Here is a 288,358-nt window from a genome sequence, read left to right as displayed (position 1 = left end):
CTACAGAAATATTGCAATGATTACATAGTCCCTGATAGGTTGCCACAAAATGACACAATAATGGGCCATGCCTCATAGCCTAAGGAAGATTAAGCCAAGGTCCAGGCAACTAAAGAGCTAAATGGGTGGGCAGAACTGACAGCAGCACTACAAGTGTAGACTTAGGGACACCGATTCAAGTTTCAGTAGGAAATGGGAGGTTTAGGGAGAGCAAGATTGGCTGCATTCGCCTATAATGCGGAACCATGGACCAATGGTTCCGCTCACCACCCCACCTCGAGACTGCAGAGAGGAAGGGGAACTGGCTGTGCGGGTTTCCTTCTGGCATGAAGGACAAGCCCCCACACAGTCAAGCATGGCCAGAGGGAGGGAGGAGCTTCCTCACTCAACTCTGGTTGAAGGAAATGCAGCCTGTGCTTCTGAGTTCAGACACAACGCATGCTGTGTTAAACCTCAGGTTGGAGTGACAAAACTCACTACAACCTGAGGGTTCAGATTGGGGTTTCAAAAGCAAAACGTCAGGTCGGTCGCCTTGTGGAACCGGAGTTGCGTGTGTTCAGACATCACAGTAAGACAACTAGGGATGGGCCCGGACCGGTCCGGAGGCCATTGTAAATGCCTCCGGACCGGTCTGGACCTGGGCGGTCTGGTTCGGGTGGGGGGGTAGCTTTAAGAGCGGCGTGAGGGTTTACTTACCCCTCCCGCCACTTTCCTGCTCTGGTGCCGTAATTGTAGGAGTAAATGGGGCGGCAGGATACCTCCCTGCCCGCCCTTCCCCGCTGTTGCTGTAAAAAGCTCCCAGGAGTCCTTTGTGCATGCGCACGTCACAGAGACATCGTGCGCGCGCTTCACATCTCTGTGACGTGCACATGCGCAAAGGACTCCTGGGAGTTTTTTTACAGCAACAGCGGGGAAGGGGCGGCAAGAAGGTATCCTGCCACCCCAATTACTCCTACAATTACAGCGCCAGAGCGGGAAAGCGGCGGGAGGGGTAAGTAAACCCTCCCGCCGCTCTTAAAGCTACCCCCCACCCCAGTGCCGGACCACAGTTTGGCGGTTCCATGCATACCCCTAAAGACAACTTCTGCCCACTAAACTCTGGTTCTGTGTTACATGAAAATGTAGCCATTAACAGTAACTGATAAGGAGAGGGATCTTGGGGATGGACAGCTCATTGAAAGTGTCAACTCAGTGCACAGTAAATGTGAAAAAGGCAAATTCCATGGGAGGGGCCATTAGGAAGGGGCCTGAAAATAAAACTACTACTGTTATAATGTTTCATACAAATCTATGGTGTGACCACACCTGGAATACTGTGTACATGAGGTCACCATGTCTCAAAAAGGATATTATAGAATTGGAAAAGCTGCCCCAAAGGGCAACCAGAATGATCAGGGGGGCTAGACTACTGTCATCTGAACCTGTGAAAGTGCAGTTCCCGAGTCTTCTACCCAACATTCAACCCATATTCTCTACCCATCTGCAACCTACATTTGAAATTGGGTGGAGAATGTCAGGCGAATGTTGGCCAGAAGGCTCAGGGACCAAACTTTGTTGGGTTTGGACAACATGTCTTCTGGAAGTGATTATCATGTGACTTCCTGATTATCAGGTGAAGGCACCCTCAGATAAAGTAGCCCACTTCCCGAGACCATGGAGAGCTGCTGCCAATCAGAGTATATAATACTAGATTAGATGGACCAATGGCCACCTACTCCTTCTGCTACTACTACAAATATATACCGCTTTTCAACAACAGTTTTCAAAGTAGGTTACATAGGGAAAAATAAACAAGATTATTTCCTGTCCCAAAAGACCTCACAGGCTGAAAACAAACAAAAGGTAGAAACCAGCAACAACCACTGGAGGAATGCTGTGCTGGGTTTGGATAGGAACAGGTGCTGTCCCCCTGTGAAATAAAAATTTAAAGTCACCACTTTAAACGGTATCTATTTGCTCAGTATGAAGCTATAAAGGAGCTTCATATTTTCTCTTCCTAACTGACTTTCAGTTATGTAGTATTTGGTCCTTCATAAAATAAATCACCCTAAAACATTGACATTTACTGTATGGAAATCCCCCTGCAGTGGTCACTCCTATGGTTTCAGGAGAACCCACAGAGGCATATTGTGCTGCCTGATAGCCTAGGAAGACTCTGAACTTTTTTTTTTTTTTAGCACAGTTAGCAAAGTGAAAGTCTTGTAATCTGACACCAGTTTAAGTGAACATGTTGTTACAGAGAGTGAAGAAAGAAAAACTACCTAGCAGCAAGCTCTGTCAAGACATCAGAGCAGAGCTATGAGGAGTGATCTACTTTACTGTGGGACTCTACACAGCCTCATCAGAAGGATGCTGAAGTGTGTAGTTTAGAGCCACTGAACACAAAATATAACTGGTTTTGGCATTGGGCATGGTCATGTGCTACATTAGTGAATGGCCTAAAAGGTTTCTGAAAATATTTATTCAACAATATAGTCATTATCAGGTAAGTTAATTGCATGTTATTACAGTGTTGCACTGCAGTGTGGAATGTCTAGATTTTGGTATGGTTATAAATTCCACAGGATTTTTTTTTTTTTTTTAAGGCAGACGTGGTTTTGGTTTCAGGTTTATAGGAAACATTGTCTTTCCAAGAAGTTTCTGGTAAACATAACAACATAACAGGTTTTTGCTGTTTGATTATTATATTTGGTTGGTATGTCTTTTAACATTCATAATTTGTGGCTGGATAATTACATTAAAATTATCCCTTTTTTCAGGTTGATCTGTTAGTTGATAATGAAGCAGAAAAAGATTATCTCTATGATGTGCTGCGGATGTATCACCAGTAAGTTCTTACTTCAGTTTTCATACAACCTTCACTCTTGTGGCAGTGTGACATTTAGATAGGAGGGAAACTGAATAAACAGTGGAAACTGAGTTTCTTCTCAACCTTATCCATAAAAAATCAGGCAGAGAAACTATCTGATTTCACTTTAGCAAAATGGTTTTAGCTTCTCACAACCAAGAATAAACACGCTTATTTATTATATTGCTGCTTTATTCCTGGAAACTTATTCCGAGCTGCATAGATATATGAGAGAGAGAGAGAGAGAGCATGTGAATATGTCTTTTTGGAGCAATTCTTTTTAAACATCAAAAGGCCATTTACTCACTTGGAAATATTGATCATGAAATTTGGTTGTTACCTTTGCATCATTTCACAATCAAGTTGGTAAATCTATCCACATTTAGCATAAGAATAATCCATAAATTCCATTTTATCCTTTTTGTTCTATGCCCCCCTGCATTTAAAAAAAAACGTATTCAGAATTTTTTTAATTTTTAAAACCTCATTTAAAAAACCTTATTCAGAAAATTGAACTATGGTTTTGATATCTGTAGTGTTATAGTGTATGTTTATCCAGCAATAATGGAATCAGCACCTGGCCAATATTTTAGAGGTAATGAGTATATTTTTCCACCTTTCATAGGTGAGTGGTTTGCAGGGAGGGGAGAGATAATAGTTTCCGGACATATCTTAATTAATAGCAGCTCAGTGAAGTGAAATGTAGACGTTTCCAAGTTTCCATGTGGTCTTTGTCTTACACTATAGTTTTGTATGGTCTTGGCTACACACCCGGTTTGATTTCAGTCAGGACCATCTAATTGCTTCTCCATTCATAAAGCATTGCCTGCAGCTTGCGGAATTAGGATGCATTCAGCATTGTTAATTATTTAAAACTTCATTGGAACTGCAAAATTAACTCTTAACTCAAACATTTAGCTACCTGCCAAAGCTGAGAAATGTTTACTAATATTTAAATAAAATGTACAATATTGTTGTATTGCTAAAATCTGTGTCACCGATTTCAGTGAAATCCATTTAATACCATCAATGTTTTGCTAGATACACATTTCATATTTTAAAATGACAGACCCTTTATAGAAATAAAGCTGCTAACTGGTTTGATGCATATTCTTCCCTGGTTACCTGTGTCTCTGTCTTTCCTCTATTCTCCTCCTATTCCTTTGTTGTCTTCCTTTCCTCTGAAATTCTGACTGTATACTCCTCAGAGAAGGGACCTGTCTTTTTTGGTACATGTTACTCTGTAAAGCGCTACGTACATTGATGTAATTGTATTTCACATCATCATCATCAAAACTAACACTTTTTGTATTCTATGTTATCAAAAGTGGATACACCCATACTGATTAGCTTCTGTATTTATTTATTCATTCATTTATGTAGCTATTTATGTGTTTCACTGAGAACACTATGCATTTTCAGTTTGGAGTGCCTTTTAATATTTGGAGATTATCCTTCTGGCACGTATTTAATTGCCATTAATAATGTGTTACTTCTACATCAAGTAACATACTAGGGTGTCCAGTATCTATGATGACAGATGTTGTACAAAACACTAACAGTTATTAGTGGCTTAGGTCTGCCACTGGTTAGGCTGGAGTAATTCTGCTTGAGCCCAAGAGAATAGCTACAGTTTCATTCTGTTATTCTGTTTTCTAAACAAGAAAAGTTGCCATAAGGACTTTCTATGTTTTGCTTCTCGGTACCAATCCCCTCAATTAAAAATGCACATGTATTTCCTGTTATTGCCAAGTCCCTTGGAAATGCCATTAGGAATGCAATAGCCACTCTTCTCAATGGTGGCTCAAGAAGGGGGACAAAGGGGGCAAACACCCCCTCAGTTGCACCCCCCTGACCTGCCATTTCTGTTTCAGAAATCTAACATGTGAGATTCAGCTTGCCAAACAAGAAATGCACTTTCCCCTTCGGTGTCCACCTTCAACTTTTTTTTCTGGTGTCCCCACTGCACTTACTTAAAAGTAAACCGTGTTGAATGCAATCAAGTTACTTCTGAAGAAGCATGCTTAGATTGGATTTGCAAGTAGTTTAAGTTCTAAAAAGCCTGAATACTAAGTGGGCCGATGTAGATGTAATATGGAACCATGGTTAAGCCTGATCCCACACGACATCATACAGAAGTGTCTGCTTATGATTTAGGTTAAAATAAACCAAGACTGGTTGTGACATCTGAATTGACCACTCTCAGTTAATTCTAACATACTTAATTGAAATAAACCAAGATCTGTACTCAAGGTGTCTAGATACACTGAATGACTGTGCCCTAGAACAGTTGGTCTTGGAAGTAACCAGAGAGAAGGCGACCTTGGACTTAATCCTGAGTGGCACCCAGGACTTGGTGTGTGATGTCAGTGTCATCGACCCTTTAGGGACCATAGTGCAATCAAATTCAGCATACATACGGGGAGAGAATCACCAAGGAAGTCTAACACAGACATATGAATTTCAGAAGAGGAAACTTCTCCAAAATGAGGAGTATGGTGAAAAGAAAGTTGAAAGGGAAAATCAGGAAGGTCACTTCACTCCAGAATGCATGGAGTTTACTCAAAACCACAGTACTAGAAGCCCAGTTAGATTGTATACCAAGAAGGAGGAAAGGTACCACTAAGTCCAGGAGGCTGTCAGCATTGCTAACAGGTACCATCAAAGAAACCATAAAAGGGAAGAAGACTTCCTTCCAAAATTGGAAGGCCTGTCCAAATGAAGAGAACAGAAAGGAACACAAACTCTGGCAAAAGAAATGCAAGGTGACAATAAGGGAGGCAAAAAGAGTGTTTGAGGAACATTTAGCTAAAAGTATCAAGGAGAATAACAAAAAATTATTTAAATACATCAAATGCAGTAAACCTACAAGGGAGGCAGTTGGACCATTAGACAATGAGGGAATAAAAGGGATTATTAAGGAGGATACGGAGGTTGCAGAGAAGCTAAATGAGTTCTTTGCGTCCATCTTCATGGCAGAGGATACTGCGCATTGTCAGCAATCTGGCTATCCAGAAGGGAAGTCCAGGAAGGTAGTCCACAATACAAACTGCACTGCAGAAATGAAACATGGCTCGGAATAGCTCTTTATATCAGGCTCGGGCTGAAAGCTGTCGACACGAGGGTTGACAAATGTTGTCTTCCAGCAGCTAACAGAAAGCTGCTGATGTGCTTTATAGTCCAAGCTGATAACTCTCAGCTGGCAGGGATTCAAGGCTTATCAGCCCTCTGCAAGAGGCGTTTACTCCTCCTGATAGTTTCCAGCTGTGCTCTCCGCCTTGTGACACGCCATTGCTGTGGAGTCAGTGGGGGTTGCCTGCACAGCTAATCTTCTAGTCTGTCCGTCGCTGTCTCTGCTGCCTCAGACTGCTGTGCCTGCTCTGATTGCTGTGCCTGCTCTGAAACATCGACCGGACCTTCCTCAGCCATCTCTTGGGAACTGACAGCTGGGCTCTGCCCCTCAGGCACCCCTGCATTGGCTGAAAGACTGTCAGCTTCCCCTTCCTCCTCGCTATCTGAAATCGAGGGCATGACAGCATATACCTGTTCCTGAACCAGGCTTTTCGGGGATGGAGGCTAAAGAACTCAGTCAGATCGAAGTGACAAGAGATGATGTTCTAAACTGTTTGGAAAAACTGAAAGCTAGCAAATCGCCAGGGCCAGATGGCATACATCCAAGAGTCCTCAAAGAACTCAAATGTGAAATTGCCAACCTCCTTGCTAAAATATATAACTTATCCCTACAATCAGGCTCTGTACTGGAGGACTGGAAAGTAGCAAATGTAACAACGATTTTCAAAATGGGGTCCAGGGGCAATCCGGGAAATTACAGGCTGGTTAGCTTAATGTCCATTCCAGGCAAATTGATGGAAAGTATCCTCCATCCTCCAAATTGTAAAGCACATAGAATAACTGGCCCTGCTGGGAGAGAATCAGAATGGCTTCTGCAAAGGTAAATCTTGCCTCACGAAACTTTTGGAGTTCTTTGAGAATGTCAACAAGTGTGTGGATCAAGGTGATCCAGTTGACATAGTATACCTGGACTTCCAAAAAGTTTTCGATAAAGTTCCTCATCAAAGACTCCTGAGAAAACTTAGCAGTCATGGGATAAGGGGACAAGTACATGTGCGGATTGGTAACTGGTTGAAGGACAGGAAACAGAGGGTAGGTATAAATGGAGAGTTTTCACAATGGAGGGAAGTAAGAAGTAGGGTCCCCCAGGGAACTGTACTGGGGCTGGTACTTTTTAATTTATTCATAAATGATCTAGAAGTAGGGGTAAGCAGCGAAGTGGCAAAATTTGCAGATGATACCAAATTTATAGCTTAAATTGGATGATACCACATCTGATGCCAGACGATTTCGGATAGTGAAATCCAAAACAGATTGTGAGCTCCAAAAGGATATCTTCAAAAGGATCCAAAACAACAGACTGTCAGCTCCAAAAGGATCTCTCCAAACTGGGTGAGAGGGCAACAAAATGGCAAATGCGGTTCAATGTTGGCAAATGTAAAGTGATGCACATTGGGACGAAAAAACCCAACTTCAAGTATATGCTGATGGGATCTGAGTTGTCGGTGACTGACCAGGAGAGGGATCTTGGGGTTGTGGTGGACAACTTGTTGAAAGTGTTGACTCAATGTGTGGCAGCTGTGAAAAAGGCCAATTCCATGCTAGGGATCATTAAGAAGGGGATGGAAAATAAAACAGCTAATATTATATTGCCCTTATACAAAACTATGGTGCGACCACACCTGGAATATTGCATAGAGTTCTGGTCACCACATCTAAAAAAGGACATTGTAGAACTGGAAAAGCTGCAGAAGAGGGCAACCAAGATGATCAAGGGCCTAGAGCACCTTTCTTATGAGGCTAGGCTACAACACCTGGGGCTTTTCCCCCCCCCAAAAAACAACTGCGGGGAGACATGATAGAGGTCTATCAAATCATGCATGGAGTGGAGAAAGTGGACAGAGAGAAATTCTTCTCCCTCTCACATAACACTAGAACCAGGGGTCATCTCTTGAAATTGATTGCCATGAAATTTAGGACCAACAAACGGAAGTACTTTTTCACACAACGCATAATCAACGCATAATCAACTTGTGGAATTTTCTGCCACAAGATGTGGTGACAGCCAGCAACCTGGATGGCTTTAAGAAGGGTTTGGATAACTTCATGGAGAAGAGGTCTATCATTGGCTAGTAGCTGGAGGCTGTGGACCACCTCCAGCCTCAAAGGCAGGATGCCTCTGAGTACCAGTTGCAGGGGGAGTAACAGCAGGAGACAGGGCATGCCCTCAACTCCTGCCTATAGGCTCCCAGTGGTATCTGGTGGGCCACTGTGCGAGATGGGATGCTGGAATAGAATGGCCTTGGGCCTGATCCAGCAGGGCTGTTCTTATGTTCTTAAGGTCTGAAGTGAGTTATATCAGAGCCAACGCAGTATCATAGGCATTTGGCAGTTAGAACAACAGCCATATAAGCCCTGTGTTTAGATTATTATTATTGATTATTATTTATTTTATTTCTATACCGCCCTTCCAAAAAATGGCTCAGGGTGGTTTACACAGAGAAATAATAAATAATAAGATGGCTCTCTGTCCCCAAAGGGCTCACAATCTAAAAAGAAACATAAGATAGACACCAGCAACAGTCACTGGAGGTACTGTGCTGGGGGTGGATAGGGCCAGTTACCCTCCCCCTGCTAAATAAAGAGAATCACCATGTTAAAAGGTGCCTCTTTGCCAAGTTAGCAGGGGTTGTCAATCATGCTCCCTTCTCACTTGGAGAGGGGAGCAGAATCACACTTATTCGCTCTGCCAAAACATCCATGCATTAAGCCAAAGTGAATGAAAGAATATTTTTCAGCATTCCTGATCACATGAAGAGAGTCTACAGCATGTAGAACATGTACATGCATAGGCTCTTTTAGACCTTCAGTTTGGATCAGGAACAGCAGGCGCAGTCCTGACATACACATTCTTCATGTGTCCATCTGAACCTGTCTTTCTCTCATACTCAAGGAATAGTAATTTTGGTTAAAATGATATTGGCCACTTCATGTCCAAGTGTTGTCTTAGATGTTCAACATTAGTCCTCACTGACACAACAACTTGCTCTGATGTAGTTTTGAGTTGCATAGATCAGGCAAATGTACAAATAGAATGGGGCAGGGAAAGAGCAATCTGCACAAATCTGGAGTGATTGCCTGCACACCAATCAATTGCCCACTCTCTACCTAGGTACAGAAACATACAAACAGTAATGCAATGCTTTTTAAGTGATGCTATATTAGGCCAATGACCCAAGACCAATTCCAGCCATATTAAACTATCCATAAAGTTTGCAAGCAGAAAGCTTCCAAGTTAAAAAACTTGACATCAAAATTTATCCACCTGCTACTGAATTTTGTAATCAAAATCTAGCGTCAGGCTCTGTAAAAACAAAAGCAAATATGTCTTTCTTATTTAACCAAATAGTCACAATGTATGAAAATATATCAACATGTGGGGGTTTTCCAGCTGGTAAACAAATCTTATATGCTCATATGTATATTTTATTTTAACCACATTAAGTGTGTTCATGAAATACAATACTGTCATCTAAAAGTCAAATTCAGCATGACCACAGACCAGATAACATATTTTTAATTAAATTAACAGTATTTGTCAACAGTTAGTTGTGCATCTCCAGCATAACCCTCCCTATCATTTTGTAGATCCATGAATCTTGCAGTGTTGGTGGGAGATCTGAAGTATGTAATCAATGAACCAAGTCGACTGCCATTGTTTGAGGCCATCCGTCCTCTTATCCCATTAAAACATCAAGTAGAATATGATCAGTTGACACCCAAAAGAACTAGGTATGTATAAAACAATGTACCGCTGTATATGAGCACTTTTTTTTTTTGGCCAGTTGAAGAATTCTTGATTGAAGAATGAGTAAGCATACATGGGCATAGGGAGCAGTGATTTGCACTGGTCCTCATCTAAACATCGACATGCTTTTCAAGTGACCAGTTGTTTTTGTATCCGGAAGCTGATACCAAACAATCACTGACTGCTATAGGTGACCTCCTGAGATCTTCACTTTTTCTCCTGTACTAGATGGGAAGCAGAAGAGAGCTGCTCTCCCGGCTCTGGCCATCTGAACCCAGAAGAGATGACAGTCTGTGAATCTGTATTTGGTTTGTGGAGGCTGAGGTTAGGGTTGTTACCACTTGTTTTCTAATGGTGCTCCTTTTTCCATCATGGTGGAGATGCAAGTCATACCTTGAATTTCTGTCTGTTGTGCCAAAATAGACCTTTTTAAAAAAAAAGATGGCATGGAGAGAGAGAAGGAACGAGCTACAGTGTGAGAGCTGCTGGTTGCTGATCCTCCATTCTCCACTCCACTCTGTAGCAGGCCCTGCTTTCCATAAGGCTGGCTTAATTAGTATGCAAGCACAGTATTATCAAACAAGAGTAACTTAATAAGGGTTTTAGTGGCATAAATGCATCAAGACCATAAGATGCCAGACAATTGTTTTAAATACAGATCAAAATAAAACTCTGAAAGAACCACATAGTCACAATTATTAACATGGATTAAAATTCTCTCTTCATCTATAAGCATGTGCTGAAAAAATGAACAGAAATCCATCCTTTTATCACTCTGTAATCATCCTGATTGTCAGGCAAGATGGTTAACAGATGTTAATAAGAAACAGAGGCTGTTCGCATGAGCAGCCGAGCCTGGACTTTGCTGCCTCTGAGATCTGCCGGGATCCACGTGGATCCCGGTGGTGCTGTGGTGCTAAATAAACCCAGCACTGAAGCCTGGCTCTTAGCCGAGGTTAAGGGAGCAAACACACCCTTAACCTGACTCTGGGGATCATGTGTCAGCTAGAGCTGCTTGAAGCTCGTGCTGACATAGAGATGGGCACCTAGAGCAGGGATTCTCAGTGCTGGGTCCCCAGATGTTATTGGACTTCAACTCCCATAATCCCCAACCAAAGGCCACTGGGGCTGGGGATTATGGGAGTTGAAGTCCAATAACATCTGGGGACCCAATGTTGGGAATCCCTGACCTAGAGCACCCATCTTCTGGTGGAACCCCGCAGTGCTCTATGCTTGGTGTGAGTTGCACTGTAGGGTTCCCGGAGGCTCGAACAAGTCCTTGCCTCTGTTTGCCCACCCTGCTCCCGGCAGTTTGGGTTGTGTGGGCGCATAGCTTGCACGCAGCAGGGCTACGAGCGGTTGTTTGGGGAAGGTAGGCTGAACCCTGCCTTCCTGCTTGACCGCACACACGTGCACAGTCATGTAAATAGCCCAACTATTTGGCATGAAGTAACCTTTGCATTCTAAACTAAAAGTATTATAGTCAATTGAAAGAACTCCAGTTTAACTGGGCTATGAATTATTTTATTATTTATTTATTTTATTCGATTTCTATACCGCCCTTCCAAAAATGGTTCAGGGCAGTTTACACAGAGAAATAACCAATATATAAGATGGATCCCTGTCCCCAAAGGGCTCACAATCTAAAAAGAAACACAAGATAGACACCAGCAACAGTCACTGGAGGTACTGTGCTGGGGGTGGATAAGGCCAGTTACTCTCCCCCTGCTAAATAGAGAATTACCACGTTAAAAGGTGCCTCTTTAGGATTCGGATCATACTTTCCATGATCTTCAGAAGTCTAAGGCCTTGTCACTGATGAAGGGTAGGACTGGAACATTTACAGCACAATCCTTTGTACATTTACATAGAAGTCCCACTGTGTTCAGTGGGGCATATTCTCAGGAAAGCATGCTTAGGGTTGCTGCTTGACTGCAATTCAACCCTATACAAACCTACCTGTGAGTAAGCCCATTTGAATACAGTGGGACTTACTTCCAAATAAACATGTCTAGGACAGTGCTGTAAGTCACAACTTAACTGTTTGAATTGTCTCAGCAGATTATCCTCTTCTGTCTTCCAACTTTTGCAGAAAACTGAAAGAGGTGAGGTTGGATCGTCTGCATCCTGAAGGCCTTGGAATAAGTGTGCGAGGAGGTGTTGAATTTGCCTGTGGCCTTTTTATTTCTCAACTAATGAAAGGTGGACAAGCAGATAATGTTGGTCTTCAGGTAAGAACAACATTCTGGTTCACATAGCTAGAAAACATTTTAGGCATTCAGTTATCCAGGATGCATTGTCATTACAATCTGAAACTGACTTTGAACTAGCAAGGGGGTATGAGAACGAAGTAGTCTGAGGCAGTTTTTGAGTCAACCTTTAAAAGCATAGGCTGGCATACTGTGCAATGTTCCATATGCTTTTTAACTGACTGTGCACACAGTTGCACAAGAGTGCTCTTGTGCAAAAGAAGAATTGCACAGACACAATTGTGTGATGACTGGTCATTGGAAATAATGGCCATTGCACAATTGCATTTGCGCAATTCTTGCATTTTGCACAAGAGTGCTCTTACGCACCTTGGTAAACAATCAGTTAAAAGGGACATGGAATACCATGCCATAATGTGTAGCCACTAGTATCTCATACCAGTGCCATGAATGAATGCAGATTATTCCGTTAGTTAGTTAAGGGATCACATGAAATCATATTTCACCTATATTCACCTCAGACAGTGAAAAGCCCCCCAAATGGAGAAAAATCACTTGAAAATGCTTGTTTTATTAAGAAAAGAGGCAGAAAATGACAGAGAAACAGCAATAAACAGTTGAAAAAAGCACTCTACCTTGCTCCGTGGTGTCTCCTTGTGCCCTTCTTGTGCCCAACAATGCCCCCCAGATCACCAAATGCTCCCCAAAACTGCAGGGGAAAAGTCCTCAAAGAAACAAGCCACAAAATCGTTCCTGGTGACAAAATGGAGGGCGCAAGTGACCTCAGCAGTCACTTCCAGCCCTCTAGGAATCGCAGATACATGGGTTTAGTATCCATAGATACTGACATCGGATGTCAATTAGACACCTGCAAATACGTGAAACCGTGGATATAGAATCTGCATATAACAAGGTTCTCCTGTGTCTACTAAACTGAAACTACCAGAAAACCTGGGTTTTGCTAGCTTTTGTCAGTCTCCAGTGCTCTCAGATCTGTTTGGGATCAGAATCTGGATAATCTGTTGTGGGATCCACTCTGAATATTTTAAGTCAGGCCTATAGTGTTAATCAGTTACATAACTGCCATGTACCAGGGCCTAGATGCCTCAGTCTCTACTGCAGCCTTGCTGCAGATGTAGCCTATCCAAACTCTAGTTTGCATTACTTACTGGAGTTGAAGGAGATGGCTAGGAAGTTGCATTTGTGGTAGTAGCAAATGCAGGAGGTATCTAAGTCTTGGATTCTGTTGCTGCTGCACATTTGTTTTACACCTCGGAAACTGGGATCTAAGCATAAGATTCACTATGAAGTGCACGTATATGTATAAGTTGTGGTTTTTCTTTTTTATATATACCCCCTACTGGGAGAGGATTGGGCCAAGGTATTTTAAAGGGGAATGCTGCGGCTTTTACACTCATGTGCTCTTCATACCTCACAAGGCACATTTTTGAATTTTGTACTCAGGTACCTGTACAAAATGTCTCAAACTGTCGCCTTTTTGTGGTTACTTCATAGTGGATTTTCTCATGCATTTCTATTTTCTGAATGTTACAGAAAGTGTTTCGATTATGATCAATCCATATTCAGAATATGTGAAGAGATGAATGGGGGGGGGGGAAGAACCTTGTGGGAAGAAAAAGCCATGAATCCCTGCTTATACAAAAGGCATATATGAACAAAAAACGCTCACAATTTCCTATTGAAACTATTAAGTGTACCTATTAATACACAAGCAATAGTGGATTGCACCAAATGTAGCTGTCTGCTTTGGTTTGTTAATATGTGATGTTAAGGATCAGCTTAAGGTGCCTTCATAATAGTCTGTGCGAGACACTTTCTAGAACCAAGTAAATAAGGGGAGTTGACAGGCAGCCCATTGTTCTAAATTGCTGTCTCATGATAAAGCCAAATGCTTCTGAAATTTCACCCATGTGCATTATTTCGCTAAATCCCCACACATTTTCTAAACTTGAAAAAAAGGTGGTCTGAGAAAAGGCTTAATGATCTTCTATCATAATATCAGTTTCTGGCTCCTTTTTTCTATACCTTCTTGATTAATTTCTCTGTACTAGGAGAAAGAAAGTAGTTTCTCTACCATGTAAAGAGTGTGTGTGTGTTTGTGCGTGTGTGTGGAGGGAGCATAATCAAGATATGTAACTGAAACACTCATGCATTGACCTATTTTTCCTGTGATTTCTCAATTTTTTTCTGAAAGGATAGTGTTTTGCCTTTTCAGGTGTTTCATTTGCCTCTTTTGCCATTCTCCCAGATAATAATATCTTTGGAGATTCTATTGAGTAAAAAGGGCTGGAAGCTATTATGAATAATAGAAGTGAAAGGAAATGTGAAAAAAAGAAAATTTGAAACCATTGTGAATCTGCTTCTTATATTTCAGTTAGTAAAACAAGAACCCTTTTTCAAAATGTAAAAGCAATGGAAAGCATGAAAATATGTTCTGTTTTAATCTTTTTCAGCCCCTTAATGCTTCAGGTAATATACTGTTAGTTAATATTGCGAGATAAAGTAGGGATAAAGCCTTCTGCTAACTGTATGTAGAACAGTTATGTAGAACTGTATGTAGAACTAGCAAACATTTATTCCCTGAAGTATGTGGTTTTCTAACATTGTTTCCCATGGATAGGGAAGTATTCCATGAGGCTATTCTCACGATGGGGGGGAAACCAGGCTAAAGGAGCTCAACCTGGTTTCCCCCTGCCGTGAGAACCACTGGGCTCACTGGGTGATCCCGGTGGTTCTCTGGTGGCTAGCCCGCCAACGTAGCCCTCCACTTAATAAGGTTAGCGAGCACTCTGCTAACCTAGGTTTTATGATCGTGTGCTGCCACAGCGTGGCTTCGTGCCATGGCGACACACGAGGAGACCCCCTCCGGGAGGCTCCAACAAGCCTCCTGGTCCCACATGAGCAGAGGAAGGGGAATTTTTCAACAATCTCTCCTTCCCTGTGCAACCCTTAAGGACATATTTCTGTAATGCTCAGTGGGCTTCAGAGAGAAGGGAGATCATCAAAAATCCCCCCTTCCCTTGCTTGCACAATAGTGCAGTGATAGTCTGGATGTCAGTCTTTGAGGCTGTTCTCACGAGTAGCCTAACCTAGACTAGGGCAGCCCAGCCTGGCTTAGGCTGCTCATATATAGCACCAGGATCGCTCCTGATACCAGCACTCCCACCCTGCCTAACCTTGCTTTTAAACCCAGCCATTAGTCAGGGTTTTTTTGTTTGTTTGTTTGTTTACATTTATATCCTGCTGTTCCTCTGAGGAGCTCAAAGTGGTGTACATGGTTATTTTTATCCTCACAACAATCCTGTGAGGTAGGTTAGGCTGAGAGATACATGACTGGCCCAGAGTCACCTAGTGAGTTTCATGGTTGAATGGGGTCCCGGTCCTAGGCCCAACACTCTAACCACTATGCTATGCTGGCTCTCTCAGCTGCTGCTCAGGCTGCAGGCAGCCCAATTAAACACAGAGACAGGCACCTAAAGTGCCCATCTTGTGGAGGTATCCCCCAGTGTACCACACTCGTCTTGGAGCAGTGCCAGGTGTGTAGCTATAATTGAGTGGATGGGTTCAAATAATCCAGGCCCCCCAACTCCACCCTCCCAGTTTTCTTCATTATCTCCCTCACTCCAAGGGGCTGCTGGGGAGAGGGGTGAACACAGGCTCCTAGCTACACCCTTGAGCAGCACAGATCATCTGGGGATGCGAGCCATGCTCCCATCAGCATTTACTTGATTGTCCGGGAGGGATGTGAGTTGGAACCTGCCTTCTTCCCCACCTACCCGCTAGGGGTGTGCTCAGAACCAGCTGGTCCGGTTTAGTCCAAATACGAACTGGACCCTAAATGGACCAGGCCAGTTCGGTCCGGCACTCCCTCAAACTTAGGCCATGCAGAGGCCAATTGCGCAGGCATGGTGGCCTCCAAAATGCCCGCTGCACTGAGGGGGAAAAGATGAGTGGCTGAGCTTAAGGGAGGCTGGTGGGGGGAGGGGGGACCCCATGGATCCCCCCCACTGCCTCAAACAACTCTCCCAGAGGGGGGAAGTGGGGGGAAACTCACGAACCCCCAGGGGGGTTCGGTCTGGGGTTGGACCGAACAGGGGGTGGTTCGGTTCGACCCTGAATGGTCGAACCAAACCAGCTGAATGTCGAACCTGTTTGCATATCACTACTTGTGTGCGTATTCTTTTTGTCTTTTATGTAGACTGTTAGGAAAATAGTGTTTCATACATACATGCATACACACATATTTGATTACTAGGACAATGCTGTTATCAAGGGCAGCTTCAGAGGGAGCAAATCCCCACACACAAGTAGTTTGCACCCCAACTGCCCCCCCCCATTTCTGTTTCAGAAATCTAATTTGTGGGACACAGCTCTCCCACCCATAAATGCACTTTGCCCCTTTTGTGTCCCCATAAAAAAAATAATTCTGGTTATTATTATCTAATTACTACCATGAAATTATTTGTTTGCCGTTTTCCATTTAAAGATATAAAATTCAGTTAAAATCTATTTCCCACTTTTGACTCACTTTTGACAATACACCTCTTCTGTCTTGCTTTTCTATGTCGCTTCGTCTGTGATACCTGCTTTTGATGTTTTCCCTGTTTACTGTTGCTCTCTCATTTTCTCTTGTGTCATATCTGCTCAATTGTTGGAAGGAGCTTTTGTTTTAAACACTGGATAGCACTTAGTATGGTTGTTCACACAGCCCTTTACCAGGGCTTAGGGAGGGCTTGTGGGGATCAGGCTCCTACCTCCCTCCCCGCAGATGAGCAGGAGGTTCCTCAAAACTCCAGCACTCATGCGCCCACATGAGCACAGGCAGTGAGCGTCAGAGCACTGGCGGGAGGGGGAAAACTTGTGCTGGGTCCTCCGGGAATCCAGCATACAATGCGCAATCAGCGGAGCAGCTGCTCTCAATACTACAGCCGTTTCGCTCTGCATGGCTGCTCCTCCCCCCCCCCCAGCTCACTGCCTAAAATGGCAACTGGCTGGTCAGGAGCCCAGTTACCCAGGGGTGATGGTGCACACGATCACCTACCAAGACCTGGGTACAGGAACTGGGCTACCTGGGTCTGGAGCAGCTTGGACTGGAGGGCTCCTGGTGCTCCAGGTGACACGAGCTGCCTGGTTTATTCCAGGCAGCGTGTGTCATGTGAATAGGTCCATTGCTATAGGATTAATAGATGTTGATGGTGCTGATGGTGGTGGTGATGGTGATGGCATAGTGTTCTTTTAAAAAAACACCATTAAATTTATGCAAAAGACAGTAAAAACTATGGTCAGTCTTAACCTGTAAGGCTGGAATCTTAAGTTTCAGCAATCACTATATTCTTCATACTGTTGTGAGTTATGATGTCCAGATGGGTGATCTGGACACTAACAATGGATTTTGGTTGTTAGGCAATCTAGTTTACCTTCAAATGCCCCTCTTACATGGGCTGCAGCTGAAGAAAATATTTTGCAGTGATGCAGCTTGTATACTGCTAGAGAAAGAAATGTGAATTTTTGCTGGCTAGCAAGAAGCAGTCTTTGGGCTTGCTATGGTTTGGGAAACTTAGCATGTCCTGTATGTGTTAGAGGTTGTTAATTTTTTTACCCTCGATAGGTAATACAGCAGAGCACAAAGGAATGAGCACACATTCCAGTTACATAGTAGGTAGCAGAAGATGGTTTAGTTGTTGGAGCTATTTAGAGAAAACACATGGAGGTCCTTGTAGAACTAAATACTAAATATTTATTGGTTAAATACATTTGGATAGGAAAGACCTAAACTTAATCTAAATAACTACATAATGAATAGGTAAGGAGAGAGAGAGATGTTTCCATCTGCTCTCTAGGAGGAAAGAAAGGATTGTGACTCAGCACAGGAAGTGCGGAAGAGTCAGGTCAGGGGTCATAGAGTAGAGACAGGTAGAGCAGTCAGGGAGACCCTTACTCACTATCTCTACTCCCCCTAGTGGTCATTAGGATAGTTGGTGCAAAAGGTCGATGCACTAGAAGTCCATCTCCAACAGTATGCATGGCTGTTCTCCCTACTCATTGAAGCTGTTCTCACGCAAATCCTAACCCAGGCTAGGGTGTGAGAACTACCGGGATCGGACCCGATCCTGGTGGGGCAGCACCACCTAGCCCTGCTTCTTAGACTGGCTGTTAGCCAAAATTAAGGGAAGAAGTGCTTATGCTATGGGCCCATGAGCAAGCCAGGCTTCTACTAGCCCAGCCACCCACAGAGATGGGTGCCTAGAGTGCCCATCTCTTAGGGGAATCCCTCAATGCATTGCATGAGCCCCTGGTGGCGCAGTGGTAAAACTGCCACCCTGTAACCAGAAGGTTACAAGTTCAATCCTGACCAGGGGCTCAAGGTTGACTCAGCCTTCCATCCTTCCGAGGTCGGTAAAATGAGTACCCAGAATGTTGGGGGCAATATGCTAAATCATTGTAAAACTGCTTAGAGAGCTTCGGCTATAGAGCGGTATATAAATGTAAGTGCTATTGCTATTGCTATTGCTATGTGTCGCATGGTGCATTGTGGGATTCACAGAGGCCGGAACGAATCCCGGCCTCTGTGTACCAGCACTGCCAGGAGCAGCAGGGAGATTCCACATTGTTCTTGGCAGTGCTGGTTGTGTGGGTGCACAGATTGCATGCCTCCCAAGCTGTAAGCAGTCATCTGGGGGAAGGTAGGTTGAACCTTGCCTTCCCCCACGCCCACCTGATCATGACCGTGGTTGCATGAACAGCCCCAATAAGTGGATGTTAAAAAAGTAGAGCTTCACAAGCACGTAAGTCATCATTACTCTGTTGCATGAATAGTGGCTCTTGTAATAGCTGCTGGACGTTCCTGCCACTTAGGGAAATGGGGAGCATTAAACTCTGCATGATATTCCTGGGATACTTTGCATATGGAAAGCCTTCCACAAATCCCAATTTTTTAAAAAAATGTAATTTACTAACATAATCTGTTATGTTTCAGTGCCTCTAATAATGATGACCTGCAAATGCAGAAAAAGTAACATAGCACTGTATAGCTATAATGCTTCTGATACTGACAGCAAAATGCTGCTTCTTTGGGACAAATAAATTCAACTCCCCACTGGCAAGAGAGGAAATTTGAACTTTATTTCACATTGGTCTTTCTATCTATCTGTCTATTTACTTGCTTGCTTTTTCTCAAGACTGAGAGGGTGGCTTACAATACTGCAGAAACAATAACTACTACTACTACTACTACTACTACTACTACTACTACTACTGATGTTTATATACCACTCTTCAACCAAAGTTCTCAAAGTGGTTTACATAGCAAAACAAATACATAAATAAGATGGTCCCCTGTCCCCAAAGGGGTAACAATCTAAAAAGAAAAATAAGGCAGATACCAGCAACAGCCACTAGAGGGATGCTGTACTGGGATTGGATTGGGCCGGTTGCTCTCCCCCTGCTAAATATAAGAGAATCACCACTTTAAAAGGTATCTCTCTGTTCAGTTAGCAGGGGTTAACATATCAATATCAATATCAATTTGAATGAATGAATGAATAGCTTTATTATGATCATTGATTAGTTATATACTACATTCAGATAAGAAGTAAATCATACAGTAAATCACCAACATAGAAGCCTCATATAACAACATCTAAAAAGAAGGGCTAGAGGTTATCTTTTGATGGATCTTAACAGCAGCTGCACAAAATCTGGCAAGTTTGTAGGTGGTAGAAGGTTTCATATCTGCAAGGAGGGTGTAAAATGTGTGGTGTAAAATTCAGCAGTCCGGCCAGGAAAGCTTGATAGGAAGGGAGAAATAAGACTGCACTGGCTATCATTATAAAAAGGACAAAACTGCAGCACATGGTGGACAGATTCGACCTCACCTAAGCCACAGGGGTAATATCAATTTTTGAAAATCTAAACATAGTTCTAAGTTAAAGATTAGAATAGAAAGCTGAGTAAACAAAGCATCAGAAAAATGGTCCATTACGATTTGTTTTTTTAAAAAATGTCTTCATATTATTCTGTGATTACTCAATTGAAAAAATAGTTGCTAATGCAGTGAAACCTTGAATCAATTACTTCTTACAAAGATGCTGTTCAGTTCTCTTCCGATGTCAGTTGTCAAAGATACCATATAGGCTTTTGGTAGAGTTAATGAATATGACTCTTATTTCCCTAGGCTTGTCACTGCCCAACTTTCTCTCTGGAGAAAAATGTTCTCCATGGAGCTCTGGTGAAAAGTAAAGAAAATAAAGAAAGAAAAAGTAGAAAATAAAATAAGTGAAAGAACAGATTAGCAAAATATATTAATTGGAAATCTGTAGTGATTTAAGTGGAGTTGAAACAACAGGTGTTGTTGTTATGGTGTGTGTACACGCACCCATATGTGTGTGGAAAAGAACTTCAAACTGAAACAGCCCCCAGTTTTGGTGATTACTTGGTGGGGTATCAAATGCGGATGAAAACATCCATCCATCCAGGATAAGCGAGAAGCATTGCTCTTACGTTGATATTTGCCTGTGTAAGATAATCATGTAGACACATCTTACTGGTTACTGGTTACATGGGATAGTTAGGAAACCTATTCAGTGAGGACAGTGTTTTCTGCCCTCACTCTGATTTGGCTTCATAACATCATCATCTAGTCAGATTTGATTATATTTGTGATTATATGACATGATCATAACTGTCTATGTGATCCCTGATTGAATGGGATCACTCCAGGAAGAACTGCTCCCCCCTCCCCAATAATGTGTGAAAGCTACAAATTAGGGGGGAAAGCAGCTGCAAACTAATGGTGACCAATGTGTGGACAAGGGAAGCAAGGAAAACCTCATGAACACTTTTGCCCTCTGAAGCCCTGCTTCACCCCCAGCATTTTTATCCATGAAAACTCAGAGCACCCCTAGTAGTAATGCGTGCTGAAATACAGAAAAAGAAACACTTGTGATGTTTGCGGATTTTTAAAAAAATGCCCAGTAGGTGGAGCAAGCATATCATACCTAATATTCATGGAGACCATGATTCATTCCATTCTCTCAGCATGACCCAGAAGTCAGCTAAGAAACTGAATTAGTGCTCTGAATCAAAACCAATATCTACGCACAGAAGGGTTGCTCTCTCTATTTTTTTTTTTTACAGGACTCTTGTGCCCTTAATAGTGGTATGGCAGTATCTACCTACCTACTATCTATCTATATTTCATGGACCATTTCATAAAGCAATAAGCAGTATCTATATATTTCTCTTAAGCGTACCCGTTGCTAATCTGTGGCAGCTCTTGCAAGAGTTTGTGAGCAGCTGCCAGATAGCAGCAGGGACGGGTGGATGGTGGCCAGACCAGCTAGCAGGCGGGGAGATAAAGAGGCGGCCAGGCCGGCAGGCAGGGAGGGAAAGCAGCGGCCAGGCTGGCTGGCTGGCGGGAGGGGAGAAAAGGTGGTGGCCAGCTGGCTGGCAGGGAGGGAAAGCGGCAGTGAGTGAGCGGTGAGAGAAAGCAGACTGGGAGGGGGAGAACGGACTGAGGATGAAGGGGGAGGGGAGAACAGAATGGGGCTGAAAACGAAATGAAGACTGGGGGGAGAGACAGGGACACCTAGGGATGCAGATGCGCCAGATTAGCTAGTTACAATTAATAGGCAAGAGTGTAGAGATACAATGAAGGAGACAACTTCATATTCTAAATTTGCTGTCTCTTAGTACAGTTTAAAGTATGGGAGCCCTGTCTGGAAAATAGTGGCAGCCCTACCATGCTGTAATGCATCTGCTGTGATTGCTGCATTTCATTATGCCAAGTAATTTCTCATTGCTCCTTTGTGATACCTGCATCTTTCATCTCCATTCTCCCATTGTTTTGTCTCCCTTTCACATTTTACTTGTTAATCATGGTAAGCCCTTTTGGTCCCAAGCCTTCTGGCACCTGATGTGGCACAACAGGGTTCCACGCCTCTTTTCAGGGCCTCTTGCCACACCAAATGGCTCCTGGTGCACTCTACCCTTCTGCTGCAGCCTGCTCCCCCTTACCCTGCTACCACTTCTCCTCCTGTGCTTCCTGCTTACCTGGCATTATGCTGGTAGTGCTGCCGCTACTGCTGCTTCTCCCTAGATTTTAAACAGGAAGAAAGGAATGGAGAGGGAGAGGAAGTATGGAGGAGAGGAGAGTGGTGGACTAGAGCAGACCTTCTCCTCCTTTTTAAAATCCAGGGAGCAAGAGGAGCAGCAGCAGTGGTGGCGGCAGCTAGTGCACCATCTCTTTGGCATGCTGCCAGTTAGGGGGCACTGGGTGGAACTTGGACAGGCATGAGGGGATATGGGGGGCATTGTGCACCACCTGACAATTCACCACTGAAGCAAAAACCACAACCAGCCTTATTCATGGAATAACCCTGTAAAGGTTACATATTATAGCACTTAGTAAAACTGGAAATCTGTCATTTGCCATGCCAGCAAGGTTTTAAAAACTCTTATCTATTACATAGACAGCTCTTAAGAATCTACTACACAGTCATCAGAACTGTATAACTATAAAATCAACTCCAAATAAGATCCCAAAATGACCCAAATCAGGGTGTCTGATGCAGAGTCATAGAGATTCACATGAGATGGGTCCAGGGTTTTCAAAATTCAGGATTGGCACCAGGCACTATTTTCATTTGCCTGTATGTTTGTAACTGAGCAAAGAGGTACCTTTTCAAGTGGTGATTCACTTATATTTAGCATGGGGAGCGGGAGGAGCAACTTTCCCTATCTAACCCCAGCACAGCATCCTTACAGTGGTTGTTGCTAGTCTGCCTTTTCCCCCCCTTTGGCTGCATTCTCACAATCACAAGCCAGGGATCCAGGAGCAACACAGGCCTCTGATATTAACTCTGGGGCAAAAGAAGTCAGAACCTCAGCTAGCTTCACCAAGGAACTGGGCATAGCAACATAAAAGAGCTGTTGCTCCAACTGCCTCTTGCATCAGACTGCTGGTTTTTATGGCTGCTGCCCAGGTGGAGTGAGTTGGCCCCACCCCTTCCTTTGGGAAGGCTCTGTTTCTTAAAGAGGCATTGACTGATTTCTTAAGTGCCAGCTCCAATGGCGCTGGGGGACTTCTACTAGAATTAGCAGATTCTAAGGGGGCTTCTCTGATTCAGAGGGCAACAGCAGGACTGTGTCCTTGCGTTATAGTGGAGCTGGTAGCTTGGGTTTGCCTGGTTCTCCAGGGAATTTTTCACACCTGGCTTTTAGTCCACATCTCCTCTGGAATTGAGGTTTGTGTTCACATATTGGCCAAATTTACCCCGAAGTCCTTGTGAGCTATCAGGGAGCACCTCACACAACAATTTGGGTTTTTCAGAGTGTTTTGGACTATAGTCCAATCTATATCTGGGGTAAAAAAAATCCATTTTGGGGGGCAACTTTGAACTCACAGTAAAACCTCACAGAAAACCCCCAGTAAAGCCTGTTATCTGGAAAAGCTCCAAGTGTGGTGGGTCCCAACAGTCAAGGATCACCTGGGTCATACCCACCCTGTCTCATCCCTTGAACTGTCCATATCATCCCCCAATGAGGTATGTGTGTGTCCTGGATCATGACAATCTCACAGTGAAATGAGTTTTTTTCCTAGAGGGAGTGCTGATCTTTCTGATAAAAGTTTGCACTCCATGAAATGTCACCTTTTGCTGTGCAAAATAAATCCCATGAAATCCAGCTCCATATTAATAACATACTGAAGTCATTCACACAATCAAAACCTGTATTCTATCTGGGTTTGGGAGCTCTGTGTGATCCCAATTTTCAGTTGTGTGGAAGCAAGTTAAGAGGAAAAGCAAGTTAAGAGGGAAAAAACCTGGGTTGAAGTGATTGTGTGGAAGCAAGACAAGAGGAAAAGCTACCCAGGTTTTCCTTATAGGAACATAGAAAACTGCCTTATACTGAGTCAGACCATTGGTCCATCTAGCTCAGGATTGTCTATACAGACTGGCAGAGGCTTCTCCTCCTACCTTGCTTCCACACAACCAAAAACTGGAAGCGCACACATCTCTCAAACCTGGTAGAACACAGTTATCGCTTGTGTTAATTACCTCATCATTCATTCATTAAAGCTATTCTCACGATTGATCAAATCCAGGCTAATGGAGCCCAGCCCTGTTTTGATCAATTATGGGAACTACCAGGCTCATGGGCAAGCCCGGTGGTTCTCTGGTGGCTAGCCCATCTAACTACGTCTCCCCTTAAACTAAGTTAATGGAGCCAGTGCTCCATTTTTTTTAATCTTGTTTTTTGGATTGCGTGTCCACCGCAGCTGCTTGCAGCCATGGCTGGCACACTCTGGGTGTTAGGGAGAGGGGTGAGGGACCACAGGAAGGCACCATGCACTTGCGCGGTGCCTTCCTGGGGTTTGGGGGGCTGCACGGCAGAACTCCCCTTCTCCTGACCACCAGAGCTCCTGACTGGAGCAGCCTGACTGATCCGACCGCCCAGCAATGAGTGACTGCTCATCTGTGGGCAGCTAAGGCTAAGAGAAGGCTAAACCTGCTCTGCCTGCCGAACCCCATCTGGTGCTTCACACCGACTGTGTGAAGTGCCTCACTCACTCACTCACTCATTTATTTATTCATTCATTCATTCATTCATTCATTCATTCATTGAGCACTTTCTCATGATCATGAGAAAGGGCTCCATAGGGTGAGGGGAGAAAGCCTTTAAAAGCTTACTTCCCCCACAGATGATCCATTCCTCTTTGCTGGGTGTGTGGATTGCACACACAGATTATCCTTCACCACTGCCAGCAGCAGGGAGGTTTGATGGCCTGGAGGCTCTTGGAACTCCCATAATGCACTGGGAGTTCAATATTTCAATATTCAATATTTTGGAGTCCAACTAGAAAAATCCTCATACCATTTACAGGTAAGTGGCACAGTGGGGAAATGCTTGACTAGCAAGCAGAAGATTGCCAGTTTGAAGTCTGCTGGTATGTTTCCCAGACAATGGGAAGCACCTCTATCGGGCAGCAGCGATATAGGGAGATTCTGAAAGGCATTGAAGCTCTTCTCACGATCTGTGAGAAGAGCTTCTGCTGGGCCTGCTCTCCCCACAGACGATCCTGCCCAGAGCCCTGGGCGGTCGGATCGGCTGCCCACGCAACTGCCAGCTCCATCATGGAGCCGACAGGGGTGGCACAAGCGCGCGGGGCATCCTGGAGAGACCCCCAAGGCTGGGAGGCTGCTTGCAGTGGTCTACTCATGTGTCACTGCACGCCACGGCAACACACGAGCAACACAAGGAGGTTAACAGAGTGCTTTCCCCATTAACCTCATTTAAGAGGAGGGTGTTCTAGGCAGGCTAGCCACCTTGGGGGCACTGGGCTCACCTGCGAGCCTGGTGGTTCCCACGATCGGCAGAAAGTAGGCTAAGCTTGCTTAGCCTGCTTTCTGTCGATCATGGGAATAGCCTCATCTTCTCATACTGCGCTGGAGGAGGCAATGGTAAACTCCTCCTGTATTCTACCCAAAAGAAAACCACAGAGCTCTGTGGTTGCCAGGAGTCAAAATCGACTTGACAGCACACTTTAGCAATTAAACAGCGAACCATACTTTAAAAAAAAAATGTGGTTCTTCTCATGGCATACAGTTTCATCTGCTTCTTGCTGTTGAGCCATGCACTAATCTGTAGGGCATGGCTCAGTATAATAAGATGCTAGACATCTCTTGAATTTCAGTTTCAATTGAAAAAGTACTTTGTAAATCCCAGGTTGTATTTATTTATTTTATTATTTATTTATTTAGAGCATTTTTATACCACCCCAACCCAAGGTCTCAGGGCGGTTCACAATAAAAACAAACAAACATTAAAATCAATTAAATACTAAAAATAGTTTAAAACAAATCAATAAATTTAGGATTTGCCTTAAGCAATTTAGTTTTGTGCTTGACTATTCTTATTTCTTGCATATATAGATGATGCTTTACTTTTGCTTTTGCATTATGTTTTATTTTTCATTTTCATCCAAAACCATTTGTGTGTACAATGGAGTATAGATCTTCATGTTGCTCTTAATGAGCTTCTGGAAACACAACTTACCTATTTTCACTCTCCAGACCCTACTAAGTTATTCCCGTCCCCAGCAATTGGCTATCAATCTAGATCAGCAGCAATCCAAACAAGTCACATTATAAGTCTGTAAATGGGCAAGGTCAGGTGGGTGGGAAGACTGGGTCCAAATGACTGAAGACCATTGTGTTGCTTCCCACCATATACCCTGGTGACAGAACAGAAGGTAACAATTGAATTGCCAGCTCCTCTGGACCTTCAGGTAAATTTTAGAGCCAAATGTAAATGTAAATTTTAGATCCAGCTTGCCTTTGAACTTTTAGGATAGTAAACATGTCATCAACAGCATGGCCACTACATCAAGCACCAACATGAATAAGTGCTTTCTGACTGACTCCATATGGGTGCCCTATTGTTTAAATTATTTCTACAGCAACAGAATGAGCATGATGAGTGATGGAGAGGCTCATTTATATGGTAAATGAAAACAGTGAAGAGTCTTGTGACATCTTAAAAATGAACACATTTATTGTAGCACATTTATTGTAAGCTTTTGTAGGTTAAAGCCCATGTCACTTGATGCATGGTGCATACACCCCAAGTACAGAGAGAAGGTTTTTATTTTACAAAGTTCAACCAACGATCAAACACTGCAAGAGAGAGCAGTAGATGTGTCACAGTATGAGCAGAGCAGAAATGAATATCCCATCCAGCCAGAGTGCAAGATCTATATGAGTGTGACTCTTTCCCAACTAGCAGACACTGGTGATGAACAGGCATAGCAAGATCCATGATGTATTTATTTATTAATCATATTTATATACCATATATACATGGCTATAATGTAGATAAATACCTAAAGAGGAAAAATTACTGTCTGTTGTGAGTTAGGATTTGCTCACACCAAAGACATTGGGGTTATTCCCACGAGCAGCAAGAATTGGGCTAGGAGAGCCTAGCCCGATTTTTTTCTGCTTGTATAAACCACTGGGCTCGCAGGCGAGCCCGGTGGATTACATGTGGCTAGTCCACTTAGCCCATCCCTTAAACCGGGTTTGCAGAGTGAGCATTCCGCAAACCCAGTTTTAAAAATCATGAGTAGCCGTGGTGCCTCTCACAAGTAGACCCCTGGCCAGAAGGCTGAAAAGCAGCCTCCCCGCTCGGGTCTCTCCAGCATGCCCTGCATGCTTGCGCAGGGCATATTGGAGCTTCTGGGGGTTGTGTGGCCCCCAAACTCCCCAGCCCTGACTGGCTCCGTGACAGAGCCAGCAGTCATGTGGGTGGCTGCTGCAGGGTCAGTCTGCTCTGGGTGGCTGCTGCAGCCACCCAGAGCAGACTGCTGCTCGTGTGCGGGGAGAGCAGACTAAGCCTGCTCTCCTCGCAAACCCCCTAGAGGCTCTTCTCCATAATCGTGAGAAGACCCTCATTAAGTTAGCCTTTAGGAGTTGTTTCTGCTGCCACAAAATGACATGATTTCCACCTGGATCTTGTGAGGAGTTTGTCTTTACACTTTTGTTACCTAAGCACTCACCACTTACCAGATGCTGAGGTCATTCACAGTTTTTGTGCAGGCAAAACTGGGCCAAGGAAGCCCAGCCCAGTTTTGCCAGTGTGTGAGAACCGCCGGGAGCCCCATGGCTCCCAGCGGCAAACCTATCTCTGGAGCCCACCTTAAAAATGAGGTTAAGGGAGCAAGTGTTCCCTTAACCTTGTTTTTTCAATTGTCCGATTGCACCCGAGGATGGGAACTGCAGGGCTTCCTGCCGATGTTGGGGGATCTCCATAATACACCGCACACTTGTTTTTGCTGCCACGAAATGACAGGACCACCCCCTCTGGATTGTATGAAGAGTTTGTCTTTACACTTTTGCTCCCTAAGCACTCACCACTTACAAGATGGTGAGGTTGTTCACATAATTAAAAACTGTGTTCTACCCAGGTTTGGGGGCTGTGTATGATCCCAAATTTTGCTTGTATAGAAGCAAGAAGAAAACATGGGTTGAAGTGATTGTGTGGAAGCAAGGCAGGAAGAAAAGCTACCCAGGTTTTCCTCCTTTTACCCACTTCACTTCTACCCAGCTTTTCCTCCTAACCTGCTTCCATACAACTGGATATTGGAAGCCCACACAGCTCCCAATTCCAGGTATAGTTTTTGATTGTGTGAATGTTCTCACTGTCAGTTTGTAATAATGCTAATTTAAACACACACACACACACACACACACTGGGGCCATTCACAAGACCTCCAGGGCAGGGTGTGGGAAGAAGGCTTCCTAAACCTTACCTTCCCCCCAGATGATTGTTTGGTCCTTGATGGGAGCTTGGAATGTGTTCCCACATGATCAATCATGCTCTGTGATGTGTGGAGTAGGGAAGATTGATCTGAGGCAGGGACCTCTTGTCTCAGCCTCTGTGAAGCCCACAATGCACTGCACTACACACACGATGCATCCGGGGATTCCTCCAGGAGACAGACACTCTTAGTGCCCATCTCTGTGTCCGCTGGGGCTAAAATATAACCACAGCAAACGCACGAGCAGTTAGCTCGGGTTAAGGGAGTGCTCACTCCCTTAACTTCGGCTAACAGCTAGGTTTGAAAGCAAGGCTAGGCCCCAGTGGGATTGGACCCTATCCCTGCCATTCTCGTGTGCAGCCTAACCCGGACTGGGCATCCCTAACCCGGGTTAGGCTATGCGTGAGAACAGCCTCACAGACTTCCTTCTGAAACACACATACATTTTTATTTTAATCTCTCTTTTTTGTTTTTTAATCTAAGGTTGGAGATGAGATAGTTCGAATTAATGGATACTCCATTTCCTCTTGCACCCATGAAGAAGTGATTAATCTTATTCGCACAAAGAAAACTGTGTCTATAAAAGTGAGACGTAAGTAGAAAATTGTTCTTATACTTTGTTATAATCTCCGTACTCCAAGCTGTTTAGATAAGATGATAAGCAAATGATGTTAACTGACATGAAATGTGTTTTTTTTATTGCAGATGTTGGCATGATACCTGTCAAAAGGTAACAACGGGTCTTTACCCTGAATGCAGATTTTATTATTATTATATATGTATTTATTCGATTTCTATACCACCCTTCCAAAAATGGCTCAGGGTGGTTTACACAGAGAAATAACAAATAAATAAGATGGAACCCTGACCCCAAAGGGCTCACAATCTAAAAACAAAAACAAAAAACAAGATAGACACCAGCAATAGTCACTGGAGGTACTGTGCTGGGGGTGGATAGGGTCAGTTACTCTCCCCCTGCTAAATAAAGAGAATCACCATGTTAAAAGGTGCCTCTTTGCCAAGTTAGCAGGGGTTTTATGAGCAATATAGATTGTATACAATGATTTCCATTGTACCTTGTAGAATATTTTTTAGTTTCTTCTGCTTGGACACTTTTTCACACTTTGCACACTGAAAAAGTACACATCTTTAGGGTTACTGAAAATACCATGGCTTGAATGCCTAGCAGGAAACTGTCTTGTCTTGTCTTGTCTTCATTTTATATTTGCAAGTTTACATTGCAGCCTAAATTGTTGATTTGGTTTGCAAACTAGAGATACTCCATCCTTGCAATCACAGGAATGAGAATGCACTAGAAAAATAGAGAATGCATTGATTATAAGCTGCAATTCAATACAGAGTTGAGCACACTGTAAGGCTGTTCGCACACACAGCTAAGGCAGCCAAGCCCGCTCTTGGCTGCGCTTGTGAACCACTGGGAGGCAAGTGGCTCCTGGAGATGGCAGGGCGGCAAACCCACTTAGGGAGCCCACTGCTTAGCCAGGGTTAAGGACACAAGGCCACCCTTAACTCGGGCTAAGTGCTCGTGTGTCAGTGCCACGTAATACCGAATCGTCTGCAGGGAAGGTAAATTTTAGTAGCCTTCTTCGCTGCCTGCCTGGTAGCCCTCTCATGTAATTGTGAGAAAGGGCTTTTTATATCAGTGAAAGTGAAGCAGAGCTAATGTTAATCTAGCCATGCCACTTCTTAAGAGAGTTCCTACTCAGTGGGGCATTATCCTTATGAAAGCCCACCAAAAAGTTTTTAGCACATAAGCACATATAACTCTGCACTGAGATTTAACCATGCACTTGAGCTGAGATTTTTTTTTTTTAAGGCTCCTAATATGTTATATTAAAGTGGTTTGTGACAAAGTCCTAGATTGCATCATCGCAGATTTGTTGGGAAGGACTGTAAACACAAGTTACTTGACCTGTAAGTTGTCACTCCTATCATTCATCTCTGTCATCTGGGACTGTATTGCTTGCAGCTGAGCAAGTACAGCATGCGGGCCATCCAAAGCTCTTTGGAATAATCTATCCTACCAGCAGACCATTTGTTTACAAATCCCAGTCATCTCACAGCAAGTAGGTCAAGCTGCAACCCAAGTCAACTGGATCTTTGGCATGAAAACACCCATACAGCACCCCATACCCCCCAGCATTTTTCTTCTGTTCATATGAAACTTTAATTTCCTTTAGTTCTCCTGATGAGCCTCTCAAGTGGCAGTTTGTAGACCAGTTTGTATCGAATCCTGGGGTAAGATATTTATGTATCTTTGTGAAAATATATTTTGTTGTGCTGAAATCACATTTTTCCAAAGTCTGTGCTCATTAGCAAATGGTTGTGTTGCATCTACTTTTACAATACCTTATATTGGGCACTGTACAAACTTGTTGGCTTTCTATTAAAAGTGCACTAGAAAATTGAACTAATGTGTATGCCATGTGTTTCCCAAACATTTGTATTGGAATTTGGTTTGGTTTGGACTGTAAACCCATGAGTTCTAAAGGGATGGTGCTTACAATGTGAGTGGCTACCACATGATGGCAGATCCGGGGGGGATACCCCAGTCAACATACCTCATGACCACCACCTCTCCTATGTGCTGTGAATTTGTTTTTTTAATCAGACTTTCAACACATGAGTTCTAAAAAGGTGGTACTTATACTTTGAGTGACCACCATATTGAACCAAGATGGCAGATGGGAAAATATAGCTTCATCATTATCCCCTAGGGCCCACTCTCATGTGCTATAAATTTGGTTTGTATTGAACTGTATATACAAAAGTTATTAGGGACACCCATGGACATATACCCAAGTCTTTTCCCTTTGGAGAGTAGGCTGAAAGGTTGTCTTATTCTTAGTCAGACCAATGAACCACAGAAAAGCCAGTGTTGTGTAGCGGATAGATAGTGGATAGAGGACTGGGCTAGAGATCCCTTTCAACCATGGAGCTCATTGAGTGGTTGTGAGGCTAAAACAGGATAACCTTCATGTATGCTATCATGAGCTTTTTAGAATAAATATGAGATACAAATACAAAACACAGATTTTTTTCAATTTACCCAGACTGATATCAGCTTTCTATGTCAAGGTATTCCCTGATTATTCCCTCAGTTTATCCAACTGCCTTCAGCTAAAAGTGTGAGGGATTGAACCAAGAACTGTGCATATGGTGCCACTAAGCTCTGGTGCATTATGGCTCAGTATAACTATGATCTTCAATGATATGGCTACCCTCACACCACTGTTTTACCCTCATTATTATGTTTGAGTGACAGTATCCATGAGGGTGGGAAATATGTGTGTCCACAGGACTTTTTTTGTTTGGGGTAGGGGGGAGCTGCAATCCTATACTCGCTTACCTGGGAGCAAGCCCCATTGAGTTCAATGGGAATTTCTCAATCTGGGGGAGAACAACTGCCTCTCCTTGCCCTCCCTCTTCAGATGCCCGTGGGTGGGATTGGAGTTATAATGCTGCAATGGCTCCCATACATACTCCTTCCATTAAGACATGCTGATCTTTTTTTTTTAATAGAATAATTTGCTCATACAGTTTTACTCACAGTTATGTCATCATTGTAATATTGACTCTTTTTTAAAGCTACTGTATCAATTATGTATCATTATGACCATAATGATATAGTACATTCAGTACATACAAGTAATGAAAACCTCTAGAAGAATTAAATACGAATCATAGAAATGAATAGGTTCCCACAGCAATAAATACAATCCTGAATGTGGTGACTCAAGGTGTACCTAATACTATCCATGCTTTAATTGCCTGTTTCCAATATCCATGATGTGATGTTAGCAGCTAGAGAGTCAGGAACAATAAGATTATGGGTTTATTTGATAGTGTATTACAGCACTGACAGGCTTTTATAAGGATCACACCACAGAACCATCTAACCACAGAACCATGAATGATAGTTCATGTCATACTCAGTATGTATAAGCAGATCAAAATATTTACCGTATGTATTTTCTTTAGTGAAACTATAGTGAATCTTTAGATAAATGCTAAGTGAAACTTTAGATAAAGGTGGTGGGAAATCAACATTACTATTTAGCTAATGGAAGCAAGTGAACATCAATGTTTTCAAAACTCCATGGCTTTTCATTTTCATTTTAGGAAGGTAAAAGCAGTGTTGCAGGACTTGCATCATCTGGAGGAAAAAACCATAAAGAAAAGAAAGTTTTCATAAGCTTGATTGGTACAAAGGGAATGGGGTGCAGGTGAGTAGCCGTTTGTTCATTTCTCTTCATTACCTAGAAAATATGGGCACAATCTAGACAAATGTAAGTACTTTTAACTTTCCTTGATTTCAGTGGTAGAACTCTAAGCATGAGCTTGACTTTCACTTTGAAACCAGTTAGATTTAAAATTACTTAACCTTGGCTGGATAATGCACCATGTAAAAAATATTGATGCATATGATGGTGTCTCTTGTGGATCAGGACCTCAACTCCTTCAGGACCTCAACTCTTTTGGCCCTGGAACCAGGCATAGAAATGTTTTATACATTGAGTATATTTAGTGACCTTTATTTTACTGAATCATTTCACAAAGCAAAGAGGAGTGCTCCCTTCAGCACAACATGGTCCCTTCATCACAACAGTAGTGAACAGCATTCTCTTCTCACATTGTCTGCTTCACTCTCTTCAATTAGCCTATGTTCATAAATAAAGACATAAAAAGAGGATTCCTGTCATTGGGGTCTGCATGAACCAAAAATCGCAGTTCAGTTCGAATTTGGATCGAATTCAAACTGAACCGCATGTTGTTAAACCGGTTTGGTTGAACCTTCCCATTTGACCGAACCAGTTCGGTGGTTCAAGCAGCTATACTTGTAAAGCGGAATCCAGTGAGTAAAGGGGTGGTGGTCCTGGGAAGCAATAAAGGGTGGGTGGTGGGTGTCAAGAGAGATAGTTAAAGGGTTTTATATGCCTTGCACAGCTGCTGCTGCCACCACTCAACCTCCCTGGCATGATGCCTCTTGTTTTAGCAAGCCTCCTGCACAGCGGTGGCATGGTTCCAGCCTCCACACTTCTGTGGAGGCTGGAACTGTGTTGCTGCTGTGCGGGCTGCTTGCTAAAACAAGAGGCATCACATGCACTTGGGCTATGGATTGCACGGTGGGGCGGGGAGGGGGGCAGTGGCACCATCAAAGACTCTTTAACTACCTCTCCCATCACCCTACCCCCAACCACTCATTTGATGCTGAACTGGTCTGCCTGAACTGGGCTTGGTTTGGTTCATGACTGAGCCACCAAACCAGCCTGGTTCGAGGATAAACAGTTATGCGTCAAAATGTGTGTGCACACCCCTACCTGCCATAGTGTTCTTCATACTGATAAGCATTCAGTCTTGACTGTGATAGAATGTTGGCAGTAGCAAGTTAGTACAGAACGATAGGCATCAAGAGAGTTTAGGTGAGACACATCAACAGTAAATCTGATCCAATGTATTTCTATCAACCGGAAGCTAATGAAGTAAACAACGAGGAAAATATCAAGGTATATGTCAAGATTGCAATGAGGATAATTCCTTGCATTGTGGTGTAATGTAATTCTCATTACTTTTTGTTGTTTTCTCCAGTATTTCCAGTGGTCCGACACAAAAACCAGGCATTTTCATCAGCAATGTGAAACCACATTCTCTATCTGCAGAAGTAGGGTTAGAGGTGAGTACATACATAACAAGAGCCTTGCTGTATCAAGCCATAGACCTCCCTAGTCCAGCAGCCTGTTTCCCACAGTGGCCCATGAGATGCCTCTGGGAAGCCCACAAGCAGGAAATGAATTTTTAAAAAAAAAAAAAAAAAAACATTTTATATCCTGCTCTTCCTCCAAGGAGCCCAGAGCGGTGTACGACATACTTAGGTTTCTCCTCACAACAACCCTGTGAAGTAGGTTAGGCTGAGAGAGAATGATTGCCCAGAGTCACCCAGCTAGTTTCATGGCTGAATGGGGATTTGAACTCGAGTCTCCCCGGTCCTAGTCCAGCACTCTAACCACTACTCCGCGAATGCCCTCTCTCTTGCCATTGTTTCCTCCAACTGGTATTCAGAGGCATATTGACTCTGAACCTAGAAGTATTTTATTGCCATCAAGATTAATAGTCATCAATAGACTTGTCCTCTATGATTTTGTCTATCCCCCTTTAAAGCCATCCAAGCTGGTGAATATCACAACATCCTGTGGCAACAAATTCCATTGTCTAATCCTGTGTTGCTGCATGAAGGAGCTCTAATCTCCTCATCATTTTGGTTGTCCTCTTATACAACTTTTCCCATTCTATAATATTATTTATGAGATGTGATGACCAGAACTTATATAGTATTCCAAATGTGACTGCACCAAGATTTGTATAATGACATTATAATATTAGCACTTATACTTCTGATCTCTTTCCTAAGGATCCGTAGCATGAAATGTGCCTTTTTCACAGCTGCCATGCATGGCTTGATGTTTTCATTGCCTATCCACCAAGACCCAAGATCTCTTTCCTGATTAGTCACTCAGATGCCATCAGGATAAATGTGAAAATGGGGTGGTGGTGTTTTCTTTTACCCCAGTAGGTGTTGGTTTACACATTTACATTTAACTGCATTTGCTATTTTGTTGCTATACACCCAGTTTGAAGAGATCCTTTTGGACATCTTTGCAACCATGTTGGTTTTCATCACACTGAGCAGTTTCCTGCAAACTTGGCCACCTTGCTGCTTACTCCTAACTTCAGAGATCATTTATGAACAAATTAAAAAGCACCAAGAGCCTTTGATAAAGGACTTTGTCAAATGTTCTTTGAAAGTCCAAGCACATCATGTTGATTGGATCACATTGTCAGAGTATTTTGAAATTACTTCTAGTGGTCAGGAATCAAAAGAAGTGATGTCTTTCAAAAGTCAAAGCATAAGGGGGGGAATATAAAATTAAGCATATTGTAATAATTTATAGTGGCGGATATCTGGACTAATTCTACACTTGCACTATGGAGGTGGGACAGTTTTTGCATGACCCCCAGGGATCTATTTTTGGGAGATATAGTGGGCTTTAGATGGGAGCGGAGATCAGTGAAAATTGTCTCTCCACTGTAGCATCATCTCATCATTATTCTGGATGTCAACCATTGCTATCAAATTAGTTGCTCTGCAGATACCTCCATATATTCCATAACAGGTGGTTTGAAGATTACAGCTGGCAGACCGCCTGCAGGTACAGGTGTGCATAAAACCAGCTGGCCTGGTTCGGTTCAAGTCCAAACTGGACCCGAACAAGACTGGGCCAGATCGGTCCAGCACCCCCTTGAAACCCCCCACCCAAATGGCCGGGTGGAGTCCGATGTCGAACCAAACCGGGCTTGATGGGTTGGCTCGACATTGAGCTGTCAAACCGAACCCCTTGGTATACAGAGGAGTTTCAGGGTCTGAAGCAGCAAGGTGCAAGGTTGGCAACTAGAATGCAAGTGGAGGAGAACTCAGATCGAAATTGACAGGATACAGCATATAGCCATTTGAAGGCTGTTGTGGAAGCAGTGCGTGCAGCAAAAAAACAATACTGGTTTGCATGCATTGCTTCTGCAGGTTCGTATTCAGCAGAGCTGTCCAGAGTTATGAGGAGTTTGATTCAGGCTCCTTCTAGTTCAAAACAGTCCCCGGAGACTGTTCTGCTGTGATGCTTTCAATAGGTTCTTTGCAGACAAAATTTCTAGTATTTGGGCCAAATTGGACTCCACTGTTTTTGCAGAGTCTATTAAGATGGTGTCCAGCAATCCCTCTTGCAGTATTAGATTGGATCAGATTCAGTCTGTGGTGCCTGAGGACATGGGCAAGCTGTTTGGGGCTACTGCACCAGCCTACCACTTGTTCTGTATCCTTGCCCAAACTTGGCTTCTTCTATTTAGCGGGGAAATTATTGGAGATGGCCTAGTTAATATCATTAACTCTTTACTGAAGGACGATAGGATGCCTCTTTGTTTAAAGTAAGCAATGATTAGACCACTTCTTAAGAAGTCTTCCCTATATCCCTCAGTGATTAATAGTTATAGGCCGGTCTCCAATCTCCCATGGTTGGGCAAGGTGATTGAGAGAATGGTGGCTAAACACCCCAGGCAGTTTTGGAGTAAACTGATTATCTAGAGCTATTTCAAACTGGCTTTAGAGCAGGCTATGGGGTTGAGATGGATGACATTCACCAGGGAATTGACAGAGGGAGTGTGACTCTGTTGGTTCTTTTGGATCTCTCAGTGGCATTTGAAACCATCGACCATGGTATACTTCTGGATCACCTGGGCAAGTTGGGGATAGGAGGCACTGCTTTGCAGTGGTTCCACTCCTATCTCTCAGGCAGATTCCAGATGGTGGAACTTGGTGATGGTTGCTTTTTGAAATGGGAGCCATTGTATGGAGTCCCTCAGGGCTCCATTCTGTCACCAGTGCTTTTTAATATCTACATGAAACTGCTGGGCAAGCTCTTCAGGAGGTTTGGTGCACAGTGTTATCAGTATGCTGATGACCCACAAATCTATTTCTCCTTAACATCTTCATCAGGAAATGGCATTCATTCCCTAAATGCCTGCCTACAGACAGTAATGGGCTGGATGAGGGATAACAAATTGAAGTTGAATCCAGGCAAGATGGAGGTGCACATTGTGGGGGTTTTGAATTTGAGGGATGAGTTAGATCTTCCTATGCTGGATGGGGTTACACTTCCCCAGAAGGAACAGGTATGCAGCTTGGGGGTGCTCTTGTATCCAGGCCTCACCCTGGTATCTCAGGTGGAGGGCAGCTATGGCCAGGAGTGCTTTCCATCAATTTTGTCTGATTCGACAGCTGTGTCCATTCCTTGAAGAGAACCATCTCAAAACAGTGGTGCATCAGCTGGTAACCTCCAGGCTTGACTACTGCAATGTGCTCTACGTGGAGGTGCTTTTGTACGTAGTTTAGAAACGTCAGTTAGTTCAAAATATGGCAGCCAGACTGGTCTCTGGGATAACCCGGAGAGATACTATTATGCCTGTTTTAAATCAGTTGCACTGGCTTTTTGGGCAAAATGTTTCCGGGCAAAATACAAAGTGCTGGTTATTACCTTTAATGCCCTTAATGGCTTGGGTCTGGGCTACCTTAGAGAGTGCCTTCTTCAGTATGATCCCCATCACATGTTGAGGTCATCTGGAGAGGTCTGTCTCCAGTTACCACTGGTACATCCAGTGGTGACTCGGAGCGGGGCCTTCTCTGTAGCTGCTCCTGGGCTATGGAATGCACTCCTGGCAGGTATCCACAGTTTAGGCTCATTGTTGGCCTTTAAGAGAGCCCTAAAGACTTGCTTGTTTGGCCTGGACTTCCAAGGTTTTTAAATAGATCATATAGCTCTGAGCCATTTTGGAAGGGCGGTATATAAATTGAATGAATGAATGAATGAATGAAATTGCTTTTAAGTATTTTAATTTGTTTTTAAATGGTTCTGAACTGTTTTAAAATTGTTTTTAAATTGTTTTAAGCAGTGTGTTTTAAATGGTGTTTTGTTTTTGTTTGTTTAAACTTGTTGTGCACCACCCAGAGCCTTTGAATGGGGTGGTCTAGAAATGTAATAAATAAATAATAATAAATAATAAATCAGAGGAATCTTGCATCATTATATATTTGGCTTGCCTACTTGCTTTTAGGTTGGTGATCAGATTGTTGAAGTAAATGGAACAGACTTTTCTAATGTGGATCACAAAGAGGTAATGAAAAGAACTTGTTCTTAGGTTGGTTGTTTTATTTATAAAATGTAAATGAACTCATTTACATGAGTGCACACTTAAGGATTCGTCCAACAAATACTTGGGAAATATTGACATGGTAAATACAATTTAAAAGATAATGATTAAATTTCAAATTTACTTAGAGTTCCATTATTTTAATATAGTTAGCTAGGATTTAATTCTAAATATGGAAAGACATTATTTCAACATGCTTGCATACTTGCAATTCTAAATTAGCACCCTTACTTGGGAGCAAATCCCACTGACAGTGAGACTTCCTACTAGGTAAATTTGCAAAAATAAGGTTGTTTAGTTTGAATGTCATAGAGCTCCTGCCCTTGTGTCAAAGTTATCATGGATATGCCATACGCAGATGGACCCCATTTCCCAAGCAGAATGTAAGAACTATCTCCGAGGCAGTTGGAGGGAGGTTAATCACTTCCATTGGAAGTGGACACCACCCCCACCCCCACCCCCACCGCCCGCCCCTGCTTTTAGTATCTGTTTCCCATCAGCTCTCCCCAGGATGTACTACTTTTGACTTTTTATTTTTTACATTGAAGGCACAGTCGTGTGACATTCCAGACCTGAAAATAACAAAAGGGTGCAATTAATGCTGCACTCTTACAACATCACCGTCGTGCAGCAGTATAGTTTAGAAGTGTTACACTGCCAGCACTCATCATACCTGTAGGCTGTAAAGTAACATCCCACAAAGTAGTTGCACAACCCACAAAGTTGCATCCCACAAAGTATACGTGATACAACTGCTGGCAGCTCTCTAAAGGCACTTCTGTCATCACAAAACCATCTGCATTGGTGTAGTACCTCACATATTTTCTTGCAGTAGCTCTTTATTATGAGATTGCAACTGGCAATAGTGCAAAATAGACTCGCCTCACTGGCCACATTGCCTATATTGATATAAACCACTGTATGCACAGTTGCAGGTATACATACTTACAAGTTCTAGGTGAGAAGATTATTTCTCTCTTCACATTGCCAATTTTTTTTTCAGGCTGTGAAGGTGTTGAAAAGCAGTCCAACCCTGACTATCACCGTTGTAACAGGAGCAGTAAGTATTAATATCATAGCAGTCAGCAAAGGCCCTGTGAAAATCTAGAATTTCCACTTTACCAACAATAAGGAATGAAACACATACTAATCCTCAAAGCACACTTGCTGGCAGGAGACCCACTGGAGTCATTGAAAACTTGAACTGGGGGTGGGATGCATGCCTTGGAGTCAAACAGAAATTCTGCTTTTAAAATCCTGATCCAAATCAATTGACTTGAGCTTAAGGAGCTTAAAGTAACTGATGAAATCTAAATGTTATCTTTAATAGACATCACAAGTTCATTCTTCTGAGCTGACTGATTTTAAGTGCATGTATAATTGCATCTGTCCTAAAGCAGGAATGTGAATAGCACTTCAGCCATATTTTTAAGGTGTCTCATAAAAAGAGAATGCCCAGAATTCCTGAAATTTAATTAATGAGCCCAAATCTGTGTTAGAATGTAGACAAGTCATCTTGATAAGCACTGAAAATTAATTTAAAAAGAGCAGGTCACCTTGTTCATTTTGTGGCTTATATTTCGAGAAACTCAGACCTTATGGCTCAGGCAAAAATGTAAAATCCTTCCAGGATGGTTACAGCCAGCCATTTGCCCCATACTGATAATTTATCATGCCCTATATAACTATGGATCAAACCAACCATTTGTAATCATGAGTAATCTTCTGTAGCCCGGACATAACAAGCACAAAGCTCATTATAATGTATATTATATCCTACAAGTGCATATAGTTCTGCAAATAAATATTTATAAGACTGGCTTTGACAGCATTCCAGAGTTGAAAATCCCACATCAGGGGGGGAAACCTATCCTCGGTCACCACCTGCCTCACCTTTGTAGGCAGGGGTGCTTGAAGAAGGACCTGCAAGGGCAGGCAGGGGCATAGTGAGGTAGATGGTTCTTAAAATACTTGGAGGCTCTACACATGAGTGGTGTGTAGAGCCTGGGAGGATTGGCAGGGAGAGCAGGAGCTAAGCCTGCTCTCTCCACAGACGATCACCTGCAGAGCCCTGGGTGGCCAGATCGGCCGCTTACATGACTACTGGCTCAGTCATGGAGCTGCCAGAGAACTACTGGGCTGACCCACGAGCCTGGTGGTTCTCATGATGGTGGGGGGGAACCCGGGCTAGGCTCCTTTAGTCCGGTTTCCCCCTATCGTGAGAATAGCCTCTTGGTCTCAGGCTTTAAAAGGCTTCAGCTGGGTTCACACAATCCCAAAGATCCTAGTTAAAAAGTGAATCAAGATTAGTGAGCACCGTGGAGTAGATTGTAAGAATCCAGAATTTCAGGGCAATCCTGGTCAAACTGCTCCATTTAACCAGGACAGATAACAATGGTGGTTATCTATCCAGATTAAATGCTGGTTTACCGGAGCAGTCTGTCCAGGTTTACCTTGAAATTCTGGATTCTCACAATCAAGCAGCCCATATGGATGGGGCAGGGTGACAGAAAACAAGACACAGGTGCAACTCATTCCCACTCTCCTCTCCTTGCTCTGGCCCCTTGTGTGTTGGTTGGTTGGTTGATTGATTGATTGCTGTCTGTCAGGTCAGCGTTGACTCTTAGCAAACACATGGATAGATTCTCTCCAGGATGATCTGTCTTCAACTTATCCTTTAAGGTCTCCCAGTGGTGCATTCACTGCTGTTGTATCCACCTTGCTGCTGGTTGTCCTCTTCTTCTCTTTCCTGTGTACCCAGCCTTTATTAGTTAATACTAGCACTTTGAATTAAACTCAGAAATGCATGGGAAATCAATGCACAATGGAAAAAGTGCAATGCAAGTGGAATGTTTGATGGGAGACTTAGCTAGATGCAAACATGACTAATATCACTGTAATTAGAACTCTTATGAACTTTGGATGCCAGATAAAAATTATTGTATTTGCCCGGGCCTTTTGACTCAGGAATGCTGTGGTTCTCTCTGCCTATTGTTTAACACTGTTTTAATCTATTTCCATTTTGTCTGAGGTTTTAATATTGTGTTAACTGCTGTCCTTTTTTGTTTTTGTTTTAAAGAGTGCAGCTCTTCTCACGAGCAGCCAAGCCCATGCTTGGCTGCCTATGTCTGCCCATGAGAACTGCCAGGATCCATGTGAATCCTGGCAGTGCTGTTATGCCAGACCCAGTGACCTTAACGCAGCAGTGCCGCAGTGCCAAACCCAGCACCCTTAACACGGCTTAAACACACCCTTAACCATGCTGCTAGGATTGTGTGTCAGCACAGGCAACTTGCAGCTCATGCTGGCACAGAGATGCCACCCCCTGGGTAAATCCCTCAGTGCACTGCACACGGTACACTGTGGGATTTCCCCAGGGGACAGGATAATGAGTCCCGGCCTCACAGCAATCCACCTTGCTCCATGCTGCACAGAGCAGCACAGATCAGGTGGGAGTGGGCTCTGTAGTCCCACCAAAGCAAAGGATGATTGTATGGGGGGAAGGGAAGGTTTGTGAAGCCTTCCACCCCCCGGCCCCAGTAGGTCATGTGAATGGCCCCAGTGTGCATCTTATGTTGTTTATTTTAGCTGCCTTGAAGTGTTGCTTGACAAAATATATTACATAAATCAATAAATAAATACTGGGACTGATTTTCATCTAACATTCTTGATCCATTGTTTCAAACGAACAAAATAAAAGTAAGTCAAACCTAATTCCTAAAATACATTCCCATTTGTTTTGGATCATGGCTGACTCATACAGAATGCTTGTGCCATCAGCTAGGCATAACACCTCTGATGCTGTGTTCACACTACTCAGTGTGAAGATGTACACACTAGCAAGAAAATAGAGGTGAAATTAATGTTATTAAAACCTTGGAAATGATGACAGTATCAAGATTCAAGTCTCTTCTGAAGAATGTGAAAAGGTAATGTGAAAAAGCACATACATTGTAGGTGCTTAAGTGCCTAAAATGCATTCAAAAAAGAATCTCAGTCAAACATGGGGGAAATCTGAGTTTCATTCTATGAAGCTATTCTCATAAGCAGCCTAACTAGAGCAGTCTAGCCTGGGTTAGGCTGCTCATGTGGAGCACTGGGATCAAGGCCAATCTCAGTGCTGCCACCCTGCCTAACCCGGTTTTTTACCATGGCCTTGAGTCAGGGTTAAGGATGCGAGTGTGCCCTTAACCTTGGTGCCAGGGTCATGTGTATCCTCAGGATGCACACAGCCCAAGCATACACAGAGTAGGGCATCTAGAGTGCCTGACTCTCAGGTGAATCCCCCAATGCACTGCACTCATCGCACAATGCATTGTGGGATTTCTGGAGGTCATGGAAACAAGTCTCGGCCTCCAGAGACGTGCACTGCACAGATCAGCACAGATCATGTGGGCATTCAGCATTGTGCTGAAGAGGAGCTCAATTGGTTGTCTGCGGGGAAGGTAGGTGAAACCCTGCCTCCCTGCCCTCCCCATCCATGGTTTGATCATGTGCACAGCCTTTAATAATCTGACTGCTAGGGTTTTCAAACCTAAATTTTGCCTAATTCATATACAAATTTTGCCTACTGAAATCAAAGCAAGAGAACCACAGAAATATGGCTAAATTGGAAAATTGGAAAAGATCTTATTTTTATTTAAAACCTACAAGATCTATTACAAATAAATAAATAAATAAATAAATAAATACAAGACAGCTCTATTTATACATCAGGTAAAGGAAATAATCATGTTCACTGTTGAGAAAGAACATTTTATAATTTATTACATGACAATCACTCAGAGGGAGAGGGATGCTCTGTAAATTTCTGAGGAAAACTTAATTAACAGGCATTTTAAATACTATCTAGGGAAGGGAGTTGTTTATGACCGAAGAGGAGAGGCAGCGGGAGGAGTATCATCATGAGATGGAGCGCCAAGAGCTAATGCGCCAGAAGCGACTTGCACTGGAGACAAATAAAATCCTGAAAGAGCAGCAAGAAAAAGAAAAAATGTAAGAGCTTGGGACAGGCAGGGTCTGGTAAATTAAGTGTGTCTGAAGGTGTTACTGTTGACACACTTATCATTATCAGAAGCTGCTTAGTTAACTTGAATTGTTTTCTTCTGGAGGCCTTGGGATTCTGAAACGTCAGTATCATGATCAGTGAAGAGTTTCATAATTAATAATAAATTAATAATTTAATGTGGTGATAATAATTTGATGTCTTAATAAGTAATAGGTAAGAAGGCTGAGTTTGAAGAGTACGAGGTAAAATACTCAGAAAATGTTTAAGAGAACAAAGAAGATGGAATAAGATACTTGGGTATTTCCCCCCTTAGTTCCTTCCATTTCTGCATGACCATTTTCCTCAGTCAGTCTCTGTGTGTGCTTTCATTCAGTGAAGTATGCAATACCCTTTTGTCTGTCCATTGGCATATTGTTAATGTACAAAATATGAAGTTTCCCATCTACCTCTCAAAAACTAAAGTATAGAATTAGGGTTAACAACCATTAAAAATTATACTTCACTATACAAACTTCATTATTACGTATAATCAAGTGTCACAATGAAGTAAGTGTTTATCAAATAACATATACAAATTATATCTCAAAAATATAAGCATATATAGCATAAAATATTCATAACACAGAGAAGCTATTCACATGTGCAGGCAAAACCGGGCTAAGGAAGCCCAGCCAAATTTTGCCTGTGCATATGTATTACTGGGATTGGGCCCGATCCCAGCAGCACCACAGCAGCAAACCTGCTTCCGTAGCCACCGTTTAAAATGAGGTTAGGACAGCAAGCACTCTCCTAGCCCCATTTCTATTATTGTCTGCTTGCAGCTACAGCTGGCAGATTGTGGGGATCCTGGGCATCTTTGGGGAGGGGAGGAGAAGGGAGATCCCCATAATGCACCACACATTTGCAGTGCAGCTTTGGGGAGGGGAGGGGGATCCCTGTAATGCACCACACACTCATGCGGTGCATTATTGGAGCTCCGGGGGTAGGGCAGGGTGATCTGGGGTGATACGTCCTAACCTGATGCTCCAAGCTACCGAAAACAGATGGTAATCATCTGGGAGGATGATCTGCCCACTGAAGAGGGAGCCCTTGGTTGTCTGCAAGAAGGTAAGTCTTTTAAAGCTTTCTCCCTACTAGCCCTCTTGCTCTTTCTCACTGCTCGTGAGAAAGGGCTCACTGTATGTCAATGATCTGGACATGTTTGAACGTATTTGTCTTTTTCATTGACTTTTCCATCAACTTTCATAAAAGAGTTTAATGAATAAATCTCACTCCAAACTTTAATTGATTCTTCATTACCCCAAACTACCATAATCAGAAAGACTAAACTTTTAACATTAGATCTGCTACATTGTGGAGGGTGCCAGGGAAATCTCCCCATATGGAGATTTCATATCTAGGTGCAGATTTAAAGTATTACCACACAGATCTTTTTGTTGTAGAGGCAGCAGAATGGATGGAAACTATCATTTTAAAAGCCTTTCTTTAAATATACAGTTACTCAGGGTGTACAAATATGCAGCACCTCAGGGTGTACAACAGGGACATGGAACTCATGACCCACCAACTCAAACACATCCCACCAGCCACAACTTGTGACCTGCCAGGGTCTTGACAACTTCCCTTTTTTCTCAGTGTCAAGCAGGCAGCAAAAACAGGTTTAGCAGCCCTTTGGTGGATCACCAAAAATGACTGGTGAGCTGTGTTCGGCTCACTGGGTCACAACTTTCCCTAACAGTGCATTGTATTTTGTTATAATTGGGGAAAAATAGTTATCCGTATAAATCTGTGAAGCATCTCTACATCCCTCCACCCCATCTCTCAATGCCTTTTTTAATAGACGAAAACTGGAGATTGCACAGAAGGCTGCTGAGGAAGAAGAAAGATACCGTAAAGAAATGGAACAGTTAAGTCTTTCCCCCGCCCACCTGCCATCGCCCGCAATACATGTGTTTTTCTGTATGTTTTCCACATCCTGTTATTCCTGTTTTAGGATGTTATGGCTTTGGAAAGAGAGACAGCAAATGGAATACTTCAAGGGCATCTGCCCCCCAAAACTCATTCAGACTACAGTTACTTCAAAATTCTGTATCACTTCAGATTGCTGATGACAGAAACATTTTTTGAATGTTCCCTACACATAAAGTTGCTGAAAACTAATTCGCTCTGAAAATCTCCCTGAAAGAATGACAGAGGGAAGGATATGCAAGAAAAATAATTGAGAAAGTTAATAAAATAAGTTCAATATAAGAAAGAGTTGTATATAAAAGCTGAGAGGAGATGACACAAATTTTTTGTATTTAAGTCACAAAAAATATTGCAAATATACTCTTAACAGCAGTGCCTTGACAGCATCCATTCTATGAGATAGGCATGTGCACGGAACCGGCTAGCCCAGTTCAGTTTGAGTCTGAACTGGACCTGGACCGGACCAGGCCAGTTCGGTCCAGCATCCCCTCGAAACCACCACCACCCCGGTTTGGTTTGGTTCGGTCCAGTGGGGGTTCACAATTTTTTAAAAAATCACTTACTCCCTCCAAGGGGACTTTCTCTAGATGGTGGTGGGTTTCCATGAAGGTTCTCCCTCCCCCCACTGGCTTCCTTGCCACCCTAACCAGCCACTTGGCCAGCTATTTAGCCCTTCCCCCTCCAGCACAGTGGCCATTTTGGAGGTTGCTGCGCTTGTGCAATGGGCCTCTGCGTGGCCCATGCTCAGAGGGTTCCACAGCCTTCACGGACATATTTTCAGGAGGCACAGAGGATTGCAGAAGGAAGAGAGGGTCGGTGAAATTCACACTCCCCTGTTACATGTGCAAAAGGAACACAGCATTAGTTTGGATGTCAGCCACTGTTCAGATGCAGTTCAAATGCGGGGGTTCCAAACCGTTTCAGCGTCCTAAGAATAGAATGCCGAACAGGTTCATGCACATCCCTAGGCCACAATTCGGTATCAGGACACAGGTTTTGCATGCAGAAAGTCCCAGGTTCAGTCTCTGGTATCTCCAGGTAGTCTGGGAAGGTCCTTATCTAGAATCCCAGAGAGCCACTGCCAGTCAGTGTAGGCAATTCTGTTCGATAGAATATTGGCCTGACTCAGTATACAGCAACTCCATATTTTCCTATGAAGTGATGTAGGGTCAAACTAGACATTTGGCAAAAGAAGTTGCTTTTTAAGGAAAAGAACGGTCATGTGGGGAGCAATCCTAATCTAGTGGGACTATGGTGCATGGGGTGAGGGAGCTGAACTCTTTTCTTTGATGCCACTGAAATTTGCTCTCCCAAAACAGCTATTTCTTGAGGAAGAACCCAGGCATATGAAGTAGCTTCAAGGACTGAGCCAGAAACAAAAGCAGTGCTACTAAGGGGTACAGGCTCAAAAAATATGGCTGAGGAAGGAAAACCAAGTATGCCCTCTTGCTTCCCCAGTAACTAATGCCAAAGGAAAGCAATCTGGTCAAGCTGGGTTTTTTCTATTCTGTCACAATGCTAGATCTAGTCAAAATTATATACTTCTGTCTCATTCATTTCAGTGGATTTGAAGTGCTTAACTTTGGTTGGATCACACTCTATTTGAATGTACATTTGAAATGACTGTAAATCTAGAGTGTAAGTGAAGATAATCTGCCTGCTCATTTCATTTTTTAAGGCAGGGAAAGTTATGATAAATACATTCAATCAATCATTTAATCATTTTTAAAAATCCAAGTAAATAATATTTTTGCTCCTTTCTAGGATAACTGCAGAAGAAGAGAAATTTAAAAAGCAATGGGAAGAAGACTGGAGCCATAAAGAGCCATCAAAGCCTCCCAAAACTGTAGTTGCAGAAGTACATCCTCCCCCTCGACCTAAACATCGAAGTGAGTAATAACTTTTCTACTAGCCAATGACAGAAATGTGCATAATTAACTCCAGCATATAGCTCTGTAGGTCTCCCAAGCCATCTGCTTGATGAGTTAGTGAGTTTTTATGTGGAAATGGATCATTATAGTCAATGGTTTACATCCAGACTAATGCTGAAAAACATTTGGGTTGTGAGACTCTCAGAAACATATTTTTGGGAAGCACAGTGGAAGGCAGAGGGAAAGGGAGATCAGTGAAAATCATGGTTCACCCATTGTACATGCAAAATGTTGTTGGTATTAGTCTGGATGTCAGTTATTGGTTTTTCCTTTTTCTGTTAACTTGACAAAATGCTACAGATTCAGAGGATCTTTCAACTGGATGACAAACAACAATGAACTGAGAAAGGAAAAAAATTCCCCAACAAGGAATAATTCCAAGAAATCTATACTGCTGCTTGGCAAACAGTCCAAGCTTATAAAATCACTTCAGCTGCTGTAGTATAATTTCTGAATAGCTGCCAATTCACTTCCATTTGAAGTAGCATTACAGGAGTAGTTATGCTAAATCGTTAGCATTCCAGGAGTGGAGTGCCAAGTTATAGAACTGAACCATATGGCCGTAATCTTTTGAATGGAATTAAGTAAATCCATTCAAAAGTCAATGGTTGACATCCGTGACAGAGTGCATGCATTTGGAGGGCCTGCAGGCACATTCCAGGAGCCCTCATGCAACTCTCCCAATCCTCCTGCTCTCATGCTGTTGCACAAGAGGGCTAATGCTTTGGAATGGTGCTCACACTCCGGAAGTGCTCCATAGACATGTCACTGACCTCAAGGCAGCAGCAGCACAACATGAGTGCATTGAGGGAATTATGCAAGAGTTCATGGCACAACCATGCAGTTCATGGCACAACCATCCAACCTATCTATCTATCTATCTATCTATCTATCTATCTATCTATCTATCTATTTATTATCTATCATATTTTTATACCAGCTGAGATGTACATCTTACCACCTGAGGTGTACATCTCTAGTGTAGACAATTTCAAACACAATATAAAAAAGTAAAAACAGATTAAAATTCCTCAAAGCGCAATAAAAACAATATCATAAAACAGGTTATTAAAATTAATTCCAGTTAAAAGCCTATGAAAAGAGGTGTGTGTTGAGGTCTTTCTAAAAACAAACTGAGAAGGAGATTCTCTTCCTTCAACAGGGAGCATATTCCAAAGCCCCATGGCATCCACAGTGAAAGCCAGTCCCTAGTCGCCATCAAACAAGTCAGTGGCAACTGTAACTGGACCTCTTCAGAAAATCGTTAATAGGCGACAGGGTTCATGACAAAGAAAGCTCTCCCTTAAATACCCTGAGCCCAAGCCATTAGGGGCTTATTTATTTTATATTTCACCCAGAAACATAGTGGCAGCCCAGTGCAATTCTTTTAAAATTGGTGTTATGTGGTCCCTTTCGGTTGTCCCAGACACCAATCTGGCTGCCTCGTTCTGTACTAGTTGTAGTTTCCAGACTACATACAAAGGCAGCATCACATAGAGTGCATTACATTACAGTAGTCAAGCCTGTATGACTTGCTCTTTGTTAGTCAGGATGTTGTATGTCTTGACATTCTTGAAATGTAGAATTCCTGAGATTGGCAGATATAAAGCTGTCTATCACGTAGCTTTATGTCAGCTTGCTTCATTCCTCTTCCGTATTATAACAGTGTTGCCACCTCAATCTAACACTTTAAGTCGGTACATTATGAAAGAGCACTTGCAGAGAGCTTCATTGACTGATACAATATCTAATACTAGTGAGTAACTCACTGGGCTACTTACACGTAGCAGCAGCACGTACAGTGCCACCCACCACTGGTTCCCAGTGAGTGCACACTTAGAACATAAGAAAAGTCCAGCTGGATCAGGTCCAAAGCCAATCTACTCCAGCATCCTGTTTCACCCAGTGGCCCACCAGATGCATCTGAGAAGCACATGAGTAAGAGGCAAGGGCATGTCCTCTCTCTTGCTGTTGATTCCCTGTAACAGGTACTCAGAGGCATCATACCTCTGAGGCTGGAGGTGGCCTGTAGACACCAGTCTATAGCCATTGATAGACCTGTTCTCCATGAATTTGTCTAAGCCCTTTTTAAAACCATCCAAGCTGGTGGCTGTCACCACATCTTGTGTTAGAGAATTCCATAGATTAATTATGTGCTGTGTGAAAAAGTACTTCATTTTGTTGGTTCTAAATTTCCCAACTTTCAGTTTGATTGGATGACCCTGGTTCTAGAGTTGTGAGAGAGGGAGAAAAATTTCTCTCTGTCCACTCTCTCTACTCCATGCATAATTTTATACACCTCAATCTTGTCTCCCCATTATCACCCCTTTTCTAAACTCAAAAGCCCCAGATGCTGAGCAGAGGAGAGCTGGTTTTGTGATAGCAAGCATGACTTGTGCCCTTAGCTAAGCAGGGTCTGCCCTGGTTGCAAATGAATGGGAGACTAGAAGTGTGAGCACTGTAAGATATTCCCCTCAGGGGATGGAGCCACTTTAGGAAGAGCAGAAGGTTTCAAGTTCCCTCCCTGGCTTCTCCAAGTAGGGCTGAGAAAGATTCTTGCCAGCAATCTTGGAGAAGCCTCTGCCAGTCTGTGAAAACAATACTAAGCTAGATAGACCAATGGTCTGACCCAGTATATGGCAGCTTCCTATGTTCCTATGCTGTAGCCTTCCCTCATATGGAAGGTGCTCCAGGCTCATGATCATCTTGGTTGCCCTCTTCTGCACCTTTTACAATTCTACAATATCCTTCCTAAGATACAATGACCAGAAGTGACTACATTACTCCAAATGTGGCCATACCATAGATTTGTATAAGGGCATAATAATATTAGCATTCTTATTTACAATCCCCTTCCTAATGATCCCTAGCATGGAATTGGCCTTTTTTACAGCTGCCGCACCCTGAGTCAACAATTTCAATATGTGAAGTTGGGGTTTTTTTTGCCCACAAATGCATTAATTTACACTTGCTTACATTGAACTATATTTGCCATTTTGTTGCCCACTTACACAGTTTGGAGAGATCCTTTTGGAGCTCCTCACAATCTGCTTTGGATTTCACTACCCTAAACAGTTTAGTGTCATCTGCAAATCTGGCCATCTCATAGCTTACCCCAGTTTCTAGATAATTTATGAATAAATTAAAAAGCACTAGTCCCAGTATTGATTCCAGGGGACCCCACTTCTTACTTCCCTCCATTTAAAGAACTGTCAGTTCATACCTACCCTCTGTTTCCTGTCTGTGGTATTTTTGGTTAATCCATTCCTTGATCTAGGCCAGCTTTTGAATGGGGCTTTAGTTACTTGTATTCCAGTCCTGGAGTAGAGGCAGGGCTAACAAACAGCCAGCAGCAGGAGCACAGAAAAGCAGACTGCACATGCATCTCTGTACATTATAAGGCTCTACAGATGATCAGTGTGTAGAGCCGAATGGGGTTCAGTGGGGAGAGCAGGATTAACCGCTCTCCCCACAGATGATCACTCACCCCTTCTCAGGTAGGCAGACTGCAGCTCACCTGGCAGCTCCAGGGGTTGGGTGAAGGGAAACACCACTATGTATACACACCCCATGGATCCCCAGTAATGCACCACGCGAGTTCATGGTGCATTCCTGGGATCCCCCCTCCCCTAGTGTACCTGCCACAGCAGAAATGATGTTAAGCTTGCTCTGTTAACCTCATTTAAGGGGGAGGGTATTTAGGCGGGTTTGCCGCTGTGGAGCCACTGGGCTCACCCACAAGCCTGCTGGTTCTCATGAGCGAGCAAAACCAGGCTGGGCTCCCTTAGCCCAGTTTTGCTCGCTCATGAGAATAGCTTCAATGTCTATTTCATTAAACTATTAATATTCCTCATTTCACCCTACTGCCTTGTCCTTGCATACCACAACTCTTGCCCTTGGATTCTACACTGACCTTCAACCAGTTACCAATCCACACATGAACTTGTCCCCTTATCCCATGACTGCTAAGTTTTCTCAAGAGTCTATGATGAGGAACTTTGTCAAAAGCTTTTTGAAAGTCCAAGTATACTATATCAACTGGATCACCTTTATCCAAATGCCTGTTGACACTCTCAGCACAGACGTTACACTCATGGGCCTGAAATTTCCTGCATCTCCCCTGGATCCCTTTTTGAAAATGGGTGTTACATTGGCTACTTTCCAGTCCTCTGGAACAGAGCCTGATTGTAGGGATGTTACATATTTTTGCAAGGAGGCCAACTATTTCACATTTGAGTTCTTTAAGGACTCTCAGGCAGATGCCACCTGGCCCTGGCGATTTGTTAATTTTCAATTTTTCCCAGACAGTTTAGAACGTCATCTCTCGTCGCCTCTGTCTGACTCTGTCTGACTCAGGCACAGGTATTTGCTCAGTATCATCTGCTGTGAAAACAGATGCAAGGAACCCATTTAGCTTCTCTACAATCTCCAAACCCTCCGTAATAATCCCTTTCACTCCCATATCATCTAAGAGACCAACCATCTCCATGGCAGGTGTCCTGACTCTGATGTATTTAAAGAAGGTTTGGTTATTCCCCTTGACACTTCTAGCTAAATGTTCCTCAAAACTCTCGTTTCAATTCACTTATTGTCTCCTTGCTTTTCTTTTGCAGAGTTTGTGTTTCTTTTTGTCCCATTTGTTCCCTGTTCCCTGTTCCCAGCAGCCTTTGGGCAGCATGAGGAAGGAAACTGCATCTGAGCATGTGCGGACGTCATCTTGCGTGTTCAGCAACACTGAACATTCAAGATGGTGCCCTCACATGCTCAGACATCATTTCCTTCCTGTTCCCAGGAAGCTGCAGCCAGACAAACATAAAGCCCAGCTGCTGAATACAAAAAAGCACTGCTAAGGGGGGTGACAGGGGATAGTGGAGGGGCAAGGAAGGGCCTTCTCCTTTTAAAGTGCCCTCTCATCCACCACCGAAACCATTTGGCTGGGGCAACTAGAAGCATTTCGGTGTCTTGAAATAGAAGTGCTGGAACGCATTGAACAGATCTCTACTGTGTTCTACCCAGGTCAGAGAGTTGTGTGTTTCGGTTGTGTGGAAGCAAGGTAAGAGGAAACCTTGGGTTGAAGTGATTGTATGGAAGCAAGGTAAAGAGGAAAAACTACCCAGGGTTTCCTTCTACCGTGGTTTTCCTTCTACTACACAACCAAAAATGGGGAGCACACACAGCTCCCAAACCTGGGTAGAACAGTGCTCATTTGTGTGAATGACCTCTTTAACTGCTAATTAAGCCTGTATAAAAGTTTGGTCAAACTAAAAACTTTGCATATCAATAACTATTGCTAATTTGCTTCTAGTAATCAGAAATTGCCACCTAATGGCTAAGCGGGAAATGACTTGACTAGCAAGCCAGAGGTTGCTGGTTCAAATCCCTGCTGGTATGTTTCCCAGACTAGGAGAAACACCTATATTGGGCAGCAGCGATATAGGAAGATGCTGAAAGGCATCATCTCATACTGCACAGGAGGAGGCAATATTAAACCCGTCCTGTATTCTACCAAAAGCCCCACATGGCTCTGTGGTCACCAGGAGTCGACACCGACTCAACGGCACAACTTTACCTTTACTTTAATCAGAAATTATGCAACTGAGTTGCTTCTGAAAGGTGTTTCCCAACCCCCTTGTCTGATAACCAGAGAAGGGGAAATTCATAAGGGACTTTGGAAGGACTGTAGTCTTTGAAATGGACATGTGAATACATAAGGGAAAGCAGGAGAGCTTGTACAGCAATCTCCCAGAGACTCAGTTGGCTTCTTTTTTCCCTGAGGACTACCAAATACCTGACAGGCCACAATACATTACTAATGGGCTTTTTTTGTAAAGTCATATGTTGTGCAGGCCTGGAGGTCATTCACACAATCAAAAACTGTGTTCTACCTGGGTTTGGGAGCTGTGTGTTCTCCCAATTTTTGGTTGTATGGAAGCAAGATAAGGGGAAATATTGGGTAGAAGTGATTGAGGATACACACACATGTGAAAAACCGGGCTTAGGAAGCCCCAGTCTGTACCTCTGGGATTGGCAGCAAACAATCAACAATAAAACTGTGAGGCTCTCCAGGAGAGCAGTTTTTCTCCCAGGTTCCTGCCTTACTTCACACAATCACTTCAACCCAGGTTTTCCACTTACTTTGCTTCCACATAACCTCAAGTTGGGAGCACACACAGCTCCCAAACCCAGGTAGAACACAGTTTTTGATTGTGTGAATGACCTCTTGATTTGGATACTGTCTTGATCTGGCCCCAGTGGATTGCTATGCCATCTGGAAGCTCTGGTTTCTTCAGAAAAAAGCCCAGAAGCAGTCAGAATGCATGATTTCTTTAGGACATTTCTTTAGGAATTAGGAAATGTTCTTTCTGCATTAATTATTTTCATCACTAAGGGGGAAGGGAACCCCAAAGCATCATCATTTCTTTCTCCTTTTCTCTTTTCTCTTCTGTTTCTCTTGTAAATTTAGATGAAACTGCACTTGGCCAGCCTGCAACCGATGATATGAATGGAATGAACCTGAAAGAGAGCCAACAGGTTTGCAGTAACACCTTGGCTTCCTCTCTTGACTTCCATACTTCCTGCACTGCTCTTCCTCCTGACAGTCAGCCTTAGCACTGGACTAAACTCTTCTTCATTGACCCATAATTCTCTTATTGGGGCACTACCAATACTGATTTTCTATGCTAAACACAGGTATATATATGGAACAAGGAAGCAATACCTTATAAGGCTTTTCAATAGACCAGGAAATCATACTAGATTTGCTGAACAAGGCACTTATATGGACTTGTTTTGCAACACTGAAAACCAAAGCAATGATCAGGGAAAGGCTTAGATCATGCTATGAAAAACCCAGAGTGAATGAAGGCACTTGCTTGTTATCTAGTGTGGCTACTGTGGCACACAGTGTGGCTACATAGTGTGGCTACTGTGGCACACCACAGTAGCCACACTGAGTTCAAAGAATGGGAAAGTCAGAATTTGTGGAAATGAAGTTTGTTGTTGAACTAATTGTGGTTCATTAAAAGCTTTGATAGTACGTTTCAGAGGTAAAGCTCTACAGGAGAAATAAAATGAGCCACACAGCTCCCGGCTGCTAGCCTTCTAAAATGCTTCCCCTTAAACTTCTCCTTAGTGAGTGCTCGGCTTAGGGGCGTAGCAAGGTTGCAGTGGGCCCAGAGACAAGATTTTAAAATCCCCCCCCAAAAAAAAACCATGCTGTTCTGGTCGCTCCAGGTCTTCACACTCACATCAATTTCGGAGAATGAATACAACTGAAGGAAGCCCGGGCGGCTGCGCGGCTGGGGGAGTCAGTCATGGCAGTGGGCCCCCAGACAACTGTCTCCCCTTGCCCTATGATAGTTACGCCCCTGGCTCCGCTAACCCCATTTTTGTGATCGTGAGTCACTGCAAAGGTGTGGCTCCGCACTGTGGCAACTCACGAGGAGACCCCCAACTGGGAGGATACAACAAGCCTCCTAGTGTCCAGGGGGGCTCCCCAGAATGCCCCACACACTCTTGCAGGGCATTCTGGGACTTCCAGGGGCCATGTGACCCCCGATCTCTGCCACTCCAACCAGCTCCGTGGCAGAACCGGTAATTGTGTGGGCGGCTGATCCAGCCACCCTGGAAGGGCTGAATGCCCGTGTGTGGACTCTACACTGCTTGTGTGGAGAGCCTCACAGTTTTGTTGGTTTGGTTGTTGGCCACCAGTTGTTCAAGGAACAAAGGGAACAGACACCACATTCTTCTTTTGTTCTGTTGACAACCAAGTAACTTAGAAGCAATTTGTAAGAACTCTATGCATTACATTTTATTTTTGCTCTGAACATCTAGAAGTACGCTGTAGATTTTGAAAGTTTACAAACTCTTTCACGAGTTAGTTGTCACTGGCTCCCATGTTCCACAGCATTAGAAAGGTGAACCAGGAGCTGCATTCTCTCAACAGGCTACTTTGGAGCTCAGCCAGAGCGCTGCTGAGCAACCAGGAACACATAGAAGAGGAGGGGATGCAGTTTTCACTGATCTCCCTTCCCTCTAAAAGTGCTGTCTGTGGAACATGTGGATTTAATTTTAATACTTCTAATTATATTACTGCATTACAATTTATCATTGCACCTTTCAAATAAGACAAAAAATAGTCTTGGGTTGAGCTGGTCTAGAATATCTCTTGTGCGTTGCAAAAACAGAATTGGCTTGCCAGTACTCATTACTTCCAATGCAAGTGAATTCCTAGAAAAACCTGCAATACTGACTGCTGCCTAAATCAGATGTATAACTAATTAAATCAATGATTAGGCAAAGTATATGAATATTGCATATTGTGTTCGAAAATGGTTTCTGTTTGCTGAAGATTGTGTGTTGTAAAACGAATATCAAATTGTTTGGGGGTTTACTTTTTAAACATAAGTATTAGACTTTGGTTCAGCGCTCCATGTGTACTGTGGACACAGAGTTCCTGTGGTTACGGACTTCCCCCTTCACTTCAGTTGACAAGCAGCTCTGAGTGGGTACCCTCTCCACTGATATGAATGGTGAAACTTGGCAAGTGCAGGAGTTTCTTGTGTGCATCAGAACCCTTACATTGTGATCACTAGATCAAGGTTTGTGTCTGCAGACTATATAAATATGTAGACAGCTGGAAGAACTGTATGCATCTGAAGTTAAGAGAGAGGTATGGCTAACTCAACAGTGTTAATTTTTCTTTTAAAGAAGCATTATACTAGTTACATATTTAAAGCAGCATTAGACCAGTTACTACCAGTGTGTGTGCATGTGTGTGTATAGTGCATTGTTCTCAGTCATGTTTTTCTCCTTTGCATATTTATAGCTTTTGGATGGTTTTATCGGTATGAAGGGAAATTTCCCACAATTCACAAGGTACAAAGAATGTTAGCGTGATAAGTCTAGATAGAGGTTGCTGTGGAAACTGCATGCTAATCCAGTTTGTATTTTTCCCAATAAATTGTAGACTCGTGTACATTTATTTATAAGCATGAACATGGGGAATACTTTGTTTTTATTATAATGCATTTTGCATATTCACAAATATCCCACCTGTTGATATCTGCAGGAAAAATGAGGCTGAAATTCTGTGCACTCTTATCTAGTAGTAAGCCACAATGAACACAGTGGAACTTTCTTCTATGTGAATACACATAGATTTAGGTCCATATTATTTTGTGGTTCAAGTAAAACAGCAGACCTTGAAGCTGTTCACACGAGCATGCAAAACCAGGCTAAGGAATCCCAGCCTGGTTTTGCACGCTCGTTTGAACTGCCAGGATCAGGCCCAGTCGTGGTGGCTACACAGTGGCAAACCCACCAAAGTAGCCTCCCTCTCAAATTAGGTTAAGGGAGCGAGTGCTCCCTTAACCTCATTTTTAAAATCATGTGTCAGCCCCATAGCTGCTTGCAGCCATGGCTGGCACACTCAGGGGGGAGGGGGGATCCCAATAATGCACTGTGCACTTGTGTGGTGCATTATTGGAGCTCCAGGGGGTGGGGTGATGCATGGTGGCGCATCCCGGCACCCCGACCTCCAGAGCTGCCAGGAGTGCAGCCAGTCATCTGGGCGGGCAATCCATCTGCCCAGGAACAATGAGGAGATCATCTATGGGGAAGGTAGGTCAAACCCAGCTTCCCCACAGCCCGCCCTTGAGCTCTTCTCACTGATTATGAGAAAAGCTCCCTTATGTGATGTTTACTGCTCCTGTCTTCTACTGGCTTCATTGGGAGCTAACAAAGCTCTTTATTCTAGGCACTGAGTATCTAGTGTTAATTTGTTAGTACAGTAAAAAAAACAAAACCCCTTTCACCAAGCACCAGAAGATGTTGGTAAAAGGCTGTTCTACATTAAATTTTCTTTCAAAGCATATTTTCAACTGAGATTTCATGGGGGGAAATATGATTTGTGTAAAGATACGGGGCTAGCACTAGCCTTTGGTTCCCGACTCACCTTCCTGTTGTCCCCAGAGGCCTCAGTAGTGGTGGGTAGCAGGGTTTCCCCCCTACCCTGTTTCTCCTCCTCCTCCTCCTCCTCCTCCTCCTCCTCTTTGTGGACTTTCTTTCCTCAGCTGCCTGGAGCTTTCCCAGACAGCAGGCTTTCCTGCAGGTTTACTGTGAGGCTTTACTGTGAGTTCCAAGTCCCCCCCTAAAAGTGACTCAAAAAGTGAATTTTATTTACCCTGGATATAAATCAGGTTACTCTCTAACACACAATGAAAAACCCGAATTGTATGTGAAGTGCTCCCTGATAGCTCACAGGGACTTCAGGATAAATTTGTCCGATATGTGAACACACATTCTCCATTCTGGAGAAGATGTGAACTAAAAGTCGGGTACCTCAGGGGCCAGCCATCTGCACCGATGCACCCGGGCAGCCAAACGGCCAGCCAGTCGGCTCCTCATCCTTCTCCTCTCATGGCCCAAATAAGCCCTCCTTCCACCCAGTACCCTCACCAGAGTCCCCATTGCAAAATACATGAGAATTCCCCATTCTGATCCCAGCCGTACCCAATGGAGTGCCCTAGCAGCCTTGTGAACTCACATGCACTGCAGTCTCAGCATCCTTTTCTGGGTGGCTGCAATGGAGCTGCCAGAGGCTGGAGCAGGATGAGTTGTGAGGAATCTTGGTGGTAACAGAGGGAGGTGGTATAGTTAAGGACTGGAAACCCTGGCAGTTTCCCCCCAATTATAAATAAATTCAGACACTTTGACATTATTTTAAATTAGTGTATAAGAAACATATATGTTAATGGACTGAACAGATGTTTTCATTTGTTTTATATGATGTCCACTGTCTAATGCTCTGTGAACCATTTACAACCCTGTCCAATAGAGATGATTAAAAAGTAAGCTCAAATGTAAGCTCCTCTGAGTTCAATTGCCCTTACTTGCATTGTAAATTGACTTTTGACTGCTCCCTTAAGTCTTAGCCTCTGGTTTCAAAGGTGACACATTTCAATCTCAACCAGCTCCCTACTGTAAACAGTATGGTTGTATTGAAGCAACAACTTTGCTATTCTTATTAAGAATATGCTATTCTTTAAGGTGCAGTCCTCATTCTTTCCCTAAGTTAGGGACCAATGGCCAGTATCCAAATCAATGTAATGTGCATGGAAGAATGTTTTACAGTGTCTTTTAATAGGCGACTTTTGCCAATTCCTTCCTTCCTGCTACAACTCCTCTGTGACTCCCAAAAATATGAAGGCTCTGGGCAGGGACATATTTTTGGGAGACATAGGTAGCTGCAGAGAGAAGAGGGACTGGTAAAAATCACACTTCCCCATTGCCCATGTGGAACATTCTTTGGCTTGTGTGACGTTAGTCTGGATGTTGGCTAATTTTTTTTTAAAAATAGAATAACTTCTGGGGGGCACTGCTGTAGACACGGGAGGGGTGTCTTTAGCAGTTCCCCTTCTGCCTGCCTTCCCGCCCCCACCCCCAGTCTTAATCTAGCCCAGTTTTGGTGTTTTACAGGCTGTTCTCGGCCTGTTCTGGGCCTCTTCACACTGATGGTGGCCATTTTGGAGGCTGCTGTGCATGCACACTGGCCATCTGTGTAACTAGGCAGCATCCCCCCACCCCAAGGTGGTAATAACCAAACATGCCCGGTTCCATTCAAATCTGGTTAGGAATTGAACAGAACCAGGCATACAGGTTTCATGTACACCCTACTACACGCAGGGCTGCAGTCTGTATGCATACGTTTACAAACCATAATGATAGATTCCAGAGCTGGACAGAAGCAATTTAAAGGTTTCATTAAGCTGTCATTAGCATAGTTATTGAGATATATAAAACATGCAGCACCAAATAATCCTAAGAGATTGAGTTTTAACTTAAACGATGGTCACAAACTGTCAGCTCACTTCTAAATCACAGAAGTGATGATATTAAATTCTCATGAAGGGCATAATTATTTAACTAATAAGGGGTAACCTGTGAGATGGTACAGAGTTCTCAGCCATTGCCACTGAACAGTGATCAGGGGGATGAGGCTACATTGAGCGTTGCTGGGTGGCAATGGAAACAGCAGATGACTGGGTCAGCATCATGCAGGCATGCAGCTGCTGACAGCCCAACAGCACTTGGGCAGGCCAGTAATGCCTCTGGCCCATGGCTGTGCAGGGTACTGCTTTTGACCTAGCCTCCCGCTGTCCCAGCTGCTGCCTCACAATAGCTGCCAGTTTGGGCATGGGCCTCCCCTACCCATTGAACTTTATCCAGTGGCCTGCTTCACCAGCCACCACTATAAGCTTTAATCATTGTTGGCCTCTAGTAAATGAATTGGCTGAATTTGCCACATTGCTCTCTCTTCAAGAGAATATTAAGGGGGCAAACATATTGAGCATTCTGATATAATCAGAATTCCACTGCAGAAAATAAAATAGTTGATTTTTAGATTTGCTTTAGGTCAGAGCTAAATAATATGCAGCTGCATTTGCCCATCAAATAAAATCCTATCTATACATGTTTTTAATTAATAGGGGAAATGGGTTCATGATAAGTTTCAGACTGATCTGGTTCGAGATCCGTCGATGCCCATAAGAATGGGTTCTGCGCCTGCGCAGGAGCCCCACGGTATCCATGCCTGAGCTCGTCGAAGTGCCCAAGCCACGCCCCCACGCTGCTGCGTGCTATAAAAGGCGCGGCTGAGGCACGTAATCCCTCAGTTCTTTTCCGACCGCCTTGTGTCTTAGACCTGCGGTCTGTGCCTCTTCGTCGGAAAATTCCTCTTTCGTTCTTCCTGTATAACCTTTGACTCGGACTGGAATATCGGACTTTGTTGGATCTGACTACGGAACGGCTGACGGTGATTCTTGGTGACCTCGAACTTGGACTGGCTGCGGTAACTTCTGGCAAACGAACACGGAACGGCTTTTGACCTGATTATGGCTGACGGAAAGAAATCCTTCAAATGGTGTGAGGGTTGCAGAGCGAAACTACCTTCTAAAGACCTGCACGACCTCTGCTTGTTATGCCTCGGTGAGGAACATAATGTCTCCTCCTGCAAAATCTGTCTGTCCTTCTCGAAACAGACTAGAAAGAACCGAGCGCTTCGCCTGCGGGCGGCAATATATGATGAGGTTTTGAGCCCTTCAACACCGGGCACGCCTCGACCTTCGACGTCTGCTGCGCACTCCACACCAGCGCAAAAGACGCCGAATCGCTCCTCGATATCGAGTACCCGTAAACCCTCTGACGTGTTTCCCGCCAAAATCACTTCAACATCGAAGGGTTCCTCAACGTCGGAAAAGCGCTCGTCTTCGGCAAAGTCGTCAAAGCAAGATGCGTCTACTGCCTCAAGGTCTTCCCACAGCTCCAAGGAGCGTGACAGGGCTACCAAACGACGACATGAGGATCTCTCCGCGTCACATACCTCCAAGCATCGCAAAGATCAGGAAAGTCGTCGAGATCGAACGCCGTCCCCTTCCACGGCTCAACCAGTGTTACCCACAGGGGAACCGGCATTGTCGATGTCAACAACTTCCACAGCGCCAGCAGTACACGCAGCTGTGTTGCTACCTCCTCCGGCATCTATTATATGCGATGCTGACAACCCTCCGACGCAATCTTCCAATCTTGCCGTGTCGGCATCGAATGAGCTCGACACCGAACGTCCCCCCAGTGTTTTTCTTGGAACAACTGCAACCTTCGACACCGATCAGATACTGACTCTTCCTCGCTTAGCACCAGTCTCGATGCCGACGGCGAGAGCTCTCTCTCCAGCTCCAACACCTCTGGCATCATCGTCCTCCCCGTCGACACCACAGCCTGCGTTGCCCCTGTCATCGACGTTGCACACTCCAATCCTCTCGGCGTCGACGCAAGTGACTCCTCGGTATCGACCACCGATACCTTCTCTCCAGATCGTCGATGTCGACGCGGAGGAATCTCTTCCGGCTGCCACTCGTTCTCTCCTCTCTCTCCTAGACTCGACCTCGAGCGGTCGCTCGACATTCACTGGCTTTCCTTCGGCTGGAGCTGATCCTCGGGAATTAGCAACACCATCGCATCCTCCTGCTCCTTCATCACCCAGCCGCTTGCACCCTCAAATGCCTTGGCACTCTTGTGGCTACCGCCACCCATTGGGCGTCTCTTCTCCTGCAGGTCCAAATAGGGATGATATTGACAGGCCCTGGGGACCAGTCACTCCTGCCAGACCCCTCTCCGCTTTTCGGTCGGTGGCCACTCAGACGTGCCAACTAGCGGTGAGCCAACAGACAACACAAACCTCAGTACTTCACTTGGCTTCTACAGCCACACAAACATCTTTGTCGGGACTTCTGGCTACGTCTGCTACTCAAACCCTTCCCGGCCGGGATACAGATAATCAACCACCACCCGCTTCCCCTTCGGAACATTATGGTTCCTCAGACTTCGAGTCTGATCCGGAGGATGGTAATTCTGTTGTGGAACCACCCACAGACGTGGCTCCAGTAACCTACGTTTCACCCAATGATGAGCTCAAGGCTTACCATAAGCATATTCGCAACATGGCCGATGCTCTAGGTTTGGACATATGCTCCCAATTGGCCACCATTGATGACCCAGTATATAACTTTATGCTGAGATCCCAATCTACTGCCCCGGTGGCACTACCAATGTTACCAGTCATCACAAGAGCTGCGAAATGTGCTTGGGAGGTATTGCACACCTCCACTCCCACGTCCAAAAAATTAGAGAATCTCTACAGAGTTCAAGATAAGGACAATGGGTGCCTTATAAAACACCCGGCACCCAATTCGCTAGTCATCGATTGTGCCACGGCTTCCAGATCTGGCAAAAGGTACACAGTCCCTCCTGACAAGGAGGGTAGAAAACTAGACTTGCTGGGAAGAAAAGTCTATTCAACTTCTTGCCTGTCAATTAAAGTAGCAAATTATGCAGCATGCACTGCTAAATATACCCATGGTCTCTGGGAACAACTGGAGATTGAACTGGACTCCCTACCCTATGAGGACTTTAAGGCTAAGTTTCGTCGTACCCTTGAAGATTCAGGAGATTTGACCCGCAGACAGCTCAGCATTGCCAAGCACTTGGCAGAAAGCGAATCACGTGCTATGACAGCAGCGATAACACTGAGGAGACATGCCTGGCTTAGGTCTACTGGCCTCCAATTGGACATGAGGGACAAGATAGAGGGGTTGCCCTTCGATGGCACTGGTCTTTTCAGTGAAACTACTGACTCAACTATGGAGCAGCTAAAAAAATCAAAATTTACTGCTAAGACTTTTACCACTCACCCCTCTACATCAACTTCCTCCTCTTCCTTACGCAGCAACTATGGCAAATTCCGTTCGTCTTTCAGAACTCAAGATAGACGTGATTTCAGAAAACCTTACTCTTCCTATCATCGTCGACCTTTCTATCAGAAGAAAAAGAATACTCAAGCCCAACGTACAAAGACACAGGATACTCAAAAGCGCCTTTGAGGATGTAGATTGCCCATTGACACCTGTTCCTGCCCTATCTCCACATATCCCCCTTTTCCCGCCAGCGGGGGCTCTTCCATCAACTCTGACGGATCTCTCCAACCTTCCGTCCCAGCCTTTGATCAGGCTGGCAAGCCATGCCCCCGCATGGCACAATATAACATCGGACAGCTGGGTCCTGAAGATTATATCCTCTGGCTATGCGATCGAGTTCAGGTCCCTACCACACTTCACGAGGATAAAGCTCACTCCCGCCTCACCTCGACTACTTCAGGAAGTGAGGGAGCTGTTGGAGAAAGGGGCTATTGCCCCGGTGTCATGGGCAGACAGGCGGACGGGGTTCTATTCAAAATACTTTCAAATCCCGAAAAGGGATGGGGGCATACGACCCATCATGGACCTACGACGCCTGAACAAATTCATCCACGTCAAAAAGTTCCGTATGATGACGTTGCAACAGATCCTCCCGCTGCTCCAGGGGGAAAGGTGGCTTGCAACGTTGGATCTCAGGGACGCCTATTTTCATATCAACATACGTCCATGCCACCGCAAATACCTACGATTCACTGTCGGCGACAAAGTGTTTCAATACAATGTATTACCCTTCGGATTGTCCACCGCCCCGAGGGTTTTTACAAAATGTATGGCAGTGGTGATTGCACATCTAAGAACCAGGGGCGTGTCGGTCTATCCGTACCTGGACGACTGGCTCCTGACTGCAAGGGACAAAGGCGAGTTAGTTTCGCACATCCAATATGTAGTGAGCCTGCTTCACGACTTGGGCATCTTAATATACTGGAAGAAATCGCATCTGGAACCAGCGCCCGTGATCTCCTATATAGGAGCCATCCTGGACACGGGGCAACAAAGAGCATTTCTTCCAGCAGACAGATTCACCTGCATTCAGGATCTCATCTCCCTGATTCAGAAACATCCTCTGCAACCAGCCTGCGTGATTCAGCGTCTTCTGGGTCTAATGGCTTCCTGCAATACGGTAATCCATTATGCGAGACTCAAAATGAGAAAGCTCCAACTCTGGTTTCTATCGGTATTTCATCCCGCCAGAGACAGTCAAACGAAGCGCCTTCTACTTTCACCGGAGATACTTCGATCTCTCGCCTGGTGGACGAACCGCAAGAACTTACTCGAAGGGGTGCCCTTTCAGACCCCCTCCCCTTCGGCTTGGATAGCGACAGATGCCTCACTTCAAGGCTGGGGGGCCCATTGCGGCAACCACAAGATTCAAGGGAAGTGGTCCCCTCAACGAGCCAAACTGCACATCAATTTCCTGGAGCTTCTAGCTGTTTTCCAAGCTTTACAGTCCTTCCTGCCCATCCTTCGGGGAAAAGTTGTCCAGATCCACCTCGACAACACAACTGCTCAAGCCTATATAAATCGCCAGGGTGGGACGGTCTCCCGCAGCCTGTGTGCTCTCAGTGTTCAGATGTGGCACTGGTGCATTCTGCACCGCATTTACCCCTTAGCTGTACACATCAAGGGTCTGGACAACACCCTTGCGGACGACCTAAGCAGGATCTTCTTGCAAGACCGTCAACACGAATGGGAACTCCGGACAGATGTGATAGCTCCCTTCTTCGACCACTGGATGCGGCCTTCAGTGGACCTCTTTGCTTGCTCAGAGAATGCGAAATGCGTCCGCTTCTGCTCAAGAGCCGGCCACGACAACCTTTCACTCGGGGATGCCTTTCAGTTGGATTGGTCCCTGGAAACACCTTACATGTTTCCCCCTTTGCCATTAATACCCAGAGTAGTGGCCCGTCTTCTTTCTAATCCGACCAGTTGCATCCTAGTGACTCCCTGGTGGCCAAGACAATCTTGGTTTCCACAAGTACGCAGACTGGCAAAGGACTGCTACAAGCACCTACCTCGCTATCCAGATCTTCTAACTCAAGACGGAGGTCTCATTCTGCACCCAGATGTCCAGACCCTCCATCTAACTGTGTGGAGGATACTCTGTTAACTCATATTCTGCTTAATCAACGCAAGGAATCCACGCGCCGCAACTACAAGCACAAGTGGGATCGTTTTAGATCTTATGCACGCACCAAGGGATTCCTTCCTAAACGAGCTTCCATCCGTGAAGTTCTACGATACCTTACATCTCTGAAAGCAAAGGGTCTTGCTAACGTGTCCCTGAAGGTCCATCTAGCTGCCTTGTCTGCATACCACCCGGGAGGTGATGGAAAGTCATTATTCTCACACCCTCTGAGCAAAGCCTTCCTGAAAGGTTTGTCGCGAGTTTACCCCGCAATCAGGATGCCGGTTGAACCATGGAGCCTATCTTTGGTTCTCTCCTCGTTGACTCAGGCTCCTTTTGAACCCATGGCCACCTCTTCCCTGAGGCTACTCTCTTGGAAAACAGCCTTCCTGGTTGCAGTCACGTCGGCTAGGCGTGTAAGTGAACTGACAGCTCTCAGGGTCGACTCCCCCTACACGATATTTCTTCAAGACAAGGTCCGTATGCGTCTCGACCCTGCGTTTTTGCCCAAAGTGGTATCTGACTTCCACTTAAACCAAGATATCATCTTACCTACCTTCTTCGGCAACCCTACTTCTGCTCTTGAACAGTCACTGCATGCTATGGATGTACGCCGTGCCCTCCTATACTACCTGGACCGCACGAAACCATTCAGGCTGTCTAATCGACTATTTATATCCTATACGGGATCGAATATAGGTTCTCCCATTTCAAGGCAGAGATTGTCCAGATGGTTGGTGGAACTCATCCTGCTGGCATATCATCTTCAGGACAAATCGCCTCCTGAGGCCATTAAAGCCCACTCCATTAGGGCTCAGGCTTCCTCTGCTGCACACCTCTCTGGAGTCTCGTTCAGGGATATCTGTAAAGCTGCTACCTGGTCTTCAGAATCCCCCTTTGTAAAACACTACGCCATAGACGTACGCTCTGCTGCGGAGGCTACCTTCGGGAGAAGCGTATTGAAACAGGTGTTGTTTTAGCCTACTACTGCTCCCGCCACCTCTTGGAGCTTGCCAAACACCCATTCTTATGGGCATCGACGGATCTCGAACCAGATAAACAGGTTGCTCACCTGTAACTGATGATCTGGTAGAGATCCGTCGATATCCATAAGACCCTCCCGACCTTCCCCTCTGCAGTAGTGCTACGTCTATGTGCGTACTGGTGTGTGGCTCTCTCCTCTTGAGATGCTTTTTTTCTTTTTTATCATGGAAGAACTTACCTGTTGGATGATCGTCCTCCACGGCGGTCGTCCAAGAACTGAGGGATTACGTGCCTCAGCCGCGCCTTTTATAGCACGCAGCAGCGTGGGGGCGTGGCTTGGGCACTTCGACGAGCTCAGGCATGGATACCGTGGGGCTCCTGCGCAGGCGCAGAACCCATTCTTATGGATATCGACGGATCTCTACCAGATCATCAGTTACAGGTGAGCAACCTGTTTTTCCCTCAGTGTGCTGTAGTACAATGGGTTTGTACTGCAAAGACTTGGGTTTTTTAAAATTAAAAATTAAGTTGCCTTTATCATCACACTCATCCATACCTGTTCAGTATGCCAGTTGAATTATCATTTTTCTTCTGTTTCTCAGTCTTCAGCCTTTCCTAAAGCAGCTATCATAACTTCTTGCAAGAAAGTTCACTGGCAATTACTAAAGTTACAATTTGGGCCTAATTAGTGAGGTTTTACTCAAGGAAACATAGAGCCCTGACTTAAACTTTAATCCAACAGCTTCAAGGTAGCTGTTGATTGTTATACATCTTTTAAAAAAAAACTCTTTTAGATTTGTGCAGTACTAGCTAGTCTCTAGGATATCAATATATTTAGGGACATAAAATCCTGTAATTTCCATTAACAGATCTGTCATTCCAAACTCTGGGCTAAATTGCTTAATTGAATTCCATATAAGTATTTGGTTTGCCACAGAAAGCTAGGATTTTGCTTTGTAGTTGCATGCTATGTTATTTTGGCAATATGCTATGTAATGTATTGGATGTCTGAAATACTGGATTCATTTCTTTATGACATATGCCCCCTCCCTTCTGTCCTTTAAGAAGCTTCTGAAAACTTATCTATTTTGCCAGGCTTTTAGTTTTGTGTGTGTGTGAGTTGTTGTTGTTTTGTCTTCGCTGTTTAAATTTATGTAAATCTTCTCGAGTTGAAGGAAGTCAGGTAGTCAATAAATTTGGTAAATAAATAAGTGAGCACTTATGTAAAAGCCATTGAGGTCATTCACACAAACAAAAATTGTGTTCTACCAGGTTTGGGAGCTGTATGTGCTCCCAATGTTTGGTTGTGTGGGTGCAAAACTAGGTAGGTTTAATCACGTTGTTCTTTTAAGTGCCAGGTAAAGAACCTTTTGTTCATTTAGGCCTTTTAAATTTTGGTTTTTAGATCTGACTTTAAAAAAAAGTTTTTAAATTGTTTTGTATTGTAGTTTGGGGGGTTCTTTTCTTTTTTGGTGTGTTGTGATTTCATGTTGTAACCCCTCTTCTTAAGAAATGGGGGGAGGGCTTGGGTTCAAGTCTCGATATGTTCTGAAACAGTGTATTTCCACTAGTGATTGCACTAAAGACAATTTCTAATGGCAAACTCAAGGATTTATAAGTATTGAAAGCATTTATAAATATGCATTTGTTAAGCACACATAAAGATAAACTTCAAATACCTATTTACAAAATGTTACAAATCATAAAAACATATATATACAATGATATAAGGCTATTTTATAATAGCTTCTTTTTCACAAAGTAGCATGTGGTTTGATAAATAAAAACTCAAACTCCCAGTCTCTTTCTTTTAAGAAAATTGTCTCAAAACCAATTTTGCACAGTTCATACCATTTCTACGAGAGGTCTGGTGGGTGTGCAGCTGAAATAAAGGAAACAGACATGCAACAAGCTGATTAGGCTTTTCCAGAGTCTCAGACTGGTGCATAACTTGTTTGAAGAGGAACTACAATACAGCAGCAAGTTCATAAAACAGAGGGTTGGGTTTCCAAAATCTCTCCTTCAGGAGCTCTCTGCTTCTTGGTGGACTGGAACCTCTAGAAGATTCCAAGGACGTCCTTATTAAACATTTACACTGCTACATAAATGCATATATCCTTTACAATTCACATTTAACATAATTATTAATTTATTTTAGCAATATTGTGCTACAGCAACATCAACTTTCCAACCAACCTTGCTAACTCTCAGAGTCTGACTAATACTATCCTGCATAAAACCATTTCCCCTTCTCTTTCTGAAAGGAAGTACCCTCTCCCCTTTACTTGCAATAAAGAAGCAAGTTTATAAAACAGTAGGTTTCCAAAATCTCATTTTCTCCCTCAGGAGCTCTCTGCTTCTTGATGGACTGGAGTCTCCAGAAGATTCCAAGCACACTTCTGAACACACTCCACTACCAATTAAGAAAGGGGAGGGGAGATCACTACACCCTTTAGTTGTCAAATTCTATTATTAATCCACACCATAAGCAGAGGCGCTCTTACCCCTGGACTTCAGGGCTGAAGTCCAGGACATCCACACCACCTGGGGTCCCCCAAATCCTCTTTAGTCTGACCAGCGTGATGTGGTTTATGCCCTCAAGAATCTACCTGTTAAAAAATTATGCTTAACTTCCATTCGGGGGGGGGGGTGGCTCCAAAGGCCTTTAGGTCCAGGCTCCAAAATTACCTAGGTGCATCTCTGACCATAAACTAACATGTGTTATGTCTTTTTACTTGATGTTTTAGTGCTGTGTTGTGAGTCACCCATAGAACATTTGTTATGGGGCAGATAACAAAGTTTATTATTGTTATTGTTATTATGTAGGAGGAGGGAGAAGTGATTGTGTGCAAGCAAGGTAAGAGGAAAATTTGGGTAGCTTTCCTACTACACCGGTGAGCCGCTGGTGGTGCAGTGGTAAAACTGCCGCCCTGTAACCAGAAGGTTACAAGTTCGATCCTGACCAGGGGCTCAAGGTTGACTCAGCCTTCCATCCTTCCGAGGTCGGTAAAATGAGTACCCAGAATGTTGGGGGCAATATGCTAAATCATTGTAAACCGCTTAGAGAGCTCCGGCTATAGAGCGGTATATAAATGTAAGTGCTATTGCTATTGCTATTGCTATTGCTACATTGTTTCCACACAGTCACTTCTCTCTTGTCTTACCTAGTTGTTTGCACCCACAAAACTGAAAATTGGGAGCACACCACTCCCAAAACTGGGTAGAACATAGCTTTCACTTGTGTGAATGACCTCATTGTCTAATCATGAACTTTGTAAAGGAAAACATTTCTATATTGGAACATTCCTTGTGACTACTGTTATTTTATTGCCTTGAATCTGGCACAAAAACTAAATGCTTCAACTTTTGAAACTAATAGGAACCAATGAATCATTATTTCCCCTTGATTTGGAATGGTCAGAGATGACACAAAAGCAGAAAGGATACAGCCTACACTCTGTGGTTGCACAGAGATGTGACAAAAGCATTATTTTTGTCATGACAAAAACATGTGACAGTAAGACTTGGGTTAACATACTTTCCCCATCCCTTCACCTATCCTTTCTGCATAAAAGAAGAAAATTTGGACTCCAGTCATGATTTGTGCAACCCATAGTTGGTTAAGAAACCAGTATATCAAACCAAGGCTTGATCACTATGGTTTGTCATTACATCTGCATACAGACAATGAGGCGCTTCACACAATTAGTGTGAAGTGCTGAGAGGGTTAGTGTTTAGCCCGCTCTCCTCACACACAAGCATAGCGCTTGCCCTGGGTGGCCGGATCAGCTGCCCACACAACTACTGGCTCTGTCACAGAGCCAGTAGGGGCAGTGGGGATCAGGGGCCCCCCGGCCCAATGAAGTCCCAGCATGCCCCGTGTGAGTGCGCGGGGCATGCTGGGAAGACCCCCCAGGCTGGGAGGCTTGATGGAGCCTCATGATCGGGGGTCTCCTTGAGAGTCATGGATCTCCTTGCCGCAGCGTCTCACGACCTGAAAACCCAGGTTAGAGGAGCGCTTGCTCCACTAACCTGGGTTAAGGAGAGGGGCTTTTAGGCGGGCTCGCCGCCAGAGGACCACCAGGCTTGTCTGTGAGCCCAGTGGTTTTCATGACCATGCGAAAGCGGGCTGGGCTGCAATAGCCCACTTTTGCGCGGTCATGTGAATAGCTTCAATGTGTTATGGAGACATGTGACATGGTAAGATAGCTATCTGCCTTGTTAGTTTTATATTAAAATTTAACAGGTCCAGTATATCTCGCCCTCTCAAGAAGGTTTAATTAAAATGAAATTCATTATCAGTATTTTCCCCCCACCTACCTCAGCATTCATACATGTTAGATGGATGTATTTATGGGTCTTAATTTTCTGGGACAAGTGCTTATGTATTTGTACTCTTAGATGATCTAACCTTTACAGTGTCAAAGCTTAATAAAGTAATCAATGCATATAATGATCATAAAAACCACCAGAAAGGTAAAGAGAAAAAGAAATCCAAAAGTGACAGTCTCAGTGAACAGAAAAAGAGTAAAAAGGAACTGGAGTTTGAGCTAAAACTTCTCGAGGAAAAAGAAGAGAAGTTGGAGAGAGAAAAACAGCTGAAAATCAACCGACTTGTACAAGAGGTATGTTTTTCATTATCTGGTCCACAATATTTACTTCTTTTTTTCTTTGCTTTTACCATTTCTTTCATAATTTAAATAAGCTAGCTAAGAGACCCCAGGAAATGTTCTGACCAATTTAAGAGCTGCATTTTGGTCATTCTTGATTGACTGTAATATCAATGTGCAAACAATTGTTTCAGTATGTTTTAGAATTAGACGTCATAATATATGTATGATGCACATATCTTCTTGAAAGGATGAAGAATACAGAATCTACTTTCTCCTATTCCTTATTGTTAGCAAGATCCCTAGGAAAGGCTGAGATGAGAAATACTAAACTAATACGGTTTGGAAAATATATTGATATAGCAAATACAGCTCTTAAATCAGATCTGACGAAGATATTAAAAGTTCTCAAATCATATTTATTAACAATCTGACAGCTTTTGAGCTGTACATGAGAATTGTGCCTTGATTTGATTTGTCCCTGTTAATATAATTGATCTGTTTGTCTGTAGCATCATAAACTGAACATGCAATAGTATCAGCTAACTGAATCAAAAAAATCAAGTCAACCTTCTCATTTGCTTTCTACATCTAGAGTAAATGCCAATAAGACTTTTGCTTCAAAACTCACAAGAAAATCTTTTGAAAGTAATATTTGGTTCAGCTGCGCTTTAAATTGAGGTTAACACTGAGATGGGGAAATAGATAGCCATGGAGGGGAGGGGAAGGGGTGAGGAGAGCTGGTCTTGTGGTAGCAAGCATGACTTGTCCCCTTTGCTAAGCAGAGTCCACCCTGGTTGCTTTTGAATGGGAGACTAGAAGTGTGAGCACTGTAAGATATTCCCCTTAGGGGATGGAGCTGCTTTGGGAAGAGCAGAAGGTTCCAAGTTCCCTCCAGTCAGTCTGTGAAGACAATACTGAGCTAGATAGACCAATGGTCTGACTCAGTATATGGCAGCTTCCTATGTTCCTATGTAGTTGCAATTATATCTAAAAACTGATCTGAAAAAATGCAGCAGATGTAATTTTCAAATATAAAAGGAATTGTGCCTTGGGGCATTGCATTTATATGAATTTTTATATGGTGGGATAAATGTTTCATTTTCTTCAATACCATTATATTAAAAGAGAACTGGCCCATTGTGCCAAAGGTCAGATTATTATTTTCTGTGTACTTATCCATAGAGAGAATTCTGCATGTGAATAGTCTCAATGATTTTTTAGTGAGGCAGTTTAAACATTCATCTGCAAGCCACAGAATGATGAGATACGGAGGCTGTTCCCACAATCACTGGAAACCGGTCTAAGGGGGCCTAGCCCAGTTTCCAGTGATTGCAGGCGAGCCCGCTGGTTCTACAGTGGCTAGCCCACCTAACAACCCCTCCCCTTTAATGAGGCTAATGGAGTGAGTGCTCCATTAACCCTGTTGGCTTCATCATGTGTCAGCCACGGCTGCTTGTACTCACGCGGTGCCTTCCAGGGGCCGGGGCAACGTGCGGTGGTGCTCCCCTTCCCCCAACAACCCAGAGCTCCCCGGCGAGATGAGGCTGGGTGTTTGAGTGCCTGACTGAAGCTGCCACTCATCTGGGCAGCCGGTCTGGCTATCCAGCAGCGAGCGACTGCTCGTGTGCGGGGAGAGCGGGCTAAGACCACTCTCCCCACCAAACCTGCCTCGGCTCCACACTTGTATCCTGTCTAGAGCCTCAGTGAGTGGTGTATCACTCAGACATGACATGTTGACATGACATGTTGGAGTAAAGATTTGCTTGGAAATTATACAGAGATGGAGATGAATCATAAGAAGGCTGGATTTATGTGCATGTTTAACAGTGAAATGCAATTTTGTGTGTTTGACTCTCTAACTGTATATTTATAACAGTAGTCATATATTATGATACAACTCAGGTATCTGAGACTGAGCGAGAAGATTTAGAGGAATCAGAAAAAACCCAGCACTGGGTGGAAAAGCTTTGCCAGACACGATTAGAACAAATTTCCTCTGTGGAGAATGATTCTCCTGAGGTAAAATAATGTTATAAACCACCTGCTGTGATATCTGAAATGGCTGCCTCTTTAGTGATTCTAGGATGCATTTTGCAGGTGTAGCTACCAGATTGTCTCTAATCATTGCTTGCTTTTTCAAGTTTTATATGAGAAGATATTTTCACTTATGGCAAATAGATACTTTTTTCCTGTTGTTAGGCTTTCCCCAGTTTGCTGACTAGTGAGGAGTCAGAGCTAGCCACATTTTGACTTCCTTTGGAGGAGAGATTACTAGAACCTTACAGAGCCTGTAATTTTTGGTTTATGTACAAATATGTAAGTTGAGCATCAGCTGTAGGTAAACAGCATGAAAAACAGGAGCAAGTCAGGTAACTCATGTCAGATTTCCTGAGAGAGGGCCTGCACTTCAAAGTGCCTACAAGCTCTCTCATTCAGTCCATTTTTCTGCCTCACCCAGCTGCAAAACTGCAATTTCTCTTCGCTCACAAACCAGCCCCTCCCAACAGCTGGAGGTGGTGTAGGATATGTCCCCTTACTAAGCTCTGGCGGCTCCCCATTCAGAATATTTTAAAAAACTGTCTCATTCATTAGCTCACATTAAGAAGCACCAGCTGGCCTACTGGACACTCTAAAAGAGAAATGGTGATGAGCCTTTGCCACACCATGAAGGACTAACTGGCTGTTTGGCTTTCAAAATCGAACCCATAGAAAATAATTAGTAATCATCATTAGCCCTATTCAGACATTGAGCTGATTCTCATGACATGAGCTTCCAGGGTTTCCCAGGGCAGCTTGTGTCTTCTAGACTGGAGTACCAGAAGCCTTCTGTTCCCAGGCTGCTCCAGATCTGCGGAGCCCAACTTCTCTACCTGGCCATTTACCAAGGCAGAACGAATCAATGGTTTGTTTTACCTCAGCAGGCGATCATGTGTGCGATCGTTGATGAGTAGCTGGGCTCCCCCCCCCCCGGCCCCCTGCCATTTTAGGGTTATGGCTAGACCGCACAGAGCAGAGTGTGCGCTGCTCACACTGCGCACACTGGGGTACAGGAGGACTTCTCCTCTTGTTCTCAGCCCGACTATGTGGGTGCAGTCTGAGAGGACAGCTGCTTATGTGGGGGAAAAGCAGGTAAGCTCGTGACTTCCCACCAGCCTTCTCCAGCCCTGCAGCTACGGTCGGCAGAATGACCTTATTGTGTTGCATTCAGCTGTCCGTGCACTAGTACGTGTTTTTGTGTGAATTGTTTTTGTGTGGATGACTGTTACCTATGTTTGTTTTAAAAGCGAACCTGGGTACAGGTTCCTCAAATAAATATGTAATTGCCTCTTTTAGTCTAAATCGTATATATATGGATTGGAGGAGGTATGCACAAAGTCATGTGAAATGCTTTAGAACACTGGGTAACGTTGTGTTACTTAGAGCTTAGTTACTTGCCCTTATCTGAATTAGAATCTATCCAAATAGTTTTTACGCGGTGCTGCATTAAAACAAATCTCTGTTGATATACCAGACATCAGGTGTACGTCCTGCTGTTTCTCCTTCTGCCACATCTATGCGAAGGTTTCCTGGTGGTTTGCAGCTTCACACCACTGACCTTGATGATATCAACTTAGATGATGTTGGCAAGCCTCCAAAACGTCCAGCACCTCCACCTCCGTTACCCCATGTGGCACCTGTTTCTTCTGTGGCTTATCCACTTTCTCCATCTAACATCCCAGCTGCTAGGGGAACAGCTCCAATGCCTCCTGCAACTTCATGGATGACAGCATCATCATCTGCTTGGGTGCATTCTCCACCTCCTCCTCTGTTGCCACCTTCTCCTCCCCCACCCCCTCCCCCTCCTCCTCCTCCGAATATTGGCACTCCCCATCCACTGCCCGCTCATTTGGAAGAAAGAATAGGTAGCCATGGCTATCAGCCTGGTGGTCCACCAGACTCACTGAATGACTGGGAAAGGAATAATTACAAAGGAAGAAGCTTTAGCCCCATTAGTTCTCAGAGCAGTGAGCAGATCTACTTATCCAGTCCAAAGGTATGATATTGTGAGGAATATATTTTGCATTTGCATTTGTGGCACACAAGCTCCCGCCATGACCTGAAATATATATTCTCCTGTGGCTTTTGCTTTGTATGATAATTTGTTGCAGAATTTTCAAAAAACTGTTAAAAAGACAGATTTACTTTTAGAACATAGCATCTCTCATGTCTTTCACCTCAAAGTTGCACACTTTGGAAATGACTAATGCAATGTGTGAGAATGTTTTTATGGAACACATTAGTCAAGAGTGTGTGTGTGTGTGTGTGTGTGTGTGTGTGTGTGTGTGTGTGATGTACTTTGTTTCAAAAGGCCGTCTCCATTTTCTGATATGTGTTGATGAAGTAAGTGTGTGTCTGTGTCTGTGTCTGTGTCTGTGTCTGTGTGTAAATGTTTGAAACACATCATTGGAATTATGAATTGATGATATCCAGACTTGTGCAGCAACAGTGCACACACACTTCAGAGAAAGGACAATTTTAATCAGTCTCTTCTCCCCTCTCAAGCTGACTGTGACTCCCAAAAATATGTTCCTGAGGCCACACAGCACTCAGGGATATATTTTTGGGAGACACAGTTGGCTTCCACAGAAAAGGGAGAGGGGCAAAAATTGCCCCTCCCCCAAGGCACATGTATAGTGTTACCTACACCAACACTTCATTTGTCTGGATATCAGCCCTTCTGTGCAGCAAATATAGGCGAGTCAGTAAAGTGTTTATATATATATATATATATATATATATATATATATATATATATATATATAACTAATATTTAAAGATTTAATTGTAATACTTCTTTATTTTTATAGTTAAATTTTGATTGAGAAGCCTTATGTAAATACTCAAATTATTTGAGTTTGTGGGGAGTTATTAACCAATAGAGGTTAAGAGGATTTTCTCCCTTTTTATCTTGTTTGAAGTATTTGGAGGAGGAGTATACACAGTATTGTGATCAAGAGGTTTCTATACTTGCTTCAAAAGAAGAACATCTTTTGTTCCTTGCACATATTTTGTTACGTATAGCTTTCCTGAACCAATTTGTTCTTCATAATTATAGTCATTGGTTGTGTAGTGCATCAAAGTCATGGACCATCATAACCAGTGCAAAACCTACTGTCATTTAGGTGGCACAAAACACATCTCACCTCAGCAAAATATCATCTGCATCGGGAAGTCCATTGGTATGTCCTATATTTTTAGTAAATAAAAATATATAACCGGCATGACATTATTGAAAAAGTCTATGCAGTTTAATTCAGCTCTCAGAAGAAAGAGGCAATCATATTTACTACATATCTAGTATTATTAGCCTTGGCACCAATGGACATGAAACACCAAACAAAGCATTCTCCTCACATGGTCTTGGGTCTAAAATGTTCCTCAGCCTTTGTTTGAAGTCTTTGGAGGAGGAGTATACACAGTGTTGTGATCAAGAGGTTGCTATACTTGCTTCAAAAGAAGTACATATTTTGTTCTTCAAAATGTGTGAATCTAATATCTTAGATTCACTTTAAAGTGTAACTTTTTAAAAAAACAATGTACTTATGCCTAATGAAAAACACAAAGAGGCTATTGACACGAGTGTGCAAAACCAGGCTAAAGGAGCCCAGCCCAGTTTTGCACACTTGTGTGAACCTCCGGGATCATGCACTCCCTTAACTCCATTCTCATGATTCCACCGGGATTGTGCGTTCCCTTAATTTCATGTTTTAAAAAATTGTGTGTCATCTGCAGCTGGCACACTCGGGGTGGGGGTGTGGTCCCAGTAGTGCACTGCACACACACATGGTACATTATTTGGACTCCTGGGGGCGGAGTGACGTGCAGCACATCCTGGCACCCTAACCCCTGGAGCTGCTGGGCAAGCCTCAGGTGAGCTGCCCGCCCAGAGGAGAACAGGAGATCATCTGTGGGTAAGGTAGGCTGAACCCGCCTTCCCTGAAGACTGCCCTGGAGCTCTTCTTGCCGATCGTGAGAAGAGCTCCAAACAACCCTACTTGACAGACATTGTCTAAGCTTAATATCCATAACTTAGTTTTAAGTTTAAAATATACTTTATGTATGCATTTGTTTTAAGACATTTTTACCCTGCCTTTCCCAGAGGTTCAAGACAGCTTACATAAATTCAGCAGCATATTTTTGAAAATAGTTTCTTTTGGAATAACTATGAGGGATGGCACAGCCAAGCTTATTTCTAAAGTAAATCTATCTAGTTTGAATGTTATTGCAAAAGCAAATGGGCACATCACTAAAAATGGACAGAAGGAAATAGTTCTGGGGCCAGAAAGAATAGATGGGCACTAGGTACTATGATGGGGTTGTCATATGGAAAGTGGACCGATCTCCTGTACCTTTAAGAAATGCACAGAAGGGGAAATTTCTTTCCCTTGCATGACAAGCTGCACCTGCTGACATGCCCTCTTCTGTGCATCTCTTAAGGTAACAGGAGACCTGACCACTTTTCCATATAGCAACCATATGCCATGGCAATGGCATGGGCATACTGGAGACTGGGAAGCAAGAAATGTTGAGTAAGGGAGCAGATGAAAGGTACTGTGATAGAGGGAGAAGGGCCTAGGATAAATAAACTACAACTATTGTAGAAGGAGCATGGATGTCAAAAGCGATTAAAGGATCCATACTTGCCTTCTTCCTGGGTCTTTTCTTTTGTTGGCCCATATCCTCATCACAATTTTGTCATATCCTCATCATTCTTTGCTTTAGGGCAGGCAATTTTGTCTCCTACTTCCTTTGCATTCTTTCAAAGTGCATTGGATAGTCATGGTTGAATGTTGCCTGGGCTGTGGGGCAGAAGGGAGAAATAGTTGAACACGTGTTTAAATCATATTTGCAGTTAAGCACAATCATGGATACCACATCTATTCACTGTCTCTTCCAACACTATATTATAATTTGTGATTGTGGGATGAGAATCTAATGCTGAGATCATTATTCTGCCTCCAAACTAAAGCTACATTTCATTGACACCACCTTGTCCTTTATGTGCCTGTCCGTATGCTCTAGTCATCCTCTGTGTCCCTGCTCTGGGTGCCTTTGCCATCAGAAGTACGGCAGGCATCCACTAGGAGCAAGGACTTCTCAGTGGTGGTGCCCATCATATGGCATGTCCTTCCACTGGTGGCCCATTTGGCTCTGACGCAGTATTCTTTCTTTGTTGTACCTTTTGAGAAGCTGATACTGTATTTAGCTTGTGGTTAGGTGATGTTGCTGGTTTTGGGGGGTGGGTTATGTTTTGGTGTTGGTTGTTAAGTGGATCTTTTTATTTTATTGTGTTTTGTTTTTATTGTATTTTTGTTATTATTATTTTGTGAACCACCTTGGGTTGCCTTGACAAGAAAATTGAGATAAACATGTTTTTAAAATAGAACATGAATGGAAATGTATTGTTTAATACAGGAAGGATTCCATTTATTTTATATTGGCTGTCTATAGAAATTTAGTCTGCTTTTCTCATCGCTCATTCAATTCATAGTGACAATTGTCCATAGAAGTGAAATGTCTGAATTAGGTTTAGAAAGTTTGGTTTGCATCAAGTATAGAGGCATTTTCTGTAATATTCTTAAATTGAACCCCTCTAGCAATTTTCTCCAAGCCCACCTGCCCAGCGTCGCCCAGCTGTACCTATAGTCTCCAAACCAGTCATGCTGCATCCTGACCACAAAAGAGTGGTCAGACCAACAATCAAAGCAGAAGCCCTGGTAAGCCCATGCTCATATATTCTGCATGCCACTAATGCATGGGAATGTCATATCAAATGATCTGCTTACAGTCAGTGTCCACCTTTCTTCCTGTGTTGTAGCTCAAATACACACTGGATTTTATTTTATTCATGTCCTGTCCTGTCATTCATTTCTGCTGCCCCATGTGGTAGCCCTGGACAGTTTACAAACAATAAAACAACAAAAAACAACCATTATAAAACTAAAACAGCTAAAACAATTTATAACATTTTAAACAATTTTTAGAAATATGTCTGAATACAGAAAAACTGCATGAAATAAGAGAAATCATGCCTGCTTGCTTACTTTGCATGCAAAATGCCAGATTAAGTTTTTGATGTTGCAGAATCTGGAATATTTTAGCAGAAAAATCGAATTGGGTTTTAGTACAAAGAATGCTTAGCTTGGGAGTATGAAGGAGATATGTATTTAAAACTCTGCAGATCTGGCCAAGGAGAGAGAGAACTTTGGTTAAGTGCACTGTTCCCTCTAACAGGGATGTCCAAATGTTGTTCACTCCAAGAGGCGAAAGGTTCATTAATAAAGGCATTTGATAGATATACAGATGATACAACTAACTTCAATGTACAGGGTTTACTAATAATGAGGAGGCAATATAAGAGACTATTAAAGCAAAAGAAATATCAGTGGATGATACAGAGAGGGGAGGAGTTAATAGAAGCGGCCAAACTGAAAAATCAAAGCACCTTTTGGCACTTGGTAGCACCTTCATTAGGAAGAGCCCCCACTTTACCTGATTGTATAATTCCAGCTGATAAATGGGAAAATCATTTTCACGAAATGTATAGATGAAATGACGCCATAACGGTGAATGTCGAGGCATATATAACTGACCCCCCAAGATGGGACTCGGTCTCCTGCTCGGAAGTAGAAGGTCTTGTAAGACAATTTTTAAAAGGCAGAGCCCCTGGAACCGATTATATTACTATAGAGGTGATTCCGTCTAACCTAGATTGGTGGGTTCCAGTTTTAGCCTCACTGTTCACGTTTATTGATAATACGGCAAAAATTCCACCACAATGGGGAGTGGCGATAATAGTCCCAAATATACAAAAAAGGTAAACAGAGTGATCCTGCAAATTATAGGCCTATAAGCCTCCTGAGTGTGATTAGTAAAATTTATGCTAAACACTTAGCAATTAAGCTGGTGGACTGGATTGAGGAAAAGAACATTCTTGCAGTTGAACAGGCTGGCTTTCGAACAGGCCGATCTACTACAGAACATGCCCTGACCCTTCATAATCTTGTTGAAAAATATACAGCTAAGTCGGGTGCTGCACTTTATACTGCATTTATAGATCTGAAATCGGCATTTGATTCCATATCAAGAGACAGGCTCTGGCAAAAACTAATAGATTTGGAAATTGATAAGAGATTACTATTATTAATTTATAAACTATATGAGAAGTCTCGATTGTGGGTCTGCTGCAACCAGTATGGTTATTTAACGTCAGATGTTCCAACTAGTAAAGGGGTAAAGCAGGGTTGTATTTTGGCACCTACTTTATTTAACATCTATATCAACCCAGTGGTGAGCTGTTTATCTGACATGTCTATGCACCCTCCAAAACTGGCACAGAAACACATTGCAGTCCTGCTGTATGCAGACGATATGATCCTTTTATCCCAGACGCCCATAGGACTACGTCAAGCACTAGCACAATTAAGTTCATTTTGTAACAGAGAGATGATAGAGGTAAACCACCAAAAGACAAAAGTTTTGGTGTTTGCTAAACGGCCAAAGAGATATACTTGGCACATGAATGGGAACACAATTGAACAAGTTCAATCTTATAAATACTTAGGTGTTGTATTCCACTCATCTGGTTCCCGTATTGGCATCAAAAACATATTATTCAGAGCGCCCAATTATTTTATTTATTTTATTATTTTATTTTTGCATTTATATACCGCCTTTCATTAAAAAGATAACCCCAAGGCGGTTTACAAAAGTTAAAAACATACAATAAAAACACAATAAAAACATCATGTTAAAAGTACAAAACCATATAAAAACAGGCATAAAAACAACACAACAAATACAACAAATAGAACAAATATCAATTATCAATCAATCTGATCAAATCGTTTTATTTTTCACAGGGAGCTTTGTACATCCCTGTTGCAATAAAATTACTATTGGCCAAAGTGTATCCTCAGATAATGTATGGTGCACAATTGGGCCCATTTAGTAATTTTGCTCTGTTAGAAACACTGCAAACTAAGTTCATAAGAACTATATTACAGCTGCCATGTTGTGTCCCAAATACTGTTATTAGAAGGGAGGTGGGTCTGGTTAGATTTGAATCACATTATTGGAGATCTATCATACTCTACCGGTTAAAATTGGTTTTCACGAAAGTCGGCTTAGTGCATTTAATTTTGGAAGACTCCTTTAAATCCAATTGGAAATTGGCAATTACAGAAAAACTTCTATTATATGGATTCTCTCATGATGATTTTATTAGATTAGGTTTCGATCAGGCCAGAAGAGAAATTGTGCAACGTATCCATGACGTGGAGTTGCAGATGGATCATGCAAAGTTACCGAGTAGCATTTCAATAGGTAGTCAGTGCACCGAGCTCAAGCCTGCTACATATCTAAGTAGCATTTTAATTCCAAAATTTAGACGAGCTCTAACACTTGCCCGTGTAAATGCTCTCCCAACAGCTGTGCTCCATGGGAGATTCCAGGGTATACCATACGCATCAAGATCATGCCCTTGTGGATCTGGTAACGTTGAAACAACTGCTCACGTTTTACTGCATTGTGAATATTACAGAGACATAAGACGCCAACAAATTGCCCCACTTTTGATTAATTTTCCAGGTCGTGGAGAGGATTTCTATTTAAACTATTTGCTCACTAATCCTAATCCGGATGTTATTCATATCGTGGCCAAATATTGTTATATAATATGCCAAATGCGTATAAATGTAGTCTGATTTTATATTATCATCTTATTATTGTTATTATTATTATTTTAATATTGTTGTATTGCTGGTCTATGACCGAAATAAAGTTTTACATTACAAAGAATGCTTAGCTTGGGAGTATGAAGGAGATATGTATTTAAAACTCTGCAGATCTGGCCAAGGAGAGAGAGAACTTTGGTTAAGTGCACTGTTCCCTCTAACAGGGATGTCCAAATGTTGTTCACTCCAACTCCCAGCATCCCCAGCTGCAATGGCCTTTGGCTGGGGATTATGGGAGGTGTAGTCAACAACATCTGGGAATCTCTATTAGAGGGAACACTGTTTAAGGGCCCTGCAGGTTTCTGACTCTATAGGTACAACATAAGGCAACCTTCCTGACACCTCTTCTCGTTGCCTTTATTGGGTAAGTTTGGCAGGAGACAACTTAGTAAATCTTATATCCAACTGGAGTGGTTAAGATGCATCAGTAGCATCCTGTTATCCAAAAGACTGGTGATTGAGCTAGGACTGGCTGGCTAGTTGGGGTTGACCAAGTTGGGCATGGACTGAGAGCCCACAGCCAACCACAAAGCTCCAATGCCCCTATGGGTGGGGCGTATTCTGTGAAGAGGCAGTGACACCTCAAGTCTCTTGTGAATTGCTGCCTCCCCTCACCCACACCTACACTTGCAAATGGGTATGTTCCCAGAAACATCCCTATTTGTGGATGAGAGTGGGAGAAGGCAGTGGAGGCACAAGAGACTCCTGCCATCCCCCTTGGCAAAGGGACTTCTTTAGTGGTGGTGGCGGCAGCTCCTCCTTCTCTTTCCACCCACTGAGGCTGCTGCCTTTTCATTCATTAAGGAGGAAGGCTGAGGGGTTACCCTCAGCATGCCCACCACCACCGATTTGCTGCCAATTCCCTTCTTTCTTAATCACAACATAAGCACTAGAGACAATAATTTTATGGCCTCACTCTCACAATCAGAGAGGTCCTGGGTAAAGGGTTAACCAGGATCGCCAGGCCCTGTGCACTCCTGTGGAGTGTGAAGTAAGAACACAGATTTGCTGGGCAATCCTGGTCAGATCACTGTGGTTAAACCACACTTAGCCAGGATTGAGAACTAAGATCAGATCCTAGTTATTGATCCTGGTTAGTTAACCCACAACAGTATGACCAGGGTTGCTCAGGAAATCTGCCTTCTCATGTCATGCTCCATAGGAGCATGTGGCGTTTGGCGATCCTGGTTAACTCTTTAACAAGGATCTCTCTGCTTGTGAGAATGCCACCTTGATAAGATAAGATAAGATAAGATAAGATAAGATAAGATAAGATAAGATAAGATAAGATAAGATAAGATAAGATAAGTTGACTGGCTCCAACATAACAGCTAACACTCATAAAACCATTTCCCCCATGACACTGAAGGTTATACTTAATTAAACTCTCCACTTTTAAATCAGGAAAGGTGGCTGACATGCTGACTAACTTAAGTACTGGTGCAATGGGAGGAGCAGTGATGTTGCACCAGACTAATGCTGCACAGGTGCTAATGTGTGTGGGGAATTTCAGTGACCTCTCTTTCCCTCGGAAGCCCTCTGTGTCACCCAGAAAGGCTGCACACCTGGAGGGTTGCACAATGCTCAGTGACATTTTTTTCAGGTGACACAGACAACTTCCTGAGAAGGGGGCATCGGCAAAATTTGCCCCCACCATCAAGCCAGCTGCAAAGCTGAGTTAGTTGAATTTTTCAGAAGCACCAGTGCTTCTCCTATTGCACTGGTGCTTCTGTAGAATGTCAGCCAGTACGGTACAGGGTGGCTTTCTATTGAGAGCATGTATTTATCGGCATGTCATGACAACAGCAATCAATGTTGTTCTATAATTCTTTTGCCTGTCCGTGCATATCTGAGGGCAACTGCTCAGTGCACAGTACACAGGTCTGCTGCATATGGAATAAAAACACACACATGGATTTCCACTTGTGCAAAAATAATATTGCTCTTGATGCTTTTGTAGAGAATAACAATGTTGTGATGCCTTCACTTCTTAAGCTGAAGTGAAGGCATTGCAACATTGTTATTCTCTACAAAAGCATCAAGAGCAATATTTTGGTAATGAATTTTGGGTAATATGTATGTTAACATCTTCTGATATAACATATATAAGTAAAATAGGGATTATAATATAATTCATTTTAAAATAAATTATAGGATTTCTGTTCTCATGAAATATTACTGGTGTATAATCACTGACATAAAAACTCTTAAAAATTGAGTTGTGGCTCATGTTCAACTGCTTTAACTACTTTTTTTAACGATATGATCCACAAATAAGTTAAAGTCTGCTTAAATATAACCACTAGTTTTGCTGAAGCAAATCCATCTCTGAAATGATCCTAAATTTTGACATCATCTATGAGAGAATTCATTGTGTAAAAGAGACATGAATATCATCTCATTTATCAGATAGCAGCTTCTAGCTTTTAATTGTAGCCCTTAGAGGTTTCTTTCGAGCTCAATTCATTAAATTATAATGAAGAGCACATCTAAGTAATCTCAAATTTCTCAGGAACTAACAAAATATCTTTCCAAGATTAGCATATTTAATATAGATATGATTTGCATTTTAAAAGATGTTGGTTGCTTGTCTTGATTGTAAATGAATTACATAAATTATCAGCCAGTTAAATCCTGACTAGTTACATATGTTTTGAAGAAAAACCCTTTCCTCTGGGAAGCTTCTTGTGCAGCTTACTATGCATGGGAACACATCCTCCAGATCTGTTGTAATGCCATTGATGTCCGTCTTCTCTATTATCAAGTTGTGTTCACAATGTTGCTGAAAGAAAAGTACATATTTTTCTATCCTAATTTGCCAAAGCAAATTCCCTAACAGTCTAAAGCCTTCTCAGTGTTTATTTCCTATATAAAGGAATATCTCAGAATAAAAGTAAACCTAATATATATCTACTGCACATTTCAGCACTTTACAGTTAATATTATTTTACATTTTGACCACAGAAGAATGCTTCTCACAATTAAGGATATGTCCACACAGGCCATGATCCAACAGATGAATATCAAAAGCATAGCCAGAGTTTTCCCAATCGCAGCTGTTACTGGCTGACTTGTGGTTACTTGTTTTTCATTCCAGACTGCTCCTGTTGATTATGCTTTTACTTTTTTTTTTTTTTGGCTATATCATTAATAATAATTCTTTAGTATCTTTACTTGCTGGCATAAGAGATACCAAAGCATTGTTAACAATCTGAGCCTGCCTGGTTTTGGAGCTTGGATGGAGACATTTTCTATGTTGGGCTCCATCAATGAGCACTTTGCTAACTGAAAATAGGATGCACTGAGGAACCAGGATTATTAAAACTAGGTACTGCCTTGCAATAGGGATGTACAAACTACTTCTACGTCGAACTAGTTTGACACTGAACCATTTCGGTTTGAAGGTTTGGGGTCAAGCCAAACCACTCCCAGTTTGGCTCAACCCTGGACCAACCCCACCCCGGCCGTTCAGGGGGTTTGCGAGCCTTTTTACGTAAAATAAAAATGGGGGAACTTATCCCCTCTGGGGGGCTTCTCCGTGGATGCTGGGTGGGGGTCCATGGAGGTTCCCCCTCCCCACACTGGCCTCCATTTTGGCAAAAAACCGCCGGTTTGGGAGTTCTTCATCCTATTCCGGGCCTTTCCCCCTCACAGCAGCCATTTTGGAGGTGCCTCACATGCTCAGTGGGCCCCTGCAAGGCCAGGTCATGACCCAGGCTTGTGAACCCCACTGAACCAAACTGAGGGGTTTGATGGGGGGCAAAACCAAACTGGCCCGGTCCAGTTCCAGTTTGGACTCAAATAGAATTGGGCCAGCCAGTTTTGTGCACACCCCTACCTTGCATTAATCAATCTTTAATTGCATTAATAAGCCCAGTTCTGTTCCATTTCCTGTTTCTTGCACATTGCTACCAGAGTACTGTACTATGTTACTTACTTTCCACTGTCATGAGACCCTGAAAAATAGCTGAACTGCTGGGAACAAAGGTTTAACATGGATATGAGTGATAATCCATGCACAATGCAACCCCTACAGCTTGGGTTGCTACATGTCCAAGATTGGCCTGGACAGTTCAGGAATCAGAAAGCCTGTCCAGGATGTAGGAAGACTGTCTGGAAATGTCATAAATATGAGCAGGAAGATTGCTTTAATGAATTATATCTGTTTTTCTGATGCTTCTCTCAAGGTGTTTAAAAGTCCAATATTCTTAACCTGTCTTTGGTATCAGTGCTGTCCACTGGCTAAGTTGGCTATATATGGCTTAATAAACACTTTCTTCTCTTTTATGGATCATCTCTAGAGTTAGCAAGTGTGGTTGTGGGCCTCTTGATTTAGCTGTGAAGTAAATGTACAGAGAGAGCTCCCTTTTCTCTTGTGTCATTGTTGAGTTCTCACTTCTCTCTAGAACACTTATTGCCTGCTGCAGCAACTACAGTCTTGTGAGGGCCATGCTTAGCCAACAGGAAATATCTCCTGTGTGGAGTACCAGGAAGAATGCAAAGAGCAACAGGCCTTAAAACTAGTGATATGCAGAATGTTGTTTCAAGCTTGGAACGAAAAGATCCAATTCCAAGTCAGAACATTTCAAGTGTTCCATGAGCCATTTTGGTCAAAATACTTTTGATCCCACAGAGTATCCACAAACTTGAATGTAGGGCTGCTTTCACACTAGAATTTGCAGCATGGATGAGGCATTACTTTTCCGTAACTAACTGGATAATATAATGCTATTACTAAAGCAGTTTAACAATAGCATTACATTATCCAGCAATGTATTTTCCCATGACCAAGATCTTTCTATAATGTCCACTTACAATTCCTGTTCAGCAAAGGTCCTGTCCCCTATTAATTAAATGTGTTCTGCCCATTTTATTGCTTCCCATTGATTGCAGCGGGTGGGGGTGGATAGTAATAAATAGCCTCTCTGGTTGTTATACTGTATTGTCAGTGTCAGTGGGTGTTCTCACATGTGTGGAGGAGGCTTTAATTACTGGTTTCATTGCATTGTTTTGTCTTGTCATTTTAAAATAACAAAATAGCACTACACTAAAGGAGGGGGGACACTGAAAGGTAACCTGTAATTAAAGCCGTCTCACCACCACAGGAATGGAAACTGACAAGAAGGGGACAATTCTGACAACAAGGGGGCCTTCTGTTTGTCCATTGTTTAGCCTCTCTTGAGGCTAAACAATGGACAAATAGAAGGCTATCTATTACTATTTCCTTCTCTGTAACCAACAGTCAATACCAGAATCAGTGGAACTTGAAAACAAGAAACTTTTAATCAAAGGCATATGACCCGCTTAATAGCACTTCCCTGTGCCATGGACAATTGTTAGTGCTGCAATTGCATTTTATTGTTAAAAAACCCAAAAAACCCCACCACAGATCAGGACAACATGAAAACCTGGACTGCAATGATTTAGCCATGGTGACACATGGATCTTTCCCATTAAAAAATCCATACACAAAGGAAGGGAAAAGACTAGTGTGGAAGCAACCTTGGAAAGGAGATTTTCTGTGTCTTCACAGCTCTGTCTATAGGACAATTTCATTAATATCCATTAATACAGTAATATCCATGAATATCTTCAGCAGTAATTAGTGCTAGCAATCACCCAAAAACTTTAGAAAGTCAAAAGGATTATTTTCATTTATTCCAATTAACTCTGAACATACAAACAGGATATAAAGTTGACGGTCATTCGATGTATGTAGAAATGAAGACCTAATTGCTGGTTTAGCTATTTGTTTCTCTCTCTCTTTCAGCCTCAAGAGATGTTTAAAAGAATGGTGGTTTACAATTCATCATTTAAAACTAACAAAAAACAAGTAAACTTAGTTTATTTCTTCTTTGTGTGATAGTTTGGTGCTTGCGTTTTGCTTTGATATTAAAATTTTCTCACTCTTTTTAAATCTCTCTCTCTCCCTCTCTCTCTCTCCCCCTCCCCACTTTGGATAAGGATGCAATATAGTCCAGGTATATTTTAAAAAATCAGGCTATTATATTATCTTGATAAATGCATGCGACTCCAGTTAGCTTAATCAGAAATTAACTATGAACTCTGAAAATAGATATAACATTTTGGGCTGGTTAACATGATCACCATTAAGTCTGGAAATCAGACTTAACCCATTATTCAGTAGTTCCTGACCTGCCCGCCCCCAAGATTTTGCCAATTTTCCCCATTCAATTTGAACCGTGATTCTAAGTAGGGTGGAGAGAGTCAGTAGAATCTCAAGCGAGTGAGTTGGGAGGCTGGGAGTGTGTGCTCGCTGGGAATCTGAGCTTCCCAGTTTCCATTGATTGTGGAAACTTGGCAGTGATTGTGTAAACTCATCCTTTAAAACAAGTTCTTAAATCATTTGTCAGGTTCCTATTGGAGTCATATTGGAATAACATGTAAATTGCTCCTAGACTTTCCCCACTGACATACAGCATCAGCTTGTTTTCTTTCAGCGGGATCCAAACATAGCACTCATGCATTAGCAGAAGGACATATCATAAGGACGTTGCATGAAGAACCTTTCTTCTGAACTAGTTATTGCTCTAGCATAAGATGTTGCTCAACCTCTAGCTATCTTTTGCTCTATGGTTTGTGTTATCTCCTTCTGCTAGTGGAAGTCCTCTTCTTTCACTAGTGGTTCTGTAACAATGCAGAGTAGCATAAAGTTCAGAGGAAAGTATTCTCTCCCCTTATGCTAACACAGTGCTAAAAGATTCACAGTCTGGATCCTGCTCTTCATTCAGTACCATCTTGTTCTCAAAATAGCACTTGCTGAAAACGTTGACAGATGGTGAAGTACAATTGTATATTGGACCCTTTCAGAAAATCTAGTTTCACTGATTGCAATCATTCAGTGACTGCTAAAGTAATTTTGTGATGTGGGGTGGTAGGGGAGAGACTAGTTATTTAATCCACCCAGAATGACCAGGGAAAACTGGATTGATATTACATGAAAAATCTGTTCTGAGATCAATAATTCCATTACAGCTATCTTTGACTAAGACTGTAATTAGTGTCCATAATGGATTCTAAAAATTGATTTGGTTTTGTTCATCAATAAAGGATTATTCAAAAGTGGGGTTAGAGTGGAAATTGGAAGAGCTGGGGCTGAATTTTGTAGGAGGAGCTAAAGCTCAGTGGTAGAACACATGTCTTGTTCACATAAAGTCCTGGTTCAATCCTTGCCATTTCCTCTTAAAAGATTTGCCATATTTGCACATTATGCAGGTCCAATGGACCCGTGGTTCCACTTCCCTCCACTCTCCTGGCTGAATTCAGACATTGCAGAGAGGAGGGGGAATTGGCTGCCTGGGCTTCCGTCCTAACTGAAGGACAACCCAATAGCTGCCAGAGCAAGGGAGGAGCTTCCAAATGCAAAACAGCCATTCTGACATAATGATGGCACTGCTAAACCGGCAGACCAGGCGAAATTCACCACAAACCAAAGGTACAAATCAAAGTTTGGGGAGGGAAACTGCGGTTCCATTTTCTGTCATAACTGCAGTTGCCCACATTCAGACATACAGAAATCAAAACCAGAGGCCCCTTCATTTCTGGATTCATGTTACATGCGAATGTGGCCAGTACGTTGTTTTACAGCAAGACAATGGTCTAGTTGATATTTCACCTATGTTGAGATATTCAGGAAATAATATTCAGAGAACATTATCTCTGTTATATTTTGGCTTGGGCTGGTATTTACTGTTTGTTTTAGTCCATCAAGTTATTAAATCCAAGAAACAAGTTATTGCCTTCTTTCTCCAAGTGCATCTAGGAATGGTTTCTCTTTTCTCTATTATTGGTTTCCTTTTTCTCCATTAAGTACTTATGTAACAGCAGGCAAGATAAGACCTTCAATTTACATTTTAACCCAGTGTTGCCTTATTGAACAGCTGCTGGTACATGGAGAGCAATTTGGTGACATTTCCGCCTGGAAAGACCAAATCTGTTACTGAATGTTTACTCTAGAGTGGCAATTTTTTGTTCATTGGATCTAGGCTGTGTTTGTTTAAAGATACAGTATTATATTTTCTCTTTCTAAAAATATATTTTCTCAGGAAAATATTCTTCAGGGATAACATCTGTTTGTTTTGAAGATAACCACAAATCTAAGAAAGATCAAGCAATTTGTTTTAAATTTCATAACAGATCAGTGACTGCACATATTACTCCTTACTCTCAGACATTTGTTCAGAACCTGAGTGCCAACATAGATCAATTTTTTCCATCTGATATGGCTGGCTGGTTCACTTTCATTTTACTTCTTCTTTTTTTTTTTACAGAACACATTATTAAAAGCCATATTAAATTATTGCATAGCTCAATAAATAAAACTAATAATAATTAATAATATTGTGACACAATGTGAAATATGTCAGGGTCTCTCCTTTTCTATTTTAAATGGTGGTTGAAGACCTTTTATTTTTATCTGACTTTTGAATTGTAATTTTATTAGATCAGTAGAGCATATCTTGTTTTGACTGCTGCTTTCATATTATTTACATTTGTATTATTTATTTAATATTCTGTATTGTTTTGAATTATTTTGTCTTATGAGTAACTTACAATACAGAAAAGCCAGGATAATTAATTAATTAATTAATTAATTAATCAATATGTATGAATGCATGCTTTGTGATCCTAGTTATTCCCCCAAATAATAAATCCAGAACCCTGGAAAATCAGAAACTAGAAATCTAGCAACCCTGCCAAACAAAAGCAAGAGTTAATAAAAGTGTGATGCCTAAATTACACTGCAATAAAAACAGCACTATCCTAAAAATATTTACTTGGAAGTAAGGCCAATATGAATGCAATTACTATTCTCAGAGTTACTTCTATACCAGACGAATAATCCCAGCTAGCCTTGTATCCGATGAAGAGCCACCAGAAAATACTATCTCTCCTTCTATGCATCCCTAGTCCCATTGTTTCAGTGGAATACTCCAGATATTCAATAAAACTCATTGCATGGATCAGCTTTCAGAAGGGGATTCAAAAAACCATGTACACACAGGAAGGATGGATATTGATATGCATTCCTCTAAACAAAGGTTTTCAGAAATGTTTTCAGGGACCTTTGTGACAGCGAGCAGTCCATTTCCACCATACAGTAGCTGTGTTCCCTACATTGCTGCACTATTGGCAAGCACCCATACTTTTCTTCTCAAATTATACTACTGGAGTTCAGCATTATATATCATGGATTCATTTGCATGTGATCTCACTATGGGTAGAGAAAAGCCTGAAGTAATCTCACTGTATCCAATACACTTCTCCAAAGTAAGTTGGTTTGACTATTTCATCCTTTAAAAAATTACATTTTAAAAAACTTCATATGACTTATGACTGTCAGGAGGAACATTAACAAACTGTAAGACATCTGTCTACAGTCCTTTTGTAGCTTAGCTCACTTAGGAGCCTGGTTTTATTAATGATTTTCAGTGAATTTCTTTGATCATAGATTTTATTTTCAGGGCTTCCAGAAGTATGTGGAAGATTTTGATCCCTATACAATGGTAAGGAGAAATCTGAGGTACCGGCCATTTGATTGCTTTTATTTGTGGTATATTTCTGAAGTTTTAACAGTTTCAACATTTTTAACAGTTTTCACATTTTCATCTTTCCAGGGGTCAGACTGCACACTTAGTTGTGAGCAGTTTGGCCTTGTATGCCACGTTTAGTTTAACTAGTGCTCTGGAGTGGGGAATAATAAGGACTGTGCCAAGCTGGAAGGGGGTATTTAAGTCTCTTATCAGGCCCCAGTCCTAATGAAAAGTGTGCCCTTTAAGCTGTTACTAGCCATGGAAGGTTACTAGCCATCACTTTAGGGGTGCAGTTTTATCAAGGACTGTGCACCCCGCTCTCTGATGCACTGCAACCCTAATCCTGACCCTCCTGCAGCTGTTATTTTTCAGAGCCAAACTACTCTTATAAAAATGTATAGCTTGGCCCTGATTTAAGGCAGTGCTTAGACCTGAGAAGTGAGAAGCTCTCACATGTCATTTTAAATTACATACATCATGTGCTATATTTTTTCTCATGACTTGTGTTTCTTTACTTCTGATAGTTTTCACCTGATCAGATTATGGGGAAAGATGTGAGACTCCTGCGCATTAAGAAGGTAAATGCATATGAGAGAAGTGGGATAGAACTGGCGATTCTGTAGAAGGCCCTTTCTTTATCTGGAGATGTGATAAGGCAACAGTGTTCACTTTCTAAAATGAAAGATGTAGCAGATGAAATTAGCAAGCAGTCATGTTCCGTATTCTGAAAGCTTCCCCCCGCCCCAGTTCCTCTCATTGTTTCACTTATTCCAAAGATCAATTAGTACTGAAAATGAGTTTGGAAATTAAGTTGAGGTAAATCTTGGCATCTTACTAAGCTATGTATGTTGCACTGCTCCAAGAGTCTTTCCTTATGAAGGAAATCTTGCATATGTCTATTTAAAAATCATCTGTTTCATCCTTCATTGGTGTTACAAGTACTGCTTATTCAGCCAGTGATGTGAGATTGTCTTGTATTTATCTGGTATTGAGTAGCAGTTGCATAGGTCCCCATGAGTGAAACAAATTTGAATTTATGCAAGCTTTATGTGATAAAGCTTTATGTGGCCCTATCCACCCCCAGCACAGTACTTCCAGTGACTGTTGCTGGTGTCTATCTTATGTTTCTTTTTAGAATGTGAGCCCTTTGGGGACAGGGATCCATCTTATTTGTTTGTTATTTTTCTGTGTAAACCACCCTGAGCCATTTTTGGAAGGGCGGTATAGAAATCAAATAATAATTATTATTTCTTGTTTACACAGTCAGACAGGTGTTATTGACTGTTGTTGTTTTTTTCAGACATCGAGTCCTTCCCAAGGACCTGGGATGGCTGAATTTTATTGTCAGTTGTTATAGATATCGTCGCAGAATATAGGCTGTTCCCAGTAAAGCTGCTTTTTGTAACTGGCTGATGGTGATTTCTGTGGCCCCTATGGTGTTGAGGTGCTCTTCAAGGTCTTTTGGGACTGCACCCAGGGCGCCAATGACCACTGGGATTATTTGGGTCTTTTTCTGCCACAGCCTTTCGATTTCAATTTGTAGATCTTTGTATTTGGTTATTTTTTCTATTTCTTTTTATTCTATTCTGCTATCCCCTGGTATTGCTATGTCGATTATTTTGACTTGTTTTTCTTTCTTCTCGACTACAGTTATATCTGGTGTATTGTGTGGCAGATGTTTGTCTGTTTGTAGTCGGAAGTCCCATAATTTTTACATCTTCATTTTCTTCAACTTTTTCAATTTTATGGTCCCACCAATGTTTGGCTGCAGGTAGCTTGTATTTTTTGCAGATGTTCCAGTGTATCATCCCTGCTACCTTGTCATGACTTTGTTTGTAGTCAGTCTGTGCAATCTTTTTACAACAGCTGATTAGGTGGTCCACTGTTTCATCTGCTTCTTTACAAAGGCGGCACTTGCTGTTTGTGGTGGATTTTTTGACTTTTGCTCTTATTGCATTTGTTCTTAGTGCCTGTTCTTGCGCAGCCAGTATTAAACCCTCTGTTTCTTTCTTCAAATTGCCATTCTTAAGCCATTGCCAGGTCTTGGTGATGTCTGATTTTCCACTTATATTGTGCAAATATTGACCATGCAGGGGCTTATTTTTCCATTTTTCTGCTCGGTTCTTGACTTGTTCTTTCTTGTAGGCCTGCTTTGTTTCATTGGTGTTGAATAGTTTCGCGTTATTGACCATTTGAAGTGCATCTTCTTCACTGTCCTTGATATATTCTTCAAGGCCTCTTTTCTCCTCCTCTACTATTTGATGGACTTGCAGCATTCCTCTTCCACCTGAGCTGCGAGGAAGGTATAGCCTATCGACATCACTGCGGGGGTGCAGAGCATGATTGATGGTCATGATTTTCCTGGTCTTACAATCCAGCATCTCTAGCTCAGCCTGGGTCCAGTCTATTATTCCTGCAGTGTATCTGATAACAGGTATAGCCCAGGTGTTGATGGCTTGTATGGTGTTCCAGCCATTGAGTTTGGACTTGAGGATTTTTCTAACTCTCCTGATGTATTCACTTCCAATTTTTCTTTTAACTTCAGTGTGTGCAATGTTATCAGCCTGGAGAATGCCCAAGTATTTGTAATGTTCTTTCTCTTCCAGGTTCTTGATCTTGCTTCCATTGGGTAGTTCTATTCCTTCTGTTTTTCTTATTTTCCCTCTGTTCATTATTAATGCAGCACACTTGTCTAATCCAAACTCCATTGCTATACCGCTACTGAATATACGGACAGTGTTTAGCAGTGATTTGATTTCTGACTGGGACTTTCCATACAACTTCAGATCGTCCATGTACAGCAGATGGTTGATTTGACTTGATGTTTTAGATGTTTGGTATCCGAGGCCTGTTTTGTTTAGTATTTGTGAAAGTGGGGTCATGGCGATTACAAACAACAGAGGGGATAGTGAGTCCCCTTGGAAAATGCCTCTTCTAATGCTAACCTGTCCAAGTGTCTCGCCATTGATTGTTAACTGTGTACTCCACATGCTCATTGCCTTTTTAATAAATATCTGAATGTTTTTGCTGACACCAGTTGTTTCTAAACATTTTAGTTACCATGTGTGAGGCAATGAATCGAAAGCCTTCTTGTAGTCAATCCATGCAACACTTAGATTGGTTTTTCTTCTCTTGCAATTTTCTAAAATCATTTTTTCAATCAGCAGCTGGTCTTTTGTGACTCTGGTGTTTGGGCAATTTCCTTTCTGTTCAACTGGAAGCTGTTTGTTAGTTAATAAGTGTTGCATCACTTCATCTGCTATTATTCCAGTTAATAATTTGAAGATGGTTGGCAGGCAGGTTATCGGTCTATAATTACTTGGAACTGCACCTTTTGCTGGGTCTTTCATGATGAGATGAGTTTTCCCAGTTGTTAGCCATTGTTCAATATCACCTACTTGCAAAATGTGATTGAACTGTTTTGATAGTTGTTTATGAAGGCTTGTTAGGTGTCTAAGCCAAAAGCCATGCAGTTCATCGTCACCTGGAGCAGTCCAATTTTTTAATTTTCTTTGCTCTTTCACTTATTAATTCTGGTGTTATTATTAGATCTTGCATTTGTTGGTTACATTTTTTGACCTCTTTCATCCAGCCTGCTTTTTTATTATAATCTATTGGATTGTCCCATAATTTCCCCCAGAATTGCACTGTTTCTTCTTTATTTGGTGTTTCTAAGTTTCTTGCAGTTTCTCCTTCTATGCTTTGGTAGAAACGTCTCTGATTCGATTGGAATTGGAGATTCTGCCTGTGTTGTGTAATTCTGGCTTCATACCTGCTAATCTTCTTTGACACTGCTGTTGTTATTTGCTGCTTTATTATTTCCAGGACTTCTCTAATTTTCCTTGAATCTAGGTGGTATTTTTGGATCAGATACTGTTTGGTGTTTTCATTCTTCAGCTTCTTGTCTTTCATATCTTTCAATTTACTAGCATCTGATCTAAGCCTGGAGATTTTATTTTCTAATCTAATCTTCCATTTAGGTGATGTACTGCTTTCTTTTTTTACAGGTCCACTGATCTTATATCCGAGCTCTTGTGTTGTTATTGTTGCTGCACTGTACATTAGTTGGTTTGTTTCTTGCAAATTATTGGTTGTTATCTCTGCAAGTGCAGCATTGACATCTTTTAACGCCTGAGCAATTTCTTCAATTGGTGGTAATTCTTCTTCCATATCTTGAGCCTGTGTTGCTCTTTGCAGTTCTTCCAGCTCAACTTCTGTGAATACTTTATTTCTTATTATGTATCTTCTCTGGTCTGCTAGCCTTTGTTCTGTTATTTCTGTCTCTGGATGCTTCTCTTTCCAAATTTGGTACATTCTTTTTAAATAACCTCTTCTAGTTGGACTAGACTTGTAGTAGCACATCATTATTTCCTTGTTGGCATTTTTCGTATATTTTTTTTCGGTTAAGCGACGTTTCTTCCAGTAACTTTGCTGTCTTCAACCCTGGTTGCTCAACTGAAGATCCTGACCGATCCGGTATAGATTTATTAAAGTTACATCTCACCATATTGTTGATGGGAGAGGCACTCTTTGTCTGGCTCCTCTGGTGAGACCTGTCCAGTATGGTTGGACCTCTGGCATAGCTCTCACCTTCCTCAGAGCACACAAGCCCCACAACCACGTCAAGGTAGTGCCTCACTGAGGGTATTATTATCATTATTATTATTATTAAGCCAAACATGGTGCATAAATTCCAATCTCCAATCTTCCTTGGTTGGGCAAGGTGATTGAGAGGGTGGTGGCCAACCAGCTCAAGGCAGTTCTGGAGGAAACATTATCTAGACCCATTTCAAACTGGCTTTAGAGCTGGCTATGGGGTTGAGACAGCCTCATTCAGCCTGATGGATGATCTTTACCAGGGAATTGACAGAGGGTGTGTGATTCTGTTGTTTCTTTTGGATATCTCGGTGGCATTCAATAGTATTGACCATGGTATCCTTCTGGATCGCCCGGAGGAGTTGAGGATAGGAGGCACTGCTTTGTCATGGTTCCACTCCCATCTCTCAGGTAGATTCCAGATGGTGGAGCCTGGTGACAGCTGTTCCTCAAAACAGGAGCTGTTATCTGGAGTCCCTCAGGACTCCATTTTGTCACCAATGCATTTTAATATCTACATGAAACCACTGGGTGAGGTCATCAGGAGATTTCGTTCAGAGTTTTATCAGTATGCTAATCACACCCAAATCTACTTCTCCTTTTCACCTTCATCATCAGGAAATGACACTCATTCTCTAAATACCTTCCTACAGGCAGTAATGGGCTGGATGAGGGATAACAAATTGAAACTGAATCCAAGCAAGATGGAGGTGCTCATTGTAGGGTCTCAGAATTTGAGGGATGAGTTAGATCTTCCTGTGCTGGATGGGATTACACTCCCCGCAAAGGAGCAGGTGCACAGCTTGTCGGGACTCCTGGACCCAGGCCTCACCCTGGTATCTCAGGGGGAGGCCATGGCCAGGAGTGCTTTCTATCAGTTTCAGATGATCTGACAGTGGCGTCTTCCTTGAAGAGGATGGTCGCAAAACAGTGGTGCATCAGCTGGTAACCTCCAGGCTTGACTATTGTAATGCACTCTACGTGGGGCTGCCTTTGTACATAGTTTGGAAATTTCAGTTCAAAATGTGGCAGACAGATTGGTCTCTGGGCCAACCCAGAGAGACCTTCCCTATCTATCTATCTATCTATCTATCATATTTTTATACCGCCCAAAATGCAAGTTCTCTGGGCAGTTTACAAAACAATAAAAGCAACCAATAAAAAAGATTAATATATTTCAACAATTAAAATTTTAAAAGTTAAAACTATAAAACATATCTAATTAAAAGCCTGAGTGAACAAATGCGTCTTGACTGCCCTTTTGAAAGCTTTACGAGATTATATGCCTGTTTTGAAACAGTTACACTGGCTGCTGATATGTTTCCAGGCAAAATACAAAGTGCTGGTTATTACCTTTGAAGCCCTGAACAGCTTAGGTTTGAGTTATCTTAGAGAGTGCCTTCTTCTGCAGGATCCCCACAGCAAGTTAAGGTCATTTGAGGAGGTCCATCTTCAGTTACCACCAGCACGTCTGGTGGTGACTCAGAGGCAGGCCTTTTCTGTATCTGCTCCTGGGCTGTGGGATGCACTCCCAGCAGAAATGCATAATTTGAATTCATTATTGGCTTTCAGGAGAACCCTTAAAATCTATCTCTTTGGCCTGGTCTTCCAGGGTTTTTAAATTGTTGAAAATGTTCAACCTGGTCTTCCAGGGTTTTTAACTGTTTTAAATGTTTCTAATTGTTAATTGGTTTTATGTTGTTTTTATAGGGTTTTTTTAAACTGTTAATTGATTTTAATTGTTTTTATTTTGATGTAAATCATCCTGTGCCATATTTGATGATGCATAACTCAAATAAATAAATAAATAAATAAATAAAATAAAATAAGCCATATACTTTTTAACTTCATTTTTTATTTTTAAAAATTGTTGTTAATCAAGTAATTGCTGTTAATCAAAATCAATTGTTAATCAAAATTATTGTTAATCAAGTAATAAATTAATAACAAAACCTTCAAAAAGCCAGAAGCACACATACCAGCCCACACACCCCCTCCAATCCCCACACTCACACCCACACACCACCCTATTACTGTCACTTAAACAGCTTAATGTCCAGGGCATGATACCAATTCCTGTTCCATATTGCTAATAGCAACTAGTATGTTTAATTACAGACAGCATTTTGGTTTTTAAAAAAGAAAAGAACTATATGCTGAGTTTAAAATGTTGTTTTTTAAAGGTATTTTAATTGGTTTTAGATGGTTTTAATGGCTTTTGAATTGTTTTTATATTGTTTTTAGCACTATGTTTTGAATTGTGTGTTTTTATGTCTTTTAAAAGTTGTACACCGACCGCCCAGAGCCTCTGGATGGGACGGTTTATAAATGTAATAAATAAATAAATAAATAATCCTGGAAAACATTTAAAAAGTTCCTTTTAACAAAGGTATTTTTCTTTGACCTGTTTGGAACAAATCTTTATTCAACAGGAAGGTTCATTAGACCTTGCAGTAGAAGGAGGAATTGATTCCCCAGTTGGAAAAATCGTGGTGTCTGCTATTTATGATGGTGGTGCTGCAGACAAGCATGGTGGGTAGCTACTATGGAGAAATAGAAAATGAATGAAATCACATTTCAAATTTTACAAGACTTCTTCAGTAACTGAGTTTTTAGGGCAAAAATAATGTGTTTGTTTAATTGTTTAGATTTTATACTTTTTCTTTCCTTTTATCTGAAGTCCAGGACAACCAAAATAAGTAATACTAAATCCAAATTTGTTCATTGGACATTTGAGATGCTATGATGGGGGAGGGGGAAATGATTATTTGAGTGAAACTGTGTTGATTCAGTTGTAGTTCATTTGTTCCTGTTCCAAAGTAGGGGTGTGTAGAAATGAACGATCCTGTACTGATCTGCCGAGAACCAGACTGGTTCAAACAGTTTGATCATGAACTACTTCAAACCAGTTTAAGCTGGTTCACTGACCCGACCGACCCAGCCAGTGAGTTCAACTGAACTGATTGAGTTCAAATTTGGTTCCAATTCAGCAAACAGTCTGTGCACACCCCTACTCCAAAGAGATGAGTAATATGTGTGCACCCAAATAAATAATGCTGTACTTATGGAGGCTCTCCAAACCTCTCATGCTTCAACATGTTTAAAATGAAAAGACTAAACAAAGTCCAACACCATCTGAGAAAGACAACTATCTCATGGTGTTTGTTTAAGGCTGTAATGTTAGCCTCTAAGTTCAGTGTGCTGATCACTACCAAAGTCCCAAATGAGCTGCTCTTATGCACTGCCTCTATTACTCCTGTTAAAGTTGTTATTTCAGAGCCTGGTGTAAATGATTTTGGGGCACCAAAAATTTTATTCCATTCATTATTCACCCTTTGCATTCCAAAACTATCTAGCAGTAGCTTCAGTAGAAGTTTATGAGGATAAAAGATCATAATTAAACAAGAGATGGGGAAAACTGTATCTTATAATTTTACAGTGAAATAGTTTTACTTTATAATTTTTCATGTAGACTACAACTAACAATGTACATCTCTTCTGCCGTGTAATAATAGCATATGCATGTAGAAGCAATTACTGTTGCTATAAAAATACTGTTTGTTTTCTGGTTCCTGCTTTCATTCTTAAGAATTAAAACATCATTTTGGGATAGTAGGCAAAGTAACCACTATCCAGGATTCTTGCCTTCAGTAAGTACCCCCAAGGGCACAGCTATAATTGAGCGGATGGGTTCAAAGAGCCCGGGCCCCCCAGCTCCACCTCTCCCTATTTTCTCCATTATCTCCCTCACTCTGAGGGGCTGCTGGGGAGAGGGATGAACACAGGCCCCCTCTCCCCTAGTTATGCCCCTAAGTACCCCCATTTGATTTTTGTTTAATATAATGTTGAGTAGTGAACATCTGTGGAATTCAAACATAAATATTCTCATTCCTATGTCTTGTGTTTCCTTTATTAGGTGGTATTGTAAAGGGGGATGAAATAATGGCTGTGAATGGCAAAATTTTAATGGATGTTAAACTGGATGAAGCTCAAGCAACTCTTGCCAAAGCTTGGAATATGGGTGGGGTAAGTTGGTAGATACTTTCTTATCTAGATTTGAGGAGAGAGAGAGAGAGAGAGAATTTACCAAAAAAAAAAAAAAAAGGAAAGGAGGGGAGTGAGGACTCCTAAAATTATATTATGATGTCAATCATCTCAAGTAATTAATTGATATAATGTTAGGTAATACATGGCTTCATTGAATTGACATGCATGTCACGCTGTCACATTAAAAGATGCTCCATTTTATTTACATTCTTATATTTGGGACTGGATAAAATCATTGTGCTAGAGTTACTGGCTGACATTTTGACTCCGATTTCGGGGTTTTGACCCCAATTTTGGGGGTTTTAATCACTGTAATTGTTTAATTGTTGTTTTAAAATGTTTTTAAATTGTTGTTATATTGTTTTTTTAATTTGTTTTAGCTCTTTACTGTTTTAGTGTTGTGTTTTAATTGTAAACCGCCCTGAGCCATTTTGGAAGGGTGGTATACAAATCAAATCAAATCAAATCAATCAATCAATTACTCAATAGAAATCCCATAGAAATTAAGTAGTCCTTTAAGTAACCTTTAAGTAATAAAGTAACCCCTAAAAAGTACTATTAAGTAACTTAGTCTGGATGTCAACCTCTATGAAAATCTAGCGACTATAGTCAAAACATTTATTTATTTATTCATTCATTCATTCATTCATTTGAAACATTTAATATACCACCCACTCCAAAGGCTCTGGGCAGTGTACAAAAACATGTAAATAAAGCAACATTAAATATTACATTCTAAATTAAAAACTAAAGTAGCTAACGGAAAACAAATAAAGTAAACTACAGGGCAAAAGCCTGGTGAAAAAGAAAAATCTTCAATAGAGATTTGAAGATAGGGTCTAGATCAGGCCTGCTCAATTTAGGCCCTCCAGCTGTTTTTGAACTACAATTCCCAGAATCCCCAGCCACACTGGCCAATAGCCAGGGATTATGGGAGTTGTGGGCTAACATCTGCAGGAGGGCCGAAGTTGAGCAGGCCTGGTCTAGATGAATCTGAAGGATTTAGCTCCTCCAGCATCTCCTATAGCCCAACTTCCAGATGATTCAGTATTCCAAACAAGTGATACAGAAAATATTTTGAGGATGGGACAACATAGACAAGTAATTACTTGTCTATGTTGTTCCATCCTCAAAATATTAAATATTAAGTCAAATATTAATATATTTGATTTATTAAAATCAAAATATTAAATCAAAAGATTTAAAGATGTTTGCAGGGAAGTAGTTGTAGGCTAATTAGACAGATGCTAAGTAATATACAAAGACCAGGTGGATACTGGTTTCAAGGACAGCAGCTTCAGCATTTCTGGAATGCAAATATATTTGTATAATTCAAATAATTGCAAGCAAATTAATAGATTTTGACATTTTAATAGAAAATGGGATCAAAAAGCAAGCAGGGAGAAGGACATATGACTCATAGGCTATTAAAATGGAAACGCTCTTGGATTAAACATCCAATTGAAACCATGATATGTCAGTACTCACTTTTCTCATTTATTGTACTCCATTTTTAATTTTTACTATGTTGGCTTTTGACATCCCTGGCAGGCATCCAGACTAACTCTGCACATACCAAATAAGTTGCATCTATGCAATGAGGAAGGGGCAATTTTTGCCAATCCTCCCTTCCTTCTACAGCTCTCCATACCTCTAAAAATATGTTCCTTAGGGTTCTGCAGCTCTATGTTTACTATATTTGTTGTTTTATATTGAGTCACAGTATTATTCTATTGTATTTTGTATTCAAGAATAGAAATGGTTTTTTAAAAAATATATATTCTGCACAGTTTATAGAGTGGGATTACAGTCCTTCACTCCCATTTCCTTTGAGCAAAGTACTCCAGTCGTCTGAGTGAGCATAATTAATATGATTTGTTAGCACTGAAGATGAAATGCTCCTAGAGAAACATGGCAGTACTAAAAATGTGGTTATTTGGATCCTAGACAAAACTGTTAGCCAGCATGTATAGGAACTACACTTTATTATCCCCATGGTAAGTTTCACATCCTGGGGTGATACAATTCAGTAGAAATCATCTGAACCCTCGCCATCATGTAGTGAATTTCTCTAGTCTCACTAGCAGTGACCAATTATGCGGAATGAGACAGGAGACCCTCCAACATGACCCTCCAGTTTTTCATTCAGTTATGAATTATCCTAATGATATGGACAGGGAATAGGAAACTCGCCATGAGGATTCCAATCTCAGTGCCATGTAGATCAGCTCTTACCAGTATTTGCAGGGGCGTAGCAAGGTTGGAGTGACAGAGACAAGATTTTAAAATGGCCCTCCTCCTCACTGAAGCTCAGCTCATGAAGTAAATAAATCTTTAATGAGGCTGAATAGTGTAAATTGTGGACAATGCAAGTCATTTAATGGTACTAGAGAAAGACATGCTGTTCTGGAAGCTCCAGGTCTTAACACTCACATCAGTTTCGCAGGATGAATACAACTGAAGGAAGCCCAGATGGGTGTACGGCTGGGGGAGTCAGTCATGTGACTTGCCTCGGGGGGGGGAAGGCAGTGGGCCCACAGACAACTGTCTCCCCTTGTCCTATTATAATTATGCCCCTGAGCATTTGGTCTTCTGTAAAACACTTGCCATTTTATTAAAATTAAAGTGTTTTACATGTAAACAATAAAGTGGTATGCTATGAAGGCAAAATTCTACTCTGAAGATGTAATTTTTATTTACTTGATCATTTAGAAGTAATTAATGAAGGCTTTGTCTTCTAGGATTGGATTGACTTGGTCATTGCAGTGTCTCCTCCCAAGGAATATGATGATGAAATGTAAGACTTCATTCCTATAGCTATAAGTATCTTCACAAAAATTAAACGAGCACCCCTTTTATTTGCTGAAGCTGGAGAATTCAGATTAGGTCCAGCTTTAGTTACCAAATTTTTAAAAGTATTATTAGCAACAGAGAAGGATTGTAGCTAGGTAAAAGAGCACCTGCTTGGCATGCAGAAAGTCCCAGGTTCAATCCCTGGCTTCTCCAAATAGGACTGGGGAATATCTCTCTGAAGCCCAGGAGGACTGCTGTCAGTCAGTATAGACAATACTGAGCTAGATGGACCAATGGTCTGACTCAGTATAAAGCAGCTGCCCTCATAACCCTAGTCAGACTATCAGTAGTGAGAGTCCCAATCATCTTTTGTGGGAGCAGGAAAAGGGAACAGAATGCTAGATTCAGTTTTGCCTCCAATAATTGAACAGATTATAGGTAGTATCACTGGTGATCTACTCAGGGATTTGTGTACACACAGCTCACTGCTGCAGACATTTACAATTCAATCAGACCATTATATTTGGGCATTACAATTATTCATACACAAGATGGACTCTCCTATATGGAAATTATTTAGTGATCATTTACCACTTCATGTGTAATTTTTGTTTGTAATATATGGTGCATACATTTTTGACACAACTTTTTTGTCCAGTATAGTGTGTTGGTGATGCTCGTTCATATATGAAATCTGAGTTAAAATCCAATTGGCTTATTCAGTCAGTTATTTCAGACATAATTTCAGCTTTTAAGATGACAAAAAATGGAGCTGTCACATCCTCATTGCCATATATAAGGCCTGTTCACACAATCATCAAATCAGGGTAAAAGGCAGGCTTCCCTAGTTTGCATGATTATGTGAACCTGTGGTGTAGCTATAACTGAGCGGTTCAGTTCAAAGAACCGGGGTCCCCTCAGCTCACCTCCTCCCTTTTTTCTTCATTATCTCCCTCACTCTCAGGGGTCACCGGAGAGGGGGGCAAACACGGGTCCCCTCTCCCCTAGCTACGCCCCTGGCATGAAATCATGAAAATCTATCCAACCCAGGTTGCTCAAAGCAGGGTAACCCAGCTTTTGTACCATGCTCTTACCAAGGAGGGAGTAGAGGAGAGCTTTCCCATCTTGTGGTCATGTGGATACACTTACGCTTTGTACCCAGCTATCAGGATCCAACAGGCCTGGAAATAATAGAGACCTGTGGTTACAGGGGACATGTATGGACATGGATGTGTTTCTGCAAAGCATACTCTATTATCCTGTAGCTGGAGCAGCTTCAGTAGGGCTGAGTTTGCCTCCTGCTCATTCATGGCCAGTCATAGGGCAGCTGCTGATGTCATGAGGCCTCCCAGACTTCTGGCAGTGTAAAGCATGCTGGAAGGCCTGCTGGGCCTTTGGAGGACTTTCCATGATTGCAGCTCCTGATTTCACCAGTGGACAACTTGCCTGGCTAAATTGTGTCTTTTCTGGGTTTGCTGACCCAATCAGAGGTTCTGATCATGTGCTGCTACTGGGGCAAGAGCTCTCTAACTCTCCAGCCCACTCTCAAATGGTTGTGTGAACAGGCCTATAGAATGAATCTATCAATAGGAAAAAATCTGTTCCAGAAATCTTACCGACCAAATGATGACTGATTTCCAAGAAGGTAGGAATTCTAGTCTCATTTCTCATTTCATGAGACTAGAAGTGTGAGCACTGAAAGATATTCCCCTCAGGGGATGGAGCTGCTCTGGAAAGAGCAGAAGATTTCAAGTTCCCTCCCTGGCTGCTCCAAGATAGGGCTGAAAGAGACTCCTGCCTGCAACCTTGGAGAAACTGCTGCCAGTCAGCTTCTCCAAGGTTGTATTGTGAAGACAATACTGAGTTAGATAGACCAATGGTCTGACTCAGTATATGACAGCTTCCTATGTTCCTAAGGTATGACAATCTATACTAGATAGTGCCATCACCAAGAAACAGTGGCCAACATCCAGAGCAGCATACTGCATATGCTCCTAAGATATGGCCATTGCACGCTCTCCCTGAAGCACAGATTCTTTATGCAAGAGCACAGATACTTTCCTGAGCTTGCCAGAAGTGCTCCATTAGAGTAGAAACATATTGCTGAAGGTCAAGTGCTCACTCTAACAGCACTTCCAGAAAGTAATTGTTCTCTTGCACAAAAGAGTAAAAGAACCCATACTTTGGGGAGAGTGTGCAACAGCATGGGGGCTAGCGCTTCATACTTTTGGATGTTAGGAGCACCCACTGTATGCTGCTCTGGATGTTGGCTAGTGAAATTAGACAATAGCTGTTATTAATAGACACATGGAGGAATGCAAGCAAGCAGAGCAATAACTCTCATCCTTCTTGTGTGTTTTCATATCCTGTATATTTAGCTCTACTATTCCTTCATCATCTGTCAGCCCCAACTTAAACAGAAAGCTTTTTGAAGGCAGTGCACCTGTATACAGACAAGGGTTTCTCCTGCAGCTGTAACTACTGCAGTATTCCCTCATGGTGAATAGCAGAGCTGGGTGCACATATTTATGTTCTTGTGCAAATGTGTATATTCCAAAGCATGTGTCTGCCTGTATGTTGCATGTCACTTAAAAGACTAGCAGAATGTTCTTTGGGCTATGGTGGTGTCTCATTTTTTTTCTAGAGTTGATTACCGTTTCACAGTTAGTTCTAAAACCATATACTCAGTAGCAAGAATATTCATGCATCATTCAATTTTTATAGGATCTGTAGCAAGAAATGCAATTTTCCGTTAAATATTTGTAGTTTCATTCTCTTCTCAGCATCATATGATGCTCAGTTTTGTCAGTTCTCCTCATCTCCTTTTCACTCTATGCTATCAGGTTATCTAGTTTCTTCTTTCTGACAGACACCGAGCACTTTCCCAGTTTGAATTGAACCCATCAGGCATGAGCAGAAGCCTCCGCTGCATGCGCAATCAGAAAAAAATAGCATTTCTCATTTCAGAATTTAAAGGGACCAGAACAGTGCACCATTAAATGAGTTTTTTTTCCCCATTTGAACAGCCCCAAATGAAACTGGTCCAAAGAACAAATATTCTTGTTAATACTGGTTTTTAAGTGTTGTTTTGCTTGACTTTTATGGAGTGACCTATATTCTGCTTTTATTTTAACTTAAATGGTTGTCCCGAGGTTCTTTTTCTCCTAAATTCCAATTTATGATACAGTTGATTTGAACATCTTGATCAGGATTTTTTTTTTTTAAGTCATGCCATTTCAGCAGCTAAGGTTAGGATAAATCTCCTCTACTCTGATTGTAAACTTCCATGTATGTTATGGAGGATTTCCACTTTATAAAGCAGTGAGTTGGGAAGAATGTACAAGTGACTGGTGGACCACTGTGGTGGGCCACTGTGTGAAACAGGATGCTGGACTAGATAGGCCTTGGGCCTGATCCAGCAGGGCTATTCTTATGTTCTTATGACTCAAGCATCCTCTTTTTTTTTGCTCTTGATGTCAAGTCTTAGGCGGGAACTCACATCTCTCTCCTACAGAGACAAGACTGATGCATAATCATTTTATGCATCTCAGCACAAAGGAGATGAGCAAGTTCTCCCTTTGCACATAACACCACAAGCACAAAATGGAATTCATTTGTGTGTCTTTCCCCCATTTGATACTTAGCTGCCTCTGTAAACCCACTAAAATAAATAGTTCTACATCATCAGTAAGTGTGTTGAGATTTTCTGCTTTACATGTGGATCTGCTTGAATCTTGTGATCATGCCCTGAAGGTTTAGATATTGTAAACATCAAATTTTATCTCATTGAGATTCAGCTTTGCTGTTTCATCACAGCATGATGACAAAGATGGACTATAACACTTTTTTTTTCTATTGCAGGACTTTTTTTTAATACTACGGGAGGAAAAAAAATTATTCATTTAAATAGCACCACAAAAATAAATAGCAACTCGTTTTTGTCAAATTGCAAACTTCGTTCAAAAGAGAAGCATTAATAAGATGAACTTGAAATTTTGCAAATTATTCAAAGCACACTTTGAATATTTTGAAGTTTAAGCAACATGTCATTTCATTTCCACCTATAAGTCATGGTCAGTTTTTGGTTTTAAATTCCAGTTGCTGAATAATTGGCTAGAGATGATAAAATGAATTGGGGCCAATCTTGAAACTATCCTAAATGTACCGTATGTGGAACTGCTTAGACACTCAACGTATCCACACACTATATTCAACACAGATACAATCTGTGTACAGTGTACACACTATTAGATTTGTATGCATTTAGTTATTCGGGCGTTATGCTCAATGTACATACAATAACATACTTCCAGTTTGTATTCTGCATTTATGAGGACCTATACCTAGCTTTAAATTTAAAATGTACAATATAAAATCTGAATAGGTCTGTTGTTCTCATGACAAAAGAGGGTTACATCCTTTGCCACAGGCAGATTTTGAAATACAGATTCAGAAGCAATATAGTCAAGGAGTGGCTAAAAATGTATGCTCTATTATGGCATATTTTCTTATATGTAAGAGATCTTATGTTATAATCAAAGAGAATCACTCTTTGAAATGCATTCTTTGGCCCTTACACACATTGAATGTCCTGTATAGAGGCTTGGCTGTAAACCAATAAACTGCCACCCAGAGTTTTTAAATATGTGATTCAGAGGTTTTCATTGAATTAAGTGCTATTATATTTGTGTAAATTGTCACTGAATCCTTGTAACTCAAATAATATTTAGATTATTTATATGAAAGTCTTCTTTGCTGATAAGTGGATTTCACACAGTGAGCAATGCTTTAGTCAGTAATTAGGCTCTTTACCATGAATCAAATCAACGTACAATCGAGAGAGACTAAAATGCTTGAATTCAAAGACAACCACAGACCTGTTTCTTCTGCTGATATTCAGTATCACCAGCAATGTACTGAAACCACATTATATCATCCTTGCTATTTACATTAGAGGAACAAGTGGGAATAGAATGGAGTTAAGGAGTGCAGAAAAGAGAAGGCCAGTGTGGTCCCAGAGAGGTTTTGTTGTAGGTGAGATTTAAGGAAGAAAAGGGCAAGGATTGACTAATGAAGATATTTTTAATCAGTTTCATCTTCAATGTTCACACCTAGAACCGAAAGGTGACATATGTAATGCAATATCTTTTACTCCAGCAATACTTTTACAGTGAACCTATTGTGAAAGAGAATATAAGAATGTAAGTATTGTGAAAGAGAATGTAAGGGAAAGTATTTTGAAAGTTAGTGAAAGAAAATGTTTGTTTTGAAGTTCTGAAGAAGTTTTCAAGATTATAGCATATTTACTTTAGAGAGAAGTCATATCTGGACTTGTCTTATATGCACATAAAAAGCACAATCCATATCCTATTAAAATAAATGGTACAACTGTTATCTGATTGCAATTATGCTAGATAAAACCAACTTGCTCTAATTCAGTGAATACAATGTGTGTGTGTGCGTGAATGAAACAGATTTTTATATGCAGATCTCCTCTGTTACATGACAGAAAAGACCACAGCCAACAATTCAGTTACTCATTCATAATGCATTTTCATCATCCTGTGCATCCATGTGTGGAAGACCATGCAATAGGCACTGCCCTGCCTATACATAGCCCTGAGCTGCTTCTATGGGTTCTAGATCAGGGCAAAAATCTGTACTTTTTCAGAAACTGCTGCAAATAATAGCAATACAGAATATCCTTAGAGGAAATAAATTGGTCTTGTTTTAGTATAGATTTCCCCCCCCCCCATAACAATCATGAATGACTATCTCAGGTGTTTCTTCTGTGAAATAACCTATAGTGTATCCAACAGTTGAGTCCTATTGTATGGTCAAGGCTGTCATAATACTTCACCCCTGCTAATTGGACAAAGAGGCAATTTTTAAAGTGGCACTTCTCTTATATTTAGCAGGGAGTGAACAGGCCCTATTCAGTCCCTGCACAGCATCCCTCCAGTGTGTTTCACTGGAAACACCTTGTGTTTCTTTTGAGACTATGAGCCCTATGGGGACAGGGAAGCATCCTCTTCTTGTTGTTCTTTTTCTGTGTAAACCACATTGAGAACTTTTGTTGAAAGCCATCATCATCGTCGTCATCATCATCATCAGATAAGGCATATATGAAGAAAACAATAAAGGTGCGGAGATTCGAGCTGGCAACCTCTGGCTTGCAGATTCATAATTGTATTCAATGTGAAGTTTGTTACATTTAATGTATGTACAAAATGGTTTTTTAATATTCAAAAAGGCACTGATATGAATAATTCAAAGTTGTTTGGTTCTTTAAATTGCTCTTGAATCTTGACAGATACAATACATACATTTTCTTCATTTCTGTGTATTCAAAGAATATTTTTGCTAGATCTTTCACTAGCATTATTGTTCCGATGTGCCAAAATATCAAAATACACATCAGAATTTCTTAACTGCCTTTTTTTTTTGCAATAAAAGGGTTGTTGCCAAACACAGGAAAGTCTGTGTGTTTTAATAGTATTTCAATCACAATTCATTGATGACACATCGCTCAAAGTATTGAGTTGCTTCAAAACAAAAACAAAAGCTCTGGGGAGGTAATGGACAAATAGTTGTTCACACCATAACTCAGTGGCCAATGGTCAAGTATGATGGGATTAATAGTCCAACATCTGCAGGAGCGCCAAAGATGTACAGCCCTGGAGTAGAATGATCATGTATGTAAAGCTGCTCCTCAGTTCACAGTGCAGTGCTGGGGGAGCGAAGGTGGAGTTGCATCCAGCCACCAATAAGGCTGGATGTGTCATGCTACATTAAACAGCAAAAAGATACTTGGTAATGTCATCAGTTAGGAACTACATATTTATTATTTATATTTTTATGCCACCCTTTGTCCAAAGACCCCAAGGCAGTTAACAATAAGATAAAAACAACCATGACATTTCAATAATAACAAACCTGAAAATGAAAATAAACACAGCTACAATTTAAAAAGAGAGTGGGGGCAACTCATTAGTCAACAGCGCAGTCTTCAATTTCCTCCTAAGGACAGGAAGTCCTGCAGAACTCAACTGCTAGTGAGTTCCACAGCACATATGCTAGTCCTCCCTCATGCAGGTCCAGTGGCCCTCTTTAGATTGAGTATGGCACCCACCTGCCCTTGCCCGTGTGGAAAAGGTGGGCACTGTGAGGTCCAAATAGGAATTTTTGCTCTCCATTTTTTGGCCATTCATTTTACCTGTTTCACACTGACGTATTTTATGGGCATTGATCATAGTTGTGGGTGCCTTAACTAGATTAGCCCACTGGTCACAACAGCAGATGAGTTTAGGTAGAAGGGGATCATGACAACTTCATCACTGGTGAGAAACCAGAGCCAATGGAGTCTTCACGGAACAGCTCCTCGAGTCTTTGTGCCCTGGGAGTGTTTGAGAACAGACCTCCCCTTTTGGTGACTGGTTTGTCTCATCCACTCAGAGTACAAGGCTCCGGGTGGTAGCAGGTAAACTTCCCTTAACACAGACAGCTGTGTGGACAGAAGAAGTGGGCAGCTGATAGATGACTGTTGCTATTCTTGGGCCTGATTCACTCACCCAAGAAAGGGAAAGGTAGTAAATGCAAACCAGGTTCTGTTTCAGCCATAAAAGTGTGCCTACCTTCTAGGTTAATGGGCTTTATGATATACTGATGGCTTGCCCTTTGCAAGCCTCCCACCAGTGAGGGCAAGGGCAGGAGGAAATACCTGTTTAAAAGGCAAACGTCACTGCTGGTGGCACCTGCCATCCTGCAGGAGGCCTGGGAAGCCAACACAATCCTTCAGGAAGGCCGCCTCACCCCTGCTGGTCAGCTGGCTTCTGTGCATATGTAGCAGACATTTGAATAGTCAGCAGGCTGTTGAGTGCTGGGCTGTATATTCAAATGGCCCCCAGGTTTCCCGGGTTTCCTGCAGGATCCTGGGTGCCAGTAGTAGTGATGTTCACCTGGTTTTGCAGGTATTTCCCCCCATCCTCTCTGCCCCCACAGAACCACAGTCCCTATGTAACCCGTCTCTTCCTATGTCTGTCTCATTCCTCATGCTTTCAAATGGGAGACTTTTTCCTGCATTTTCCAGCTCTTTAATAACATTTTTCGGGGGTTTGGTTTGTTTGTTTGTTTGTTTGTTTGTTTGTTTGTTGAAAGTCTGGGTAAGATCTGGAACCTACTTGTGAAAATGGCATGTTTCTACCTCTCACAGTTTGGTTTGAGAGTTCCATGGCAGTCAGCAAGTGAGTCAGTCAGTGAGGGTCTACAGCAGGCCTGCTCAACTTCGGCCCTCCTGCAGATGTTGCCTACAACTTCCATAATCCCTGGCTATTGGTCACTATGGCTGGGGATTATGGGCACTGTCATCCAAAAACAGCTGGAGGGCCAAAGTTGAGCAGACCTGGTCTACAGTTTGCAAGCAAATTAACTTCTTATCTCTCTGTGACCCTAGTCTTTGAGGTCTCATTCCCCAAGCTTTCCAATGGAACAGTTTTTCTGCATTTTCCAGAATTTGGATATTTTTAGTAGTCTGGGTGAGGTCTGGAACCTACTTGCAAAAGTGCCATGTTTCTATCTTCTATAGTTTGGGTCTGGGAGTTTCATGTCGGTGAGTGAGTGAGTGATGCCCAAGCAGCTTTATATAATAAAGTATTCATATTACTAGGTGGCTAAAAGATGGTTTGAAAGAAATGGGGCAACCTCAGAACGCAAGGCATGATATTAACACACACACACACCCAGTAATTCTAGACAAATAGCTGGGCATCTTGGAGAGGTGATTCCCCCCAAATCCTCCCTGTCTCTTCTGCTCTTTCAAATGCCTCTCTAACCAACAAATATCTTTAAATTGATGGTGTGATTCTCTGAAAAGTCCAGTTGAGTCCATTCTGTTTTTCATATCTCCCTTTTAACCAAACCAATGGATTTGCTGGTAGTAATTAAAAACAAAGGTTAGAAACCAATTTTTTAATTGGCTTTCCACATTTCTGTTTTTTTTTAATGTTAACACATACTCCGTGTGTGTGCTTCTGTGTGTGGAGTGATTTAAAGCAGGTACCTTGCCAACCTATCTACATATACAAACTGAAATATTCTCAGTCAGTTGGTGTTGCCAAAGGGCAACAAGTATTTTTTAATAAAGATAATCTTTATCTGCATACGACCACAGATCAGGTGTAATATTTCAGAGCTACAAACCACAAGGCATCCTTGCGAGGTATGGTAATCCCAATTATCTTTACCACCTAGTGCACAAACAAGACCTTAGAAGAAACATGTTAGATCTTACTTGAATTTCAGATTTCAGTATTGCTTCCTCCCTTGTCTCACATTCTTCCCACTGTTTTCTATTCCACAGGTCACAGACCTCTTCGTCCTCCCGTAGCTTTAATGGGTTTTTGTTTACTTATTGCTTAAGACAGGAAATTAAGACAGAAAGAACAGCTTTTTTTCCAGTGTAAACATGCACTGGAAAGACAAATCTGACAATTACATTAACAAGACATTAATGGAATACAGAAGAAAACAGAGGTTTGTTTGTTTTTAAAATCTGCCTGCATTCTAAAGCAAACATGGAGGCTATTCACACGAGCAGCCCAACCAGACTAGGGCAGGCTTGGGCTGCTCATGTGGAACAGTGAGATCACTCCCAATCCCAGCACCTCCAACCCTGCTACCCTGACTTTTAACCCCAGCCCTTGAATGGGGTTAGAGGGCATGAGTGCACTCTCAACCCAGGTTCAGATCATGTGTGCACTCAGGCTTCACACAGCCCAAGCACGCACAACGTTTGGTGCCTAGAGCGCCCAACCCACGAGGAAATCTGCCAATGCACTGCACTCATTGCACACTGCATTATGGGATTCCTGGAGGTCAGGACTCATCTTCTCGGCCTCCAGCAATCCGTGCTGCCGGGAGCAGTGTGGATCATGTGGTATGCTGAAAAGGAGCTCCTTGCTCATCTGTGGGGAAGGTAGGTTCAACTCTGCCTCCCCTGCCCATGCTCCCCAACCTTGTTATGGTTGTGAGCATGGGCTTATGCTACATCTTGCTGCCGCCATTCAAAAATTCCAAATACAGGAGTTCTACAGAGCAGGTGATAAAAATCAGTCACAATATAAAGATCACCCCTGCTAACTGGGCAAAAATGCACCTTTCCAAATGGTGGCCCTCTTATTTTTAGCAGGAGAAGAGCAATTGTCCCTATTCATCCCAGCATAGTGTCCTTTCCAAACAGGGCTGAAGCTACAAGGGTGGCCCTTGAAGGAAAGGGGGAGCTGACTGGGTGACAGCTTGCTCTTTGCTCTCCCCCTCACACCTCTCTGAAGGTGGAGACTAGCAGAGACCCACTCCAATATTGCTACACCCCAGTTCCCAGGGACTGACGCTTGTGTTTCCCTTGTGTTTCTATGGTTGTTACTGCTGCTGTTGCTGTTGTGAGTCCCTTAGACTATTTTCTCATCCTTTTTGTTATGCAAACTTCTGATAATTGTTCCCACTGAAAAGCAGTATATGCATACTAATTCTACTACCACTAATAATTTGCATATTGCCATTGTAGATGCTTAAAAATAATGAGGATTGCCCATCAGCCAATAAGTGCAAAGATTTTTTTTTTCCAGTGATAAAGAGATGCAAATTCTAGGTCAGGGTGCACTAGGGAAAGAATTGCTTAACTGTGATGCAAGGTTCTAGCAGACTGCTATAACTTTGATCTCTGGCTCCATTTGGTGCCATGGTCTCTATTTTGGCACAATGACTTTTCAGATAAAACACACCATCAATTTACAGAAATGTTTGGGCTGCCTAAAGAAACCTGGGGCAGGGGAGATGGGGAGGATTCTGGGGATCCACCTGTCCCAAAAGCCAGATTTTTGCCTAGAAATTTATCTTTCCCTGGAAGGGTGGAGACAGAGCAGTTTGTACCTTTCAGTTTGCCCTGCAGTCAAAATTGTCACAAGCAGGATTCACTGAAGGGTTACCATCTGCTCTTCAGATCCCAAAGCAAGCAGGAACCAACTTCAAAGTTAATATTTCATTTAAGAGCAAATGAAGGTAAATATTGCATGTGTATAAGCTGATCAATACAGAATTCTAATGCAACAATCATATTAAAAAGTGCATTTGAGGAAAGGGGTTGTAGAACTCTTCAAGTGTCCCCTATGGTTTAAGGGTAACCATGCCTACCTCGAAGATTCTACAAGAATAAGGAGAGTATTTTGATTATCCCTTCCATGGCCTGGCCCAGAAACAAAAATATAAATGATTGAATCAAAAGGAAAACATACCTTGCTCTGCTAAGAATGCTTCTGGCTCCCAAGTCAGAAAGTAATCACTCTGTGTTGCTTTCCATCTGGACACAGTATGGTTGTTCACACCTCCTCTTAATGACAGAGTAGATGAAAAGCAGACCAGAGACAATATGCAAGCAAAACTCATTCCTAAACAGATATGGCATCTTTTTCATACATATTCTTCTAAACAAGGTTGTGCAGAAAATTTCCACTAACCCATGTGTCATCACATTGTTATCAGAAATGGAACTCTTTAACAAGGGCAGTGCCTCATTAATTTTTATAAGCGAAAAGGCTCCATTCTATCCTTGGAGTTAAATCCAGGCTCTGGGACTGGTTATGGGCATTACACAGATAGGCCTTGCTTTGTTCCAGCACAACTAAACAAGCAACCATCTGAATGAATCCTGTTGAAGGCAATAAAGATTGCCGAGATGGACTAAATCTATGCAAAGTACTTGGCACAGGTGGGGAAACCTCTAGGATGGTTTACAGCTATCTATAATATATGTGGAGAGTGAGAATAATGAACAAATGGGAACTTCATATTCCAGACACACACAAGTAACATCTTTCAACAGAATTAAAACTTGTTTAAAACTGGCATAAAAGCACAGAAAAAATAGATTTAAATAGAATGTAAACAAAAGAGGGTGTTTTTTTCTGAACATATCATTAGCGTCTAAAGCAGGGGTGTAGCAAGGTTGGAGTGGGCCGCCTAAAGACAAGATTTTAAAATGAGGTCCCCCTTACTGCAGCTCAGCTCATGAAGTAAAGAAATCCTAAATGAGGCTGAATAGTGGTAACAATAAATGTTACTATGCTTTTTGTTACACACACACACACACATATATACAGAGAGAGAGAGAGAGAGAGAGAGAGAGAGAGAGAGAGAGAGAGAGAGAGAGAGAAACCTATGTGCCACAATAGAACATCCTAAATTATTTTTTTAAAGGTTTTGTAAATTGTGGACGATGCAAGTCATTTCATGGTACTAGAGAAAGACATGCTGTTCTGATAGCTCCAGGTCTTAATACTCACATCAATTTCGGAGGATGGATACCACTGAAGGAAGCCCAGGTGGGTGCGCGGCTGGGGGAGTCAGTCATGTGACTTGCTTCTGGGGGGGCCCCCAAGGCAGTGGGCCCCAGACAACTGTCTCCCCTTGCCCTATTATAGTTACACCCCTGATCTAAAGTTTCCCCTTCAGTGATGTTTCAGAGATTGCCATGAACACAATGAAATGTTTTATCCTATTCCGGAAACCTCACTCCGAACAAGCTTTGTTTGCCCTCAGTGATCCTTTACTAAAGTAAAGACTACCACATTTCTCTTTTTTCTCTGTTCTCTGTCTTACAAGGGACTGCATGCTTCAATTAGCCCTGGAACTGAACAGATAACTGCTGGACTTTATGTTTTCTAAAAATGGGAGAACACTCATTATGGTCTCTTCTTCACACAGAAACCCCTGGTGCGTTCTAAAAATCAGCTGCAGCACCTAGTGACGCTGATTAACATGTGTCTGCTTGATTCCTCCTGTACTCCATCTTATTTAGAAGTAATTTAGCTTAGTAATAAGCTAAAGATTGTCAAGGCTATTAACTTTTCTGCTTTGCTTTATATCTAGCCTGATTAAATGTTCTGAAGAACTCAAAAACTTGCTTACAATTTTGTAGCTTTTTTGGTTGTGTTAGAGGGTCCAAAATTGGGCCCTCTGTACATCCCCCTGACACCCCTAGAGAAGTGCTGGTTTCGCCTGTGCCTAGGAGAGTCCAGGAAGGAAACAGTGCTTATCACTGAAGCTAAGAGTAACTGAGGGAACCAGTTATGGAGGAAGCACAACCACATCATCCTACTGCACGGGAGCCCAGACTGGGCACCCCGACACCCCTAGAAAGACTCACCACATGGAGGCTCTAAAGTGCTCCTGAGACTTCCAAAGCAGGTAGGCATGACTTCTCTCCCATTCCTGCATGTTCGTGCACTCCCAACCTCTCAGCCAACATCAATTCCTTCTTGCCTCCAGGATCTTTCAAATGTGTAGAGTCAACAAGCCCAAATCCCTTAAGACAATACTTCATGTCCCAGAAAATCTTAACTTCCTATCTAGCTATCCTGAAACACATGTTCTATTGCTCTCCACCAGAGACCACCCCCATTAACTGTTAACCCAGAGGGGCACTAATATAGGTATGTTTACCCTATAATATTGGCCAACCAAAAGCCCCCCAAACAGTGCAGCTTCTGGGAGTAATCCCCGGACTGTGGGGCCCTGGTTCTCCATCATCACACCCCATACTCTTCACAGAGAACCTGGCTTTCTCTTCCCTCATGTAAGAGAAGTTGCACAGGGAGAATCCCTCATCCCTTGGATATCAGGAATTTCCCTTTCCCCTCCCCAGTTCCCCCTTCCCTTCCTTGTGTGTATGTGAATGTGTGCTTATGACTAGGGATGTGCATGGAACCAGTGGGGAGCAGCTTGAGAGTGGAGGGGGGATACCTTTAAGGACTGGAGAGCGTGCACTTACCTTCCTCCTCCGCCACATTTTCCCCACCGGCACAGCAGTATAAAAGGGTCTGGCGGGGTGGCAGCATACCTCCCTACCGCCCCGTTGCCTTCTCAGACAACCAGAAGTGACCGGAAGTACCCAGCACATGTCTGCATGTTAGGCATGTGTGTGTGCATGTCACACCCGCTCACACACATGGGCATGCACGTCCATGTGCCCAATGTGCACACGGGTACTTTGGACACTTCTGGTTTGAGGAGACAATGGAGTGGCAGGGAGATACGCTGCCACCCTGCCGGACCCTTTTACACTGCAGCACTGGTGGGGGAACACGGGGAGTGGGGGAAGTATACCCTCCCCAGTCCTTAAATAAATCCCCCCGCCTTCAAACTGGTCGATCTGTCAGTCTTTCAAACCATAAAAGGGTTTGTGCACATCCCCACTTATGACTTATCAAGTTAGATCAGGAGATTTTATCAGATCTAGAGGGAGAGCTAGAGCCTAGGGTAAAGCCCTTTGGCTGAATCCACCAGCCAAGGACATCAATTGGATGTCTTCACTAGCAATAGGGGACTTGTCCACACAGCCCCTTTGTTCCTTCCCTTCTCCCCCACTGAAGCCTAACCACTTCAACCCCAATGACCTTCGTGGCTCCCAGCCACTTCCTTTTCCACCTGCACCTTCTGGTTCCCAGAAGCCTTCCAGCATTCACATAGTCTAGCCCTTGGATACCTTTCACAGGGTTGCTGGCTGCCAGCTCTCCCTCCATAGTAAAAGAAGACGTTTTCCCCTGCGTTTGCCAAGTTTAATCAACTGACTTCTCCTTCTCCTCTTTCCTGAACTCTTTCGGACTCTCCTTTCCACTTCTGGTCTCCTAGTGGTTTTCCTGACTGGCTCCTCCCTCCCTCTTGCCTTACCCAAACTCCTGACTTTCCTTGCTGTCCCTGCCAGTTCTTCCTGTTCCCCCCCCCCACAGTTCCCCGAACTCTTTGGGGTTTCCTTCCTCTTTATCCCCTCTCCTTCTGCCAGTTCTCTTGACCAGCTGCTCCCTCCTGCTTTCCCCAAACCCTCTCGGCTGCCTTCCCTCCTTCCCTCACTTTTAAACACAGCCTTTAGATGAGGTTAAATGAACGTGAGGTTCGTTTAACTTCAGCAAGTGACCATAAGAATGATTGCCACTGGGTTAAAAGGCTCCCCCTCAGCCAACTGCCATTTCAGGCAGCAAACCGGGAGAAATTCTCAGCCGTGCCAAGCGTGATGGCTTCTTTAATGTGAGCAGCGACCTTGCTCATCGCATGGCACATCCTGGGATGTGGGAGGCGGAAGTCCTCCCACTCCTGGCTTCAGCTTTTGCCCCGCCACCATCTGTGTGGGCATGCAGTGAAGGCATTAATGACCGCTGCTCATCACCTGCCCATCACCTGAACTGCGAGGAAGCTATAGCCTATCTACATCACTGCAGGAGTGCAGAGCATGATTGATGGTCATTATTTTCCTGGTCTTATGATCTAGTGTCTCTAGCTCAGCCTGGGTCCAGTCTATTATTCCCGCAGTGTATCTGACAACAGGTATAGCCCAGGTGTTTATGGCATGTATGGTGTTCCCGCCATTGAGTTTGGACTTGAGGATTTTTCTAACTCTCCTGATGTATTCACTTCCAATTTTTCTTTTAACTTCAGTGTGTGCAATGTTATCAGCCTGGAGAATGCCCAAGTATTTGTAATGTTCTTTCTCTTCCAGGTTCTTGATCTTGCTTCCATTGGGTAGTTCTATTCCTTCTGTTTTTCTTATTTTCCCTCTGTTCATTATTAATGCAGCACACTTGTCTAGGCCAAACTCCATTGCTATATCGCTACTGAATATACAGACAGTGTTTAGCAGTGATTCGATTTCTGACTGGGACTTTCCATACAACTTCAGATCGTCCATGTACAGCAGATGGTTGATTTGACTTGATGTTTTAGATATTTGGTATCCGAGGCCTGTTTTGTTTAGTATTTGTGAAAGTGGGGTCATGGCGATTACAAACAACAGAGGGGATAGTGAGTCCCCTTGGAAAATGCCTCTTCTAATGCTAACCTGTCCAAGTGTCTCGCCATTGATTGTTAACTGTGTACTCCACATGCTCATTGCTTTTTTAATAAATATCTGAATGTTTTTGCTGACACCAGTAGTTTCTAAACATTTTAGTATCCATGTGTGAGGCAATGAATCGAAGGCTTTCTTGTAGTCAATCCATGCAACACTTAGATTGGTTTTTCTTCTCTTGCAATTTTCTTAAATCATTTTGTCAATCAGCAACTCGTCTTTTGTGCCTCTGGTGTTTGGACAATTTCCTTTCTGTTCAACTGGAAGCTGTTTGTTAGTTAATAAGTGTTGCATCACTTCATCTGCTATTATTCCAGTTAGTAATTTGAACATGGTTGGCAGGCAGGTTATCAGTCTATAATTACTTGGAACTGCACCTTTTGCTGGGTCTTTCATGATGAGATGAGTTTTCCCAGTTGTTAGCTATTGTTCAATATTACCTTCTTGCAAAATGTGAATGAACTGTTTTGACAATTGTTTATGAAGGCTTGTTAGGTGTTTACACCCAAAGCCATGCAGTTCATCGTCGCCTGGTGCAGTCCAATTTTTAATTTTCTTTGCTCTTTCACTTATTAATTCTGGTGTTATTATTAGATCTTGCATTGTTTGGTTACATTTTTCAGCCTCTTTCACTGAGCCTGCTTTTTTATTATAATCTATTGGATTGTCCCATAATTTCCCCCAGAATTGCACTGTTTCTTCTTTATTTGGTGTTTCTAAGTTTCTTGCAGTTTCTCCTTCTATGCTTTGGTAGAAACGTCTCTGATTCAAATGAATTGGAGATTCTGCCTGTGTTGTGTAATTCTGGCTTCATATCTGCTAATCTTCTTTGACACTGCTGTTGTTATTTGCTGCTTTATTATTTCCAGGACTTCTCTAATTTTCCTTGAATCTAGGTGGTATTTTTGGATAAGATACTGTTTGGTTTTTTCATTCTTCAGCTTCTTGTCTTTCATATCTTTCAATTTACTAGCATCTGATCTAAGCCTGGAGATTTTATTTTCTAATCTAATCTTCCATTTAGGTGATGTACTACTTTCTTTTTTTACAGGTCCACTGATCTTATATCCGAGCTCTTGTGTTGTTATTGTTGCTGCACTGTACATTAGTTGGTTTGTTTCTTGCAAATTATTGGTTGTTATTTCTGCAAGCATTTGTATCTTTTTAACACCTGAGCAAGTTGGTTTTTGGCAAGTGTTTTTAGCACTGGAAGTCGAACCCTGGTGGTTGTTTGGTTCATGTGCTCAGTTATTTTTTGCTTTAGTTCTTGTTGCTTTTCTGTTAAACGGCATTTGGGTTTCTGAGGTGAAGGCAAAGGGGAGGTTGCCTGGTTTTGATTTTGAAACAGTTCAGCAACAGTGGCATCCTCTATTTCCAACACCTCCTCCACCTGCGCCTGAGCAACTTCTCCAGTTCATGGTAATTCTTCTTCCATATCTTGAGCCTGTGTTACTCTTTGCAGTTCTTCCAGCTCAACTTCTGTGAATACTTTATTTCTTATTATGAATCTTCTCTGGTCTGCTAGCCTTTGTTCTGTTATTTCTATATCTGGATGCTTCTCTTTCCAAATTTGGTACATTCTTTTTAAATAACCTCTTCTAGTTGGACTAGACTTGTAATAGCAGATCATTATTTCCTTGTTGGTATTTTTTGTATATTTCTTCTGATTAAGTGAAGTTTCTTCCAGTAACCTTGCAGTCTCCAGCCCTGGTTGCTCAACTGAAGATCCTGTTGCCCACTTGCCACCAGATGTCCAGGGACTCCAGCACCTGGCGTGGTCCTTGTTGACCCAGGTGACGACCAATCCGGTATAGATTTATTAAAGTTACGTCTCACCATATTGTTGATGGGAGAGGCACTCTTTGTCTAGTTCCTCTGGTGAGACCTGTCCAGTATGGTTGGACCTCTGGCATAGCTCTCACCTTCCTCAGAGCACGCAAGCCCCACAACCATGCCAAGGTAGTGCCTCACTGTGGGGTATTATTATTATTATTATTATTATTATTATTATTATTATTAACATGTATATCCCGCTCTTCCTCCAAGGAGCCCAGAGCAGTGTACTACATACTTGAGTTTCTCTTTCACAACAACCCTGTGAAGTAGGTTAGAGTGAGAGAAAAGTGACTGGCCCAGAGTCACCCAGCTAGTTTCATGGTTGAATGGGGATTTGAACTCGGGTCTCCCCGGTCCTAGTCCAGCACTCTAACCACTACACCACGCTGTTCTTGTTTCCTTTTCAGAAATTGGTTTATTCAGCAGTCTCTTCTGTTTGTCAGTAAACGGCCATAACTGTAGCTCTTCCAAAAACTGCAATGTCTTCCGGGTCTCTCTTTTCTTTTCTGTATAATTTAGTGTAATATTCTACAAACTGATCAGTCATCTTGTCCGCACTTGAAACAACCTCTCTTCTCTTTTCTTGTTCCTATCTCAGTTGATATGCCTGTAATTTATCAGGTTTGTTGCCTTTCTAAAAGTATTTTTGTTTTGTGTAAATCGTATTCTTGTATGTCTCTTTAGCATCTATAAGATCCATCTGTTTGCGAAGCTCTTTTATGCTTGACCTCATAGTGTATTGACTCTAACACAAGTGAGGATCTCAAAACATGTTGCTAGTTTGAAGCCTACTCTGGGAAGAGTACAAGCAGATTCGGGGAGGTAAGCAAGCTTGTCTACACAAAATGACCACCACCCTTTTATTTCCAACAAACTAACAGGAGGGGGGAGATTTTGAGGGAATGGTTTCTCTTTAAGGGAGAAGTCGCAGTGTGTGTGTGTGGGTTTATTTTTTGCCAGGGCTTGCTTTGGGCCTTGGGGACTCTTTGGCTTTTAGTTGATGTTTCTTTCTGCCTGGAGAAGGACAGAGGGAGGAATCAGATAGGGCTGCAGCCAGTCACACCTGGTGCGAGTGGCTGCATTCCTGGGAACCACATTCCTGTTTCAGTTTGAAGCCTACTCTGGAAATCAGATTACGGGAAGTAAGCAAGCCTTTCTACACAAAACAACCCCTTTTTCATCAAACAAACTAACAGGAGGAGGGGAGATTTTGAGGGGCTGGTTTCTCTTTAAGGGAGAAGTTCCAGTGTGTGTATCTGTATTTGTTTTTTGCCAGGGCTAACATTTCCCTAGATAACTTTTGCCAGGGCTTGTTTTGCAGACTCTTTGGCATTTAGTTGTTGTTTCTCTCTGCCTAGAGAGGGACAGAGGAAAGAGTCAGCTAGGACTGTAGTGAGTCACACCTGTTGGGAGGGGCCACATTCCTGTTTCAGTTTGAAGCCTACTCTCTGTATAAGAGGTGAAGGCCAGAGAGCTTTGTGAACAGAGTGAGTAAGCAGAGCATTGGAGTTTAGTGGGGAAGTGTTTGTGAGCCTGAAATGTGATCACAAGGAGCCCAGTGGGAAGAGAAGGTAGGTACTACTTTTGGGAAAGGAAGTTTAAACTGTTAAATAGCTGACAAATATAGCTAAGATCTAACTTTCTAATAAATAGTCTCCAACAGCCAACAAAGCTAGTCATGAAGATAGAAAGCCCACAGCGGAAGGGGCACTTCCCAGTGTATTTCACAGAATGTCAATGTATGACTATGTGCTCCATGGGCAGAAGTCATGGGTGTGTGTTTGGTGCAAGGCGCTCCTGGCTCTCAGGGAACAAGTTTGTTCCCTTGAGACCAAGGTGGCAGATCTGAAAAAGCTCAGAGAGGTATGTGGATGAGACCTTCAGGGATGTAGAAGAGGCAGGTGTGTAGCTATAATTGAGTGGGTCTGTTCAAAGAATCTGGCACCCTCAGCTCCTGACGGGCCCCCAGCTCCACTCCTCCCTATTTTCTTCATTATCTCCCTCACTCTGAGGGGCTGCTGGGGAGAGGGGTGAACACAGCCCCCCTCTTCCCTAGGTATGCTCCTGGGTAGAGGCATCCCACTCCAAGGCTGATAGCTCCTCTGCTATCAAGGAAAATGAAGGTCTTGGGGAAAGAGGACATCAGTCTGAGCTCCTTTAGAAGGAACCCCTTCTGTGGATTATCCCATATCCTCTCGCACAGGGGATACTCCTCTGGGTTTTGGGGGCCTCCTTGTAGTGGGTGATTCAATCATTAGAGGTATTGAGAGATGGGTATGTGACCTGTGTGTAGACTGCACGGCAACTTGCCTGACTAGTGCAAAGGTTGCAGACATAATGCAGCATAACAGCATAGGCTGTTAGGCAGTGCCAGCGGTCGTGGTGCATGTCTGTACCAGCTGTCATGGTGCATGTCTGCACCAACAATGTTGGGAAAAACAGTCAGGAGGTCCTGGAAGCCAAGTTAAGGCTGCTAGGTAGCATATTGAAGTCCAGGACTCCCAAGATAGCATTCTCAGAAATGCTACCTGTTCCATGCACAGGGTCAGCAATATGGGATGAAACATTGGTGTGTGGATGAGATGTTGGTGCTGGGAGGAGGGGTTTAGATTTGTTAGCCACTAGGATATATTTTGGGGCAAGCAAAGCTTCTATGAATGGGCTGCGCTGCACTTAAACCAAGATGGAACCAGACTGTTAGAGCTTAAAATAAAGAAGGTTGCAGAGCAGCTTTTAAAATGATGCCAGGGGAATAGTCTACAGGAGCTGGGCAGTATCCAGTTGGGCAAATGCCATTCCTTAAAGTGCAAGGGTGTAAATTATTCAGAAAAAAACGCATAAAGAACAGACAGAAGGCGGTGCTAGCTGTTCAAAAAGATCAGAGCTAAAAGAAAGATAGTACACACCAAGTAAGAGATTCAGCGCATAGGTGCTTATATGCCAATTCCAGAAGCCTCCAAGCCTAGATGAGTGAGCTGGAGTGCTTGGTTGCTAACAAAGAAATAGACATAGTGGGCATAACAGACATCTGGTGGAACAGTGAGAACCAGTGGGACACCCTTATCCTTGGATATAAACTCTATAGAACACTAGAACCAGGGGTCATCCCATGAAATGTATTGCCAAGAAATCTAGGACCAACAAGGGGAAGTACTTCTTCACACAATGCATAATCAACTTCTGGAATTATCTGCTACAAGATGTGGTGACAGCCAACAACATGAATTGCTTTAAAAGGGGAGGAGAGATCGTTGAGGAGAGATCTATCAACAGCTACTAGTCTGAGGGCTATGGGCTACCTCCAGCCTTCATTGAGGAGAGATCTATCAACAGCTACTAGTCTGAGGGCTATGGGCTACCTTCAGCCTCAGAGGCAGAATGCCTCTGAACACCAATTGTAGGGGAGTAACAGTAGGAGAGAAGGCATGCCCTCAGCAACTGCCTGTGGACTTCCCAGCGGCATCTGATGGGCCACTGTGTGCATATCAGGATGCTGGATTCAATGGGCCTTGGGCCTGATCCAGCAAGGCTGTTCTTATATTCTTGATTTTACCCAGTATGGACACATAGAAAGGTCATTAAGATGAGGCACAGCTGAAAATTGAGTGATTAGATCAAGTATAATAAAATTCTAAAATTATAAGCAAATTGCATTGATGCTGAACCTCTTGGAAGCAACTCTCTGTGCCTGAATTCTTTATTATATTTCTATGAAGCAAAAAACTTGGAATATTTTCGGAATTATCTTAGTGGGCATTGTAGGAACTGCTAAGGTATGCTGAGAACTGAAACTTAACAGTAGAGATGAAAATACATACTATTCATGCTTATTTAAGATCAATGATGCATCAAAGTTAGAGTGCCAAATGTGAACAGACTCACTATAACGCCATCAAACAAAATACTTGATATTATAAAACTGACCTTGTGCTTCAAAGCATACCATGTTTTCATGAATTATTTTGAGGGACTGCAATTGTTGGCTTGTAATTCAGAACTGAAATAGTGCCTCGGGGACACTTGTACAAAGAGATTTCTCTCTATTGGCAAGAGTCAAAACAACGCCCAATATGTTGTTTAAATTCCATAACAGTCTGGAAAATGATTTAATTGGCCTGCTTAAGCTCAGTGTAAGAGAGCTCTGACTTGCAAGTTTTGGATGAATGCTATCACAATGTATCTTTCAGACTTACAGCATCATTGTATTGTTCAGATGGGATAATTGAAGAAATCCCACACTGTATTTTGCTGTGCATGTACATAATAGATTTCAGGGCCAGTTTCAGATGGGGAAACCAACAGAAAATATAATTTATTTTGGTAAATGAAAAAAAAGATTTCTAGAGCTGTGGAACTTGCCCTAGCTGCAGGAAAGCAATGGGGAAATGCCTTCAATTCACATGGTGAATACATAATTTGATTACGTATTTGTTACTGAATTTTCTTTAAAATGTAAGTAAATTATGGCTGAATAGAGATTATTTTGTCTGTTATGTCCTTGTCTAAAGCTGTTATTTTGGTCTGTCATTTTTTGTGATGGCTGAAACACATTTTATTTATTTATTAACATATTTCTATACTGCCCCAAACTTGCTGTCTCCAATTGTGACAACTAATAATCAAATGATTGTGACAATGAATAATTTGAAAGAGATGCAGAAGACACTTCAATACAAAGCGTATTTTTTGTTAGCATTGCACATCTGGGTCCCCTCTGTGGACCAATATTCTTGTGATATATTTTCTAAAAATGATCCTTCAAATTGTTTAATCCCTAGCAGTCAATATTGTATCCCTAACATAATGTATATGTGCATGTACATGTGTATATATGCCTGTCTCTGTGTCCCCAGCAGTATATATGGTTGTCTTTCACCTAGATGGTAATTAAAACTGTTTGAAAGAATGATACCTATCTAAAATCTGTGCACATATTTGTGTCTCATTGCTGCACACAATCTCTTTTCAGCATAGAATCAACTTGCTGACACAGCTACATGAAGATAGCATTCTGAAAGCAGAGCTATTCTGTGCTGTCTGCTCTCTGTGGATTGTTCCTAGAAATTCACTTTGCCCTTAAAATGTTTGTTATCAAGAGTTAAAAGACTACAAAAGAAACTTCTGTCTCTGCACTGTCTTTTTCAGACACTGAGCCCATTCTCACGATCATCCCTAACTAGGCTAGCCCTGTCCTCCCCAAGTAGGGCTGGTCACCTGGGGCCCCAGGAATCTGCCACTTCTTCCCTGGGTAGCCCTGATTTGCTACCCAGGTTTAAAGTGAGGTAGGAGGGCATGTGCGCTATATCCTACCTCACTCATGACAATCTCCTACCTAACTTGCTGGTCATCTGTTGTGCCATGCAGCTGCTCCTGGACTGCCAGCAGCCATCTTTATTATAGAGCTGGGCAGTGCGGAGCTGTCTAAATGCACTCCATTACTCATGCAATTGTGGGATACCAGGAGGTGGGATACCTGGAGGTCCTGGCTTGTTTCCCTTTCTCCCAATTGCCGCTGGGCTCACAGCCACATCACTCATGCAGGTGTGCAGGTGGCAGAGCCCAATAACAGCTCTGATTATGTGGGAGGAAGCAGGTAGGTTCCTGCCTTTTCTCCAGCCTTCCCTTCCACATTTGGTTATGAGAATGACCTAATTATGTTGTATGGGTGTGTACACTTGTATATGTGTTTGTGTGGATGACTGTTCCGGCATTCTTTTAAAAAGTGAATCTATGTACAAGACCCTTCAAATGCAGGGAGCAGATAGAAAGTATACTGCTGAACCTGAATTCAACGTAGTGTGTGAATAATTATACTATCTGTACACTCATTGTAAGAGTGTTGAACATAGCATGTGAATAGTGCTGCTATTCAGTGTCAGTTTATTACTGGGAAGAGACATGCAGACACTTGGCTCTGTTCTCCGTCAAGGGAAACAGAATCCATCTCAAAGGATTCAAGCAGGTTTCCCCTGTTCAAAAAGATCAGAGCTAAAAGAAAGATAGTACACACCAAGTAAGGTGTGTCTTAAGGTAATTCTGTATACTTCTTTGCCAGCCATGTGCAAAGTCCTTCAGTTTATAATTGAACAGTAGTCCCTCTTTCTTTTCTAGAGGTGTTATAAATCAAGTAGAGAGAAAATGAAATTGCATGTTAGGGATAAGATGAATGATTGCATGTGAAGAGAAGGGAATAATTTGCTTATTAGGAGCTGACCTTTGTGCTGAATTTATACAACTTATAAGGTAATATGACCAGTTGAATTTGTTAACTCTGATTACATTGGATCTGAACTCTCTGAAGTTCATTATAGCTCTCTTTAAATTTAACAGAGCAGGATCTGATCCTTACATATCCTGCTCTTGAAAGGCTACCTAAAAGTGCAAGATAATCATAAAGCCTGTCAAATACTTGTGTCTTTATACTATTGTGGAAACAATCTCCTAATTATTTCACAGCTTTTCTCTCGTGATCCTATATCTTTCTAGTTTATGGCTTGTATGAATCCCAGCCTTTAAATGTAGTACCTTGTTAACACTGCCAGGAAAAAAAAGGTAATAGGGAGAAGCGGATGACTTTCCCATGAATATATTTTGCCCCATACATTCCAGATGAGCAAGCCAACCTGGAGTGTTACAAAGAGGTGCTGTTGTTTCCCTTTTGGGAACCATGGAACAGTTATAACCAGGTTGTCCTCCCATAAAGAATTGACATGTGCAGCTTAAAATCTGAACAAAAATATATTTTATTGATTATAGAGAAAAGCTTTAATAATATGACTACACAGGGCATTCCCACATGACACAGAACATACAAGATGAAATGTATGTCTGGGCACTATTGTTTAACCTTCACTTTAATTACCTGCCTATTTAAATGATCATATTTAATCATTTGACTATATGAGTCAAATGTTTGACGATATGAGTGTTGTACTAGATAGAGCAGGGGATAAGGGAAGTGGAGGAAGGATGATGGGGGAAGATAGAACAGACAATATAATATCTGAATCAGATTGAGAGAGAAGTGTTGGTACAGAGATCCATAGGGGAGGAGAAGGTGGAAGAATTAGGACACGAATGAGTTAGGGTAATAAAAGTCGGTTGGGGTCATTCAAGGCACCAGAGGAAGGTGCAAGACAAACATGGAGACAACAGGAAAATGAAACCATTTGGGTTTGACTAGAGCACCACAGGAGGGAGTGGACTATTAGACAGGGCTACCCGAATGGGTTTGGGAAACCCATTGAGAAAAATTGAGCCCATCTGGCCTTCCACAAGGCTAGCAGAGCAAGGTTAAAGAGGGAACCTAAATGAATGAGGAGAAGCAAAGGACTGATGAAGACAACAGCAATAACAATAAACATTTATATACTACTTTTCAACAAACATTTCCAAAGGAGTTTACATAGAAATAATAAATAAATAAGAAGATGGCTCCCTGTCCCCAAAGGGCTTACAATCTAAAAAGAAACATAAGATAGATACCAACAACAATCACTGGAGGTTCTGTGCTTGGGTGGATAGGGCCAGTTATCCTCCCCCTACTAAATAAAAAGAATCACCATGTTAAAAAGGTGCCTCTTTGCCAGGTTAGTAGGGTTATAAGGCCCAAATTACTTTGGCTTAACAAACAACAAAGGATTGGGGGGGAAGAACAGTGGAAGTTAGAGGCAGAGAAGATCAACCAACCTTGGGGAGATGAGGCAGCCCAACCCTGTTGGTAGGTTGAGGAAAGAAGCTTAGAAGTTTAAAAAACCAAACCAAACCTGGAGAGATTCAGATCAGCCCACTGGGCTTCCAAGGAAGAGAGCAGGGGCAATTTGAAAGAGGAACCTGAACAGACTCTAGTGAACTCATTAGGAAAGGTTGTGGAGAAACTGCTCCTGAGTTCTGATGCCAGGCTGTAGCTTGGCTTCCTGGCTGCAGTTTGACGTTGCTAATGAAGTGGAAGCAGTGATTCCTGGGACTAGGTGCCCAAGAGAAGGGCACTTCCTGGCTCCCAGGTGTGTGCTATGAACAGAATAGAGGGCATTTTCAGACTTAGGGGGATTTAGCAATCCAGGAAGATAGTTGGTGGAGATGGCCACGGTTCACCGGGAGATAAAGTGATGTTGCTCCGAGGCTGCTAGAAGGGGAAATTCACCTAAAAGCCATCTGAGGCTGGACAGTAAAAGCCCTAATACTCAAACCAAGCAACATGGTGTCATTGTGCTGCTTAGCCTGCAGACACATTCGATCTGACTGTGGCTCTCACACTGATGAGTTTCTGGACTTACAAGAGTGTCATACATGATTAAAACTCTTATAAGGGAGGCAACTTATGCTTAGATGGCTTCCTTCTCCTTGAGCATCTCTTTTCTCATGAGTCTCCAGTCTCTTGGAGCAGACCATTTGGCCTATGGAGACCCCTTTTTTAATCTGTGGAGGAATAATAATAATAATTATTATTATTATTATTATTATTATTATTATTATTATTTTGATTGACCACCATTTCCCTGGAGATTGGGGATGTACCCCAGTCCCACTGATCTGGAAAAATATAGAACTCAGGGAAACCTTTTAGCCTAGCTGGTTGGATTCCTTTCCACATCTTCTCATTCATACACACACATTTATACCAGTGTTTCCTCTAACGGGGATTCCCAAATGTTGACTACAACTCCCAGAATCCCCAGCTGCAATAGCTTGGGGATTCTGGGTATTCCTGTTAGAGGGAATACTGATTCATACTGAGGATGGGAGGAAGACATTGGGAATGAAACATAATAGATTCCAGGGAGCAGAAAGGAAGGAAGGAGTACACCAGGGCAGTCTGTCCAAGGTGAAGAACAGATAAGCCAGATCTCAGAGGAAGGACACTGAGGCACAATGAGAGGACCGCAAGGACAACAATCTTCAGAATGAATCCCAAAGATTGCACACTTTAGGAGGGTCCAGTGGGCATAGTTTAAAATGTACAGTGGGGCACTTCATGGCACTGCAAAAATCCCCCAGTTTCTGATTAATCTGAAAGTGCTTCCCATGTAGGACAATAGAAGAATGGCATCAAAAAGGAGAAAAATAGAATTTAAAAGATTTTAGATAGCTTGTCCGAATGGTTAAAACTGGTTTCTGGGACACAAAACAAAAGGATGGGCTGGTCTTGATACTCAAAATTGGTATCAGGAAGGTATTATTATTATTATTACATTTATATCCCACTCTTCCTCCAAGGAGCCCAGAGCGGTGTACTACATACTTGAGTTTCTCTTTCACAACAACCCTATGAAGTAGGTTAGGCTGAGAGAGATGTGACTGGCCCAGAGTCACCCAGCTAATTTTCATGGCTGAATGGGGATTTGAACTCGGGTCTCCCCGGTCCTAGTCCAGCACTCTAACCACTACACCACGCTGGCTCTCCTGTTTGCCTTTGGATTTAGGTGGATCTGGAGGAGATGATTCAGTGGAGTTGCTGCCTGAAGGAAAAATGTGAAGGAATGAAGAAACATGCTAGAAATTTGACAGGCAATGGAGGTCTAAGCCTGCAAGTCTTGGGAATAGCTAAGAGCAGCTGTGTGGGGATGTCTGTTTCCGATGTCAGGGGGCCTTTTGCAAACCCCCAAATATCTAGGAAACCATCACTATGCTTCCATATGTAACTGACTCCCTAAGCTACTCTTTGGCTTGAGTGAGTGTAAAATACTATTCCTTCCTGGACCATACTGCACACAAACTTGGATATTTCCATGCCAGGCATCTCTTGAAGGAGTGTCCCTTAGGGTGTCCAGACAGTCCAAAAATGAATTTTAATAACAGGAGTGCATAAGGGAGACCTGGATGGATAAGCTGGAGGGAGTAAATATTTTCCAGCCTTGTCCACTGGACCTCCAGGTGCAGCAGCAAACTAGATCTGAAGGAGATGCAGAGAGGTGGCTTTGTGAATCTGTTACTCTTTGGAGGTGCCCTGTAAGGATATGCACAGAACCAGCAGGGGACGGGGAGGGTACATCCCCCCCCCATGTTTTCCCCACCAGCACTGCAGTGTAAAAGACTCTGGCATACCTCCCTGGTGCCCCATTTCCTCCTTGGACTGGAGGAGGTGACCATAAGTACCCAGTGCGCATCTGAGGAGGCAACAGGGTGGCAGGGAGGTACGTTGCCACCCACCAGACCCTTTTACACTGCAGCACTGGCAGGGGGAAACACAGTGGGGGGGGGAGTGCACCCTCCTAAGTCATTAAAGGTATCCCCCCACCTTCAAACCAGTCGGACAACAGGTCTTTCAAACATGCGGTGGCAGCATGGTTCCAGAAAGATCTTTAAACTTGGGTGCTACCTACTAAGGGGATGCACAAAACTGGTTTGCCTGAACCAGACTTGAATCGGAGGGCGAGGGAACTAGACTTAGGCATGTTCATTTTTGTATACCCCAAAACACCCCCCAGCTCAGTTCTAATTCAAGCCCGTTTGGGGGTTTGAACAAAATAAATAATGTTTAAGGACTCACTGCCTCCAGGGGGTGCTGCCACAGCTGCAGGTGTCTCCAGCAGTCTCCCCCCCCCGCCATCCTCCCCCCAGTCTCAAAATAGCCCTGTTTGGGTGCATTTTGGCCCAATCTGGGCCTCTGTGAAGTGGTGGCAGTCATTGTTTAGGCCACTGTGCATGTGCAATGGACACCTGCATGATGCCAGTTCATGACCCTGGAGGGGGTGGGGGTTCAGCTTGACCTTGAACTGAACCAGGGTCGGTCCAGCTTGAGGCCATTTTGATGTTGAGCCCTTGAGCTGGGCCATTCGATGTCAAGCAGTTTGCACATCCCTACTACCTACCACCTAACCCACAAAAGAGATGGGCAATTTAAAACAAATCCCCCCCATAGGTTCCTGTGGGGGTTGGGAGAAAGGTTAAAAATTTGTTTTAAAACACCTGACTGCCCATTTCACTGTAGGTTGAACCACATTTCATTGTGGGTTGGCTGGTAGGTAGCACCCCTCATGCCCTACCACGCAACACACTTTGGTGTTCCTAGGAGTTACCTATGAGGAACAACGGGGTGTTTTGAGTTTCACCATTGTTCCCTATGATTGAAACACTCAAAACATTTTGAGTTATGTGACAGCTGCATTGTCACACAACTCCATTCACACAAATTTTGCACTTGCACAACAGTGCTCTTGCACATCAGTACAAACATTATGTTCTGCCGTGTGTGACATATTACATCAACACTGCATCCTGTGTCTATGTAATAATCTGAAATATTGAAATACATAACTCTTGAGCCTGGAGTTATTTTTTAACTGATTGGTTTTACTGCCTTCAGAGGCGTAACTATAGGGGGGGCAGGGGGGGCACGTGCCCCGGGCACCATCTTTTCTGGTCACGTGGGGGGCGCCGCCATGATAAAAAATATATATTTTTAATTTTTTTAAAAAAATTTTGTTAATACAAATGTTTCCTGCTCAGTGCAGCTGTGCTGCAGCAGTCAAGGGAGTGCGTCGGCACCCCCTCCCCCACAAGAGGTCCCTTCCACGCCGCCCGAGAATTGGCGGCGGCGGCGGGCGCTTGTGAGGAAAAACCTAAGTATAATGTAGTATGTGTGGGGGGGTGCCATTTCAGTGCTTGCCCCGGGCGCCGTTTTCCCTAGTTACGCCTCTGACTGCCTTCAATGGAAAGCATTGATCTGATCATTTCCAATACTCAGCCATACTTTTCCCCCTAGCCCCTCCATGTGTGGGGTCCCAGGACAATTGCTACCCCCAGCTGTGGTTGGAAAGGAAAGGTTGTGCTGTCAAGTTGGTGTCAACTCCTGGTGACCACAGAGCCCTGTGGTTGTCTTTGGTAGAATATAGGAAGGGTTCACCATTGCCTCCTCTCTCACAGTATGAGATGATGCCTTTCAGCATCTTCCTAAGTCACTGCTGCCCAATATAGGTGTTTCTGGGAAACAGACCAGCGGGGATTCTAACCGGCAACCTCTGACTTGCTAGTCAAGTCATATCCCGCTGAGCCAGTAGCATGGTGAAAACCTTACATTCCTTGCTCCATGGAATAATATTCCACTGAATTGTATTTCATTGGAATGTGCATTTTCAAGGGATCACTAAGAGGCTTCTTGTCTGAACTGGATCTTTTTGAAGTAGGGTAACCAGATGCAAAAAGGGCAAAGCAGCGTCTGTACTTTTAATATTGGTGGAGAAGAGAGACGTTCAGAACCTTGAGCTTTTCTAAACCTCTCCTTTCGCCGCGACAAGCACAAATCAGCCACAGTGTCTTCCTTTTGCCAGTCTGCTTCCTAAAGGCTTGTGCCCCATCCCCAATATCCCAGTTGTATCTCAGGCAGGCTATTTCGCTCGCCTTTGTTTTTCTAAAGGAAGGCTGGACTTTAGCTGGGCTCCGGCCAAGGGAATGATAGAGAGCGAAGCATTTCCCTCGATAACCCAGCCAAAGTGGAGAGGTGGCTGGGTTAAAAAATATTTACAAACAAAAGAGACCCCTGTTTCCCACGCACACACGACGAGGCAGCCTCCGGCTTTGACCCCGAGAACTGCAGCTTTGCCCGAGGAGCGGAGGCGGCTCCTTAAGTACTGCACGGCGGCTTCTTTCCCAGCTCAGTGACTGCTGAAGAGGAGGCAGACGCGTCCTCTCCTCCGCTGCTCTTGCCACAGCTCGAGAGGCTTCTTCCCAGATTAGCTGGAACGCGCCGCATCTGCCCTCCGACGCCCACCTTGCCGTCTTCTTCGGCTGGGGCGGAAGGAGGGCTTCCACGCGCTCCAGCAAGCCTTTTATTCCATCCAGCGCGCGCGCGCGCTCGCGCGGGGCACCGCTGGCCGCCTTCTCACTGCGCGCTCTGTGCTGCATCCGGGGGCCAGGTGGTTAGCGGGGTGCCTCAGGTAGAGAGGCGTGGGAGTGCCCCACGAAGTGGGAGAGTCCTCCCTGGCCGAAAGCAGTCACCTTCAACCGCGCGCGCTCGTGTGTATGTGTTGTGCACTGTGCATGCCCGGCCTCCCCTTGCCGCCGCGCCCGGCTCCTCCACCATGTCCTTGGCTTTCTGTGGCAGCGAGAACAACTCGGCTGCCTACAAGGTGAACGACGGGGTGCTTAACAACGGCTGCTTCGTGGACGCGCTCAACTTGGTGCCTCACGTCTTCCTGCTTTTCATCACCTTCCCCATCCTTTTCATAGGTGAGTGGAGCTCGGCGAAGTGGGGGAGGAGGAGGGCGTGTTGTAGACTAACGCGTGGGGGTTGCCTCCGCCGTTTGCTTCGCACAGAGACCACTCGCTGGCTTGCGAGTAGTTTCCCCTTCCTTTCCCCTTCTTCCTCTCCCTCAGGATTCCCCCCACCTCTCTGTTCCTCGAACTGTCTGCCCCTCAAGGCATCCCCCGCCTGTCCTGCATTGCAGCGCTCTAGTCTGAGCGGCTGAGCAATTCATCCAACAAGACCAGAGAAGTGGCAAAGACCGGGGGCATAGGCACATTTGCGAAATGAAGCTGACCTGGTTTTTCCTGCAGCCCCTTCTGTCAAAAGGCGAAAGACCGTGCTCAAAGGAAGACCATTAGAAGAAGCCGGTTTCTTTTACCTCCTTTTTATAAATGTGCTTGAGAAAGTCATAAATTGCCATTGCAAAGAATTGGATCGCTACCAGATTTGGTAAAATCAACCCAATGTTGTTGCTTAGCTGTTAAATGCCATAAACAAATTAGAGTTGTGCCTCTTAGAGGACTTGGTAAAGTCAAGCAAGTTTTGGTGGTTTAGAGATGGTGTGGTGGTGGGGGGAAATAAGGGTTTCATTAAGCAGAGGAAATAATAAGAAAATACATACATACAATGCTGCAGTTGACCAGGTATCTTTTAAATCACAGCATTTATGTCTTAGTTGCAGACTCTTTGTATGCACTCTTGCTATTAGTTTAGAATTAGTTTACACCATCACTGCCAAGCTTTAGAGGTACAAGTAGTCCAGTCACATATTTGAATACAACCACTGGAACTTTTAATGAAATAGTTTGTTGTAATCAGATTCCTAGGCCACATAATCCATAACACTAGAAATTAAATATCTAGTATTCTCTCAGACTTCACAGAGAACTCCTAAAATATATATATGTAGGGGAAATACATGTGAAGAAGCACAAATTCAGTATCACTGGCAATTTCCTTAGTATGATAATTTACAATATACTATACTTCCGCCTGATCATTTTATCATATAAGTGGGCATTTGTTTCTCATTTGTTGCGCTTAAGTTTTTCTCCAGTTTAGAGAAGATTTATTTATTTGATCAGTCAAAGCACCTGAGACAATGTTCATTTTCTTCCAGACTACGCATTCATTTCTGTTGTGGTTGCTGTGTGGTTTGTGGTTGTACAAGTGGCACTTCCAGCTTCTGGATATATTTGTGATATAACTAGTGATGAGTTATGTGACTCTTTCCTCTCACTATCTAAACCTATGTAATAATTAGTGACTGACAACCTGACTAATGAAGCACCAGTGCAACAAGAGAAGCACCAGTATAGCACCAGTACTTCCAGACAAAAACTGCACTGGTGTATTTGTGTGTGTATACCAACTTCCCCTTTCCCTGGAAGCCTTCTCTGTCACCTAAAAATATGTATATATTGAGGAAGATCAAATATACTATATTGAGTACAATATACTATTTTTATTCTATAATATCTCAATCAACATTTATCTCATAACATTTATCATAAATCTCAAAAATTATCCAAAATAAAAAGAATCCAATAATATAATTCACAGTATATAATAACTAGCTTGAACAAAATCTCTTCATAGTTTTAACAGATGTTTGCACTCCCTAGTTAACTTGTGGATCCTTTGCTTAAAAAAACACCTTGTAGGATATTTTAAAGAAGTTTTATGTTCACTAAACATGCTTCAAATCAAAAGTCTTTGACAGTGATTTCCTTTAACCAGCATTTAATTAAGACAAAGGATTGTAAGAAAAGTCCATTTTCCCCTCCTGAGAACCAGTAGAAATTGTCTTATTATCTAGGAGCTTTTAGCTGCTACTCCAGTGGATGCTACAACAGCTGAGAAGAAAAAGATCTGCCAATCTATCTCAAGACAGGGTAGACCCAAGCATACCTCAAGTTAGGGGAATGAACAACAGTATGTCTGTCCCTCCTTGACCAAGGAATTTCCACCCCCTGCCACTGTATATTATGTGCAGAGTTGATAGCCCGTTGTTGTTATTGGAAAGGGATTTCAGTGGCAGTACAAACTGTAGTTTTAACTTATGCGAAAAATTCCATCTTTGATTTAGTATTTACTAAAGTAAAGCATTAATATTCAAGATCTTTGATTTTGTGTCTGCCATATAATCATCCTGTGCTCTTAATGTTGTGCTTTGCAATTAAGATGTTTAATGGCTATGCAATATCAGTAACAAAATTGTCTGTTTAACCATGTATTTGTGATCACTTTTTTCTTTCTCTAATTTTGTTTCCATTGCATAGGAACACTATTTCTGTTTCCAGTTCAGAAAAGACCAGAACCTGTTGTTGTGTGTTCAAAATCCACATTATACTAATGATTTGTTTTGTTACGTATAGGATGGGGAAGTCAAAGCTCCAAGGTTCATATCCATCATAGCACCTGGCTTCATTTTCCTGGTCATAATTTACGCTGGATCCTAACTTTCATTCTTTTGTTTGTGCTGGTGTGTGAAATAGCTGAGGGCATAGTATCAGATGGGTAAGTACATACATGGAGTAAACTGTTTTTCTTCATGGAGTTGCTTGCAATTTGTTTGGCACATTTTCATCTTGACCATTCCGCTTGTTAGAAATGTCAGCTGTGTTTGTAGTGATTAACCTACAGACGTTGTGTCAGATATTCCAAAGACCTTGCCAAGAATGTGTACACATACACACACCCCTGATTATTTTAGTCAATTAGTTCTATCATGCTTGCTAGTTCTCTTCCAAAAATGTGCACCATCCTTTTCAGTTGCTATGGGCTAAAGGAAGCCCCCCAAATAGACAAGAAAAGATTCTGTATGACAGTGTATCTGACCAGGCAGTGCAGCTGAAAAAAGTCCCTAATGTACACATGATGCCTCAGACTCCACTTCCCATCCCCCACCACAAATCATGACACAGATTTTTAAATAACTGAAGTTGGAGAGTCTGATAATTTCAGCCAATAGCACTATGAAAGCTGGTTTTATTTACACAAAGTGCTAATTAAATAAAAAAATATTAGTTTAGATTCAAAGGTACACTTCTGCAAGCAGAAAACAAATTCTTCCCATGGAAAGGGCTGTTCCCAATCCAGCAGAAGAATGTTGCATGAGAAGAGTGCCCCCCGCCTGGCAAATCCGGAGGAGTTCTTTTGTCTGTGCAATGTCTTACACTCTTTTGAAAACCCTTTTTATGGTAAATTAGAATTTGTATGCCACCGTCTGTTAGGGGTGTGCATGGAACTGACTGGTCTGGTTTGGTTCGAGTCTGAACTGGACCTGGTCGGGTCTGGAGGGGTTCACAAGATTTTTTAAAAAGAAAAATATTATTTTTAAACTTACCCCTTCCAAGGGTGTTCTCAGAGGTGGCAGCGAGGTGCACGGAGGTTCCACCTCCCCCTGCTGACCTCCCTTTTGTCCAAAACCAGCCCATTCAGCCATCCTTCGGCCCATTTGGGCCTTTCCTCCTGGTGTGGTGACCATTTTGGAGGCTGACGTGCCTATGCAATGGACCACGCAGTGGCCTGGCATGACCCGAAGAATGGCCGGTTTTGGACAAAAGGGAGGCTGGTTTGGGGAGGTGAAACCTCTGCGAAACATTCCCCCACTGCCACCTTGGAGAACACCCCCAGAGGGGGCACGTTTGCTTTTTTAAAAAAAAATGTAATTTTTTTAAAAAAAACCTTTTGAACCCCATGAATGGGCTGGAGGGGGGTTGGTCTGGAGGTGGCTTGAACAGGGGGTGGCTTGGTCCAACCCCAAACCATTGAACCGAACTGGTTCAACGTCAAACACGTTTGATGTCAAACCTGTTTGCACATCCCTACTGCCTGTACCTTTCTTATTCTCTATGTTTTGCATACTTTAATGCAATTCTCACTTGTGCAAGAGTTCATAGGACACCACAAAGTCATTTTCTACTTCCACTCACTGTCCTTTGAATCCAAAACATCTAAATTTATTCAAGCTTCTGATTTATCCATAAAGAATATGAGCACACAATCACATCTCAAGAGTAATCAGCAGCATAGATAGAGATACTGTGAAGAAAAAGTAGTTTTATTCCAGGAGTAAAGTGTACATCCTAAGGACGCAGCAGTGTAGCAAGAGGCTCAGAATGACAGTGCTTTCAGACTAATAGGACCATCTCACTTTGGGGAGGGGAACAATTTTTGATGACCTCCCCTTTCCAAGGATGCCCTTTGTGACACTGAAAAATATGTCTCAGTGTACCAATGCTCTTGTTCTGGAAGCACAGTTATTCTGATCGTCTCGCCACATTGCTGCTATAGTCACATAGTTACTGGGTAGGGCTGCTTGTGTGCATAGCCTTAGGATGTCAACCATCAGTGACTTGCAGCTCAGCATTTTATACTTCCAACAGTCTATCGGTAGCAAGTTATCATGGCTTTGCATGATAACTTAGAACAGTGGTTCTAAGTTCTTTATTTTGTTGACAACATACATCAATAAAGTGTGTGTGAAAGAGTAGTCTAAAACTGCTCAGTCCTTAGTATTCCTCTCTGCTCCTCAAGGCCATGACAATATGAACTTCTGAAAGTATATACCATCAATATTAGTTATTTACAGTTTTTAGAAAATAGTTTGAAGAATACCATGCAGACTCACTGACATAATTTTACCCCTGCTACTTGGGGAAATGACTTGATTAGCAAACCAGAGGTTGCCGCTTCGAATGCCCACTGTTATGTTTCCCAGACTATGGGAAACACCTATATCGGGTAGGAGCGATATAGCGAAGATGCTGAAAGGCATAATCTCATATTGTGCGGGAGATGGCAATGCTAAACTCATCCTGTATTCTACCAAAGACAACCACAGGGCTCTGTGGTTGCCAGGAGTCGACACCAACTTGATGGCACACTTTACCTAGGCACCTAATGGCGCAGCGGGGAAATGACTTGACTAGCAAGCCAGAGGTTGCTGGTTCGAATCCCCACTGGTATGGGAAACACCTATATCGGAGAGCAGCGATATAGGAAGATGCTGAAAGGCATCATCTCATATTGCACGGGGGATGGCAATGGGTAAACCCCTCCTGTATTCTACCAAAAACAACCACAGGGATCTGTGGTTACCAGGAGACAACACCAACTTGATGGCACACTTTACCTTTAGTTGGAGGCAGAACTTTTATTCTCTCTATGTATATTTTAACGGAAACATAGTATTTCTTCCTCTAAGCCCTGAGTAGCCTGAATACTCCATATAGCACTCTGAACCTTCAGCACATAATTCGATAATCTTCTAAATTCTGGCATCTAGTAGGTGGCTCTCTCAATGCAACTGGACTTGTATCTTTGAAAGATCCCCTCTACACCTTTAAGAGTACAGAGGAGAGATATTTTTATCCTTTTATGTCCCACTAAACAATACTGACACTGCTTTAATGAGTATGGCAGGCAGATAAGTTCATGGTACATGTAAGACCCCCAGAGATATCTGACACCCCACTGTTAAAATATAAAGTTGGACAGGATAGACTCTTGGTCTGTTCCAGCAAGGCAATTCTTACATTCTTATACGTTACTTTTTAAACAAGGGTTTACAGTCTGACTTTTAATGAAAATTGTGTCCTGTCTACAACATTTTCTGGGTTACCAAAATGAGATCGGAGCTTTCTTTAAAGGGTGTTCTTGATGTAATAATAATATCTCCCTCTGTGAGAGTGAGAGAAGAAGCACTTACACCAGGAAAACAGTGAAACCTATTTGAAATAAAACTATGAGAACATTTTTGTTCTGAGCTGAATTGTATTCTCAGTTAAACAAAGTTACTGTTAACCAGAATGATATCTTCAAGAGAACTAAAACATTCTGGCCAACATTGAGAGTTGTGCAACCCTTGGTGTCATATTTTGGGGCGGCATCAGAGACAACAGAGGAAAGGGAGACTTGGTGGAAATAACCTCTTCCCTATTGTACTAGCAAAACTTTGTTGCATGCATGTATTGTTCATTTTGATGTTTGCTACTAATTCTTTCCCTCCTCTGTAATTACTTTGTTAATTCAGCTTAGTCCATCTTAAAATAAAATAAAAAGTGTATGTGCACATATATACACATAATTTGACACAATTAGGGGAATAATGTGAGCAGATTCACATGTAAAACAGTTCAATTTCTTTCCTAAACTCTGCTGCCCCCATTATGGGCTACTCTGAAATTCCATGTTTTACGCAAGGAGAAAGGGTTAAAAAAAATACTGCCATTTCCATTCACAAAAAGAATGGGTATAGGCCAGTTCTTATGATGGGTGGCAGGGTGTGGAGAAGGTGCACCCACTTCTGATTCCTGGTCAACAGCACGGTGAAAATGACTGGAAAGTAATTGTGTGTGAGGGGCAGGGGCATAGCTAGAGGAGAGGGGGCCTGTGTTCACACCTCTAATCTCTGGTCCCTCGGAGTGAGGGAGATAATGGAAAAATAGGGAGGGGTGGAGCTGGGGGGGCAGGTTCTTTGAACCCATCAGCTCAGTTATAGCTACACCCCTGGTGAAGGGCCAACAATCATGGTTGGGCAGCACGGGCAACTAACATAGGTGATCTTAGATTTTAAGCAGGGTGACCAGTTTTGGTTGCTGCATCATCCAGCTATGATTGACCTCTCATACACAGTCACTTCCCGGTCATTTTCACTGCTCTGACTACTGAGAATCAGGAGTGTGCATGCCTCCTTCCACCACCCAACATTCAGCAGCAAAATTATTGTGAGAACTTGCCCACTGTCCTAATCTATGCAGGATATGGTAACTGATGCACAGATGTGTGCATACACATACATGCAGATCCTCAACCTGAAATGGTTTCTCCATGAATTTATGTGAAGGAAGTTCCTATGTGTAGATTCCTTTGTGTGTGTGGATCAGCATCTCAAATCAATTTGGATGTGCATATGAACATCATAGCAAACATGGTGTTTTCAGTGAGGGGGTTTGTGATTAATATACATTTTGTTTTGCTTAGGGTTGCAGAATCCCGTCACTTACACTTGTATATGCCACCTGGGATGGCATTCTTGGCTGCCATCACATCAATTGTCTACTATCACAATATTGAAACATCAAATTTTCCAAAGTTATTAATAGGTATGTACCACAATAAAGACAGCTATGCAGCATAAATGTGTTGCTTTGAGTCTGAGGTCTGATAAGTCTTGGAAGTACTTCCCCAGTGTTCATGAGTTGAAATTTTATTTTCTTACATGTTTTGTTTCTCTGTTTCCTATGATCAAATTTAATTTGAGAGATTGTTCAAATATTATTTTGCAAAGCTGAATATTCCATCATATCTAGATTTTGTAAACAGTAAAGTCCTGACACCATTTATCCTGGTTCTTACCACATACTTATTTGACATTCTTTTTCTATAAACTGCTTGAAAGTTTAATGAGAAGAAAAACTCTGTTCCATAGAACTGATGTTCCTGAGATTGCTGACAAATAGTTACTCTGCTTGTGCTGTTCACACCAAGTTTGCTTGAGAATTGTCATGGGATCAATCTCATTCCTTGACAGGAAGAGTATGTCATATATGAATAGTCCCATAGTTGTTTGACCCATACACTTGACCTTCTCTGTGAGACAGGAAAGAGGCAGTTTTTTCCAATCTAGTCTCAAGAGACTAAATGTCAGAAAATCAGCACATACGACATATATTTGCTCATTTTTCTGATCTGTCGAATGAGAGGACTCTGCCTTAAACAACTTATCTAGAAAGATGGGATACATGAAAGTATATTAAAGGTGGGCCAATTTAGTCTGTTCCTTTACCTGTTCCTATTTGCAAGCAGCCTAGATATCTAAGAACACTTACTACATCTGAAGTATTATACTTATAAACTTGGATATGAGAATATAAGCCAAGTGAAAAGTTGCTCCAGAAGATATTATGAAGGGAGTAAGTTATTTTCAGTACACCTTACTTTTGGCATTTCAGAAATATATACAAGTGAATTTCAGATATCCCAGAGCCTTTCTGAAGGTGTGATGCATTAGTCTCCAACAACTGCAAGGGATTTAGAATAGTCTGCTGCTTTCATAGTTATTTTCTTGCTTCCTTGATATTGTTGAAAGCACACATGTGGGAGTCCACTCACACCATCTCTCAAGCAAGAGTTCTGTAGGCTATGGTTATTTCCTGTGGTTTTCCACAACATAATTTTCATGCAAAAAAGTTAAAAAAATCTGTGCACCAATTTTCCACACCCACATTCTTTCTAGAAATTTGCTAAAAGCCTATAATTTTGTTTATTTCCCCTATTATGTTAGAGCATCCCTTTCTAGGATGAGAACACATGGTTATTTATAATTCATATTAGCTTGGTAATACGCTCCCTGCCAAAGTATTAAATGTGAGCTCAACGTTTCGGATACTGTATGGTTTTTCAATAGCTGAAAATATCCAATAAATTCTCATAAGAACAGCCCTGATGGATCAGGCTCAAGGCCTATCTAGTCCAGCAGCCTGTTTCACACAGCAGCCTACCAGGTGCCACTGAGAAGTCCACAGGCAGAGCTGAAGGCATGCGCTCTCTCCTGCTGTTGCTCCTGTACAACTGGTATTTAGAGGCATCTTATCTCGGAGGCTGGAAGTGGCCTCCCCATAGCCCTCAGATTAGCCATTGATAGATTTGTTCTTCATGAATTTATCTAAGCCATTCTTAAAGCCATTGAGGCTGGTGACTGTCACGGCATTTTGTGGCAGAGAATTCTACAAGTTGTTTATGTGTTGTGTAGAAAAAAATCTTCCTTTTGTTGGTTCTAAATTTCTTTGCAGTCAGTTTCTTGGGATGATCCCTGGTTCTAGTGTTATGTGAGAGGGATAAAAAATTTCTCCCTTTCCACTCTCTCCCCACCGTGCATAATTTTATAGACCTCTATCATGCCACCCCATAATCATCTTTTTTTCCAAACTAAAAAGCCACAGGTATTGTAGTCTTACCTCATAATGTAGGTGCTCTAGGTTGCCCTCTTCTGCACTTTCTCCAATTCTATAATGTCCTTGCTCCTTTATTTTATTGGTAATGGCCAATAAAATCTGTAAAATAATGTTACATAATTAATCTGTCAGAGATAAAATGATTAACAGAGTATAATGCTGAAATTATTTCAGTTTTTATGAAATATTAGCATAGTCTTTCTGTTACTTGACATCTGAATCTTCCCAAATTAGGTTTTTGATACTAGAGAAACATTTGAGAGAGTATTGGTGAGACTTTTACAATAAAAGTAACACATGAGCTCTAGCTGTACACTTGTACAGCAATGGAAGGTTTTTGTTTCAGTTAAAAAACAACAACAGATACATGATTTTAAAATGTATGTACTGACCTTGGATGAAGAGAATACTTTAAAAAAGAAATTCTTGAAAATAATGAAAAGAGAAAACCATCCATCAGACTGAGAAGGCATATTGCCACATGAACTCATTTTGTATTAGTAGTGAAAAAGGCAAATTCTGTGCTGGAATAATTAGGAAAAGAATTGAATACACCCTTGCAATGTCCTTATAATGCCCTATAGTGTAGTCGTATTTGGATACTGTGCTATTCCATTTTTTAAAAAATTGTAGAGCTGGAAAAGGTGAAGAAAAAGGCAATCGAAATGATCAGGGTGCTGGAACCCCTTCCCTGTGAGGAAAGGAAACACATTTAGGGCTTTTTAGTTTAGAAAGAAAGACTAAGGAGGAACATGACAGAGTTTCATAACATTATACAAAATGTGGAGCAATATGGAGGTAGGAGGTAATAATGGACTTTAGCTTTTCAGAATCACAATTCAAATAACAAATGAAAGTATAATGAGACCTTTATGGAGAGCTGAAAGAGAAGCATCACTTCCTTGGGATCTGTGGCAGCTTACAGAGCATTGTCTATACTATTTTAAGGACTCTGCCATTTCCCCATTTGCATTTTCAATGGGGGGTGTGTGTGTGAAAGAAATGGGGAGAGAGGAAGGTGACTGAGGAAACTGGCTAGTAGGCATGCTAGTCTATTCTGGGTACTAATCTCTGGACATTAAGTTTAGCAAAATCTGAATGGTTTATCACAACACACCAGGCATAACACAGATACTTTTATCTGCCAAGAACTATCTTTGTAAAGAGAGGGCTGTGGTTAAGACAACTCAACACAGAGACTCTGTGGTACTCAGGGGCGTAACTATAATAGGGCAAGGGGAGACAGTTGTCTGGGGACCCACTGCCTTGGGGGGGCCCAGAGGCAAGTCACATGACTGACTCCCCCAGCCGCACACCCGCCCGGGCTTCCTTCCATTGTATTCATCCTCCAAAACTGATGTGAGTGTTAAGACCTGGAGCTACCAGAACAACATGTCTTTCTCTAGTGCCATTAAATGACTTGCATCATCCACAATTTACAAAACCTTTAAAAAAATAATTTAGCATGCGGTTCGTTCTCTCTCTCTCTCTCCCCCCCCCCATATATAAATTTTACTGTGCTTTTTGTTACCACTATTCAGCCTCATTTAAGATTTCTTTACTTCATGAGCTGAACTTAAGTGAGGGGGGTGCATTTTAAAAGCTTGTCTCGGCCCACTCCAACCTTGCAATGCCCCTGCTAAAACAACCCAAATGAAGTTAGGATTGTTTTCAGTCCTGTCCCTGCTGGCAGCAATAGGTCTGGTGTTCCCTTGATTAGCAGCAAGGCACCTGTTCCTGCTCCCATGCAGGGGAAGTTGCCTGCGTGGTGGGTGCTGTGAGTGGGCATGCAGGCTGATTGCCCAAAGCCTTATTTCATCACCCCGGCCATTGCCAAGATGGTTTCTTTGGACAACCAGCCATTCCAGGTGAAGGAGAATCCTTTTTGTGTTCCTCCCTCCTCTCTCTCCCCAGCCAGTGGTGCCACAGTTGACCATGATATCACTTGATTTGTATGATAAGCCAGACAAGAAGCAAGCTGATCAGAAGCCAGTGCCATAAAAACAATTAGCAAGGAGAAAACAGGCATCCAAAATGGTGTTCAGAACGTTGAAATGTTTCAATTCAAATGGGGTTGTTTTGCTCCAAGCGCAAAACGGGCCCTTTATTTAAAGGGTGTTCAGTTTCGAGCTCGAAATACTTGAAACAGCTGGTTTCAAGTCAAAATATTTCACCATCAAAACGTTCTGCACATCCTGAAGAGGTACCTATATGATAATGGATACAGCTACAAACAAACTCTGGTTGTTGTTTAAACTAGAACTTAAATATATGAAGTTGCCTTCTGCCAAGTCAGACCATTGGTCCATCTTGCTGAGTATTGTCTGTACTGACTGGCCATGTCACTCCATGGTTTCAGATAGGGCTCCTTCCCAACCTGGAGATTCCTGGGACTGCATTTCTGCATGCCATAATGTTATTGCATGAGCTGCATTCTCTGAGCTACATCTTGTCTCCAATTTAGTTTTTATGACTCAGTTTTCTGTTTCAGAAAAATTTGTTCCATAGTTCATCACCAAGTTGCAGGAGTACATGGCTTAGGCCATGTACAGAGGTAACTTTCAGATAAACAGACTGAAAGGGGCCTTCAACAAATGGTAAAATATTTTCTTCCCCGTCATTTCCTGCTTCAGTAGTGATCAATACTTCTTGTATGAGCAGAATCAAGCCTTTTCTTTACCTTTATCCTGTCAAAATGCTCTTGTGAACTGAGGGGAGAGTGAAAATATTTTGTCTTCAGGGAAACCTATATTGTACTTGATTGGAACTTCTCCTAAATATTTTTTTTCTGACTGGAAATTTCACTGAGTAATTTCAGTCCTGCCAACTGATAACAGTACAAAACAAGTACAAACAGTACCAAGAAATGGAAATTGTTATAAATGAATATAATTCATTTTTCTTATGGTTGTAAGCACAGTTAAAACTGCAGAACTCCCAGTATGATAGAAATACAATTTGCTGTATACTAGCTATATAATCTTCTGGATAAATAGCTTTTAAAATCTTGTAATTTTTCCATGACTAGTTCAAAGATCAGTAGGGGTAAGTACTGACTACTGCTTGTTTTTCTTTCAACAGCCTTACTAGTCTACTGGACTTTAGCTTTTATAACCAAAACCATCAAATTTGTAAAGTTCTGTGATCATGGTGTGGGATTGCTTCAGCTCCGATTCTGCCTCACTGGGCTCTTAGTAGCTCTTTATGGAATGCTGCTAGTGGTAGAAATTAATGTCATCAGAGTGAGGGTAAGTTACATTTTCTGATAGTTGTAATTATAGCTAAAGCAGCCTGGCTAGTGTTGCACAGCCCTCAGGGGCATATTCCTGACAGCCAAACAGCACTTTTAGGGATGAGAGTTCAGCAAAAACCACCACCATCCCTTTCCCTCCATGCACTTTTGGCTGCTCAGCAATTATCTTGCTGAGTTCCGAAGCAGCCTCTTGTACAGACACAGCTCTTGTTCTACGCTTCTAACACTGCGGAACATGTGAACCCAAGAATTTACTTATAGCAACATAGTGGTAGGTGCAGCATAGATTAAATTATAGTTTTTAATTAAGCAATTTGCTAATGCTCTTTTATTTTATAATGTAAATATATTCACGTTTTACATTAATCTTTACATTAAAATATTATACCAAACCAATGGATTTTAATAATTGTCATAAAGCAGAACATTTATGCTTTTTAGCATACGTTGCTAAAATTAGTATTTAGTGCTTGCTTTTTAAAACAGTTTTAGCACACAAACTTTACTGTATTTTGTGCTTACCAACACAAACTGTCTCCTATTCCTGTTCCAATGTGCTTCTTCACAAATGTGTAATTTGTTTTGAATGACAAAGCATAAATGGAAGAAGTGAATCATGATTCAAGAAACTCTAGTTTATCTTATTAATAAATATATTAGGTAGGTTTTTCACATAAAATGTAAATGCATGGTTGTGGACATGTAAAGCCCTATCCTGTTGATATAAAAAGGTAACAAAAGACTGTTGATAAAAGCAAAGTTATTGATGATGTTAATCAGTGGTTGCTTCTAGAACAAACCCGTATTTCTGAAGACCCATAAATATCCATTCAGTCTTTATATATGTTTTCTTGGATGGTGGGGGGATGATTAAAATATGTTTACTGATTGAATTCTGCTCATAGGGTCATGCATTAAGTCTGTTTGGGTCACATTCTTTTCATCTGTTCGTGAAATTAATGTTTGGCCTAATATAGATATCTGAATCCTAATTATAATTTAGTTAAATCAGATGACAAGTTATTTCAAGTGTCCAAACTGTACTTCCCTCCCTCATCTTTTCAGACATTAATGTCAGTATATTATCCATTATATTTGTTCCTGTGAAATCAATTACACTTAAACATGCTAAACTTTGCTGGATCCTGCCCATTAAATGCAACTATGGCTTCACTTCTAAACTAACACCCATTAATAAACATTACTTAATAAATATGTTCTAACTGGAGACACAAAACCCTAACTAAGAACATAAGAACAACAGCCCTGCTGGGGTCTTCACCTCTAAAATGTCTCCCCATAGTCGCCTCTTTTGCAAACTAAAAGCCTCAATTGCTGTAGCCTTGCCTCATAAGAAAGGTTGCCCTCTTGGTTGCCCTATCTTGGTTGCCCTTTTCTGCACCTTCTCAAATTCTACAATGTCCTTCTTGAGATACAGTGACCAGAACTGCACACACTACTCCAAATGTAGCCTCACCATAGTTGGCATACTGTGTGCAGTTCTGGTCACCGTATCTCTAGCCAAATCATTACTCCTTGCCAAGCAATAAACTTATTTACCCATATCACATACAGATGCATTTTAGTGATTTTGTATTTGGAAGTGCATGATTTTTTTGTTTTTAAATTGAGTATTTTAGGAGGTTTTACCTCAGTAGATAAATCTTTTGGGTTTTGATTGATTTAGCACTTTTCACCTAATAATATGGGAAGCAAAAAAATCCCTTCAAAATGCAAGCTTTAAAATCTCTGGTGGGTTAGTCATCCTGCACGAGGGAATAGCTCATATTACAGTACTGTATCTTGTTTGTGTCATTTTTCTTCTTCTTTCCATTAACTTGCTGAAGATCCTTTCTGACTTTGTGGATTTCAGAGATATGTTTTCTTCAAAAAGACTAAAGAAGTTAAGCCTCCAGAGGACCTTCAGGATCTTGGAGTCAGATTCTTACAACCTTTTGTGAATCTCCTGTCCAAAGGAACATACTGGTGGATGAATACATTCATTAAAACAGCTCATAAGAAGCCAATAGACCTGAAAGCCATAGGCAAGCTGCCTATTGCCATGAGAGCTTTGACAAATTACACGCGTCTTAATGAGGCTTTTAAAGCACAAAAGGTATGAATATAGAAGAAATGAGAATTATGTATGAATAAGATTCCTGGCTCTAAGAATTATCAATCATTTCATATCCTAGTTATACATAGTAATACAATGTGGGGGGTGTGTGTGTGTGTGTGGATATTGATACCGATTAGTGATTAGTGAAATGTGCTCATCTCATTCTGGCATCAATGGGCTGGATCCTTCCAAGTCTTGGAGAGTGTTCAGAAAAGTGCAAGCTGTTGTCACCAGAAAGATTCAGCCCATTGAAAATGTTCAGAAAAGTGCAAGCTTTTACCCTATTCACACATTCTATTCAGCACATATACATGTGCATACAGTAAATGCACATACAGTTATTCATACATTATGTTCAGTGCATGTACAGTAGTAGGATTCCTATCTGAACCCTGCATTTGAGGGTGCCTGCACCCAAGTTCACTTTTAAAATGAATGCATGTGCATTCACATTAAAACATGTGCATGTGTACAGACACCTGTATGCATGTACAACATAATTCTGAGTAGGAATTTTGTCTGAAGGTTTTCCAAAAGCCTCAGAAAGACCTACCTGAAAGGGCTCTTCCGCCATCACCTACCCTTCACTCTCTAGTTTCCCTTCTCTCACATCCCAGACTTGCCAGGATGTGAGGGGTGGAATGGAGGGGAAAATGGCATCCAAGCGGCCTGATTACAGATGAGAGCTCTTCCTAAGATATCAGCTGTCTGAAATGAGAGCTTCTGGGCATTATTTGAAGCCCTCGCTTCTGATAGGAACACTGGGGATAAGAGTAAATGCAGTCTACACTTTAGAGCCAAGACCGAGGCAACCACATTTGTTTGTTCATGCCTGCCCCATTCATGTATAAAGTGGAAGCAGAAGGTCTAATTTTTACATGAAGAAGGGTGCCTGGGTGAGTGGGGTGGGAACCTCTATCACTTTTCCTCCCTGCTCTTCCACTTTTCTTCCAAGCCAGAATTCAACACTAGCAGGCTGGGAATAAAATTCTGGCATATCCAAGCATGGGGGAGTAGGCAGGGAAGGGTTCAGCTCCCTCACCCATGTACCTCATTTGAAGTAAAATCAGAACTAACCCCAATTTATATGTGAATGGGGCGGGCATGCGAAGAAGAAACAAACATGTCATGTCTAGTTTGGTGACCCTTATTCTTTCCATTTTGAAGCTCAGTGTATACTCTGATATATAAATGGAGCCCCTAAATGCATGGGCTTTACCATTCACTTCAGTGTTAGGAACAGCTTTGTGATACAGTATTTCTCTCTGCACGCAGGTCACCCTCTTCCACTGAAAAAAAGCAGCTGAGGAGCTCTTGTTTGTACTGGAGCACTCACATCGGCAGGTGATGGCTGAACAGAAATATTTACTATACAACATAGTACAAAACTGTTTCACCAGCATTAAGCATTAAACATAAATAAGGGTTGAAAATTTGGTCCCTGTTGCTTTGGCAGTTAGACTGTCTGGTTCCTTCAGGTTAATATTTAGTTCCACAAAAGTCTCTCAAAACTTTAAAACCTTAGTTTTGGTCATAATTTACCAATGTTTATTTCTTGTCTCTAACATACACTTTTCAGCAGTTGTACCATTTTAAAAGCATTGTTTTGTGTCAGAATTCTTATTATATTGTTGGCATGTTAAGGTAAAAGTTAGGGCAGGACCCATAACAAGCTCTCTCCCTCTCCCTTGCAGTAATGTTTAAGCACATATTTTAGCCATGTTCTGAAGTCCTCCACATCTCACAGTCTCTCTTTCACATCATTGGCTGCTCCTAGCAACATCAGACAAAGACAGGACATGAGGATGCCACAGCATGGATGAGTCTGTTTGAACATTTTGCGAGTGAAAGGGGATAATTTGACATGAGCCTGCAAATTTCAGGGACAGCCATATGTTGAACATAACAGGTGCTTCCACCCATGCCTGGTTATGCATGCCAAAAAAGCTCTGAATTTTCAGGATAGAGGGGAAACCACATAGCCTTTGGTTCAGATCAATGGCTCATTAAAGTGAATTTCAAACAGTATTTATTTTTAAATTTATACAGTTTACTGCCTTTCATGACAATTTCCTCTTAAGGCACCTTACAGCATATTAAAAACAATGAGAACAATCTCAAAATAGTGGTGCATCAGCTGGTCACCTCCAGGCTAGACTACTGCAATGCGCTCTACGTAGGGCTGTCTTTGTAAGTAGTTCAGAAACTTCAGTTAATTCAAAATGCGGCAGCCAGATTGGTCTCTGAGGTAACCCGGAGAGACCATATTATGCCTGTCTTAAAACAGTTGCACTGGCTACCGATATGTTTCCAGGCAAAATACAAAGTGCTGGTTATTACCTTTGAAGCTCTGAACAGCTTGGGTCTGGGTTACTTTATAGAGCGCCTTCTTCGGTATGATCCCCATCGCTTGTTGAGGTCATCTGGAGAGGTCTGTCTCCAGTTACCACTGGTACGTCTGGTGGCGACTCAGAACCGGGCCTTCTCTGAAGGTGCTCCTGGTCTATGAAATGCACTCCCAGAAGATATCCGCAGTTTAGGCTTGCTGTTGGCCTTTAAGAGAGCCCTAAAAACTTATTTGTTTGGCCTGGCCTTCCAAGGTTTGTAAAGTGTTTTTTAAAGTATTTTAATTGGTTTTAAATGGGTTTGTTTTTTATTCTTTTTGGCACTGTGTTTTGAATTGTGTGTTTTTATGTCGTTTTAAAGTTGTTGTACACCACCCAGAGCCTTTGGATGGTGCAGTTTATAAATGTAATAAATAAACAAACCATAAAATCCATTAAGGTTTTGTAACCTACGCACAATAAAGCCACAAAATCAGTAGCACTACCAACAAAAAGCTCCCTTTAATGTTCTAAAGCCCAATGAAGAGCCAAGTCTTTACCTGCCTCTTAAAGGCAGCAAGGGAGACCACAGAGTAGATGTCTATCAGGAGAGCATTCCAAAACCTGGGGTCAATAACCGAGAAGGCCCTGTCCTGCACGCACAATAATCAGGCCTCTATCAATGTCAGTATGCAGAGCAGGGAGCCTTCTAATGAGCTTTTCAGGTGGGTAGAGATGTATGGAACATAGGAAGCTGCCATATACTGAGTCAGACCATTGGTCCATCTCTCTCAGTATTGTCTACACAGACTGGCAGCGGCTTCTCCAAGGTTGCAGGCAGGAATCTCACTAAGCCCTATTTTGGAGATGCCAGGGAAGGAACTTGGAGCCTAGATGCTCTTCCCATAGCAGATCCATCCTGTAAGGGGAATATCTTACAGTGCTCACACTTCTAGTCTCCCTTTCGTATGCAACCAAGATGGACCCTGCTTAGCTTAAGGGGGCAAGTCATGCTTGCTGTAGGCAGTCTTTCAGATATTCAGGGCCAAAACCGCTTAGGGCTTTAAATAACCAGAACCTTGAATTGTACCTGGAAACAAACTCGCAGCCAATACAGCTCTTTCAAATTGCATGTAATAGGCAACTTCAAACAAAAACTTCACGCATTTTGTATCAGCTCCAAATATTATTCAAGGGCAGCCCCACACAAAATGCCATCAAGCTGTGACATGATTATGGCATGGGTAACCATGGACATATCTGCCTTCCTCAGAAAGGGGCACAGCTGGCATACAGGCCTGAGCTGTGCAAAAGCACCCATGTCCATCACTTCCACCTGGGTATCCTGGAGAAGCGCTGGGTCCAGTAGTATTCCTAAATTGCACACCTGCTTTTTCAGGAGGAGTGCAATCCCATCCAGAAATGGCTGATCCCCTTATTCCGATTGAGTCTCCTGCTGACCAACAGCACCTCTGTCTTGTCTGGATTCAGTTTCAGCTTATTAGCCATCTACCCATCACTACCTTGCAAATGTTATTTGAGCATGTTGAAACAGAACATTTTAAAATCTTCTTTCTATTAATATATTTATATTTTTGGACAGAATAAAACCACCCCATACCCACAAGGATCCAAGTCTATCTGGTATGCCCTTTGCTGTGCCTTTGGAAGACCTTTGGTTCTAAGCAGCACTTTCCGTATTCTGGCAGATTTGCTTGGATTTGCTGGTCCGCTTTGTATCTCTGGGATTGTTCACCATGTTGGGAAAGGGAATAACACTTTCCGCCCACAGGTACTATTTGTTTTATCTTTTAAAAGAATAAATAAAGCATGTTCACTTTATTCCAACAAAGGTTTATCAAACTTTCATTGTCCAGAGCATGTGGAACTTCAGCTTGGTAAATCCCATGGTTTTGTGGTCTCAGCTGTTCAATTTAAGTACATGGCTCCTTGTTGCCATGAACAGGGATGGATTAAACACAGTTCCCCCGACTTCTTAGCTTGAGTCATGTATTGAAGAGGCTGAATTGTGGGAAAGATGAAGCTCTCTCAGACAATTAAAGCAGAATAGTTGTCTACACAACAGAAAAGAAAATCAGTTTCCATTGTGACAAAGAATTTCCATCAGTGTCTTTAGGGAGCTCATATTTGAAAGGTCAATAAAAGCACATACTATGGGACTATTATTCAAGGAAATGATATCCAGGAAAAATTAGACTGAGCTTTTCAGTTGTATTCGGGGGTGGGGGTGGATACTTAAGTTGCAAAATACAAATTCAAAGCAAATGTAGAGTAATGGATTATCAAGAACAACATTGTTTTCCTGTTGCCAGTTAATTCAGCATGTTCTCCTTTGAGTCTTTTAAACAGTCAGCTTGATTGAAGAACTACAGTTAATGTGTTTGTATCTGCTGTCATAATGGAAAGGAAATTGATCTCATATGCTGAGGATATAAAACTAATTTTATGCTTTTAAGTTAATATACTGCTGTTTTCATTCCTTCCACATTATATTAATTCTTAGTACAAGACATTTAGACACACAGGTCAATTGGGGCACTAAATATAATATATACAGTAAAAGGAAAATTAAATTTATTGTGTTTCTATTGACAGTGGCCTGTATCCCTACTAAAAGTTGCATACAGGGAATGCTTCAGTGTGTGCATATAGGGTAGAGATGATTTTCAGTTATTCCCCCACCCCACCCCTGCTGCTGATCTACAATCATCTGTATCCCAGAAAGTCCCTGAGAGTCCCCCAACCCTCTCCTCAATATGTTTATAATTCTCAGTTTGGATGTTTTGCACTTTGTATCTCCTTCCCCCTGCCCCCACCACCACTTCTCCTTCTTCTGCTGCGTCTTAGGCAAACCACAGTGGTGGAGCTGTAATAGTGCCAACGAGTTCAAAGAACACATTGAGCCCTTCATTGGGGAGCCTCTGAACATCTGGAAGGAGTTGCAGAGCTCCCCACTCCCCAAGGCTAGGGCTCCTGCCACTATCCACCTTTAGCTGCCCCTTTGGGCCGCACTCACCTGATGGTGCACAACTTCTTTCCTTCAGCTGGATGCCCAACTGATAGAAGGAAACTGAATGCAGCCAGGTGAGCAGCCACAGACACCACCAGTAGCCTCCTTCAGCCATGTTCATCCAGCTGTGTTCATCTTTCTTCCAGTGATTGAGCTCAGCCAATGGAAGGAGGATGGGCACAGTGAGCAACAGAAGGAGGTGGCTGGCAGTGGTGGCTGCAGGCAGCCAATGCAATGAGGGCCTGGCCTGAGGGAGGGGGGACTCAGCAGTCCCCTTCAGGGGCGATGAGTAGGGGTGCATGTAGGGCCCCCTACATGTTCTGAATACACTCTGCTCTCCTCTCACTACACCCCTGGCAAATCATTTAGTTGGAAATTGCTAACACTTCTCAAAGAGAACGTTAAGAATTAGACTTGAAAGGACCTGCTCCCAGACTTGCTTCATGATAACATGACTTTGAGGCTGGAAAGAAAGTTAAATTTATATACAAAATTGGACAGCATCTATACCAATATTGTGCTAGCATAATACTCAGCACGATGTCTATTCCAAATCCAGTGGGACAAGGGAACCAAGACTGGTCAGGGAGCTTTCCAGATTAAACCCTACAACAGTGTCAATACAGATTTGCTAAGTGTTCTTCTGTTCTTCCTGTGTTGTGACACCACAGTCCCTGCGCTGATAGCAAGGTGCGGTTCACATTTCCAATGCCTTCTTTCTGATTTTATCTTTATGTTATAGTGCTACAACTTTGCACATGCATCGCAAAAAAGTAACTGTATTTTCCCATTATAGGAGTTTGAGATTCTGGGGATCATTTTCAATATGATCCTGCCAAGCCGAAGCATTTTAGGAAACCTTTTAGGAAAGGTTCTTAAATCTTGGCTTTTTACTCAGGCTTTTACATGACTATTTCTATTGCTGCTTCTATGTGTTTTTACTCATTTATAGTTTTATGCTTGTATTTTATAGTTTTTAAATTAGATTTGTTTTATATTTTTAGCTTAATATTTTAATTGTTGTTTTTATTGTATGTTTTTTATCTTTTGTAAACTGCCTTGGGGTTGTTTTTAATGAAAGGCTTTATATAAATTCAACAATAAAATACACATACATACATACATACATACAAGGCTGCATGACAACAGGATAGCAGCTGGAGCTAGAGATGCAATTACATAAATGCTTCCCCCCCCCTCAACATGTTTACATTCTAAAATACTAGAAGTTTACAGCATTCTTGCAATCTTGAGCAAAAGAGAAGACAGTCAAGGAGAGGAACAAGGAGAAGTAGGAGTAGCTTACTCTTCCTTCTTTGACTACTTTTTTGTTCAACATTTCCCTTCCCTCTGGGGAAAAAGCAACTTGGGGAAAATTTTGAACAGAAAAATAGCTGGAGCTGACATGATTAAACAAACTCTTATTCACCACCCCCATCCAACCCCCACTCTGGACTTTTGAAGATGCTAACTTCCTGTGACTGCTCTGTTTCTTTGTTCTTAAATACTGGCATGTCACATTAGTTCCAGCCTAAGAAAGCTTCATATCATTTTTTAATTATCTGCTCAAAACATTATTTTTCCAAGTCAATTCAGACTTGAAAAAACTGTGTGTGATAATAGTAGTCAGCTCTTTGTAGGAAGAAAGCACACGGTATATAGACACTGGTACAATTAATCATGAGCTTCTTTTGACAAACATATAGCTGTTCTACATAACACAATAGAATGTGTGCACAAAGACTGGTGTTGCTACTCTGACAATTTCCACTTAAAACTGTCTTCAGTGACAAAACTGATACATTTTTATTATTCTGCTAGCATTGCCCTTTTGTTATAAACTATTGACCTATGTGAGTCATTATTTCTGAGGAGAGAATTTTGAAAGACCATCAATCATGAGGCTATCTTTTAGATTTATTTAGATTTTTTGGCACACATATGGATATATTTCATATAGCAGTATTATTAATTAAGCATAAAGGGGACCTGTGAGGAACTAGCAATGTGGAGGATAGGTAGGAGAGATACTAGGCCCCCTCAGAGTACAGAAGTTGTATTCCCTTACCTATGATAAACTCTGTATTTGACTGGCCCATGTCTAGAACCTTTGCAGTATCCTTTGCTGGTAGGGATAGTCCCTGGTCTAATGAGTGAAGCATGCATGTTGAACTCTCATATAGGGCTTGTTTGGAGGGTTGGGTGTCATTTCAACTGTGTTTTTGCCAGATAGGAAGAGAACCCTCATACACTTCCTGACTCCCCAATTTACAACCTTACTTACCTGTAAACAGACTGGAAAGGTAGCACAAGATGTACTTTCTGATGATATTACTAGAAAGTCTTGTTTCTGTATTACTTACCCTATATTATTTTTATCTCACAAACATGTGTTTTAACATTTATGAAACTGGTGGGAGGGGACAGTTTGGAGCAGAGAAGTTGTGGACAGGAAAAGGGGCTGAGCACCCTCCTCCATAGCCTCTCTGCACCAAATTCTCATCCTCTGAATCTATTTTTCTTTAAAAAGAAACTATTGGCGCCGTTGTAAGCATGTCACATGTAGCTAGCTCCTTTAATTCCAGCCTAGAGTAACTAATTCAGCCCATTTACTATTGCAGTACAGCAGATGGATGACCAGTATCTTTTAAACAATTTGCATCATCCAACTTTACCAAATTTATTGCTGTACTATCACATTTTAAGTTTCCCAATTATTTCCAAGTATAATGCCAAGCAGATATTTTCATATTTGTAATCTATAAAAGCAGTTGAGCTGGAGTAAATGTTGAATTTAATAAATTGAGCATAGGCTGGATCTTGTCCCATTTAAATATATATTCAAAGATATGTTTTCATTTTTATCATATAATCAGCTCCTCCTATGTTAATCTCCAGGACATAGGCAAGACTATGCAAGAGGTCATGCAAAGTGTTGTGCAACAATGAGCTAATGCCCTGTGCTGTGGTGCTAGAGGTAGCATGGCATCTTTTGCTAGTGCAAGAATTAGTACAGAAAAGAGATTACGTTCTTTGTGCAATGTCTTCAAGTAATGTCCTTGTGTTACCTTATAAAGACCCATTTGGACTCAGACCTTGAAAAGGCCCTTTCTTTTAAGGGTTGAGTCTAAGAGGAGGAGAAGAAAGACCTTCTCCTAGTATACCAAGCCAAAGTCAAGACCCCCAGCCCTGATGGGATATCCTCAGGTCCCACAATCGTGGACACATGAGTCCTCAGATCCGCCCCCCATCAGTGGAACCTGGGGATGTTGATGACCCAGTGGACCCACAGTTAGACCCCTCTATCAGGGGGTCTAATTGAGCAGGGGTGATGCAGGCCCAGGACAGAATTCCAGCTCTGGAGGCATAGTGTCCACCTGGCAGACTGAAACATACCCCTCCCCCCGCCCCAATAGGCTTCTCATAAAGAGAGGGAAGCCAGATCAGGCACTGATTCTAATCAGGGTCATTCTGAAATTTCAGGAAGGATCGGGGCTTCTGGCTCTTAAATAAGTTGCTTTTTAAACAAATAATATTTTTATTTAGTAAGAGAATAAAAAGAAATAACATGATTACATTATCATCTCTTAAACTTCAAGCAGTTGCATATGACATATTGCATATGACAGTCTGAAATTCTGCTTCCAACCTTCCCCCTCACATCAGGTATTACAAAAAGATATAAATAATGCGCTAGTCAGCCCTCAATATTAAAAAAAAGTCAACACCCCAAATCTTGGGTGTGGATGTTGAGCTTGTGCTAAACTGTAATTTATTAAAGGTTCCCAGGTTAACACAAATGTTTCATCTGAGGTATTCCACAAATAAGCAGTGACCTTAGCCATTGAGGCATATTCCCATAGCTTTAGTAGCCATTCATCCAAGGTCGGGGTTGCTTGTGACTGCCAGTTGGCAGCATAGAGAATCCTGGAGGCAGTAATCATACATAAGGACAACTCTGTGTTTAGAAGGTATACAAGGTTTAGTCATATTTAACCAAAAAAAGCTCAGGTGAATAGGGGAAGTTTATATTTAAAATTTGTTGCATCTTAGAGTGACCCCCCCCCAAAAAATTGTTGTGCTTTGCTACAAGTCCACTACATATGATAGAATGTCTCCACATGATTCTTACATTTCCAACAGTCTCCCGAGTAATTATTGTCGATCTTTCTAATGGTCGTAGGAGTAATGTACCAACGAAAATACATTTTGTACCAATTTTCTCTTAAGGTACTATTTGCTGTAAATTTAATGTTCACATTGCTGTAAATTTAGTGTTCACATTCCATTGATGCTCCCATTGTTGAATATCGATTGTCTGGTTTAAATTTTACATCCACTTAATCATGTAGTCTTTTATCTGTTCTGTTTCTGAATCATATTTCAGCAGCAACTTGTATATCAATCCCAATAAATGATCAACATTTTTTGTTATTAGTACTTAAAATTCCATTAAATCTCTAAGCTTACCACCTTGTCTTTGTATTTCTTTCTGCAGTATAGAACTAATTTGCCAATATTGAAACTATGAAGGTTCCTTGGACCATTCCAAAGTAAGAGTTTGAATAGATTTAGGTTTTGCTTTTCCAGTAGTTAAACTTTGCATACTATATGCCTTCTCTCTCCAAGAATCAAACTTATTAGATTTTTCTTCTTTATGGAGAAAAATATTTAAGATAGATGCCAAAGGTGAAAGACCCGGGCTGATCCTTTTCTTATACTTGTCCCAAACACTTAGCAGACTATTTCTGATTGTGTGGGATTTTATGTCCTGGTCATTTCTTTTTAAGTTAGTCCATAAAAACTTATGTAGCCCATCAGAAAGATCTGATCCCTCCATGTCCATATGGTTCTCTGATCCAATCCAAGATCCATGTCAAACAGTTGGCATGGTAATATAATTTCAAGTTAGGGACAGCCAATCCTTCCCTTTCTTTTGCATCTTGCATAATCCTAAACTTGATTCTTGGCTTCTTGTAAGCCCAAATAAAGGAATTTATGTGCCTCTGCCATGTATTCAGCATCTTATCTTCAATCTTAATCGGAATCATTTGAAATAAAAAATTCATCCTTGGTAAAATATTCATTTTAACTGATGCAATCTTTCCCAGCCAAGAAAGATTTAGTTTTTTCCACCTATTTAAGTCTGCTAAGATAAGATTCCACACTGGTAGGTAATTGTTCTTGAACATGTCTTTATTGTTCCCTGTTAAATTAATCCCCAAGTATTTAATAGGTTTTGCTGTTATCTGAAATCCAGTCTTATCTTTCAAATACAATAATTCCGTAGCTGACAAGTTCCATGTGATGATCTGTGTTTTGTTTTTGTTGTCCTTATATCCCGAGATCCTGCTGTACTAGTTTATATGCTCCGTTATTGCATCTAGAGAGTCCTTTGGTCGAGTAATTGTGAAAGCCACATCATCAGCATACAATTTTATTTTGTGCTCTTGATTCGCCATCTTAATTCCATAAATTCTTAGCTCCTGCCAAATCTTCTTTGCAAGAGGTTCAAGAGCCAGAATAAACAGCAGTGGAGAAAGAGGACACCCTTGTCTGATACCCTTATTCATGGTACATTTTTTGGATAGAATCCCATTCACTATTATCTTTTCCGATTGCTCCTGATAAATACTTTGAATCCATGAAAGGAAATCTGATGCACAGTTCATTTTTTCCAAAACCTTAAACAGAAAGGACCAATCCAAATTATCAAAAGCTTTCTCCGCATCCAGGAAAATCATCTGTTTTACTCTTCCTCTTTGAAATACCATCTATTGCGTTCAGTACAAATCTCAGGTTGTCTTTCATATATTTCTTCGGCATAAATCCTGTTTGATCTGGATGTATTATATCAGTCAGGAAGCCCTTCAACCTTCCTGCCAAAATCACCGCAAAGAGCTTATAAGCAATGTTCAACAAAGAAATTGGTCTGTATGATTCAGGTCGAGTTGTTATAAGTTGGATCCTGTTCTTTGCTGGTGCAGCAGCTACTTTCTTGAGTGCCTCTTGCCTTGTGACTGTTGCCTATGATATGATAAATATCCATTATACTGCCTTGCAGCCCTGCTGCCCAGGGTTGGCTTATCCCATCATTTACAAAGGTGTGCTTGCTTAGTAAACCAGTACCACACATGCTTTGGGGGAGTGCTGGTCTTGGGGTAGCAGGCATGACTTATCCCCTTAGCTAAGTAAGGTCCACCCTGGTTGCATATGAATGTGAGACTTGATGTGTGAGCACTGTAAGATATTCCCCTTCAGGGGATGAAGCCATGGCTCTGGGAAGAGCAGAATGTTTCAAATTCCCTCCCTGGCTTCATCAAGATAGGGCGGAGAGAGATTCCTGCCTGCAACCTTGGAGAAGCCGCGGCCAGTCTGTGTAGACAATACTGAGCTAGATGGACCTATGGTCTGACTCGGTATATGGCAGCTTCCTATGTGTAGACATACATATAGAGTTTCAAGCTTTATAAGAGAAAGTATGATGAGATAGTACGTAACAGTTCAGATTATTATGCTAATTTAATTCAGAATAAAAAATAACTTTTTGATTTTAATTTTTTGAATCGACTGAGCAGAATTAAGTTAGAAGTAATCTTATATAACATTAGAAGTTATCTCACCTTGGCAAAGGTGAGATAATGTCCTGCAAACCATACAATAGCAAGTGGTACACATAACCCTCTTGTTTAAATATTCCCCAACATGCAGTTCACTGAAATACATGTTTTGTGCAGATCTTCTAATACAGTTTGATTATAGTCTATGCATTAGTGTCATAAATATATCTGGCCAGATATTCTTGACACAATCCAGTCCGCCACAGGCACAGTACGTGTATGTGGGGAAAATTCCTGTTTTCTTGAAAGAGTCCTGTTTCCCCTTTACCCTCCTGGTGTGCGTACGTGGGCACACATACACACACGGAAGATACTAAACCATTACTGGGATTGGGAAGTCCTTTTTCTCCAGCTTCTCCTTTCTGTTTGGCACAATGTATTTGAGCTCAGATAACTTGTATCCAGTCAAGAGGGAGGGCACACAATCCCATAATGGCCTCGTGTATGCTAAGTGTGGAGAGAGGGAATGGGATTCTGTGTTGATAGAAATCAGTCCACATGAAAGCAATGGTCTGTGCTCTTGGTATATAGATTCAGTCTGTGAAAAAAATTGTCTTCGAGGATTTTGTCTCCTTGAAAGTATACTTCTCAAGTTTGTTCTTGAGGCAGAATTGTAACACAAAACTAATACCACACCACATACAGTCTCTGTAGGCTTTCTCAAGGGCACCTGCTTAGGTGTTGATGAGTAAACATTAGATGCTAAATTTCTTTCACTGCCTTTCTTTCATTGCCTTTACTTTTGCTGTTACAGTGCAGGCAAGTAACAGTTCCAAGTTCCAAACATAGTTCCAAGTGAACTATGAAGAACAAACATTCAAAAATACAATTTTAAATTGTTTTCAGGCGCAATTTTGAATATCTCTAATATAAACTTTCTTCCAATTTTATGTTTCTGTCTTATATTTTGAAAGGATGTGTGTGTGTGTGTGTGTGTGTGTGTATACACACATACATCTTATTCAGCAAAATAATACACTATAGGAAAGTAGACAACGTGCTGTCAGTCTGCTGTTTACCTCACTGCACAATAAATTGCCTAGGTAAACTTTCTAACATAGTCTCAGAACCTGTTGGGATTGCAAAACCTTATAGTACTCAATGATTTCAATGTAGAGACCAGGCAAGAATGTTCAAAGCTGCCTTGGAACACCATACAATCATGATTATATTCTGAATAATACCTTACCTGTAAATGTGATGGGATACAGATTTTATTATATAAACTGAAGTGGAAACAGGCTTTCCAAGGACTAATCCCATTGCTATGGTCAGTTCATTATTACCTTCTCATTGAATGCATTGCTGGCCTTAACAGGGTGGTAAACCAAGCATTGGGGCCATCTGGATTCTAGAAATCTCAGGGAAGAGGGGAATGCACACATTGATTTAGAACTAAATCTGTAATCTTGCCATGGCCAGTCTTTTAGTGATTGCCCACTGGTCTACCATCTCTTATTTCCTTGGCTGGCCTGCCACCTCTTCCAAAACTCATCCAATGGTGGTCAGCTAGCTGCTGCCATCCTCCTCTTGTCAAAAGCCTGAGGAAGGAGAGTGGGAAAGGAGGAGAGCAATAGCTGGTATGCCACCACCAGGTGAGGTAAGGGGAGCCCAGGAGCTCTGCCATGATGGGTACATGGGATGATGATAATGATGATGATGATCATCATCATAATCTATGTTAGCCACCACATAACAAATTGTTCTCTGGGTGGCTTATAACACAACATTAAAACATGAGATTGAACACCCAGCAGATTAAATCATAACAGACCAAGGGCGGGGGGATGGGGGGAGAGAAATTTTTACTTCATTCATGATCAGATGAATCAATGATCAGACAGGTGAGTGAAGAAGACTGATGCTTGCTGTTATAGAGAGGTTGAGTGGGTAGTTGCATTTCTAATGCATGGTCATTGGTGATTTCAAAAACAGGAAGTCAGTCTGGGGTGTGACAGAAATCTAGTTCTCACAATGAGGTTTTCAATTTGGACTACATTTCTTCAGGCAGTCATATTTGTTTATTATATTTCTATGTCACTCAATTCAAATAGCTCTAGGTAGTTTACCTGAACATAAAACAAACAGAAAAATAATATACCAATTAAAAGGTTAAAACAGTTTAAAACCATTTAAAACCAACCAAAGCTCAGCCTAACAGAAAAAAATTTGGCTCTTTTTTGTTCCATAGGTCTGTCGTTGACTGGGCAAAGTCATTTTGCATAGATTAAACTTATAGGAAAGTTCAATAAATTAAATATATGAAGTAGAATTTTTAATTAATATGCTTGCAGAAGGGAATTAAAATAAAAGTTTGAGATTTATAGGAATTTTCTACTTCAAATATGATTCATTTTATTGAATAATGACAGTATATGGTAAATTTGAATCTGAGAAAGATCTGCTTCTCTTGGGCATGATGTCATTTTGGTGGTATTGATCTGATTAATGAGCATTAAAAATCTGTTGAAAACAATAACAGTTAAAATATGATTATATTCACAATTTCTTCTTTTAAAAAAACATTTCTCCAAGCATATTTGAGTGTAAAAAGTAGTGCATTCAGCTAATTTAAGTGGCTGAATTGTTCATGAAAAGATTGTTATAAGTAACCGGGAAGTATGTGTATTTATGTGGAGAGCCAGTCTTGTGATAGCAAGCATGAATTGTCCCTTTTGCTAAGCAGGGTCCATCTTGGCTTGCATTTGAATGGGAGACTACATGTGTGAGCATTGTAAGATATTGCACCTGCATGCTTGCATGTAGAAGGTTCCAAGTTTTCCCCCTGACAGCTCCAACATAGATCTGAGAGAGACTCCTGCCTGTAACCTTGAAGAAGCCACTACCAGTGTGTAGACCATACTGAGCTAGATGGACCAATGGTCTGACTCGCTTCCTGTGTTCTTATTTGCATGTCTGAATCTCTCCCTCTTTTGTATTTACAACCTGATACAAACCAAATACAAGGATGTGGGAAGGGGAACTCTCACAGGGTGGGTTGTTTGTTTTGCCAAACTGCCATATTGGTTCAAGGTAGCAGTCACTATACTTTTAGGCATCTCTATGTAATTCACGTACTGATACAAACCAAATTCACAGCAGTTCCTAGAGGACCCCTGCAGAGGTATTATTTTTTTGCCAATCTGCAATATTGTTTCAAGATGTTGGCCTCTCAGAGTCTAAGAACACCACTTTGTAACTCTTGTGCTGAAAGTCAGATACAAATAAAATTCACAGCACATGAGAGGGGTGTCTTGGGAGACCCAGACAGCGATATTTTGTTTTCTGATGTGCTATCCTGTTTCAAGATGGCAGCCACTCAAAGTATATATGACACCCCTTTGAACCCATGTTCTGAGAGCGGGATACAAACAAAATGCAGAGTACATGGGAGGGGATTCTAGGTAAGTTTCCATATTAAACAAAACAGAAAATAGGATCCATTAGTTCTACTCAGAACTACTTATTTGATATAAAGGAACATTCAGACCCATAAGCTTCCAGCTGCTGCTGCTTTATGAATTGGCACAGTCCATAAGCAAAGTTTTCCATCTCATCTTTGATAATTAGGGTTCATTTTGATAAGAAAAAGAATATCAATCAATTTTATTTTAATGACAAATAAACAGTTTTATTTCTGTTTGATGGGTCTTGGATTCAGATTTGTTGTAGCTTATCATACAAACTTGCCACCTAATGGTGCAGCGGGGAAATAACTTGCCTAGGAAGAAGAGGTTGCTGGTTCGAATCCCCACTGGTATGGTTCCAGACTATAAAAAGTACTCATACCAGGCAGCAGCAATATAGGAAGATGATGAAAGGCATAATCTCATACTGTACAGGAGATGGCAATGGTAAACCCCTCCTGTATTCTACCAAAGAAAACCACATGGCTCTGTGGTCGATCACCAGGAGCCAACACCATCTCAACAGCATAACTTTACCTTTACCATACAGATTATTTTTGCCTTTCCCCAATTGGAAAGCATATCTGTCATCTAATTAACAAGCTATTCGAGTAAGAACTAATTTGCCTACTTTCCTTTCACTATCCCTACAACTGGACTAAATTTAGTTGAAACCAAGGTAAAAAAGTTAGCCCACTTGTGCCTCAAATGTTTACGTGCCCACAATTTTGAATCGGGGTGGATGACATAATCACAAACTACATCAACGAAGTGTCCCTGTGTGTTATTACAACTGTACCAGATTTGGTTCAAATCAGTTAGACGTTCCACAAGTTAGCGCATGTGCGCCTCAAATGTTCACACGTCTGCCATCTTGGATTGGTGTAGATGACATCATCACAAACTAAACCGTTGAGGTGTCATTATGTGTCCCTACAACGGTACCTGATTTGGTTCATATTGGTCAAGATGTTGCAAAGTTGATGGAGGGGGCACACACACAAATACACAAATTGCCGGGTGATCTTATAAGCCTACTGGCAAGTAGGCTAAAAATGACATTCTAGATTAACTGGAATGTTCTGATATTGCAATTTCCAGTCTACTAAAACTGTATGCCTGTATAGTGTTTACAGTATGAATTTTTCAATTAATGCCTTTTTCCCTTGGTCCTACAGATTAAAATACTTGGTGTTTCCTTCATTTCGTCTCAAGAATTCTTGGCCAATGCTTATGTTTTAGCAGTCCTTCTTTTCTTTGCCCTTCTGTTACAAAGAACGTTTCTCCAAGCTTCATATTATGTTGCCATTGAAACAGGAATTAACCTGAGAGGAGCAATACAGGTATTTCAGATACTCCAGACAAGACCAATTCCTAGCTAAAGATTCTATGCTATGCTATTCTAGGATAGATTCTAGCTAAAGATTCTGTTATATGTCACCTGTTTTGATCAAAAGAGTGTTTTTTTACAGACACCAGAAAATCCTAGTCTGGATAAATTAACATTTCAAGAAAAATGAGCAATATCTGATTTGTACCCCTGCAAAAAAAACACCCATGCTTCTGTCAAAAAGTTAATGTTCAAAGTCCAGCAAAAATGATGAGTTAGTCATCATTGCTTTTAATGAGGATTATTTGTTTGTTTAATTATTCAGTATGTATACTGTCCCAAACACACATTTTACAACAAATTGTCAGTTTATAACAAGAAATAGAATTATTTAAAAACAAATTCACAATTCTGAAAATTAAAAGCTTGAATGAATAAAGATTAATCACAATTTACTTTTGCTGGATTGTGCTAATTGTTTGTCTCCTTTGTTTTAATGGAAAGCTAATACTTATTTTTTTTAAAAAAAATTGGCAGTATGAAAAGTATCTTTAATGGATTTTGATTCTGCAACAGATTTAAATATTTTTAGAATCTCTTTCTTTAGCTTTTAGCAAATAGTATATATTAACACATGCACATGTTAACTGGTCTTGAACTTTGGGGGAAAGTGGAATGAATACTTACATCTTATTTAAAATGTGTGGCAAGTATACTTTAAATACTGCATTTACACTGAGTTATATTTTATGGCTTAATGGCATAAATTGTTTTCATGCATTTGTGAAATCAAACACTTGATAGCAATAGTGAAGTAAAAATAATGACCATGGAGCCGTATACATATTGCATTCAGCCTCCACCTGAAAAAGCCAGTTGGCACAGAGCTGCCTTATATTGAATAAGCCCATTTGGCCCATTCTAGGTCAGTATTCTCTTCACTGAATAGTAATGGTTCTCTAGGGTTTCAAAAAAAGAATCTTTTCTCAGCCCTACCTGGAGATCTGAGGTGGCTGGTGATGGCAGTGCCACTGCTGGGGGTGGGCGTCAAGAGGTACTTTTAAAAGACATTACTGTCAATACCGATAGCACCTGGAAGCCAGTGGCGGTGGCCTACACAGCACCCGCCCTCATCTGGCCTCTGTGCTTGTCTGGCCTCTGCACTTGCGAAGCAGCCATTTGCATGATCAGCATGATGTTGCTGAACATGCAAATGGCAATTGCATATGCACAGAGGCCAAATGGATGTAGTAGATGGGGTGGCCGCTGCATGGGATACCAGGCAGGACACCGCTGCTCCCAGCAGTGTCCAGGTGCCACCAGTATCAACAGTAATGTCTTTTAGAGGTACCTCTGGCCGCCATCACCAGCCGCCTCTGCTGGAGATGCCTGGGATTGAACCTGAGGCAAAACATGTACTCAGTGGTTGATCATGCTTGGCACAGAAACATACGTAAGCCTTAATTATGGCTACTGACTTTTACAACTTGTTAAAAGCCTCTGCAGTAAATGAAATCAATACTTGTCATGTTCCAGATTATATTGCCAGGCTTACTTGGCTAAAACCAGCTTTGTGTCACTTTGTGATTGAGCCAATTTACATGTCTTTGTGAAGTAGACAAATGTGAAACAGGAGCTCACAGGGCTTGCCTGTGATGAAATCTGTGAGAACCAGAAATAATACTGGCTGAGATTTTTGAACCCACTTTACAACAGAATGAGTAAAGGGAGACTCGGGCAATTTACAGGCTTACCAACTTTTTATTTTAAAAATACTGCCCCTCTGAGTGAGGCTAGGTGGTGGAGCCCAGACAGACAAACCTAGGCCAGAATCTGACAAATCAGAAATAGAGTCAGGGAAAATAGAGCAGAATTTAGCATTTCTGTAGCAAACCCACAGATAGACCTGGTGGGTTAGAGGCAGAGCCAGGTCAGAATCTAGTTGGTCAGAAGTGGTAGAACTTGGCAGAATTTGAAGTTTCAGCCACAAACACACGCATGCGCGCATACACCCACCCACACCCACACCACCACGTGACTGGACTAATCATGCCCTGTCAAGATTTATGTTACGACTGAACTAATCAGATACTGGCTGGTGGTTGGCAACCTTAGAACATGCACATTGTTTAAAATCTTTCTATCTAATAAGCCATTCTTGTTCATGGCTATTAAGCTCAGAATATGTGTTGGAGCTCTGCCACACTGAACAAGGGTATATATTTTTTTTCCTTCCCCCAACTAGAGAAACAACAAAAGTTGTCTTTCTGACTAGTCTATTTTTATATTTCTGTTGCTTTCATAAGAGCACATCTATGCTCCGGTTTAACCCATTTTTTAAAAATGTGGTCACTGGAAACCTTACTTAGTAGTTCCTAAGATTGTCAGGAAAAACATGATCAACACTTTTTTCCCTTCTGTCAAAGAAAATTTTATATTCTTATTTTAGACAAAAATCTACAATAAGATTATGCGGCTGTCAACCTCCAACATGTCCATGGGGGAAATGACTGCAGGTCAGATCTGTAACCTGGTTGCTATAGACACAAACCAACTGATGTGGTTCTTCTTCCTTTGTCCTAACCTTTGGGCTATGCCAGTACAGGTAAGGAGACTAAAGGCTAAAGTCTGTTATTAATCAATCTGTTATTATAGAAATCGAATGAATGAATGAATGAATGAATGTAAGCCAGTAGGAGCAGAGATTAATTTGTATAGTATCCTGGGAGTCTTTCCAGGGTATCGATATGTAGCACAATAGATGAGCAATTGTTTCATGTTGCACTCATGAGTGGTCTTCTCATCTGGGCAGGATGGTGATCTGAAAATGGGAGATCTTCTCACGAAGTTCCACACCTCAGCAGACTAGTGGGAGGGGAGGCACAGGGGTTTTTATGGCTACTCTAGCAATGAGTTGCTGAAACTGCAGAACCATAAGGCACAGGCTTTAATAAATCCAGTTGGCTGCTTGCCTATGGGACTAGATTTTTGGGAGAAATGAAGCAGTTTATTCTCTGGTTTTGTTATGTGTTCTCCTAAAGCTCAAAAGCTAAAGCTCGGCCAGAGGGCAAGAGAAAGAATCTTCCCTTTTTTCACACAGTTTGGGTGACAGAAGGGAAGGAGATAATTCATTGCCTCACACAATGCAAAGATGGAATTAGCAGCATTTTTGCTCCATTTGTGTGTGTGAGAGAGTGTGTGAACACTCTCTCTCTCTCTCTCTCTCTCTCTCTCTCACACGCACATGCACACACACACGCACACACCTGTTCAAAGAGCTCCTACATCTTTTGAGTGCAGTGTACATGGCTTTCTTATGTGCCTGCAGTATTCGCTCTCTAGCCTGCTCATGCTGCTGTGCAGGTCTCAGTCAGTAACAGGAGCCAGTCAATAATAGGAACCACTTCTCAGGAAGTGCTGGGGGAGTGCTCCACCATGAGTGAGCAGGTTTAGTGCTGAGTATGCCTTCTCATCCATCCTCTCTCATATTGCCAGGCAATCCTGTCTCTCTTCCAAATGTACACACCAGAGGGACATAAAGCAAAATAGGTGGATGAAATACCTTCATTGGAAGTCAGGTATAGCTGAGTAGTGAGATATTTCTAATGGCTTTCTCTGTGTGGCTGTATGAGAACTTGGGCTCTCTGTTTCCCAGCCCAGAAAGGGTGGGTTTCCCCAAAATTCTCATTGTGTTGTCCTCCCAAAGCTGATTAAAGAAAGAAAGAAAGGGGAAAATGCCTCTTACTGTTGAGAACATGAGTTGGCACAAAAAACCTGGAGTGGATTTCTTTGTGGAGGGAAAAATTATGCTCACTAGTTCGGTTAGCCTTGGTGATTTGAAACAGATTTTCGTTGGACTGAACTATGCCACAAATGAAGCCCTGTGTCTAAGTACAAAACAATGAAATGTTAGCAAGATAGGAGGGGAGGAAAAGCAGTATTTTAATTATGAAAGGCTGCTGGATGGACACTGGAAAAAACCAGGACTAGATTTTGAGGAGAGGGGATTTTTAAAGAGCTGTATTTTCTAATAAATTTCATAATTAGATACAGTTGTTAGGGAGGTGAGGGGATTGTTTAATTTCTATAAAGAGATGTGCAAGAACTCAGGCTTGTGGAGGAAAAATGCCTTCCACCTATATCCCTTTCTTTTTATCAAGGGGGCAGGCAGCACCTGTTCAGTGGAAAGTGTGTGCATTTTCCCATTGGCTATTAGAAATTAACCACTGACTTTGAAGCCCAGGCACTAATTAATAGACACCTACAAGCAGAGGTGCTCTTACCCCTGGACATCCGGGCAGAAGTGCAAGGCCTCTACACCCCCTAGGGGCCCCCCAAATCCTCTTTAGGATTTGTTTCTGATATTAAGATCTTCAGGGGAGGTTCATCTGAGGGTGCTACCAGCTCGTCTGGTGACAACTCAGAGGCGAGCCTTCTTTGTACTTGTCTCAGGTCTGTGGAATGCACTTTCTCCTTAGATTCTAGCTGCTCCATCCCTGTTGACCTTTAGGAAACAACTGAAGACACATCTCTTCAGCCAAGCTTTTTAGCTATTTAGTGGTTTTTAGCTATTTTCATTTGAACGTTTATATATTTTAAATTTTTTTTTTTTTTTAATGTTGTAAACTGCCAAGAGACTTCGGTAGTATACAAATATGCTTAATAAATAAATGCATATTTGCATAAATATACCTGTTTTATATTCTCACATTCTTGTGAATCCAGGGGCATATTTAGGGGTAGGGCAGGCAGGGCACGTGCCCCGGGTGCCACTTGAAGGGGGGCTCCATTTTGTAAAATTATTTTTTAAAAAAAAAATGGCTGCCAAAAACAAAATGGCCACCGTGCATGCTCAAACGGCCTCTGTGAGGCTCTAGGTCATGCCAGGCTTTGCAGAGGCCATTTGAGCATGCGCGGTGGCCATTTTGTTTTCAGTGGCCTTTAAAAAAAAAAAGATTATTTTTAAAAACGGCCACTGCACATGCTCAAATGGTCTCTGCGAGGCCCTAGAGGCCAGCGGGGTGAGGGGGAATCTTTGCCAAAAAAAACCCCAGCCTTTAGGAAGCCCCCCAACGGGGCTACGGGTAAAAATAATAATAATAAAAATATAATATGACACTGTACACATATTCAGATTGGCACTATGTACAGAGAATCAGGGCTTGTGAATACTGAGCTGACGCTTAAGCGCTAGGATTGTATTCATTTGCTCTTACTTTGCTTCTTGTGATAAGTGAGTTAAATGTGATGTCTTGCTAATATGGCTATTAATGGTGAGTTTGTCTTTGAATCAATGTGAAACCCTTAATATTAAGGCCCACTGGGAGTTTCTTGCTCTCTTTCTCTCATTTTAACTGTCTTTCTGAAAGACTAGAATATATTCCAAGCAGTGACACAGTTTACTCTGCATATCCTTTAATTATTTACAGAGTATCTGGGAAAAGTCAAATTCTCCATTGATTTTTAAAACTTATGTAATGGTGATGCTACAGTGCATAGCAGAGAATTAGACAGGCACTTCTGTTTAGTTTTCCAAGTACATCTCCACATAGTATTTGGGTATTTCATGAGCCCCAGCATACTGAAATTTGTCATTTTCTGCCATTTTTTGGTCTGGCTATGTCCACTGCTAAATATTTTTTTAAATATTAGAAGATTAAGGAGCTTGACTTGTATTTTTCAGCTGACATTATGGTAAAGTTATCTGAAATATGGGTGTCAGATGCTTGGACAGGGGGCACAATTTCAGTGTTTGCCCTAGGCGCTATTTTCCCTAGATACGCCTCTGTGTGAATCCAGTTGCTGTTTGTACCCGCAAGAATCCATATGTTCTTGACCAAGCTGATATCTGTGGACCTTTGCTAAAGCTGTGCTGTAGTGTCAGACCCAAATGCCTTCTGTTGTGCATTGTTGGAAGAAGTTCTGCTATGATAGTGGAGAGCCTCTAACAAGTCAGAATGATCAGAAGCAAGAAAGCGCATGCATGCACGCACGCGCGCACACACACACCCACCATCTGCTGTCGTAATAGAACTTTGTGACATCCAGACCTGACCTGCCCTGCCTCCTCCTCCTCCTCCTCCTCCTCCTCCTCCTCCTTTATCTGCAACTGGGTGGGGGCAGGAGACAGACTGCAAAATGTCCTCTTCATTCATTAGGGACTAGGAAGCACTCAACTAGCTGCCTTGCTTTCCAGTATAACTGTTAAACATCCATGGCTGTAGCCTCAGAAAACAGTACATGTTTTCTAAGGGCCTTCTGCTAAGCAGGGCCTGCCCTTGTTTGCATTTGAATGGGTGACTACATGTGAGCACTGGAAGATATTCCCCTCATGGAATAAGGCCACTCTGGAAAGAGCACCTGCATGCTTGCATGCAGAAGGTTCCAAGTTCCCTCCCTGGCATCTCCAAGATAGGGCTGTGAGAGACTCCTGCCTCTAACCTTGGAAAAGCTGCTGCAAGTCTGTGTAGGCAATACTGGGCTAGATGAGCCAATGGTCTGACTTGGTATAAGATGGCTTCCTATGTTCCCTATGACTAGAGCCCTTGGAAACCAGCAGCACCCAAGAGGCAGCAGGAGCCCTCCCTCATATAACATGGTTTCAACTATTGAGGAACCCAATGCCCTGTTTGGGCACCACCTCTCCTCAACACCTCATCTCATTGCCCCAGGACTCAGGAGCAGCCTGAGCCCTTTGGGGCCCATACTGAAGCCCAGAATCAGCACACAATGAATGCTAAATTGAAGCCTCCAGTTTATCAGCCCAACTTGGGAGGAGACAAACACAAGTACCAGCACCTGTTCTGGATAAGGTGAGAGCCAGGAAGGGGTAGAGCCAGGAAATCTCTCCCAGCTGAGAGTCAGAAAGGGATGGAGCAGCCAATTCCACTATAAAATGCTTCCGTCTCTCTGCCTGCTGCCTGTTGATGCAATAGCTCTATGGAGGGAGTTCTTTTGCCTGGACTTGTAACTCAGCTCCTGCGATCTAGACTGCTGGACAGCTCCCCTGCTCTCCAGGCCTCTTGGCTCCCTGCTCTGCCTGCCCTAACCCTGTTGGACAGTTCCCTGGCTGGTCTAGCTCTCCTGCCACTTGCGTCCTCTTGCACCACTTTGGGGAGGCGGAAATGGGAGTGGTGCAAAGTGTTGGTAGAAGCAGGGAGCGGCAATGGACTCATCACTATTTATTTATTTAATTATTTGTTTATTACACTTCTATACTGCCCCATCCAAAGGCTCTGAGCGGTGCACAACAGGTAAAATACTACAACAAACAGCATTTAAAACAAACAGGTTAAAACAATATAAAAACAAATCTAAAACACTGCCATTTGCTAGGAATACCCAATGTGAGCTGCTGGCAACAGCATTACATTGGGCATTCCTAGGCAGTCACTGAGTCACCTTAAGTGGTGCAGCGGGGAAATGCTTGACAAACAAGCAGAAGTGGGGTTCAAATCCCCACTGCTGCTATATCGGGCAGTAGCAATATAGGAGGATGCGGAAAGGAATAATCTCAGACTGTGGGAGGAGGCCATGGTAATGGCCTCCTGTATTCTATCAAAGAAAACCACAGGGCTCTATGGACGCCAGGAGTCGAAATTGACTTGATGGCACAACTTGCCCTTTAGACAGTCAGTAGCTGCACACCTACCCAGTGCTGACTCAGCCAGCTTCTGCCTCTTCCTATTTTACCTGTATTGTGGTTCATATATTAAATAATCACTTGCTCCTGATATAGCAGAACAAGGGGGATAGTTGAATCAACTCAACACAACACAAGCCCATATGCTTCTGAACTGGGTCAATCTGCATGAAAATTACCACACACAGAAATGTGAGAATGAGACCTAGAAGAGTGCATTTATGGTTAATTCAGAAAAACAGGAGTGTGGGGTGTGTGTGTGTGTGTGTGTGTGTGTGTGTGTGTGTGTGTGTGTGTGTAACAAACTCCTGCTATGGAAGCTGATTCATTACCTGATCAGGGATGAGATATGGAAGGTTAGATTGGGTTTAGTACATTCAGTTTAATTCCTGCCCTCCAAGCACTCCTCAGCAGTTTCACTGACCTTGAGATGCCCGCCTCCCAGCTTCTGCTCACCCTCTTTTTTCCCCACTGCCCCTCCAGCCGCTGCAATAGTAAGATGGATGAGCAGCAGCAGTTGGGTGGAGAAAGTGGAGAAAGAGCGTGTGGGAAGGAAGGACAAATTGATTCCCTCTCTCTGTCCTGTCCCCTTCAGAAATATCTCTCTGTGTGTGTGTGTGTGTGTGTGTGTGTGTGTGTGTGTGTGTGTGTCTCCACGCATATTTAGTATGTATGTATGTATGTATGTATGTATATATAGAGAATATGAGCACCACTCTGCATGTGAAGCAGATAACTGCTTGAACCAGAGACACTTAATCCAAGGAAGAACTAAGGTAGTGCACAAGCACTTTGGTATTCACTTCAATGTCATGAAGAGCTTTGTGTGCATAATATATTCAACTGTGAGCAGAGTTGTTTCTGACAGTTATATAAATGGGGAAGTCTGTATACATGGAATATACACAGCTCTCTCAAGCCATATATTGAGCTTTGGATCAAAGCCAATATCTTCCCACTAAACAATAGGAAGAAGCACTTCCCTATACAATCTTCTTATATTTGTTCTCACTCTTTTTTCACAGTAGATATATAGTTCCTCTTCTATAATGTATGCAAGCACAGGGGTGTAGCTACAGTTGAACAAGAAGGGGGGGACAAATGTCCCTTGGCCCCTAAAGAAGGCATGGGGCTTGCCGTCTGACTGACGGGTTCTCTGCTTTCCCCCTCATGCGTCTCAGAAGAATGTGTGAGGGCAGGGATCTGTTTTCACTTTTTTGTCCCAGGACCCATTTCAATCCTGCTACACACCTGGGCAAACAATTTATTTTCTGTCACCCAGGTAGGGAGTTATGGTAATAATTTTTTGCAACAAGTCATCTCAATTAACCCATAGTCAACAAATTTATATAACACAGAAAACCATGCTCAGTTACGTATAATATATCATTGTCAGTCCTGATGGCAATCTAAAATAGCATTAAGAAGGCATGAATCACGAGGGAGTATTTATTATTATTGTTGTTGTTGTTGTTGTTTATTTTAGAACTATGTACTACACACTGAAGGCAGTTATGTTCTGTATTTTATGCCATACATTACAGTCCATGACAGTCATCACAGTTCTATGACAGTAGGAGTAAATAGAATGAAGAAATATGTAGCTAGGTTTTTAGATAACTATCACAATCTAGAATTAAAGTATATAGACAGCTTCGTATATATGTCATCCTCTTGCTATCTATAAATTTTCATGACTTCTAAGAATGTTTAGCTTAACAACATTTGTGTCTTTCTGAGTTATCATGACATATCAAAAAGGTTCTGGAACTGTTTGTGGGATTCTGAGACTGATTTGAGATTAATGAATTGCTTAATTATCCTTGGATAATCTAGAGAACCTAAGAGTTTTTGCATTGGTTAGGAATGTCCTTCCTCTTTATTTTGTTAGATTATTGTTGGAGTCATTTTACTCTACTACCTGCTTGGAATCAGTGCCTTAATTGGAGCTGCAGTAATCATAGTTCTTGCACCTGTCCAATACTTCGTAGCCACAAAACTTTCACAAGCTCAAAGAAGCACATTGGTAAGTTTTTTCAGACACGTTGTCCAGTTGGCTTATTTGCTTGTATCCATCCACTTTCACAATTTCAGAACCCAAACATACCACATGGAGTAAAGATTATGCTTTAAAGATATATCAAATGATTACATGGATGCTTTCCAGTCTGGCTTCCAGCCTAGATATGGGACAGAAACTGCCTTGGTCACCCTGATGGATGACCTATATCAGGAGATAGACAAGGGGAGTGTGACCCTGTTGATTCTCCTAGACCTCTCAGCGGCTTTTGATAAGATCCTTCTGGGCTATTTCTCCAGGTTGGGCCTTGTGAGGACCATGATATGGTCGCTTCAGTCCTACCTTGGGGGGGGGGGGTTATACCCAGAATGTGATGTTGGGGGACGCCTGCTCTACCCCTTGACCACTGGTTTGGGGGGGCACAGGATTCTGTTGTGTCCCCAATACTCTTTAACATGTACATGAAACCACTGGGAGATGTCATCCATGGGTATGGGCTGAGGTGTCATCAATATGCTGATAATTCCCAGCTCTACCTATCATTTAAGTCAGCTAATGCCAGGAAGGCAGTAGATGTCCTTAACCAGTGACTGCAGGAGGTTCTGGATTGGATGGAGGCAAACAGACTGAAACTTAATCCAGATAAGACAGAAGTGTTCTCAGTAAAACTGATTATCCAAGTGGTGAGATAAACCTGGTCCTGGGCGGGGTCATACTCCCACTGAAAGACCAAGTTCACAGCTTGGGGGTGCTTCTGGGCCCAATGTTGTCCTTGGAGTCACAGATGGTAGTGGTGTGTAGGAGTGCCTTTTGCCAGCTATAGCTGGTACACTAACTGTGACCCCCCTTGGAGAAGTCAGATCTGACCTCAGTCACTCATGCTTTGGTGACATCCAGATTGGACTACTGCAATGTGCTCCACATGGGGCTGCCCTTGAAGATGGTTCGGAAGCTTCAGCTGGTCCAGAATTCTGCCACAAGGATGTTCATGGGTGCTAATAACTTCTCGAGTATTTCACTCATCCTCCCAGTTTGCTTCTGGACCACATTCAAAGTGCTAGCTTTGACCTTTAAAATCCTACACAGCTTGAGGCTAGGGTGTCCGTTGGACTGCATTTGTGCATCATCATTCTGAGTGCTGTTTATGGCCCTGCCATTGCCTGAGATTCAGTTGGCAAGGACAGCAGACAGGGCCTTCTCAGTTGTGGCCCCTCAGCTCTGGAGTGGCTTCCCAGAAGAGCTTTGCCCTGCTCCCTCCCCTTAGGGTTTTTAAAAAAGATTTTAAAACTTGCCTGTTTAGGGAGGCTTTTTAATGTTTTTATTATCATTTGAGGGGTTCTACATTCTTTAATTGGGTCTGCTTTAATTGATTTTATTCTGCACTAGATTTTAATTGTTTTACTGTTTTAAATTGTTTGTCACTTTTATTCTACTGTTGTGAGCCACCCTGAGCAGTATAGTACTGGAGGGATGGGATATAAATATTTGAAATAAATAAATAAAACAATAAATAGTCTTGTTCATAATCTTGTTGAGCTACATCATTATAGTCATTAATTTAATACAATCCTTTAGTAACTCTAAGATCTCTATCTATTCAATAAGGAATGTGTAGTTTTGCTTTTTATTCTTTGGAACTGATATTAAAATTTTAACTGGAATGCTAAAAAAGAGAGAGAGAGAGAGATCTCTGCATTGAAAATTCCTGTTCTGCTGTGAAATTCATTGCACTTAGAAAACCTAATTAAAATCAATTTTAAAATGCTTCTCTAAAAAGGAGATTTTTCAGGTTCTTTTAAAAATTCATCTAGGAGGTAGGCTACAAAGCACTTCTGCGAGAACATTCCAAAGATCAGGGCCACTACTGAGAGAGCCCTGTCATTGTTGCCCACCAACCAAATCTGCACCAGTGGTGGGGTCACAAGCAGGGCCTGAGATGAAAATCGGAGAACTCTGGCATATTCAGATTACATGCATAGACACACACACCCCTACCTACTAACACTTCATGTATCTAATTAATTGAACTCTAGGATATGAAAGCTTCATAATACATAAATGAGTTAGTCTTGAAGATGCTACAAGTCATATCAACATTTTTTCTTGCTACATATACACTTAAATTGAGAGGCAGGATAAATATCTTTTAAATAAAATAAAAAAAATTCATGAAAAATAAAAGCAAAATCTTCAAAGTAAGAACATAAGAACAGCCCTGCTGGATCAGGCCCAAGGCCCATCTAGTCCAGCATCCTGTTTCGCACAGTGGCCCACCAGATGCCGGCGCTGCCGGAAGCCACAGACAGGAGTTGAGGGCGTGCCCTCTCTCCTGCCATTACTCCACTGCAACTGGTACTCAGAGGCACCCTGCCCTTGAGGCTGGAGGTGGCCCACAGCCCTCTGACTAGTAGCCATTGATAGACCTCTCCTTCATGAAGTCATCCAAACCCCTCTTAAAGCCATCCAGGTTGTTGGCTGTCACCACATCCTGTGGCAGAGAGTTCCACAAGTGGATCACGCATTGTGTGAAAAAGTACTTCCGTTTGTTGGTCCTAGACCTCCTGGCAATCAATTTCATGGAGTGACCCCTGGTTCTAGTGTTGTGTGAGAGGGAAAAGAATCTCTCTCTCTCCACTTTCTCCACACCATGCATGACCTTATAGACCTCTATCATGTCTCCCCGCAGTCATCTTTTTTCTAAACTAAAAAGCCCCAGGTGTTGTAGTCTTGCCTCATAAGAAAGGTGCTCTAGGCCCCTGATCATCTTGGTTGCCCTCTTCTGTACCTTCTCCAGTTCAACAATGTCCTTTTTAAGATGTAGTGACCAGAATTGTACGCAGTACTCCAAGTGTGGTTGGACCATAGTTTTGTATAAGGGCATTATAAAGTTAGCCGTTTTATTTTCAATCCCCTTTCTAATGATCCCTAGGATGGAATTTGCCTTTTTCACAACTGCTGCACATTGAGTCGACACTTTCAACGAGCTGTCCACCACAACCCCAAGATACCTCTCCTGGTCCGTCACCGACAGCTCGGATCCCATCAGCATATACTTGAAGTTGGGGGTTTTCGTCCCAATGTGCATCACTTTCCATTTGCTAACATTGAACCGCATTTGCCATTTTGTCGCCCACTCCCCCAGTTTGGAGAGATCCTTTTGGAGCTGCTCACAATCCGTTTTGGATTTCACTACCCGGAACAGTTTGGTATCATCTGCAAATTTGGCCACATTGCTGCTTACCCCTGCTTCTAGATCATTAATAAATAAATTAAAAAGCACCGGTCCCAGTACAGATCCCTGGGGGACCCCACTTCTTATTTCCCTCCATTGTGAAAACTCTCCATTTATACCTACACTCTGTTTCCTGTCTTTCAGCCAGTTAGCAATCCACACATGTACTTGTTCCCTTATCCCATGACCGCTAAGTTTCCTCAGGTGTCTTTGATGAGGAACTTTTTCAAAAGCTTTTTGGAAGTCCAGGTAGACTATGTCAACTGGATCACCTCGATCCACACACTTGTTGACACTCTCAAAGAAGTCCAAAAGGTTGGTGAGGCAAAATTTACCTTTGCGGAAGCCATGCTGGCTCACTCCGAGCAGGGCCTGTTCTTCTAGGTGCTTTACAATTTTATCCTTGAGGATGCTTTCCATCAATTTGCCTGGAACGGATGTTAGGCTAACTGGCCTGTAATTTCCCGGATCTCCCCTGGATCTCTTTTTGAAAATCGGTGTTACATTTGCTACTCTCCAGTCCTCTGGTACAGAGCCCGATTTCAGGGATAAGTTAAATATTTTAGCAAGGAGGTCGGCAATTTCACATTTGAGTTCTTTGAGGACTCTTGGATGGATGCCATCCGGCCCTGGTGATTTGTTAGCTTTCAGTTTTTCCAGACAGTTTAGAACATCATCCCTTGTCACTTCTATCTGACTCAGCTCTCTAGCCTCCATCCCTAAAAAGCCTGGTTCAGGAACAGGTATATGCTCAGTATCCTCTGCCGTGAAGACAGACGCAAAGAACTCATTTAGTTTCTCTGCAACCTCCATATCCTCCTTAATAATCCCTTTCACTCCCTCATTGTCTAATGGCCCAACCGCCTCTCTGGCAGGTTTCCTGCTTCTGATGTACTTAAAGAAGTTTTTGTTATTCCCCTTGATACTTTTGGCTAAATGTTCCTCAAACTCTCTTTTTGCCTCCCTTATTGTCACCTTGCATTTCTTTTTCCAGAGTTTGTGTTCCTTTCTGTTCTCTTCATTTGGACAGGCCTTCCAATTTCGGAAGGAAGTCTTCTTCCCTTTTATGGCTTCCTTGACGGTACCTGTTAGCCATGCTGGCATCCTCCTGGACTTAGTGGTACCTTTCCTCCTTTTGGGTATACAATTTAACTGGGCTTCTAGTATTGCGGTTTTGAGTAAATTCCATGCACTCTGGAGCGAAGTGACTCTCCTGAGTTTCCCCCTCAGCTTTCTTTTCACCATACTCCTCATTTTGGAGAAGTTTCCTCTTCTGAAATTCAAAATGTCTGTGTTTGACATCCTTGGTGATTCTCTCCCTGCATGTATGCTGAATTTGATGGCACTGTGGTCACTGCCCTAAAGGGTCGATGACACTGACATCACGTACCAGGTCCTGGGTGTCACTCAGAATTAGATCCAAGGTTGCCTTCTCTCTGGTCGGTTCCATGACCAACTGTTCTAGGGCACAGTCATTTAGCGTATCTAGAAATTTGACCTCTTTGTCCTGACTTGAATGTGAATTTACCCAGTCTATGTGTGGGTAGTTGAAATCACCCATAATTATGGCCCTGCCTCTCCTTGACGCCTCCCTCATTTCCTCCTGAAACTCCTGGTCACTGTCGGCATTTTGATCCGGAGGGCAATAGCACATCCCCAGTAGCACGTTCCCTTTCCGGCCTTGTATAGTCACCCACAGGGTTTCTGTGGAGGACTCCAGTCCACCTAGGTTTTCTAGCTTGTTGGATTCTATCCCTTCTTTAACATACTGTGCTACCCCTCCTCCAAGGCACCACTCTCTGTCCTTTCTATAGAGTTTATATCCAAGGATAACAGTGTCCCACTGGTTCTCACTGTTCCACCATGTTTCTGTTATGCCCACTATATCTATTTCTGCGTTAGCAACCAAGCACTCCAGCTCACCCATCTTGGCTCGGAGGCTTCTGGCATTGGCATACAAGCACCTATACACTGAATCTCTCCCCTGATGTATGCTATTCTTCTGACTCTTTGACCTGCTGGCACAGGCTCCTGTCTGCTCTTTGTGCGGTTCTGCTCTGTTCCCTTCTGTTTTATTTGAATCCTTTGCAGCCTCACACCGGCTCCCATCGGCTGTTCCCCAGGTGTCATTTTAAAAGCTGCTCTGCAACCTTTTTGATTTTAAGCGCCAGCAGTCTGGTTCCATCTTGGTTCAAGTGCAGCCCGTCCCTTTTGTACAGGCCTTGCTTGCCCCAAAATGTGTCCCAGTGGCTAACAAACATGATGTATAGTGTCCTGTTGCATCTGTAGCCAAACTGCATTGTGTGTGTCGTTGGATAAGACTGCATGTTGAGTCTCATAATATTTTTTTAAAAATTTAATGTTTGTGTCAATAATGCAGGAATATTCCAATGAAAGGCTGAAGAAAACAAATGAAATGCTTCGAGGCATAAAACTCCTTAAGCTTTATGCCTGGGAACACATCTTTCATAGCAGTGTGGAAGAAACACGGCAAAAGGAGATGACTAGCCTCAAGGCTTTTGCTCTCTATACCTCCATATCAAGTAAGTCACTTGCTTCCGTATGTCCCATTAATCAGTTTGGGGCTCAGTATAACTATAGAAATGAGATTGCCCGTTCTCAGTTGCTACTGCAGATTTTGGGATCCAATCCCATTACTATTGTGGAATTTGTGGTATTCAGAAAAGTTGAATTAAAATGTAATTTCAAAATTGTGTCTGCTTTTTTTAAAAGCATCACTTCAATGGTTCAAGATCTGTAGAGCTGACAGATCATATACAAGTCTTGTTGAGTTAGTGTGACTTTTAGCAAGATTCTTCTTTAAGGTGATAATGGGAACTTGAACAAAGTTGTCAGAGCTGTTTACAGCTTTTCAATGTATATTTTATTCTTCATTTTTTGAAAGTCACTAATACACACACACACACACACACACACTGTGCTTTGGAACAGAGATAAAACAGTGTGTTTGCAGGAAACATGATTGCCACAAAGAGTGTGGAACTACTCTCATTGGTTTGGGAACTAAAAGCCTTTTTCAGACAATCTGTGTAAATGTGTAGGGAAGTGGAATTGCAATGGTACAATATAAAACAAATTATTAAAATTATTAAAATTCTAATTATAAGCTTGTGAGAACAGAAAAGTCTTGAGGGTCTTCCTGAAAACAAACAGAGAAGGAGATGCTCTTCAGCAGGGAGCATATTCCAAAGCCTTGGTTGAGCCACAGAGAAAGCCCACTCTGTGTATCTGTGTACATGTCTGTGTACATGTGTACATGTGTGTATACACACACACACGGTACAAGGTTTTCACTTGCATATATCAACATATATATCAACATGAAGTCACTGACTTCCATTTGTTTGAATAATAAACATGTTTTCTCTGGCCTTGGGCTAGCAGCATCCACTGTACTGGGACTGCCTTTGTAGAAAATCTTATTTTACACTAGCTCAGAATTTGGCACAATATAGGGACAGAACAACTCATTATCTTTCCTTTAAAGGTATAAATAGAATGATAGACATAAGATGTGTTTCATTTACAATAAATAATTCATAGCAACTTTTCATTCACATTTGCCAGTGAAACCAAATCTGTCAGAACCTCTGCTTCTTGAAGGAATAATGTGAAAAATCAGAATTTAACAGAACTAAAAAGTAACTGACCTGCACTTCCTGACAGACCTCTGAGGACCAATTTAGATGCCTGTGGTTGCTGGCTGAAAATCGCTTCCCTAGAATAATATTTAAATGCCTCTACTGCATGTGTCAGTCCAAACCGATAGAGTGCTTCTCAATATGAGCTGCCCCTGGAGCTATGCTGTTCTGCCATGCATTTGGACAAATGCACATTAAAGTATGTAAAGATTCACTTACCACATGGATTGCTCAAAACCATGAGCAGTTAATAATGTTTAATTTGGTACTGAGAGTGCAAATTAAAGTACACAGCCCATCCCACAATCCATTCAAGCACATGGTGGCTACCATCATTATTGGTGCATGGCAGCTCTGAACTTAGAGCAAGTGGGCACCATGTGCTGATACATGTGCAGCCCAATCCTATGCAGATATACTCAGATGTAAGTCCCACTTTGTTCAATGGAGCTTTCAGCCCAGTAAGTGTGCATAAGATTGCAGCCCTAGAAAGGTGTGCAGTGGTGTGCAAATTGTCCAGTTCTGTATGTGGCAGCTAACAAAATGAACAACTTGTCCATGATCTGAGATCTTCTGCATGCCAAAATTTAAAGCATCACATATATGTGAGCTATGTCCTACATCTTGTAATAAACCCAGTGGCACCAAATGAAGTAACATTGTTAGGGTCAAAGAAGTAATAGTAAAATATAAAGGCTATTCACACTAGGCTATGCTGCTCATGTGCAGCACCGGGATCCACGTGGATCCTGGCACTGTGCAGCTGCCTAACCCTGCTTTTAATCCCAGTCTTTAACCAGGGTTAAGGGTGTGAACATGCCCTTAACTGTAGTGTCAAGGTCATGTGGGTTGCATAGAGTGGATCACACCTAGAATTCCAACTCCTGGGAGATTCCCCAGTGCACCATGCTCATCGTGCAGTGCATTGTTGGATATACAGAGGCTGGGGGACACATTGTCCTGGCAGCTGGAGATCCGCACTGCTTAGAACAGTGTAGATTGTCTCGGAGCGCAAGACAGTAATCTGCTGTTCATCTGGGGGGAAGGTAAGTTGGCAAAGCCTTCCCCACTGCCCGCCCGCCCAGTTGTGTGAAAAACCTCATAATTTAGTACAGCTGATTCTGCACACACCTACTGAAACAAGTGACCTACGCAGTAATTTGTAATTCTGTTTCTGTCAAATATCTAGGTTATTTGTCAGTTAAACAATGGTACTGTTGTTGTAGTCCAGACAATGGTACTGTTGTTGTAGTCCATACCTATGTAGCAACCATGAAAATTCTGTTTTTCTTCTTATGTAAGATTATTCATCAATGTATTTACATGTGTAATGCTTTTTATCTTTTGAAAGGAAGGGGCAAGCATGAAGGAAATGCTGCTTAAAAATTAATTGCTCAAGTGCAAGAGCAAATATACAGAGGAATTACTAGTATGCAAAGTGTGGTCGCTAATAGTCGACACCGACTTGATGGCACTTAATCAATCAATCAATCATATTTTAACACTTCCTGACTATCTCCCTGATCAATTAATACATAAACTAAAATATATTATCCATTTGAGCACACAGGTTTGTTAGGTACATTCTTTTTAAACTTGCTTTAATAAGAACTGCATACCCATTTTATTGTTGGTAGAAGCACATTTATGGAAATTTGGGTCTTGGCATCCATCTAATAAAAGTGCATCTAACAAAATCCATTAAAAATAGCATGGTTCTCTGAGAAGCAATATATATTCACTGCAATCTTTGACTTTTAGGAATAGATTCATTCTCATTTGAACAATCTGTTTTGTGGAGTATTATTCACAGGGCTAATAAATAAGAAATTCACACAGACTTTTAGGTTTAGAAAGCTTAATAAATGCAAAAGACTTTGAGAGAAATGAATTTCTTGCCCAACCCACCATAAGAACATAAGAACAGCCCTGCTGGATCAAGCACAAGGCCCATCTAGTCCTGCATCCTGTTTCACATAGTGGCCCACCAGATGCCTCTGGGGAGCCCACAGGCAAGAGGTGTGTGCATGCCCTCTTTCCTGCTGTTGCTCCCTTGTGACCGGTATTTAGAGGCATCGTGCCTCTGAGGCTGGAGATGGCCCACAGCAATGGCCCACCAGACGAGTAGCCATTGACAGACCTGTCCACCATGAATCTGTCTATGCCCCTTTTAAAGCCATCCAAGCTGGTGGCCATCACCGCATCCCATGGCAAAGAATTCCATAGATTATCTATCTATCTATCACACTTGTATACCGCCCCAAACTTGCGTCTCTGGGTGAAAAAGTTATTTCTCTTGTCGGTCCTAAATTTCCCAACCTTCAGTTTCATGGGGCGACCCCTGGTTCTAGTGTTGTGAGAGAGGGAGAAAAAATTCTCTCTGTCCAGCCTCTCTGCTCCATGCATCATTTTATACACCTTGATCATGTCTCCCCTTAGTTGTCTCTTTTCCAAGGTAAAGAGCCCCAGATGCTCTAGCCTGGCCTCATAAGGAAGGTGCTCCAGGCCCCTGATCATTTTGGTTGCCCTCTTCTGCACCTTTTCCAGTTCTACAATATCCTCCTTAAGATACAGTGACCAAAGCTGTATGCAGTACTCCAGATGTGGCTGCACCATAGATTTGTACAAGGGCTTTATAATATTAGCAGTTTTATTTTCAATCCCCTTCCTAATGATACCTAGCATGTAATTAACCTTTTTTTACACTGAGATGGCGCGTTCAGTGAGCTGTCCACCATGACCCCAAGATCGCTCTCCTGGTCAGTCACTGACAGCTCAGATCCCATTAGTGTATAGGTGAAGTTCGTGTTTTTTGCCCCAATGTGCATCACTTTACACTGGCTTACACTGAACTGCATTTGCCATTTTGTCGCCCATTCCCCCAGTTTGGAGAGATCTTCTTGGAGCTCCTTACATTCTGTTGTGGATTTCACTGCCCTAAATAGTTTAGTTTCATCTGCAAATTTGGCCACTTCGCTGATCACCCCAACTTCTAGATCATTTATGAACAAGTTAGAGCACTGGTCCCAGTACCGATCCCTGGGGGACTCCATTTCCTACCTACCTCCGCTGTGAAAACTCTCCATTTATTCCTACTCTCTGTTTCCTGTCCTTAAATCAGTTACCAATCCACACATGAGCCTGTCCCTTTATCCCATGACTGCTAAATTTACTCAAGAGCCTTTAGTGGCGAACTTTATCAAAAGCTTTTTGGAAGTCCAAGTATACTATGTCAACCAGATCACCTTTATCCACATGCCTGTTGACACTCTCAAAGAGCTCCAAAAAGGTTAGTGAGGCAAGACTTTCCCTTGTAGAAGCCATGCTGGTTCTCCTTCAACAAGGCCTGTTCTTCCATATGCTTAACAATTTTGTCCTTAAGTATGCTTTCCATCAATTTACCCAGCACAGAAGTTAAGCTGACTGGCCTGTAATTTCCCAGATTCCTCCTGGATTCCTTTTTGAAAATCTGAGTTGCATTGGCTGCTTTCCTGTTCTCTGGCACTGTGCCTGATTTTAGGGAAAAGTAATATATTTTTGCTAGGTGATCTGTAATTTCACATTTTAATTCCTTCAGAACTCTTTGGTGGATGCCATCTGGCCCTGGCGATCATTAATTTTTAGTTTTTCAAGACAGTTCAGAACATCTTCCCTTGTCACCTCAAACTGGCCCACTTCCTAAGCTGCTAAACCTGAAAAGCTCAATTCTAGAGAGGGTATATTGTCAGTATCCTTTGCCTTGAAGACAGATGAAAAGAAATCATTCAGCATCTCTGCAATCTCCTTATCCTCAATAATCCCTTTCACACCCTCATCATCTAAGGGTCCTACTGCCTCCCTGGTAGGTTTTCTACTTCTGATGTATTTAAAGAAGTTTTTGTTATTCCTTTGACACTTCTAGCTATATGCTCCTCAAACTCTTTCTTTGCATCCCTTATTGTCTCCTTGCATTTCTTTTGCCAGAATTTATGTTCCTTCTGTTCTCTTCATTTGGGCAGGACTTCCATTTTCTGAAGGAAGTCTTCTTCCCTTTTATAGCTTTCCTGACTCTGCTTGTTAGCCATGCTGGCGTCCTCCTGGACTTGGTGGTACCTTTCCTCCTTCTTGATATACATCCCAACTGTGCTTCTAGTACTGTGGTTTTAAATAAGTTGCATGCTTGCTGGAGTGATTTGAACCTCTTGACTTTCCCTCTCAACTTCCTTCTTACCAGTCCTCTCATTTTTGAGAAGTTTCCTCTTCTGAAGTCCAACGCATCTGTGTTGGACTTCCTTGATAATTCTCCACTTGCATATATGCTGAATTGGATCACACTATGGTCACTGCTACCCAATGGTTCTGCAATTCTGACATCTCACACCAGGTCCTGGGCACCACTCAGGATTAAGTCCAAGGTCACTATCCCTCTGGTTGGTTCAGTGACTAACTGTTCTAAGGCACAGTCATTTAGCAAGTCTAGAAATTTGGCCTCCGTCATTACCTGAATGTGAATTTACTCAGTCTGTGTGTGGGTAGTTGAAGTCATCCATTAATACTGCCCTGTCTCTCTTTGACATCTCTTTTATCCGTTTCTCCAACTCCAGTTCACTTTCAGTGCTTTGATCTGGAGGGCGATAGAAAGTCTCTAGAAACACATTTCCTTTTAGTCTTTGTAGTGTTACCCATAATGATTCTGTGGAGGACTGGTCCACCTAGGTTTTCTAGCTTATTGGAATCTATCCCTTTGATATACAGTGCCACTCCTCCTCCAACCCTACCCTCCCTGTCCCTTTTATAGAGTTTATATCCAGGAATAATCATGTCCCACTGGTCCTCACCATTCCACTAGGTTTCTGTTACACCCACTATATCTGTTTTCATTAATAACCAAGTACCGAACTCACCCATCTTTGCTCAGAGGCTTCTGGCATTGGTATATAGACACCTATATGCTGGGTCCCTCACCTGGTGTTGGAGTGTGCTATCCCCCTTAGCATCATTTGACCCATTTGGCAAGCTGTCATGTTTTTCCTTCTGCTCAACTCCTGGTTCTACTCTGTCCCCTTCTGGTTTATCCGAAACATATTCACCTGCATCCTTTAGGGGATTTTGCTGGCCAAAGCAGATACCACCCAGTTCCTGCCGGCAATCCCCCAGGCGTCATTTTAAAAGCTGCTCTGTGACCTTCTTGATTTTAAGCGCCAACAGTCTGGTTCCATCTTGGTGCCCATCCCTTTTGTACAGGCTTCAATTTCCCCAAAATGTATCCCAGTGCCTAACGAATCTAAACTCCTTCTCCAGGCACCACCATCTCACCCATGCATTGAGACTCCTCAGCTCCACCTGTCTTGCTTTCCCTGCACGTGGAACAGGTAGCACTTCAGAGAACGCTACCCTGGGGGTCCTGGAGGCTAACCTGGGGGCACCAGGCAGGCAGGTAACCATGTGGTCTACTCGCAGGTCACAGAACCATCTCTCTATGCCCCTAATGATAGAATCCTCCACTGCTAAGAGGTCCCCCACTCCCTGCAGGAGTATCCTCTGTGTGAGAGGATATGGGAGCATCACCCAAGGAAGTGGTCTCTGCTAAGGGAGTGTTTCCTTCTTCCCGCGATGGGCACATGCGTGGCGCTAGCTTCTACTATTTGCAAACTTGCAGACAATGATGGGGGCAGGGGCGGCAGGGAGGAACTCTGCTGCCCCAAAAACGTTTTAACAAAGTCCAGTGCTGGAGGGGGAAGAGCGGCGGGGGTAGGTAAGTACTACCCCACCGCCCTTAAAGCCACACTCCCACCGGCCGAATTCTGGACCGGTCCGGAGGCTTCTTGCATGGCCCCAGACCGGTCCATGCACACCCCTATGCTGGACATAGTTGTAGTTTGGCCCCTTGTGAAACGGGGGGAATGTGACCCTAATAATGTGGTTAAGTAAAGAGCTGAGATCTTAGCCAGCACTACTACATTAGCAGAACAGCTAAAGGAGAGGTTTTGCAACTATACCCATAATTTTCAGGGTCCAGTTTCTTTGTACTGGTGCCCTTGCAAGATAATTGACTAAATACGAGATTTACCAAAAGTATGCATAGAAACAAGTAATAATACTGATGGGACCCATTTAGAGTGGACAGGGAAGTTGTTTCTGCTTCCATGTTTCAGACCACATGAGATTGGCAACTGTAAAACCTGACATGTCACTGGTTCTATACAATGAATGGCTATGTTGAGAGGACCAATTTTGATATGTCTGACTACTAGCCTTGCACACTACATGATGGACCATTGAGTATACATGTCCTACTTATCCCAATCCCTGAACCTTGTCCTTAACCATATAATCACATGCAGAGGTGGTGTGGCCAAATCCCCCCTGACATGTGATATAAATATGTTTAGACAAAGCAGGATGGTGTGCACTCACAAACTGTATCAGAGAGCTGGTTAGACACTTGGTCCTTCTCTCACCAAAATGCCACTGGTTGTACCCAATACTAAATTAAATATTGCTCACATACACAGTGACACTAGCATGAGAGAGTCAGCCTAAACAACTCTCGGGCTGCTTTTGCACATCACACCAAACTGGAGGTGAACGAGCCAGAAATTTCATTTTGTGGTCGTCTGAATGTATGAAACTGCAGTTTCATCACAACAGTGATTCACAAAAGCAGCTTGTGGGAGGGTGGGAGGAGCCCTTGCTGCTGCCACCATCCCTGTCGCACATCGGCTTGATTTTGCAAGGTAAAACAGCAGACAGTACCTTCCCCCCACCCCCCATGCAGAAGACGGATTTCCCTTTACAAGTATAGCTGTTGAGCCCCTCAAGCCAATTTGATGGCATGACCAGACCGGGCCAGGCTTGATCGAGCACGAGCTGCCCAGAGCAACTCAAATCCCATCTGGATTTGAGCCAAACTGGGCTAGCCGGTTCCATGCACATCCCCAACTGTGGGTGCTGCCAAAACCATAGAGAGTGCAGTTCAGACTAGACCAGAAATATGGCAGCTCTATGCCTGCTGTGCATCTCACTGGCTGCCCCTCCAAGCACTTGCCCTGCCCCCACTGTCTCCGCACTCCTCCATCCATAGCTCGGCAACAGGGATGCTACGTTGCTGCGTCCTAAGCTTCAAAGCATGTCAATGGAGAAAGCCACAATGGGAAAAGCCACAGAATGCCTAATCTCCACTGTGTTTCATGTTTCCCCCCACCACACACAGACACACTTTGGCAATCTGCAGGAAAAGGGATGGGATGACAAGATGGACACTTTGTGGAAAGGTCTCCACAAATCAAGTGATTAAGACATGTTTGCACATGTACATGGAGTCCTTGTGGCACCATAAACTGGACAGCCCAGTTGTTTCCCAACAAAGAGAAAACATGCCAGGGGAATGATACCAGGGGTCTGGTTGAATGGCAGCCCCTTCCCCTTGGGTACAAGTATACAGGCTCTGACATTACTCATGAGAAAAACCATCTTAGGGTATACTGGGATTGTGTTTGAAGGGCTGGATCACTTATAATGTGTGACGACACCCCCTGCTCATCCCTTGGAACATATGCATTGACCTTTGCCCAGGACAGCCACCCTGCTTGCCAGTTTGTCACAGTAGACCAAGGTGGGCAGTCCATGCCAAAAAGGCACGATTGTGCTGGGCATGCCCCCTTGAAGATCGTGGCCAATGGCTGCTGCCCTGCTGATGCCTTGCCCTCAGTCTGGCGATGCAAGCGCTATGGAGCTTGCCAGGATGTGGCCTCAGTGGACCATGAAGAGGGAAGTGCTCCTCTGCTCTGGAACCAGAGGTTGCGCAACCTCTGGGCTGGAAGATCATCTGCAGGACGATTCCCGGGTTCCAGAATTAACCTCACGTTTCTCGACCCGTGGTTTCACGCTATGTCCGAAAGTGCCCTCAACATTGTTGCTACTTCCTAAACCTAAAAAAGCATTGCTGAGGATCAAAGGACCCTCAGCAAAGATGTGGATTGTATCACAAGTCAGGTTCAGGGTGAGCAGGGAGAGCCTGGAAGCCAGGCAAAGTGCACCTTCTGCTAGTAGAGCTCAGCTTGGATTTCCAGCTGCTCCTCTTTTTCACTGCAGCTCACAGTTACGATGGATCCTTCAACGCTTAACAATGCCGTATCAGCTGGCTCAGGAGGCTGCACTGGTGCTAAGAACTGTTTGCTCTAACTGTACTGGTGTAACTATGTATGTGCGTCTATGTGTGTCAAAATGAATAAATGTGCCTCACATTTGCAATCCATAGAGTGTGTACCTTATGCACTGCATATATGCACTACCTTTTTGTAGTTAAGGCTCATCATGTACATTAGGTGACACAGTTTCACTAGCATCCTGAGCCAATCCAGCTAACCATTTCATATCTACCACAGAAAGGCCATAAAGAAAGGCAATTATAGAGCTGTAATAATTTGGCTGCTTCATATTTTAGAACTAGGGTTCTAAATTAAATAATATAGCAATTCATTCTTTAATTACAGTACATTTCAGAATTTAATAAAAATCCTTATTACATTTTGTAATCCTGTCTTCCTGAATGTCAACAGCACGTATGCTAATTATCCAAATAAAGGACAGTTACTGTCAGCCAAATCTGTGTATGGATAAGAAGGATAATAAGCAGGGTTAAGGTGAAAGGCCTTGGGAATGTTTTCAGCATTTTGATATTGGCTGTGCTTGGGAAGTTAACAACTCTTTAGCACCAGAAAGCTACTTGTGTTTTCCTTGATTATTTTGAGATCTAATCTATTGTGCTAAACGTTCATCCTAAAAGAGACTCTTGGGATTCTGCTACATTGAATAATGAAAACAAGCTTCCAGTTTGGCAAAACACATGAAATTAAGTATTGCCGATATGTTATCACTACATAAATACCCAAGTCTTTTTACTGGTAGGTGGTATGCAGACTGAAAACATTTAATCAAAACTGCATAGTTTCAACAAAAGCATTTTAGAACATATCTAACAGTATGTGAATAGCTGCTGAATACAGTGTCTCATATTATTTTAGTAAATAACTAGCTTAACCTGTGCAGAGCATCTGTGCGCTAGTTCTTGATTGCTCCCCTCACCCCTGCCACAGCTCCCCTCACTTCAGAGATCTCTCCACCCTCACCTGAGCTGCACTCCTGCTGCTCCTCCTCCATCCGGTTGCTTTCATCCCCTTCACCCCTCTTGGCCACTCCTCCATCCCTTTACTCCACACCCCTCACACCTCTTGGATGCGGCTGCAGCGTTGCTAGTGCCTGTTGGCCAAGCTGCAGCCCCCTATCGCCAGAGACCACCCGACCCTCACCTGAGCCCCACTCCAGTTCCTCCCCACAGGAGCAGCAGCAGTTGACCAGGCCCTTCCTTGCTGCTGTCGTGGCCACTCGTTCCCCTCAGGCGACTGACAGGCCCATCCCTTGCCTGCTTGCCTCCCTCCACCAATGGCCTCGGTAGCCCCAGACAGCAGCAGTGCAACCACTGAGCCCTGTGGTTGCTGTCCATAGGCGCTGCCATGGCTTCTCGTTCCCCTCAGGCTGTTGGCAGGCTTGGGCCTGTCTCTCACCCTTCCTTCTTTTTCTCTTCCCCTCCCTTCTCTCTCTCTCTTTTTCTTCCACTTGCTCTTCCCCTTCCTTCTTTTTCTCTCTTTTTTTCTCCTCCACTTGCTCTTCCCCTCTGTCTTTCTTCCCCCTCCCCCCCTCTTTCCACCACTTCCTGAGTTAACAGATCTTGTTCATCTTGTTTCCTCATCTAATTCACACAATGACAGCCTCCTTCTCCTGAAGGGGCTCTTTCCTCCCACATGACCCCTCTCTTCACAGACCCCTGCCACTATCCTTTTTATATACAGTGGTCCCTCGACTTACGAACTACTCGACATAAGTATTTTTCGAGTTACAAACGGCAGTTTTAGATCCGGTTTTAGATGCGGTTTTTTCGACTTACAAATTTTTAGATGGGGTTTCCTCGACTTACGAATTTTACATGCGGTTTCCTTGACTTGCCTGCCTGTTTACTGCCTGTTTATTCTTGAAAAGAAATGTTCCTGTGCAGTTTGCAAGCCTTACTGGGGGTCTGGGTCTTTTTTCTAGGTTCCGGAACGCATTAATCCGTTCCCAATGCATTCCTATGGGAAACCGCTTTTCGACTTACGAACTTTTCGACTTACAAATGTGCATTCGGAACGGATTAATTTCGTAAGTAGAGGGACCACTGTAGATAGATAGATAGATAGATAGATTCCTCTCATCTACAATAAAGAACTTCTTCTGACCAGTAACAGTTTTATTCCAACTAACCTTAACCATCACAGGCTCTTCCTCCCTGTCTGCATATGGAATTTCCACTGCCCAATCACCACGGTGCTTCTGCTCGCAAACTCTCACAAGAGCTGCCACACATGGGATTAGCCATGGGTATGTCTTAGATAATTTTTTATATATATATATATATATATATATATATATATATATATATATATATATATATAGCCTGACATTGCAGTGAGGGATAGTCAGGGTGGAAAGGAGATTCCTCCCTTTGCTCCTTTTTCTCCCTGATATCTTACACTGAAGTTTTCCAAAATAGCATCTCAGTGGCATAGCTCCTTTTGTATGGACTGTCTAGTGACCTCTGCCATTGAACCTATTGTGAGGACTTGCCTTAGGCTTAGGGGAGAAATACAGCAGGCCACACTGCTGTTCTCCGTCCAAATCCACTGCAGCCCCCAATTCAAGGATCAACTTAATGTTAACCCAGTCTCTGCAATGCTCACAAAGGCTCAGCTTGAGCTGAAAGGAAGAATAAATGCTTCCTAGATGCTCCTAAATATTAGAGATACTTTAGAAGTCACTTTGACTCCACTATTTTGCTTTACAGCCCAAGATCACTGACAGTTATGGACTTCCTCTCTTGTCCTGCCAAAACCCGTGAGTTTCCATCCTCAGACTGATTAATTTTGGAAATAGATTACAAAGATATGTGTTACCCTGAGAGGTCTTTCACATGACCTCCGGTGGCTGCTGCAGGAAATGCAAGAACTCACTGCCACTCTGTCCCTCTGCATGCCCACATGAGTGGTGGCACAGAGACGGCAGGAGCTGGGAACAGGGAGATTTCCCTCCTCCAGCATCCCAGGGTGCCCCACATGATGAGCACAGAGACTGCTCTCACCAGAGTAGCAGCCACACTCAGCGCAGCCACTCCTTCCCCCCAGATCACTGCCAGAAATGGTGGGGATCCGTTGGAAAGCCATTTAACCTGGTAACAATCACCCAGATGATCACTGACCAAAATTAAGCAAACCATAGAGTTTAAATGTCGGGTTTAAAACTTGGGCTTGGCGTGGGGGCAGCGCTGGGATCGGGCTCAATCCAACCGCTTTCACATGTGCAGCCTATTCCTGGGCTGCCCTAGCTTGAGTTAGGCTGCATGTGTGAACAGCCTCTAAATGTCAGAAACTCTGTGAATGTTGACTTTTACTGCATTATTTTCAGAGGCCAGTGGGAAATTGCCAGCCCAGTGCCTTTAGCTAGTTATAAAAAAGTGTTTATTATTATTATTTACACAGTCAGACAGGTGTTATTGACTGGTTTGTTTTATCCAGACATCGAGTCCTTCCCAAGGACCTGGGATGGCTGAATTTTATTATAAATGGGTTGTTTGTTTGTTTGTTTATTTATTATTATTATTATTATTATTATTATTATTATTATTATTATTATTATTATTATTATTCATTTCTAGTATATGAAATGTCAAGCATTTACTTTGACAGGTTGCAAAATGTCCAAAATAAGCCCATTATTTTTGACAGTTGTTGTTAAGTTTTTTAAACAACTGCAAATGCCTTAAATAAATAATCCAATTCTACTTTCATCACTCTCTGGTTAATGCTGTCATTTACCAAGGCACATTATGACAATTGTTTCTGCTATTATCCAATAAATTTATTTTTTAAAAAACATAAACCCTATCAAGTTCCTTCAACAAATAAACTAATGTTATCTTTATTTTCATCATTTACCAGTAAATATTGGAATTTATCAAGACATAAAGAACATAATTTCCTTCTGGGTTCCTATAACATTAAGAATGATTAATAATGACAACATTCACCCAAGTTTCTATCATTCTCCTCCTACACAGACAGACACACACTCACACTCTCACACACTTAGCCAACAGATCTTATATACTTACTAGATTTTGAAATATTTCCTGTTATATTTAGCTGCTGCAACAAGATTACAGGGTGAACCAAGGTCAAATAAATGCGAGGAATGCATCCTGCTATTGAGATAAATTAAGCAACTTGACATAGTTACTGCTTGTTCAGATTAGTAAGAATTTTTGTAATGCTTATAAAATAATTGGTCACTTTACAGTGGATAATTTATATTAATATCCAATTTGAAAGCAGACTGAAGTCAAAACCCATGTATTCTGACCCCCACCCCCACCATCTGTGGATAAATGAACTCCAACTACTACAGTAATTACATAGACACAATGAGAAAACTAATACATACAGGGTACACACAAGGTCGATGCTTCTAGGAAACTGAAAAGGTAAACATCAAAACAGGTACAGTCCCTAACAAAAACAGGGAGTAATGATCTATATAGACTACATGGGAGGAAAGGAGAGGACTGTTATAGATGGGGAAATGAGATACAGTACATGCAGCATGACAGAGAGAGAGTCAAAGTATATTGGACTACTACTACTAATCAGAGAAAATATTTTTTCTTTTCTAGTTTTCATGAATGCAGCAATACCTATTGCAGCTGTTCTTATAGTAAGTACAAAGTTTTTGTAAAAAAAAAAAAAAGGCAGCTGTATTAACATTTAATAAGAGGTGCAGATACAGAGCCAAGCACTTTGAAGCCCTTTGCCAGTAACAATCCAATCGTTCCTGCTTTTGATAATTTTATTTATTTATTTATTAGATTTCTATACCACCCTTCCGATACGGCTCAGGGCGGTTCACAGCATTTTAAAATTACACTGTAATTACACTGTAATTTTAAATTACACTGTAATGATGAAGTTAAAATACCCAACATGACTTTATATACCACTACTCTGATCTTAAATATGGAAATTTGAAGACAGAAATAGACGTGACATAATGTTTAAGAACGTTTAAACAAAATGATGGATAGGAAAAAAATACTTGGTTATGTTGGAACATATTTTTAATGGGCGTGTTGCACTAGATCAATAGGTTTTTTATTTAATGAATCCAACATTACTTTGTTACTGATCTTAAATTAATGTGAATGTAGCTTATACAGTTTGCAGCATGTATCACCATTATGTAGCAGTAAGCATCCTCTGCAAGAAAAAGGTCTGATCTGTTTGTATATTTCAGGATAGAATGTCTCATGTTCTTGCTATGTAAGCTGGCAGAGTGATGACTGAGTAAAAACAGAACATTTGCCAGGTTGTTTCAAATGCTCCAGAAAGCAATTTCCATGAAGGAAATCATCTTATTTTTTAGTTGCATGCCTGTGACTGATTCCATTCTACCACAGAACCTAGAAGCTGGGATTCAACCCACCCCCAGTTGCACCTTCTTTAGGTTAAACAACTCTGCTCTACACCTTTTTGTTACACACAGAACCCAATCCAGCAAGGGGAGCTATGTAGGAAGGTTTCCTCTTGATATACTCCACCTCTTCCATCCCGGGGTACTTCTTTGGTGGAGTGACTCTGTACTACTCCCCTGAGCTCTGAGAAGCAGATCAATGCTGTCTTTCTGATATGTGTTCTCCCCTTCATTCATTTTAGCAGTGTGAAAAAACTCTTATATAATAGTTGTATTTATAGCTGTTCGTTAAAAATATATAAAAGCTGCCTGGAGGAAGTTTGCAGTGCTTAGTTGCATAATGTCTTCTGCTGCTCATTATAGCTTTTACAGTACAGTAAAATGTTTACACTACATTTGCACTTTTAATAATGATGGTTGGCTGAAATTTTTTCCTTTTCTTTTTAAAATTAAGACATTTGTGGTCCATGCCCACCTATTTGAAACAGCTGCATTTTCTCCTTCGGAGGCCTTTGCTTCACTCTCCCTCTTCCACATCCTTGTCACACCCTTGTTCCTGCTCTCCAGTGTGATTAGATCCACAGTCAAAGCCCTTGTAAGGTAAGGTTTCTTGGGTAAAATTCAACAGATGTATGCAGTCTCTGTTTTAAAGTGCTGAAATGTATAGCACCTTGGTAAGAGCTGTTTGTATGTTGTTTTTGCCACATGGGATTAGTATCCATGTAGTATAATGATGAGGAGGCTCTGTGGTGCCCCTTTTAGAGGGAACCCAGGCTATAGTTATAAGGCAGGCAGTTTCCTATAAGAAATGAAAACCACAGGTTTAAAATCCAAATAAATATACTTTTAGTTGATTGCAATAAGAGGCATGGCAATGACTACAACACCCAATTAATCCCCATGTTATATAGAACATGCTAGTTGTTAAATGTGTCTAGGTGCTAATACTTAACCTCTGCTATACTAACATATTGGCTAATTCAATCTACATGGCTGTGTGCAATGGCTCCAATATACAGGTGAAACTTGAAAAATTAGAATATCGTGCAAAAGTTCATTAATTTCAGTAATGCAAATTAAAAGGTGAAACTGATATATGAGATAGACGCATTACATACAAAGCGAGATAAGTCAAGCCTTAATTTGTTATAATTGTGATGATCATGGCGTACAGCTCATGAGAACCCCAAATCCACAATCCCAGATTAATCCCAAATGGGATTAAAAGTAGCCAGATGGGGAATAGGTTTATCTTGATAACAATGGTGACAAAATATTGATTTGGGGTGGTTATTAAAGTAAAAGACAAATTAAAAGTAAAAAACAAAAAACAAAGAAAAGGGCAATTGGCTTGGCTCTTACTGCTAATGGTCAATCAGTGACATTTCCAGTAGGAAGACAATGGAGGGACTGGAAAGAAGCTATACAGGAGATGGAAATTGGCAAAGGTGCCAGGACTCCTTCTGAGGCACTAGAGTGGATCCAGGAATGCATGAACTGTGCCAATTTGATGTTGGCATGCAAGAATGCATGAAATGCTGCAGATGTGTTCTGGAAGGGTTTGGGAATGGAAACTGGTTTTGGGTTGGGAAACAACTATTCAATCAGCTTGGTTTAAAGGAACAAAGGGGTGTTTTCCATGCTTCTTTTTCCTCTCTGGGGCTTCCTAGGGTATCCCAAACTCCAGTGCTTTATTACCTGAACTGTTTCTTCACAGAAAGAGAACTGTTAACCATGCCAAGCACTCTTGCAGGCACGCAAACCAGCAAGCGGGGCGGGGAGGGGGGGTTATCCTGTCAGGCCCAAACCAAGGCCCCAGAATGCTAGTAAAACACACTTTAAGCCATAGTGAATTTCCCCATCCCAACAACAGCTCAATATGTAATATTTCCAACACATACAGTGAGTGGATATATATCTGGGTGTGGTAAGAAATTAGCTCTGGAGATGTGAACCCCTGGGCAAAAGTAACATCTCCCCTAGTTCTGAACGGGGGAGATTGAAAGATGTTTCTCTGTGGTTTGACTTAAAGTAATATACAGTAGCTGAATTTTATTTATTTATTGTTCTAAACAAGTTGATATGTCGGCGATTTAATGCGCATATATTAACTCCACACATCTTATCACATCTAAAGAATGTAATAGGTGGGGAACCAAGGTTTTCATCTGTGCTCATTTGTTTTACTTAAACTGAGGATGGTATGTCACACTGAAGTGTCTTATGTTTTTAGGTTTACCAACTTTTAGTTTTTCTTTGTGTGCACAGTAAAGCAGTCTGTTGAGAGTTTGTTTTAAATTGAATTTTAAATATATTTAAATGGTTGTTTTATCCTGGTTGTTTTATCTGATTGTGAACCTACTACTATAGGCAGTATATGGATGTGTGTATGTCTTTTTTTGTTTGTACTCAACTTTTGATCCGCATTTCTGTTCAAAAAAGCATTTTGTGGATCCAAATTACTCTCTGCATAAACTGATAAGTAGCAAGAACCAAGCCATAATACAAAATTAGACAAAATGAAATGCAAAATGCAGATATTTAAGAATAAAATCAATTAACTAACTATTACTAGGTTGGTTTGATATTCACTGTTCAAATTCCTAAAAGGGTCATGCATTTTTGAGATCAATTTAATTGCAGAAATACATGTCATTAAATGTTTTATGGGGCTTTATAACAAATCAAAATCAAATCCACAACCTGCCTGAGGGCTAACCATCAAAAGATCTCCTGTGGGATTTCTTCAGTAAGCACTGCTCTTGAAACTGGTGCTGTGTGCAGTTGTTTAGTTTTCTACCACTTTTCACTTTTCACAGTGTTCAGAAGTTAAGTGAATTTCTCTCAAGTGAAGAAATTGGAGAGGAACATGATAAATGTTCAGAGCCAAGATGCAAAGAAAGCCACAGCAAATATCAGGCTGTTGTAAGTATTAGTATTGATTGCATGCCAGATCTACCTTCTGTTGTTTAATCCATGTGAATCACTCCAATAACTTTATTAGTTTCCTTGTAATTAACAAGCAATACTGTACATAATACAATTATACATGATTTTAAAATATAGTAACAAAATGCAGTTTTGCTAACATCTATTTATGGAGAACTGTTCAATGGTTCTTTTTGCCACTGCAGAGCAATCAGGAGGGGAGAAGAAAGCTAATCCTGACCAGAAATGTTCAGTGTCAGCAGTGGGTGAAAGAGCATCTCAGTCAGTGCTATACAAGCACATAGGTGCTGAATGGCTAGCAGCCCTGGTGTGGTTGCTGCTACTAGAAAGTCAGCAACCACATGTTTCCACAGTGCTGACAAAGATGGCCTTTCCTCTATTGTTGCCTTCCTGGTAAGGACTGGATTTCTCCTCCTGCCTTTCCCCTCCTAGCCCTGCAACAGTAGTGTCAGGTTCTGCCTGGCCTGGGCTGAGTCTTTGCATGTTGCTTGCACTTTGTGGCAGCCTGCTGGAGCCCTGCTCCATGGGATCAACCACTGGCTGTCCTTACAATAGGAAGAGTATAAATAGCTCCCTGTCTGAAGCAAACCTTGCCTCCATTTCAATATCTCCTAGGTCCTATTATCTTGTGTCCATTGTCTCTTGCTTGGCTACTTGGTTTCTTTGAACTTTGGCTTCATTTTTGGCTTCTGTCTTATTGCTTGACCTGTGCCAACTGGTTTGGATTCCCAATTCGACCCTGGACTCCATATTTTACCTACGACTTGCTGCATGGTGCTGGTCAGCACTCCAGGTTCCTGAGCCCTGGCTTTGACTCTCTCTCCTACCCCTTGATTCCTGATTGCCTGTGGACCCTCCCAGTCCTGACCTTGAACCCTCAAGATACCCTCGGTTCAGCCTTGACAGTAAATTGAGGTCAAACAGTACTGGTCCTGAGAAGCAGCATGGACACCTTGCCCAGAGAAACCACAGCCCCTGATATCCTCAGGACATCACAGACTTAGATGGCTTCTTTGCAGGCTGAGTGGACACCCTTTAAGCAGGTACTCACTCACCCATCATTCAAAGAAACTGCTCTTCTCCTGCTCCTTCCTACAGTAGCCTCTTTGCCAGAACAATTTGATTGAATTTATGAGAAGGTATGAGACTTCTTAAACCAGTGCCGATTCCTTTTTCAAATATGCCTTCAGGCCTGTCCCTTGGAATGAAGCTGCGTATATCTGATGGTGAGCTTGTTCTCATTGGCTACCATTTCATCTTCCCCCTACCCCACACTTGCTTGCAGCAGATGATATGTTATTACAAAAAAATTTCCCAGGCCCTGACAAAGGTCTAATCTGAAACAGCTGCTCCATTTCCCAGTATGTGGCTGACGCCATTGCTTAGCTCCAAAATGAAGTGAAATGAGGCTGCACAATGATTCTGTCAAGGCTTGAACTTAGCCATCAAGAATGAATTCTCCTGGGTGGTTGCATCTGCTGCTCTGGGTGACTTCGTTGTATCGTACATCCAGATTGATCATTGTCTGATGGAAAAGGCCCAAGAGAAGTGAAGAGCAGGTGTCTAACCCTCCACCTGACCTGAGGCACCCCTCTTGAAGTTTCACCCAGCTGTGAGCCTGAGCCCATGCAGATTGATGGTTCTTGGGCTTGATTCATGGATGTGGAAAAATGCCAACTATGGGACTAAGGGCTCTGCCTATATTGCAGCTAGCAAGGACATTTTATGGTGACCTGCTTGCCTAAGCAGTAGTGACCCAAGACCTTGGTACACCTGAGACAGGACACCAAATCCCACCCCCTTCTCCTCAACCCCCCCCCTTTTTAAAAAAGGGGGTGAGAAGACAGCCTTGCAGGCACTCCAATAGTCTGCTGCCTGCCTCACCTCACTCATGAAAGATCCGCCCCTGCACCTAAGCACCAGCTACAGTGAGGGAAATAAGTATTTGATCCCCTGCTGATTTTGTCCGTTTGCCCTCTGACATAGAAATGACCAGGCTATAATTGGAATGGTAGGTTTATTGTAGCTGTGAGAGACAGAATAACAACAAACAAACCCTCAAAAGCCCAGTGCCCAAAAGTCAGTGATGGATTTGCATTGTAGTGAGGGAAATAAGTATTCGATCCCTTTACAAAAGATGTCTTAGTACTTGGTGGCAAAACCCTTGTTGGCAATCACAGAGGTCAGACGTTTCTTGTAGTTGGCCACCAGGTTTGCACACAACCCAGGAGGGATGTTGTCCCACTCCTCTTTGCAGATCCTCTCCAAGTCAGAAAGGTTTCGAGGCTGATGTTTGGCAACCCGAACCTTCAGCTCCCTCCACAGATTTTCTATGGGATTAAGGTCTGGAGACTGGCTGGGCCACTCCAGGACCTTCATGTACTTCTTCTTGAGCCACTCCTTTGTTGCCTTGGCTGTGTGTTTTGGGTCATTGTCATGCTGGAATACCCATCCACGACCCATTCTCAATGCCCTGGCTGAGGGAAGGAGGTGCTCACCCAAGATCTGACGGTACATGGTCCCGTCCATCGTCCCTTCGATGCGGTGAAGGTGTCCTGTCCCCTTAGCAGAAAAACACCCCCAAAGCATAATGTGTCCACCTCCATGTTTGACGGTGGGGATGGTGTTCTTGGGCTCATAGGCAGCATTCCTCCTCCTCCACACACAGCGAGTTGAGTTGATGCCAAAGAGCTCGATGTTGGTCTCATCTGACCACAACACTTTTGCCCAGTTCTCCTCTGGATCATTCAGATGTACATTGGCAAACTGCAGACGGGCCTGTACATGTGCTGCCTTGAGCAGGGGGACCTTGCAGGCACTGCAAGATTTCAGTCCTTCACGGCGTAGTGTGTTACCAATTGTTTTCTTGGTGACTATGGTTCCAGCTGCCCTGAGATCATTGACAAGTTCCCCCCGTGTAGTTCTGGGCTGCTTTGTCACCATTCTCATGATCATTGCAACTCCACGAGGTGAGATCTTGCATGGAGCCCCAGACCGAGGGAGATTGACAGTTATTTTGTGTTTCTTCCATTTGCCAGTTATCGTGCCAACTGTAGTCACCTTCTCACCAAGCTGCTTGGCGATAGTCTTGTAGCCCAGTCCAGCCTTGTGCAGGTCTACAACCTTGTCCCTGACATCCTTCGACAGCTCTTTGGTCTTGGGCATGGTGGTGAGTTTGGAAGCTGAGTGATTGCTTGCTTCTATGGACAGGTGTCTTTTATACAGGTACTGTAACAAGCTGGGATTAGGAGCACTCCCTTACAGAGGGTGTTCCTCATCTCAGCTCGTTACCTGCATATAGTGAAAAGACACCTGGGAGCCTGAAATCTTGCTGGTTGATAGGGGATCGAATACTTATTTCCCTCACTACAATGCAAATCCATCGCTGACTTTTGGGCACTGGGCTTTTGAGGGTTTGTTTGTTGTTATTGTGTCTCTCACAGCTACAATAAACCTACCATTCCAATTATAGCCTGGTCATTTCTGTGTCAGAGGGAAAACGGACAAAATCAGCAGGGGATCAAATACTTATTTCCCTCACTGTACATGGGAAACCAGGAAACACGCAGCCATGACTGCATGAGATGGAGAGCAGTCAAGGCCTGCACCTACACCTTATCTCCTCCACAACACACACAAACACACGTCCTGCTCCTGCTTCAGATTCTGTGTAGCACAGAAGCAGCAATGCCAATCTCCATGTTATCTTCTCCAACCAATTTCATTTGATCTCCATGTTATCTTCTCCAACCAACTTCATTTGATCTGGGATCTTTTCCCCAGAACCTGCAAGCCCTACTGAGGCATCAGACAGATCTGCAGAGGAAGGGCCTAACTTACCCAACTTCCATATGCATCAAGGATGTCTGTTTTGTCACTCAAAGACTGTACATCCCAGTAGACTCCCTTAGACTTCAGGTCCTCCATCTTAGCCATGAAGCCCCATGACAGGGTACTGTGGAGTTCATAACACCCATGAACTTTGGACCCGCAGCTTCTGGTGGCCATCTGCCCATGATCAGGAACTCCACTTCCTGTTTTGTATATTTCTAATTCTCCTGCATATAGATGTGGTTATCAATGGCTTACCACCCACAGATGAACAGGCAAAGAAGATGAGTCAATCAGATATTGGAACAGCACCTCTGAAGCTTTCTCAGCTATCATTAGGATGACTAGGTTGCAGTGCTACCATTGGCAGAATTCACTTATAATGTCACGCATGCATTCACAATTCAGTCATGTAACCAACTATGGCTACCATCCTTGGGCCCACTTGTCTGCAACTGCCTCATCTTCCATCCCTGTGGCCACTAACTGGCTAGCATACCTGTACTTGGTTTAGGCCAGAATGATGCTACCTGAAACAGGCTAGGGTTCAGGACTAGGAAGACTGGCATTGTCAGGAAGAACCCTAGTTTTCCATATGGCTTTTTATGGAGAACACCCAAAATGACTGACTGCCCACAAAATTTGACCACTAGTACCAGGGTCCATTCACTATCCTCCATCAGGTCAAGTCAGTTGCCTACAGGCTAATGTTCCCTGATGCCATGAAAATACAGTCTGTCTTCCACATCTCCCAGTTGAAGCCATGACACACAAAATCTTTTCCTGGTCATGCAGCTTCCCTGCCCCTACCAGTACTTGTCCAGGAGCACGAGGAGTATCAGGTGCACTATGTCCTAAAGTTTATTAAGGGGCTTTGCAGAGGAAATTACACTACTTAATGGACTGAGTGGGCTATAGTCTAGAAGATTCGGTTCTGGGAACCAGCCGAACCATGCCTATGCCCCAGCCAAGGTATTTAGCTTCCACTGGGCCTATCTCAATAACTGGGTCCATAATGGGTTTATTCCCTCTAGTGAGGGAATGAGTACTGTCAGTTTCTACGTGGGTTGGGGCTCTGTGTGTTGCTGTCCTTTCTGAGCCTCCAGGTTCTGGGGAAGCCCCAACCTGTGGGATCAACCATTTGCTCCACTTACAAACAGTAAGCAAGTTTCAAGGTCTCCTTGAATCTGGTGTGTTCTTTCTGGATTGACTACTTGGCTTCTCAGACCTTTAGCTTTGCTTACCATTTCACCATGGCTTCTGGCTTGTCTGCCTTGCTTGACCCTGGACTCTGTTCCTGACTTCCGCTTACCCCTGGTTCTTGGGTTGTCTGCCCAACTTGACCCTGGACTCCATTTCAAACCTACAGCTGACTGATCCTGGGTAGCCCATCAGGTTTCTAAACCCCTGGCTTTGACTGATTCTCAGTTTCTCTCCTGCCCCTTGATTCCTGGTTGTCTGCCAAACTATTCCAGTCCTGACCTTGGACCTGCACCCCATTAAAGAAGCTTCTCATGGCTCAGTGGTAGGTGATTCCCACCAGGGAACTCCCTCATGCATTGTTTGCTGCTTATGTTTCCTCCCAGTCCTATGACCACTCACCTTCTATTTCTGTCTTCCTGATCTGCACAGCCCCTCAAAGTTGTTAACCGTAAGAGGCCTGCCAGAGAGGACTGGGACAATGACAGTTTTCCTCTAAGAAGACCTGTTAACATCACAGAAGCAGATAATTATTGTGTCAAGGTGATAATAAGGTCACTCTTTCTAATACTGTTGTTACTAATAAGCTTTGAGTTCTAGAGCCATGGTTAGAGGTTCAAAAAGCAATAGATTAACTTTTTATTAGAGAATGTTACATGTTACAATAATAAAAGCATAGATAGTTTCAAGAAAAAACATATTATTTATTTTATGAAAAATCCTCATTTATATTGCTAAAAAAGTGGCTGCCAAGGATTAAATTCTCATTGAAAGATTGTGGTATTTACTGTGTCTTAACGATAGAAATGGTCAGTTTGCTAACATAGCTATGGAAGTGAGCCTCCTTGAGAAAGCATGAGTGGTTGCTAATCAAGTTTTTCAGGTGATGTTGGTACTTAATTTGTTTCAGGACTCACTGGGGCTTATCAGTGATAGAGCCTAATGCTGGTTAAAAAAAGAATAGATTAAAGTGGCTCTGAGCAGGGGCAGTGTGCCTTTCCCCCAACATTGAGTAAGTACAGAGAATCCTCACACATCAGAGATTAGGGTGAAAGGCTTCTAGGTCGGAATGCAATGGTCCCAGTGCTAACTGTTCTTTTCCTAGGCTGAGTGAGCTGGGAGATATAATTTAGAACTGACATCCTTTCCTCCTCCAACTGTGTGGCTCCTCACTTACTAACCTCCAGTCCATTTCTGTGTCCTGTCATAGATTATGCCTTATATCCATTGTATCATGAACAGCAAGGGTACATGTGGATGTTCTGTGGTTCTGGAATTCCTTCCCCCAATAGCTGCTGAGGGAAGTTGGCCCCAGAAAGATTGAACAAAGGAGAAATTTCACTGGATAGAAGTTCTGTCTATTTTAGTTCTGACTTAATTCATAATAAAACTGTATTGTTCTAATTTTACCCATTTTAAACTGCCTGATCTTATACATATTTACATTGAAGTAAGCCCTGCTTAGATTACATCACCATCTTCATCTATTTATTTATTTATTTATTCATTCATTTAATTCGCTTTCTATACTGCCCTTCAAAAAATGGCTCAGGGCAGTTTACACAGAGAGAGAAAGAATGAATGAATAAATGAATGAATAAATAAATAAATAATAAGATGGATCCCTGTCCCCAAAGGGCTCACAATCTAAAAAGAAACATAAGATAGACACCAGCAACAGTCACTGGAGGTACTGTGCTGGGGTGGATAGGGCTAGTTACTCTCCCCCTGCTAAATAAATAAAGAGAATCACCGTGTTAAAAGGTGCCTCTTTGCCAAGTTAGGAGGGGTTGTTGTTGTTGTATAATATAATCATCATCATCATCATCATTATTATTATTATTCAACTTTATTTGTTAGCTGCTCCATAAGAAATTGTTCTTTGGGCAGCTCACAACACAGCATTAAAACATTGAGTAAAAACACATGAAATCACCACACACCAAAATTACAAAATACAGTACCCAAAAAACTTTTATTCATTCATTCATTCATTCATTCATTCATTTAATCAATTTTTATACCGCCCTTCCAGAAGGGCTCCTATATGCACTGTTCCCAAGTGCATATAGGATTGTAGCTCAATCTTATGCATGCTTATTCAGAAGTAAGTAATTCAGTGCATTCAGTAGAGTTTTCTCTTTAGTAAGTGGCTGGCATCCTGCCTAATGAAGCACCAGTGTCACAGAAGAAGCAACAGTGCTTCTGAAATGTTAAACTAACTCAGCTCCAACCTCCACTCAGTGGAGGCACCAGCAAAAAAACTGAGGGGGAGCACAGAAGGGGTGAAGGGAATTTTTGGTTGGTGAGCTGTGTCCCATGTGTTGGATTTCTGAAACAGAAATGGAGGGATGGGGATAAGCTACTTGTCTGGGAGGGTGCTTGCTCCCCTGTACCCCCTCTCTGGAGTCACACTTGCCTCCATTACTGACTCAGTGGTAGGAGCAACTTTAATCAACCTCCCTCCCCCACCCCCCAAAGCACTCTGTGCTACCTGAAAATATGTTCCTGATGCTTGTGCAGCCTCCAGGAACATATTTTTGACTGACACGAAGAGCTTCCAAGGGAGGGAGAGGTTGCTGCAATTCCCACACACACTCCAGCACCAGTGCAGCATTAGTCTGGAACTCATCAGAAGCATTGGTGCTACACCAGTGCTTCTCTCATTGCACTGATACTTAAGTAGTCAGGATGTCAGCCACTGCATTTAGGATTGCAGGCTTAATCTATTGTGATCCACTGTGAGCCTGATAAAATGGAAAGATTAAGTGTTAACAAGCCCAGTTGGAAGAACTGGGGTTATATGCGATAAAAAATAAAGTAATGGCTTAAAAACAAACAAGACAATATAGATTTAATGAACAAACTATACTATGCAGATGTGCACTCCACCTGCCATGCACTATGGTTCCCTTGTTGCATCTTGTAGCTTGGCCCATGTGTAGTAGTTGCCAGTGTTCCCTTTCTGGTCATGGGAGGACCTGAAATACTCATATCTCTTAGCCCTTAGTATTGCAACTGCTACATCCAGTTGAGGTAACCTCAGCAGATGCTTCACAGCTTCTGGGCCTGGCTTTAGTGAATGCTAGGGATGTGCACGGATGGCTCAGGTAGCCACTGGCAGGGTGGGAAGCTGTTCTCCTTAAAAGCAGGTAAGCAGCTCCTTACCTGCTCATCTGCTGCCTCGCCACTTTTCCTCCAATGGCACCTGATCTCCAAAAGGCTGCATGCTGCTGCGGCATTATTCCCTGCAGCCTTCGCATGGCATTGGCCAGCCATGTGCATGCAGATGCCATGCAGAGGTTGCAGGGAACAGTGGCACAGCTGTGCATGGCTTTTTGGAGAGCAGGCGCAGCGATGAGCAGGTAAGGAGCTGCTTGCCTGCTTTTTAAGGGAACTGCTTCCTGCCCCAGCAAACCAGCTTGAAAACTGGCAACTGAGCCAGTTTGGCACTACCCAGAGGAGACACCAACCCGACTCGTGCACATCCCTAGTGTATGCCTGAGGTGTGTTGGTACAGGGCTGCTGTGTTTCTCTGCACATGCTGGCATTTGGGAAGAAGCCACATCAGCATGCCAGGTTTATGGATATTCCCCTTAAAAATGGCAAAAACAAAAACACCCACACAATTGTTAAAATGTAAGGGGGAAAGAGAATAACCTCTTCTACTATATCCTGTCTCTCACAGAATCTTTGGAAACAGTACTGAAACAGTACACAGATAAAATAATTCAAAAGTGAGGTTAAACTGAATACATTCAAAAAGAGGCTTGAGATTTTGCAACATGGATTACTTATCAAATTTTATTTCTTTTGTTGCCATAGGTCACTCATGGGTTTTTCACCTGGACACCTGAAGGAGTTCCAACATTATCCAGCGTTGATATCCGAATCCCTCAAGGTACCAAACTATGTTTCATAATGAACACTTAGGGAATATTCTTGATCTAGCAAAAACAGAAGGCTTCTAGCATGGACTGGCTACAGACATGAATCCCTATTTGTATCCACATCAGAGCTTTACATTGTGGGTGAGAGTGTACCTTCCATCCATATTGAGTTGAAATGAATATTCCTATCTGTTACTTAGGGAACTAGTATGAGACTATTGCCACATGGCTACTGCCAGAGAAAACTATTGCTGATTGGGGGCAATGTCTTCAGCTCTCCAAAACTTCAAATAACATTCTTTCTACTATTGCAGGTCAGTTAACAATGATTGTGGGACAGGTGGGCTGTGGTAAGTCATCCCTCTTGCTAGGGATACTTGGGGAGATGCAGAAGGTTTCTGGGAATGTAATCTGGAACAGGTAATTTTATTTATACTTTCATTTTCTGTGTAGTTGTAAAATAGGCACAGACATCCTCAGAGTCATATTCTTAATGCATGTTAATTAACTGACTGCTGTCAGTGAACACTGAACTATATTTATAGGGCATATTCTTATTATGAACACCTGCTTTCATTCCATAGCTTCTAGATACACAGATAGAACTATACCTAATAAGAAGCATACTTGTTCGGGAATCATGTTCCAAATTGTCTTGAGCTGTTTTAAGCTGCTGGCACATTGTACACAAGCAAAATTGTTGGGTGTAAATTATGTTTACTAATTTTTACTATGCTAATTGGCAGTGGTGGTTTTAAAGCATTCTGTTCATCACAAAAAGCACTACTGAATTCGCATTACAATAATGCAACTCATTTTTTATTTTCTAGTTTTTAAACTTTTTTTCGCAATTATTGTGACCAAATATGCTTGTGATATTCAATTTCACAATAGATCATTTTTATTTTGTAGATTTTAATAATTTCTTTTAAAAGCAAAGCATTTTTGTAGTCATGGAATAGGTGGCAGCTGCGATTGCTTAATAGTAACAGCTCACTGGAAAGAGGACAACTTACTGCTGTTACTATTAAGAATAATCTCCTATTCCAATATGTTGGTGTTGCTTGCTGTTATTAAGTTTGATTATGCTAGGATCTTGACTGAGGTCTCTGTATCTTCATCTCAGCTCAGCAAAAGTAATCTATGAACAAAATCAGGTTTATGCTCGCAGATCACAATGATCAGTAGTACAAAGGTTTGGGTAGGGGATGAGGAAAGAGAGAATCTATGATGTTCATGTGTGCATGCAACCATAACTCAACATGTATACACAGTATGAATGAACCATAAACATACTGCCTAACAGACTATCAGCTTTGTCAGCCTTATTGGATGATAGATTAGTTGAGGGTCAAACTACACATTGCGGTATTAAAATGTGTTAAATAACAATAAATAAATAATTAAAGCAGCTGGATGGGGTTCCAAATTTGACTGAAGCACCATCACTAGGGGAAGAGTGTAACACTTCCCAGTATGTTGTTATCCCAATCTAAACCATCTAACATCCGTCTGATGTTATCCTGCATGAGGAAAATGGCAGGCACCTGCTATGTGTATAGGAAATTATGTTTCATGGCTCTCACTCCCATTGATTTCAGTAGCCTGACCACTGCTGATTAGTTAGTTGTCCTGCAATAAAGCTTTTCAAATTAAAGGTACAAGTTGTCTCCTTTTAAAATCTCTATTTATGTGTATCTGAAACTGTATCACTTATCTCAGATTGGGAAAATGATCAATTCTAAGTAGATGCAATAAGAAGTTTCTATCTTACATTTTATTAGTCAGTAATGTGGTTCACACGACCATAACGGGGCAGGGAGGATGAGCAGGAGGGTAGGTAGGGATGAACCTGCCATCCCCCCCCCCCCGAGATGATTGCCAGTCTCCTCTTCAGTGCGCTGTGGATCACTGGAGGCCAGGAAAACAAGTATCCAGGAATTCCAAAATGCAGCAGAGTGCATTGGGGGATTCCTCCATTAGCTGGGCACTCTAGGCATTCACATGAGTCTGGGGTAAAGGGCGCACTTAAAACAGAGTTGTGTGACCCATTAAATGCAGGCACCCTTTAACTTAGGTAAAAGCCCAGATAAAAAATCTCAAGCTACCAGGGGAGACAGCTCCAGGATCAGCCCCAATTCTGGCGCTTCACATGAGCAGTCCTTCCCAGGGTAGGACTGCCCAAGCCTGGGTAGGGCTTCTCATGTGAATAGCCTCTGTGTATTTATCAGCATTTTGTTATCACACATAAATAGAATGTATAACCAATGTAGGTTTGTGAGCATTTACATGGCATTATAAAACAATATAATTCAAGTTGTGAAGTAAACATTCAAAAATGCCAGTCTCTGAAATACTTCAGTTTAAAAATCAATGGAGTAAAGCTAAGCTGATGGACATATTTATGAAGGGGACTGTGATCTCTGAGAAAGAGAATAAAAATAGCAGAAAGACAAGCTTTTCAAGATTGGTTGAAATAATGATTTAAAAAACCCAGAGAGAAAGCAATTTCTTATTGCAAAGATATGAAAAGAGACTGTTGCTAAATAAACCAGTGAGGTTTTCAACCTCATGAATTGGACAGGGAGAGGAAGAAGCCCTTTGCCAATTTCTTTGGACTGATTAGCTGAGGCTCGATTTTAATATGATATTGGCCATGTGAAGGTGGGGGAACCCCCTTAATGTGACGGTTTTCCATGGCTAGAGGGATGTTTAAGCCAAGTTCCTGATACTAGGCATACCCTTATCAATACACCAGGGATCTGTTTCCTTGGTGTATGCTGTGCTGGCATTCCAGATCGAACGTAGCTGTATGCTGTATGGGCCAGTTCTAACAATGCTCTGTTCACACATGATTAGGAATGTGTACAAATGTGACAAATGGAAGACAGCTGGTCTTGTTGTAGCAAGCATGACTTGTCCCCTTAAGCTAAGCAGGGTCTGCCCTGGTTGCATATGAAAGGGAGACTAGAAGTCTGAGCACTGTCAGATATTTGCCTTAGGGGATGGAGCTGCTCTGGGAAGAGCATCTAGGCTCCAAGTTCCTTCCCTGGCATCTCCAAGATATGGCTGAGAGAGATCCCTGTCTGCAACCTTGGAGAAGCCGCTGCCAGTCTGTGTAGACCAGGGATTCTCAACGTTGGGTCCCCAGATGTTATTGGACTTCAACTCCCATCATCCCCAGCCAAAGGCCACTGGGCCTGGGGATTATGGGAATTGAAGTCCGATAATACCCAACGTTGAGAATTCCTGGTGTAGACAATACTGAGCAAGATAGACCTATGGTCTGACTCAGTATATGGCAGCTTCCTATGTTCCTATGACCCACTCCCCCTTCTGGTGCACTAATAACCTTTTCCTAATAGTGTGTGGGGGGAGATTATCCAGACTGATCCCTCACACAATTTATATGAGCTGCATGTGAAGGGATTGTCCAGTTGTATCATATCCCCTGTGACTAAGAGAAGGGGAAAGATGCACCATGAAGGGGAGTAAGATATATTCATGCACATCCTTAATCATGTGTAAGTGGGACTGGCTCAGTGATATTGTCCAACCAGCCCAAAGTGTTAGCACTAGTGACTTGATTTTCATTGGACCCTAGCTATATAGAACTGAACTCCACACAGGTATTTTTTTTCCCTTTGTGCACCCAGCATCATGTTTAAAACATGCCTTATTTGAATACAGAATTTACATTCTCAATTTCCTGCATCATAGCGCTGTCCAGGCATTCTAATTCCATGAGCACTGTTCCCGAATACAGTATTCAAGGAAGCACACTGGGTATAATGTGTAGTTTGGCCCTCATATTGATACTTATTGTTTCTGAAAGAGTTAAATTGCCTGCGTCTAATGGGTCACATAACTCTGTATTAATTATAGCTGCTAAAACAATGTGAAGCATCTGAAGAAGAAAAAGATGCTACTGTAATAAATATTTTGCAATTTTTACAAAACATTGTTAATCCTCATGTGATTATATTGCTCATATTTTGATAAGTAAATAGTTTATGTAATAACTTTTCCCTGCTTTTTACTGCTGATGCAGCAGTATTCCTGACAGCGAGACAGGAGAAAATGTCAGGTATAGTAGACCATTTGATTTTTGGTCATTTCCCCCCCTAAGATCTATTGTATTAGGAAGAAACAAAGGAAAGTTCTGCTTTATGATTTCTATAAAAAGATAAGTCTCTGACTGAAGCTATTTCAGAAGACTTTCCCTCCTAATATTATGTAGGCCCAGAGAGGTTATGCTTGGGCTTTAAGAGTCTTCATGTACAATGTACCTCTTCTGTACAAATGGGCCTTCTAGTTCTTCAAAATGTATGATTTCTTCCTATAGCCTGCTGTTTCCACTGCGTAATTCTGCCTATAAGTTTTCTTCTCCAGTTTATCCCTGCCATGTGATATATCTGAATATTTTGTTCAGAATGCATTTGTTATGAGATTTCAAATCATTGCAAGTGAATATGTAGATATTTGCAAGATATTTACATGGTGATAAACACTGGTGTACATGGCCTTTTCTGCTTCATTTCCTAAACTAAGATACAAAGGCTGACAGCCTAACACTGCACAAAGGATGCAAGTCCACAGCAGATGCACCCCTGCTTATGTAGTGTGGATGTTTGTGCAGAGGGGGTAGTGATTTTCACTTATCTCCCCTTCACATGGAAGCACTCTGTGCATGCCACAATTATGTCATTGAGGGTTGTGCAGCCCTCAAGGATATAATTTCAAGTTGCACAGAGTGCTTCCAGTGGAAGGGAGGTCAGCAAATCACGCCTCTGCCCCCCATGTGTAAAGCACCCACGCTTCGGAAGCAGGTTCATCTGCTGTAGACATTCATTTTTTGGCTGCTGTGGATAGGCTGTAAGGATGCAGCCAAAGTTAAAGACGTTAGATGTTAAGCAGTCCTAAAGATGTCACCATTATTGAATACCTTGAATATGTTATGTACAAGTAAGGCCTGAAGAACTAGTTAGAAATATGAAATTCTAAACAATGAGGTCATTCACACAAGCAAAATTTGTGTCCTACCCAGGTCTGGTTGCTGTGTGTGGTCCCAATTTTCGGTTGTGTGGGTGCAAACAACTAGGTAGGAGAAGGGATAAGTGATTGTGTGGAAGCAGGATAGGAGGAAAAGCTACTCAGTTTTCCTTCCTGCCTTGGTTCCACACAATCACTTCTCTCTCCTCATACCTAGTTGTTTGCACCCACACAACCAAAAATTGGGACCACACAGCTCCCAAACCTGAGTAGGACAGAGTTTTCACTTGTGTGAATGCTTTATGATCTAGAAATGTTCTGATTAGATCTGTGTATATCAGTGGGTTCTCTTTTTCTTTTGGAGTTGTAACAAAACCTTTTCCTCCAGAAACTTTTAAAGATAGCTTGAAGTGCAATAGAAAAAGCAACTTGAGAGAAGAGGGAGAGCTGCATTTTCAAAATGAAAAAGCAAAAGCCCTACTGCAGATGTGAAGCTAATGAATGCAGATAACTGACTCTCAGCTTCACAGCAGTAGGTGGGCAGAAGACGGGCAGCATGTGCACAGGGAGCATTCAGCATCTCTGCAGTGAAAACTTTTGTGCAGGGTCTGGGCTAATTTTCTGAGGGTCTCACAGCCCTCAGGAACATATTCCTGCAAGCCAAAAGGCCTTTTGCATTCAGGGAAGCATGCAAAAATCACTCCGTGCCCACTCAGCTACTGAAGAAGCCTTTGCCACTAGGACACTGATGGCTCTCTGCCCTTGTTCCACCCTCTACTGCTATGCAGCTTCTGGGTCACTACAAGTCACTACCTTGGTCTATGTTAACTTAACAGAAAGGCAATATAAATGCTTGCAGATAATTCATTACCAGCAATAGTATTTTAAAAGTTACAAATGGATTCTGAAGCAAGGTTTAAAAAGTATAAAAGTGCAAATAGGGTAGAACTGTCTTTTTAAAGTAACCTGAGTATAATGTATAGTAGATTTGTCATTGACTTCAATGGTATCTTGGTTACATTATATATCTATGCATGCTTAGCCATAAATTTTCATTAATTTACTCAGTTGAAGTTTCGAATCCAAACTTTCATAATCTATTTGCTAAAGTGCAATTAAACTGAGATTTTACTGTAATTTCTTTTTCTGTAGCCCAGAAATGGAAACAGCCATTGACATGGAAACTAGGTACTGCATCTTGAGAAAGAACCGGGAGGGTTTCAGAGGCTACTGTAAATGAAGTGATCTGGATTGTCATCTGTTGCACTCATAAGAATGGGTTCTGTGCCTGTGCGGGACCATCCAGGCAGAATTGACTAGCTCCTTAAGCTCTTAGCCCCACCCCTGCATATGGTGCACTTACTTAGTTTGGGCGGGCTAGTGTTTCTCCTACACTACACTAGAAAGTGTTTTCTCCTAGAAAAACACTTTCTAGTGTTTGGCCACCATTGTGTCAGCACCTCAGACAGTGAGCTCCTCGGATTGGAACAGTTTCTGTAGAAACAAAATAGAAATTATCTCAATTATTACTTTATCCTCTGACACTTATAGTTTACATTTCTCTTGACATTTACATTTTATCACAAATGGACTGTTGGGTGGCTTTACTCAGCTTAGACTCGGAACAGACTCTCGACTAAGCTACTTGAGTATTCTTGTTATTTTGGCACCGTGGGGAAATGCTTGACTAACAAGCAGAAGGTTTCTGGTTCGAATTACCGCTGGTATGTTTCCCAGACTATGGGAAACAACCATATTGGGCAGCGGCGATATAGGAAGATGCTGCAAGGCATCATCTCATACTGCGCAAGAGGAGGCAATGATAAACCCTTCCTGTATTCTACCAAAAAGAAAACCACAGGGCTCTGTGGGCGCCAGGAGTTGAAATCGACTTGATGGATAAGACTTGACTTTATGGATAAGAAAAAGACCTTTAAACGTTGTCTCTGCTGCAATGCCAAACTCCACTCAGCGGACAACCACAAACCTTGTCTACTTGGTTTGGGGAAGGGACATAACACCTCTACTTGCAAAATAGTCTTACATTATCTGCCCCCCACCCCAAACCAGGAAAAATTGGGCCCTTTGTCTGCGGGCCACCCTTTATGATGACGCTCTGCACCCCAGCACACCAATACCCAGGTCTCTGGCTGGCGCCCCCGTACCATCAACATCTGGCCCTTCATCTGCAGGCCACTCTTTATGATGATGCTCTGCACCCCAGCACACCAATACCCAGGTCTCTGGCTGGCGCCCCCGTACCATCGACATCTGGTACGGTATTGAGGTCGACACCGAGCTCAGTGTCGAAGTCGCTTTCAGGATCTGCCATCGTGTAGTCTAAAACCTTGACACAAACTACCATGATGTTTGCCTCTGAGACGTTTAAGGCACTGAAGCCACCCTCTGACTGGTCCCATCATAAGCGGCACAAGTCTTAGCATAGTGGTTCTGATGCTGAAGGGTCCCCCCTTCCAAGAAGCATTGGGAGAAGAGTGCCAAGACTGGACACGAAGAGTCTACAACTGTAGAACTTGAATCTTCCATGCTCTTGACTCGACACTCTACTTCGGCCTTGACAAGGACGCTGAAGTCAGTACCGACCACGATCTTGACTGCTCGGCATCATGAGCGCTCCCTATCACCCACTACAACACTGAGATAAACTCTGTCTCCAGCCATTCTCTGTATGCAGTATGCTCTCCACCCTTCATCTTCCCCCATATCTTTCAACATTGACACCAAGGATGATGATCTGGAAATCAGCTTTGGACCTGGCGATGCCCAACGCCTTTTAAATATGCTGGATTCCACTGAGAGCACCCCATCGGCATCAACCTTTTACAGCTTCCTTAGCCACAATCTTGACACCGAGGAGGATGGAGCGGTGCTCTTGATACCGAGGACTCCAGGAACTTGACCTTCTTGGGCCCATCTCTCCACTCATTCCACACCTTTGGCTTTCCAGCCTTTCCAGTCGATGCAGACTGCCACCCGCATCCATGGAAAGCCCCAACGGACTATGTTGCCACACAGGGCTTGGTGCATGGTGGTGGTTGGGATGGTGGGTGCTTCACAGATACACCTCCACTCCCTGGACTTCCGTGGAATTACCAGGAGTATAAACTCTGGAAGGCCCGTTGTCAGCTTCAGTTGTGCCCATAGCCACTCAAGTGACTCCTCCACTGGAATTACCTAAATCTACCACTACTATTCTCTCGATGTCAACCCAGGTCACACCGCTACTGGCACCTACCACAGCTGGGATTTCGATGTCGACCCAAGTTACACCACCGAGAAAGGGTGATGCTTCAGTACTGAAATACCCAGTTCAGCTTGCTTGCACTTCCACACAAATTGTGGAAGTACCCTGTTCCTCTGAACACCTGACAACCGCGCCACCCCCCAAGGTAGTGCCAAGTGATAACGTGTCTCCTAACAAGGAGATGCAATCCTATCACCAACAAATTTCAGAAATGGTTCCACACTTGGATTGGAGTTGACAAAAGAGGCTTAAAAGGTAGATAAATAGAACCTGTTTATAAGTTCCTTAACTCAATGGCTACCACCCATCCAGTGCACCTCCCTATGTTGCCTGTGATTTCCAAGGCTGCAAAAGCTGCAAAATTAAGATTTACAGCTAAGACTTTTTTGACTCCTTTTCAGACCCATAACTCTAAATATCGCCAATACGGAAGAAGACAATATTCCTACAAGCAGAGGACAGGAGAGATTTCCGAAAGCAGTATTAGTGCTTCAAAAGAAAGCCTTTTAACCAGAAGTCCAGAGCCTCGTAAGGCACCCGCCTGAAGACTTCTGACCCAGACAAGCAACACCTTTGATCCCGTAGTCAGTCCACCAAATTCCATTCTCCTGGATTCTGCAACATCAGCTTCCCTACAACCTCCTATCTTAGCTGCCTCTAACATCAGGCTGGCAAGTCATGCCTTCGCATGGTGCAACATAACATTGTACCACCGGGTCCTTCACATAATCCAAACCGATAGAATCCATGACACTAGTATCGTTCAGTGGGATCAAGCACACACCTGCTGCATCCCAACTGCTGAAGGAAGTTGTTCAGACTCTCTTGGACAAAGGGGAGATATTGCCTGTTAGGTGGGAAGATCAGTGGCAGGGGTTTTACTCCCGCTACTTCTAGGTCCCAAAATGGGATGGGGGTCTATGGCCAATCTGCACCTATGGTGGCTGAACCATCACATGGATGTGCGCAAGTTTCTCATGGTGACATTGCAGAGCATCCTTCCTTTCTTTCACAAGGAAGAGTGGTTCGCAAGGCTGGATCTCTGAGACATGTACTTCCATATCGGGATTCAGCTCAACCACAGACAATGCCTCTGTTTCACAGTGGAGCACCAGTTTGGTCTGGTGACGGCTCCCCATGTTTTTACAAAATGCATGGCCATGATCATAGCACACCTCTAGTCACAGGGGTTGACAATTTCCCTCTTTCTAGACGACTGGCTCCTGGCAGGTAGGATAAAAGATCAGTTAGCTTCACAGGTCTCAACAGTCCTGAGCTTGCTCGAGGCCCTGGGCATCCAGGTGAATTGGTTGAAGTCCAAGCTCCAGCCAGTGAAATGCGTAGACTACATAGGGGCCATTCTCAATGAGGATGCACAGTGGGCCCTTCTGCCTGAGGAGTGCTTCTTGTGCATCAAGACCCTGATATCCACCTCCATGATGCAACCAAGACAGAAGGCTCACGAGATACAGAAACTGCTAGGCCTTATGACTTTGTGCAATTCCACTGTGCACTACTCCAAACTTCAACTCAGATGTCTTCAGCTCTGGTTTCTGTCAGTTTTCCAACCAAACATGGACAGTGCTCCAATGCTGCTGATAATCCCATACCCAATCCTGGTTTCACTCCAGTGGTGGACAAAAAGAGTCAACCTACTGTCCGGAGTCCCCTTCCAAGTGCCTCAACCATCTGCCTGGGTCATGATGGATGCTCCCCTGCAAGGCTGGGGAGCCTACTGCGGGGATCTTCAAGCACAGGGTTTTTGGTCTCCGAACACCAACTTTTTATGACTGCTGGCAATATTCCAGGCATCTCTTTATAACTTTCTCTGCCAGGCAAGGTGGTCCAAATCAACCTTGACAATACCATGGTGATCACTTATCTGAACCACCAGAGAGGGACAGTCTCTCGCTCCTTTTGCATGCTAAACCTACAAATTTGGAACTGGTCCATAGCACAATGGATAACCATGACCGCAATCCACATCAAAGCGGTAGATAACACTTTAGCAGATCATCTCAGCAGGTCACAACTCTTTCTACAACAACATGAATGGGAGATCAATCTCCTATATCTCCAGCTATTGTTCAGGACCTAGAAGACCCCAGAAATCAACTTGTTCACAACTTCACTGAACAGGAAATGTCCCCAATATTGCTCGAGGGCCCCCATCAGCCACAATTCCAAGGGGGATGCCTTCCAATTTAGCTGGGGTCAAAGTTTGCTATACAGCTTTCCTCCTTACCACTGTTGAATAGACTTCTGGTGAAAATCCTTTAGGAGACTGCAGATTCTATATTGATTGCTCCGTAGTGGCCCCGACAGCCATGGTTTCAACAGGCACTCATATTGTTGAAAGGTTGTCACAGACATTTGCCTCAATGCGAGGATCTTTTAACACAGGAGGGCGGAAGTCTCCGCCATCCTGACCTGAAAACTCTCAACTTTTCTGCCTGGAGGATAGGGCTTTTGAATGACATCCTCCTCAACAACAGGAAGAAATCTACTCATGTCAACTACAACAGCAAGTGGAAGCAATTTAGGTTGTGTGCACAGAAGCATGGTATTCTGCCTCATTCTGCTGCTACTAGGCAAGTTTTGCTACACCTCATGAACCTGAAGCAGCAGAAGCTGGCCAACGTTTCCATCAAAGTTCATCTGGCCGCTATTTCTGCTCATCAGCCCAGATGGGACAGAAAGACAGTTTTCTTGCATCCAGACTCCAAAAGATTTCTAAAAGGTCTGAACAACCTCTACCCACCTATCCAACAGCCTACTGATTAATTCAGTTTATTACAATCAAAGATCAGCACACAGTTCAAATCCAGATACAAGAGTCCCAAAAAGTGAAAATCAATAACAAGGCATGCATATATATAAACATACGCATAAAATATACAGTTAAGAACTATTACATAAAATATAAAAGGAATAAGATAACATAATAAAAACAAAATGAATTACTTAACAATGGAACTTGTCCCTTGTTCTGTCTGCTCTAACATCCTTTTGAGGCCTTTTGAGGCAATGGCCATTCCTAAACTTGTGACACTAAAAACGGCCTTTTTGTTAGCGTAATGTCAGCTTGGTGGTCAGCAAACTAAATGCCCTTTGCACTGATGTTCCCTATACTACTTTTCATGAGGACAGGGTAGTACTTCACCTGGACCCTGGGTTTAGGCCCAAATGTCATAAATCTGTTGTGGCACAGCTGACTCGACAGGATTTATGATCCCTGCAGCTCTACTTTTGTGAGTCAAGATCGAAATTCTGTAGATAAGAGTAGCAGCTTAGCTGCATGGACGAAAGCAAAGAATGACTGTCAAAGATAAAGTAGTGTAAGCAAAATAAAGTCCCTTGAAACCGAACTAGGTTCCCTCCTCTAACATATCTGAGCAATAACTGAAACAAAGGAGCAAGGAAGGAACAGAACAAGGACAGGCTGAAACAAGAAAGGGTGAACAATTCTATGTACGAGGAACACTGTCTGCGGAAGGCAACGTTGCTGACAGTACCATCTCAGGAACAGCGTCCGCTTGATATAGGGCTCGAGAAACCGGTAGCCAATCAGGCTGTCCTGACTCAGCATTTCTATTTCCTCTCCTGTGAGATCTTGCACCTGCATGTCTCCCACTGAGCCTTTCTCTTGAGACGTCTTCTTAACACAGGTGAAATTCCAGCTTCTTCCTGATCAGTCTCCTCAGCCCTCATCTCTGTCAGCTGTTCAGATTTCCCTGTCTGCTGCCGCCTCACCTCAGCTCTAGAGTCTGTTCTCACAGCCAGGTCCTTCTGCTGTGCTTCTGAGCCTGCTCTCCCAATCAAGTCCTCCCGCTCCTCCTCTGACTCTTCTGACTCAGAGATCTGGGCCATGACACTAAAGTGGTTACAGACTTTCACATAAACAGCAACATTGTCTTACCTACCTTCTTCCGGAATCCCACGATGACTCTGGAACGTTCCTTGTATTCTTTGGATGTGAGGCATGTGCTTCTGCTCTGCTTGCAGCTGACCAAGCCCTATAGGAACACAAGGCACCTTTTTGTGGGTTACAAGGCTTGAAAAGTTGCCAGATTTCTAGACAAAGGCTATCCCACTGGATTGTGGAACTCATTTTCCTGGCCTACAGACATCAAAAGGTGGACCCCCCCAAAGACGAGACGGGCTCACTCTACCAGTGCTTATGCTACTTCTGCCACCCATATGGCTGGCATTAAGCTCAAGGACATCTGTACTGCAGCAACTTGGTCCTCTGAGCATACCTTTGTTAAGCACTACGCCTTGGACCTTCGCTATGCAGTTCAGGCCAACTTCGGGAGAGGTGTGCTTAAAAGAGTCCTACAGTAGCATACTACACCCGCCTCCAGATTGACAGCTTGTTAGTCACCCATTCTTATGAGTGCAATGGATCATGATTCAGATAAACAGGTTGCTCGCTTGTAACTATTGATCTGGAAGTGATCCATTGCATTCATAAGACCCTCCTGCCAGCCCCACTGCAGCATGGGAAGTGATGAAATGTATGTTTACAAGAATAAAAAGTGCTACTTACCTTTTCAATCTGTGAACTGAATCCATACAATGATTGAATCCAAATGTCCATCCTTCAGGAACTGAGGCAAAACGCTAGCCTGCCCAAATTAAGGAAGTACACCATGTGCAGGGGATGGGGCTAAGCACTTCGAGGAGCTAGTCAATTCTGCCCAAATGGTCCCGCACAGACGCAGAACCCATTCTTATGACTGCAACGGATCACTTCCAGATCAATAGTTACAGGTGAGCACCCTATTTTTCTCATTGTGCGTCACTGAAGATCAAGGATCTGGTTGTTTTCTATAAATTCTATATAAAAAGAAAATTAATCGTATTAGTTGTTTAGACCTATTAATGCAACCCAATACTGGTATGCTATTTATGTAAATCTCAGACAGTCACTGTGCTCACTGAGGAAGGAGCTGACACATATAGATTGTACTATTGCAGCTACCTAATCTGCAGGAATGAGGCCAATCAGTATCTGTAGAGTTTTGTGGACTCATCCCATTTGAAATGTGCATTAAAATTTTACCTCTTATTTTTATTGGTTACAAAAGGAAATAAGAGGTCCTGTCATGCATTTGATTTCTCTACCCTACCTTCACCTAAGCAGTGTAAAATTGAAGTTTTCTTTCCTCAGACAGTTGCCTAGGAAGCGACATCTGTTTAGTCAGTTCCTGTTGCTAATAGATTGACTCTTTTCACCACTTACTTCTGCTGAGGAGTCACCATCTGTGTCTGAAGATGCCAAACTACCACCTTCTCATAAAAAGCCAAAAATATCTTTAGATTCTTCATTTTCTGAATGTTTGACTGAACAATGACAGTTAATCAGCCAACAAATGCAACATATAAATTCCCAAACTGATTTTATTATAAAGACTCTGAATTTTGTTGTTGTAGTACAGTTTTTAACCAAAGAAAGCTCTCAAAGCAGTTTATATAGAAAAATAACAATAAGAAGAAGATGGTCAACTGTTTCCAAAGGGCTCACAATCTAAATTTAAAGTCTTTAATGTCTAATAGAGATTTAGCCATGGAAATAAATCAAATCACAATTATTTAATTCAGTCTTACAGAAAACCAAACTTGTCAAATGATACCCTGATATTAAATCTACCTCACTTTGATATCACTTTGGATAGTGATACTTTATAGGTTAAATCAGTCAGCAAGGCAGACTATTGCCTCGTTTTAGAAGTTTATCAAGTGGTATTGAATATTCTCACTTTCAACAGAAAGTTTCCTCATTGGGATTCAGTTAGTGCTACAAAACAAAATCTAAGACCACTTTTGGGCATTACATTTGTAGATTTTGGGAAGGACAAGAGGTTTAGTAGCAGAGCGACCTTCTCAGTGGAATGAGAGATGTAAAATACAGTTCCAAACTGATAGTGACTGGAGCCATTATCCAGTTAGCATAACAAATTTGATCTATGCTGCTTATGTCAGAAAGACATACGGGCTTGAACACATTCCTTTCTGTTCAGTGATCAAGTATTTTCAGTAATGCCATCCTTGGTTTTTAATTAGTTTGGTAATTTAATGATAATCCAGATCAACACACCATAGCTTTTGCCACCCCTCACATATTCTTGAAAGGATATTTATTTATTTAGTTGTCTTTTAAATATTGCATTGCTGAAGCAGAAACTAGAACTACTACAGAGAAACCTGACTATAGATTATAGGAAGGGCAAATCCTTCTTACAAAAGGAATATACTGCTAACTGGGCAAAGAGGCACCTTTTACTGTGGTGATTCTCTTTATTTAGCAGGGGGAGAGTAACTGGCCCTATCCACCCCCAGCACAGTACTTCCAGTGACTGTTGCTGGTGTTTATCTTGGTGGGTTTTTTTTAGAATGTGAGCCCTTTGAGGACAGGGAGCCATCTTATTTATTTATTATTTCTCTGTGTAAACCGCCCTGAGCCATTTTTGGAAGGGCGGTATAGAAATTGAAATAATAATAATAATATAATAAATAATAATAATATATTAGTAATGTATCTTTTGTGAGAGATGAGAGAGATGGAGAACTTTGTCTTCAAAAGGAGACATTTAATGAATGCATTAGTGAAGATTCATTTGCAGGGTTTGTTTAAGCAAAATAATCATAACTAGAAGCATCTGCACTTCTTCTTCTTTTTTTTTAACAGAAAAAGAGGGCCAGTAGCATATGCTTCCCAGAAACCATGGTTGCTAAATGCTACTGTGGAGGAGAATATCACTTTTGAAAGCCCCTTCAATAAACAAAGGTAGTATATTTAAGTGCCTTGTAAATGCAAATAATAGAAATACTCAGTGGTGTGTTTTTTAATTGTTTGTTGACAAACTATATTTCTTTCCTGGATACAGAGTTCAGCTGTTAAATTGCTAAGTCAGGAGCTGTCTTTGAGTTTGACTAGAAATGAATTGTATTAATCAGGAATCCTTCCTTTCCTATCAGTCCTCAATTGCCAACAAGTGTAATATAACTTTGGGCCTGGTTCAGTTCAAGGTCAGCTGCCATTTTTTGGGCCACCGCACATGCACACAGGCCATTTGTGTGACCTGGGTCACGCAAATGGCCAGTGTGTGTGTGTGCAGTGGCCCCAGAATGGCCACCACACATGCAGAGAGGACGAAAATAGGCCAAACCAGCCCAGGGAGACTTGGGAGGCTGGTGGGGGAAAGGGAGCTGCCAGAGACCCCTGCAGCCACCACAGCACCCCCAAGACCACCGCAGCCCTCTGCAGCAGTAAGTCATTACTTTTAAAACTCAATTTTATCATCCCTCTCCTCCCTCGAACCGGGGCCAAACTGGCTCAAATTCAAACTGGCCAGTTCGAGGGGGTGCCAAAACTGAACATGCCCAATCTGGTTTGAATCTGGTTCAGATTCGAACTGAACCAAGTAAAGCAGGTGTGTGCACATCCCTACTGCACAGAAAGGAACAGGAAGGTTCATCCATCTTTTTGCCCTTGGTCTCCCTGTCTGCTCACCACTTCTTGCTTCTGCTGGGGCAATAGTAAGTAACTGTGGTGTAACAACATTGGTAGCAGCCTCTGTTATAAACCTGGCGGCTGTCACCACAGCCACATCATCAGCTCACCAGCTGCCTTTCTCCCCTGTGGCCTCGCACCCCCTTCCACAACCAGCCCCCTCTGTGGCGACACCTCTGTGGCAGCCTCTCTTCTCCCACCATGGTCCTCCACCTCCATGTCCACAGCCAATGTATTAGCTGCTTTTAAGCTTTGTCTGGCCACTGCAAGGTATAAAAACGTCTTGGCCTGGCACTTCTCTCTGCACTGTGATCTCTTTATACCAGGTAGCAATTAGACAAAGCTTAGCAAGCCACAGTGGCTCATTAAGGTTTGCCCAGCTGCTGCATGGCACAAAGACATCACAACTCAGTGCCTGTCACTGGACCATGAGAGGTCCATCTCCGAATGCTGCCAGCTCGTCTGGCGGTGACTCAGGAATGGACTTTCTCTGTTGTTGCTCCTGGGCTATGGAATGTGCTCTCTGTAGATATTCATGGTTTAACATCTTTACCAGCCTTTAGAAGAGCCCTTAAGACACATTTTTAAGCCAGTATTTTAGTAATCTTTGAATGTTTTAAATTGTTTTAATAGTTTGTATTATTTTTGTTTTGTTTATTTTTGTGAACCACCTAGATCCTTCGGAGTTGGGTGGTATAATTAAATAAATAAATTAAATAAATTAATTAAAGGGTGCAGGTTAGCCTCATAGATATATTTCCGGATCAAAACCAGCAGCAAAACTAGGAAAGGTTTTTTTCTATTTCATCTATTTTTAACCTTTGGACACTCTGTCATGCATAATTAACTAAAATGGTCTTTGCCTGTGACAGAAAGAGTTCCCATTAGAACAATTAGTGTTTTGCAAACATGTATTTTCCAGCGTGTGACTTCTCCAGCTGATTAATCTTTGCTCTTAAAAGCAAGCAAAAAATGCTTGTGATGCAGTCTCCCAGTGAATGGTGCATTACCAGTTCTGTTTCCACAGGTATAAAGCAGTAATTGATGCTTGCTCTCTTCAGCCTGATATTGACATACTTCCTCATGGAGATCAAACCCAGATTGGAGAGAGGGTTAGTAACCAACCTGTCATGGGTTCTTAAAAGTCTACTATTATTTGAGAAATCCATTTTGGAAAGCAAATACACTTTCTGATCATTAGCTGGAAAGCTTTATAAACATTGCTGCTATTTGAGCTATGAAGACATTTTGTACACACTGCAGTCAGAGTTCCTGGTATGAAGTGTAGGTGTATATTTAGGAAGTAAAAACAACAATTCTCAGTTACCTAGAATGTTTGATTTGGAGATATTCAAGCAAGTACATAATCTCATTTAAATTGGATTTTCTGATATGAAAGGTTTTGTTTAAAATAAAGTATACTTCTAGAATACTTCTATAAAGTATATTATAGAAGTAAATGCTATATGAGAAAATCATGGGGCTTCTGTTAGAGATGGAGCTGAGGTGGGGGGCAAAACTCATTCTTCTTCAGTGACCACTGTCTCAATGTACAAGGACCCAGTATCTCTATGGAGGATCAGGCTCCCAGGAGATCAGTCAGGCAGACATGATAACTTTGATTAATCTTCTCAAGTGAGGGAGACAGGTATCTAGTTGAAGGAAGTATAGGCTAGGGGTGTGCACGGAACCCAAAATGGACCGGGGAAATTCAGTCCAGCACCCCCTCAAACCCACCCCCCCCATTCATTCCTGGGGGGTTGCTTGTTTTTTGTTTTTTTTTAAATTACACTTACCCCCTCTGCGGGAGTTGTCCAAGGTGCTGGTGGTGGATCTGCTGAGGTTCCCCCTCCCCCCGCCAGCCTCCCTTATTTAAGAAATCGGCAATTCGGCTGCTCTTCCGCCTTTCCCCCTCAGCGCGGTGGCCATTTTAGAGGCCGCTGCACCTGCACAATGGGCCTCTGTGTGGCCTGGCATGACCTTTAAATAAGGGATGCCGGCGGTGGAGGGGGAACCTCTGTGGACAACCTACCCCCTGCCGCTGCCTCGGACAACTCCCCCAGAGGGGGCAAGTGTAATTTAGAAAACAATAAAAATAAATAACTCACAACATTGTAGGGTGGAGAGTAATTAGCAATCACAAGGTGCAGAGAAGCTAGGGAGTGAAACACAATCAATAAAAGGTTTTGAATCTGAGTTGCATACTAGAAGTGCTTCACTGCATAGAAAATGTCTCAACTTCTGGAAGTATATGTTTTAAGGGATAGTATTGCTAAAATCAACACAGGAAGATAAAGTGATGGATTTGAATGTCAAAATCCCACATATCCATTTCATCATTTTCATTTCAATACATACATGGATTAACTCATTTCATTAAAATGAATGAAGATATTTCTGGTAGTGGAGTTCAGTGTATGTGTTGGGGCTCCTGCATCTGGAACAGATAGCTGGATCTGGCTAAAAAAATTTTTTTTAAATTAAATCTTTGAAAGATAAGCTTGCTTAAGAGGATTGGCCAGTTCATTATCTTGTGGACTCAGTTCATCACCTCTGTCATGGGAATGAACTCTGACTCATTTTCAGGAATTGCTGTGAGGATCAGCGATTTATTGAGTGATAAAACACTTTGTACTTTGCAAATGATATGTTACAGTAAATGATCAATAGCAGCAATAAAGGGGATATTCCTGAGATGAAGATACTAACCATTTTGTTTATTAGCTTTGCATTCTGCTGAGGATACATTAGCTGACATCCTGACTAATGCAGTATGGGTGCTCCTAACATAAGCATCTACTCTGCACTAGCCCTCACACTAGTCTCGAACTGCAGGCACTCTTGCAAAAGAGCACAAATACTTTTGGAGCTTGCCTGCACTCTGGTAGCACTCTGTTAGAGCAAAAACCCATCATTTGACCTTCAGTGATATGTTTCCTTACTAACAGAGCACTTCTGGAGCATGGACGAACTCAGAAAATGTTTGCGCTCTTCTACAAGAGCACCTGCACTTTGGGACTAGTGCAGCATGGTATCTGACTTTGTTTGTTGTACCAACCTATATAAAAACTATATAAAAAGATGCAGTCTAACCAAAGAGCAACTAAAACCGTAAAATCATATAAAACAGATTAAAATTACCATAAATAACTTAAAAGCTTTAAAACATGATACATTATAAAAGCCTGATAAAACAAGTGTTTTTCCAGCCACGATATTTGAAATACATCTGGTGAACATCAGATGGAGGTTGCTAAAGCAAATCTGAGCAATGATGCCTCATAATTGATTATGTAGTCTTTGCAACTGAATTATTATGTCTTTCACTCCAGGGCATTAATCTGTCTGGAGGCCAGCGCCAGAGAATCAGTGTGGCAAGAGCCCTTTACCAACAGACAAATGTTGTATTCCTGGTAAGTTGACCATGAGGGTTTTCAGATAGCAGGCTTTATTTATTTAATTTATTTATTACATTTTATATCCCGCTCTTCCTCCAAGGAGCCCAGAGCGGTGTACTACATACTTGAGTTTCTCTTTCACAACAACCCTGTGAGGCAGGTTAGGCTGAGAGAGAAGTGACTGGCCCAGAGTCACCCAGCAAGTATCATGGCCGATTGGGGATTTGAACTTGAGTTTCCAGGTCCTAGTCCAGCACTCTAACCACTTCACCACGCTGGCTCTTTACTGCGAATGTACTGCTTTACTGCTAGTTCAATGTGCCCCCCCCCAAAAAAAAACTGATGCAAAAAGTGGATTTTTTTACCCTGGATATATATCGGGCTACACTCTAATGTGCAATGAAAACCGCAAATTGCGTGTGAAGACATCCCCAATAGCTTGCAGGGACTGGCCAAGATGTGAACACGTACCCTCCATTCCGGAGGAGATATGAGTTAAAAACCCTCTGTGGGAAAATGGCCATGACTAAGTCCATACCAACAATAAAGGCTTGCAGACTTCTGCTCTGCTGCCCCCATAAGGTCATTCACCTGAACACTGCTTGTTTTATGTTTTATTAATATTTAAGATATGACACTGAAGAAATAAGGTGATTAGAATTACTCCTGATGGATGAAGAAGAGAGAGAGACAGAGAAGAATCTGCAGCTTATTTTTTATTATTTTTAATGAACCATTTTTTAAAAATACACTGATACAAAATACCATGTGGCTTTTCAGACAAATTGGAAAGCCTTCATTTTAATTTAAATGGTGGACACTGTTGCATATGCACACATTAATGTGAATGTGGATTAGCTCATTTCATTAAAATAGTTGTTTTTGGTTGGGAACCTCTGAGCTCTTATACCCAGAACAGATTGCTATTTCAGGCTGGAAAGGACTAAAAGGTTCTTACAATTAGCGGGGGCGGGGCGGGGAGTATTTACAAATTAGAAAAATCCCAACATTCTGTTTAAGTAAAGCAGTGGTACTTCTGTACACTATGGCTGATTAAAATCAAAGCTAATAATCTATCAAGACATTCATAGGGATATTTTTAGATCTGTACACATACAATCTGCATCTATGAATAATACACATACTGTAGTTAAGGAATGGCTCTGAAAAAGATCAGCAGAGAAGAAAATGTCACTAACAATTCTAAGTATGCTATAAAACAAGGATCAATGTTGATATGCTAATGAATATTGGATTTTTGTTTTATTTCAAAAATTTAGTTTTGATATTTGTACATTCAAACCATTATTCAAAATTCCCAAAATAATAAGAGAAATTATTAATAATTTCAGAGAAATTATTTCAGAGAAATTTCAGAGAAATTTCAGAGAAATTCTAACCCCTAATACAAGGCAAGGAGATTTGTATTTGTCTACCCAAAGATTGCAGGGCAGACAAATCACATTCTATACAGTCCACTGCCTATGCTAAGCATCTACCAGGGCTGCTGTGCAACCTCAAAGGCAGCCCCGATGGTGTAGTGATGGGGCTGCTGCGAAATAGCTTTTAAAGTGCTTCTGCGTTTAAGTCTAAAAATTAAGTAGTTTCCATTTGTTGATGATTCACAGTTAGTTTTAGCTCTGTTGTCAGTAAAGTTCATATAGTCCAGTTTGGTCTGGCACCCCCTCAAATCCCCCTTGTTTGGTTTGGGGGGGTTCATGAGCTTTTTCATTTTAAAAAAATATTATTATTTGTACTTATTCCCTCCAGGGAGGCTTCTCCAAGGCTGGGGGTGGGGTCCTCCAGAGGTTCCCCCTTCCCCTGCAGGCCTCTACTATGCCTTAAATTGCCCAGTTCAGGCAGTCTTCGGCCGATTCTGGGCCTCACCCCCATCATGGTGGCCATTTTGGAGGCCTCCACACATGCCCAATGGGCATCTGTGTGGCCAGGGCCCAGATCACACAGAGACACATTAGGCATGTGCAGCAGCCTCCAAAATGGCCACAGTGACGACGGTGAGGCCCTGAACGGTCCCAAGACTGCCTGGACAGGGAATTTGAGGCATAATGGAGACCCATGGGGGAGGGGGAACTTCTGGAGGACCCCCCACGGCCTTGGAGAAGCCCCCTGGAGAGGGTCAGTACAAAAAAAATCAATGAAAAAGCTCGTGAATGGCCGGGGTGGGTGGTTTTGGTTCAATATCAGACTGCCAAACCAAACAGGTATATTAAAAAATATAAACTACTGCCATCATAAATAAATTTGCTGATTTTGCCTTAATAGAATTCATCTAAATCATTTTTTAAAAATTGCAATTGCTAACTTGTCCCATTAATTTTAGTGGAACTACTCATGAGTAACTTAGTTGGGTGTCTACCACTAGTTTAAAAAACACCTGTTTTCCCACTATATTCTGTAGTATCTATTAAATACTGCAAAAGCAATGTTGCATTATTACATTATTATACCTGATAATTTTCCTCCCTTGGTCAGGATGATCCATTTTCTGCACTGGATATCCACCTGAGTGACCATCTCATGCAAGAAGGCATTCTGAAAATGCTAAGAGATGACAAGAGGACTGTTGTTCTGGTTACCCATAAACTACAGTATCTGCCTCATGCTGATTGGGTAATAAAGCTGTTTTTTATTTTAATAAAGAAACCAAAAAGTGACCTAATCATGCTTACATGGTGCTTGCAAACATTTGCGTCAGTGTATAGACATGATTCAGCCAAAGGCTGTTTTAAACCCCATTCATTTTAAAGTGGGAGATATAAGTATGCTTACTCTCCCACTGAAATGTGGGGATTAAGCTGTTTTTCTTTAGGAACATATTTCCCTATCTGGCTATCACTGCAGTCTTGACAAAATACGTATGTTAATTTGTGACTTTGCCATGCCATAGTTCTTGACAACCCATTGATTGATTAAGTTTCATCAAGTCAGTGTCGACTCTTAGCAACTACATAGATAGATCCAAATACTAACCCATACTAGGCATTAACTTAGCGCTGATGCAAGTCTCAGAACTGTTTCATACTTATTAAACTCAGGCACAGAATGCTCCCAAGTTTAGATGAAAACATACACATTTCACAGTATCAGGTGTAAATAGTGCATGTTTAAATGGTTTCTCTGCATTAAACCCAAAAGTGCTAATTGGGAAGGAACTGAGTCCTCACCTCAGCATTTACTGCAGGGATATATGTTCAAGCAACCAAAAGGCAGGGAAAGCCGCTCCCGGCCACACTGTGAATGCAGGGCTAGACGAACTTGCTTGCAAATGGGACCATGTAGCTAAATCACAAACATTCACAGTGTGACCAGGACAAGTACTGGCTGATTTTGCGAGCTAAACTACACCACCTGCATCTTATGTCAGATGCAGAGGAGTGACTAACCTTCAGCCCCTGCGTCTGCCGCAGGGGGCAGGGCTAGGGGGCCGCGGTGGTGGGCTGAATCTGGGCTGCCACTGGTGTCCCTCCTCCACTGCTGTTCAGAGTCAGTTTCATTCAGAGAAAAGAGCACTGAACACTTGTTCCTATGTACAAATAATAATAATCAGTGGTTTGTTCAAATAAAACAACAGACTGAATAAACATGATATGGATGCATCATCAAGCATCCAAGAAGCAGTGGTAGTTCCAAACCAACATCACTTCAGTCTCCCAAACTCTAACCAGCTTTGAGGACAAAATCCCAAACTGCTTCTCACGTCCCTTTATAGTTATTACCATGGCCAAAAAGATCCATACAGTGGTGTGTGACACTACCTTTATGTATTCTTGTAAGCTGGAGACTGATAGGTTTTAAAAAGAGCCAACCTACTAATGAGATTCAGTGAGGTGGCTGCCTAAGATGGCAGATTGGCAGAGGCAGCAGCAAATACCCTGTGCCGATCTCCTCTGGCCATCCCACCAGCCACCCCACCCCTTACCATCCTACATGCTATCATTCCTGCTGCTCTTCCTGCTTGTCTCACTTCTTATAAAAAGAGAATGGGAGGAGAAGGAGCAATGGTGGCAGAAGGTGCCACCACCTCCTGATAAGGGAATATCAGATGGGTACCCCTGCAACTGGTACTCAGAAGCATCCTGCCTTTGAGGCCATTTATTCCTGCCATCTGTTTCCTATTCTTCAACCTGTTACCAATCCACACATGTATTTGGTCCCCTTATCCCATGACTGCTAAGTCTTCTCATGTGCAACAGCCACTTCTGGTATTAAGCTGACCGGGGCGGCAAGAAGGTACTCAGCCACCTCACGCCAGCAGTTTTGGCAGCAGTGCCAGTGGGGGAAACGTGGCGGGGGATGTAAGGACACACTCCCCGTGCCTTAAAGCAACCATCCACCGCCTCTGAACCAGCTTGAACATTGGCATTTCGAACTGGTTCAGTGCCCCAGAAAAGGAGTGTCAAACCGGTTCCATGCACATCACTACTGGTTGGTTCCATGGCCAACTGTTCTAGGGCACAGTCATTCAGGATATCTAGAAACCTGACCTCTTTGTCATTACCTGACTGTTAATTTACCCAGTCTATGTATGGGTAATTGGAGTCACCCATGATTACTGCCCTACTTCTCCTTGAGGCCTCCCTGAGCTCTTTCTGCAACTCCCAGTCACTGTCAGCATTTTGTTCCAGAGGGCAATAGCATGTCTCCAGTAGCACATTTCCTTTCAAGTCTTGTATTGTCACCCACAGGGTTTATGTAGAGGACGCCAGTCCTCCTAGGTTTTCTAGCTTGCTAGATTCTATCCCCTCTTCAGCATACAGTGCTACTCCACCTCCAAGGCACCCCTCCCTTTCCCTTTCTGTAGCATTTATATCCAGGAATAAGTGTCCCACTGGTTCTCACTGTTCCACCATGTATCTGTTATGCCTGTCCTGATTAGTAATGTCTTGTTCGTCACTCACAGTATCATGATCTGAGTTATTTTGATCATACTACTATTGCCCAGGAAAATTTACTCTTTTTATTATGAAACCCTCTTCTACCAAATGTCCTCCACCTGCCATTAGGCAGACAGTCACAAACATTATTATTTTCACTTACATTTGGTACTTTTTGGTAACACTTACAGTGTTATTATTTTCACTTACATTTGGAAAATTAGGAGTTTCTTTCTGACTGTTTTATTATTTTATAAGCTAAAGCTTTGTAACTCACCATGGTTGGTATCCTGACTATATCACTCTCCTCCAAAAGATATAGGGGTTGCAATCCATCGGATAGTTCGCCCACTTCCGAAACAGTGACAAACAAAAAATCATTTGATTCACTTGAGCCTAACAAGGTTGAAATTTATTTACATCGATCAATAGCTCAGGTGTTGTTCCAGAGCAATGGAAAACAGCAATAGTTGTTCCCATATTCAAAAATGGTTCCCATTCAGACCCATCCAATTATGGACCCATTAGTTTGCTGTCAGTGGTTGGCAAATTATATGCTCTGTACCTTTTGGATAAGCTTGAGGCATGGATTTCAGAAAATCAAATTCTCGGGATTGAACAAGCAGGCTTCAGAGCAGGCCGCTCTACCCTCGATCATTGTATGATCCTGCACCATCTAGCAAAGAAATACTCTAGCGGCCCCAAATGCAAATTTTTTGTTGCCTTTATCGACTTAAAATCCGCGTTTGATTCCATCTCCAGATATTTATTATGGTCCAAACTTGAAAAAACAACAATAGATAAGAGATTGCTATTTTTGATGATGCAGCCTTATTCCAACTCCTCATTACGGGTTAGATATGTGATCAATGGGGCCCTAACTGATTCTATCCCCTCTACTCGAGGGGTTAGACAGGGCTGTGTCTTGGCCCCGACACTGTTCAATCTCTTTATTAATGATTTGGCTCCATTTCTGGAGAGTGTGGACTCCCATGCCCCGAAGCTGGCTAACAAACGAGTGCCCATTTTACTCTACGCCGATGACGCAGCCGTGCTATCTCAGTCCAGATTAGGACTGATTTTACAACGACTGCTGCGTGCTTTTGCCAGCTACTGCAATGACAACAAACTAACAGTCAACTACAAAAAAACAAAGGTCCTGGTTTTCTCTAAATCCAGGAAATTATATAAATGGGTAATGAATCAGAACCACATTGAGCAGGTTTACAACTATAAATATTTAGGCATATCATTTCAATATAATCTAAATTGGAAAACCCATAGGCTGTCTTCAATTCATAAAGCCCGCAATACCCTCAGTGCCTTTTTGCGATTTTACTACTCTAAAGAGGACCAGTTTGTTCCCATGTCACTCCAGGTATTTCGTGCTAAGATTGTGGCCCAACTGCTTTTTGGAGTCCCGTTATGGATCCAGGGTGTAACAGCTGAACTGGAGAGAGTACAGTCTATTTTTCTAAGAGCAATTTTTGCAGTGCCTAGATGTGTGCCTTATTCTGCTCTATGTTTGGAATCTGGGTCTTTCTCTATTGTCTGTAAAGCCTGGGAGCTTACTTTCGCTCGATGGAGTAAACTCTGTTCTGAGATTCAGGAATTTTCTTTTTTCCAATATTTATGGGTGGATCCTTATCCTAACCCTTGGCTAACATCTGTAAATAATAAAATTATCCAACTGGGCCTTTCTCCTTCAGAACTCCTCACTTGGGAATATAATAAGGTGAAGGAAATATTATTTCTCCGGTTGCACAATATCGAACGGCAGGAACTTACGTCTTTGGCCAATAGGACTTGCTCCCCTTTACATTTTGGGATTTTGCCACCTTGGGGAGATAGAGGTGCTAGTTACTTAACAACGCTGCATTTTTCCAAATTTCGGGTTGCATTTGCCCGGGCCCGGTTTAATGTGTTGCCCTCTTCTCTGTTGGAACGGAGGTTTGCAAAAGATAATCCTGTTGCGGTTTTATGCCCTTGTGGCGTTGGCCTTCTGGAAACTGTCTCCCATGTGCTGTTGTACTGTGCTTTGTATCGGGATGCTAGAGAAGAACTCATTTCCCCCCTGTTACTCAAGTTTCCCGGAAGGTGTGATCTCTTTTATACTTATTACTGCCTCGCGGATTCGAGCCCTGGGACTACAGCAGTTGTGGCTAAATTTTTCTATATTGCCATTAGGTTGAGGTCCCTATTAAGTGCCTAACTGCGAGAGTTGTCTGTTGTTTTTAAATAATTTATTATTACTGATTGTAATCTGTCATATTGTGTTTTAGCATTGTTTTTTATTGATGTGTTGAGTATGTTTATTGCTGTTATTTTTGTTGGCCAATGGCCGTAATAAAACTGATGATGATGGTATCCTGACTAACAAAGCACTGGAGCTCCATAAAATGTGCCGGTGCTGTGGATGCAATAGACTAACTTAGCACCATCAAGAAAACAGTTAAAATTTGAATGTATAGATTGGATACTATTAAAAACTAAAACTTGATATGACAATTTAAACTGTTACAGATTATTGCAATGAAGGATGGTACCATTCAAAGAGAAGGTACACTCAAGGATATTCAGAAATCGGAATCTGAGCTCTTTGAACATTGGAAAACACTCATGAATCGACAGGACCAAGAGCTGGAGAAGGCCTGTTGTTTTTCTTTCCTAGCATCTTAAAAATTCCTAACCTGAGGAAGCATTTGCAATTTAAAGATATTATGGGATAAATAACGTTAGAATAAATGGTTCTATTTTGCTCTGTTGATGAGGGGGGGAATTGTACAATCCCACTACATAGTTTCTGTATTCAACTGTGCAGAATGCAAACTGAATTTCCAAAAGAAATATTCTTGCCTATGCAATATAGAATTAAACCATTAATAATAAATAAAAGTGAGTTTATGTTTTTGAAAAGGTAAAGTTAGTTCACTTAGATGCAGTTTTTATATACTGAGAAAAATGCATAAAATTCTGTAATATCAATACTGAATGCCAACAAATCAAATTATGGGAAGAAGAAAGATCAGAGGTCGTTAAATCTAGTTCTTACTTAGACTCACATCAGTTGTGAAAGTCCTCATGTTTAGATACTGCAACTTTGATCCCTTAGAACCAGAAGAGAGATAATACTAGCTTGGTTTGTCTGTTGGATCATGGATACTCTCCTTTCCAGTCCATTCTCCCTTATATGTGAACTATCGCTGCTCCGTTTACTATAGTTAGGCACTACATTTGACCATCCTTAAAAATGGTTGACACAAACCCAGAGATATTTCAAGCCCAGTTGTGAAACCTATATTGTATTTTCATCTCTTACCTAGTTAATGGCTGAATTACTGGTATTACATCTCTCCCAGCCCCTGGTGATGGACAGAATTCATATCTGGGGAGTCTTGGATAACACAGGAGAGTAGCCTTTTATGACAATCGAATTCATTTGGCATGATGTCAAATATCAAACTGATTTGAAATATATATTGGCAGTAAAAAAATAAAATAAATAAAGCAGTAACACTCAGTCTGTGTATTTCTCCTGCTTTTTAGGAGACCTCAGTTGAACGAAAAACTGTATTAGACAGGAAAAACCTCCAAAGGACAATGTATCCTCGAGAAGCTCTGCTCCAAGATGATGAAGAGGATGAAGGTGAAGTTGTGCTCCCAAAAGGGCTACTGTGATTAATTTTGATGACTTTAAAAAATTTTTTTACAAACTATCATAACATTTTAGAATTATCAGGATGAAAAGTAGACATGATATCTGTTATTAAAATTAAAAGGTCTTGATACTATTATCTGAGAGAAACACATATAAAATGTGTGTAGTTCTTGTCAGAAGTTTCATTGTCTAAAGGACATCACATTTCCAGTATCAAAACCCCTATGTATTTTTTAGCAGCAAAATGTATTTTTAGTAGCTAAAAGCTTCTATTGAAGGCTGAGTTTCCTTATTTATATTTAACCTAATCATATTATGGCTAATTTATTTCACTGTTCAGTGAATTTCTTAAATTTGCAAAAAGAAAAATAATGGTCAAATTAGTATCAGAAAAATGCAAAGTCATACCTGGGATTCAGTTCGGAGTCATACTTGAGCATACACAGAGCCTCGCAATTTAATTTAAAACAACTATATTTGTCTGTTTATATAACAAATTTTAAAAGATCTGTATAGCTAGTTTAAACTAAATATATCCTTTATTTGGATGCATGGCAGCTGTCCAAATTATCACTATTCGTCCATTAAACATTTCATTCATACACTTCAAATGCATATTCCACTTTGCCAGCTGGACAAATGACCAAGAATGTTCTGATCATCAGTATTTGATCAGGAAAATACATCAAGAGGCAAGGCACTCCCACACTTACCCTCATACTTCTCTGCTGGGAAATAGTCCTGAAAACAGGGTTATAGCTAGGAAGGGACAAATTTCCCTGGGTCCCTGAGGAAGGAGGGCCCACTGACTGGTTGAGAACTTGCTCATCACTATCCCCTTCTCACCTCTCCGACTCACTAGTATGCTCTGGCTCCTGATTGGAGGACTCATCTCAGTTTCAAAAAAAGACAAGCGCTCTATCGTAACATAGATATGTAGCCTGTAACTGTACGGTATATGTTAAAATATTTCTGAGCCAGGGTAAGCATGCATGCAAGTCTGTGTGTAAAAATGTCTGCATGCATGGGGAATGTGTTATATTGCACAGGAGTGAGAGAAAGGGCATGCCAATGTTTTGTTTTTCACGATGTCCTTACTAGGGATGTGCAAAAGATTTTGGGCACAGATTGATCTGTGCCCAAAACGAGCAATTTTGGGTGATTCGGGTCCAAACCGAATCACCCCCGATGTCCCCCGATATTTTTCGGGCCTGAGCTGAATCACCCCTGATTCGGGCCCGAAAAATTCAGGTGATTCGGGCTGACGTCTATTTGAATTTCCTGCCTTTTTGCCTCCATTGATTTGAATGCAAAAAGGTCTGATGTGACATCAGCTCGAATTTTGGGTCCCAGGGGCAAAATAGTGGGGTGGGGTGGTAGTTCCTAATGGATGGAGGCTACCACCCAAATTTCAGGGGAATTGGGCAAAGGGCTGATTTTGGGGAAAATTTTGAAGTTTTAGTGTCTTTGGGGCATTTCGGGGGCATAGCGTGGGATCTGGGCAAAAAGAGTGGGGTGGGATGGTAGTACATAATGGGTGGAGGCTACCACCCCAATTTCAGAGTGATTGGGCAGAGGGCTGATTTTTGGGGAATTGTTGAAGTTTACATGTCTTTAAGGTTTTTCCCCATAGAGAAGCATTGAGGTGTCAGCAAATGTATAGCTTCACGCGGGGGGCAAAGGGATGGCCTAGAGTAGTGTGGGGTTGGTGGTAGTGCCAGGTAGGGTCAAGGAATCTACCTGAATTTTTTCAAAGGATTTGGGCAGAGGGCTGATTTTTTGGGAATTGTTAAAGTTTACGCGTCTTTAAGGTTTTTTCTCATAGGGTGTGCATGGAGCTTTAAGCAGCCCTATAAGTGCACTTGGGGGGTGCTGGGGTGGCCCAGAGCGAGTGGTAGTGTAGTGCACATAGGGTGCCAACCACCCCCATGGGTTTCTAACCCATGGGGTACAGGGTGCTGTTGTTTCAGAGGTATTCTGAGTGTGGATTCTATGATAGCAAATTAGAGTGGATTCATGGTGTTTCATTGAAAATCTCATTAGCTATCATAGAATCCACACTCAGAATACCTCTGAAACAACAGCACCCTGTACCCCATGGGTTAGAAACCCATGGGGGTGGTTGGCACCCTATGTGCACTACACTACCACTCACTCCGGGCCACCCCAGCACTCCCCAAGTGCACTTATGGGGCTGCTGAAAGCTCCATGCACACTCTATGAGGAAAAACCTTAAAGACGCGTAAACTTTAACAATTCCCCAAAAATCAGCCCTCTGCCCAAATCCTTTGAAAAAATTCAGGTAGATTCCTTGACCCTACCTGGCACTACCACCAACTCCACACTGCTCTAGGCCACCCCTTTGCCCCCCGCGTGAAGCTATACATTTGCTGACACCTCAATGCTTCTCTATGGGGAAAAACCTTAAAGACGCGTAAACTTCAACAATTCCCCAAAAATCAGCCCTCTGCCCAATCACTCTGAAATTGGGGTGGTAGCCTCCACCCATTATGTACTACCACCCCACCCCACTCTTTTTGCCCAGATCCCACGCTATGCCCCTGATCTGCACCAAAGACACTAAAACTTCAAAAATTCCCCCAAAATCAGCCCTTTGCCCAATTCCCCTGAAATTTGGGTGGTAGCCTCCAACCATTGGGCCCTACCACCCCACCCCACTATTTTGCCCCTGGGACCCGTTTTTCATACCCGAATCGATTCAGATTCAGATTTAATCCGAATCCAAACCGAATCAGGGGTGATTCGGGTAGCCCAGATTTGGGCACAGAACAGAATGGAGGTGATTTGGTTCGGGTCCCGAACCAAATCACCAAAAACCTGAATTGCACACCCTTAGTCCTTACACTTTTTCTGCAGCAAAAGCACAACATTTGTAGTTTATTATTAGAGCAGGGCTGCTGAACTTGGGCCCTCCTGCAGATGCTGGCCTACAGCTCCCATAATCCCTGGCTATTGGCCATTGTGGCTGGGAAATATGGGAATTGTGATCCAAAAACAGCTGGGGGGCATAAGATGGGCAGGCCTGTATTAGAAGTTAAGAAACTGTTGAGGCAAAACTGAACATTCTTCACTGTGTAGTGAAACACATGAGCACCAGCATATTTTTACACAGGTTGTCAGCTGTATAGTGTAGTGGCTAGAGTATATGGTGAAGTGCAGACAGTGTGGTGTAGTGGCTAGACATGGGGAAACCAGGTTGAAGTCAGCATGAAGTTCAGTGGATGACCTTGGGCAAGTCACTACCTATCAACTTAGGGTTGTTGTGACAGTAAAACGAGACAACTCCCTCAGTTCTTTGGAGAAAAGGTGGCATGCAACCATGATAAAGTAATGCAGACAGGACCTTTTACAAACACTTGAAATGCTTTTATGCACAGTAAAGTTATTCTTTGCTTGCTAGAACAAGCTTAATGGGAAGTTTTTTATTTCATTAGAACTAATTTTAGCTGCACCTTAGAAGCTGTAATGTAGTATTAATGCACATTAGGTATTTATTTCATAGTGAAAGACTTGTGAAGTCATACATAGGTCACTTTTCTGCTAAGATTGGGTTACTTCATGCATGTATAAATCATGGCTTCCTGAGAAAATTCTGAGAACCCATTAAATAATTTAAATACGGTTTAAATGTGGGAGCATGTGAATTAACCGTGAGTGACTAGTCTATATGCCATTTTACTTAGAAGATAAAACTACTATATAATTTAATACAGAATTCTTGAGCTATCAAATTGTGTACATATGAATTATACAACCTTTTAGAAGTGAGACTGCTTAAAAGCAGGATTCAGTGGGATTACTTCCAGACAGGTATATAAAAAAATCATTTCTTTGGCTTTGTACAGTGTCCATTATGACAAGGCATGTTCAGTCAATTTTCACAGGCTCATACATGCAAGAGCACACACACTTGGAAGGCTCCACATATTGTGAGACTGAGAGAAGGCTTTAGGTTCACATATCTCCTCCCTCTCCTCCCCAAGGAGGATATAAAAGCCAAATTGCATATATGCATAGGATATAAAAGCCAAATTGGAAGATAATGTGATTATTTGAAACAGCAGAATCTTGCAACATCATTTATATTTTTATTATTTATTTATTTATTATCATTATTGTTTACACAGTCAGACAGGTGTTATTGGCTGGTTTGTTTTATCCAGACATCGAGTCCTTCCCAAGGACCTGGGATGGCTGAATTTTATTATCAGTGTTGTTGCTGTTATTATTATAGATATTGTCGGAGAATACAGGCTGTTCCCAGTAATGTTGCTTTTTGTAATTTGCTTCTTCTTCTTCTTCTTCTTCTTATTATTATTATTATTATTATTATTATTATTATTATGATGATGATGATGATGATATTATTATGTTATTATTATGTTATTATTGTTATTGTTATTTTGTTGTTGTTGTTGTTAAATCTTGGATGCTATTCTTGTTTTGTACACCACTGTGAGTCTGTGGACTGGGTGGTATATTAAATCTTTTAATTAATAAATAAAATAAAACCTTTAAAACTAGCAGATTAACTATAGCCTAAGCTTTCACTGAGGACAGTGCACTTCATCAAATCTATATGTTTATTTGCTTGTGAGTTCTTTCTGATGCTGTTTTTCCATGTTGCACTTGGAAAAAGAGTTAGGAATATATAAATAAATCATGGAAACCATGCACTGATAGCTGATTCCTGACTCTGTGTCTTTACCATGCTATTTCCACTGCCTAAAACAACCGCTTCCTCTTCCCTTCTTGTCAAGCAACAATCACTGTTTTACATAATTTTTCCTAAATCTCATCTTTTCTGCATCTTCTATCAATTCACAATGAACACTTTTTCAAGATTTAAGTGTAATCCTTTCCCTCCTGTGAATTTGTGTAATGAAGAATGCAATCCTATGCATATTTTCTTGTGAGTAAGCCCCACTGAACTCAATGGGATTTATTTCTCAGTAAATATTCATAGATTCAACCTGTTAAACTGTCTATGGGCAAGAACCATATAATTCTTAAAGCACTGTTATAACTATAAAATATATGAAGGAGAATAAGAATTTTCATAGGACAGTGGCATGAGTTTATGGTCCAACAGCCTTTTTTTCCTGTGCATTTGCAGATGAAATACCAGAAAGTGATGATGAGGACAATCTTTCTTCTGTCCTCCATCAAAGAGCAAAGATGCCTTGGCAAGCATGTGGGAAGTACCTTAGTTCTGCAGGATTCCTTCTCTTGCTTTTGCTGGTTCTTTCACAACTCCTGAAACATACAGTTATGGTATCCATTGACTACTGGCTAGCCCACTGGACATCTGTTGCCATTTCTATTGAAGTAGAAAAGAACTGCTCTCATTGTGAGGTATGGTGTTTCCAAGCCACTATGTGTTCTCACTTGACAAGGACATTTCTCCCAAAACTAACCTCTAGTTGCAGAGCAAAATATTCCTACAAGGACATATGCTCTACAAGATGACCATGTTTCCCACTGCAGGTTTTAACTGTGTTTATCATTAAAGGGTTGCAGAAATTTGGACCTTGAAAATTGTCTTAATAGAGATCACTGTTGTGTTCTTTTTCTTTCTTTCTGAGCTGTGGTATTCTGGCTCCTAGAAAAGGTTAGAAATCGTGTTTTATAAGAAGCAAGATGGAGGACAATTCTTTTCTGAGCCTATAAATCTATAAATGGTGATAGATACTGTCACCAACATCTCAGTTTTCAGATGCCTCTTCAGTTAAATGCCATAACACAAGTAATATATCTTATTAAGTCCCCAGTTTAGCACCTTCTGTAAAGCAATTAAAGTATAAGGCTGCTTCACATACATCGAGCACAAGACCTTTAAGAGTACCAGGGAGGGCAGGATCACCAGGGAAGCAGTATGGGACCTCCCACTAGATAGACTGCGGGAGTGCGTGGCATTTTTGACCGACACTTTTGCGAGCCGCGCAACATTCTGGAGGCTGAAATAATGTGTCCCAGCCTCCATATATCCCACAATTGCACCAAGCAATGAGCACAGTGCACTGACGGATCACACCGTAAGTTGGACACTCTAGGCCCCTAACTCTGTGTCTCCTCAGGCTGTATGCAGCCCAAGCATTCCCACAACCCTGTATCTGTGTAAAAGGGCACGCTCGCATCCTTTTACCCAGGTAAACAGTTGGGTAAAAACGGTTGGGTAAAAATCCTGGGCTACCATGGAGGACAGCACCGGAATTGACTTTGATCCTGGTGCTTCACATGAGCAGCCCTACTCAGGTAGGGCTGCCCAAGCTTGGGTAGGGCTGCTTGTGTGAATGGCCTCAGTATGTTTTCCAAAACAAAGACTGATATCTTTTTTTTAAGCATGTATAATATAATGTGAACAGGTTAATTAGATTTCAAATACAGAAAATCAATACATTGAGGTCAATATGGGACACATATAAAGCACAGTGTGTTAATAAAAAGTAACATTTCCCTGTCTAATATCCCCCTTGTTCCCATAACACCTGCTGAAACGCCTTCATGACATCACAATGCAAATTTCTTCATCCCTGCTCCATGCTGCTGTTCTACTTTGTTCATATGTGGGTTTTTTTCCCCCATCATGGAGATTAATCTCTGTCAGAAAAGTTAGCATGTGAAACAACCATTATATTATATTTTCTAAAAGGGTTCATCTCCCAGGGCACCCATTATTTTCAATAGAAATAATTAAGCAATGGCATAGGCCTGGCAACCAACTCTAGAAATTACTTCATATATAAACTGCATGGAAATGTCATCTGTGTTAAAACAAAATATATAATTGTTTTGAAGAACATCAGAGTAATTAACTTATTTGTTTCAAGGAAGAACGAATTATTCCTGAGGTTCGGATGTAATGCTGGAATTATTTAATTAAAACTCAAATTGAATTATTCTAGGCAATTTATGTTTATTAAGAAATCTCTCTTTTTAAAACTTAGTTGGGTATTTAGTCTTCCCTGTCCACCAATGGCTCACCATAGGTAACAATTAGATGCACATAATTAAAATCCTTGTCTAGTTTACCCACAGTGGCTAAAGCATATAATTCAATTTTTGGTTTCAAGTACTGCTGAATGAAACATCTGGCTGTGTCTTTCCAAAGCTGAATTCCAGCTAAATGCTTTATTTCTGCATTCTCTGGAAAAGATCTCATTCATCAGTGTCATGAATCACATTCTATCAGACTCCTACCCATTGGTTGGATGGTCACGGAAGGAGTCTTTTCTCCAGAGAAAACTCCTCCTTTGAGAGAAAAGAAAGCTTTCGTTCTACCTTAGATTTAATCATCTCTTTTTCTAAAATATTGTGTGCTGGTTTAGACAAGGCTTTGAGTGTATAAAGCTTTTGTTTAGTAGGGGAGAAGGATCTTGAATATCTGCCCACCTGGAGCATATTGTACCACTCTGGTCCCACCAAATAGCAATAGCTATTTACTCTGGTTCCATTGCACATAGCAGTTTCCTTGAGCCTATGCAGGAAAGATTGGTGCACATAGTTTTGAGCTGCAGGTTTTGCACCAGACAAGAGAACTGTGATCACACTGTTCGATCACTTTTAGAAAAATATTAATATCAGCCATTGTTGTAAACATATGCCCCAGATGATTGGAAGCTTTGAGGCATATGTTTAGCAAGCATCAAGAGTGGGGAAAGCTTTTACTATGATGGTTTATGTAGGCCTACTTGGATATACCCCAGAATAATTCTGTAGTTTTGAATCACCCTAAAATAGTAACTGTTTTTGCTTTAATGTATTTCTTGCTTGTCTTCCTTAGGTTTTAAGATTTAATCATTCCCCCTATTCAAGGGTATTCAGCATTCTCTGCTGTCTTGGAATTATATTGTGTCTTGTAACATCAATAGCAGTAGAGTGGACTGGTTTAAAAGTTGCCAAGAAACTACATTGTTTTCTACTGAATAAAATTATTTTGGCCCCTATGAGGTATGTTACTCCATCTGAATGATATGATAACAGAATTATATGTAGCCACAAGATAGCCTTTCAAATGCAGTTAGTTATGATTAGTTATTTTTTAGTTGCTGTTTTTATTTCAGTTCTCCTTTAAAGACCTTCTTTCTTGGTGTTTGGAAACACCAAGGATTAGAAATGACATCTTTATATCAAAATGTTTGCTTTTAATAGAATCCTGTTGGATTAACCCCCATTTTATACACAATAAAGAAGGTCTATAAAGGAGAATTGTTTCGAGCTGTCATCATGCGTATTTCATCACCACTATACCAGCTGTTTTATTTCATTTGTACATCCTCTTGTCTGAAGGACATAGGCCCAAAAAACTGTGTTATACAAGTGGCCACAATTTTACCAGTTGTTCACATTTTAAACGAGAAAATCAAAAGAAAACACATGAATGCCCTCTCAGTGACCTCATCTCACATTCCCATCTACTCACTTATTTCCTGCTTCATCCAGTTATCTTGCCTAATCCTTACCCATTCAAGTGTAGGCTTTTAGGTCTCAGCTCACTCAGGAGAGTTCTGTCCCCATCTCCATCCAACTCCACACTATCTGCTATACAAATGCATATCTTTCTTACTTGGCATTCTAGAATCAGAGGGCTGGAAGGACCTAATCTACATCTGACAGTCTTCATGCCCAAAAGGACAGCTTGACACACTATCTTTCCTATCTCTCACACAGATCAACTCATGGATCCTCATTACAGTTTATCACAAGCAGAGATTTGTAGGTGAAAGACACAAAAAAAGCTATCCCAGTGGAGTTTAGCAAGCTGTACTTCTCCCAGACTCTTCTAACCCTAGTTCTAAACCTTTCTCCAGATCCATCACATTGGTCCACCAGATGGATACCATTGATATATTGTTCCTTTAAAACTTACCCTACTTTGGAGTTCAGTAAAATGAACCTTATCATTGCTAATTGATCACTGAGAATTTCTTACAAATTCTTACATATGAACTCATGAGAATACATACATTACAGACACGATATTTTTAAAAAATAGCCTTTTACTTATCAGATGTGCATGATGTTTTCACTGTTAAATACAGCTACTTTCAGAATATGTTCATGCTTTGGATAATGTGTGAAGAACATTTTCTTTCTTCCCAAGCAGTTTTGTATTAATGATTAAGATAAAATTGCCACTAATATGATGTTAATAGATTCAGATCCTACAATGAGTCCAAATTAAACTCAGATCCCACAATTACTCTGTGTCTGATGCAGAGGTGTCCAGCAACTTATCTTATGCGGTTAGGCTGGATTATTTCATTTTGTGACTCCTGGGGATGTGGACAAACTGCGTGGAACAGTGCGGCCTACCACCTGTTCTCTTGACCCTTGTCTCACATGGCTTATACTATCTAGCAAGGGGGTTGTTGTAGAAGCCCTGGTAGATATTATAAATGCTTCTCTGAGGGAGAGCAAGATACCTCCCTGTCTTAAGGAGGCAATGATTAGACCTCTTCTGAAGAAGTCTGCATTGAATCCCTCAGGTTTAAGCAACTATCAGCCTGTCTCCAGCCTTCCATGGCTCGGCAAGGTAATTGAGAGGGTGGTGGCCTCCCAGCTCCAGATAATCTTGGAGAAAGCTGATTATCTAGACCCATTTCAAACTGGCTTTTGGGTGGGCTATGTGTTGGAGACTGCCTTGGTTGGCCTGATGGATGATCTCCAACTAGGAATTGACAGAAGGAGTGTGACTCTGTTCTTCCTTTTGGATCTCTCAACAGCTTTCGATACTATTGACCATAGTATCCTTCTGTACATTTAAGAGGATTGGGTGTGGGAGGCACTGCATTGCAGCTGTTTCACTTCTACCTTTCGGGCAGATTCCAGATGGTGTCCCTTGGAGACTGTTGCTCTTCAAAATGTGAACTTTTATATGGCGTCCCTTAGGGCTCCATACTGTCTCCAATGCTTTTTAACATCTACATGAAACCACTGGGAGAGATCATCAGGAGATTTGGTGCAGTGTGTTATCAGTATGTTGATGATACGCTAATCTATTTATCCATATCAACCATCAGGAGAAGGCATAACCTCCCTAAATGCCTGCCTGGAGGCAGTGATAGGCTGATAACAAACTGAGACTGAATCCAAATAAGATGGAAGTACATATTGTGCAGGGATGGAACTCAGGAGACACTTTTTATCTGTCAGTTCTGGATGGGGTAACACTTCCCCAGAAGGAACAGGTACGCAGTCTGGGAGTGCTTCTGGATCCAAACCTCTCCTTGGTATCCAAGCTTGAGGCAGTGGCCAGAGGTGCTTTCTATTGGCTAATATGCCAACTGCATCCGTTTCATGAGATAAACAGCCTCAGAATAGTAGTACATATGTAACCTCCAGACTTGACTACTGCAATACGCACTGTGTGGGCAGATGCGTTCTTACCCCTGGACTTTGGGGCCGAAGTCCAGGGCCTCCGCAGCCCATGGGGGCCCCCAAATCCTCTTTAGTCCTGGGTGGTGTGGTCACCTGGCCGAGCATGATGATGCTTAATTTGCAGGGGAGGGGTGGAGCCTCCAAAGGCCTCTTGGTCTAGGTTCCAAAATTACCTGTTCACCTCTGTATGTGGGGTTGCCTTTGTACATAGTCCAGAAACTGCAGCTGGTACAGATTGCAGCAGCCAGGTTAATTGTTGGATGATTTCAGAGAGACCATATTACTCCTTTACTAAAAGAACTACACTGACCACCAATAGGTTTCTGGGCAAAATACAAGGTACAGTGGTCCCTCGACTTACGTATTTAATCCATTCCGAACGCACGTTCGGAGGTCGAAATTTTCGTAAGTCGAAGTGCGCACCACGGAAGTCTGGAAACATTTGTAAGTCGAGGAAACCGCATCTAAAAATTCTTAGGTCGAGTAAGCTGAATCTAAACCGGCAACTACTTCCGGTCTTTTTTGTTGCTCGTAACTCGAAAACATCGGATGTCGAGTAGTTCGTAGGTCGAGGGATTACTGTATTTGTAAACAGCTTAGGCCCTGGGTATTTAAGAGAATGTCTTCTTCACCATGAGCCCCATCACCCATTGAGATCATCTGGAGAAGTTTGTCTGCAGTTGCCACCAGCTCGTCTGGTGGCTACATAGGGACAGGCCTTCTCTGTTGCTGCCTTGAGACTCTGGAATGCTCTCCCTGCTGAAATAAGAGCCTCCCCATCTCTGACAACTTTTTAAAAGTCCTTGAAGACCCATTTTTAACCTAAGCTTTTTAACTTGACTGTGGTTTTAAATTGTTTTAAGGTTTTCATTTTTGTCTTAATTTGTTTTATGTTGTTGTAAACTACCCAGAGACAGAAGGGTGGGGTGGTCTCCAAATTGGATGGATGGATGGATGGATAGATAGATAGATAGCAATACAAGAAAATAGTGAGGTTCATTGGTCTATGATGTCCGGGCAAAATCATTTTAACTAAGCAATTGCTAATTTCCCATCCAATTCTCATGGAATGCAGCAGCTTTTTACACATATCACTGAGGTAATAGCTTAATTGCAGAGCTGCACAGGAATCACAAGAGGCCTGATTAGAACTTTTATTTCAGCCACTAAACTACAAGGGAGACATCAGAAGAAAACTTTACATGAATAGTGATTAAGAAGAAAACCTCTTTTTCTTTTTCTATTATATGTTCTTTTGACACATTATTGCCACATTTTTATAGAATAGCATAAACTAGTTATGCAAGTTACAAAGACTGATCAATATGTTTTGTTTTGTTTTGTTTTGTTTTAAAGCAAGTATGTGTCACAGTCCTCCTTGGTCTTCAGGGTATAGATAAAGATAAGAAATTGAATGCTTGAATGCTTTCTTGTGTTACTAATGCCCTGTTTTGTGCAAAGCAAAGGGAAAAGAGTTCTAGATTAGCCTTTTCACTGGTGCAGCTTTTTGCTTTATAGATGCAGGGAGCTTTTTATGTGAGGGAGGATTCAGGCATCTGATTCCCCACCTGCATTCTGAAGTGGTACAATCCTTAGGGCAATATTGTTGCTGCATTTGCACGTAACGCGGAACTGGAGTTGAAGGGGCCAGAGGTTACTGGAGCATTACATCCAAATGCAGGTCTGGCCCCTGGAACTCCAATTCTGTTTGGAGAACGATCCGAGATTCTGATCTCTGAATTGCCGTTTGTACCCTCAGGTTTTAATGAATTTTGCCACTCCAACCCAAGGTTTAATGCAGCCTGCATTATGTGTGAATGAGGAAATGCAGGCTGAGTTAATTCGAAGCTCCCCTCAATCCAGGAAGCTCCCCCTCAACCCAGCTGTCATTGGCTGTGCGGACTGTCCTTCATGAAAGAAAGAAGCCCGTACAGCCAGTTTCCCCTCCTCTCTGCAGTTTTGTTGGCTGCAGAGAGGGAGCTCTCCACTGCATCCAAATTTAGACAGGACAGCGCGCAGTGGGGGTGGAGAGCGGAAGGTTCTGTGTTACATGCGAATGTGACCTGTGTTGTTTTTCCTGAATTTGTACTTAGAATCACTACTTGTTTTCTTTTACTGAAAAATCACTATCACTAAAGTATAAATCACTAAAAATATAAGCTTATACTTTATACTTATAAAATCACTAAAGTATAAGCTTATACTTTATTGTGTATATGTGTGGGGTTGGGTTTTTTTAACTAATTGTGCTGCTCATTTTATCTCCAAATGAAAAACATTTTGCTGGTTTAATTAATATTACTTGCTTTATGTCACAAATTAAGAGAAATCTGGAGAGCGATTCATAGTTCTAAAATTTATTTTTATATATATATATATATATATATATATATATATATATATATATATATATAAATAATAATTGTCAGCATACATTTTGTTAAAAGGAAGCAAAATCCTTCATTCCACACTGTTAAACAGCAGGCTGTGGTGAGGTTTAGAACAGTGCATAATCTAGTGTCTCCTAAAACTATCTCTCTCAGGGTCCCCAGCTTTCAGGGACATAGTTTCAGAAGGCACAAACACCTGAATAGGGAAGGGGGGACTGCTGAAAATCACCCTTTGCACAACGGAAAAACCTGGCTCATCCATGGAAAGTGTTAGCCAGTGAATTTTAAAGTCTTTTGGATATCAGATGTGATGGTCTCTCTTATTGCCTGTTACAGGTTTTTTGAAACAACCCCACTAGGAAGTATCTTGAACAGATTTTCAGCTGATTGCAACACTATTGACCAGGTAAGCTATCAACATGTTGTTGTTGTTGTTGTTGTTGTTGTTACTACTACTCCTTTACTTTCTATGTGCATGACACTTCACGGAGAATGAAAAGGGAGGTCCCTGCCCTGAAGGTCTTAAAATATAGAAATTACAATATGCAAAAGGATATAAGGGAAATGTAGGCAAGAGTATAGAAAGTTAAATGTACTTACCCTTAGTTATGGTGGTGTATTGGCACTAGGGATTTATGCCAAAGGCTTCACCAAAAAAAATGGGTTTCATCATGGAGGCAATTCTAGGCTTAAGGGGCAGCAACAGAGAAAGGGTGGAATCCTTTGGATGGCTAAGAGTCATAGAGCTGAATGAGTGAAAGTAAGGATGCATAAGGATTTACGAGTGGGGAGATAAGGGCACTGGGGTCATGGAAGATTTTGAAGGCAAGGATGAGATGTTTATTCACAGTCTAGGAACAGACAGGAAGCCAGTATAAGGAGGGGCATCATCATGTTTTCAGAGTGAAATGAGTGATTTTGGTAGCAGAGTGCAGAACAGAGGTGAAGGGTCTGAGCCAGCAGCAGACCAAAAAGGGACACTTCTTGCAAGGCAAGAGATGACCAGGGCATGGACTGGAGTTCTTGCAGAGAGGAAGGGGTTTTTCTAATGATGTAAATGGGAGAAGCAACAATATTTAATAAGAGTCTAGATATGAGGAGAGGGAGAGAGCAACTGGTCTTATTCAACCCCAACTCAGCATCCCTCCAATGGCTGTTGCTGATGTCTCTCTTATGTTTCTTTTTATATTGTGAGTCCTTAGGAAATGGATTTCTCTCTATTTATTTATTTCTATCTATCAATCAATCAGTCGCAGAGGGAGGCCAGCAGCAGCCAGGTGCTGCCTCTGCCACGGCCCCCCTAGCCCCGCCCCCTGCATCTGATGTCAGATGCAGGGAGCATTTAGCCATGCCCTCCACGTGTGACGGCAGACACAGGGGTGTGGTTTCACTCCCAAACGGGGCCACGCTGCCCCATTTAGGAGCGAAATCAGCCAGCATTGCGTTTGCAGCATGGCCAAGAGCGACTCTCCCTGTTCTCTATAGTACAGAATAGCTGTGGAAGCAATTTCCTGGATATATATTGAGTTCCTTTCACATTGACCATCTGATCCTACACTTGTTTACTCAAAAGTGATTCCCACTAATTAAGGGGGACCTGATTTTTACCTGATTTTGACTAAATATATTTAGAATTGGGTAGTAAATAGTAAATTTCTTAGAACCCAATCTGAAGCAAAGTTAGGCATTCTTTCACTGTTAATTGTTTAAATTGTCATTCAGTTGAAACAAACACAGACTAGATTCTGTGTAATGAATTTATAAGAAGTTTCATGTCATGCAGAACTCATTTTTATTTATCTTATATTTAATAAGAGTCTACATATGAGGAGAGGGAGGGAGAGAGCTACTGGTTTTATCCAACCCCAACTCAGCATCCCTCCAGTGGCTGTTGCTGGGTATCTAAGATTATCTATATATTTAGTTCTATTAGCTGATGCGTGTCCTTAATTTGGCGGCGGAACTCTTGCAACACATTGCGAGCATTCCGGCCGGGCGATGTTGAGAGTTGAGGGGAAAGAAAAAATGTAGGTGGTGGTGGCGCTGCGGCAGCGGGCCACAAAATGGCCAGAGGAAGTGGCAGTGGGACAGCCTGGTCTGGCCAGGCTGCACTGGGTGAGGAGGAGGAGGAGGCCTCGGCTGGCCACCGGGAAGCGAGTAAGGAGGCGGCGGGGCCTCGGCTGGCCGCTGGGAGGCAGCAGGGCCTCAGCTGGCTGCTGGGAGGCGGCGACGGAGGTGGGATGGCCTGGCCTGGCCAGGCCATCCTATCCCACATGAGGAGGAGGCGGTGGCAGTGGGGCCTGGCCACTGACAGCCAGATACAGGCGAGGGGAGAGGAGGAGAGCTGGTGAGAGGGCAAGGGGGCAGGGAAGTGAGTGGGGCAGCCTGTGGTGAGAGTGGGGCAGGGGGGAGGGGGGCAAGAGAGAGTGGGACAGGAGGGGGGCGGATAGTCGGCCCCAAAGAGCGCACAGATGCTCTGTGCGGGTCGGCTAATATATTCTAATCTACTTATTACTTCATTGTGAAAGAGGGAAGAAAGAGCAAAATGAACTGTTGATTTAATTTTAGCCTTGATTTACATGCATTATGGTTAATATTTATCATTGTTTTGTTGTCTGTTTATTTGCTTAGCACATTCCTTCCACTCTGGAGTGCTTGAGCCGTTCTACCTTACTCTGTTTATCAGCTCTTGCTGTGATCTCCTACGTCACACCTGTGTTTCTCATAGCTCTAGTACCTCTTGCTATCATATGCTATTTCATCCAAAAATATTTTAGAGTAGCATCAAGGTAAGTGTTTAATAAGTACATAACAATGTATGAAAAGTTGGTATGTGTATATAAGGCATTGTATAAATACAAATGGAAAAGGTGACACAACAGAATGTACATTTTGTTTTGTATATTATTAACTTTATTATCCTCTTGCTTTTCCTGGAAGCACGTGTCTTATTATTACACTTTATTTTGTTTGTTTGTTTGTTTGTTATTCCATTTATATACCGTTTGTCCAAGGCAGTTAGCAAGAGCATCTGAAATTCGCTATTTGAGGGTTGCCTATATCTATAATTTCATTGAGCTAGATGCTCAATTTATATTCAACCCAGAAATACTGCTTCAAATGTATAAAGGAGGGAAAGCTGGCTGCTTTTTTAAAACAAAAATTAATTGTTTTCAGGGACCTGCAGCAATTGGATGACAGTACACAACTCCCACTACTTTCTCACTTTTCAGAGACTGTGGAAGGTCTAACCACTATAAGAGCATTCAGGTATATGTGTGTGTGTGTGCGTGCATGCGGCCGCATGGTGGTTTTCCATTATTACATGAAATTTGGCTGCTGTGTATTATTATTATTATTATTTCTTGTTTACACAGTCAGACAGGTGTTATTGACTGGTTTGTTTTATCCAGACATCGAGTCCTTCCCAAGGACCTGGGATGGCTGAATTTTATTGTCAGTTGTTATAGATATCGTCGTAGAATATAGGCTGTTCCCAGTAAAGCTGCTTTTTGTAATTGGCTGATGGTGATTTCTGTGGCCCCTATGGTATTGAGGTGCTCTTCAAGGTCTTTTGGAACTGCACCCAGGGCGCCAATTACCACTGGGATTATTTTGGTCTTTTTCTGCCACAGCCTTTCAATTTCAATTTGTAGATCTTTGTATTTGGTGATTTTTTCTATTTCTTTTTCTTCTATTCTGCTATCCCCTGGTATTGCTATGTCGATTATTTTGACTTGTTTTTCTTTCTTCTCAATAATAATAATAATAATAATAATAATAATAATAATATTACATTTATATTGCGCTCTTCCTCCAAGGAGCCCAGAGCAGTGTACTACATACTTGGCTCTTTGTGGCATACTTAGGCCTTCAAAAACACTACATGCAACTAACTATCGTGGCATTAAAAGGCATTTGCAAATTTCTTAGTAGTGGCCATTATCATTCACTATAGGTGTCTGCACACAAGCAGAACGTTTCTCAGAACCTGCCAGAGCTAGAATCCTGAGGTAAGAGGCAGGAAGCAGAGTGAGTAAACTGGGGGGGGGGGCACTATTGCCAAAAGGATATTAGCTCCAGAGGATTTCCAGATACATTCTGCACATGCTCAGACACCTATAGTGTGAATGGCCACTAGAAGAACTACTGTTACAGGCAAGCAACCTGACTTTCTCCATTGCAAAACTGAAGCAACAAACTCCATAGCAAATCACTTCAGAGCCTTAGAGACAAATGACTTCATGGGTAGAGTCTCTCCACAAAATCAACTTGTTACTCAGTTAAGACTCCTTTAATAGCAACTTTGAAGAAGTTGAGGTGGTTTGGGAGAAAAGCTGAATGTGAGGACTCTGTTGGAGCTAGGACGCAGGCAGCATCAGCTTTCAGTTGCAATGTCTCATAGTGACCGGGGGGGGGGGGGGGTAAGATCATAGATGAAAGTGCTGGACTCCTCCCCTCTTTGTTTTTCCAATGTTAGTCTCCATTTTGTCTCTCTAGAGATGGCTGTTTGTTTTGGATCTCTTCAGCCATGAGCTACAGCTGAAATTAAGCTGCAGGCTTTTTCACATTTGTTTGTAACCTTTTCTTTAAACAAATCCTTGTAGTTCTTCAGTACTAAAGAACTGTCTCAAGACCTCTTGCTTTGCTGCTTTCTCACCAAACTTGTTTTGCTTTGCTACTTGGGGACTGAACTGCCATTCTTCCCCTACAGACCCAACTAAGTATCCTCCTGGCCACCTCTGACTTCCTTAGTATTGGATCTACCGTGGCCCAAACCTCCTTCATTGCAGCTGTTTTGGAAGGCAAAACTTTGGGAAAGGGAGCCAAGTGGCCAAGACAAGAACCCTGGCAGTGGACTGGTTGTCCCTCCTCTTCACAAAAATTAACTTCAAGCCAGGCAACCTGAATGCTATGGCAGCAGCTGGCAGTAAAGGGGGAAGCAGGCAATTTAGAAATGAAACCATATGTTTCTGTTACAACGTTCCAATTTGCACAAGCCCAGCAACCTTGCAGTATTTTCATCAGAGGCACTCTTACCCCTGGACGTTGGGCTGAAGTCCAGGGCCTCCACACCCCCTGGGGGCCCCCAAATCCTCTTTAGTCTGTCCTGGATGGTGTGTTCACCATGCCACACCATCGGCTCACATTTTACCGGGTGGCTGAGTGCAGTTATGACCTGCACTGGATACTTTAGAGACAGAGTGGGGAATGGGGAAATATGTGGGGTGGGAATCAGTGTCCCCTTCAACAGGGATTCCCAGATGTTGTTGACTACAACTCCCATAATCTCCAAGCAAAAGCCAGTGCAGCTGGGGATTCTGGGAGTTGTAGTCAACAACATCTGGGAATCCCTGTTAGAGGGAACACTGATAGGAATAAGTTAAGTTGAAATGTTTCTGCTAATGCATATTTGCACAAATATAGCTGTTTTTTGTTCTTACATTCTTGTGAGTTCAGTCGCTGTTTGTTCCCTCAAGAACCTACATGTTAAAAATAGTGTGCGTGTGTGTAGCAGATGATGCTTAGCTGGGGGGCGGGGCTCCAACTGCCTTTAGGTCCAGGCTAATTAAATCTGCTATTCTACCTACTTGCTGTTCCTTCCATTAAGTGGTTAACCCCTGACTTCCTTTTATAAAAATCCATAGCCTTCCCCACTTGGGAAGAAAATAAAAATGCTCCTGTAGCTGTGAAGAACTGTATGAAGCTTTGTAGGAACAAATAATTTTTCAGCAGTGGCAGAACCAGGGAACCGCGGCCCAGGTTGTGCCCCGTCCCTGGCGGCAGCACTGTGCATGCTGGGTGTGGCCCAGTAGTTGGGGGGGGGGGACAAGAGGCACCTTTAAGGATAAATTAATTGGTGCTTACCTCCATTCTCACCACACCTGAACGCTGCTCGGAGCAGCAATGCACCACCCAGCACCCCCTGTGGCGGGGGATCGCCTCCACCACTCACTGGGCAGCTGGCAGGGAATTGGCTCCACAGAGGTGATCCCCCACCACAGGGGGTCTGGGCGGCATGCTGCTGCTCTAAGCAGAGGTAAGCACTGATTTAATTTATCCTTAAAGGTGCCTCTTGTTGCCACCCCCTCCCCAGCAGCGCCCGCACTGGCCACTACTGGTGTGGCCTGATTGCCGCAGGGCTCACGCGAACCCTCCAGAGTACATTCCCAGCCAGTGTTTGCTGGCTGGGTGCATTTATTTCTCTTTCTCTCCCTTGCTGGAATGAACTCTAGAGGGCTCACACAGCCCTTCCATGGCTTGCAGCCGGGTTCTTTGAACCCAACCGCTCAATGGTGGCTTCGCCCCTGTTTCTCATGCTGTCTAACTTATGTTTCAGCAAGTTTAAACATCCCCCTCTAGATTTCAGCCTGTCACTTTGAAATAAACTACTACCTGATCAGAAGAGAGCTGGTCTTGTGGTAGCAAGCATGACTTGTCCCCTTAGTTAAGCAGGGTCTGCCCTGGTTGCATATGAATGGGAGACTTGATGTGTGAGCACTACAAGATATTCCCCTCAGGGGATGGAGCCACTCTGGGAAGAGCAGAAGGTTCCAAGTTCCCTCCCTGGCAGCTTCTCCAAGATAGGGCTGAGAGAGATTCCTTCCTGCAACCTTGGAGAAGCCGCTGCCAGTCTGTGAAGACAGTACTGAGCTAGATAGACCAATGGTCTGATTCAGTATATGGCAGCTTCCTATGTTCCTAATTTAGGCAGACAAACTGAATTCATACTACTTGATAAACCCCATGACATGAACAGAAGTAGGCATTCATCATTTCCCCCGTATTTTCTTTACTGTCTGTCTTCTGTATGCAACTTAGCTATTTTTAGGACTCTACTGCCTGATGTACAGTAGCAGTGACATTTGGAATTTGGATTCCAATCTCTAAGCAAAGTACTTAGATCCTGAGTTTCTAAACTTAGCTCAATAACAGAACCAAGTTAAAGAGGTAGCTGGCACATACTTGTTTGTCTTGACCCCCTTGCTAGTTGGTCTGAATTTGATCAACACAGGCAAGGAAAATAAAACTATCTGATTCTGTGGGCACAAATAAGTCTTCTGCACAATTTGCGTGTGGTGGTGTTGATCAATGCATGAGAGTTTTCAACATTCTCTTGTGTAAGCCCTATGAGTCAATAGCAGAAGTGTAGTTTTTTTGAAATACAGCACAATATTCTGAAGACAGGGTTGGCATGAATATTTTAACAGAGTGTATGTCTTTCTCAGAATTCCTTGCCCCCATTCTCCTATCAGTAGGTAGCAGATCATACATTTAAAGGTTATTCTATTTCTCCCTATGCACTCCATTTGAAAGCCATTGCTGGTCCCAGAGTAAATGTTTATTTAGCATAAGCTAGCCATAAAATTTTCTTTGCTCTTATGGAAGGGTAATTGTGAGAATGTAAGAATTCTAGAAGGATATTAGCAGAACGTTATAAACTGCTAATCCTGATAGAGGTCTATACATCTTTAATGCTAATTAGGCAGTACAGGTGGCCCTCGTTACACAGTTTGAACAACCACGGTTTCATATACGGAGACTTTGTATCCGTTGACGAGTCTTACAGACCAGCTTTCTTTATCTGTGGTATAAAAATAGGCTAAAATCTGTCTATTCACAGTTTTGAGTGGCCAGAAATGACTTCTGATGTCATTTCCAGCCACCATTTTACAGTGCAGAGCCATTTTGTGGCTCTTAAAAATAAAAAATAAAAAGATTCTGTAATTTTTCATGAAAAATCAGAGGAATGTCGGGGCGATTGAGAGAGGGGCAGAGCTGGAAAGCAAGGTACAATACTCTTTATTCTGCCTCCCCTCTGCTTTTTAGCCCTGTTTTAGTGTGTTGGAACCTAACCTCTAGATTCCCATAGGGGTACGGTTTCGTTATTTGTGGTTTTTGTATTCGCAACTATAGGCGAGAACGGAACCTCCACGAATAATGAGGGCCACCTGTATTACGCATATTTATATGTATGTTCCTGATAACGTTTTGAGGATCAGACATTCTAAGTGTTAGCTATAATTACTTAGAGGGGCATTTTAGGACTTTTACGTTACATGTTTTTTTTAGATATTAATGAAATAGGAAATATTTCCATTGTGTTGATTTGTCTTTGTTCTTTTATAAAGGTATGAATCCCGGTTTAAACAGAAGCTCCTTGAATATACGGACTCTAACAACATCGCTTCCCTTTTCCTTACAGCTGCCAATCGCTGGCTGGAAGTTCGGATGGCAAGTATATTACCGTGCTTTTAAGGCTATATAAATAACTGTAAACAATCTGATCGGGCTTGAGACATATAGATGGTTTAAGATTGTCAATTGCTAGCAATATATGATCATAAATTTTAATATGGTTTGCTGCTACTCCTCAGTGGAAGCCAGTATAGGCATAATGGAAAACAAACTGCAGCTACAGCTAATTCCCACCCACCCCACCATATTTATGAATATAAATATTCATAGTAGTGGTGGTTATATAGGTGAAGATTCCACTTGTCTTCTGGCAAGGCTCCTGTGCCTTTTAAAAGTTACATGGCAACCAAATTTTCTGCAGGTCAACATGTTTTTCATTGCTACATCTGCATAGCAGGAAAGGCATCACTTGCTAAATTACTGTTTGTCACACCACTATTAAAGGAAAAAGCTTTGCAAGAAGAAATACAATTCAAATCTGGTCTTGTTGCTCATGTCTAATAAAGCTTTGCTCACCCGTTTCCAATGCAAAGTCATAAGTCAATTTATTATAGTTTATAAGTTTATTCGGTCATTGACCAGCAAACATTTACAATAAAGCAGTACGTATTTTACAAATAATATAACAAAACTTGGCCATAACAGAAATAATATCAGTGTCCTCATTAATTAAAAGATAATTTAAATAAAATTCATCAGATTATATGTGCCAGCAATTCCCTAGTCTTTCCTAAGGCATTCTGCTGAAGCAGCTCTACAGGAACAAAAAGTGGATAATTCCTGCTGCAGGATGTTGCCTAAATCCACACTCTTGGCACAATTGCCTAAATCCTTAACTTGGCTAAATGGACATTTATTGCCTGCTATATGTTTAAAATTGACTAGAAGATAAGCTTACCTAAAGATGCTGTGGTACTCATTGGTACTCGTTGGTCTTATTCATTCACATGATGTGGACCTTCTGAATTGACAATGTACTATAGCTGTAGGATGTGGGAGTCTCTAGGACACAGCCAACAGGATGTTAGCAAATTTTTGTCTTATATTTCACTCTCAGCATTGAAAAGTCCCAGCAATTGCAAAGGTCTATTGTCTGACTTCAAAGTTATAAGAAATGTATCTCTGTAGGGATCCATGGTTCCTCACAACTGGGTCTTCTGCACCTGCACAGGAGGCCCGCAGAAGAATTTATAGCTCTACTTAGGTGCTCCAACCCTTTAAGGCATAGTGATACAGTATCAGAGCCTATAAAGCTGGCTGTAGAACACCTTGCTCTTCAATCCCTTCTCATCCACCATTTGTGCTGTCTTGTGAAGGATCTGCTCCTGTTCCCTCATTCCTATAAGAAAGTTAATTTGTTTTTGGATTTTTTTTTTCCCCTGGCTCTGACTTGGACTGCTTTCTCTAACAACTCTTTCTGTGTTTGACCTGGACATTTTTTGACTCTTTAGACTCTTTGGACTGTGCGACTTTACATGGCTTTCTGTGACCTTGGATTGTGTACGTGTGGGTCTTGCAGAGGCATGATGTTCTCTTCTGCCTCGTATGTTTGGAGGATAGTCATAACCTGCAAAGTCTGCTTGTCATTTAAGAAGAAGACCCATTTGAGCAGGGAATTGTATCTCAAGACCTCTGTTTATGATAATATCTTCTGCCTGGGGACTCCGAGGTCGGGATCATCGTCAACACTGAAATTCGCAGTGTCTAGCCTCTCGGCACCATCGGTGCCCACTTCAACTTCAACCCCATCGACGTCGGTCAATCATGGAGGCACAGACTTTAAGAAGCCCTTAGAAAGAGGCTGCAAGCACTCCCACAAATATAAGCACAGTCGTAATTGTTCTTCAACTGGGGGGAATTGCATAAGAAGTGTGCAAAATCGGTCCCGACATTGTCTGCCCCGAATTTGACTGTCTCAGTGCCTCTGAAGTCTTTTTCAGCTCTGGGCTCAGCGCCCAAGTCAGTTCCAGATTCGTCCTCTGGTGCAGCGCTAGTCTCTGCTAAAACTCCATCGCCCTCTATGGCACAGCCAGATGCCTCCTTTTCTCTGTGAGCTTTGACCTTTGGAACTGCTACCCCCAAACCTTTGATGTCAAGATCTTTGGCTTCGATCTCCACAACATTGAGAGACCGGGGCTCTTCAGAACATACTTTGACGTCTGTGCGCTCAGCTTTGATTCTGTTGGTATCAACATTCACTGCCTCGGCACTGAGAAACTTGATGTCCAAGACATCTATACCTTCTGCTTCAATGTCAACAATCCCTATGACGTCAGTGGCGCCGCTGATGCCAATCTCTGTCGACACCACTGAATATGCTTTGGTTCCCCAAACTCCTGCTACTTCTGATCCTTTTAAGCATCCTGCTATGCCGGCTGCTCCTTCAAGACCTACTACACCAGCACCCAGGGCTCCTCCGCCTACCCCTCTGCCTCCAGTGACACCTGCGCCTCCGAGGGCTTCTGTACCTCTGAGGGCTCCAGCCCCTATAACTCCTGTAGACTCCAGCATCCTAAGGAGCCTGTTCTATTGCAATGAAGTTTTATTCATCTTCTTGCCTTTCAATAAAAGTTGCCAACTATTTGGTGTGGATATCCAAATATCAACAATCACTCTAGGATGCCTTAAAGGATGACACTGCTGATCTGCCGGACCCTTTAGAGCTAAATTAATGTCTACTCTTTCTAAGTCTGCTGATCTAATAAGACAACACCTTAGCACTGCTAAGCATCTGATGGAAACGGAATCAAAGGTGCTGGCTGGGTCCATAGTGCTATATCACCATGCTGGGCTCCAATTCAAACCTCTGGAGCCAAACATGAAGGACAAAATTGAAAACTTCCTGTTTGATGGTGAGGTGCTGTTCTCCAAGGACACGGGCAAGACGATGGAGAAGCTGAAGAAGTCCTGTTATATTGATAAAACCTTTGCCCAGCCACAGCCATTGTCATTCCAAAATAGGTACCACACATTGGGTATAATCAACGATACTAGCCTTGGCCTTCTCAAAATAGAGGGGGCTTTAAGCGGGGGTTTGGGCAACTCTCCTTCCATCAGCACCATAAGTTTCAACAGAAGTCTAAGTAACAGGACCTGCCCAAGCAATCATCTTAACCATCAGGTTCTAGAAGTATCTGACCCTGGTTTCCATCTGCCTTGCTCCCTTCCTGGCTTCAAGTGACATCAGACACCTGGGTCTTATGCATAGTGGCTAGTGGCTATGCTATAGGATTTGACTATCTTCCCACCTATGTGGGTATAAAATACACCCACTCAACTCCTATCCTTGAAGAAGAGGTTTCATTACTTCTGTAGAAGGGTACCATAGAACCGGTTCCATCTTCTTCCGTGTTTTCTGGCTTTTACTCCAGATATTTCCAGGTTCCTAAACATCATGGTGGCATTCACCCCATCTTGGACTTGAGGGAGTTGAACAGGTTCATCAAAACTATCGTGTTTTGCATGATTTCCCTACAGTCTATCCTCCCGTTGTTGTGGGAAGAGGAATGGTTTGTGTCCCTCAATTTGAAGCATGCTTATTTCCACATCTCAATAAGGCCTCATCATCACCAGTTCTTACACTTTTACCTGAGTACAAAGGCATATCAGTTCAAGGTGTTTCCCTTTGACCTTTGTACAGCGCCTAGGGTTTTCACTAAGTGTATGGCGGCTGTCATTGCTCATCTACACTTGCAAGATGTTTTTGTGTTTCCCTACGTCGATGACTGGCTTATTATGGCGAAAGAGAAGTCTACTCTGTTGTTCAATCTACAGCTTACTCTCTCTCTCCTGACAGATCTGGGACTCAGTGTCAACCTGAAAACGTCTGTCCTGACCCCTCAGCACACTATCCAATACATTGGTGTGGTCCTGGATGCTGGCAGGAAGTGTGTGTTCTTACCTGTAGAATGTATCCAGGTGATTTTTTCTATGGTGGCCACCTTCCAGGCTGCTCCCAGACAACAGGCCCAATCCATCCAGCACCTGTTGGGCCTGATGGCCTCATGCATCACAACCATGACAAATGCACATTTGGGAATGACGAGGCTTCAGCTCTGCAGAGTCAAAACAAGTGGTCAGTCATCCTGGAAAAATTTTTGCAAGACCTACTTTGGTGGCACCTGTCTGACTCCCTCTTGCAGGATGTCCCCTTTCAAGTGCTGGACTCTACGATATTGGTGACTACCAATGCGTCCATGCAGGATTGGGGTGCTCACTATGGTTCTCTTCAGACACAGGGCCTGTGGAACTCATAGCTCCATATTAACTTTGTGGAACTCCTGGCAGTTCTCCTCACTTTCAAAGCATTCTTGCTGGCCCTCCAGGGCCAGGTGGTTCAGGTCCACATAGATAACACTACGGCTATCGCTTACTTAAACCACCAAGGAGGAGCGGTGTCAAGGTCCTTGAATACCCTTGCATTACAATTGTGGGAATGGTGCCTAAGGTATGACATCCATTCTGTGGTGATACATATTAAAGAGGATGATAACATTTTGGGAGGTGTTCTACAACTGGCTTTATAGGCTCCAATATCACTACACCTTAAAGGGCCAGAGAGTGCCTAAATGGAGCTATAGATTCTTCCATGGGCCTCCTGCGCAAGTGCAGAAGACCCAGTTGTGCGTGACCATGGATCCCCATGGAGATAATAAGTTACAGGTAAGCAACCTGTTTTTAAACTGTTAGTAGCTGACATCCAGACTAACGCAGTGTTGGTGCTGCTAACAGTGCACTAGTGCTATGGGAGAGGGGTTATTTTTGACAATCTCCCCTTCCCTCTCAAACTGACAGTAGCTTCGGAAAATATGTTCCTGAGGGACATATTTTCCGGTGTCACAGTGAGCTTCAGAGGGAAGGACTGATCATCAAAAATTACCCCACCCCATAACATTAGTGCTTCATTTGTCTGGATGTTAGCCAGTATATTTTTGTATGCAGTTATGATGTATATTCTTATTGTTTCTTCAGGAATATATTGGGGCATGTGTAGTGCTCATTGCAGCAGTTGCTTCAATTACAAACTCTCTATACTACCAACTCTCTTCGGGTTTTGTTGGCTTGGGACTAACTTATGCTCTGATGGTAAGTAGATTAAAGAGAAGATACACTACTTCATGCAACCTGCATTTGTCCCACAAAATATGTAGCACATGATAGAGCTAAAGCATCTCAATCAGTTTCATCAAGCTAAGTAAAATGGCACCTGTGCTCAGACACTGCAACTACGAAAACGGGCTGGGGAAAATTAACGTGTGTAACAGCCCTGTTGATGTTAACAGAGTATAGCCTCATTGACAAAGGTTTGAATCATTTGGAAGACCTGTAAAGTGTTCAGATATTTCAGATTCCAAATAATGGAAGTTCTTCTTTTATTATGGGTGCACACAGTGGCTGACATTCAGACAAGCACTTCTCTGGTTCAGCAGTGCCTGACATCCAGACTAAAGCTGCGCCATTGCGCAAGGAGGTTAAGGGTGATTTTCCATTATCTCCCCTTCCCTTCAAAGCCCACTGTGCCTCCCAAAATTATGTCCTTGCAGCCTGGGCAACTCGTGGGGACATATTTTGGGGAGCTACAGTGGGCTTCAGAGGGTAGGGGGGATCATAAAAATCATCCCTTGTGCAACAGCACAGTGTTAGTTAGGATGATCGTTTGGGCACCCCTGCTAACTGGGCAAAGAGGCACCTTTTAACATGGTGATTCTCTTTATTTAGCATGGGGGAGGATAATGTGATGCCCAGCACAGCATCCCTCTATCTATCTTATGTTTCTTAGATTGTGAGCCCTTTGGGACAGGGATCCATCTTATTTATGTATTATTTCTCTGTGTAAACTGCCCTGAGCCATTTTTGGAAGGGCGGTATAGAAACTGAATAATAATAAGAAGAAGAATGATGATGATGATGATGATGGGCACTGGTGCACCAGTGCAGAGTTAATCTGGATGTCAGCTCTGACTTCGTATAATTTGGTTTATGAGATACTTGCTATATTTTATGCCAGTTATAGACACATATCTTATTTAGCTATTTATTTTAGGTATCTAACTACCTAAACTGGATGGTTCGCAACCTGGCTGACATGGAACTCCAGCTAGGGGCAGTGAAAAGACTCAATGGCCTTATAAAAACAGAAGCTGAAAATTATGAAGGGCTCCTCTGTAAGTATGTTGCTAATTGAATGAGTATGTTAAAATTGAAGATAGGCTTGTTCAATGTTTAATGATTTCCAGTAAACTGTTATCAGTAACCTGACATTTAGAAGACTAAGCTTATCACTAATGGCTGCTATTTTTCAAGTCAACATTTTGTTTTGGCTATAGCTCCAGCACAGATTCCTCAGAACTGGCCTGACCAGGGTGAGATTCAAATACAGAATCTGAGTGTCCGGTACGACAGTTCTCTGAAGCCTGTCCTAAAGCACGTCAGTGCCCACATCTCCCCAGGACAAAAGGTAATGCAGTAATGATCACGCAAAGTGATGTCTTTAGCAGTCAAATCAAAGTTTAACTAAAACTACAGGCTTGCAACAAAGAGAACATTTTTCATTTCTAAATTATTCCAGAAAAAAATAGCACTATCTTAGGCATGATATAAACTATTAACCTATATTATTATTGTTTACACAGTCAGACAGGTGTTATTGACTGTTTTGTTTTATCCAGGCATCGAGTCCTTCCCAAGGACCTGGGATGGCTAAATTTTATTATCAATATTGTTGCTGTTATTATTATAGATATTGTCACAGAATATAGGCAGTTCCCAGTAAAACTGCTTTTTGTAATTGGCTGATGGTGATTTCTGTGGCCCCTATGGTGTTGAGGTACTCTTCAAGGTGTTTTGGAATTGCACCTAGGGCGCCAATTACTACTGGGATTATTTTGGTCTTCTTCTGCCACAGCCTTTCAATTTCAGTTTGTAGATCTTTATATTTTGTGATTTTTTCTATTTCTTTTTCTTCTATTCTGCTATCCCCTGGTATTGCTATGTCGATTATTTTAACTTGTGTTTTTCCCCCTTCTCGTCTACAGTTACATCAGGTGTATTGTGTGGCAAATGTTTGTCCGTTTGTAGTCGGAAGTCCCATAATATTTTTGCATCTTCATTTTCTACAACTTTTTCAATTTTATGGTCCCACCAATTTTTGGCTACAGGTAGCTTGTATTTTTTGCAGATGTTCCAGTGTATCATCCCTGCTACTCTGTCATGCCTTTGTTTGTAGTCAGTCTGTGCGATCTTTTTACAACAGCTGATTAGGTGGTCCACGGTTTCATCTGCTTCTTTACAAAGGCAGCACTTGCTGTTTGTTGTTGATTTTTCAACTTTTGCTCTTATTGCATTTTTCTTAGTGCCTGTTCTTGTGCAGCCAGTATTAAACCCTCTGTTTCTTTCTTCAAGTTGCCATTCTTAAGCCATTGCCAGGTCTTGGTGATGTCTGATTTTCCACTTATATTGTGCAAATATTGACCAGGCTTATTTTTCCATTTTTCTGCTCGGTTCTTGACTTGTTCTTTCTTGTAAGCCTGCTTTGTTTCATTGGTATTTAATAGTTTCTCATTATTGACCATTTTAAGTGCATCTTCTTCACTGTCCTTTATATATTCTTCAAGTATTATTATCTGTATTATTATTATTTGTTGTTGTTAGCAGCAGCAGCAGTATTTTAGTGCTCACTTATTAAAATGTTATCTGTTACATTGCCATCTGTGCAATGTGCTCTAAGCATGTTTACTTAGAAGTAAGTCTCATGGAGTTCAGTGGGGCTTACTTCCAGGTAAACATGTGTAGACTTACAGCCTCAGAGTTATATTTGTACCTCCCAGTGTGTGTGTGTGTGTATATATGTGTTTGTGTGTGTGTATTTGTAGGGTTGTGCATGAATCAATTTGATTACAGAACCATTAAAATGATTTGTCAAGAAAAGCCAGCTTGCTTGATTGTCTCGATGAATCACGCTCGAAATACCAAATAGATTAGGATAATTAGAGCACCATTCTGAGGCCCATTTTGCTGGAAAAGCAGACCTCAAAATGGCACTTTTTTTCTGGGAGAGCAGGTCTTACAATTGGGGGTGATGGGAAGATCAGCCCTCCACTCCAGACTTAGCGCATCTGCCCGCCTTGGAGGACTGGTCTACCTAGACCAGTCCTCCAACGTGGGCAGATGCACTAAGTCCAGAATGGAAGACTGGTCTCCATGCTGACCCCAGTTGTTAGACCAACTTTCCTTGGGGGAAAGAGCCATTCTGAGGCCTGCTTTCCCAGCAAAGTGGGCCTCAAAATGGCATTCAAATCACCCTATTTTCTATTTGTATTTTCTATTTTCTATTTGTATTTTCTATTTTCTATTTGTATTTTCTATTTGTATTCTGTTTCCTGTTTGCTATTTGGTTGAAATCGGGGGTCATTTTCTTTGACCCCACATTTGGCCCTCTGTTTTGAAGGTGATTCAATTTGAGGTCAGATCTGTGAATTTCCCCCCGATTTGACCCAAATTTATTCAACCTTAAATCAAATTGCACAACCTTACCTCCCAGGTTCCCAGAACAATGTTATGTAGTCAGACACCCAAAATAACACACATTGAGGCTTTTCTCATGACCAGCCTAACCTGCCTGGGCTGCCCCAAGCAGGGTTAGGCTGGTCGTGGGAAGCGGCGGGATCCTCACAGATCTCTCCGCTCCTGCCTAACCCCATTAATGAATTCGGCTTTTACCTGAGATTAAGGTTGCTCTTGCACCCATAACCCGGCTACCCGGAATCATGTGATTCCTCAGGCTGCCAGTCTGAAGGGGGAAATCTCCAATGCAACACACATGCTGCACATTGCACTGAGGGATGCCTGGAGGCTGGAACAACAAGTTCCACCCCTAGATCCCTATGCCCTGGTCCGTGATTCATGGAGCGGCACGGAGCAGGACTGGTCTGTGTGGGGGTGTGTGCCTAAGCTGACCTGCTTGGTCGTCTGGGGGGAAGGTAAGTCTAAAGCAGCCTTTCTCCCCTAAGCACCCTCTTCACCTGCCCAGGGTGATTATGAGAATCACCCCATTGATTCATGAAAAGAGGTTTCCCTTTGTTCTTCATTCCATCGTTTCCCTTAATTTACCCCACACACACCACCACCACCGAGGTAAGAGTTATGATCCCTCATATTTTCAAAAACATCAAATTCCTTCAACCCTTACATTTACAACAAAAAAGAAAAATGTTCTTATGTTTATTCTGTGATTGAACTTTCAGTACTTTCTAGAGTAATTTTTTCCTTTCCCCCATAAATATCAGGAACTGAAACTTTAGATTAAAAAGTGACTATTTCAGTTGGGAAAATGACTTGGGAATTTATGAATTAATGACTTGGGAAATTAATTTATGTGTATGTGTAATGCAGAAAAAGATGCCTTTCACACACAGATATTCTGTACTTATTGGAACCACAAATCTAAGCCCCAAGTTGCTCATAAATTATTTATTTTCCTCCTCGAGCAAATCTAGCCTGTCGATGATCTACCACTGTATTTGCACTATTCACTCTTTAATCCCCTGTGCTTGTGGCAGTCACTCTGTAGACATATTTCTCTATCTATTGAATTAATATTTTTCCTGCTGAACCTCTCCTTTTATTTCTGATGTGCAGACTGGAATATGTGGCCGAACAGGCAGTGGAAAATCATCTTTCTCTCTTGCCTTTTTCAGAATGGTTGATACCTTTGAAGGTAAGTCAGTATTTGTGCACATCTGCCAGAACTAATATTAGAGGAGCATCTCCAGGTTTTTATTTTATTTGTATCAGATTTGAAATATTAAAACAATACAATCAAGCCATGCATTGTTGCTGACTTTATGCCAAATGAGGTTACTGGCTGACATCCAAAGCAGCCTTACACAAGCAGTGCAATCTGCTGTCCATTTGCAGTAAAGTATAGGTGGCCTTTATTATTTGCACAGCAGCACAAATACTTTGAGAAGACCACCTGCACTCCTGAAGTGTTACTTATACCGGAAATACATTGCTTGACCATCAGTGACATATTTCTGGAGCACAGGCAGGCTCCTCAAAGTATTTGTGCAGTAGTTCAAACCACACTTCACTGCAAGCCCACAGCAGCATAGGGAAATTAGCACCTCCCACATTAGGCTTTTCTGGATATCAACCACTGTCCTTCACTCATTTCTGCCTCGTTGATCTCCAAAACTGACATAACATTTTATTTGATTTTGGCCATTTGCTTTTTGTTCACAATGCAAAAGAGCAAGTGAAGGTATTTTTGTTTGAAAAACAGACAGATTTTGTTTTCTGCATGTAATTGACATTTTTTGTGCTCCATATACTGCCAGATTTATTTATTTATTTAACTATCATATTTCTATACCACCTGATATGTACATCTCTAGGCAGTGTAGAACATTTGAAATATTTAAAAGTTACAAATTAAAATACATAAAAAGACAATAGAATAAAATAGATATTAAAATGTTTTGAAATTATTAAATTAATTCTAATTAAAAGCCTGCAAAAACAGGAGAGTTGGGGTTCTTCCTGAAAACAAACGAGAAGGAGATGCTCCTATGCTCTTCTTCTTAGGAAGCATATTACAAAGCCCTGGAGCAGCCACAGAGAAAGCCCGGTCATGGGTCGCCACCAAACAAGCTGGTGGCATCCATAACCGGACCTCTCCAGAGGATCATAACAGGCAGCAGGGTTTATGACAAAGGAGGTGCTCTCTTAAATAGCCTGGAACTAAGCCATAAAGGGCTTTATAGGTAAGAACCAGCACTTTTTATTTCACCTTGAAATACATGACTGCTTTCACTAAATTCAATAATCAAGATTCCATTGACTTCAGTTGTGACAGAAGTAACCTGCATTACTTGTAGTTCTAAGTGTGTTTTAATTAAGAGTATGTCAAATCAATAATGAGAACCTGAGGCATTTCTCATCATAGAGCCATTTCTATAGCAAAGCTACAGCAAAACTACAGACACTTTTGGATAAATTAGTAGTATCAACGTGCATAACTAACGCAGACTGTTCTTGTAAAGCTTTAGTCTGGCATAGAGATGTGGATTCTTTGCACAGAGAGCTGGCATTAGGGGAGAGCATTCCAGTGCATCGACCTTTTGCACCAACTATCCTAATGACCACTAGGGGCAGTGGGAGCAGAGGTAGCTAGTGAGAGTCTAGTTACCTGTCCTTGCTTGCCTCGGCTCTATGACCCCTGCTTTGACTCCTCAGGTACTTCCTGTAGCAAGTCACTCCTCTTCCTTTTCTCCTAGAGAGAAGATGGAAATCTCTTTCTCTCTCTCTCTCTCTCTCTCCCCCTCTCTCCCCCTACCTATTCATGATGTAGCTGATAGATAGGATAGGTCTTTCCTATCTCAAATGTACTTCACCAATAAATCAGTTAGTTTAGACTCTACAGTGATCTCCATGCATGTTACTTAAATAGCTGCAACAACTAAACTCTGCACTGTAACTGGAGTGGTGGCTTCCTTGGACTTTGCTAAATAATTACAAGCCCAAACAGGGTTATAGGCCCAGCAGCCCAAGAGACTGCAGCACAGTTTTCCTTTTAAAGTGCAGCTGAGTGAGTTAGTAAGATAGCATGGATCCAGAGGTGAGCAGCACTGCCCTCTCCAAGCTGAATGGACAGAATTACGATCAATGGGTTATGAAAATGGAAGTCCTCCTGATGGCAAAAGGACTTAATGGAGCTCTCACAGAACCATGACCAACAAATGGGGCAGCTGCCCAAAAGGAGTGGGATTCACAGAAAAACAGAGCATATGGCTTGATTCTTCTAAATGAAAGTGATGACTTGCTAACGCATTTCAAAAAGACTAAAATTGCCTCAGAGTTGTTGAAAATCTTTCAACCCATATAAGTGGAATGTTGGAGACTCATATTACTTAAACCATATGGATCAACTGTGGATGAGTTATAACCATGTGAAGATGGCATTGGAAGTTTCACATGATATACTTGAATTGGAAACTGTAATTGCATGCTTGCAAGATTTCAGCCTTAAACAGGGAGAAACAGATTTTTCAAAGCACGGGGACAGTACTGCAGCTTTTTTCAGCAAAGGCATTGCTTTAACTATAACAAAGCAGGGCATTTGCATGCTAATTGTCTAGAGCCCAAAGGTGGGAAATGCAGAAAGAATTCTAGAGGAGGAAAACCTGGTTACCATAGCTACAGACATGATTCACAATATGTGAATACAACAGGAAAGAGAGCAAGCTTTTCTCACAGACAGAGAAGCAAACAGAATGCTAGATTTGAAGAATAGGACACAGAGAGAGACAGTCAAAGAATCAGGACTTACAATGTAGCAGCCAGAAATAAAAGGAATGATTTTATTATTGATTCCAGCACTACCCAAAATATTCTGAATTCCCCTGAACTGTTTATTGATCTAGACAAAAATTACAAATTTCCTATTTTTGTTGGTAATGGGGTCACGATTTATTTGATGGGGAAAGGAACTGCTGAGCTGCATTGCAGGCAGTCTGGTGGACAGATTGATAGAATTGTGATTGATAGGATGCTCTCTTAGTCCCTGACATGGAGAGCAACTTGATCTCTGTGGGACATGGAGTCAATAAAGGTTGCAAAGTGACTTTTGAGGACAAAGTTTGCTACATCACCAAAGACGATGATTTAATTATGACAGTATATATGCATAAAGATGGGCTTTTCCAATTGGACAGTGTAACTGAACAGGCAAGCCTCACAATCTCATGCAAACACAATAATTGTTCCACCATATGGCATAAAAGACTAGTGCATAAGCAAATAAATGTGATTAATGAGCTTGAGAAAAATGGACTAATTAAGGATTTTGAAATTGAATCATGCAAAAAAGCTCCCAGCTTTTTTGGACAGACACAGAGGGAGTCACAACATCCTCTGGAACGTATACATTCTGATGTCTGTGGTCCACTTGAACACAGTATAGGTGGCAACCGCTACATACTCACATGTATTGATGATTTTTCAAGATTTACTTACGTATACCTTCTGAGAGAGAAAAGTCAAGTGTTTGAACAAATTTAAAGAGTATGTTGCACTGGTAAATAACAAATACATGTCAAATGACATGAAAAGATTCCTAAAGCAACATGGGATTTCACATGAACACCAGCATTTGCATCAGAACTGAACAGTGTGCTGGAGAGGAAAAATCGCTCTCTACTAGAAATGGCCAGATGCATGTTACAGGATGCTGGCTTTGCAAATAGATTCTGGGGAGAAGCAGTGATGACTGAAAATTACTTGCAAAACAGATTGCCAACCGAAGCAATAGACAAGACACCATATGAATGACAACATATGATCAGAGTATTTGGATCAAAGGCTTATGCATATGTCCCACAGGTCAAGAGAACCCAACTCAATTGCAGATGTGAACTGGGAGTATTGGTTGGATATGCACCTGGCCAAAAAGGATACAGAATCCTTGATCCTGCAGAATTCAGGTCAGAATTCGCAATGTGGTGAATTGAACACACTTCAATTAGGACACTGCTCAGTGTGGCAGAAGCCAGAAAGATGCAAGTTGACCACTTGGATGTAAAGACTGCCTTCCTTCATGGGGAAATCGAGGAAGACATCTACATGCAACAGTCACCAGGCTTTGAGTTACCTGGAAAGAAGGGGCTTGTGTGTAAATACAAAACAGCATCTATGGCTTAAAGCAAGCAGCCAAAGCATGGAATGAGAAACTGAATCAATTGCTACTTAAGGAGGGGTTCAAACAAGGAAAAGCTGACTCCTGCCTATATTCAACATTTAGAGACAATAGATGGACTTACATCCTGACTTATGTAGATGACTTGATTATGGCATTGAAGAAAAACAAGACAGCATTGAGATTGTATAGCACCTGAACAAGGAAATAGAGGTGAGGGAACTCAGAGGGCTCTCCTATTACCTTGGCATCCAAATAGAAAGAGAAGAGGGTGGGCATCCCTTCCCACCAGAAGCAGAAGATGGAGGCTCTTCTTGAATGACTGGGACTAACAGGTGCCAATGAAGTCAGTACACCAATGGATGCAAATTTCTGGGAGCGAGATGGAGACAGCGAGCCTTTACCAGCCAACAATCAATACAGAAAAACCATTGGAAAGCTTCTTTATGTAGCCACAGTGACAAGGCCAGATATTGCTTCAGCAGTGGGAATCCTGGGCAGGAAAGTAAGTGCACCAACCAAAAATGATTGGATTGCTGTCAAAAAACTGGGAAGGTACCTAAAGGGTAATACACACCAGCCTTCCCTCTAATGTGCATGCAGGCACATTCTTCAAGCCCTCCACGCAGCTTCCTAAAACTGCCACTCGCTGTAGCTGCTGCTTGCCCACCCCCGCTCCGCTGCCTTTCCCGATTGCCTCACCACCTCCACCTCTCCCCGCCTGCTGTGGGCTCTTATTAAGGAGGGAATCATCTCTCTCTCCATTTTGTGCCAGCAATGCCCAGGCTCTTCCTTCTCTTCCCCCCTCAACCAGCTTATCTGTTTCCAGCACTTCTTGTTCTCATGCTTGCAGCTTTCCTCTCCTGACACGCAAAACCTCAGCCCTGCTTCTGGCTGATCGTGCTTCTCTTTGGCTGAAAACAAGAAATGCCTTCTGGAGCAGCAGAAGAATGCATTAGCATTTTGTATGCTAATTGATTCTCAGTTAGAGAGGCACAGGGGGCCAGAGTGCTCAGCAGGGAGCAGGCTGGTGGAGAAGTTCCTTTGATTTGTTTGCTGTCCCAAAGTGTTTGTTTTAAATTTTATAACAATTACTTTTCAGTTCTCATATACTTTTTTGCTTTAAAAATCATTGATTGCTTATTGGTGCAGAATGCTGCTGCATGCTTTTAGCTACTGAGAAAATGGGAGCTTGTTGGTTGGTGAGTGATGGCATCCATTGTCCCATTTTGCATTTGTTAGGTGTTGGGGGAACACCTTACAAAGAGAAAGTGGGACAATACGTGCTCTGCCTTGAGAGGGAATTCAAGGCAGGATTGCTGAAAAACTTATACTGATACTGTACTTTAAAACAGAACCAATTTTGAGTTCAGCTTTGTTAGCTGGCTCCTGGGAGTGTGCAGACTTCAGCATGATCCAAGCTGTTTTCTGAACTGCAACTTAAGACCCAGCTAGAGCTTATGCATAATTCATTGATACTGTATTAGGAAAAATACAATATTGTATTAAGAAAAATGTCATTTACCAAAGTTCTCTTTTTATATCTAAATATTTATTAAGCGCAAAAGTGCATGTTTGGACTCTTCAGAGACCAAGATTTATTTTCTGTCTTGCTTAAAATAGTCCCAAGGTGACTAATGGCAATATAATAAAACAAAATAGTGTGATAATACTATTTCTACCATACTAATTTGAATATTGAAGTATTATCACTTCCAGTAACTATTTGTTGAAGTATTACCTTGTTTTTATTATTCTTAGCAATAAAAGAGTAGAATTGTAAAATACACTTCTTTTTCCTTCCATATTTATGGTGCATATTTATGGTACTTAGTAATGAATAACTAGTTTCAGTGTTGCTTAATAAGCTGCAGAAGAAGAGGGGGGCGGGGTGTAAAATAATGTTGTGCACCTTGCTATGTGCAGTGCAGTGTTAACATACATTTGTGTGTGAGAGAGATAATTATGTGCGCACATTGCCTTGAAACTGCCACCCAGAACAAAACTGTTTCCACTCACTGATGATAAAAATTAGAGGGAACACTGCTGCACACTACATGTTGGAGATTCCAGCAAGCAGCAATCCCAGACTAGTGGGATACATAGATTCAGACTGGGGCGAAGACAGAACAGACCACAAGTCCACCAGTGGTCACCTGTTCTTGTATGGAGATGGAGCTATAAGTTGGGCTAGCCGCAAGCAGTCACTTGTTGCACTCTCATCCAAAGAAGCAGAATATATTTCTGTAGCTGAAGCATGCAAGGAAGCGGTGTGGATACACCAGCTACTATTGGACTTTGGGGATGAGGAACCAAAGCTCACAGTAATGTTTGAGAATAACCAAAATTATATCCAGATCTCCCAGATGGTGAAGATGAAGTCTCAAACTAAGCACATTCCCATAAAGTATCACTATGTTTGAGGCATGAAAGAAAAAGGGGTAGTCCAGTTGGAATACTGCCCAACAGAAGAGATGGTGGCAGATGGATTGACTAAGCCACTTCCTAGAGACAGATTCCAGATGCTTCGTGAGAAGATGGGAGTCGTGAGCTGATACAACAGGTGATGAGAAGGGGTGTTGGAGATGGCGTTCCAGTGCATTGACCTTTTGCACCAACTATCCTAATGACCACTAGGGGCATTGGGAGCAGAGGAAGCTAGTGAGGATCTCCTTACCTGTCCCTGCTAGCCTCTGCTCTATGACCCCTGCTTTGACTCCTGAGGTACTTCCTGTAGCAAGTCAATCCTCTTCCTTACCTCCTAGAGAGAAGATGGAAACATCTCTCTCCCTACCTATTCATTATGTAGCTGATAAATAGGATAGGTCTTTCCTATCTCAAATGTACTTCACCAATAAATCAATTTAGTTTAGACTCTGCAATGATCTTCATGCATGTTACTTAAATAACTGCAACAAATAAACTCTGCACTCTGTAACTGGAGTGGTAGCTTCCTTGGACTTTGCCAAATAATCACAAACCCCAACATTTCTCATTATAGAGCAGCTTCTATAGCAAAGCTATAGCAAAGCTACAGATACTTCTGGATAGATTAGTAGTATCAGTCTGTGAAACTAACTCAGACTGCTCTCATAGAGCTTTAATCTATGAAGCAGTGCTTTGAAAAAATGTAAGAGGCATAGAGATGTGGATTCTTTGCACAGAGAGCTGGCATTAGGTGAAAGCATTGTTGGGCAGCTCTTCAGGGCTTGGGACTCTCCAAACAGCTGGGCATTGATCCCTGAGACCCATGGCTTTCATGTCGTGGTGGTTGTGGTGGTGATTGAACCAGCTTTCTCAGAGAAACCCAGATAGGGAGAAGCCCAAGGAGGACAGATTGTCAAGGCCACCTGAAACTTGGAGCCAGCCCTATGTGCAAGCATAGAAAAAGTGTGAAATGTAGCATTTGATCAACAATTCAGCATCCTTAGAATACTAGCATTCATTTAAAATGTGAATTTCTAGTCCTTTTATGTATGAGCATACATTGTATATTTCTTGCAAATGGAAAAAGATCTTCGAACAAAGTCCAGCCAAAATTAGACTCTTATCATTGCACTTATGTCAGTGGCAGAAAATCAAGTGTATCCTTATAACTCTCACCGAAATCAATGAGATTTAAAAGGGTTTAACTCTGGCTCTATGTGCTCTGTTTCTACTAGACTTCTGCAGCTGACATACTGTGCAATATTCTGCCTGTCTTTTAAAACAGTTGCATGATGGATTACTATTGTTTGCAATGGACATCAATCGTACAATTTTTGCAGAATTGTGTTTTGTGCAAGAACACTTGTGCATGTTCCATTTTGTACAAGAATGCTCTTGTTCGTTCCATTAATAGGCAGACATTGCACAATATTCCAGCTGTACATCTCTCCAAATGAAGGTTGCAGTGCACCCAGTTACTTATGTTTAAGTAAATCCCATGTATTTTAATAAGATTTAAGCATGCTTAACTGAGCACAAGAGCATCTCCTAATTTTCCAATTTTATATACCTATGTAGCTGCAGTGGAGTAAAAGGTAGCTTGAACTGCTATAGCTACAGTGGCATCCCATATGAGATGAGTAAGGTGTTGCTCTCTGGCTGTGTGCGCATCAGATATTATTTACCTCCAGTTAATGTAATAAGTGTAATGTAGTGTAATGTAATTAGAGAAGTAGAACATGTGATGAAGAGTATGAAACACTCTTCACTTTTTTTTACAAAACAAACAGGACGGATTATTATAGATGGCATAGACATTGCCAAGCTTCCGTTACAAACACTGAGATCCAGACTGTCAATCATTCTTCAAGACCCAATTTTATTCAGTGGCACAATTAGGTAAGTGTTATGGTGGAAGTATTTAGGTACAGTTTTTGTGATCTGGATAGAGATTGCTGTTGCAAAGTCATTTGTGGTTGCTGTTGGGACTTGCTATTCCATTATATCTCAAGAAGCAAACAAAAATATTAACCCTTTTCTAAAAGAATTTGAGCCTGGATCAATGCTTTGATACATTCTTTCGGGTTCCAATTCTCCCCAGGTGCATTTCTCTGAGAAAGAGCTACAGTCCAGAGCATTTCAGATTTCTAGGAACATAGGAAGCTGCCATATACTGAGTCAGACCATAGGTCCATCTCGCTCAGTATTGTCTACCCAGACTGGCAGCAGCTTCTCCAAGGTTACAGACAGTAGTCTTTCTCAGCTCTGTCTTGGAGATGCCAGGAGGGAACTTGGAACCTTCTGCATGCAAGCATGCAGGGCTCTTCCCAATCCCCAAAGGGGAATATCTTACAGTGCTTACACATGTCTCCCATTCAAATGCAATTCAGGACAGACTCTGCTTAGCAAAGGGGACAATTTGTGCTTGCTACCACAAGACCAGCTCTCCTCCTTTTTTAGATGTGCCCACCCCATCTCTGTGGTATTTTCTTTTATGATTTCCTTCTGGAGTTTACCAAGAAAATAAACGTGTCTGATTACTTCCTTGTTTACCTGAACAGGCCCTGAATGATTTATAAGAAGAGATGGAATGGCTGTCTATATTAGTTTTGCTCACTTACTTATTTCATGCATTTTTATGTCATTTAGGTCACTGCCAAGCATGCACAGCATGTATAGTCATTAAAAATTAAAGCATCCATCTCTTGCCAGACTATGGGCCCTGAATTTTAAACAGCATAATAATAAACAAAGGCAATTGTTACATGTTGCTCTTCATCCAAAAAGCCTTTAGTTTTGTAAACAAAAACAAACTACTTTTTTGTGTATTTGCTGACTCTCTGATTTTGAATTGTGTTGTCCTCTTTTAAAATAATGTTTGTGTATGCTTGATTGTTATTTTATTGCTTATGATGTTAAGCTGCCTTGAGTGTTATTTTTAGAATGAAAAAATTGGGTAAAAATCCCTTTAACAAATAATTGCTGACATGATGTGCAGCACTATAGAGCAGTAATGCTTTGCCCTGGGGCTGCAGCAGACTTCTAAGCAAGCCCCAGCACTGTTCAGAAGTTGCGGATAAGAAACACGAGAAAGTGCTTCCACATCCGCTGCTTCTGAACAGTGTCAGGGCTTGCTTAAAACTCTTCAGCAACTCGGGGTGCAGTGTTACAGCTATGTAATGCTGCACATCATGTCAGCCATAAATATTAAATTTCAATTGGCAAAAACTAAAATTCATGTATGCATGGGCTTGATTCTGCTTGGTCATCTTTGTTTTTTATGTTCTAGGTTTAACTTGGATCCAGAAAAGAAATGTACAGACAACATGCTGTGGGAAGCTTTGGAAATAGCACAACTGAAGCATGTGGTGAAAGCTCTGCCTGGGGGACTAGGTAATAACTTTCTCAAATGTGGAGGAAAGAAGTCTTAAAAACATTATAGTCTAACTTGAATTTTGAATTATTTTAACTCTTAGCTTTTCAGAGAGTCGCTCATTTTTTCTGTCCCACCATGATCGCTGGTCAAATTGGTTTTCCTTGTTTATGCAGTGCTTCAAGCAGTACCTGGGGAAAGTTTAAACTAACCCCCAGCAATGCAAATAGCACGGCTGCTGCAATAGACATTGCACAGACATATATTTTGGTGCAACTGTCACACGTTGGACACTATCCATGATGAATGAGAGTCTAACTCCATCACTTATTATTATTAGTGGGCTGTTTCCCTGGGTCACCAATGGCTCATTTGCCTTGAATGCCCTTCAATAGGGCATCACTTGCCCCATATCCTGGCTACATTCTTGAAGAACATCAGCAGGTGCTGCACATGTACACTGCCCAGTTCCCTATATATAAACGTGGTATAGGTAACTGTGGTTTTGAATGGGGTGGTGTGTATCTGTGAAATGTGTATGCATATGTCTGATTTGGGAGAGGTGGCTGGGGGACTGGCTAGAAAGTGGTGTGTGCATGAATTCAGGGATTATATTTTGTGTAAGTGCTGTCTGAACACTGTGTGTGAATGGGGAATGGGTATAACAAAGAATACATCTATGAATTTTCACAGTGGAATTAATATTGTTTCCACTTGTGTAACTTCTGTTTTTTAATCCAGATGCTATAGTCACAGAAGGTGGGGAAAATTTCAGCCAAGGGCAAAGACAGTTGTTCTGCTTAGCCAGGGCATTTGTACGGAAGACAAGTATATTCATCATGGATGAAGCCACAGCATCTATTGACATGGCAACTGTGAGTTCACTGTTTCAAGCACACTATACAAATAAATATATTTCTGAAAAAGGAGCAAAATTGGTGCCTAAGTAATTAGTTGGGTAGTGCAGATTGTTTCTGTTTTACATGAATGAATAGTTAACAGAAATATTTATTACAGGAAAACATTCTTCAGAAGGTTGTAATGACTGCATTTGCTGATCGTACTGTGGTGACAATTGCAGTGAGTATACCATATTATATGCTGAGGTGCTAGGTATCTGAATTAGCCTGACCTCTTGACTCTTGCTTGTAAAATAATGCCTAATTAAACTGAGAGCTTTTATTTAACTTTTAATTGATAATTGATAGAAAATAGTTCAGATAGTTATTCAGCTGTCTGGGATAACACCTGATGAGACAGCACTCTGTCTGCAGGGCACTTCTATAACATTAAAAAAAAAAACATTTTTATCACACTCTTCCTCTAAGGAGCCCAAACATGATCATGTTTATCCTCACAACAACTCTGTGAGGTAGGCTAGGCTGAGAGAGATGTGACTGGCACAGTGCCTCCCACTGAATTTCATGGCCAAATGGGGATTTGAATGTGGGTCTCCCCAGTCCTAGTCCATTCTCTAAACCAGTGCACCACACTGGCTACAGTAGAACTGCTTCGGTAGATACAAAGTGTTCTTTTAAGTCTCAGTAGGCTCAGTTGCAAGGGCATTCATCTTGCCTAATTCAGGCAAATTGCATACAATGAAAGGGCGGGGGGCGGGGGAGTCAGCAGTAATCTGAGGACTACCCAGAAGAGATTCTCATCAGGGAATTTCTACAAAGGTTTTCCAGTCAGTAGCTCCCAGATGGCTTGCTTGTGATTTGTCTTTTCCTCAGCTACCTTGAATGAAGAAGCTCCAACTGGCAGCTCCAGCTTGAAAACTCCTTAGTACTCAAAGTGTTTGCTGCAGCCACAATACTGTGATCCTGAACATTACCTTTGAAGTAGTTCATTGAATGAACTGATGAAGTACATTAGCCAATGAAGGTAGTTAATTTGGCCGTCAAATTGTTCTTCCACTTGGAAAAAAGTCCTCATAACTCAAGTGTGGCCATCACTCTGGGTCATGTTTGGCTTTTCAAAAGTGGGAATTTATGGGCATGCCTGGAAACTTTCACCAACACAAAGCAGCCAGCACAGAAAGAGACAGAATAGATCATTTTAAATGCAGAAGCAGCACTCGCTCTTAAAGTGAAAGAAGCTTTGAAGAGGTCAGGATCTGTTAATTCTATCCAAAAGTGCAGAGCAGGTTAAGGAATGTGTAAACAGAGTGTCCGTGCCAGACCACAGTGAAATGACAATCTACATTCAAGTGAGTAGTGAAATTCAGCGAAATGTCGTCATTTTTGCTTGTCTTTTAATACTAACATGTTTGTCTACAAGTCCTTCTATCTTAGGTGGTTGGATCTGGCAGTTAGAATTCTCATCACACCCATTTATTTTGCAGCACCGAGTACACACCATTCTTAATGCAGATATGGTTATTGTAATGAAGCGAGGCGTAATTCTGGAATATGACAAGCCAGAGATTCTTCTGGAGCAAGAAGACAGCGTGTTTGCTTCTTTTGTCCAAGCAGACAAGTAGATATACATAAATCATTGCAGTTTTATTATCTGTTTTCTAATTATCGAAATACCTGTAAATAAAATATTGATTAATAATAAAAGGCTGGGTCATTTCATTCTGAGAACATTGCACACACATTATTTCTGCTCTATGTTATCTTTGACTACTTTCAAGCACTGGGTTCCCTCTTCCCCACAAGAGGTCACAATCTAAAAACAAAAAACAAGGGCAACCAGAGAGACTCACCTGAATAAGGACAATCATTCTTCATCTGCTAAATATAAAAGAGCCACCACTGTCAAAGTGTCTGTTTGCCCAGTAAGCAGTGGTAAGAAGAATTATAGCTCAGCTGCTTCTAGAATCATAGCCTTAGAGCCAAACACACAAACTGCTTGAACTAGAACAATTGAAGAGATATCTGAATTGTTTCACTAAAATCTATGAAATTCTAGTCTATGGAATTCTCTGCCATTGATGTGGTGATGGCCACCAGCTTGAATGGCTTTAAAAGGGGCTTAGACAAATTCATGGAGGACAGGTGAATGACTACTAGTATTGACTACTAGTATGACTACTAGTATTGATAGCTATAGGCTATCTCCATGCTCACAGGCAGGATGCCTCTGAATACCAGTTGCAGGAGAGCAATGGCAGGAGAGGGGGAGTCTGCCTTTATTTCTTGTGGGCTTCCAGAGGCATCTGGTGGGCCACTACAGGAAACAGCATGCTGGAATAGATAGGCCTTGGGCCTGAGCCATCAGGACAGTTCTCATGTTATCTTAGGCTCACTGGTTGACACTCAGACTAAATTTGCTAGAGAAAGTCCTATTGAAATTTAGTAGTCTGTTAGACTACTCCCTGAGTAATAAAAGTTAGTCTGGATGTCAGCCACTTAACATTAATTCTGAGTATCATGGCTTCCCTGGTTACAACCTGAAATGCCAGTCCTGAAGATTGATTGATTGAGTGAGTGCTGTCAAGTTGGTGTTAGCAACCACATAGATTCTCTCCAGGATGATCTTCAACTTGGCCTTTTAGGTCTCTCAGTGGTGCATTCATTGGTGTTGCAATCGAGTCCATCCACCTTGCTGCTGGTCATCCTCTTCTTCTCTTACCTTCAATGTTTCCCAACATTATGGATTTTTCAAGGGAGCTGAGTCTTCACATAATGTGTCCAAAGTATGATAGTTTGAGTCTGGTCATTTGTGCCTCGAGTGAAAATTGAGATTGAGTGTTCTATGATCCATTTGTTTTCCTTGCTGTGCATGGTATCCTCAAAAGTCTTCTCCAGCACCAAAGTTCATAAGCATCAATACTTTTTCTGTCTTGCTTCTTCAAAGGCCAGATTTCACATCTATAGAATGCCATGGGGAAAACCATTGTCCGAACTATTCTAATCTTTGTAGGTATATAGACACATCATGGCATCTAAATATCCTTTCCAAGACCTTCATTGCAGCCCTACCAAGTGCTAGTCATCTATGGCGTGTTTCTTCACTGCTGAATCCTTTACTGTTGATGGTCAATCCTAAAAGGCAAACGCTATCCACAACTTCAATGTCTTCATTATCAATTCTGAGGCTAGTTGTTGTACCTGTTGTCATTAGTTTAGTCTTCTTTACATTTAGTTGTTGTCCCATTTTTTCACTGTGCTCCTTGAAGTTAGGCATAGTTAAATTGATGCAGAGAGGGGTCTATGTCAACATCGCACATGGTATCTTGTGTGAAACAGCTAGTTTATCTTATGGTTCCTGACCATTACAATGGTCAGAAACCAAATCCATAGTGTGGAATGGGGTAAATGGGATTGATTGTGTGCATGCACACTCTCCACTCCTGATCTCCATGTGTTTATTGTAATGTGTCCATAAAGGTATGTACATGGAGCTCTTTCTATGCAATTGCAAACCGAGTTGTATACATGTAAGACAGCTGCACTGAAAACCAACTGTGCAGACAGGTTCAAAGAACCAAGGAAATGAAACATTACACCCCTCAAATAACCCTCCAAGAACCCAAAAACCACTGGAACATCTGCTATATAATATCTGAGACACCTGCAGAGCTAAGGTTTGTGTCTCTGAACTCACAATTTTAAAAAAAGAACTTCCAAAAAAGTTGAAATCAACATAATGAAACACCACATAGTACAGTTTCTATATATTTAATTCTCCTGGGTGTGCCTTGGAATGTGCGTCCCAGCGCCCAGCTGACTGGCTGAGGTGCACCCAGGAGGATTGGTTGCTGCAGCGGCAGAAGGCCCGGCCATGGAGGCCAGAGGTGGTGGGCCCGGCCGCGGAGGCAAGGCCCAGGAGGGGAGGGGGGCAGAAATGGGGGTGGGGAGGAGAGGTGGCTGGGTCCGGCACAGGTCGGCCGTGGTCAGGAAGCAGAGACTCGGGCAGAAGGTGGGGGGGAAGAGGTAACCGCCGGCCCCAAAGAGCGCACAGATGCTCTGTGCGGGGTCAGCTAGTGATAATATAATATGATAATTACTTCAAAGAGGCAGTTATCATTACAGTTATTACAGAATGATAACTTCAAAGAGGCAGACAGAAAGTTGTTTTCATCCTCAACTCACCTTCTGATTAGCTCATACTGAAACCTATTTAACATTCTTAATATATTGTCCCAAAAAATGATATTCATAAATAATTATATTCATATGTAATTCATTCAGCAGACTTTGCTGGTTCCTACAGGAGTATATTGATTTGACTAATGATAGAAGAAGCCATCAAATTTTACCATTTCTATGGAGGAAACAACTTGCAATAATATATTTTATGTGATGGCAATAAAGACTGTTTGGCTTCAGTCCTGAATCACATTTATTTAATATAAATGGTCTGGTGTCCTTTTGCAATATAAGTTTTTGAATGTAAATTTAGAATGTTCTCAAAAATATTGCTACAATGAAGTAGTGAAATAATATAGGGTATTAAGATAGGCTGTGTTGTATACCTGCATAGAAATAGCATCATTGTCATCACCTTAAGTAACTATGCCCTGGCTGTACAAAACATAAAAAAGAAGATGTATGCGCAATATGTCCATATGCAAAAGAAAACTAGTTTCCTGCAATGGGAGTCATGATGGTTTAATAATCTGTTCTTTGCATAGTACTTGAAGAAACTGATGACTATAAGTGCACCCGTTTCCTACATTTTAATCAAGACCAGAGATTTCACCCTCACTACAGATACATGTGGCACTATTAGATAAATTGTGTTGCCACTAATTACCATTGTTCTGAGAGATCACTTTGCTTATCTTGCATATATTTGAGCTTTCCATTTAAATGTCACAGACTGTCCTTGTAGCATTTCATGGCCTTTTAGCCCCAGCCCCCACCGTTTACAGGTTTCATTTTTCAATACTCGTGTATATATCTGCCAACTGAGGATGTCACTTCATACATAAGATGGTAGGCTGCAGTCCACGAAAGCTTATGCGACAATAAATCTGTTCATCTTTCAGGTATCAAAAGACTCTTCCTTTTCTACTAGGAGCCCGTGCCCTTCCCCTTCTCTGCAGCTGACTACTTTTCCAAGGTCGAGGGAAAGAGCCTTGCCTGGGTGAAAGCATCCAGCCCCCGCCCTTTTAGCAGATGGCTCCTGTAAGACGGGCCTCTTACGGTATGATAGATAAAGAGACACTCTGAGCAGGCGCGGTGCGGCTGACGCTTCCAGGCCTTGCACACACTAACAACGCTTCATTCCTCCCTCCGCTTCCCCCTCTCCCGGCAGCTGGAAGGATCCCTTCTTGGGCCATGCCCTTTTGGGAATGGGGTGACGAACAACAAATAGCGCCGCCGCATCCCCCATCCTGGACTTGCTTGGCCAGTCTTGTGACAGAGCCGGCGTCCGACCCCAGCCTCGGGAGTCACCTGGGCTTGGGATTCCCTTGCGCGACAGCGCCCCCTGCTGCTCCTGGACGCTCAAGTCAAGTGCCTTGACTAACCGAGGGAGCGCTGCAGTCGTGCCAGCGGCTCGCGTTTGAAGGCGTCTCTGCCTGCGGTTCCCCCATTGCTGGTGGCGCAGCAGCTCCTTAATTTAGGGCCAGTCACAGTGCCTCGCTGGGTAATCTCCTGTCGCAGCTGGTTCGCTGCAGCCGGGAACCATGGAAAGCCTCCTCTCCACCTCCCGCCTCCTATGCAAAAGCCGGCGTTGGCTGTGATTGGCGTGCGCAGCTGCGGAGAGCAGATCTGGCCGTGGCGGGAGGACCGGCGGCTGAAGAAGCGGCCGGGGTGACCGAGTGAGGCTGAAGAAGGAAGAGTTGCCGGCGGCCACAACTCTCTGTCTGCGGCTGATGGCAGCCCCGCAGCAGTAGCGGGCACGGGACAGTGGTGAGCGCGGCGGCGGGGAGTCCAGGCCAGCCATGCTGTCCAGGAAGGGGCTCATCCCGGACGAGTATGTCCTGACCCGGCTGGCCGAGGATGTCCCCGATCACGCCCGTTACCGTGCCCGGGAGAGGAGGGCCAGGTTCGTGGGCAAGAACGGCACGTGCAATGTGGCGCACAAGAACATCCGGGAGCAGGGCCGCTTCCTGCAGGACGTCTTCACCACGCTGGTGGACCTTAAGTGGCCTCACACGCTGCTCATCTTCACCATGTCCTTCCTGTGCAGTTGGCTGCTGTTCGCCATGATCTGGTGGCTCATCGCCTTTGCTCACGGGGACTTGCACCAGAGCACCAGGATACACCTGCAAGGTGCCAACGGGGGGTTGGGGGCGGCAGCGGTGGAATTTGTGCCCTGTGTCACTGACATCCACTCCTTCACCTCGGCTTTCCTCTTCTCCATCGAGGTGCAGGTGACCATCGGCTTTGGGGGCCGCATGATGACTGAGGAGTGCCCAGCTGCTATCCTCATACTTATTATACAGAACATTGTGGGGCAGGTGATCAATGCCATCATGCTGGGCTGCATCTTCATGAAGACTGCCCAAGCACACCGCCGGGCAGAGACGCTCATCTTCAGCAAGCATGCTGTGATTGCCCTCAGGGAGAGCAAACTCTGCTTCATGATGCGGGTTGGTGATCTGCGCAAGAGCATGATCATCAGCGCCACCATCCGTATGCAAGTGGTGAAGAAAACTAACTCCCTGGAGGGTGAGGTGGTGCCCCTCAACCAGATAGACATTCAGATGGAGAACCCAGTAGGGGGCAACAGCATCTTCCTGGTCTCCCCACTCATCATCTACCATGTGATAGACAAGAACAGTCCTCTGTACGATGTTGCCCCAGCCAATCTCCACCACCATGAAGATCTGGAAGTGATAGTCATCCTGGAAGGGGTGGTGGAAACAACTGGCATCACCACCCAAGCCAGGACATCCTATTTGGCTGATGAGATCCTTTGGGGAGAAAGGTTTGTGCCTATTGTGACAGAAGAGGATGGCCAGTACTCAGTAGACTACTCCAAGTTTGGCAACACGGTGAAGGTGCCCACTCCTAACTGCACTGCTAGGCAACTGGATGAAGACAGGAGCATTATGGACTCCATCTCCTTGTCACCTAAGGGCACCATTAGGAAAAGGTCTATTAGGTTGAAACCCAAATTTAGTATAGCTGATGAGCCTTCCTGACACACCATATAGATCTTGTGTCTGGTGGATGCAATAAACATACCCGGAAATGTCTTCTATTTTTGTTACTGAAGTTGGTTCCACAAGGTACGTGAGATAATCTGGTGCAGGAATAATGGTTGATCCAGAACATCTACAGAAAACTGGGCATTCATACCCTCTCTTTTGACATTCTTATTTATTTGCATAATCACTTGGGTGGATAAACAATCAAAACTGAAATATGCCTTTTGCTGACAAATTGTTTTCTGTGTATTGGGTAGTATTATTCATGCCTTTGCATTGCATAGAATTCACCTAATGGTTTTATCTCTTTATGTTAAAAAAAAATTCTCCGTACCAGTACAGAAAAGTTGTTCAATTTGTTAAGCTTAATAACAAGAAAACCAGTAATTAATATTTATTACAAAAGAAAGACTGTAGACACAAGAGTGCCTGTTTACACTGCAGTGCTTTAAGTCTTAAAGATATAAATGTACAGATTAATTTAACTTATAAATAATATTGCATGGGTTCTTTCATAGCTAGTGAGTTATGAGACACATAGTCTTATGGCACCTTTTTGTTTTGTTCTAACTAAGTTAAATTCAGTTCTGCCCTCAGTGTGTTGTGACATAGCAAATGAAAAAGATGTTCCAAAAATGATATGGTTACACGAGATAACAGTTGCGGTTGCAACTGGCTGCAGACCAGAAACATGAAATGTCTTAAATGGATTTCAGTTGTCTTGCTTCCTGCCTTAAAACAACTGCAAACCTTTCTTCTTTGTATTAGTGCCTATTCCTGAATTTTTGAACAATTATGCCTATTGTAATTGAAATGCAGGATTAAATCCTTGATCATAATTTGAATTTAACTGCTAATCTTAATCTCTCCCCCCACCAAAAAAGGTGGGTGTGGGTTGGGTGTGGGGCGGGGTTTTGAAAATGCTTTATGCTGAAAAAGCTTTCTGGGGAATGTCCCTTGTGTAAGAAAGAAAGAAGTAATACTGTGTAGTCAGTATTTTTACATCTTCCACAGCATTAACTTAAACAGCATTTGCCAATGAATTGCAATTGCAAAGTCTGGAAAGAATTCATGTTGATTTAATTGATGGCACACTTTGGGGGCAATTCAGCATTTGCTAATAATAGAGCAATTCCACTGAACCCACTGTGAGATTTTCATTAAACTGGGCTTTGGCAACCCAAATCACAAACTAGATCAATGACAGTACTTAGAACTAATTTTCTCCCATCATTGTATTGAAATTAAATACATTTAAATCCAACTACTTCATTGTCACATTTAAATCTACATTACTTTTATTTGTGTTATTCAGTTTCTAGCCAATACAGAATTGTGGACCAAGCATGTAATGGTAAAAAGTGCATGGGATCTTACCTTACTTAGCAAACAACATTTTATAAGAATATAAATTGTAATTCCAAAGATAAAGTCTCAATGCAAGTTAAATGTGCATGTATATGTTTTGATACATTTGCATGCCTTTACAAAAGTTGTTACACTATTCATTGTGCAAACTTAAAAAAAAAAATAAGGCAGGTTTTTTGCACCCTCTGCACAGTATTATACATAAAATTGAAACAACTTGTAGCATGGAACTAAGAGACATAACAATTTTTATAAAAGCAGCACATGAATAAAAAGCTACATTTATTAAAATTCAGCAGTGCTAAAATATTTCTATTAAGATCCTTTTGTTTAGTCCATTTGAGGCCAATTTTGATATCTCACCCTTGTGAATTGCAAGTTTCTTCCAGGGAGGTCAGTGCTTTTAATCTGCCATCTGATCCTGGCAATCTTTCCATCTTGCCTTTACTTTAATATTGTTTAATCATCACACAGATTCATTAATTTCAAACAGAAAAACAATTCACTGTGTTTGCTCTCTAGGGTAGCTTATTTAGTATCTGAAAGATTAGACATGTGGCGTGTTGAAATGCGACCGACCGAGCTTGTACTTCACATGCCAATTAAGCCAAATCAGTTGGACTTAAATTGTTTAGCCCTGTTGGTTAAGACAATACAAGTTTAAATATAAGTGCATCTACTTTACTAATTTGTGGCTTAATCGCCTCTGTGTGTGTGTGTGTGTGTGTGTGTGTGTGTGTGTGCGCGCGCACGCGCATGTGTGCACACACATGTGTTTATGTTGTGCATGCACATGTAGACTTCTTCAATGACCTTATTAAGGTCTAAGAATTAGTTCAAGCAAGCATGTGTGGCCCTCTCCTGGGCCTGAATTAGGATTGTCTGCAAGTGGAACGGCCATGAGAGGGAAAAGCTAGACCAGAAGAGGCTATTCAGGAGATGTTTACACCTCCAGTTGCTAAGATTCCCCTTGTGTCACTAACTGGGTGGAAGGAAGGAAGGCGTTTATGACCCAACTGCTTCAAGGCCTCATACTAATGATGCCACCTTTGTAAGAAGCATAAGTTTCTATATCCTTAGAATAACAGGTGCAAAGTCAGAAATACCATGACAGCAAGAAACAGTTGTCTTATCTCTGAATTTAAATTTAACAAACAAGTTTGTTAATTAAATATTTGAGAATTTTAATTAAATAGCAGTAGGCTTAGCAATTATTATTATTTTGACATTAATCTATAGTGAAGTATATTCACCTCGGGTTCTTTATTTGGAGTTCTACTGCTAATCCCTCTGTACACACATTTATTCCAGGTGTTGTGTTTTTTTTTTCATTTTCCCTATAATATCCAGGCAACTGGGTACTAGTCGTACCCTCCTTCTCTGTTTCAGATCACATCTCATTCTTCAGGAGCCTCTTCTATGTCTAACCAGCTCCTTTGTTCTACATACTAAGTAGATATTGTGATAAACAATTCCGTAGGCCTTTATATGAAATATGCATGTCACCCTTAGCATCAAAGGGGGAACTGTGAGTGCTATACAGTATAATGTTGCTGTAGTTATTGTAAGATCACAGCTGCTCTTTCAGTATGCTGCTTTTTGCAAATTAACTATGACAGTACCCAAGATTGGGCCTTTGGACTTCGCTGCATCTTGATTTGTCTCTCTACTGAAATATCTTCTAATCATTCCCTGAAATTGTATTTATGCCCCTGATAACACCTTGAGGACAGAAAAATGAAGGCCATTCAAGGCAAATGAGCCATTAGTGACCCAGGGAAACAGCCCACTAATAATAAGAAAATTAAAATAATAGTAGAGTGAATCTACAGGGTGACACAGATCCAAAGGGCTACCTGGAAGAATTGTGTCTATAGCAAGGGTATTGAAACTAGCCTTGCAAACATAGGCAGAAAAACCAGGGAGGGGGGTGTCACAGTGTCCCCTGCTGAACTGTGAAGAGCTCTAATCAGGAGAGAAACCCGAATAACAGCTCACAATGCATATGAAACCACTTGTGTGCTTGAAGGGGTTCTTTATTCTATTTCATTATGTACTGAATTTCTATACTGCTTTTCAACCACAATGCCAAATATTGATTTCAATACCACATCAACTTGTGTGCTTAACATTTCTATCACATCACATATCATTTGTTTATTTATGCGTTTAGATTGAGGCAGAATACAGTAGTTTTCACCAAAATACATATCTGTATCCCTCGTCTTTAATCTAACATTTGTTATTTAAAATAACATTAATCTTGGTTAATGGTACCAAACATAAGGCCTGCCGGTCCTTTGAGTTCTCCAGTGTCAGCCACAGCACTTATCCCTAATGTGGTCCACAGCACTTTATCACACACGAAGCAAATTACTGAACAAGCTTCAGACCCAGGAAGCAATTCATAGGCCAGAGGACTGATTTATCAACAACCACAACTACATCTCACACAAAGTAAGTCTGTTCCCCCTCTTCCAGCCCTTCCTTAAATTAGCAGTACAGATATTAAAGTGTGCGGAGAGTGTAAAATTTGCAAACTGCCATCAAGAGGGAGGGGAGGGTTATAGAATGGGCGTGGTGAATTGGGTCAGTGGGAAAAGAGACTTCGTAGATAACAAGGATGTTTGGGTGGGCAGGAAGGGTGAGAGCAGTGTTTTGGCATGTGAGATTATTTTAAACAGAATTTTGTACAAAGGATGCTTATATGATAAGAGACTTGGGAGAGGCAGCATTAATGCTGGTGAATGGAGTTTGGCAGGTAAGCTCCTGTGCAGCAGGGTTGAGGTATATTTTCAGAAATTAACCAGTGACCCCCTTCCTCATCAGCAGGGGTGGCCCATGAGCAGTCACCTCTGGCATGAGTGCAAGGAAGGCCATAGGGGGCTGTCCTACCTGCCACTTGCTGTCACTGCTCTTCCTCGCCCCACTGGAAAGTGATGTTCATGTTCCCTTCCCTGCCCCACGGGGTGCACCTCTTCTTTCCCCTGGCTCCCCCAAAGCTACCCTTGCCAGCCCTGCTTGGCTTGGTGGCATAATCTGATAATGCTCATGTGCTACTGCCACTGCTGCCACACCTTGGCAACATGGCCTAAGAAAGCTGAGCATTTGCCCACAGATGGAGGGGGCGGCATATTGGCCTTCACGTCAGGCAGCAAAATGTCATAGACTGCCCTTGTGCATCAGAACCAGTGGCCCTTTGCTGAAAATTATAGATGAATAAGTGGGAATACTGGGTTGCTGTCAAGGAGAGGAGCTAGATTTCAGCTCAGATAAGAATAACAGCTGGCGTCCATTCCCTCAGCTCATAAACTACATCAGTCCATATGACCCTATCAACTCTCAGATGACAAGTTAACCACTTGAAAGTCATCTTGTGAAACTAATGACGGGACCTCCATCCTTTCAGTTAAGACTGTTTAATGCTTTGTACAGCTTGTACAGTTATCGTATTTTTCTCCTGTCATTCAAATCACTGTTTTTCTAGAGGTCTCATTACCTACCGACCCAATCCAAAAGCATTTAGGACATTTCCACAGTCGCAATTCCACAAGGGGCTGCTATCTTTTTCTGTTCCCAAAGACTGTTGTGCCCTCAACAGCTGCATAACGGAGACTCAAAATGTGGAGCATTTCCCTGTTCAAGACATAGAACCTCTGTCAGAAAGAAAGATAGCAGCCTTACGAAGGAAATTACCCACTGCCAAAAGGCCCTTTTGAATTTGCCCTTAGTGTACAATACAGCAGTTTAAACTGATTGCTTTAAATTGCTATGAGTCCAGGCTTTAATTGGCTTGTTTGTCAGCTAGGTTTATTTCTCTGACTCCAGTATTATGTTTCCTGCTTAAATGGCCTGAGGACATCCAAAATAGTTTCAAAATTAAATTTGAATACATACAGTTACTAAAAGACTTATATTGACTTAGAGGCCCAAATATTCAAATACTACAGACTGCTTCTATCTGAGGCTTTCTCAGCTTTTAGATACAATTAAAAATACTTATTAGGTTACAAGATTACTTCAAAAGTGCCCAGGGAATTCAGGACGGTTCACTTTAAAAACTTAGATACTCCGTTGCAAAGAACAGATATTTAGGAAATGCAAAGCACACACCAAAGAAACAGAAATTGTGTGTGTGTGTATGCGTCGCTAATCCCATGCATGGCAGCTCTCGTGAGAGTTTGCGAGCAGCTGCCAGATAGCGGTGGGGATGGACGAAACAAGGTGGCCAGGTTGGGCAGCAGGTGGTGAGGGAAAGCGGTGGACAGGCCAGGTGCCAGGCAATGAGTGAAAGCAGCGGCCAGGCTGGCCGGCCGGCTGGCTGGCAGTGAGGAGAAGCTGCAGCCAGGCTGACTGGCCAGCCAGTGGGCAGTGAGGAAAAGCACTGGCAGGCAAGCAGTGAGGGAAAGCGCTGCTGGAGGGCGGTGAGAGAAAGCAGACTGGGAGGGGGAGAATGGACTGGGGCTGAAGGGAGGGGGGAGAACGGACTTGGGCTGAAGGGAGGGGGAAGAATGGACGGGCTGAAGGGAGGGGGGAGAACGGATTGGGCCTTAGGGGAAAAGAGGAAATGAACTGGGGCTGAAGTGGAGGGAGAACAGACTGGGGCTGAAGATGAAATGAAGAGTGGGGGAGAGAGAGACAGGGAGAACTAGGGGCGTAGATGCCCTGTGCCAGATCAGCTAGTTCTTACTAAAACACTTTCTCTTGCCCTAAACTTCTGAAACTGCTAACCTTGGCTTCATGTTCCCTTGAACTCACCAAGCTTCTGATGAAAATCAAGCCTCCTGCAATCCTGTCTCACAAGAATCTACAGTCATCCTGTTGCAGCAAAACTCCATTGCTGCATGTCCTCGTTGCTCCTCCAGCACAGACTTCCTTTCTTCTTCTCAGAATTCCCAACAACAGCTCTCTAGGTCCCACCCACCTGGAGTATGGATTAGTTGAGCTCTGGAGTTCATCAGCCTGTCAGTCAAGACAAGGCTTCACTTTCTGTTAACTCTTTAGAGGGAGGGGAGACTGGTCATTACACAGTGGGACAAACAAGTGGGCAGCTAAAG

At 42.2% G+C, this 288,358-nt stretch overlaps 3 protein-coding genes and 2 long non-coding RNA genes across 14 annotated transcripts in view; 3 read left to right on the top strand and 2 right to left on the bottom strand.

The window, feature by feature from the left end:
• Nucleotides 1–108,228, top strand: part of USH1C (USH1 protein network component harmonin) — a 119,537-nt gene extending 11,309 nt beyond the window's left edge. Inside the window, exons 1-24 of one of the 2 annotated variants that reach the window (XM_053287649.1) lie at nucleotides 2,417–2,485; nucleotides 2,760–2,827; nucleotides 9,569–9,712; nucleotides 11,821–11,959; nucleotides 28,761–28,869; nucleotides 28,983–29,007; nucleotides 30,479–30,536; nucleotides 32,421–32,524; nucleotides 33,888–33,972; nucleotides 37,956–38,015; nucleotides 39,055–39,111; nucleotides 42,904–43,046; nucleotides 44,900–44,965; nucleotides 46,792–46,916; nucleotides 55,786–55,835; nucleotides 69,851–70,003; nucleotides 71,894–72,010; nucleotides 77,629–77,748; nucleotides 90,252–90,293; nucleotides 90,845–90,898; nucleotides 97,349–97,448; nucleotides 98,833–98,942; nucleotides 101,705–101,760; nucleotides 105,618–108,228. In XM_053287649.1, the coding sequence (XP_053143624.1) occupies nucleotides 2,417–2,485; nucleotides 2,760–2,827; nucleotides 9,569–9,712; nucleotides 11,821–11,959; nucleotides 28,761–28,869; nucleotides 28,983–29,007; nucleotides 30,479–30,536; nucleotides 32,421–32,524; nucleotides 33,888–33,972; nucleotides 37,956–38,015; nucleotides 39,055–39,111; nucleotides 42,904–43,046; nucleotides 44,900–44,965; nucleotides 46,792–46,916; nucleotides 55,786–55,835; nucleotides 69,851–70,003; nucleotides 71,894–72,010; nucleotides 77,629–77,748; nucleotides 90,252–90,293; nucleotides 90,845–90,898; nucleotides 97,349–97,448; nucleotides 98,833–98,942; nucleotides 101,705–101,760; nucleotides 105,618–105,630 (2,067 nt within the window). In that variant the 3' untranslated portion in view covers nucleotides 105,631–108,228. Of the gene's footprint in view, nucleotides 1–2,416; nucleotides 2,486–2,759; nucleotides 2,828–9,568; nucleotides 9,713–11,820; nucleotides 11,960–28,760; nucleotides 28,870–28,982; nucleotides 29,008–30,478; nucleotides 30,537–32,420; nucleotides 32,525–33,887; nucleotides 33,973–37,955; nucleotides 38,016–39,054; nucleotides 39,112–42,903; nucleotides 43,047–44,899; nucleotides 44,966–46,791; nucleotides 46,917–53,421; nucleotides 53,490–55,785; nucleotides 55,836–69,850; nucleotides 70,004–71,893; nucleotides 72,011–77,628; nucleotides 77,749–90,251; nucleotides 90,294–90,844; nucleotides 90,899–97,348; nucleotides 97,449–98,832; nucleotides 98,943–101,704; nucleotides 101,761–105,617 lie in introns of those variants that run through there. The other variant, XM_053287648.1, reaches the window with a different exon arrangement.
• Nucleotides 108,229–108,230: 2 nt separating this feature from the next.
• LOC128341299 (uncharacterized) lies at nucleotides 108,231–113,145 on the bottom strand. Its single transcript, XR_008314332.1, has 3 exons — nucleotides 113,045–113,145; nucleotides 111,046–111,168; nucleotides 108,231–108,542 (listed from the first exon to the last, which is right to left on the bottom strand). It is a non-coding gene; the product is annotated as an uncharacterized LOC128341299 (long non-coding RNA).
• A 7,804-nt stretch (nucleotides 113,146–120,949) lies between these two features.
• On the top strand, nucleotides 120,950–276,446 carry ABCC8 (ATP binding cassette subfamily C member 8). Of its 9 annotated transcripts, none has more exons than XM_053283142.1 (39): nucleotides 120,950–121,055; nucleotides 135,046–135,187; nucleotides 139,658–139,779; nucleotides 144,712–144,878; nucleotides 146,757–146,999; nucleotides 150,930–151,118; nucleotides 163,563–163,727; nucleotides 166,164–166,319; nucleotides 173,248–173,382; nucleotides 178,989–179,151; nucleotides 193,010–193,050; nucleotides 194,258–194,403; nucleotides 196,623–196,728; nucleotides 202,216–202,326; nucleotides 205,609–205,684; nucleotides 205,988–206,093; nucleotides 209,725–209,760; nucleotides 211,818–211,853; nucleotides 220,622–220,720; nucleotides 222,474–222,558; nucleotides 224,779–224,859; nucleotides 227,338–227,475; nucleotides 232,263–232,388; nucleotides 233,286–233,385; nucleotides 238,535–238,773; nucleotides 241,202–241,368; nucleotides 246,525–246,594; nucleotides 248,820–248,977; nucleotides 249,366–249,458; nucleotides 254,321–254,423; nucleotides 259,359–259,472; nucleotides 260,431–260,551; nucleotides 260,714–260,844; nucleotides 264,024–264,102; nucleotides 272,298–272,406; nucleotides 273,797–273,900; nucleotides 274,622–274,755; nucleotides 274,898–274,960; nucleotides 276,225–276,446. In XM_053283142.1, the coding sequence occupies exons 3-39, from the start codon at nucleotides 139,689–139,691 to the stop codon at nucleotides 276,360–276,362; spliced, it is 4,419 nt and encodes a 1,472-aa protein (XP_053139117.1). In that variant the 5' UTR covers nucleotides 120,950–121,055; nucleotides 135,046–135,187; nucleotides 139,658–139,688; the 3' UTR covers nucleotides 276,363–276,446. The 9 variants fall into 9 exon arrangements, 8 of the variants coding, with proteins under 8 accessions (XP_053139117.1, XP_053139119.1, XP_053139115.1 ...); XM_053283137.1 differs by lacking the exon at nucleotides 120,950–121,055 and adding an exon at nucleotides 132,117–132,651 and having other exon boundaries at nucleotides 209,728–209,760; XM_053283136.1 differs by lacking the exon at nucleotides 120,950–121,055 and adding an exon at nucleotides 132,117–132,651.
• On the bottom strand, nucleotides 194,186–217,827 carry LOC128339368 (uncharacterized). The gene is made up of 4 exons (XR_008313009.1): nucleotides 217,684–217,827; nucleotides 212,029–212,159; nucleotides 202,186–202,288; nucleotides 194,186–194,602 (listed from the first exon to the last, which is right to left on the bottom strand). It is a non-coding gene; the product is annotated as an uncharacterized LOC128339368 (long non-coding RNA).
• Nucleotides 276,447–280,042: 3,596 nt separating the features above from the next.
• Nucleotides 280,043–283,596, top strand: KCNJ11 (potassium inwardly rectifying channel subfamily J member 11). Its single transcript, XM_053285974.1, has one exon. The coding sequence runs from the start codon at nucleotides 280,722–280,724 to the stop codon at nucleotides 281,925–281,927; it is 1,206 nt and encodes a 401-aa protein (XP_053141949.1). The 5' UTR covers nucleotides 280,043–280,721; the 3' UTR covers nucleotides 281,928–283,596.
• Nucleotides 283,597–288,358: the final 4,762 nt, after the last annotated feature.

The sequence above is a fragment of the Hemicordylus capensis genome, chromosome 1 (assembly GCF_027244095.1).
Source record: "Hemicordylus capensis ecotype Gifberg chromosome 1, rHemCap1.1.pri, whole genome shotgun sequence".
NCBI classification, from domain to species: Eukaryota; Metazoa; Chordata; class Lepidosauria; order Squamata; family Cordylidae; genus Hemicordylus; species Hemicordylus capensis.
The sequence above is the reverse complement of the archived record's forward strand: the minus strand, read 5'-3'. Positions and strand labels throughout refer to the sequence as shown.

Excerpts from the sequence above, each read along its gene's own strand:
- KCNJ11 (XM_053285974.1), top strand. The coding sequence starts at position 280,722 with ATGCTGTCCAGGAAGGGGCTCATCCCGGACGAGTATGTCCTGACCCGG.
- ABCC8 (XM_053283136.1), top strand. The coding sequence starts at position 132,504 with ATGTCCTTGGCTTTCTGTGGCAGCGAGAACAACTCGGCTGCCTACAAG. Across the intron at positions 135,188-139,657 it reads GAGGGCATAGTATCAGATGG|GGTTGCAGAATCCCGTCACT; the intron begins GTAAGTACATAC and ends TGTTTTGCTTAG. Across the intron at positions 246,595-248,819 it reads ATTGCAACACTATTGACCAG|CACATTCCTTCCACTCTGGA; the intron begins GTAAGCTATCAA and ends TTATTTGCTTAG.